Here is a 288,358-nt window from a genome sequence, read left to right as displayed (position 1 = left end):
TCACGGGTATATTTCCCTGTAAACTTCAGTGACTCCCATTCCTTCCCAAATCAAGAAAACAGATGGATAATTGCAGTAAGTTGAATATGCATGGTGGTTATCTGAGTGTTGAGTCTTCACTGAGGCAGAGCTGAAACGGACAGAGAATTAGTGGTGACTTGAGCTGTTATGAGGGCCTCTGAGACTACACAGGGTGCCTTGGAAGACTGAAAAATCTCCATTTAATGCTGTGAGCTAAAGCAGAAATAGGAGGGGCTAAGGCTGAGGAGTGAGGAAGTGTGGTTGACTGAAAGAAGTATGTCCTTGAGCAGAGAGACAGTATTGAAATCAACAAAATCAGAAACGAAAAGGGAGAAATAACAACAGACACTGAAGAAATACAAAGATTCATGAGATCCTACTTTGAAGGCATATATGCCACAAAATTTGAAAATCTAAAAGAAATGGACAATTTTCCTGATCAATTTCACTTGCCAAAGTTGAGTGAAGAACAGATAAACAAGCTAAATAGTCCCATTTCCCCTACAGAAATAGAAGCAATCATTGATAGTCTCCCAACCAAAAAATGCCCAGGGCCAGATGGTTTCAGTGCAGAATTCTACCAGACCTTCAAGGGTGAGTTAATACCGATACTCTTCAAGCTACTCCAAAAGATAGAAATGGATGGAATATTACCAAATTCATTCTATGAGGCCATAGTCACATTGATACCTAAACCTCACAAAGACTTAACAAAGAAAGAGAATTTCAGACCAATTGCTCTTATGAACATCGATGAAAAAATACTAAATAAAATACTTGCAAAACAAATACAAGAACACATCAAAGATATCATTCATCATGACCAAGTAGGCTTCATTCCAGGCATGCAAGGATGGTTTAATATATGGAAATCCATCAATGTAATCCACCATATAAACAAACTGAAAATTAAAAACCACATGATCATCTCTTTAGATGCAGAGAAAGCAGTTGATGAAATCCAACACCCATTCATGTTTAAAGTTTTAGAGAGATTGGGGATACAAGGCACTTTCCTCAATATAATAAAGGCTATATACAGCAAGCCAATAGCCAAAATCAAAGTAAATAGTGAGATACTCAAGGAAATTCCTCTAAAATCGGGAACAAAGCAAGGCTGCCCACTCTCTCCATATCTCTTCAATATAGTACTCGAAGTTCTAGCCAGAGCAATAAGACAACAAAAGGAGATCAAGGGTATCCAAATGGGAAAGAAGGAAGTCAAATTATCCCTATTTGCAGATGATAGGATAGTGTACATAAGTGACCCTCAAAATTCCACCAGAGAACTCCTATAGCTGATAAACACCTTCAGCAAATTAGCTGGATACAAAATTAACTCAACAAAGTCTGTAGCCTTCTTATACACAAATGACAAGCTTGCAGAGGAAGAAATTAGGAAAACCACACCCTTCACATTAGCTACAAGCATTATAAAATATCTAGGAATCACTGTAACTAAGCAAGTGAAGGACTTGTTTGAAAAAAATTTCAAAACTCTGAAGAAAGAAATTGAAGATGACCTGAGAAGATGGAATGATCTTCCTTGCTCATGGATCGGGAGAATTAACATAGTAAAAATGGCCATCCTACCAAAAGCAATCTACAGATTCAATGCAATCCCTATCAAAATACCTACACAATTTTTTAAAGGCATTGAAAGTTCAATTCTGAACTTCATATTGAAAAACAAAAAACCCAGAATAGCTAAAACAATCTTGTACAATAAAAGGTGCTCCGGAGGAATCCCCATACCTGATCTCAAACTGTACTATAAAGCAATAGTAATTAGAACAGCTTAGTACTGGCACAGCAACAGGCTGGTTGATCAGTGGAATCAAATCGAAGACCCAGATATGAATCCACACACATATGGTCACTTGATTTTCAACAAAGAAGCCAAGTCCATTCAATGGAAAAAGGATAGTATCTTCAACAAATGGTGCTGGTCTAACTGGAGGTCTATGTGTAAAAAAATGAAACTGGACCCATATTTGTCACCTTGCACAAAACTCAAATCCAAGTGGATTAAAGACCTCAACATAAAACCAGAGACACTAAGTCACTTAGAAGAAAAAGTGGCGAGGAGCCTGGAACATATTGGCACAGGAGACAACTTCCTGAACAGAACATCAACAGCCCAGGCCTTAATGTTAACAATTAATAAATGGGACCTCATGAGGCTGAGAAGCTTCTGTAAGGCAGGAGACACTGTGAAGAGAACAAAGCAACAGCCTACAGACTGGGAAAAGATTTTCATCAACCCTACATCTGACAAAGGTCTAATATCCAAAATATATAAAGAACTCAAGAAGCTAAGCAACACCAAACCAAATAACCCAATTGAGAAATGGGGCTTGGAACTAAACAGAGAATTCTCAACAGAGGAATATCAAATGGCTGAGAAACACTTAAAGAAATGCTCAACCTCCTTAGTCATCAGGGAAATGCAAATCAAAACAACTCTGAGATTCCATCTTACACCCATCAGAATGGCTAAGATCAAAAACTCAAGCTACACCACATGCTGGCGAGGATGTGGGGGAGAGAGGAACACTCCTTCATTGCTGGTGGGAATGCCCACTAGTACAACCACTTTGGAAATCTATCTGGTGCTATCTCAGAAAAATGGGAATAGGACTTCCTCAAGACACAGCTATTCCACTCCTTGGAATATACCCAGAAGATGCTCCAGCACACAACAAGAACATTTGCTCAACCACGTTCATAGCAGCCTTATTCATAATAGCCAGATCATGGAAACAGCCTAAGTGTCCCTCAGTAAAAGAATGGATAAAGAAACTGTGGTACATATACACTATGGAATACTACTCAGCTATTAAAAACAAGGAACTACCGAAATTTGTGGACAAATGGATTGAGCTAGAAATGATCATAATGAGTGAGTTAAGCCAGAAGCAGAAAGACTTAAATGGTATATACTCACTTATATCTGCATACTAGCCCAAGGGGCATGTCCCATGAAAGCCTTCACTTACCAGGAAACTGGGACAGAGGGGAGGACATCCTATTGGGACTCTAGATGCGAGAAGCATGGGAGAATGGCAAAGTAGAAGGATCCAGAGGGTCCTAGAAACCTACAAGTAGAACATTATGATAGGCAGATTTGGGCCCAGGGGTCCTGCTCAAATTAAGGCACCAGCCAAGGTCAATACAGGCGGTAAACTTTAAACCCCTACCCAGATCAAGCCAATGGTCAGAACAGTCTCCACACTTGAGTGGAGAGTGGGATATATTTTCTGACGTACTCTGGTGCCTCACATTTGACCATGTCCCCTTGAGGGGGAGACCGGGTGGCACTTAGAGGAAGGACAGCAGGTTACAGAGAAGAGACTTGATACCCTATGAGCATATACAGGGGGAGGTAATCCCCCTCAGGAACAGTCATAGGGGAGGGGAATAAGGGGAAGAGGGGAGGGAGGGAAGAATGGGAGGACACAAGGGATGGGATAACCATTGAGATGTAACAAGAATAAATTAACAATAAAAAATTAAAAAAAAATTATGTCCTTGAGAGTGGGCTCTGAGATTAGAGAGCCTTGTCTTGTTTCAAGCTGGTGCTTTCTGCTTCATGCCTGTACTTGAAGATGTGAGTTCTTAGCTGCCTGCTGCTTCTTCCTTGTCTGCCCCTAGTTGCTATGCTTTTCTGCCAGGATGGACTCTCCTTCTCCTGGAGCTACCAGCACAAACAAACTTTTTCTTCCATAAATTGTTTCTGATCATGGCGTTTTATCACAGTAAGAGCGAAGTAACAAATGTACCCTTTAAAATAGTTCTTAATTTTATTAATAATGTAACATGTTTATCTTTGAGCTGTTAGGGAATTTAGGTAAAAAGAAGAGAATAAAATATTTTATTATCTCATTGCTGGGGTTAGCCCAGAAAACATGGTGATGTGTGTTCTACCAAACCTTCCACAGGAATCTTACTAGAGATTCTTAAAGAGAGAGAAAGATGACACATGCTATCTTATATGCAACTCAAAAAATATCATTATGTTTTAAGATTTTTCCATGTCACACATATTCTCCACAATAGCTTTTCATGATTATGGAATGTTCTATGATTTATGTGGCCACTCTTTTATTTTGCCTCTAAAGAAACTGCCACAGTATGCATCCTACATGCATCCCAGATTATTTCCTTGAAATAAATTGCTGTTATACAATTGCAGGAAAAAGGCTTTATGCCTTTTGGGTTTTTCAACAGCATTGCAAAGTTGTAATAATTTATATTCTCATCAGAGCACATGACAATTCCCATTTTTCTGAATTCTTGCTATGAATAGATATTAAATACTGCCACAATTTATCAACTTATAAGTCTAAAAACCACATAAAATAAAATGTTTTGTCGTCAATGTTACATATAAAAGCTAAAAGTTTAAACATTAATGAGGAAGAAACATTTCCATCCTAGGCAATTTACTAAAGTTTCAAATTTAAGGGAGATTTGGGGAAGGGTGAGAGACAATCCTTGGAAGTGTAGAGCATAGGTGAAGTTGTGATGATGGAAGTAGCATGGAGGGGAAATCAGTGCAGAGAGGACTGTGGGACAATATTGAGGAACTACATTAAAGATAGACCATACCAATTGCCAGGAGGTCAAGAGCAAGGCCAAGCAGAAAGGAGACAGTATGGTGGTCTAAGAAAAGTGGTTTTAGAAACTGACAATGGAGCTGAGAATACAAATTAGGTCAATATTCATGAGCAGGAAGAATGCTGATGTTTTAGAGATTTGTGATGTTTTGCACCACATAAATTAGGTGGTCCTCATTTTTAATATCAGAACTTGGGATCTGGAAGCAGGAGGGTGAGAAGTATAAGGTCTTTCTTAGATATAACAGTTTGAGTCCAGCTGGGCTACATGAGACCCTGGCCCCCTCTAAAAGAAATAGGCAACAAGATAAAAGACATGACCTAGTCATCAAACACATTCTAAGATGGTTTAATGTTAGCCTTATACCATGGAACTGTGAATAGTCCATGTTCTTCTTTACATAAAACTGAGAGAAGGTTGGGCTTTGACATAGCAGTTTGTTTCAGAGTCTAACTTTTTTTTCTAGGCAGAAACTCAACAATAATACTTTGTTAGTTTATCTATTTTAAAATTATATTATAATTATATTTCTCCCTCCCCTTTTCTCTATCTAAGCCCTCCCATATGCCTCTCCCTACTTTATGGTCTCTTTTTCATTTATTTTTATTTCATCCTAAATTTAATCCACTCAGTTCAAATAATGTTACTTGTAGGTATGTTTTCAGGGCTGTCCTTTGGCACTGGACAACAAGTTGATGTGCTCTTCCTTGGGGAAGATCACCTCTCCTGTGGAATTCTGCTAGTAAGGTTGAAGTCTGAAATTTCTGGATAGCCTCTGAGCTCAGTCTATAATGGTGCACTTCCTATCTCATTGGGGTTCTTTCTTTATCTGATATGGGGAACACCAAATCTTATAAAGAGCATCACATAGCCCTTAGGGAAGATTACAGTCCTGACACTTTCCTGATAGAACATGTTCAGCAAGCACTGGGGATTCATGGAATACCCCACTCTATGCTAAGAAGATGCTAGCCTTAAGATAGAAGATCCTAGCCTTAAGAAAATGACCTTTAATCATACATAGAAGTTCTTCCCCCACCCGTAGGATAAGTAAATACTGTGTTCTCCTTCTTATGATAGGACCCAAGTTACTGCATGTAAATGAGGTACTGTACCATTGCATGTAGATTAAGTATCCTGGCATACCTAGCCCAAGCAAATCAGACACATTCACACACAAGCCCCTACCCACTGCCCAAAGTTTATAAATAAAGACTGGCAGGTGAGCTCTGTGGTTCTTGAGCCATTCCTCCACCATGATCATCTGAGACTCTATTTATTCTGGTGAAGAATCACCACTGGACACCTGGGGCTTGACTGCCATAATGTTTGTGAGACTTTATGGATGCAGCTTCTGACATTAGTAGAAAGCATATTCTCATATAAAACTCCCTGATACTCTGGCTCTTAAGATCTTTCCACTGCCTCTTCCACAGTGATAATTCCCACTTAGATGTGGTAGTGGTTTGCAGACATATCTATTGGTATTGGGTTCTAGAACTCTGCATTTTGGTTGGCTTTGGTTTTCTGTAGTGGTCTCTGTCTATTACAAAGAGAAGTTTCCTTGTTGAAGGACTACACTTATCTGTGTGCATAAGGACAAATGTTTATAGATTATTGTTTGGGATTAGGATGATTTATTAAATTAGTGGTTATAAATTTTCTTCCAATAATCACAACCTCACTAAAACTGAGTAGTTATTTTTGTTCCCAGCATCAGACTTTGTTTCCCTCTTATTGAGCATATCTTAAATTCAGTTAAAGAGCTGTTGGTTACTGCCAAGGTATTCATGCCATTACTACACTCTTAGGGTTATGGTGCCATGCTGGTCATTGAAGTTTCATAGACACTATAGCTGGGTAGGACTATTGGTTATCTCCCAGTTTTGGAAGCATGTGTGGTGCTTTCTGGTACTATAAAATGTCCTTGGGGGCATTTATGCAAGTTCCAGCTCAAGAGTCTAACATTATTATTTCTTAGAGAGGCGAGAATGGGGATAGATATATTCATGACAAAGTGATAGATTCAGACAATACTTGGAGTTCTGCATTGGGAGTATTACTGCTGACACCAAGTCATTACTCTGAAGTAAGTGGAGTTAATGCCTTTGAAATGTGTAGCAGCGAATGAATGACTTGCTTGAATGAACATTGACTACACAATCAGCAGCAAATATTTCTTCTCTACCACAGATGTCTGTCAAGTCTGGCCTCTAATGTGAATCCTATGATGTGAAGGGTGCTTCCTCAAGCATTTTCATTTCTCTGTAGGCCTTGAACTAATGAGAATTTTGGATGAATTGGAGGCGACTGGAAGTCTAAAGACAGACAGAAATTCCAACAGATGCAAAGCCACAATTGCTTAACTGGGAGAGTCAATTTTCTCTTTGGCTTTCCAAGCACTGCCAAGTCCAGATATTTAGCACTGAAAAGACAAAATACCTGCAAAAATAAAGGTCCAGTCTTCACATATCTGGTCTGTTTCATTTGTTTTTAATATTAAATGTGACATTGTGCATCGTTTTACTGATTAAATAAAACTGCATGCATGAGTGAGATAGACTTTCTATTGAGCTCTTCTATGAAAACTGATCTTCATGTGGCAGTCTTCCTGGCAGCCATCTCATATCCTGACAGATATTGGCTGGCTTCATTTAAACAACAGGATCTGTTCAGCCTTTAGGCTGTATCTGAATAAGGCTGCACTAACTCAGGAGGAAAAAAAGCTGTTGGGTCTTTAAGAAAGGGGATGGGTTTCTTAGTGAGTCAGGAGCTTCACAGATGGAGTCTTTGCCTCCACAACTGACATCTCATTCTTGGAGAGTTATGGATTTTGGTGAAGTCATGACTTGCTGTGCAGCAGTAACAGAGGTGCCCAAGAGGCACTTTGTATTTAATTCCTCCCCCCACACAAGTGGGAAATCCTATGAATGTTGCTCTCTGTATTGAAAGATGTCTATGTCTTTTGGCCTGGTGTGTTCCAGGTGTAGGAAGGAGGTCCTGGCAAATGTCAAGATCTGTAAACAGAATCATCTGCTTTGCATAGAACTGAAATTCAGTTCCCATCACCCACATTGGTTACAACCACGTACAACTCCCTCGCCAGGGCTATCTGACACCTCTGGCCTCTGCAGGTAGCTGCAATCACATGAAAATGCCTCCATACAGAAACATACATGTACACACAATTTAAACAAATCTTTTTAAATGATCCTAAACTAGTTGGTATGGTGCACACCTGCAACCCCAGCATCTAGGGAGTAGAGGCAGGAAGATGATCAGTTCACAGTGATATAGCAAGACCTTGTTTAAAAAAAAATCCAGATTTCAAGTGAGCTTTTCAAGCCAGACAGCAGCAATCTAAAGAGGAACTACCCCCCATTTATTACTATGATTAAGTCTGTCTCTTGCCTCTATGGTTAGAGAAGAATGCTCATATTATATGAGATCTATAATTCTGTATAAATAGGAACAGTGCATGGTGAGAATCTCTTTATGACTTTTATCTAGAAATTCTTTCTTGATGCTTAGATACTCCAGGTAATATGAATTACTTTTATCTGGAATATGGTGATTCCTGGAATATAGAGATATTGAAGTGGGTTGACAAGGTCAGGTAGATGCATATAGAGAGAAAGTTGTAGCTTATGAGGTCACTGACATCATAGCTGTCTAGCAAGATTTAAGTTCCTCATTGGAAGACTAAGGCTGGAGAGCCATCCTTGAGAGATACATAGTCAAAGATGAAATGTAGCTTGTAAAAGCAAAACCAAGAGTGCCACGGGATGGGGGCATTATGAGCAGTGGACAGTTCCCTTCTTGGAAAACATACTGGTGAAAGTGGAGCAGGAACAGCAGAGAGGCCATTAGGAAAGATGGGAGTCACTCTGCCAGGTCATCAGGGAGAGATCATTCCCACCATGAAGCAGTATGGAAATGGAGGCAACAGCAACCCAGATGGAAAGAAGGGGAGAGGTCATCTGCCACAATGGAAACTGTCCTTAAGGAAATTCAGAAGTAAAGCCAGGTATGTCCCTCTGGGAACTTTGTATCAAAGGGTAACATGAGACAAATGCATTTCTGTTTTTAAATTTGTAAAGATGGCATCACACAAGGCTCCCTTGCACAGTCAGAATTTTTCTAAGGCCTGTGTGCTTGAGGCTGTGCTCTCTGTATTGTGTGACTTTCTACTTGCGCTTAAAATCCAGCACTCTGGAGCCTGAGACGGGATTACCATAAATTCAAGGCAAGCCTGAACTACAGAATTAAACCTCATCTTAAAATCAATCAAACAGCCAATAAGTAGAAGAAACAATCAAACAAAAAACAAAAAACAAGCTAAACAAACAACCCCCAAAACTCTTCAAATTCCCACAAACTATAACCAGCAAAACCCACATCAGAAGTAAATTATTATACATACAGACTCCAGAGCAAAAGAAAAGAACAACAACAGCAGCAGCAACAACAACAGCCAACTGCAGGGCAGACCACAGTGCAGCTGCATACTGAACTGGGAGACTATTTATTATGAAGACACTGAAAATAAAATGTGTGAAGATAGATGTGCTAGAGTATACCTTTAATCTCAGCACTTGGGAAGAGGAAGTAGGAAAACCTAAAGTTCAAAGTCATCCTTGAGTCTATAAGGAGTTCAAGCCAGACTGGAATATATGAGATCCTGTCTCAAAATCAGAAAACACAAATTAAAATATTTTCATGAGAGTGGCAGAGGGAAGGATCTTAGTGAAAATGCTATGTTGCAGAAAATGAAGTGTAGTCAGCTTATGGAAAAGGCTATGCATGTGAGACTGTGTGTACACTTAAATGCACTATGGCTCTCATGTTTTTTTTATGCAGATAGACATATTTACTCTTTACAGATATTCAAGTTGGAAGCAGGAGTCAGGCTGGGGTTCTGGTAAGGACAGGAGAAGGTGAGACAGTACAGCTTGGTCTTTTTGCTTAGGTAGTCCTTATACCTTCTGTTGTGGTGAGCATTTGTAAACCAGAGAGTGGTGATGATGAATCATGAAGAATCAAGAAGAGACACTGGAAAATTTGTTTGTAGTCAGTCAGAGGAAATGAGAGAAACTGAACGGTTGTCTAGTGTAAACTGTTCCATAGGGTTGGACACTACTCATTACTAGGGGAAGGAATAAATTAGGTATCAAGTCTTCTTGGGAGCCGTGCAGTGGCGTGCACACTTTTAATCCCAGCATTCAGGGAGACAGAGGCAGGTGAATCTCTGTGAGTTCAAGGCCAGCATGGTCTACATAGTGAGTCTTGACAGCCAAGTCTACACAGAGAAATCCTTTCTCAAAAACAAAACAAAACAAAACAAAACAGAACAAAAAAGACTTTTGGGGAGGAGGGAGATGACTCAGCTAGGAACTCAGCTAAAAACTCATTTGTGTCATGCGATATTTTGCTGGAAGCTGTCTCATGCAAGGGGAATGGTTTTGACCAGCTAAAAATATCTGTGAGTAGACTCTGTGAAGAGAATACCAGTGCCCACAGACAGTGAGAACGCTTTTGTATCCTATGCTTTGCAATGGTTCATGTTGCTTCACTGGTTTTCATTTTACTACACTTCAGTTCGCAGAGAGAAACACCCCAGAGAGTTTTGGCATTGCTGATTTTGCTGACTCGTGCCAATTATGTGGAGTTTTGCCCTTTCTGTTGGATTGTGCCACTGCTACTGATTCAGGTTGCTGTTTAGTGTTTGCTATTTGACTGGGCTGCTGGTATACTGAAAACACAGAATAGAATTGTCCTAAGAAACTATATTGTTGGGTCCCAGACCACGGGAAAAATTGAATCAGGATTCACCTGAAAGAGGGAGTGGGGATTGAAAGTGGGATAAAGAGAGGTGAGAAATAATTAATCAAGTCAGGAAATTTCTGATCAAGGTTTCTCTTTAATGTGAATGAGTAAGACTTTATATAGTAAGGTCAATAGGTTCTATTCTGATCCCTCTCTCCCTAGCTCCCAAGGCAAGAAGAACACAATAGCCTGAATAGGTCTCAGTAAGAACTTCCTTAACCCTCTAGGTGTTTCTCAGTAGGGGTTTCCTTACTTCTTTCAAAGGTAAATAGTCCAAGGATGGCCTGGAACACAAAGACCTCCTCCAGCAGAGCTCAGCAGCTGGAAGGTCACAGCATGCAACCTAAGCATGGGATTTCTGACATGGCAGAATTTGGCATGGCTTCCCAGACTATATTTAAAAAGGTCCATATCCCCTACCCCTATTAACCTTTGTTCTCTCCTACCTCTGGTTGGTGGGTTGGAATGGAGGTAGAAACATCCAAGAGCCCTAAACAAAGTAGGTTTTTGAAAAATCTAATCCTACAGTATAGGGTCTCTTGTACCTCAGGCTGCTATTAAACTTGCTAAGTATCCAAGTGGCCTTGAATTTTCTTTCAGAAACAAATAAATCAATATAAGAAATGACCACTACAGTACCAGGCCTGCATGGCAGTCAGAACCATATCTAGACATGCACTGTCCTTAGAATTAGTGGACTAACCTATGGTGGAATAGTCAATCCAGTAGGGCCTGACCAATGTCATTTCCCAAATAGATGTTCACCATATGGCTGATATGAGGACACGTCCTATGTCTGGTGAGGCCTTCCTAGGAAGATGCATCACAGCAGATCAACAGTCAATGCTTTAGCTACTCCATTTTCCTTCTATTTTTAGGATGTTTCACCCAGAGTGTCTGGGTTACAGTGTCTCTCCAAAGCCTGAAGAGTGGAAAATCCAGTAGGAAAAGTGAGATCTTTCCAAAAGCTACTCCTGAATGTCTTCTTTTGTGATTCTGTAAGATGTTGTGTGTTTGGAGGGGGACTGTGGGGGTATGGGGTAAAACATTCTTCAGCTTCTGGCCCAAAATTCTTGACCCACCCTTGCACCATATGGATACAGGAAAAAACATAAAGTGAGTGCTCCTTGCCCTTGAGGAGTTGATCGTGGGGGTAAGAATGCAGGGAAGGAGGAGCAAAATTGCTGGCAGCAGCCTTGGACTAGCTGTGGCAGAGCTCCGGAGATGCCCAAGAACAATTTTAAAATGCCTATCTCGTCTGTGTGTTGGTGTCAGGCCTGATGTCAGCCTAGGGCAAGTATGCGTGGGGACCTGTCTCATTTATTTCCTTTCACAGCATTGTTCTTTCCCTTCTGGAGGAATGTCTCAATCAAAAAGCTGGTGGGGAGAAGTCCCTGATTCAAGTTCATGAGTGACATCATTAATTGCTAGGCATATTGTGAGCCACCCATTCTCTTGCCAGGACAAATGCAGTGACAGGTACACAAATAAACACTCCTAGTGCCTATGAAACCCATCTCTTTTGCAGTTACATTTTAAACTTGTAGAAGAGTAAATTATCAAGTGAAGCATCTTGGTCTTTCCCTTTCTTACTTCTTCCCTTTCTCCCTCCCTCACTCCCTTCCTTAATTTCTCCTTCTCTTCCTTCCTTTTGGCTTTTCTCATTGTGATGTTGAGATCAAACCTAGGTAATCCCTGACCACATAGCTGTTCTCCCAGCCCACAACTCCATCCCTGTGTAGGCAAATGTGTGGCCCTACTGATGGCTTCCACAGATTCATTCAGTTGGCTGAATTTGCTGATTCTTCCCCTATTTATATTTCCCATATTAGAGCCTACCAAAGCCCAGTTTTATAGAATGGATTTTTGGCATTTTGGTACATGTCCAAGAAGAGCTGAATTTCTAAGTGGTATCTTAGTTTTTAACTTTCTTATCCTGTGGCTATCTAGTGTCATCATGAATAGTTGGAAAAATAGAAATTGTCATTTTGTATTTTTGTCTTTATTAGGTTTAAAAACTTGGACAGAAAGCACCAAATCTCTGATGAAAATCTGACACTGCAGGACAGAGGGCATCTTCAACATTTCTCAGAGTTGATTGTGGAAGGATGGCAGGTTTTGCTCCAATCTTTGCCCCTTGGAAACAACATGAATACCTTACTGAGACTGACATCAGGGTAGATTGAGGGGAGCCATCCTGGGTCGGGAATTTAGGAAAGAGACCTGGGAGTCCAGCCTGGCTCCTGTGTTTCTAATCGAACATCGATGGTAGGAGGGAACAGGAGGACAGACCAGCGACTGTGCCCTAGAGAGACACAGGCAGAGAGGAGCAAAGAAGGCTGCAGGTTCAGACCATGAGGATGCGGGTCCAGGTAGGGGAGAAGATCAGTGTACAGGCCAAGAGACACCTAGGGATCTGTCTTGTGTAACTGATACCTGGAAGGTTTATTCTTGATTCCCTTTAATCTTTTTTCCTTCCTGTATAGGATAGTTGGGGTGTATAATAAAGTGTAATTGTTAAGAAACAGAGCCAACAGAGATCAATATTTTGATCATATAATTGTTAACGTTAAGAACATCACTTCACAGTACAAAATGGCAGAAGTGTGTTTATGGGCACATTAGAACTTCTTTCATCATCCAAGACAAAATTAAGGTAACATTTTTTACACCGAAATTCAACCCAACATTTCAAACAGCAATTTTAAGACTAAATAATACAACTCAATGCCGTAGTAACATATTGAGGAGAGATTCAGGTAAATATTAAATCTTTTCTCTCTGTAATTAAACATATTTTTGTAATTGTAGAAAGCGTGGTGTAGAGTAAAAACACTAAAAATCATAGCACATAATAGTTTTTGATTCTGAGCTAAGGTGTTTCAAGCAGTCTGTGCTGGCACTGAGTGGTGTGATAGCATGTGCAGGTCAATGAGCACAGGCATGCTCAGAAACTAGGTTTTGTCATGAAGCCCAGGGGTGTGACACCAGGAATACTTCAGATTCATTATGTATTTGATTTTGAGTTAAGTTTTGGTCATTGAACATTGTGGAGCCTTTTATTGCTGCCATTTTTCTTTCTTTTGAACTGAGGGTTTCTGATCCACTGTTTCAGAAGGTAGGAATTAGCAGATCCAATAGAGATGAGATGGGTTTATAGTAAGGGGAAAGGCAGCTGACTTGCAAGTGGTGAGGGAGGACAGGAGCTGTTGTTTCTGAAGAGTCTGCCATGATCTTCTATGAAGACAGCTGCCAGGACTGGAGCCAAACAGTAACTAATGAGTGTGGGACTCTCACAGCAGAGTACAAAAGCAAATACATAGGTCAGAGCTGGGCTGCTGAAGGCAGAACTAAGAATGGGAAGAGTCACATTTTTCAACTTGGACCTTAGGTCCTACTTGCATCAACAGCAAAGGTGACTGGATGCTGAGTATAGAGTCTGTCAGGCCAGGTTTCTCTAAATTCCTCTAGACACTGAAGAATCCAATTAGCTTAAGTTAGCTAAAGCTCAGCCATATTATTTATATGTTTGTTTCTGAAAGTAGCCAAATAGGACAAGTTATGAAAAATTTCCACTGCTGCACCCTATTGCTTCTACCCCACCCTACTCAGAACCCACTAGCTCAAGATAGTTCCTAGAATAACCACACCCTCATGCCCACCCCTATTTCACCCTAACATGCTAAGGCCAACCGCCTCCAGGCTGCCCTCCCCCTTTTTTGGGCTGCTCCCTGACTCCTTCCCGTACTCCATTCAATTTACCCATCTCCTTAGAGGTTAATTTTGTTAGCCAGTTAGGTTTGTACTAATTGCTATTGCTGAATTATGCTTCTGTCAAGGATATTTAAACCCATTGCTTTGGCTACCCCAGGTCCTCAACTCTTCTGAGCCAGGTGGACCCTGACACAACATAATTAAAAATTCCTTTGCTTTTGCATCACTCTGGACTCTGACTCTTTTTTTATATTTTTATTTTTTATTTTATTACTTTTTAAAATTTTTATTAATTTATTCTTCTTACATCTCGATGGTTATCCCATCCCTTGTATCCTCCCATTCTTCCCTCCCTCCCATTTTCTCCATATTCCCCTCCCCTATGACTGTTCCTGAGGGGGATTTCCTCCCCCTGTATATGCTCATAGGGTATCAAGTCTCTTTTTGGTAACCTGCTATCCTTCCTTGGAGTGCCACCAGGTCTCCCACTCCAGAGGACATAGTCAAATATGAGGCACCAGAGTTTGTGTGAAAGTCATACCCCATTCTCCACTCAACTGTGGAGAATGTTCTGCCATTGGCTAGATCTGGGTAGGGGTTTAAAGTTTACCACCTGTATTATCCTTGGCTGGTGCCTTAGTTTGAGCGGGACTCCTGGGCCCAAATCTGCCTACCATAATGTTCTTGTAGGTTTCTAGGACCCTCTGGATCCTTCTACTTTGCTATTCTCCCATGCTTCTCTCATCTAGCTTCCCAGTAGGATGTCCTCCCCTCTGTCCCAATTTCCTGGTAAGTGAAGGCTTTCGTGGGACATGCCCCTTGGGCTAGTATGCAGATATAAGTGAGTATATACCATTTGAGTCTTTCTGCTTCTGGCTTAACTCACTCATTATGATCATTTCTAGCTCAATCCATTTGTCCACAAATTTCGGTAGTTCCTTGTTTTTAATAGCTGAGTAGTATTCCATAGTGTATATGTACCACAGTTTCTTTATCCATTCTTTTACTGAGGGACACTTAGGCTGTTTCCATGATCTGGCTATTATGAATAAGGCTGCTATGAATATGGTTGAGCAAATGTTCTTGTTGTGTGCTGGAGCGTCTTCTGGGTATATTCCAAGGAGTGGAATAGCTGGGTCTTGAGGAAGCCCTATTCCCATTTTTCTGAGATAGCACCAGATAGATTTCCAAAGTGGCTGTACTAGTTTGCATTCCCACCAGCAATGAAGGAGTGTTTCTCTCTCCCCACATCCTCGCCAGCATGTGGTGTAGCTTGAATTTTTGATCTTAGCCATTCTGATGGGTGTAAGATGGAATCTCAGAGTTGTTTTGATTTGCATTTCCCTGATGACTAAGGAGGTTGAGCATTTCTTTAAGTGTTTCTCAGCCATTTGATATTCCTCTGTTGAGAATTCTCTGTTTAGTTCCAAGCCCCATTTCTCAATTGGGTTATTTGGTTTGGTGGTGTTTAGCTTCTTGAGTTCTTTATATATTTTGGATATTAGACCTTTGTCAGATGTAGGGTTGGTGAGGATCTTTTCCCAGTCTGTAGGCTGTTGCTTTGTTCTCTTGACAGTGTCTCCTGCCTTACAGAAGCTTCTCAGCCTCATGAGGTCCCATTTATTAATTGTTGACATTAAGGCCTGGGCTGTTGGTGTTCTGTTCAGGAAGTTGTCTCCTGTGCCAATATGTTCCAGGCTCCTAGCCACTTTTTCTTCTAAGTGGCTTAGTGTCTCTGGTTTTATGTTGAGGTCTTTAATCCACTTGGATTTGAGTTTGTGCAAGGTGACAAATATGATTCCAGTTTCATTTTTTTACACATAGACCTCCAGTTAGACCAGCACCATTTGTTGAAGATGCTATCCTTTTTCCATTGAATGGATTTGGCTTCTTTGTCAAAATTCAGGTGACCTTATGTTCGTGGATTCATATCTGGGTCTTCGATTCGATTCCACTGATCAACCAGCCTGTTGCTGTGCCAGTTCTATGCTGTTTTAATTACTATTGCATAGTACAGTTTGAGATCAGGTATGGAGATTCCTACAGAAGATCTTTTATTGTATAAGATTGTTTTAGCTATTCTGGGTTTTTTGTTTTTCCATATGCAGTTCAGAATTGAACTTCCAATGTCTTTCAAAAATTGTGTAGGCATTTTAATAGGGATTGCATTGAATCTGTAGATTGCTTTTGGTAGGATGGCCATTTTTACTATGTTAATTCTCCCGATCCATGAGCAAGGAAGATCATTCCATCTTCTCAGGTCATCTTCAATCTCTTTCTTCAGAGTTTTGAAAATTTTTTCAAACAACTCCTTCACTTGTGTAGTTAGAGTAACTCCTAGATATTTTATATTGCTTGTGGCTAATGTGAAGGGTGTGGTTTTCCTAATTTCTTCCTCTGCAAGCTTGTCATTTGTGTATAAGAAGGCTACAGACTTTGTTGAGTTAATTTTGTATCCAGCCAATTTGCTGAAGGTGTTTATCAGCTATAGAAGTTCTCTGGTGGAATTTTGAGGGTCACTTATGTACGCTATCATATCATCTGCAAATAGGGATAATTTGACTTCCTTCTTTCCCATTTGGATACCCTTGATTTCCTTTTGTTTTCTTATTGCTCTGGCTAGAACTTCAAGTACTATATTGAAGAGATATGGAGAGAGTGGGCAGCCTTGCCTTGTTCCCGATTTTAGAGGAATTTCCTTGAGTATCTCACTATTTACTTTGATTTTGGCTATTGGCTTGCTGTATATAGCCTTTATTATGTTGAGGAAAGTGCCTTGTATCCCCGATCTCTCTAAAACTTTAAACATGAATGGGTATTGGATTTCATCAACTGCTTTCTCTGCATCTAAAGAGATGATCATGTGGTTTTTAATTTTCAGTTTGTTTATATGGTGGATTACATTGATGGATTTCCATATATTAAACCATCCCTGCATGCCTGGAATGAAGCTTACTTGGTCATGATGAGTGATATCTTTGATGTGTTCTTGTATTCATTTTGCAAGTATTTTATTTAGTATTTTTTTCATCGATGTTCATAAGAGCAATTGGTCTGAAATTCTCTTTCTTTGTTGAGTCTTTGTGAGGTTTAGGTATCAATGTGACTATGGCCTCATAGAATGAATTAGGTAATATTCCATCCATTTCTATCTTTTGGAGTAGCTTGAAGAGTATCGGTATTAGCTCGTCCTTGAAGGTCTGGTAGAATTCTGCACTGAAACCATCTGGCCCTGGGCTTTTTTTGGTTGGGAGACTATCAATGATTGCTTCTATTTCTTTAGGGGAAATAGGACTATTTAGCTTGTTTATCTGTTCTTCACTCAACTTTGGCAAGTGAAATTGATCAGAAAAACTGTCCATTTCTTTTAGATTTTCAAATTTTGTGGCATATATGCCTTCAAAGTAGGATCTTATGATTCTTTGTATTTCTTCAGTGTCTGTTGTTATGTCTCTTTTTTCATTTCTGATTTGTTGATTTGGATACTGTCTCTCTGCCTTTTAGTTAGTTTGGATAACGGTCTGTCTATCTTGTTGAGTTTCTCAAAGAACCAGCTCTTGGTTTTGTTGATTCTTTGGACTGCTTTTTTAGCTTCTAATTTGTTAATTTCAGCCCTGAGTTTGATTATTTCCAGACATCTACTCTTTTTGGGTGTTTCTGCTTCTTTTTTTCTAGGGCTTCCAGTTGTGTTGTTAAGATGCTTATGTGCGATATTTCCAATTTCTTTTTAAAGGCACTTAGTACTATGAATTTTCCTCTTAGCACTGCTTTCAATGTATCCCACAAATTTGGGTATGTTGTTCCTTCATTTTCATTGAATTTCAGAAACTCCTTGATTTCTTTCTTTATTTCTTCCCTGACCCAGGTGTCATTTAGCAGAGAGTTGTTTAATTTCTACACACGTGTAGGCTTTCTGTTATTTCTGTTGTTGTTGAATTGCAGCCTAAGACCATGGTGATCTGATAGGATACAAGGTATTATTTCAATCCTCTTGAATCTGTTGATTCTTGCTGTGTTACCTATGATGTGATCAACTTTGGAGACGGTTCCATGGGGTGCAGAAAAGACCTTGTAATCCTTCTTGTTTGGGCGTAAGGGTCTATTGATATCTGTTAAATCCATTTGACCCACGGCATTGGTTAATGATGTTATATCTTGGCTTAGTTTGTGTTTCAATGAATTATCCTTCAGTGAGAGTGGGGTGTTGAAGTCTCTCACTATTATTGTGTGGGGATCGATGTGTGGTTTAAGTTTTTTTTTAGCAGATCTTTTACAAATGTGGGTGCCCTTGTATTGGGAGCACAGATGTTCAAAATTGTGATGTCATCTTGGTTGACTTTACCTTTGATGGGTATGAAGTGTCCTTCCGCATCCATTTTGATTAATTTTGGTTGAAAGTCTATTTTTTTTTATATTAAGATGGCTATGCCTGTTTGCTTCTTGTAACCATTTGCTTGGAATATTTTTTCCAACGTTTTCCCCTGAGGTAATGCCTATGGTTACGGGTGAGATGTGTTTCTTGAATGCAGAAGAATGTTGGATCTTGTTTATGTACCCATTCAGTTAGTCTGTGTCTTTTTATTGGAGAATTGAGGCCATTAATATTGAGAGATATTAATGACCAGTGATTGTTAAGAGTCTTAATTTTGATGTGGGTTCCCATCAAGCGTTTGTGTAGTTGTGTTTTTGCCATGGTATAGTTATCTATTTCCTGAGTAGTTTTGGTTGTAGCTTGATCCTTTGGGATGACGTTTTCCTTCTAGTAGTCTCTGTAAAGCTGGATTTGTGGATAGGTACTGTTTGAATTTGTTTTTGTCATGGAATATTTTGTTTTCTCCCTCAACGGTTATTGATAGTCTTTCTGGGTATAAAGTAGTCTCACCTGTTGTCTGTGGTCTCTTAGGGTTTTCAGGATCTCTGTCCAGGCCCTTCTGGCTTTTATGGTCTCTGCTGCGAAGTAGGGTGTAATTCTGACAGACTTGCCATTAAATGTTATTTGTCCCTTTTCCCTTGCAGTTTTTAATATTTTTCTTTGTTCTGTATGTTTTGTGTTTTGATTATCATGTGACGGGCAGTTTTTCTTTTCTGGTCAATTCTATTTGGTATTCTGTAGGCCTCTTGTATGCTTATAGGCATCTCTTTCTTTAGATTGGGGAAATTTTCTTCTATGATTTTGTTGAGAATAGTTTCTGGGCCTCGGAGTCTGATATCTTCTCTTTCTTCAATGCCTACTATCCTCAGATTTCTTCTTTTCATGGTGTCCTTAATTTCTTGTATGTTTTATGTCAGGAGTTTTCCAGATTTGGCATTTTCTTTAATGGTTGCTTCAAGATCTGTGATTGTATCTTCTAGACCCTAGATTCGTTCTTCCATCTCTTGGATTCTGTTAGAAAAGCTCACCTCTGTGTTGCTCGCCTTCTTCTCTGAGGTCTCACATTCTTGTTTTTCTTCTGTCTGTGTGTTTATCATTGAATCCATTTTTATCTTCAGATCTTGAACTGATTTTTTGATTTCTTTCATCTGATTGTATATTCCTGAGTTTCTTCCATTGCCTCTTTATAGGTCTTCAGAGCTTGAACTGTTTTATTTCTTTCTTTCATCTGGTTGTTTGCATTTTCCTGCAATTTTTCCAGTTCCACTCTATGTGCTTCTTTTATGTCTCTCACTTGTTTGGCTGCGTCTTTGTGCATTTGATTACAAATTTTATTTGTTCCCTCCATTATCATCTTCATTAGTAAGGATTTGAGGTCATTTTCTTGTATTTCCATTGTGTTTGAGTTCTCTGCATTGTTTTCTTTGAGATAGCTGGGAACTGAAGATGCCATGTTGTTTTGGTTTTTTTTTTGCGTATGCTTTTACATCTTGCCATCTCTGTTTTTGTTGGGTAGCTTTCAGAGTTGGGTGGAGGGAGTCTGATGATAGATTCACTTGTTTTCTCACGATTTCCCTAGGCTGGTAGCTCTGATGCTTCACTGGTGTAGATGGCAGGAGACTAGCTCTGTCGTTTTGGACTCTCAGAGCCAGTGATCCTCAGCTCCCCTGTACTGTGGCTCCTGTAATTGTTCTGCATCTCTGAATGAGCGTTGGGTCAGGCCAAGGTATCCACAGCCTTCTTGTTCCCCTGCCAATTTCAGGCAGGGACACTGGGCCCGAACTACGTGCAGAGGTCAGGTAGAGTCTCAGGGCCTGAAGTGTCTGTCGAGCTCAGCTAAGACCCTGAGCCCAATCCGCACACTGAGCTCCCCTAGGGAGTCTGGTCCCAAAATGCATACAGAGTCCAGCCCGAATTTTTGGGCTGTGACTGCGCACCAAGCTCAGCTAGGGGCTTTTGGGCCAAAGTGAATGAAGTTGTCAGTTATAGTCTCAGAGCCTGAACTGTCCGCTAAGCTCAGCCAGGGATTCTGGATTCAAACTTTGCACTGTGTCCAACCAGAGTCTTAGAGCCAGGACTGTGCCAAAAGCTCAGCTAGAGTCTCTGGGCCCAATCTGTCTGCCAAGCAGAGTTAGGGACTCTGTCCCCAAACTGCATGCCGAGCTCCACCGGAGTCTCCGGGGTGGAATTGTGTGCTGAGCTCAGCCAGGGATTCTACACCCACACTGTGTGCTGAATTCAGCCCTGGACTCCGGGCCTAAACTGCGTGGAGGGTCCAGCCGAGCCTGTGCGCAATGCTCAGCTAGAGTATTTGGGCCCAATCTGCCCAGCAAGCCCAGCTAGGGACTCTGGGCCGAATCAGCGTGCTGGCCTCAGCCTGCATCAGCACCCCAGAACTGCCCGCTGAGCTGAGCTAGTGTCTTGGGCAGAACTTCTTGCTGAGATGAGCCAGCGTCTCCACGGCACTGCGCACTGAGCTGAACCCAGGACTCTGGGGCTGAACTGTCTGCCGAGTCGTTTGGTTCTCAAGGCGCACCACGCTACCCAAATCCTGCCCAGAGTCCCCTCTCCCGTAGCAACTCTCACCGGCCACCACACCAATTGCCTCCACTGGAAGGCTCTGAGCTGCAAACCTCAGCCACTGTCGCTGCTGACGCTGGTGCCGCTGGTGCTGCAGCTGCTGCTGCTGCCTCTGCCACTGCTGCTCTGATCCAAGAAAATCCATGCTCCTCCCATGTGGAGCATGCAGGTCCTCCACATCCTGGTCCTTCCGAACCGTGGAGCACTCCTGCTGCCGTGGTGTGGGGACCTCGTTGTTCCTGCCTCAGAAATCTGTGCAATTCCCTGAATTGTTCACTGGAGCTTCCAAACATGGTCTACACTCCTCGCCGCCATCTTGGATCTCTGGACTCTGACTCTTAATGGGCTTTCAAGAGAGACTCTGAAGACCTAAGTGTAGCAACACTAATCTGGTAATAGTCTTAGGGTAGCAGGGGCATTAGAGCTCAGGCTGGCTTGTCACTGTATTAGTTAGGAACAGTGCCTACAATTTAGAAAGGGAAGCATTGAGAGCATTCTGATTATTCAGTCCAAAGTGGATCATTGGTATACAAATGCTTGGTCTTGGTCTGGTGCAATGTATTCTGATGTACAATGCTGGGGCTTGGTCTGGTGCAATGTATTCTGATGCTAATTACTGGCTACTCAACATCTATTTCTTGCCCAGAAGGGCACATTCAAGTACACCTGTCCTTGTTGTGGAAACCTTGCTCTACTTACTTTTTAAAATTTTTGTTCATTTTTTAATTTTAATTTTTCATATCTATTTATATTTTTACACATATATACAATAAATTACCTACAGCAAGAAGAACAATCAGAAATTATATAAATGTTACATTCATAGTATTTTGGCTATTTACATTTGTCAGCCTTGAAGAAAACATCTTTCCCATGTTGGTGTGTCTAAAATTTTGAATATAAATCAATATCTATTGTATCTCATATCTATAAACTTAAACTACCTATCTAGACTTAAAACTTCTTAATCCCTAAAAAACTGAGTTTAATTGTAAAACTAAATTATCCGGTCTTCAACCCCATCAGAGAATTGAGAAGGAGTAAAGTTAATTACCTGAGTATACAGGGAGTGCAGATTGGCACCTTCCAAAATGAGAAGATGACAAAGACAGTTTGCTGGCTGAACAGTCACCCATAACTCTGCATAATGCTGGAGCATCATCTTCAATCTTCTGGCCCAATATATCTGATAGACATATTTGTGAGGCAGGAACTATTGAGGACTTGCTTATCCTGTCTTGGCAGAATTCAGTGGTCAACTCTGCCTGTAACTATGCTTGCCCATTTTTATGCAGAATTCTATCTGTGGCAGAAACGAGTACATTTTGCCCAGTGGCTGGTTTGCCACATTTGAAACCATCTTCATAAGGCTGTTCTTTGATGCTCATCATTTTCCTTGAGCTAGGCTGGGTGTATCTTTGAAATAATAAGGATATCTTTAAATGCCATATTCTATACGTCTCTGAAGTTTTTGAAAACCTTATCTAACTATTTTACCTTATCTTTCTATAGACTCATATCTATCTGTTACACCTAGGATGTATATTCTTATGATAAAAATAAACTAGTAATTGATATGACCATGATTTGATCAACTAATAATTAACTGTGTAACTTACTTATCTTAAACAACCTGCAATAGAACTTTCAAAATATTGGAAGTAAACCTTGTATTATAATTGAGTTGTATGTATGTAATACCACATATTAGACTATATATATATATATATATATATATATATATATATATATATATATATATATATATATAATGAAGAACAATCTTAAATTTGAATTCAATACCAAAGTATCAAAATTAAACTTATTTTGCAACTGTATACAAAATTCTATACCAGTGAATTAAAAATAACCTTGTGAGTAACAGTTAAGGCCTTAATTTGAGGAGTAAATTCACTAATCAATTTTTTGTCCTATTATTGCTGTATATTTCTGTATTCTCTCTTCTTTCTTTTCAGCTCCATCTCTAAACCTAAGAATTTTTAGAGAGTTACTATCTGCCTAGTCCCAAGTAAAATAAGGCTATTCTAAAATACAATGGATGTCTGTGTCTTTATTGATTATGATAACAGTTAGATAATACTGCCATAATAATTATAGGCTAATTTATTAATAAACATTATTAGATTTTTTTTTGTATTTTCTACAACATACAAAGGAGAACAGGTCTAAGGTTAGCTTGGTGAGAGTTTACATTAAAGTTTCTGACGAAAAGTGGCAAATAAGAGAGAAGCATTGTTTCAGATGCTTGGGGTATATGGGGCTGGTAGAGATGAACACAGGCAGAATATAAATATGAACTATTTGAGTTATATATCTTCCTTTTATTGCCTTCTTTGGTTTCCTGCCCCCAAGTAGTTTCCTTAGTGAAGTATGGATTACATAGATGGAGCTTACAACTATGCACACTTTTTTCAAAAGGCAATTTCAGGGCTCTTATGATTAATAAACTATATTTCTGATGTATTGATTTATCTCTGTATGCTTGGTAAACACCAGGTGGTCCATAAAATATGTATTTGGTCTGGTCTTGTGGGTCATACCTGTATTGCCAGCCTTTGGGAGGCAGAAGCAAGAAATCACAATTTTGAGGCCATTCTAGCCTGTAAAGATCTTGCCTCAAAAAGTAAAATAGTCATTCCATTTCTATTATTTTAATTAGCACAATTATTTTAATAATTACAGAAATGAATAGAATTCTTCATGATAGCTCCACATATGCATATACTATTTGTTGGTCACCACCCTTCTATGACCTCAATCATGTTGGTATGTCAACTGGTATTTTGCAGGTCTTCATCAAGGTGCAGTCATACATACAAGGCACTGTCTCACAGCAGATGTCCTAGTCCTCTGGGTCTTACATAAAACAGGATCTCTCTTTCCTTTGACTGGAGTTTATGATGTGTATGAGTGGTTTGTTGGTACTTTCTTCTTTTTGCAGCCTGATAAATTGGAGAGGCAGGACAGCACCTGAATGATACTATCATTCTTTGTATCCCTTCATATCCCTTCCAGATCATGGCATATAAATGTCTTCTCAGCCTCCTCTCAGGTATTAACAGTTACAAGCAGACTGCATTGGATGTTATATTGGATATTGTAGAAAGACTCAATGGTCCAGGAAGATCACATAGAATACTTTTTGTCAAGGAGCTTACTGTAAAAGTTCCTGCACCCTACTTTCCAAATCATGTTGACTATTGGTCCCTGATCAATTGCCATCAATACTGAGTGATCAGTTTGGAACAGTCATTGCACAACATGCGTGCAATTTCAGGGCTATTATGAATTAATAAATTATATTTCTGCCTGAGAAAAGCATGAAGTGTTTCCTCACCTCACTAGCTAACTAAAGAGAGGATTATAGAATCTTCCTAGCTCATGCCTTTACATCCCCACCTCATGCCGCTTTTACATCAACTGGTCTATGTTCTTCTGATGTCCTGGAAATCACGATAGAGAATGAGGTGGGGAGGTCTGGAAAAAGAAAGGAGTGTAAGTGTAACTTATTTTCTCATCTAATATGTTTACATGCACATATGGAGGACAGAAGTCGAATTCATATACACACACGCAGACACACACACACACACACACACACACACACACACACACCTTCCTGGAGAATTATTGTTTTAGTTGATGTTCTAATGCTATGAAGAGACACCATGACCAGGGCAAGTGTTAAAAAAAACATTTAATTGGGGCTGAATTACAAGTTCAGAGGTTTAGTTCATTATCTTCATGGTAGGGAACATGGTGGCAGACAGGGTCCTTGAGAAGTCAAGAATTCTACATTCAGATGCACAGGCATCAAGGGAGAGAGGGAAGGAGGAAGAGGGACAGAGAGAGAGAGGGAGGCAGGTAGGAAAAGAGAGAGAGAGAGAGAGAGAGAGAGAGAGAGAGAGAGAGAGAGAGAGAATTTGAAATATCAAAACTCATACTATTGACTCACTTCTGCCAACAAGGCCAAACCTCCTAATTGCTTCCTAATGACCAACCATTCAACTGTTTGAGTCAATGGGGGCAATTTCTCTTCAAACCACCACAATTGTCCTCTATCTTATTTTCTGAGATAGGGTCTCTCACAGAACCTAGAACTCATTGAGTTGGCTAGGCTGACTGTCCCATAAGCTTTGAGGATTGCTTCATTTCCATGTCTCCAATTTTAACATTACAATTGCATGTCACTATACCTGTTTTTGGTTTATTTGTTTGTTTTCATGGATTTAGGTTATCAAAGTACTGAACACAGACTCCCAGGCTTGTGCTGCTTTGTCCACTGAAGTTTTTCTCCAGCCCCCATCCAGCGTATTTTAATTACCAGTGAAAAAATAAACCAAGGCACAATACATTTCTTACTATATCTTTCACTTCTAGAAGCAACCAGAAAGACAATAAGGTTTGAACCCACCTGAACCGCACCAAACTCTGAAGCAGGAGGTGATTTATTCCCACAAACCTGTCTTTCATTTTTTGCTAAAAATATTTGGTGACTCACTGAGATTAGTTCTGGATCATAAGCATAACCAGATGATGGCAGTGAGCCCACTCTAATTTGAACCATTAGTAGGAATGATAATGATGTATGTACATATGACATATAGTTTATGAACATATAAATTTCATGATATGCAGCTCTTATTAAGTCCTCATCTAACAAAACAATGCATCAAACAGTTTAAGGTATATGAGGCTCATTCACTAACTATCTCTTTCTTTTTCTTGACTTTTCACTCAGATGTAGTTGGACATGAGTGTTATTGATAATACTCTTGAAGTTCATGTGCTTCTGAACTTGCTTCTGGAAAAGGTTTTTCTATAACCAATACAAATTTGAGCTCATTCTGAAGAGAACTCCTTGAGTTGATGACAATGGAAATATCAGTGACAGAATAAATTTAGTTCCTGATAAAAGCATTTGATTATTTTTGTTTCTTTTATCAGTTTTTTTCATTAGGTGTAAACATAAATGACCAATGATAAGTATTTTTAAGGCATGTGGCATGATAAATCCAAAGGTATAGGAGATACTTTCTCATGTTTTTACAGTTTTAGATACAGGTGAAGGTTGGTTTGTTGTGTCACAAAATACTCCTACCTCTAGGAAGTACTACAGTTAAAGTCTTAACACTTAAATAGGCTCTCTGGAATAGTCACAAAGTGACCATAATCCACCTGCAGTATTTGTTCATTAGTCCTATAACATGAAATGAATTGCTTTCAAAAATCTCCTGGTTCCAACTGGGCATGTGGCACTCATTTAACCTCAGCACTTGGGTGACAGAGGCAGGTGGATCTGAGCTTGAAGCCAGTCTGGTCTACACAGTTGAGTTCCAGCCAGTCCAAGCTACATAGTGAAATCTTGTCTCAAATAAATATTTGCTGACTCTATCCAATTGTCATTTCCATGTCTACAAACTTAACATTAATTTTTGATGGGCTTCTAGTCAACCCAGTTCATGTTCCTTTTGTAGTTTTCAAATACTTCAAAAATTTTATGTATTAGGCTTCTTATTATATATTGGGTTACCACTTTATGACACCCCTCTCTCTCTCTCTCTCTCTCTCTCTCTCTCTCTCTCTCTCTCTCTCTCTCTCTCTCTCTCTCTCTCAAATTTTAGTAGCTAGAGAAAGAGAAAGTGATGAGAAATGTTTTTAATTTGACCTGAACTAAACTCAAGGGTAATGGAATAACTTTCACAGGTGTTACTCAGAAAAATGAAATCAAACCAAACAACTTATAAAGAAACTGAGAGGAAAACAAACCGAACATGAACAACAAAAGTGTAAATGGTATGCCTTTAGAAACCAGATGCTGGGTTCTACACATGGAATTTTAGAAAGAGTATCACATTCCTAGCTTGCATTATCACAAAGTCTTGTTCAAATGTCTCTACCTCTGTCTCCCAGGTGGAACTAGGGACACTCACACTAAGATTACCATACTATTTTGTTATACACATGCTTTTGCTCACCTGGTTATATACTTAATTTATTTGGTTGACACTTACTTTGACTGGGATTCACAGAGAACAGCGAGTTATCATTCCAATCCAGTGTTTTAGCTTAGTCAACACTGGTGAGGCTATAGATCACACAAACTCAGGTCTTAGAACGTTAAAAATTGTATATTGTGTGAGAAGGCAATGGTGAGATGCTCTCCTTAATAATGGCCCAAGTCATTGAACAGCAGAATGGATCAATCCAGTTCACAGTGGTAAACAAGTAGATATTTCTCAGTGGTGGACTGCATTACCAACAGTGTAAACCAAGGAAGTACAGATATCTGAGGTCTGTTCTGGTCAGAGCCTTTCCAGAATCAACAGGACATGTAAAGGATCATTACCGTAGCTTGGAAATCCTTGTTTACCCAGTTGTCTTGCACAAACTCATTTTGGAACAGGTGAAGCTGATATGTGCTGTGAGAGGCACAGAGTGAACACATCAGGGTACTACAGGACAGCAGGTTCATAGGTAATCACTGTGGATCCAATCTGCACACAGTCAAATGTGCCCTGAGATATTCCCAAGAAACTTTACAATCATACACTCTGTCAGAGGAGACATAAGAAGTCTGGGGATAGTATACTGGGTTTTGGTTCTTATAGTGTTTTCTAGACACTCAGCTCTGGTTTCAGCATACAGCCTTTTTTGTTCGAAATGTGCACCTTTAAATAAGTTCAAAAGTGACAGTTTTGTGAATTAAGGAAAAAATCCATAGATGGGACAGCACTGGGCTGTTCCTACACAACTGTTTCCTACTATCTTGCAGAGGCAGTTCCTCCCTATTTCAACCATCCCTGCAGATCAGTGGGCTATGTCTTGCTCTTTGACTTGCCTGTTGGACTTCTGTAGGCAGAGGAGGTAGCAATCTACACATCCAATCTCTACCTAGAATTTTGTCCTTAGAGACACCGTGACTCTCCCATTCATAGAATAATACTTACATCTCATATGTGCATACAGAAAGTGAGATAGATGATTGGCCACTGTGCTTCTCAGCATTCATGGCAGGAAGTACATATTTCATGATTGCTTTTTCTTCCATTTAAGGAGTGGTAAAGATAAAGATGAACTTACAGTTGACAGCAGTGTGTGGGAGGAGGATGAATTTCCCTTCCTTCATTGAAAAAGTAAAATCCACAGAATACACACATTAAGCTGTAATCAGATGGAATAGAGCTGAGTGCTCTGGGAAAGTGGTGTTAAGGTGTGAACTCATATCCTCAGAAGAGGGGCTGGAGGAAGGGAGAGCACCCATGCTAATGATTCTACAAGGCCAAATGACTAGTGATTGTGCAGTCTTAAAATGTAAAGGTCAAATTATCCTGGATTATTTTGGGCCCTTTGACAGTCATTCATTACCCATTCTTGTGTCTGACCTAATGTCTTTCTGTCTATCAAAATCTTAAAAATGTCTTTTTAGCAGACCACAAGCTAAGAATGTCATTAGATAATTCTGAAAAATATGGAAAAGTTTTTCTTGCTTTTTTTGTAACCTGCCTATCTGTCCCCACCAATGCCTTCAGAGATTACTTCTTTTCACTCTGTAACTAACAAAATTCCATGTACCACTTCCACAGAGGAGCATGACTTTTCAGGCCAAACTGATTCCATGTTCCCAGAAAAGAGTCATTCATATCTAGCTCCACAGCAATCTCTTATTTCCTTGTAGGTGAGAGCTGTGTGTGTGTGTATGTGTGTGTGTGTGTCTGTGTGTGTGTGTCTGTGTCTGTGTATGAGTGTGTATGTGTCTAGTCCTGTCTCTAAGCTAGAGGTATCTCTTGTTTTCTTCTTCCCCAAGAGAGAAAAAACAAGTAAGAATTAAGGAAGAATTATTGGACATATATATGCTGGTTTCATCTTTTAGTTTATGTATTTATTTAAAGATTTGTTTTCATTATTTGTTTTAAATGTATATGTGTGCTTGTATGCAGGTGGGAGGACATATGTGCACATGAGTATAGGCATTTACGGAGTCCAGAGGCATCAGATTCTCTGCAGTGAGAGGTATAGGAGGTCATGAGCTGCCTGGCATGTGTATGGGGGTCGAAATTCTGGTCTTCTCCAAGAACAGTATACACTTTTGATTGATGAACCATTTCTGTAGTCCCTTTATATCTTTAAAGCACTATTTCAATAAAAAGAGGTATATTTTCTTACTCCTTGATATACAAATTACTCTGATATCTTTTAGAAGTGGTATACTTTGAAAAAAAAACTCATAGTCTTTTTTATTTAACTTATCATTATCCTTGGTATTTAAGAAGAACAGTTAAAAATAGTCTTAAATAGACAAATGGGCTAAAAGAAAGTCAATGAAAATGGTCAAAATGATCTAACTTAAAAAAAAAAAAAAACTCCCTTTCTGGTCTCATTCTAACATGGGTCACCAGTCTGTTAAATAAGATATAAACCATTTGTGACCAGTTGATTTCACAGGACACCAGAGTCTTGACAGAAGTTCACAGTGCCTTGGATTATTCTGAGGCTGAGCTGGCAATCTCAAGCACAGGAGAGAAAGAGGCAGCCCAGACTTTGTCAGCCATGGCCAGTTTCTCACCTGAGTCTCATAGAGAGCACCTAGATGCACTGTGGAAGGAAGACATTCCAAGTGATCCTGGGAAGGCAGATTGCTGGTCATTCTGTTAGACAGTTGCTTCTAAAGAGACCTGTAATTCAGCCAAAGCAAAGATCGCTGAACCTCCATACTGAGGAAGTGGCCTCTGTGGTCAGCAAGTATGGGCACCATTATGTGAGGTTAGAAGGGAGCCTTGTCTGATTTTCAGAAAATCTGGGCAAAATAGAATACCTGTTCCAAGAGAGAGGATGGGCATAGCTACAAGGTTTCCTGCATGCCATATTTGTGGGCTGATGTTGGTGAGGCTTAGTGGCACTGAGAACAGAGAACCTTGAGTTAGTGGAAGCTGGCTAGTTGGCCTCAGCTATGATGCAACATCACCTTTTGGGCAGCCACTCTAAAAGTCACTGTGCTTAAACCAGGGGCATATGCAGACCTGTCAATACCAATGTATTTTTGCATCATAATTAAAGAAGTGTGGCCATAACTCCTACCCAGAAATGCTCACCTCCTAGGTCTGCAGACATTGGCTTTCAGGAACAGAGAACTCTGGGGAACTTATGCAGTCTCCTTCCTCCTGCCCTCAACAGGGAGGAGCAATATTAATAGTGAGCCTACAGAAAAGAGACCTGAATGAAGACAGATCAAATTCTGCCAGACCCCCTGTTCTGGCTGAAATAAGACAGAAGGGACATTTTTAGTGTTTTGTTCCTTTAAGCTCCAGTACTCAGTCATAGTCCTGTTACTACTAACACAATTGCTTTGGAATATTTTGTTGAGATTCTTTCCTTTAAGCTAAATACAGTGAAGGCCTTCCTAACTATGGAAACATGAAGGTACACCACCAGTCCCACAGGCCTTGTGCAAGGAGTATCAACAATACACTGACTTGGACAATGTCCGGGTGGAGTTCTGGCCAGGACTGAAAGTTGAAACAAGCACTATTGGCTTGTGAAAAGTTACTTGGGTGATAATTTGAAGAGGAAAATCTTGGCTGTGTGTTAGACCACAATGCCTTTAGCCAAAGAACAAAAGTTCAATCCCAAATCAGAATGTTTAGTCTTTCCTTGCCAAACAAATAAATGTTTGGGAACTTCTAGGCAGATGTCTGGGATTACCTACTGCTTAGTCATAGAGATGAAGTGTTATTGTGATTGAGTGATCGTGTCTTCTTCTCTCAAGGTGCTATTTATATCTAGCGGATCTAAGTCCTTATAAGGACTTTCTGATTTCAGCAGGTGAGGTAGGAAAGATGGGGTAAGGAGGGACAGTAAAGCTTCTCCTCTGGGAATAACTCTTGGCAATTCATGTTTTTCCCTCCACTCAATATATAATAAATCTTCATTCCTTCTTGCCTGGGTAATTTATAATAATGGCTTTATCTGTCCTCCTCTGATTCCTATTCTTATCTGACCCCTGCCCTCCTCTCCATATGAGCCAGCTTGTCCTTCAAATAACTTCTTATTTAATGTAAATTTCAGACCTTGTTCCTTCCTCAACAACTTGACATTTCACAATCTTGTACTGCAAACAGGAGACTATCTAACCTCAGACCCTCAAGGACATCCAAAGCATGTTTTCTACTTGTGTTTCACAAGTGAAATGTTTCCTTTTTCCCCTATGTGTTTTTGAGACCTGTTGTGAATAGTGGAAAAAGTGATGAACAAAACAATCCTGCATTTTACTTACTTTTTTATTGCATCTGTCAGGTTCATATGAGAAAACTCACAGATGTTCTCTGGAACTTAGCTCATTGGAGCCTTGGCATTCATCATTCCATCTGGGAGGGAGACTTTTCCCTCCAGCCTCTTGTTTTATATACCTTAGGGCTTACTTTAAACACTCACCTTCCATGAAGATGTCTATGGCCCTCTTCTGTACTCCAGTTATGGTTAAGGACTTAGTCTTGGTTGCTAGGTTGTTGTTCTCCATCCCTTAGGGCTGTCATATCTGAATACACAATTCAATCTTTTTCTGTTTCCTTCCTTTTGGAGAACAGCAATGTACAATGAACTTAAAGCTTCAGCTTTAAAGCTTGTCCTAGTTTCATTTCTGTTGCTTGATAAAATAAAGGGAGGGATTTATTTCAGCTTATAGTTTCAGGTTACAGCCTATCATTGTTGGGAAGTCAAGACAGTGAGTCATATCACATCTACAGTTAAGAGTGGAGAGAAAGGAATGCATTCATGTTCATTTGCTCACTTGTTTGTGTTCAACTTGATTTTTCCTCTTTTACAGAGTTCAGAATTCTGTACTTAGGGAGTAGCATCACCTATAATGGGCAAGGTTTCCCCACATCAATTAACTTAAGACAGGGACTGAAGAGATGGCTCAGAAATTAAGAACACGGACCACACTTGCAAAGGATAATAATTAGATTCTCAGAATCATTTTGGGGAGCTCACATTCTCCTATAGCCCCAACTCCAGGAGATCCAACACCTCTGGCCTTCACAGACACTTGACTCAAGCATACATCCTCATGCACAAACACATATGTATATACATAATATTAAAAATAAAATAAATTTTAAAAAATGTAATACCCCACAGACACTTCTTCAGGCCAACTCAATGTAGGGAAAAAAGTTACTCACTGAAACTCTTTCCACATAATACTAGATTGTGTCATTTTGATGATTAAAGACACAACCCACCATGACTATTGCCAAGGAATTTAATTTGAATTCAAGGTTTAGCAAAAACATGGGACTCAAGGTTACATATGTGCTTAACTGTGCCTTTACTGTAATTTTGTGAAGCTTTTATTAGAGAGCTCAGGGTTCAAAGCAAGGACAGAAAAACTATGAAGAACATTCAAAGTATTTCTCATCATCACTGTCACCAGGAGTGCTCAGGATATAGAAGGTCTCATGGCTGAAAGGAGGAAGAATACATGTGCCAAGCTGTGTTACTGAGAAGTGCAGAGGACACACCTTGCCCATAGCATTCTTTCTACAGGCAGAGGCATTCCCCAAGGGAAATAAACAAAGTTCTATGGGAACAGAGTTCATACAGCACAATAGTGTATGAAAATCTATTATATGCAGTCTATATCTAACCATTGCAAGGCTCCATGGTCAGATAAATGTGGGCCTGAGTCTTGGCTTTGCTAATGTATAAGCTGCAAAACTTATGTTTAATTAGTAGTATACTTCTATTCTGTATCTGTAAAACAGGGGTCACAGTTGGGCTCATCTCAGAAGCTAAACTGTGAGAACTAAATACCTAGGAATAGTATTTAGTATTTACTACTGTGCTTAGTAGGAATGTCAAGTGCTCAGTAGGTATTGTGTCAAGGATACAGCTTAGCTTCCTATAGCATTGACATTCTCTCTCTCTCTCTCTCTCTCTCTCTCTCTCTCTCTCTCTCTCTCTCTCTCATTTGTTACATAATTGAATTATGAATTAGTCTGTAAAGTCCTTCAGAAGTCATTTCTAAGTGCTTTTTTTTTTTCCTGAGGCTAAGATGAGTATATCTGTGCTCATCTGTGTTTACAAGCTGGAAAGTTGCATTATTTGGAAAAACACTGTATTCTTCATTTTCATGGTTCTAAGGCAAGGATTCCAATGATGTCTTTCTCACATATTCTCCTTGTGTTGAGATGTTAACAGTAAATCAAGTGTAAAAGAATGAGTAGAAGGTGAACTTAGCCTGACAACATCTTCATAGATGTTCCAAAAGACACCTGAAAGCTTGCTTCTGTCTGGTAGAGAGCTCAGCCTTAGGAAGAGTAGGCCTCATCTCCAGCCTCAGAGAAACAATCAGTAATGCAAATATACAGAGATCTCCCCATATAGCCCAGATCTGGAATTTCTCAGAGCTCTGAAACTTCCCATTCCAATTTGTCTTTAAAAAAATAGATTCTGACAAATACATCCTGTTCTTGGTCCTGTGCACACAAGACAAGCTTGTTGACGACAGAGTTTGTTCCAGTAAGAGGCAGTGACAGAAGTAAACTGAGTCAGTGTTCCAGCCAGAGATAGTCTACTTCTTTAGTTTTAAAATAAAGAGGGGTGGGGCCTAGAAAAGACCATTATGGAAAATTGCTGCTTGAGTATTACGTGAAGGTGAGGTCCAAGGTAAAGGGGGATGAGAGAAAGTGAATTTGATGGTTTTAGTGGACTTTACATGTGGTGTTTTTCCAATGATGGCTGAAACATCCTTTCATTAAAACCTCTCTGCTGGGACAGTCCTTGCAAACCCATGTTTGGGCAAATTCTTCTTTAGGTCAACCATGGCCCTTTTGGGGGAAGCTTCTCATATAATGAGTAGAGGTCATTGGGTCTTGGGGCAAGGATGAATTGCTAGCTACTTGGCACTGGTTTTTTAGTTTGTCCAAGGCTCTGGAAAATGGTGGTTACAGGTAGGCACTAGGAGTTAAAGCATCATAAAAAAGAAAAAGGCCAAGTCACTTTTTACTTTAGTCCTTCTGCTCAATTTCATCTTTTGTTCACCTATACTTTCTGTGCTGAGGAGGGACAGCTAGGGCACCACAGACTTCCTCTGCCTTGGCTTTGTCCTTCTTGATGACAGGTCATTTAGGGTACTGCCTGCCTCCATCCTTGGGCAACATTGGATAGTGGGAGCTTGGGGTGCCCATAAGCCCTAGTAGAAATTGAAAATCTTTTTATTTATTTATCCTCCAGTACATTTTAAAATGTTAAGTCAATGCTTATTCTAAATTAGAACAGGAAGAAAGTTCTCTTAAGGAGAAGTTCTGTAAATCTGGCTCTATCATGTGCTGGAATTGCCCAGTGAGATTTAGACATATCTGGGCATAAGCTATTAATAAGCTCTGAGCAGTGTATCAATAGTGTCAACTGAGAAGCCTGGTTTGCATAAAATACTCAATAAAAGAGAATGAAAACAGTATATTTTCAGCACATAGTTGCTGTGCAACCTGAACACTTTAAAGCTTCCCAACCAACCCAGAAAGACATACATTCTTGAAAACCTGATTATATTTATAAATAAAAAATTCTGATTCTTAACAGTGTGATTACTACAATTTGCAGATGAATTAATCTGTTAACTGCAACAGAGAGCAGATTGGAATATACAAGACCCAATGTCTCATAAGTAAAGCAACTAAGTATTCTTCTGACAACACCAGATTGTATACAGAGTTAAACTGCCCCTCAGACTTCTATTAAAGTTTGAGCCCTGGAATACAGCTCCTGAGTTTGAAGTTTTATTTTGTTGATATTTATTTGTATGTCTAGTTACACATGTGCAAGTATGTCTGTGTGCAGGTGAGTTTAGTCCCCAAGGAAGCCTGAAAAGAGTATTGGATTCCCAGGAGCTGGAGTTACAGGTGGTTGTGAGCTGCCTGAAGTGGGTGCTCAGAACTGAACTCTCAGCCTTTGCAAGAACAGTATGATATGTATGTGTCACTACTGACCCATCTTTCTAACCCCTGATATGCAGTTTTAAATTGAAGTTGTTTTTTGAGGCAAAACATGTATTATTTTCTTTGCATTATAGAGTGGAGCTGAGTGTTGGGAGAGGAGGAGCTGACTGGGTGGAAGTGCAGGAGTTGCTCCAGCGTTGGTGACTTATTTTTCACCATCCTCTCTCTGGCTAGGACTGTGAAGATCTTGAGAGCCCATTGAGCCAAACTCTCAGGTCTTGAACCAGGCAGTAGGTTCCATTAGGCTTTCAAACTGCCAGTATAGGGGTGTTAAAAGGAGAGAAGGTGGGACAGAGAAGGTTTTTTCTTAGGAATTCAGATATAATAGGCTTAAGTCCCCTGAGGCTCTCAAGGCTAAGTGGGTATTGGGGTTGGGTAACGTACCGGGTAGGATTCTGTAACTGGATGATGATAGGGTAGTGATGTCTAGCAAAAGAGGGGTTATGGACATCCCAGAGTCGGGGGTCCACCTGAGAAGATGACAAAGGAAATGGCTCCTTAAGGCAGGTAGGCTGTGTAGCTAGGAGAAGAGAAACAGAAGCTGTAGGCAATGCTGGGGTTAGGCAAGCCCCGGCCCAATGACCTTGTTGACCACATTTATAGCAAGAACCAGATGGTCATATTCCTTGATCTTGACCTTTGGGAGATAAGGAAGCCTGGGTATTTGCCTGGGCCGGTTGAACTGCCTGGGCCAGCATTTGTTATTTTTGTTTACAGGCCTTTTTATTTTCTTCATGGTATACTTTAAACGCCAGCGCTAAGACTTTCCATCTGTGGAGTTAGGGGTCCTCTCTCTAAACCTTTATGTTTAGCCCTGATGTCGGGATAGCTCTGGGAAAAGAAATAAATCATTAAGAGCTGTTTGCCCTCTGGATTTTCAGGATCTAAATTAGAATATTGTAAAAGGGCCTTTGTAAGGCGCTCTAGAAATTGAGACAGATTTTCATCTTTTTCCTGAAAGGTCTCTTGGAGTTTTTGAAAATGTATTGGTTTAAGAGCAGCCTTGTGGAGACCAGCCAGTAGGCAGATCGTAAATTGGTCCCTTGCTAAAATGCCTGGTGTAGTATTAAAATTCCAGTTTGGATCTTGATCAGGAACTGCTTGGGCCCCGGCCGGGTGAGTCGAATTAGTTTGATAAGCCACATCTGCATATACCCTTGCCTGTTCCCAAACTCACCGTCATTCCTCAGATAGTAAATTGTTGGCAAGGATCATATATATATATATATATATATATATATATATATATATATATATATATATATATATATATGTATCATGAAAGGTAAGATTATAGGATTGAAGGATGTATTGAAATTGTTTAATGGAACAGGTAGGGTTGGAGGTATAAGAACCCAATTTATTTTCTATTTGAGAGAGTTCAGATAGCGAGAAAGGAACATGCACTCTAACTAAGCCATCCACACTGGTAACTTCACGTAAAGGAAGAACTGAAGCAGGTTTGGTGGGGGAAGGAGGTTTTGCTGTAGAGCGGGAGCGGGTAAAAGCTGGCGCTAAGGCAGGACGGTTGGGGCGGATTGAAGTAGGGGTGTAGGATGAGGAAGCTGAGGAGGCTGAAGGAGAAGGGCTAGCTTGAGGAGGGGGTCTTACAGGAGGAAAGGATGCGTCAGGTGAGCCTGTACGCTGACAGCGAATTGGTGGAGGTATTTCAGACAGATCGAACATGGTAGAAGGTATTTGAGGCTCAGAATCAAAGCTAGAAGGGAGGTGAGGTTAGTAAGCCGTAAGGGCGTCCTCCAAAACGGATTGAGACCCAAGGGACTCGTGTAAACCAGTTAGTAGCTCGTCAGCACTAACTAGCGATCAACAGCCTAACTCAACAGATGAGCTAGTACAGCCTAACTCAACAGATGAGTTAGCCACAGGGATGTAGCTGTGAGTGCACTCGAATTTTTAAGTGGCTGTCACAGAACAGCAGAGAAAGCTACATCAGTAAATTCACCCAATGGGGACGAGCCTAGTTGAGGGTCTGCGAAGAGGACCAGGGTGTCCCCTGCTCCCAGCCAATGAGAGAGGGCTAGCAACCTCTCTGAGTGAAGTGTTTATGCCGAGTAAACGGAAAGGGAAAAAACAAACAAACAAACAAAAAACAAACAAACAAACAAACAACAACAACAAAAACAAAACAAAACAAAAAACCCCAAAACCCTCACCAATCAGACGGTGTGTGTATGAGGAATCAGAATCTGGATTCAGGAGTGGATCAGTAAGGGGGCGGGCGGGTAGGTCCGTGATGGAAAGAGGATTCTTGTGGTTTTTATTGGGCAATCTGGTAAAGATCACCCCTTATTGCCACCAGAAGGCCTCCTTGACACTGGGCGCCAAATGTAAAAAGTGGCCAGTGGAGGTTAGAGGTGAACGGCGGAGCTGTACAGAGGGATGGAAACACACCACGCAACAGATCCACTTAAGAGGTTTAATAGGGAGATACAGGAACTGTCTCTGGAGACACATGTGGAGACAGGGCGAGAAATGGGAGGAATTTCTTTTATAAGCTATCTAGAGCATGAGCAGAAGGTGTGCAGGTGGCTTAGGGGGCTTGAGTCCTGCTGGTGGGGGATGGTGACATGTAGCCTGTTTTCTGGCCGTTATCAGACCTTCAGGGGTGACTGTATTGTTGCCTGATTACTAACAACAGCAGACCAGATTCTCTCATTTTTGGGCCTGATAGAGTTCTTCAGACATTGGATCCCCAATTTTGCCATTACAATTATACCAGGCAGCCAGAGAGACCTCCATGGTCCACCATAATTTCTTTTTACTCCGGGATGCCCTCTTCATGGCCCCTGCCCTGGCACTTTGGGATCCACCCACCCCTACCACCTCTTTACAGATGAGAGGGTGGGAGTGGCCACAGGAGTTTTAGCTCAATTGGTCTGGCCCTCCCATCTGGCTGTAATCTTCTTGTCCAAAAAGCTAGAGCCCACAATATATAGATGGCAGCCATGTTTAAGAGCCCTATCATCATCATCATCATCATCATCATCATCATCATCATCATCATCAGCAGCAGCAGCAGCAGCAGCAGAATTCACCTGGGGAAGCTCTCAAGATTACCCTGTTCCAGCCTATCATGGTATACTCTACCCATTACCTCTCAGAGCTTTATGAGTCATTCCTTTCTCTCCCTCCTTGGTGCCTCACAGGTTTAAACATTTCATCTTCTGTTTCTAGAACCCCACCTCCCCCAGATTACTCTAACTCCCAGTCCTGCTGTAAACCCTGCAACATTCCTTACCTCCCTCTCCATACCCCTTCTCACTTCTGACCAGAGAGTGTGGAGGCTCTATGCTTACCCCAGCCTTGTCATTTTGACCAACCCCTCATAGACCCCCCAACTTTGTGGATGAGAGCTCTCTCATAGACAGATCAGGAAACCACCAAGTGGCTTATGCTGTGGTCACCTCCACTAAAACAGTTGAGGCAAACTGCTTCCCAATGGGGACATCTTCACAATAGGCTGAGCTAATTGTTTTAATTAGGGCTCTTGAAATAGCCAAAGACCAGCAGGATAACATCTATACTGATACTAAATATTATTTCTTTTTCTTTTATTTAATAATTTTTTATTATTAATTTATTCATGTTACATCTCAATGGTTATCCCATCCCTTGTGTCCTCCCATTCTTCCCTCCCTCCCCTTTTCCCCTTATTCCCCTCCCCTATGACTGTTCCTGAGGGGGATTACCTCCCCCTGTATATGCTCATAAAGTATCAAGTCTCTTCTCGGTAACCTGCTGTCCTTCTTCTGAGTGCCACCAGGTCTCCCCCTCCAGGGGATATGGTCAAATGTGAGGCACCAGAGTACGTGAGAAAGTCGTATCCCACTCTCCACTCAAGTGTGGAGACTGTTCTGACCATTGGCTTGATCTGGGTAGGGGTTTAAAGTTTACCGCCTGTATTGTCCTTGGCTGGTGCCTTAGTTTGAGCGGGACCCCTGGGCCCAAATCTGCCTAACATACTGTTCTACTTGTAGGTTTCTAGGACCCTCTGGATCCTTCTACTTTGCCATTCTCCCATGCTTCTTTCATCTAGAGTCCCAATAGGATGTCCTCCCCTCTGTCCCAGTTTCCTGGTAAGTGAAGTCTTTCGTGGGACATGCCCCTTGGGCTACTATGCAGATATAAGTGAGTATATACCATTTGATTCTTTCTGCTTCTGGGTTAACTCACTCATTATGATCATTTCTAGCTCAATCCATTTATCCACAAATTTCGGGAATTCTTTGTTTTTAATAGCTGAGTAGTATTCCATAGTGTATATGTACCACAGTTTCTTTATGCATTCTTCTACTGAGGGACACTTAGGCTGTTTCCATGTTCTGGCTATTATGAATAAGGCTGCTATGAACATGGTTGAGCAAACATTCTTGTTGTGTACTGTAGCATCTTCTGGGTATATTCCAAGGAGTGGAAAAGCTGGGTGTTGAGGAAGCCCTATTTCTAGTTTTCGGAGACAGAGACAGATAGATTTCCAAGGTAGCTGTACTAATTTGCATTCCTACCAGCAATGAAGGAGTGTTCCTCTCTCTCCACATCCTCGCCAGCATGTAGTGTCACCAGAATTTTTGATGTTAGGCATTCTGATGGGTGTAAGATAGAATCTCAGAATTGTTTTGATTTGCATTTCCCTGATGACTAAGGAGGTTGAGCATTTCTTTAGTGTTTCTCAGCCATTTGATATTCTTCTGTTGACAATTATCTGTTTAGTTCTAAGCCCCATTTCTCAATTGGGTTATTTGGTTTGGTAGTATTTTATTTCTTGAATTCTTTATATATTTTGGGTGTTAGACCTTTACCAGATGGAGAGTTGGTGAAAATCGTTTCCTAGTCTATAGTCTGTTGCTTTGTTCTGTTGATAATGTCTCATGCCTTACAGAAGCTTCTCAGCCTCATGAGGTCCCATTTATTAATTGTTGACCATAAGACCTGGGCTGTTGGTATTTGTTCAGGAAGTTGTTTCCTTTGTCAATGTGTTTCAGGCTCTTCCTCACTTTTTCTGAGTTAGTGTCTCTGGTTTTATGTTGAGGTCTTTGATCCACTTGGATTTGAGTTTTGTGCATGGTGACAAATTTGGGTCCAATTGCAATTTTTTACACATAGACCTCCAGTTAGATCAGCACCATTTGTTGAAGATGCTACCCTTTTCCCACTGAATAGATGTGGCTTCATTGTGTAGGTATTTTGATAGGGATTACATTGAATCTGTAAATTGCTTTTGGCAGGATGGCCATTTTTACTATGTTTATTCTCCCAATCCATGAGCAAGGAAGATCATTCCATCTTCTGGTGTTATCTTCAATTTCCTTCTTCAGAGTTTTGAAATTTTTTACAAACAAGTCCTTCACTTGTGTAGTTAGAGTAACTCCTAAATATTTTATATTGCTTGTGGCTAATGTGAAAGGTGTGGTTTTCCTAATTTTTTCCTCTGCAAGCTTGTCATTTGTGTATAGGAAGGCTACAGACTTTTTTGAGTTAATTTTGTATCCAGCCAATTTGCTGAAGGTGTTTATCAGCTATAGGAGTTCTCTGGTGGAATTTTGAGGGTCACTTAAGTACACTATCATATCATCTGCAAATAGGGATAATTTGACTTCCTCCTTTCCCATTTGGATACCCTTGATCTCCTTTTGTTGTCTTATTGCTCTGGCTAGAATTTCGAGACTATATTGAGGAGATATGGATAGAGTGGGCAGCCTTGCTTTGTTCCCGATTTTAGAGGAATTTCCTTGAGTATCTCACCATTTACTTTGATTTTGGCTATTGGCTTGCTGTATATAGCCTTTATTATGTTGAGGAAAGTGCCTTGTATCCCCAATCTCTCTAAAACTTTAAACATGAATGGGTGTTGAATTTCATCAACTGCTTTCTCTGCATCTAAAGAGATGATCATGTGGTTTTTAATTTTCAGTTTGTTTATATAGTGGATTACATTGATGGATTTCTGTATATTAAACCATCCCTGCATGCCTGGAATGAAGCCTACTTGGTCATGATGAATGATATCTTTGGTGTGTTCTTGTATTCGTTTTGCAAGTATTTTATTTAGTATTTTTTCATCGATGTTCATAAGAGCAATTGGTCTGAAATTCTCTTTCTTTGTTAAGTCTTTGTGAGGTTTAGGTATCAATGTGACTATGGCCTCATAGAATGAATTTGGTAATGTTCCATCTATTTCTATCTTTTGGAGTAGCTTGAATAGTATTGGTATTAGCTTGCCCTTGAAGGTCTGGTAGAATTCTGCACTGAAACCATCTGGCCCTGGGCATTTTTTGGTTGGGAGACTATCAATGATTGCTTCTATTTCTATAGGGGAAATGGGACTATTTAGCTTGTTTATCTGTTCTTCACTCAACTTTGGCAAGTAAAATTGATCAAGAAAATCATTCATTTCCCTTACATTTTCAAAGTTTGTGGCATATATGCCTTCAAAGTAGGATCTTATGATTCTTTGTATTTCTTCAGTGTCTCTTGTTATGTCTCCCTTTTCATTTCTGATTTTGTTGTTTTCACTACTGTCTCTCTGCCTTTTAGTTAGTTTGGCTAATGGTCTGTCTATCTTGTTGATTTTCTCAAAGAACCAACCAGTTCTTGGTTTTGTTGATTCTTTGGACTGTTTTCTTAGTTTCTAATTTGTTAATTTCAGCCCTGAGTTTGAGTATTTGCAGACATCTACTCCTCTTGGGTGTCTCTGCTTCTTTTTTTCCTAGGGCATCCAGTTGTGTCATTAAGATGCTTATGTGTGAGGTTTCCAATTTCTTTTTAAAGGCACTTAGTGCTATGAATTTCCTCTTAGAACTGCTTACAATGTATCCCACAAATTTGGGTATGTTGTTCCTTCATTTTCATTGAATTTCAGAAACTCCTTGATTTCTTTCTTTATTTCTTCCCTGACCCAGTTGTCATTTAGCAGAGAGTTGTTTAGTTTCTACGTAAGTGTAGGCTTTTTGTTATTTCTGTTGTTGTTGAATTGCAGCCCAAGAGCATGGTGATCTGATAGGATACAAGGTATTATTTTAATCCTCTTGTATCTATTGGGGCTTGCTTTGTGACCTACGATGCGATCAATTTTGGAGAAGATTCCATGGGATGCAGAGAAGAAGGTATATTCTTTCTTGTTTGGGTGAAAAGTTGTATTGATATCTGTTAGATCCATTTGACCCATGGCAATGGTTAATGATGTTATTTCTCGGCTTAGTTTGTGTTTCAATGACTTATCCTTCAGTGAGAGTGGGGTGTTGAAGTCTCCCACTATTATTGTGTGGGGATCGATGTGTGGTTTAAGCTTTTTTAAAAGATCTTTTACAAATGTGGGTGCCCTTGTATTGGGAGCATAGATGTTTAGAATTGTGATGTCCTCTTGGTTGACTTTACCTTTGATGGGTATGAAGCGTCCTTCCTCTGAGTTGCAAACCTCAGCCACCACCCCTGCTGACACTGGTGCCACTGGTGCTGCTGGTGCCGCTGCTGCTCCTCCCATGTGCAGGGGCACACAGGTCCTCTGTACCCTTGTCCCTCCGAACCGTGGAGCACTCCTGCTGCCGTGGTGTGGGGACCTTAGTGTTCCTGGCTCAGAAATCTGTGCAATTCCCTGAATTGTTCACTGGAGCCTCCAAACACGGTCCACACTGCTTGCTGCCATCTTGGATCCTCCGAGTCTAGGTTTTCCATAGACTGGGCTCATGATGGGTTGAGTAGAAGTAGATGAACTTTCTATGCCTTTCTCCACCAATAAAACAAGAGACTGAGCATAGTTAATTCATAGTTCTGATCAAAATCCTATGCTATTTTTGTATGTAGTCAAGTCAAATACATTTTACTGTTAAATGGGATGCTGTAGGCAGAGAAAGCCCTAAGTGAAATCTCGGGGGAATGTATTTTGTTAGCATGGCATAGTCATACAAAGGATTTTAAGCCTCAGACTCATTGGGAATTGACAAAACTGTTACTCTTATGGGCCAGGGTCTGAAGGATGGCCAAGCTATCCTGAGGCATATTGTGATAGAATTTTCCTGGGAAGTTACAATTCATACATATCTTTTCATCCTATATAGGGATCCCATGACAGCAAAATATGGATCTCATTAAAGTCCAACTTGGTGATCCAATGAATTACAGAAATATGGGTGAAAGGTTACTTACAAGAGCATAAATGATACAAAGAAAGTTGCAGAGAGGTTCCAGGTGATAGTAGGTGTCACTCTATCAGAGTATTCCCATCTAACTTGACCTCTGTTTTTTTGTATGAGTGTCTGTCCTTTCTTCATAGCCATGCACATAGTCAGAATTCCTGGACCCAAGCTGGGAGGATTGTAGTGGCATGGTATCATTGGGTGCTAATGGGTTTCATTACCCAAGCCCCTTTTCCCCTTTTCTGCCTTCATCTTTTCTAAGAATCCATATACTCGGAATGCATTTCAATTATAGTTCAATATCTAAATGTAAAAGGAGATTTTAAAAGCCAAGAGAGAATTCTGAATGTCACAAAACTATTCAACATCTATTTTTCCACATACATTGTTATTACCATTCGGTGTGGTGATTTTCTATTACACTGCACAGTCGCTTTTGTGTGGGCAATTTGGGAGTTGGTAGAGCCCAGGAGACAAAACGGAGTTGAAGTAAAAGCTCATTAGTTACTGTGTAAGGAGCTGGTAAAATTTGACTTGGAATTAGTTAGGTTAAAATGAGCTTGTATTTTAATAAAATAACAATAGGATGATCTAGGCAGTCAAGGAATGGGAATTGTTTTTTGAATTGCTAACTATTTGGGGAAAAGAAGCCCTGTGATCAGAATAATGAGGATTTACTGTACATTGTGAACCGTGAGAATGCCTCTGTCTCTTAGAAATACTCTTTGTATTCATAGTCTTTTATGACTGTCCTGTCATTGTAGGAGACTTTCAGTCTTCTTTGTCTTTCTGTTGTCAACCATAATGAAATAATCGCAATGACAATTATTTGCTTGTTTAGCTTCAAAAGTTTTCTCTGTTCAATTTCTTCATTTGTCTGCCTCATGGTACTATTGTGTGATATGTCATGACCAAGCAAATTCTGACAGGGGGAATCTGCATCTTTTTTCTTCCTCTGAGAGAAGTTTCCTTTTAAATGAAATTTAATAGAGATGTTCAGCGCACTATAGTGAGCATTTAAAATAGTTGTAGACAATTTAATAGCTTAAACATTTTAAGATGGCAGGTAACACCAGTCTACCTTGGTGCTCCATGGCCCAATTTTATAAATCCCACATCAAAAATCCAGATCAAGACTGAGTTTGACAGAACTTTAAGAAAATACATCATCTAGACATGCAGTGTTATAAACTATACCTCACAAAATACGTCATCTAGACATGCAGTGTTAACAACTATACCTCACCCATGTGAGTAGTTCAAGTGGCCCAGAGTTTAGTTTTAAAGACTAATAACTTTGGCTATCTCTTATTTCCTATCTTCACCCAAAGACTATAAGGCTTTAACTGAGAATTCAGTAATGAAGGTTTGGATCAGGACAGGTATGGTTGTCACTATTATTCTGAAGTATGTGCTTGCAGGAAGGCCTTGTCTTCAGTACCATCTCCCCTACCTCGGATGGCTTGAATGGGAAGTATTCAGAGTTGCATTGAGGAGGCTGGCCAGCTGAGACCCAGACAAGCTCATATAGACTCAGTTTTAAAAGCTGTGCTTTAAACTCTTATCTTCAAATATAAAGACCAACCCTTGTTTCTTTATTTTCCTGAGGGCTCTTAGATGCTTAAGTAAAATAGGTGGCTATGAAAGCTTTTGTCTCATAAAATTGTATGAATCCAATGAGACCATGCAAAGAAATTGTACCTTTAGCATGGTGTATCATGTAAGGTTCCTTAGTGTAGACTTCATAGTGTTCTGTCATCCTTTCCTGCATCATTCCTGCCTGTGCTTCATGTAGCAGGAATTTGTGTATGTCGTCATGATCAGCAGTCTTTGGCCATGGATTGCAGGGGGTGACAAAGCATGGCCCAGCTTTCTCTGGTCTGACACTAAAGATTTTCGGAACAGAGCAAACAGAATTTGATTGTTGAAAATGTCTAGCTGTATAAGAAGAAAAAAACTGACCCTACATTTCCTGTTTGAAACAATTCTTCAAGACGATTGTTTCAACAACTCATGTAAGCATATCCACACAACATGCACATTAGATATCATCTAAAAAACAAAATAAAATGCCTTGTTGAGAAGGAATTGCCCAGCTTACCATACAGATGTTTAGCTAAATGGAGCCCCACAGCTTGGGGATCTGAATCAGGTAGCTGTTGGATGACTTGCAAATACAATATGTAGTAGACAGAATCTCCTTGTTTTCCCATCAGAGTTTCAGCATCCCTTAGACACAGTCTGACAGCTATGATAGCATATGGCACAGCTTTTTACATTCAAAAGCATACAAGCCGACAGCTAACACTTTCTATGAAAAAATGCTTCCAGGTATTTTGATTAATCTAAAATTCTAACAAAGTGTATTATTTGAAAGAAATGTGACAGGAAAACAAACTGTGCTTGGAGAAGGGGAACTGAGAATGTAGGACAAACACCAGTAACCTCATCTTGGGTACAGCCTAGTCAAAGAATAGACGTTCTTTTATGGAAATTACTTGAAAGGAACTAAAAGGCAAAGATTTAGTGTTTGCAGGAAACCCTTCAGCTGCACATCAAAGCTTCAGGAATTCCATCAACAAGCAAACAGAAAGATTAGGAGACGTGGCCTTTGTGGAAGAAGTATGTGACTGGGGTGGGCTTTGAAGTCTCAAAGAGTGAGGCTAGGCCCCAGTTTCTCTTCCCATTTCTGCCTGTGTGTCAGGATGTACTCCAGTGCATACCTGCAGGCCACCATCCTCCTTAGCACATGATACTGCACTAAACCTCTGAAATAATAGCAAGTTATACATGAAACTTAAATGCTTTCTTTTTTAAGAATTGCCTTGGTCACGCTGTCTCTTCACAGTGACTAAGACACTAATAATAATGATGAGAATAATAACAGCCAACTGGACATTTAAGAGTTGAGTAATTAATGTGGAAGTCTAATGATTTAATTACAAATAGAAATTAGCTTGATCAAGAAACAAAGCAAATAGATAGAAGGCTGAGTGAGCACCATGGTACCTGATTGGCAGAGGGGGTAATTTTAAACTTTCTTTTGTTTTCAGACCACCCAAAATCAGTTTTAAAACCCAGACCATTATGTGCCTTTGCCTTAGTATGACTAGCCTCACAGAGGAAGATGAGAAATTCCTGTGCTGGCTTTTTGTTTCCCAGTGAAAATATTAAAGAATGATGTTTCTGGGACTTGAACCCACATTCTCTGCTTCTCTGGCATGCTCTTTTTCCTGTTCCTGGGGAGTTCTGCACCGATCAAGCCCTGACAAGCCACTGTGGATCCAGCTCAGTTGATGAAGCACTTGCATGATATGAGTAAGGTCTCAGGTTCAATTCCCAGCACTGCAAAATAAAAATTAAAACAAAACAATGCTCCTACCAAAAAAACCCTAAAAAATTTAAAAGACCTGTTAGGGCACTTCTGTGGATTCTTAAAGGAATTATTTAACTTAGCACTCTCTTGATTCTTCTACCGTTATTTACCTCACAAATATTTATCCTTGATACCTCATTGTCAGTGATGTTTTTCTTTGATAATTTTCCTTTAGCGTATTTTCTTCACATGTAAGTTTAGTTTTTCCTTTCTTTTTGTTGCTTAATGTTTCCAAATTATCTTTACTTTTGTGTCATTGTTTTACATTCACTCTTTAAATTCTGCCATATGTCTGAAAGCATCTTTTATTGACTATGTATCTACTACATATTGCTATGCATTAATGCATTATAATATTAAAATGCAAGATAAATTCTATACTCACAGAACAGAAGAAGAATGACTCTTTGCTATTGAGAGCACCATCAATTTATCAACTCCAAACACAAGGCATGTGGCCACCTTGGGTTTTGAGGTCCATATTTGTAAGACAGACTTATTCTGAGAAGCAACTGAAAAATTTCTGCAATTATAGATATTACTTAGTAAAGTTCCTTTCTAGTGCCAAAGGGTAGAGAAAGAAGAATTCTTGGAAGCATGGAGTAACATATGATACAAGGTTTGCTTACACACCCCCATCCCACACACCTTGATGACAAATAGGCATCACCACTAGAAACACTTCTTTCATGTCAAAGGGAATGAGAAAGAGAATTTATTCTGGAGTTAAATATGAAAGACCATGGCCTGGGGACACAGATTCGTGTTCCCTCTAAATACTACAGTTTAACATGGTAAAAGTTTCATAAAGCTTTTTTAGTAACAGAACAAAGAAAATAATAAATCATTATCCGATGCATTGGTGAAAATACCAGGTAAGTGGCTTCTTGGAAAATGAGGAAACATCTGCTACAGGCCTTGGATTCTAGTTATGACATTCTTAACTTTTGGGTTGGTGGATGCTGGGGGTCTTATCTATTCATTTCTAAAGAGTCATTAAGATGTTATGCCACATACAGAGCTCGGCAATCAATTGAATTTAGGGGGTTAAGATGGCTCATGACTAATTTCAACTCTCCATAATCACTGAAGTTCTACATTCCACCAATCACCCTTGTGAGAGGTTTAATTTAAACATGGTAAGGTTGTTGTTTGTTTATTTTTCTTCTTTATAGGAACTTCATCTAACATAAGACATTGGACAAGATTCCACTCACATTGTCAGGTTTTTAAAGGGTATTGACACCCAAACCCTGTTACCAGTCACCTCCTACATCTGGGAGCCATCCATGGCTTTCCATTTGACAATGAGGAAATGAAGTGTAAAGGCTCAGTCACTCAAGCCTTCTAGGAGATTGAAAAGCTCAGGCCCCATTTTCCTGAGTGCTGTCCTTACTGTTTGGTTATTCTACCTGGCCCTATATTATCGTTGTATTAGGCAGCCTATGGGATAAACCTGCATCCCCTAAGAGCTCTCTGCATAGCCATAGTTCCAGACATAAATGGAAAGGCCGTGCCTTCTCAGATTCTGTATTATTTGAGCATGAGGGGGCTGTTAAAATAGGAAAGGAAGAATACTTTCCTAATAGGGATTTTCATGCTGGCAAATTGGCTATTTAGACTCAAATACATATCATTACTAATTGGTGCTAGGATTTTTGTTCTGAGCTGTGCACATGCTAAGTAGCCATTTTCCTTCCTTGTTTAATTATGGATTAGTACTCACATTTTACCTTCCAAAAGAGAGAAACAGCTGTTTTGCCTCAGGAGAAAACACCTTCCCCTGTAATTATAGTTGGAGACATTGGTGCCCCACAGCTGACCCATGGGCAAGCTGGGGATAGGACCATGAAGAAAGTAGCTTTGTTTAGGATTTTTTTCTTCAACTGAGGTTAATGGAGGAAAAATGTCTCCAAAGAAGGGCCCGGCAGGGTATTAAGTAGCAATAGGATGGATTTTTAAAGCAATTGCTAAGAAATTCCAAGAGGCCCAGAAAAACACCGGCTTCCCCTCTGACTATTCTTAGTATATTCTCAGGGATTCCCTAAAGAAATGATCTCTCAGCAGATGAAAAAGTCTCATCTAGATGCAGCCATCTCTGGTATATAGCCTCAGAAGCCCATGGAAGAATGGGTCAGTGCCAGGATGGGCCTGAACTTGGGAATAAGGAGACTCGGCTCATAGCACTGTGCCAGGGACAGTTCCTGGTCAATCTCTTTATAGAATTTTTTCTTTTGTCATAAGAAGGAGGCATACAATATTCTAGACTGTTCTTACTGCCACAATAGTAGAATGAGATTCTTTACCTGTGATTCAATGCTGATTATTTCAATTTGGTTCATAGAGAAACATACTACATTTTTCCATCAGTTCCAGTATGGTGTTTGAGCACATTGTCTATTTGTTGTCAGCTTTGGCCATGGCCAAAATATCAAGTGAATAATTGGCCTGTATCAAGTTCTTGAAGGTGAGAGGGTCAGTGTCTGAGTGGTCATATTAAATACTATCATGTCTGACTGGTACATAATGCAAACAGGAACAAGAATAAGACACATCCTCTGAAGAAGTTGTGACAATGCTGGTACATGTGTGTGCACATATTATTCCAGCACTTGGGAGGCTGAGGAAGGAATAAGAATTTGAGGTCATACTGAGGTGAGTTAGGTTAAAAGGAGACCTGGTCTCCAAAACTAAATAAAAAACCCCTGATAATTTAAAAAAGTTATCTCTCCACTTAAAGTACAAATGTATGATTTTTTATTTCAAGAGTAAAATATTGTACTTATTGTAAATGTGATTAATTTTATGTACGATGTAGTAGACAGTTCATAGATAACACATCAGCTGAAAAGCTTTTTAATTGATGTCTTCTATGAGCCAGAACATGTTTAGAGACAAACAAATTATATAGAACAACTCTATATCAACCAAGAATGCATGATATCATCTGGGTTATACTTGTAGAACTATTTATTTGTATGTTAAAAACTGAGATGCATGCTTTAAGCATGATGTTCATTTTTTAGTTACTTAATATCTTTGAAGTCTGGAGTCTTAAAGTCTTGTTTTAAAATTCTATCAGTGTTACTTTTCATCATGCCAAACTTCAAAAATTGGACTAGAAAGATAGGATTTATGTATGGTAAAAGTTACCAGATGGGAATGTAGCTTGGTTGGTAGAGTGCTTTCTTGACATGCAAGAATCCCTCTGGTTCAATCCCCCATACTACATGAATTGGATATGCACATGCTTCTAATCCCAGCACTTGGGATGTGGAGGGGGGGGGGTGACTAGAAATTCAGTGCTATCCTTGTCTACACATCAAGTTTGAAGCCAGTCTGGGCCACATGAAATGCTATCTCAAAAACTAAAAGCAAACAAAAGGAAAATAGTCACCTGTTTAGAGTTGGGCAGTCTATACATTTTGAAAAATGTGAATAACTATAGCCATCATTACTAACAAAACAGAGACTTTTCTTGTATTAGATTGTAAGGCTGCCTAAGAAAACATGACAAACTGTGGCTCACACAATAGAGTTTCATTTTCCTACAACACTGGGGGTTGAGAGTCCTTGGTTAAAGTAATGTCAGGTATGGTTTCAGTTTAGTTTCTGTGCAAGTACATGCTCTGGTGTCCCTCTCTAAGTGGAAGTTCCTGTCAAAATGGTACCAGCTCTGTTGGGTTAAGTTCATTTAAAGATAACATATTTAACTCAATAACTTTACCTCAATTACTTCTTTAAGGACAAAATCAGCCATACTAAATCAAATGGAAGAGAAAGTGGGGAATAGTCAAGAACTCAGTACAGGAGACAACTTTCTGAATAGAACACAACTAGCTCAGGCACTAAGATCAACAATTAGACCTCATGAAACTGAAAAGTTTCTGTAAGACAAAGGACACTGTCAATAGGACAAATTAGCAGTCTACAGATTGGGAAAAGATCTTCACCAACCTTATATTCAACAAAGGGCTAATATCCAAAATACATAAAGAATTCAAGAAACCAAATCCCAACAAACCCAATAAACCAGTTAAAATATGGGTACAGAGCTAAACAGAGAATTCTCAACAGAGGAATCTCTAATGGCTGAGAAACACTTAAATGTTCAGTATTCTTAGTAACCAGGGAAATAGAAATCAAAATGACTATGAGATTCCATCTTACAGAGGAAGGATAGCAGGTTACCAAGAAGAGACTTGATACCCTATGAGCATATAAAGGGGAAGGAAATCCCCCTCAGTCACAGTCATAGGGGAGGGGAGTAAGGGGAAAGTGGGAGGGAGGGAGGAATGGGAGGATACAAGGGAGGGGATAACCATTGAGATGTAATATGAATAAATTAATTTTAAAAAAGAGATTCCATCTTATACCCATCAGAATGGCTAAGATCAAAATCTCAAGAGACAGCACATGCTGCTGAGGATATAGAGAAAGGGAAACACTCCTCCATTGCTCATGGGAGTGCAAACTTGTACAACCACTGTGGAAATCATTCTGGAGAAACCAAACCAAACCAACCAACCAACCAAATCACCATACAACAAGGACAGTTGCTCAACTATGCTCATATCTACTTTATTCGTAATAGCCAGAAACTGGAATTAACTTTGATAGTCCTCAACCAGAGAATCGAAAAAGAATATATGGTACATGTACACAATGGCATACTACTCAGCTATTATAAACAAGGGAATTTCAGGCAAATGGATAGAACTATTCAATATCATCCTGAGTGAGGTAACCCAGACCCAGAAAGACACACATGGTATGTTCTCACTAATGAGTGGATATTAGCTGTAAAGTACAATATAATCACACTACAACTCACAAACCCAAAGAAGCCAAGGAGGGCCCAAGGGAGATGTTTGAATCTCACTCAGAAGGGGGAATATAATAGACATTTAAAGTAGATTGAGGGAGGAAACTGGATGGGAGAGGGTGTGGGGAGGGTAATGGGGGAGGGGGGTAGAGGACTGGGAGAGAGAATGGAAATTGGTGTGTGTGGGAACATCTTTGTGACAGAGAAGACTCCTAGGACTCTACTGGGTTGACTGTAGCTGAGACTCCTAGCATCAGAGGATATAGAGCCTAAAGTCACCACTTCCTTTGTGTAGATAGGTGCAAGTTCTAGTAGAGGGAAGGGGCCACCAACCCATCCATAAATCCTTTGACCCAAAAATTGTCCTGCCTATAAGAAGCGTAGGAATAAAGATAGAGCACATATTGAGGGAATGCAAATTAATGACCAGCTCAACTTGAGACCAACTTGAGACAAGAACCTAGCATAATTGCCTTCCTAGAGGCTTTATCCAGCAGTCAATGGAAACAGATGCCAAGACCCACAGACAAACAACAGGATAAGCCAGGGAAATTTTGTGGAAGGGTTAGAGGAAGGATTGAGGGAGTCAGGGGTGTCAAGGACACCACAAAAAGATCTATGGAGTAAACTAAGCTGGGCCCATGGGGGGCTCACAGAGACTGAACCACCAACGAAAGAACATTCATGGGCTGTACCTAGATCCCACATATGTAGCAGATGTGGAGCTTGGTCATCACATGGATTTCCTAATAATGACTCTGTTGCTTACTTTTAGATCCCTTTCCCCTAGCTGGGCTGCCTTGTCTGGCCTCAGTTGGGGAGGATGTGCTCAATCCTGCTATGACTTGAAGTACCAGGGTGGGTTGATAACTCTTGGGGACCTGCCTGTTTCTGAGGAGAGGGGATGGGAACAGGAGGGGGCATGAAAGTGGGACTCAGAGAAAACAAGAGAGGGGACTGGGAACAGGATATAATGTGACTAAATAAATAAATACATGGAAGGAGGAAAAAGGACCTGTCTCCAAATACCATCATATCCTGAAGTGCTGGAAGTTAGGGCTTCAATATAAGACTTTGAGGAAAGGTTACATACAATTGGACCCCTGTAGGCTCAAATTTTTTAATGATTATATTTTATTATTATGAACTTATCAAAGGAGCATACCTCCTTTATAACACGACTAGCATAAACCTGAGGAAAAGATTAAAGAACACAAAACTGAAATCTTATGGGTATCAGTTCCCAGGAATGACTCTCCTGGCATAGTCAACAGGATTTCTTCTGCTGGAACCTGGAGCAACTGGAACTGGAAGCCAGGGCCTCCTCCGAGGCGTGGAGTAGCAGCCAAATCCCAGAGGCCCAAAGCCTTCACAGGAGCAGTTCTCTTGAGGAGCGCCTTGAAAGCCAGCGATGAACAGCTACTCAATCCCAAGTCTCAAAAGACCACTCCTCCTGTTTTTGGCTCACATTTATATCTCCTCTCAGAATTTGTTCAAGGATGTTTTTCAGTGGGTAACAGCCAACCTCCGGAACAAAGTGATTTGACTTCTAAGGGGAGAAACATCACCTGCTCTCTCACAAGTCTGTTCATCATCTCACACTGGAGATGTAAACAAAAACCATGTTTATCTCTCCTTCAGACCCTTGAAATTCAAACCTTGTCTTCTTCCCCAATACTCTTGCATAGTCAGGCAGTCAGTACTCTTCCATGACCCTGGCCTCTGGCAACATTGATATGTTTCTTGTCCTGAAAGATTTGCTCTCAGGCTCCCATGTAAATGAAACCTTATAGTTCTGGTGTGAGGTATGCCTTCTGCTAGTGGAGGTAGTAGGGTATTTTGTATGCAGGTCCATGCACAGAAGGGGCACATCTAAATTCCAGGACTGCTGGTGTCCTTAAAGCTGATTTGATCATAAAGCTAGATACATAAACACTTCCCAAGGGGTGGCCACATCAGCCATAGGCCTCAGTTTCACCTCTATAGAGCATCTTCCCCAGGGTAGAAGAGGATAACCATAATCAGGAGGCTAGGTGAAGTGGATTAGCTGGTAGTGACACAGGCAGGAGAAACTAGTGGCATCATCCCAGAGGCCCCCAACTCTACTGGCCTTCAGGTACATAAACCTCTTTGGATGTGGCAGGCATCATCTTTCTTATGATGATGTTTTTCTTCAGATACTTTACAAGGTATTTCATGAGACAATGGTGTTAACACAGGCCAAGGGAGATGGCTCAGTTGGAAAGTGCATATTGCAGAAGCATGAGTACCTAAGTTTGGATTCCCAGAATTTACATAAAACTTTGTGTGTGGTAGATATTAGGCTTTATCCAAGCCAATGAAACGAGACACTTCATGCTGACTTTAATGTAGATAAAAACAGGTTTATGGAGTGCAGCTCTCCAGTGTGTTCACTGATCCCAAGGAACAAGGCAAGGGAAGTCTCCATATAGACAGGGAGACAGAAAAGGGTGTGGTGGGGAGGGGCAAGAAAGAAAGTGCACACACTGGGAGTGAGAAATGGTGAGAGAGAGAGAGAGAGAGAGAGAGAGAGAGAGAGAGAGAGAGAGAGGGAGAGAGAGAAATCCAAGTGTCTAGATCTAGCCAATGGACAGGACATTCTCCACAGTTGGGTGGAGAGTGGGGTAAGATGGTCACACATACTCTGTTGCCTCATATTTGACCATGCCCCTGGAGGGGGAAACCTGATGGCACTCAGAGGAAGGATAGCAGGCTACCAAGAAGAGATTGATACCCTTTGAGCATATAAAGGGGGAGGAAGTCCCCCTTAGGCACAGTCATAGGGGAGGGGAATAAGGGGAAAATGGGAGGGAAGGAAGAATGGGAGGATACAAGGGATGGGATAACCATTGAGATGTAACAAGAATAAATTAATTTTTAAAAAAAAGGAAAAAATAGACAGAACTAGAAGAATCACCACCTTAAAAAAAAAAAAAAAAAGATCCTCTGTGGGGACTGAGGGATGCTGAGAGAACCTGGAAGCCAAGATTGCTTTGGTATACTATGTAGGTACTTCAGCCACTTGTCCTGGAATTCCAACTGATTCCCACCAGTAGCATGGGCTTGTAATTCCATTGCTGGATAGAGAGAGATTGGAGGATCCCTGGGGTTCGACAGACAGTACAGTTGAACTGGTGAGCTACTGGATCAGTGAAAGACACTATCTCTGAAAATAAGGTGGACAGCAATAAGAGAAAGATACTCAACATCAACCTCTGAACTCTACATTAAAGTATACACATTTGCACACTTTCTCCACAAAGCCCGCAAAGAAGTGTACACCCCACTTGCACCAACAAATACACGAATAAATGTAAAAGAGAGGCAAGGCTTTGGATTTTAGGGGATTATCAAATACCAATGTCTTTCTTGCAAACATTCTCTAACCATTTTATGACATGGGAATTGGTGTAATATAAATTATATTGGTCAACTGTCATATACTGTTTGTTGAGAGCTTGTCTCCGAGAGCAAGATGGGCCTTCTTTGTTCAGTCAGATTCAAAGGTCCTGAGAGAAAACCTGAGACAAGCTGGTTCTACCTCTGTGACAGGGAGAGGAAAACAAAGAGATGAAAGTAATTAAAAGATTACATTCTTGAGAAAGCTGGTAGGTAAACCAAATCATTCTGAATTGAGGCTGTTGTTTATCTCATGGTGGACACAAGAAGTTGGAAGCTCATTTTGGAGAAAAGTTCTTCTTGTCCATGGCCTACGATGTTGTAAAAATGTTTCTTTACTTGAAAAATTAGTATATGATTCTAAAACATTTATTGATTCATACTTAAATACAGACATCATTATACTTGCCTTTCCCCTCTCCTTCTGCCACCATGGTTTGTGTGTGTGTGTGTGTGTGTGTGTGTGTGTGTGTGTGTGTGTGTGTGTGTTATAATGCAATAGGATTGTTGAAATAATTTTATGTGTTTTCTATGACTAAATGTAACATGTCCAATTCTGGAGACTTTTGAGGTATTTCCCCCTAAACAATGAAAAAGAAACACAAATAGATGAGAGGAGGTGGTTGGAAAAGCTCGACTAATTTTAGAAGTGCTCACATGGAAGTTAAGCCCCTCTAGCACACAGAGGGACCCAGAAGGCTCTATTTCTGTTATTAAGAAATTATTAAGTGTTCTTTTGTATGCTGGGTCTAAAAAACACAACAAAGAGTCAAGTCTCATAGCTCTTCAGGTCAACCTTGGCTTTAGGTTATGAAGACTACCACAAAAGAAAGTTTGAGTGTAACATAGCAGAAGTCACAGTGTACTTTCAAGCTAGAAATAAAAATGAATTCAAAGGCTAGAAAAATAAAGCACTGGGCCAAACCAATTGTCTCCTTCATATTGATATCACATTTCACTGGGCACTCACTCCCTTCACATCAAGTTTAAGATACACAACTGATCATCAGTGTCTCTCTCCATATTTCAAAGATGCACAACTCTGAAGAGCTGTCTGCATAATACATTGCACCAGGTAGAATTATACGTTCTCAAGTATTTCAATTGAATTTCAAAATTCCTCTCCCTGAAAAAAATGTAACCTCTGTCTTAATTACTTTTCTATTGCTGAAAAGACACCATGACCAAGACAACTTGAGACAAAATAAAGCATTCAACTGAGAGCTTTCATACAGTTTGGGTGGGTGAGTTCATGTCCATCATGGTAGGAAGTATGGCATCAGGCTGGCAAGCATGACACTGGAGTAGTAGCCAAGAGCTTATATCTTATCCACAAGCAGCAGGCAGAAAACGGGAGACTGAGACTGATTTGGACTTTTGAAACCTCAAAGCCCACTCCCAGTGACATAACTTCTCCAAAACCTGCTACTTCTTTCTAAAACAGTTCCATCAGCATTCAAATATGAGCTTCTGGGGCCCATTCTTAGTCAAACCACCACAACTTCTGAGTGATGTGACCCAGATTCCCATGACAGAAGAGAAGTTGGTATCACTTAAGAGAATTACAAGTTATGGAAGCTGTATGTCTTACTTAGGGTTTCTGTTGCTGCTATGAGACACCATGACCAGACAGCAAATTGGGGAGGAAAGGGTTTATTCGGCTTATACTTCCATATTGCTGTTCATCACCAAAGGAAGTCAGGACAAGAACTCAAGCAGGGCAGAAACTTGGAGGCAAGAGCTGGTGCAGAGGCTATGGAGGAGTGTGGATGACTAGCTTTCTTCACATGGCTTGCTCAGACTGATTTCTTATAGAACCCAGGACCACCTGCCCAGGGATGGCACCACTCCCAATGGCCCTCATCCTTCCCCACTGATCACTAATAGAGGCATTTCCTCAAGTGAGGCTCTGTCCTCTCTGATGACAGCTTGTGTCATGTTGACAAACAAAACCAGCCTTACACTAAAATTTGATGCTAAACCAAAGTCATGGAGTGAAATGTTACAAGCAGGAGAACGGACACCATATTCAGATACTTAGGGCAGCATTGCATAGTGAGTGTGGGGACTATCCTTGAATGCATGCTGATGTTTTAAGCTGTGACCCTGCCTCCCTACATCCCCCCTCCCCCCCCCCTCTCTCTCCCCGCCCTCTTGGTGATGACACACAGATAAAGGCAGTCCTCTTTATCCCTTTATTTCCATCCTTTTAGCCCTGAGGAATATGGCACATGCCTACACATTAGCAGTGATTTGCTGTTTCAGAAATTTCTCACTCTATGGAGTTTCTTCTTTTCCCTGTGGAGTTTCTTGTGCAGTTAGAAAAGCCTTCTGAGTAAACATCCCCTCACACTTAATAATGATAGTTTGGGGTTACACAAGTCATTTTCTATTTGGTTTTATTTTTCATAGTTCTTGGTTAACTTGTCCAGCCATTTGATGTCTCAGCTTCATCAATTGTGAAGGAGACACAATAATGTTTTTGTTTTGTTAAAAAAATTTTTTTAACCTAAAAGTCTAAAGTGTGGCAGTTCTGTCAGTGGCACAGTACTGGAAATGTGCAGGTACCATTTGGTTAGTCTCAGTGACTAAATTTTAGGGTATCCACTTAGTAGGCATGGCCAGGGAGGTTAAATATACTGCTCCACACAAAATAGGCCTATGTATTAGCTTGTTCAATCAAAAGAGAGGAATGATGAAACAGCTGGGAGCATTCCTTAGAAAGTCTACATGGCCAATGAGTGTCACCAAGCTCTCCTTTGTGGCATTGTAGGTCCTATTCTACTTAATGGAAGAGCTGTTTCCTTGCTATAAGATTTTCTTTGGCTATCCTTCTCATTTTCAAGAAATATCCATCCCCCACTGTGTGTGTGTCTGTGTGTCCATGTGCTTTTGCACATGCATGCATGCATGCATGTAGGCAATAGAAGCAAGGCCTCACACATGCTAGACAAATGTTCCATACTAAGATATACCACAGCTCTAAAATTAATACTCCTTCATGATCTTATGAGACAAGTGGGTTCATATTCTATTCAGTTGAGTCCTTTTGTGAAAATAATCCTATCTGTCACTATACTCACCACTGTTCTGTAATGAGCACATCAAAAACTCTAGGAAGGCAAGAGTTTTCTGTATCATCCTATTCTTTCCTTGACAAGCTTGGGGGTTGGTGGTTATTGCGCTTGACAAATGTGGAAACCTTGGCCATGGACCTTGCCCCCATCATTTTGGGTCAAGATCTAGAGCAGCTAAGTGGTGTGAAGTTGCTTCCCTCATGGGGGGAGAGGGTGCTTTCACTCATCTCTTGGCTCCCATTGCCCTCCCTCTAATCAAAACAAACAACACTAAGCAATAAAAGTTTACCCTCTCCAGTAAAGGTGTCAGGGGCACTGTTTTCATTTTCACACACAGTACACTTCCTGGTCCTGTGGTCTAGAACATGTACTCCTCTCTGCATTGTTTTCAGGGAAGCTGTGCACTGTGGACATGTGAGCTGCCTACATCATTTGTCTTAAGCTTCCAGGGTCCTCCACTCCCACCCTACAGCACAGATACAGATAACACAGGCGTATAGTGGTTATCTTGAACACTTTACATTGCACATTTTGTGAATTGTCATGGTTCTTTCTCTAAAGGAGAAACAGTTTTATAAAAAGATTATCTTGAATTATAAGAATATTTGATACTACCATGGTTGGTTTATTGAAAGCCTAATGACTGATTATCACTGAGACTGTCAGTGACTAGAATGTCTCTGTAGATCACTCTTGAAGCTTTACTAGAGTTTCAGAACACAGTGCAGTGTGCCTCTCCAGAGAGTCAGGCACCTCTTATCTGTAGCAATTACTTTTTCATGGAGTTCTATACATTGATGTCCTGGGTTGGCATTTGCCAGTTTCAGTTTAGTGAGTAGAAGCAGCAGCTTTTTAATTTGCGTAATTCATTTTCACAGCCAGGGAGAGCAAAGTCAGTAGGAAAATGGGGAGTTGCCACAGAAACAATAAGTTAGAATCCTGGGATTCTAGTGGCAAATTACACTAACTTCTTCAGAAAAAGCAAGGCACAGTAACTCAGATTACTGCTCACAATTGCCACTGACAAAGAGTAGAATTGTTCCAGGTCCTGCTGCTTCTATTTCTTTCTCTATGGGTGTCCCTGGATGGGATGTCTCAGGGAACTAGTGCAGGATCAGCTGCACTGAGAGGGTCTGTGAAAAGAGGCTGGGGTTCAGGGTGGAGTAAGACAAGAGCAATGTCCTAACTATTTCTCTTTGTAAGTAAGAGAATGACTTTATAGAAAGACCAACTTTAATAATAAGCGTGTGTGATCCCATTGTACTATTGGCTATTGAAAGCTTAATAACTGAATTTTCTATAGTGCTCAGACTTTTGCAGTACTCTAGTATTCTGTTGGCTGTTTCATGCCAGAAAGCATCACAAATCAGGCCTCCAGGGGACCCAAACAAAACAGTTGTGCTGTTAATTCCCTTCCAGTACTTTGGACACCAAAAGAGGGACAAGAAGCTTGGCCCACACAAGTTAGGGCTAAATCAAAACACAGTCTCTTTTGTATTGTTCTTGCTATTGTTATTTTAGAATTTAATGATGATACAATCATTGGCTCAAAGATGGCACAGAACCGCAAATTCATAGGACTGGTTTGATCTTATCATGTGAAATCTCGCTTCACTTATGTCTGGGCTCAAGGCTGGATCTCTGCCTTTGTATCCCATGGGCTGTCAGGCTGGTTCTAGTCTGTGTGTGTGTGTGTGTGTGTGTGTGTGTGTGTGTGTTTTCAGTTCTGGCCAGCTTTGTTGTTTTCTGGTCCGGAACTTAGTGTGGTCCTTGCTAATCAGAAAACCAGATAGACAGGGAAGAAGGTGGCACCAAGGCTTCTCATTTGTCCTTGCAGCATCCAATTTAGGTAGGGGAGGGAAGGAATTAAGTGGCTTTATACAGACAGTGCTCAGTGTGGAATCTGGTGCCAAGATGGTGGCTGGAGATAAGATCGCAAGGCTTCTACTCCCCAGGTTGGGACCTGCACACACCAGCTATTACACATACCAAGTGCACAGAAAAGCCATGGTGGTAATAGTTTCTTTAATTAGTAGACCACATCCCACACAAACACAAAATATGTCTATTTCTATAGTATTTGTTAAGGTTGAGTTTGTTTTAGGCATGTTGTGCAAAGCACCTAAGTGGACAAGCCAGAGCCACAGCTTTCTGTTGGTCCTATCTAAATAGGAGTGCAAACTGTGATTGTGATTCTATCATCCTGGCGAGGCTTCAGGCCATCGATAGAGTTACCTCATGGCTGAGCTCCAGAAGCTCCAGCCTGGTACTCAGCAGGGTATCTGCAGGTACTAGACTGTGGAAGGAGCGATCTACCAGGAACATCAGGGAACTTTACTATCAATTCAGGTTCTGTCACCAAATGCACAGCAGCTTACAGATTCTATAGAGACTCCTGGGGGCATGGATGTAGGATTTTTTTTCAGAAACACAGCTGTGAAAAAAGGATCCATTCTCACACTTTTACTTTTAGGATCTCAGAGTCACATGTTTATTACCATGTTTTTACACATTCATAGGTTCCTTCATTCCAAATGTTATTGCCTCTGGCCAGAAAATTCTCAGATGAAACCTTCATGCCAAAGCTTTGGTCAGGAAATGATGAGACCTGGATATATATAACATTGGTGTTTTGATTGCATGTAGTTCTATGGGGGTGTTGGATCCCCTGGAACTGGCATTACAGACAGTTTTAAACTGCCATATGAGTGCGGGGAATTGAACCCTGGTCCTCAGGAAGAACAGCTAGTGCTCTTTCCTGCTGAGCCATCTCTCCAGCCCAAGACCTAGCTTCTTTTGATGTATTTTGTATTTCTGCTGTTGGAGAGGCATTCATCCAGTGGGCTGGCAATTATGCCCTGGATTTCTTTTCTCTCTTTTAAAAATTATATGTGAATATGTGTGTTGTATAAGTACATGTGTGTGTGGGTATGTATGCCTATGAGTACATGAAGGTCAGAGGAGGATGTTCAGTGGCCTGTTTTATCACCTTCAACCATATTGTCTTGAGATGTGGTCTTTAACTTAACCTAGAATTAGGCTGGCAGCCTGACCTCTCCAATGCTGGCAATGCTGAGCTTGCAGAATATACCCCATGTTCCACATAGATTCTGGAGACTTGAACTCAGGCAATGATTGTTACATATTAAGAATCATCTTCCTGGCCTCCTGATTTTAATTAAAAACATTGGTTTTAGTTTCAAGGAATTTGAAGTCTAACTAAAAAAAATATATATTAAAAAAAGAAAGGTGTGCATGCATAATTTCTCTTTAGTCACCCAAGAAATTAATATTTTAAAAATGGCTTTTTGGTAGTCTAGGGTTACTTTGGTTTGTCAACTTGGTCTGAACTCAGCATTCAGTGAGGGGTTGTTTTATTTTTGTTTATTTGTTTGGTTTTTATCTTATAGAATGGTCCTGTTTTGTTTCTGGGGCCACAGCTTTTATCACCTGTAGACTTACAGAGTTGGATACCTGGATGGAGTTCAGCCATCTCTCCTTTTGCAGATAAAAGCATTCACATATAGAGATCTGCATCTTCCAGTCTGTCAGATACACTCTCTGCCAAGTGAACCCCAATGGCACCCATATCTCACAAGTCATGATGACTGAAGTAAAATATGGGATTTTTTCCTACCACTTGTGTCTTCAAAAGGAGAAATAATATTATTTCCTTCATATTAATAGATGGTTGTGAGTTTTCTGGATAACACAAGAAGTTATAATAATTGAAACTATGCATTCTGGTGTCTGTCGTGTGTGTGTGTGTGTGTGTGTGTGTGTGTGTGTGTAGATGAACGTGCCCATGTGTAAGATTGTAATATGCTCAAATTACTTCTCTACCACCCTGTCTCCTTGGAGGAAGTCTTTCTATAAGCTTACTGCTTTTCATGTAGGCTGGTTGCCAGCAAGCCCTAAGAATTTTTCTGTCTTCTTAAACCCTAACTTCCCACCAGGGCTGGAGGCTACAGGTGATTTTTTTTTTTTTTTTACATGGGTGCTAGAGAGCCAAACGTAGGTTCTAATGTTTCAATAATAAGTACTTTACTCCCTGAACCATTCTTCTCAGTCCCTTGGAAAAAATATATTTTAAAGCTATACCACTCTAATGGCCAGACATGTAGTAAGTATCAGTGGGCATTAGCTAGAACTATACAAGGCATGCTAGCATTCTGCAGTTACTGGCCTCAGACTCATCTTTCACAGCAACAGATAGCTACATTTAATAATGTTTAGATGCCCTGTGGAAACACTCCTTGTACCTTGAGAAATAACCCACTGGAAGCAAGGTTCAGAACTGCTATCCATTACCAAAGAGAGCCTTTGGAAAGTAAAAGAGCTGGTGGGGGTGGGGTGGGTGGTAGAGGGAGTCATATAGAAATTCTATTTCTTCCAGAAACTGATTCATGCTCAGTGGCTATAACATTGTTGACTCAGTGTGGAGAGGATGGAGAGAGGTTCAGCTGGTGGGTTAGAGAAAAGTGCAAATCGACTCTCAGCAAGAAACAACTCCATTTTAACCTAGGAGGAGTTGCTCTTTCTCCCCTGCTCACAGAATCCTCAGCTTCACTTGACTTTCATCTTTTTCTGCATTTACTAGCAAGGAACAAAGATGAGGTCTGGAAAGCACAGTGGGACAGTCCCCATGCTGCACAGCCAGGATGTGGCTCAAGATAAGAAGTACCTTATTAGTCTTTAGTCTCTCTCTCCCTCCCTCCCTCCCTCCCTCCCTCCCTCCCTCCCTCCCTCTCTCTCTCTCTCTCTCATTCCCCTCTTTCTTTTATAATTTGAGTTGAAACTGGCAAGTGGACCGGTTTGTTTAGTTTGATCTAAATTGGTGTTTGGTTCATACTTCAGGTGCTTTTTGTTTTGGCTATACTTCCCACTGTCCCAGAAGACCATTTAGCCCCTACTTAGCTCTTTGGTGACAGACAACCAGCAATCTGGCCATGTGGATTTACAATTAAATGCACTAGTTGTTTTCACAAGTAGAATAAAATAAAAAATAACTCATTTTAAAATTTATTACATTCTCTTGCTTATTTGTTGATCAAATACGCCACTTTTACTGTTTTCTATTTTTCTGAAATTCATTTCACTTTTTATTCTTTCATAATTTTATACATACGCATAGTACTTTGATCATATCATCCTCTCTCCTCTTTTTCCTTCTCTGACCTAATCTCTTCTTCCACATAAGTTTCCCCACTTTTTCATGTTGTCAAGGGTATGTCTGTACTTGTGCTTTATTGCCATTAATTGGGCCTTATTCACTTGGGCAAGGGTAACTTACCAGTAGCTATACCACTGAGGACTAGAACTTCCCCCTTATTAAACCACCTTTAACTCCATATAGTACCCCAGAGAGCCTTGGGGTCTGATGAGCCACTCCTCAATCCAAGATGGAAAGTTAGTGGGCCCAGTCTAGTGCAGGTTTCATGCAGGCAAGTCATTGCTGCTGAAACAGCATTCCACAGCACTCATTCTGCTCTGACTCTCACGTTCTCTCCGGCCCCTATTCCCTGATGTTACTTGAGCCTTTGGTAGTTCTGTGGTCTCTTTTTATCAGAGGTCTGTCTGCATTAACAACTCTATAGAACAAACAAGAAGAGAGTACATTGTAGGCCATAGCCAGGAGACACCTATCTGACACTCTCAGCACAGATTCTACCTCTATGGAAGACTGAATGTTGAAAACAAAGCTTTAACACACACACACACACACACACACACACACACACACACACTCCTAATAAAGTATGAATTCATCATTATAGTGAGATACAGTGTTTTTATGGATTAAGATGGGAAGGTCATAACTATAAACAGAATGTTAAGAAGAAGAGTGGGTACCCTTTCTTCCCCCTTTCCATTAATCAGCTTCAATCAGTGTCTTCTGAAGCTTCATTTAGGAGATTCACATTTGATTTCATGGAGATGGAAAAGTGTAAAAATAGGAGGTAGTTAAGAAAATGTCTTTTACAGAATTGGTGGGGTAATTGTAGTTATGTATTACTCTTATGTTACATTATATTACTTATAGCTTGTAGGCCCAAGTGGAGTAGAATGAAAAAAAAAGGTGCCCCTATATGAGGAATGAGTGTTCTGAACTGAGAATGCACAGCTTAACAATAAAGTGGTCCAAAAAGGTCTAATTCAGGAACTATTCCAACAGGGGACACATGGTTTATATCCTAGGACAGAATGGGATATAGTAGATTGGTATCTCCCACCCTGGAACCTGGCCCCCTGACACACATTGAGAGAGAGAGAGATCAGAGGAGTAAGAAGAATTGGGGATTTTAAAAAACCCATGAGGCTTCTAGTTGAAAGCAGGCTGGGGTGGTCAGGAAAAGTTGACTGAGTTAGCAGAGTTCTTGCTCAAAGGTGATGCAGACCCAGTCAACGTAGCCACCAAGGTCTATACAAGGAGACTTCCATTGCAAAATGTCTGGTTTGTGCTTTTGTGGACTAGGCTAGGTGAGCTTAATGCAGTTCCCATAAGATCCAAATGAACAAACCAGCCAATCAAACAAAACAATGCTCAACACAGTGGGAATTTCTTGTTTAGCTTGTATATCTGTTCTCTCGATATTTTGCCTTGACATTTAAACACCCTGGCAATGGAGTTAAGAGTCCTTAAGAGTCTCTGCTTTCCGAAACACAGTAATACCCATATTTTCCCCCTTCGCTAGCTCTGTCCATTTTACACTTCCACCAAGTGGTGCCTCTGGCTTGGGACAGGACAGGGCACAAAGGAAAGGCATCATCAATGCTGACATTCTCTCAGTGACTTTCTAGTCCCTGATCTGTGAGACAATAAGCTTCTGTTTCCTATGAATCACCTAATGCCAGGTGCAGTATAATAGCAGCGCAAAATGTCCAAAAATAGTGGCTGATGGTGATTGCACCATCTGAGATCTTCACTGTTCAGGAAAATTTGCCTCTTACTGTCATGGTAAGAGAAACACTACAAAACTACAGCCAGGCTTCCCTCTGCAGCAGCCTATTTGGTCAGCAGCTGAGTGGTTAGAATCAGTTACCTGGTCCAGCTAAAGAAGTTTTACTCTCTATTGCCATTGATCTCACACAAAATAAAGGTCATTACATAAGTAAAGGCTTTTACTGTATGTTACACAATGTGCAGCCATTAGTGCCAAAGAAAGACATTAAACTGGGAAAAGGAAAAGCCAAATTTAAGTTGAGATTAACATATCATGAGGTACACCTGGTTTTTCAATAACAGGGCTTCAGAGCCACAGAAGTGGCCAAGGTTCCCCCACTGTGCCTGAAACTATGAGGCTGGTTCAAGACCAGCCTTGGAAAGCTGAAAGGGGTCCACAAATTATGTTGGCGCAAATTCACTGACCTGAGCTAGAGGTTGTGTGGAATTCTAGATTTCTTCCTGGCAGACCAAGTCTCAAGCTGCTGCCCAACATATTAAACACTAGGAAAGCAAATCTGGCTGTGTTGACCAGCTAATAGAATCTGGTTTTACATGCTGGACAGGTTTGAATGAACAAAAGAGGAAAAATCACCAACAGTAATTTCTGTAATCACAATGGGATCGTAAAATTGCTGAACTATGCTAACTGGAAAGGCTGCCTTAAAGCTTATTTGTGCTAAATAAAATTAACTTCAATTTTTCTAGGCCTTAATAAAATTTAGCCACTATAAAATGCATGGAGATGTCAAGGGCTTGTGCTTAATTTCTGCTTTACTGGGCATGCAAAAAAGTGTCAATGACCAATCACAGGCAGACTTTCTTCGTTATGCATGCTATTTCAGGAACTGTAGAGGCACTGGGCTTCTGGGGAACAGGTGGAAAGGACCCTCTTAGATGTAATTCCTCCTGATATGGCATGCTGGCAGTTGGAGGAGGGGGACTGGTAAGATCTTGTTAGCCTGAGACACTCAGGTTACTGATGGCATAGTGAGATTGCTTATGTCGCCTATGGAACTTAATTAACTATGATAAAGTTCCCCTGTGTTGGGGCAGTAAGTAAAAACTGAGAACAGAGATGATGGGGTTTGCTCTCATAGAAAAGCTAATCTATATTCCACTATATCTGTTAATCAATTGGTATGCAAATATTTGGTATTGAATTAATTGTGAAGGAAAGATTAAGCCAGACTCTATTGCTCCTTTCCCCCTGAGCTCTTACAGCTTATGTTTACCTCCTTGGAGAAAAAAACAAGAAAACAAATGGGGCCAAAACACAAATGTTATTTTTGTGCTTGTCCACAAACTGGCAAAAATGTGTAGTGTGATGCAAAGGAATGTATAGGACTCATGGACTGGATGACTGCCCTGTATGTAGTCACTACTTACATGTGTATGAACCATTCATATGTACAAATACACAGGTGCCATGAATATTTGTATAGAACACTCTCCCATGTGCTGAGGGGTATGCATGCACATGTAAGTTATTTTTGATACAGATTGCTATGCACTGGATTTCAAATAGTCCTCCAAAAGCCATGTTTTAATGACTCTTTTTTATAGTTTACAGTATAGTTGGGAGGAGGTGGGACTTACATGATGTGGGAATTGGTGTGGGAAATTAGAACAATGGGGTGAAACTTCAAGGAGGTACTGAGACATACCCTCTCTTCCTTCTCTCCCTCTCTCCCTTTCCCCCTCTCTTCCTCTGCTTACAATGTCCTTCCTTGCTACTATAGGCTAGGACTGACAGTTTTGTGACTGTACTACAAACAAGCTTTTCTTTTAAGTGATGTATCACAGTGTCAGAAAGCTGTCAGTATACAACTAAAGCCAGAAAAAAGCAAATCCTGTCTCTAGGCTGGAGTTTGCCCTTCCAGAGCCAAACTTTCTTATGTGTCTCAGTCCATTGATATGGGGGTGGGGGTGGGAGGGTGACAGCACCACAGTCTTTCTGTAAAGCATGTATTGATTTACACAATAAGATATATTCATCAAAGGAAGATTTTTATTTAGTTAATCAGTATTAGTGCATTAATATTAAAAAAATAAAAATAAAAAAGGAATCTCCTACATTAGGCAAAATCAGCAGCCAGATACACTCATTTGCTCTTTTAACTGTCTCTGCCATGCATCACTGGTGAGATTCTTTTACCAAAAGATGCAGACATATCACTGGCATCATTTTGTCTGGTTTCTCTATGACCTTTGAACTTGAGAAGGGACACTCTACTCCTCTGTGGGGCTCTGAATGCTGTGTCTACCCCAGTGTACTCTTTATCTCCCCTTGTACACTTTTGACTGAAATGAATACATCTATTTCCATTAAAGTGTCCACTGCCCTTCCTGTCACAAATCAATCTCCTCTTCTTAATCTAAGACAATAGTTCTCAACCTTCCTAGTGCTGTGACCCTTTAATACAGTTCTTCATGTTGTGGTGACCTCCATTCATGCAATTGTCTCATAGCTATTTCATAACTCTAATTTTGCTACTATCATGAACAGTAATGTAAATAACTGATATACAACCCCTGTGGGGGTTGCAATGCACAGGCTGAAAACCATTGAACTAGATTTTTGTAATCCTTTGAGATAGGAATATAGGAACGATAGCATTTTTCTTTCTTTTTTCTTTTAAAAAATGTAACTTTTTATTGATTATTTGGGAATTTCAAATCATGAACCCCAATCACACTAACTTCCCAGTCCCCCCAGGCCCACCTCCACTCTTGTGAGCCCTGCAAAAAGGAAGGAAGAAAAACCCAAGTCCAGTTTGTGTTGCCCATATACTCACTGGAGCATAGTCAAACTCCCGGTGGCCATCCCCTAAAGAAAACTGAGTCCTTCCCCATCAGAAGGAGTCAGCTGTGGAGAGCTACATGTCAGCATTCTTATCAAGAGTATTATGAGTTTTCTTTAGTAGCTTTCTGTCTAGGCTGTTATTTCTCAACCATAAGTCTGCAATCATCACTACCATGGTAAAAGTAGCTCCTTTGCCCTTTACAGTCAGTGAAAGCTGAGATCATTGGACTTCCACATGGTTTCTGGAAATAGCACAGACCACAGGCATCCAAATGGTCTGTGGTGTCAGCACATGACACAGACCACAGTATAGTCTTTGGTCCCAGTACAGGCCATGAATATCAACATGGACCTTTGCAACAGCACAAGCCACAGGCATCAACATGGTCTCAAGTGATAGTGGGGTCCATGCCTATCAACATGGCTTCATGTGGCAGCACAGACCACAGACAACCACATGATCTAGATGTTTCCAATACTTTAAGATAGGAATGATAGCATTTTTTTCAAGGATCCTACATGTCAACTGGTTCTAGGTTTTCATCATCCTTTGAGGATCTGAATCTAGAGAAAGCCCCATTCCAACCCTTGTGACATTCAGAATGCCACAAGAGTGCTAATGGCTTGGGCCACATAGCCATCCTTTCCCATAGCATAAGTTTCATCCCTCTGCATAGGTAACCCCATCTGAATCACATGAAACTAGCAGTTGTTAGTCAGAATAAAGAATATGGTATAATGACTTGGCAGAAGTAGTAAATATTTCCCATAATATCACTTTGAAAACAAACAAACATGTAACAAATATGAATTATAGCATTGTTGGCTTTCTCTCTTTTTGGATACCTTAAATGTCAATTAATGTAGATCCATTGTGTTTTTAAAAATTTAATTTATTTAGATTACAACTCAATTGTTATCCCATCACTTGTATCCTCCCTTTTCTCCCTTCCTCCCCTTTTCACCCCATTCCCCTCCCCTAGGTCTATGATGGAGGGGGACCTCCTCCCCTGTTTATGTTGGTAGCTTGCTTATTTTTTCTTTGAGTGCCACCAGGCTTCCCCACCAAGGGGAGGTTTTCAAATATAGGGCACCTGAGTTCATGTCAGAGTTAGTCCCCACTCTTCACATAACTGTGGTGAACGTCCTGTCCATTGGATAGATCAGGGTAGGTGTTCAATGTTTACTCCTTGTATTGTCCTTAGTTAGTACAATAGTTTGAACAGAACCCCCTGTGCCCTGATCCACCTGTTATGATGTTCTTCTTGAAGGTTTCTAAGACCCTCTGGACCCTTCTATTTCCCCATCTCCTATTGTTCTCTTATATAGAGTCCCAGTAGGATGTCCTCTCATCTATCTCAATCTCCTGGTAAGTGGAAACTTTCATGAGACATGTCTTTTGGGCTAGTACCCAATTATTGTTATTTTTTATTATTAATTCATTCATATTAAAGCTCAATTGTTATCCCATCCCATGTATCCTCCCATTCCTCCCTCCCTCCCACTTACCCCCTACTCCTGTCCCATATGATTGTGACTGGGGGGACCTCCTCCCCCTGTATATGCTCATAGGTTATCAAATCACTTCTTGGTAGCCTGCTATCCTTCCTGTGAGTGCCACTTGGCCTCCACATCAAGGGACGTGGTCAAATATGGTATACCCGAGTTTGTATGAAAATTAGTCTCCACTCTCCACTCAACTGTGGAGATTGTCCTGTTCATTGGTTAGATCTGGTTTGAGGTTTGAGGTTTACTGTATGTATTGTCCTTGGCTGATTTCATACTTTGAGCAAAATCCCTGGGCCCAAATCTGCCTGTCATAATGTTCTTCTTGTAGGTTTCTAGGAACTTCTGGATCTTCTCTTTCCCCATTCTCCCATATTTCCCTCACTGAGAGTCCCAATAGGATGTCCTCCCCTCTATCCCATTTTCATGATAAGTGAAGACTTTCATGGGACATGCCCCTTGGGCTAGTGTCTAGATATATGTGAGTATGTACCATTTGAGTCTTTCTGCTTCTGGGTTAACTCACTCTTTATGATCATTTATACTTCAATCCATTTGTCCACAAATTTCAGGCTATCCTTGTTTTTAATAGCTAAGTAGTATTCTATAGTGTAAATGTACCCCAGTTTCTTTATCCATTCTTCTACTAAGGGACATTTAGGCTGTTTCCAGGTTCTGGCTATTATGAATAAGGCTGCTATGATCATGGTTGAGCAAAGTTTCTTGTTGTGTGCTGGAGCATCTTCTGGGTATATTCCAAGGAGTGGAATAGCTGGGTCTTGAGGAAGCCCTATTCCCAGTTTTTTGAGATAGCACCAGATAGATTTCCAAAGTGGCTGTACTAGTTTGCATTCCCACCAGCAATGAAGGAGTGTTCCTCTCTCTCCACATCCTTGCAGCATCTGGTGTCACTTGAAACTTTGATCTTAGCCATTCTAATGGGTGTAAGATGGAATCACAGAGTTGTTTGATTTGCACTTCCCTGATGACTAAGGACATTGAGCATTTCTTTAAGTATTTCTCAGCCATTTGATATTCCTCTGTTGAGAATTCTGTTTAGTTCTGATCCCCATTTCTCAATTGGGTTATTCGGTTTGGTGGTGTTTAATTTCTTGAGTTCTTTATATATTTTGGGTATTAGACCTTTGTCAGATGAAGGGTTGGTGAAGATCTTTTCCCTGTCTGTAGGCTGTTTTAATTACTGTTGCTCTATAGTATAGCTTGAGATTGAATATGGAGATTCTTCCTGAAGATTTTTTATTGTATAGGATTGTTTTAGTTATTCTTTTTTCTTTTTTCTTTTTTTGTTATTCCATATGAAATTGAGAAATGATCTTTCAGTGTCTTAAAAATTGTTTAGGTATTTTGATAGGGATTGCACTGAATCTGTAAATTTCTTTTGGTAAGATGGCCATTTTTACTATGTTAATTCTCCTGATCCATGAACAAGGGAGATCTTTCCATCTTCTGATGTCATCGTCAATCTCTTCAGCGACTTAAATATTTTTTCCAAACAAGTCATTCACTTGCTTGTTTAGAATTACTCCTAGGTATTTTACATTGCTTGTGGCTATCATGAAGGGTGTGGTTTTTCTAATTTCTTCCTCTGCATGATTGTCCTTTGTATATAGGAAGGCTTCTGACTTTTTTGAGTTAATTTTGTGTGTAGACAATCTGTTGAAGGTGTTTATCAGCTGTAGGAGTTCTCTGGTGGAACTTTGGGGGTTATCATGTACACTACCATGTCATTTGGAAATAGAAATAATTTGACTTCCTCCTTTCCCATTTGGATCCCCTTGATCTCTTTTGTTGTCTTATTGGTCTGGCTAGAACTTCAAGCACTGCATTGAAGAGATATGGAGAAAGTGGATAGTCTGGTCCCCAATTTTAGGGGAATTTCCTTGAGTATCTCTCCATTTAATTTGATGTTGGTGATTGGCTTGCTATATATAGCCTTTATCATGTTTAGGTATGTGCCTTGTATTCCCAATCTCTCCAAAACTTTAAACAAGAAAGGGTGTTGGATTTTGTCAAATGCTTTTTCATCATCTAGGGAGATGATCATGTGTTTTTTTTCTTTCAGTTTGTTTATATGGTGGATTACATTGATGGAATTTCATATATTAAACTATCCCTGCATGCTTGTAATGAAGCCTACATGGTCATGGTGAATGATATCTTTGATATATTCTTGCAATCATTTTGCGAGTATTTTATTGAGTATTTTTGCATCATTGTTCATAAGAGAAGTTGGTCTGAAATTCTCTTTTTTTGTTGGTTTTTTGTGGGGTTTAAGTGTCAAAGTGACTGTGACCTCATAGAATGAATGTGGTAATGTTCTATCCATTTCTATCTTCTGGAGTATCTTGAAGAGTATCAGTACTAGCTCTTCTTTGAAATTCTGGTAGAAATCTGTGCTGAAAACACCTGGCCCTCGGTTTTTGTTTTTTTTTTTTTTTTGTTGTTGTTGTTGTTGGGAGACTATCAGTGATTGCTTTTATTTCCATAGGAGAAATAGGACTATTTAATTTGTTTATCTGATCTTGATTAAATTTTGGCAGGTGGAATGCATCAAGAAAATTGTCCATTTCCCTTAAATTTTCAAATTTTGTGGCATATATGGCTTTAAAATATGATATTATGTTCTCTATATTTCTTCAGTGTCAGTTGCTATGTCTACCTTTCATTTCTGATTTTGTTGATTGCCACAGTGTCCCTCTATCTTTTAGTTAGTTTGGCTCACGGTTTGTCTATCTTGTTGATTTTCTCAAAACAAAACAAAAACAAACAAGCACACAAACAAAAAACAGCAGGTTACCAAGAAGAGACTTGATACCCTGTGAGCATATACAGGGGGAGGTAATCCCCCTCAGGAACAGTGATAGGGGAGGGGAATAAGGGGAAAATAGGAGGGAGGGAATAATGGGAGGATACAAGGGATGGGATAACCATTGAGATGTAACAAGAATAAATTAATAAAAAAATAACAAAAATTAAAAAAAGAAAAAAAAAGAGAAAAAGAAAAAGATGATCCAAAAATGTGTATGGAAGTAAAACAAAACAAAACAAAAACAAAAACAAAAAACAAAAACAAAACAAAAGAAAAAAACCAAGCACCTGGCTTCGTTGATTTTTTGAATTGTTCTCTTTGTTTCTAATGTATTGATTTCAGCCCTGAGCTTGATTGTTTCCAGGCATCTACTCCTCTTGGGTGTTTCTGCTTCTTTTTTCCCTAGGGCTTCCAGATGTGCCATTAGGTTGCTTATGTGGGATGTTTCTACTTTCTTTACAAAGGCATTTAGTACTATAAATTTTCCTCGTAGGATCGGTTTTAATGTGTTCTACAAATTTGGGTATGGGTACGTTGTTCCTTCATTTTCATTGAATTTCAGGAAGTCTTCAATTTCTTTCCTGACCCAAGTGTCATTAAGTAGAGAGTTGTTTAGTTTCCATTTGTGTGGAGACTTTTTGTTATTTCTGTTGTTGTTGAAGACCAGCCTTAGACCACTGTGATCTGATAAAATACAAAGTATTATTTCAGTCTTCTTGTATCTATTGAGGCTTGTTTTGTGACCTACTATATGATCAATTTTGGAGATGGTTCCATGGGGTGCTGAGAAGGAGATATACTCCTTTTTGTTTGGGTGGAAGTTTCTGTAAGTATCTGTTAGATTCACTTAAATTATGACATTAGTTAATGATGTTATTTCTCAGCTTAGTTTCTGTTTCACTGACCTATCTTTCAGTGAAAGTGGGGTGGTGAAATCTCTCATTATTAATGTGTGCAGATCGATGTGTTGTTTAAGTTTTGTTAATAGTTCTTTAACAAATGTGTGAGCCATTTTATGGGAGCATAGATGTTTAGAATTGTGATGCCATCTTGGTTGACTTTATCTTTGATGAATATGAAGTATCCTTCCTCATCCCTTTTGATTAATTTTGGCTGATAGTCTATTATATTAGATATTTAAATGGCTACACCAGCTTGCTTCTTGTGATCGTTTGCTTGGAATATTTTTTCATCCTTTTATCCTGAGGTAATGTCTGTTCTTGTGGGTTAAATATGTTTCTTGAATGCAGAAGAATGTTGGATCTTGTTTATGCATTCATTCAGTTAGTCTGTGTCTTTTTCCTAGAGAATTGAGACTATTTATATTGAGAGATATTAATGACCAGAGACTGTTAAGTCCCTTAATTTTTGATGTTGGTTACAATAGAGAGTTTGTGTGGTTGTGTTTTTGTGATGGCATAGTTATCCATTTCCTGTGTAGTTTTGGTTGTGGCTTGTCCCCTTGTGGTGAAGTTTTCCTTCTAGTAACTTCTGTAAAGCTGGATGTGTGGATAGGTACTGTTTGAATTTGTTTTTGTCATTGAATATTTTGTTTTCTCGATCAATGGTTATTGATAGTTTTGCTGGGTAAAGTAGTCTGGCCTGGCATCTATGGTCTCTTAAGATTTCCAGGACCTCTGTGCAGGCCCTTCCAGCTTTTATGGTCTCTGCTGCGAAGTTGGGTGTAATTTTGATAGGTCATCATATGTTACTCTCCCTGTTTTTCTTGTCGCTTTTAATATTTTTTCTTTCTTTTGTATATTTTGTTTTTTTTATAATTATGTGGTGGGAAGATTTTCTTTCTGGTCTATTCTATTTGGTGGTCTGCACGCCTCTTGTATGTTCATATTCATCTCCTTCTTCAAATTCAGTAAATTGTCTTCTATGATTTTGTTGAAAATATTTTCTGGGCTGTGAAGTCTGGCATCTGCTTTTTCCTCAATGCCTATTATTCTCATGTTTTGTCTTTTCATGGTGTCCTTGATTTCTTGGATGTTCTGTGTCAGGAACTTTTCAGATTTAGCATTTTCTTTGATGGTTATTTCAAGTTCTATGATCGTATCTTCAAGTACTTAGATTCGTTCCTCCATTTCTTGGAGTATGTTAGAGAACATCACCTCTGTGTTGCTTGCTTTCTTCACTAGGGCGTCTTGATCATGTTTTTCTTGTGTGTTCCTTTATCATAGATTCCATTTTCATCTTCAGATCTTGAAGTGTTTTATTGATTTCCTTCATCTGGTTGTTTGAATTTTCCTGAAATTCTTCCAGTGCCTCTCTATATGACTCTTTTATGGCTTCAACCTATTTGGTTGCATTCTTCTCCATTTGTTTACCAATTTTACTCATTTCTTTCATTACCATCTTCTTTACTAAGGACTTGAGGTTGTTTTCTTGTATTTTGACTGTCTTTGTGTCTCTGAGTTGCTTTCTTTGGGATAGCTGGTATCTGGAGATGCCGAACTGTTTTTGATTTTGTTGTTTGCATTCTTACACTGTCCTTTAGTCATTTTCCTGTCTCTGATGTTGGGAGGTAGATTCTTGTGTCCTTCAGTGGTCATTGAGAGTGGCAATTTGGTGAGTGATTATAGGTAAGAGTTCCCTTCCTTGCCTGTGGGGATCTGGGAGTTCTTCCCTGGAACAGGCAGGTGACCTGTTTTCTGCTCCTGGAGACTTTGCTCTACTCCTTATGCTCTGTACTGGGTTCTATCTGTCAAAATCTGCAGACGGCGTCAGTTCAGACCGCAGGCACAGTACACTCAGATTTGGGAAGTTACTCCCAGCTGTGTGTAGTTTCCCGTGGCTCAGTTCCCAACAAGAATCTGACCCACTGAGTTGTGGCCACCTTTAGACTGGAGTATAAATACCACAGGGCAGTTTAGCCACTCCTGAGAGAGTAGGAGATCCTGCAGAGCCATGGAAAGTTTCCAAGCTGGGTCCTATCTTCCCAAGACTACAAGCTCAATCCACTGCACCCTGCTCTGATTTGGACCCATTCTGACCACAGCTGCATGAGCTCTGGGTGGGCTAGGTGGTCCCCACCTTCTGGGCTTCCAGGCGGCCCTGGGGCCCTCCGCAGACTTGCGTGGGTTGGGTGGGGCACTCCAAGGACAGTTTCACCTGTTCGTCTGAGAGTTCCCCAGGCCCAGTGCTCCGGTTTTCCACCATCCCACACACTGAGTTTGGGCCCACTGCAGTCCGCAGATGGGATCTGGTCTCACGTCTGGCAAGTGGATTCAGGGTCTTCCATGGTCTGTTGCCTAACGCTGCACTTGGCTCAATTATGGGCTGCACTGTGTGGGACCCTACTTACCTATTGTTCTCTAGTTCTAATAGTCTGTGGCTCCCTGGTCCCTGGTCTCCGTGAGACAGATCACATATACTGTGTGATAGGCACCACCATCTTGAATCTCCTAGATCCATTGTGTTAATACCAGCTGGCTGTAGGTCCTTTTTAATACATGAAGTCGTACCGCTTATGTTCTTGAATGCTCAAACACCTCTCTTGCTGGCTTAATAGAAATTGTACTATATCTCATTTAGACTTCCTGATAACTCTGATTTGCCCAAATGATCCAAAATAGACCTGATGCAAAAAAAAAGTTAATACCTTATATCTACAATTCCTTTTTAAGGAAAAAAATCCTCCCCAAAATAGAAAAAAGTGTGTGTGTGTGTGTGTGTGTGTGTGTGTGTGTGTGTGTGTGACTAAGTATGAGTAGGAGGGTAGGTTAACTGTGTGCTTGTATATGTGGATGCTGGAAGTCAACCTTCGGTATTTGTTCTTCATGAGACAGCAACCTTTTCATTAATTAATTTTAATTTTCAATGTGTATGTGTGTGTGTGCATGCATGCTTGCATATGTATACACCTATGGATGTGTGTGAGAACAGAAACAGTCTTGCCTTAACACTCTTACAGAGTCTGAGAAAAAAATTGGAGGTGAGTACTTGCTGTCTATCTTGTTTGATATAGGGTTTCTTCTTCAATGCTGTGTGTACAAGGGTAGCCGGCCCGAAAATTTCCAGGAATTCTCTGTTTCCCTGTCCCATCTCACCCTTTGTGCTGGGATTACAGCTTCATACAACTGTGTCCAGCTTTCCGTGGGTTCTAATCTTGAACAGGAAGCACTTACTTATGGAACTATCTTCCCAGCCATCACCTAGTTTTCTGAAAGCTTCTCTTTGTCTTGGAACTCACCAAGTGGTTAGGTTAGGTGGCCAGGGAGCCCCAGAAACTGATCTGTCTCCTTCTCCCCAGGTCTAAAATTACAAATACACACCATTACCCCTGGATTTTTTTTTAGTTTTTATTAATATATTTTTTGACATTTAAAAAATTAATTTATTCATATTACATCTCGATTGTTAGCCCTTCCCCTGTTTCCTTCCATTCCTCCCTCCCTCCCACTTTCCCCTTCTCCCCTCCCCTATGTCTGTGATTGAGGGAGACCTCCTCCCCCTATATATGCTCTTAGAATATCGAGTCTCTTCTTGGTAACTTGCTATCCTTCCTGTGAGTGCCACCAGGCCTCCCCATCCAGGGGACGTGGTCAGAAAAGGGGCACCAGAGTTCGTGTGAGAGTCAGATCTCACTCTCCATTCAACGGTGGAGAATATTCTGTTCATTGGCTAGGTCTTGGTAGGGGTTCGAAGGTTAATGCCTATATTCTTCTTGGCTGGTACCTTAGTTTGAGGAGGACCCCAGGACCCAGATCTGCCTGTCATAAAGTTCTTCTTGTAGGTTTCCAGGACCCTGTGGGTCCTACTATTTCCCCTTTCTTCCATTCTACTCTTGCCTAAAGTCTCAATCGGATGTCCTCTCCTCTGACCCACTTTCTTGGTAAGTAAAGATTTTCATGGTACGTATCCCTTGGACTAGTGTTTTGATATAAGTGAGTATATACCGTTTGTCTCTTTTTTGCTTCTGGGTGAACTCATTCATTATGATAATTTCTAGATCAATCTATTTGTCCACAAATTTCAGGAATTCCTTGTTTTTAATAGCTGAGTAGTATTCCATAGTGTAAATATACCACAGTTTCTTAGTCCATTCTTCTACTGAGGGACACTTAGGCTGTTTCCATGTTCTGGCTATTATGTATAAAGCAGCTATGAACATGGTTGAGCATATGTCCCTGTTGTGTGGTAGGGCATTTTCTGGGTATATTCCAAGGAGTGGAATAGCTGGGTCTTGAGGAAGCCTATTCCCATTTTTCTGAGAAAGTGCCAGATAGCTTTCCAAAGTGGTTGTACTAGTTTGCATTCCCACCAGCAATGAAGGAGGTTCCTCTCTCTCCACATGTGGTGTCATTTGAGTTTTTGATCTTAGCCATTCTGATGGGTGTATGATGGAATCTCAGTGTCGTTTTGATTTGCATTTCTCTGATGACTAAAGAGGATGAGTATTTCTTTAAGTGTTTCTTGGCCATTTGATATGCCACTGTTGAGAATTCTCTGTTAAGTGCTAAGCCCCATTTTGCAATTGGGTTGTTTGGTTTTGTGGTGTTTAATTTCTTGAGTTCTTTATATATTTTGGATATTAAACCTTTGTCAGAAGAAGGATTGGTGAAGATCTTTTCCCATTCTGTAGGCTATCACTTTGTTCTACTGACAGTGTCTCCAGCCTTACAGAAGCTTCTCAGCCTCATGAGGTCCCATTTATTAATTATTGACATTAAGGCCTGGGCTGTTGGTGTACTGTTCAGGAAGTTCTTTCCTGTGCCTATGTGTCCCAGGCTCTTCCCCACTTTTTCCTCTAACTGAATTAATGTCTCTGGTTTTAAGTTGAGGTCTTTAATCCACTTGGACTTGAGTTTTGTGCATGGTGACAAATAAGGGTCTAATTGCATTTTTCTACATGTAGACATCCAGTTACACCAGCACCATTTGTTGAAGATGCTATCATTTTTCCATTGAATGGATTTGGCTTCTTTGTCAAAAATCAAGTGAGCAAATGTGTATGGATTCATCTCTGGATCTTCAGTTTGATTCCATTGATCCACCAGCCTGTTGCTTTGCCAGTACCATGCTGTTTAAATTACTGTTGCTCTGTAGTACAGCTTGAGATCAGGTATGGAGATTACTCCGGAGGATCTTTTATTGTATAGGATTGTTTTTGCTATTCTGAGTTTTTTATTTCTCCATATAAATTTGAGAATTGATCTTTCAATATCTTCAAAATATTTTGTAGGTATTTTGATAGGAATTGCATTGAATCTGTAAATTGCTTTTGGTAAGATAGCCATTTTTACTGTGTTGATTCTCCCGATCCACGAACAAGGTAAATCCTTCCATCTTCTGATGTCATCTTCAATCTCTTTCTTCAGAGGTTTGAAGTTTTTTTCAAATAAGTCCTTCAATTGCTTGGTTAGAGTTACTCCTAGATATTTTATATTGTTTGTGGCTATTGTGAAGGGAATAGTTTTCCTAATTTCTTCCTCTGCCTGTTTGTCATTTGTATACAGGAAAGCTACTGATCTTTTTGAGTTAATTTTGTATCCTGCCAATTTGCTGAAGGTGTTTATCAGCTGTAGGAGTTCTCTGGTGGAATTTTGCTGGTCATTTATATACACTATCATATCATCTGCAAATAGGGAGACTTCTTCCTTTCCCATTTGGATCCCCTTGATCTCCTTTTGATGTCTTATTGCTCTGGCTAGAACTTCAAGAACTATATTGAAGAGATATGGGGACAGGGGGCAGCCTTGTCTGGTTCCCAATTTTAGAGGGATTTCCTTGAGTATCTCTCCATATACTTTAATGTTGGCTGTTGGTTTGCGGTATATAGCTTTTATTATGTTTAGATAAGTGCCTTGTATTCCCGATCTCTCCAGAACTTTAAACATAAATGGGTGTTGGATTTTGTTAAATGCTTTTTCTGCATCTAAAGAGATGATCATGTGGTTTTTTTCTTTTAGTTTGTTTATATGATGGATTACATTGATGGATTTCCATATGTTAAACCATCCCTGCATGCCTGGAATGAATCCTACCTGGTCATGGTGAATGATGTCTTTGATATGCTGTTGTATTCGCTTTGCGAGAATTTTGTTGAGTATTTTTGCATCAATGTTCATAAGAGAAACTGGTCTGAAATTGTCTTTTTTTGTTGAGTCTTTGTGGGGTTTAGGTATCAATGTGACTGTGGCCTCATAGAAGGAATTTGGTTATATTCTGTCGATTTCTGTCTCTCAGAATAGTTTGAATAGTATCGGTATTAGTGCCTCTTTGAAGGACTGGTAGAATTCTGCGCTGAAACCATCTGGCCCTGGGCGAATTAGGGCCATTTAATTTGTTTATCTGGTCTTGGTTCAATTTTTGCAAATGGAATCAGTTGAGAAATTTGTTCATTTCCCTTAAATTTTCAAATTTTGTGGCATAAATGCCTTTAAAGTAGGTTCTTACGATTCTTTGTATTTCTTCGGTGTCTGTTGTTATGTCTTCCTTTTCATTTCTGATTTTGTTAATTTGGATAGTGGTTCTCTGTCTTTTAGTTAGAATGGCTAACGGTTTGTCTATCTTGTTAATTTTCTCAAAGAACCAGCTCTTGGTTTTGTTGATTCTTTGGATTGTTCTCTTTGTTTCTAATTTGTTGACTTCAGCCATGAGTTTGATTATTTTAGGCATCTACTCCTCTTGGGTGTTTCTGCTTCTTTTTTTTTCTAGTGCTTCCAGATGTGTTGTTAAGTTGTTTATGTGGGATGATTCCATTTTCTTTTTAAAGGCACTTAGTGCTATGAATTTCCTCTTAGCACTGCTTTCAATATGTCCCACAAATTTGGGTATGTTGTTCCGTCATTTTCATTGAATTTCAGGAAGTCTTTAATTTCTTCCCTTATTTCTTCCATGACCCATGTGTCATTAAGTAGAAAGTTGTTTAGTTTCCATGTGTTAGTATGCTTTTTGTTATTTCTGTTGTTATCGAAGTCCAGCGTTAGACCATGGTGATCTGATAAGATACAAGGTATTATTTCAATCTTCTTGTATCTGTTGAGGTTTGCTTCATGACCAACTATGCGATCAATATTAGAGAACGTTCCACGGGGTGCTGAGAAAAAGGTAAATCCTTTGTGTTTGGGTGGAAAGTTCTGTAGATATCTGCTAGATCCATTTGATTCATGACATTGGTTAATAAGGTTATTTCCCGGATTAGTTTTTGAATCAAAGACCTATGCTTGAGTGAAAGTGAGGTGTTGAAGTCTCCCACTATTAATGTGTGGGTATCAATGAGTGGGGCAAGCTTTGTTAATAACTCTTTTACAAATGTGGGAGCCCTTGTATTCGGAGCATAGATGTTCAAAATTGTGATGTCTTCTTGGTTGACTTTACCTTTGACGAGTACGAAGTGTCCATCCTCATCTTTTTTTGATTAATTTTGATTGAAAGTCTATTTTATTAGATATTAGCATGGCTATCCCAGCTTGTTTCTTGTGATTATTTGCTTGGAATATTTTTCCCCAACCTCTTACTCTGAGGCAATGTCTGTCCTTGTGGTTGAGGTGTGTTTCTTGAATGCAGAAGAATGTTGGGTCATGTTTATGCATCCACTCCATTAGTCTGTGTCTTTTTATTGGAAAATTGAGACCATTGACGTTGAGAGATATTAATGACCAGTGATTGGTATGTCCCTTCATTTTTGGTATTTGTAACAGTTGAGGTTTTGTGAGGTTGTGATTTTCCAATGGTATAGTTACCTATTTATTATGTAGTTTTGATTGTAGTTTGTCCAGTTGGGGTGGAGTTTTCATTCTAGTAACTTCTGTAAAGCCAAATTTGTGGCTAGGTACTGTTTGAATTTGTTTTTGTCGTGGAATATCTTGTTTTCTCCGTCAATGGTTATTGATAATTTTGCTGTATATAGTAGTGTTCTCTGGTATCTGTGTTCTCTTAGGGTTTGCAGAATCTCTGTCCAGGCCCTTCTGGCTTTCATGGTCTCTGCTGAGAGATCAGGAGTAATTCTGATAGGTTTGCCTTCATATGTTACTCACCCTTTTTCTCTTGCTGCTTTTAATATTTTTTCCTTGTTCTGTATATTTTGTGTTGTTATTATTATGTGACAGGAAGATTTTCTTTTCAGGTCTATTCTATTTGGTGTTCTGTAAGCCTCTTGTATGCTTGTATGCATCTCCTTCTTCAAATTGGGGAAATTTTTTTCTATTATTCTATTAAAGATATTTTCTGGGCTGTGGAGTCAGTTGCCTTCTTCAATCCCTATTATTCTCAAGTTTCATCTTTTCATGTTGTCTTTTATTTCTTGAATGCTCTGTGTCAGGAACTTTTCAGATTCAGCATTTCCCTCGATGGTTGTTTCCAGTTCTGCGATTGTATCTTCAAGTCCCGATATTCGTTCTTCCATTTCTTGCAATCTGTTAGATAAGGCCACCTCTGAGATGCTTGCTTTCTTCTCTGATGCCTCTTGATCATGTTTTTCTTCTGTGTGTTCTTGCATCATAGCTTCCATTTTTATCTACATGTCTCGGACTGTTTCAATGATTTCTTTCATCTGGTTATTTATATTTTTCTGAAATTCGTCAAGTGTCTCTTTATATGACTCTTTTAACTCTTCAGCCCTCTTGCTTTCCTCCTCCTGCATTTGTTTACATATTTTATTTGTTTCTTCCCTTATCATCTTCTTTACTAAGGACTTGAGGTCATTTTCTTGACTATCCATTGCTGTTAGGTTCTCTAGGTTGTTTTCATTGGGAATGCTGGGATCTGGAGATGCCAAACTGTTTTGGTTTTTGTTAACATTCTTTCGCTGTCCTCTTGTCATTTTGATGACTCTGATGTTGGAAAGTATTTTGTAGTGACCTTCGCTGGTTGAGAGTGGTTAATTTATGACTGATTATAGGTCAGGTGTTCTTGCCTGTGGGGATCAGGGAGTATTTCCGTGGAACAGGCAGGTGATCTGGTTTCACTCCTGGTGATTTTCCTCTGCACCGTGGGCTCCAGGCTGAGTCATCCAAAGTAGATTTCTGTCTGGACTTTACTGCTGTAATTCAGATCAGCAGTTTTGGAACCTAGAATAAGGTTCGCACACAAACGTTCTGGTTGTGTAGGTTGATCTCAGCTGCCTGTCCTTCCTGTGGCTTTGTAGTCAAGACCCCAGGTAGATCAGATCTTCTAGGGGTGTAGCTACCTTTTAGCTTTGTCTCTATACCCTGTAGAGGTGTTAAACCTCTCCCAGAACTATATGCCTGAAGGGACCAAGGTTGCTCTAGGTCAGCAATTAGACACTGCAAGCAAGACCCATGTTTCTTCTTCTGATAACATGAGAGTGCCTGTCTTGCTTAGGCCAGGTGCTCCACTAGGCTCTCTCGTTCTGGGAGTGCAAGGCCAGTGCCTTGTGGCTCGGCGGGTAGGAACAGTAGGGTTGCACACCTCTGGCGGTCGCCCGCGGAACCAGGTCTTCCCGCCAGACTATGATGCTCCACTAATGCTCTAGGTCAGCAATTAGACACTGCAAACACAACCCACCCACGTCTTGTCTCCTGATAATGTGAGAGTGCCTGCCTTGCCCGGGCCAGGAGCCCCAGCTAGGCTCTCTCATTTGGAGAATGCAGGACAAGTGCCTTGTGACTGGGTGGGTAGGAACAATAGGATTGCAGAGCTCTGGCAGTCACCCACGGAACCAGGTCTTCCCACCGAGCTATGATGCTCCGCTATCTCTCTAGGCAAGACTCATGTCTCCCAATAGGCCTGTGGAAGCAGTCCAAGCTGATTTCTCACTGCCGCTGTTTGCAGACTCAGTCTGCTGTGATCGGTGTTAGGTTGGGCCCTGGATGGCCAGCGAGCTGCAGTCCCACTTTAGCTGTCTCTGTTGGGTCCTGCCGCCTGTGTTTCCACTTGGCCTAGGTGGGTGACTTCCGCAGTTTGGGGTGGTGTGGGAGGAGGAATCCTAGGGCAGATTCACCCTCTTCACTGAGATTCCTCTCGCTGGGGACTCCAGAAAATCCCCTCCCTAAACAGCGAGTCTGTGGTTTATATGCTGGCTGCAGTTTGCATGTGGATTCCATTCCAGAGTTTGGGGAGTGTGTTTAGCACCTCCAGGATGTTGTTTGTCCCAGGGGGGTAGGCCCCCTGTTTGGTCTGTGGCCTTTGCGGCCCCACTCACTTACAGTTCTCAAAGTCCAGCAATCTGTGGCTCCACTTATGTCCCTGGTCTCCTCAGAGTAGATCAGATACGTGGCTTATTGGTCGGCGCCATCTTGGAATCACTGACCCCTGGCTTTTTTACATTGCTTTTGCAGAATTGAACTCATGTCTCCATGCTTGCATAGTAAGCACTCTAAAATGTGACCTAACTCCCCTGTCACACAGAAGTTCTTTTTTGCTGTGTCTTGCACTACCATGTGATGTCATCAAAAGCTGGTCTGGTCTCAACATTAGACCTGCTGTTTCAATCCCTTAAGTTGGCCTCATCTTGATCTCCAGAACTGCAGCTTACACATGCATATCATTCAGCAATACATACACTGGTAATTCCCAATGTAAGCTCAGCATTGTGGTGAGGATGACTATTTCTATGGTTACTGCACCAATCATCTTCTGCACCTGGAGAGCTTCCCTCAGATTTTTGGAATCATACCTTGGTCATGGCACCCAGTTCTCAGTGTTTCCTACAACTGTGAATATGCCTTAGAGGCTGGATTATCTCTGAGGAGGCTTCTGAACTTCTGGGTTTAACAAGCAAGTTAATTTTTCTTCTCACATGCTGAAGGAAAGGGCAGTTTTTCCAAGAGTCTGAGGGATTGGTCTTAAACCCTCCTATTATGAGGGTAAGAGGTGTCTTTTACATTTGGTTTTTACAGGATAGCCAACATCTTGTAGGAATAACAAGGAAATCTTTCCTAAGGAGGCCTTATGCTTCTAGATGGTAAAAGGTTGGAAGAATTGATTTAAAACTCCCCCTCCTTGGGTACGATGTGAGCACAAACATACACTGAAGGTCTGTCTTATGCTTTCCACTCCCAGTGTGTCCTTTGTGTTGTGGATAACATCTTTAGTCAAAATGATTGGGTTTGAGATCTGGGAATGAAGTCTCCATATTTCTCCTTTTATCTCCATATTTCATTTGAGCAAGTCTTGAACAGCTCCTTTTAAAAACCAGTTGGTTTAGTTTGGCTTCTTCGATTCTACAATGGGTAATATTCACTATCGACTTGGCAGGATCTAGACCTACCAGGAACCAAGCCTCTGGGCACATCTTTGAAGGAGTTTCTAGATGAGGTTTTCCTCTAGGTCATGCTTCAGGGCACTTATTAAGGTTGAGGTGGAAAGGTCAACCATAAATGTGGGTGGTGCCACTCCCTGAGCTGAGGCCCTGGACGGCACATAACATAATCAAACAAACAGGGTGTAAATATTCATTGCCCTTTGCTTCCAGACTGGAGGTGTAACTTGACCAGATACTTAAAGTTTCTGCTACCATGCCTTTTCCACCATGAAAGCCTGTGCCCTGAAACTGTGAGCCAAGATAAACTCTTACATCTAAAAGTTGCTTTTTTTGGGTGTTTTTAGTCACATCAACTAGTAACCAAGCCCATTCCCACCCCAATAATTTTTTAATGCTGCCTCTGAATTTCTCATGAACTGTTCTAATTTCCTGTCCGGTCTTTCTTCTTAATGACGCATGTAGGATCTTGTACTATTAACACAAGATCAGTGAATTTTCTTTTAAAAACAATTCCAGAACCCCCCCCCCCCCAGTAACTCTCTAGCCTTATTTCTCACCATTTCTATTTTCACATTCTTTGTTTTACCCGCACCCAAAGTCTTGCTCTGATGTGAGGCTCCAGGTTCTTTCTAACTTCTGGGCCTGTTATTCCTCAGTTCCACTTTTGTGTTCTGGACCTGACCTCAACATCATCCCCATCAAACACACACCATTGTGTGTATTCTAACTTGAATATCACATTGTTGGTATTACTCAGCCAGGAATCAATGTCCCCTCTTAATGTCCCATCCTGTTTTGATTGTCTCTTTCTGCACTGAAGCATTCTGCCCAACAGCAAGTTGTGGAAGGAAAGATCTCATTTCATCTTACAGCTCTAGCTAACAATAGGTCATTGGGAGAAGTCTGGGCATCAACTCAAGACAAGAACCTGAAAGCAGACACTGAAGCAGAGACCATGGAGGAATGGCCCCATGCCCCCTCTCTCCTCCCACCCTCCACCTCCAGAGGAATTGTACCATGGACAGGGCCCTCTTGCATCGGGAAACAAGAAGCCCTACAGAGATGCCCATAGGTGTCCATAGGATAATCTGATGAAATAATTTCTTCCAAGTTCCCTGTTTTTTTTTTTCCAGGTGAGTCTAGATTTGTGTCAAGTTGAGAGCTGAAGCTAACTTTGACAGTCTGGTGTATCACACTGAATGCAACTGCCCTTCAAATTGTCTTTCCTGTAAAGACACCAAGATTCATGGCAACCATCTATCTCTGCTACCCATTTTCAGGTTGCAGAGCTCAGAACAATACCTAGTATACCAGATTCATATTGTTTTAAATAGCAAACATAAGACTGTCTTAGTAGATGGAAAGCTCTATAGGAATATGGATTAAAAAAAATTTTTTTTTTGCAATGTGTTTCTTTGTTTTGAGATGAGATCCCAGGCTGGCCTCAAACTTACACATAGCTAAGGGAAACCTAGAACTTCTCACCTTATTACTTCTGTTGTTTGAGTAGTTCTAGGGTTACAGGTGTGTGTCATCTCAATTATTTTGTGCTGTGCTTCAGACAGAGCCCAGGGCTTCTTTATACTAGGCAAACACCTTGCTAACTGATGTTTAACTTCAACTCAAGCTAACATTGCTTGTTTATTTTTGTTGCTGTTTGTTTTTAAGTTACACACATAGGGGTGTTTTGCTTCTATATGTATCTGTGTACTATATGCATGCCCAATGCCAGTGGGGAAGAAAAGAGGGTGTTCGGTTTGCTGAAACTGAAGTTACAGACAGTTATGAACCAACATGTGGGTTCATGTCATGGGTCTTCTATAAGAGCAAAAAGTACTCTTAGCCACTGAGCCATCTTTCCAGCTGCTAGCATTATTTATGTATAAGGTTGTACATCATTTTTCCACATTAGATGCAAACTAGTGTACACCCAGTTTGAGAGAATATGGTCCCCAGGCAGGAACTGGTGCAAAGAGCAGGACTTCTGGAGGTAATTCTCAGCTATGACTGTTAACTCTCATATTTTCTACCTGTGACTCTAACTACCACAGGAAAAACATAAATGCTACAAAGATACTTCCACATTAGAAAAAAAAAGTCATCTGAAGTCTCCTGGGTGAGATGACTGAGAAGGCTAACTGAATTTCTAGTCCTCTTAAAGTGAATAATGGTCCCAGAGGTAAAATTATACAACTGGAATAATGTTGCAAGCTGATAACACTGATTGGTTGGCAGAGAGACAGTCCCCACCCCTCTGAAAACTGTATGCCCACAATCATTCTGGAAGCTGCTTATCTAGACTGGAGCTAGTGAGGTCACATGAACCATGGGCTTCGTGGGCCCAGGCTTTTGTGTTTTCTTTTCTAAAAATGCGTTTACAAAACTACTCAGTTCCTGTAAAGTAAATCTGCATCCATTTGTTACAGTGCATTTTAAAAATGGCAAATCATAAACTCCTGACCTCAAGAGAGATTCAATAAATCATTAAAACACAGCCAGCTGCAAGCCTGGCACTGACTAATTCCTCAGAGTTGGAGTTATCTGGTGTGTTAAGACTCACACCATCCACCTGAATACTATGTGCTGTAGCAGCCCCTGCCAAATGGAAGCTTCTCAAGTGAGGTGATATAATTTTATTTTGGTACCAAATATATTATTTATATTTTCATTTGCTGAGTTGAAGGAAGTGGAACCTAAATTGCTGGCTTCTGTACAGTCCATGGTGACACCTGGTCCTTTGCAGAGAGGCACACCTTGCTTCAGGGGAAGCAGGAGGGGCTTATCAAGGTCTGAGATCTGTTCCTGGGCAGGATTGTTTTGCCTAAGAAGCTCAGGGGACATGTCCACAGATCCAAGGGTGACACCCTTAGGTGTGTCTTATTAGAGAGATGAAAATAGTTTACTTTTACTTTTGTGTTGTCTATGGTTTTAAATTTTCAGTTACTTGAGTTAGAAATAACAATTCAGCCCCCTGCCCTCTCTCTCACACACACAGTCTTATGTATCCCAGGCTTATCCTTAAATTTGATGTGCAACAGAGAATGACCTTGAACTCCTGATCATCTTCAAGATGTCACCATCTTTAGCTCCCAGCAACTCTTCCTTCAGTACTGTTTCTATTAATGTAAAAAGCTGAGGATCAATATAAATATGATCACTTTCATAGGCTTGGGCTCATGCTTTGTGTTTTCCTTGGCAGTTGTTCCATCAACACACCCCCATGCAGAGTCAGATATTTTGGCAGCTGAAGTGGAACAGACAATTGTGCAATTCCCAGGTAACTTGAGGAAAGAATGAGGTGTTGCCCAGGTGACTCAGGCGATATCCTGAGAAACACATAGAGGAGAAAACATTGCTTGTTTCATTAAAATGTTTAAAGGATTTGTGGCTGGATGCTCTTGGTGGTGGGTAGACTTTGTGGCTAGGCAAGAAAACTTTCCAAATACTGTGCTAGTAGCCTTCCTTATACATGTTCCCTGCCCTCCCTCACTGACTGTTTACATCAGTTTTCCTGCTCTGACAAAATTCTAACAAATGATGTGGTAGCCACATATCCCCCCAACATTCTGAGTGCCAGAAGTCTGAAAGTAGTGTGTTGGAGCAGTGTCACACTGTTCTTGAAGATTCATTTGTTTTTTTATTTTTTATATATATTTTTTTTAACCAAGTTCCATGTCAGAACATCTCTAACAGAATCTGAATTTTAATGTTTTCTAGGCAACTCAAAAGCAGATTAGAATAAGAAAAGTCATGAGTTCCTATTCATTGAATTTGGCAAGATGTTGTGATTCTCCTTGAATGAAGGATCCTAGTGCTTCTGGCTTTGAAGGCTACTCCAAGCACAGGTACTTTTGTGCATATGTTTTGTGTCATGCAGACAAACAGTGAGACCCTTGACCCAATCATTCAGTCAACACAAAGAATCAAATGTAGTACAGGTGGGCAAAATGCTTTGAGACACTCTGTATCATGAAATTGAATCGACTTTTACATCTATATCATACACATACACATACACATGTACTATGAAGCAGAATACTTCTCACTTCAGAACATAGTACCATTTTATGGGATGAAACTTAGGGCTGATACCACTAACCTACAGACATTTGTAGTGTGAATGTCTATGGTTGGAGTTTTATTCAAGTGAGAGGCAGTGTGATGAAGAGTGTCTCTCTGAGGACTCCAGAGGAGAACCCTCACCTTCACAGAATATTCTTTGGCTTGTGGCAGTTAGACTTTTCCCTTCATGTGCCTTCTTCCCTTTAGTTTAGTGTCTCTATATTTGTATGATTGCTTCTCTTATAAGTACCCAGTCATACTGGAGTAAAGATGACCTTAAAAAATCTCATCCCTACTTGATGACATCTACAAAGTCCCTCCTACCATCTAAGGTTATCTTCACAAGCATTGGGAGTTAGAATTAATTTGTCTTTTGGAAAGAGGATTTAGAACAACTCTAATTTTCCCTAGTGAGCATTTCAGGCACTTATTCAAGTCATTAGTAAGTGTATTGAAACTAACAAATTGAAAAAGGCCACAGAGGACAGACAAGTTCCCATAGTGTAGAGTAGGCCTGGGCAGGGCTGTTGGGAAGGGAAGCTTGGATCTGCATGTACTAACCTTGCACTCACTAGTTTTACAGAAGCATGAAGAGTGAGCTCAGGTAGGGCAGAGCAATCAGCAGCAGCAAAGGGCCCAAGGAATAAGAAGGCTGAAAACACCAATGAATTGTATGTCTAGAGTGCAGGGAACCAAGGGGTGTGATGAGAGTGACTGAATCCTGAGAAGCTTGCCATCTACTCACCATGCAGGGCCTGTAGGGAAAACTGGGCAATTCTTCCCAAGAGAATCAGGGACAACCGAGGATGTGTGTAGAAGATGGCACATCTGAAGCCATGCGTGTCCCAGTAGCCATATGGGGCAACACAGACTAGATGAATGCAGATAGGTGGCAGTTCAGGTGACAAAGTAGGTGAGGAGGGCAAGGTAGAGAGTTAGCATGTTAAAGTTCTCACTTGCAGCCTAATTTGGCAATTTCAAGATCATGCAGTATTGACTGGGGAGGTCAAGCCATACATAGATGTACTGATGAAGGCTAATGAAACATGTATATATTTATAGGACAAAGGTAAATAAAAATGAAGGTGGGAGATGGAATAAGACAAGAAGATGGCATGAGGGCTCTGGGCCTGGGAATAGTCCCTGTGGTATTGAGAATATCCTCTCAACGCCTCTTGGTTTGGGGAGGGAAGACCATGAGAACACTTGTGTTGGAATTGAGGATGTTAAGATGTTAGTTCATTTTATCTGATATAAGAGTCCTGATGGAGGCAGTTAGCACTTCATTGAGCAACTGAAATCTGAAAATAGCCTAACAGTTGAGAGGAAGCCTGGCCTCCCCCCTTCTTACCTGGGGTAAGGTCCTGGCCTTTTGGGGGTTTTAAAATAAGTTCCTACTAGTGATATTAATTCGAGATTTTGTAGTTACAATTGATCAATTACCAGAGGGTCTTCTAATTAGTACAAAGGCCTAGGGATTGGTTTATGTAAATTTTTGTCTTGTGTATATATGATGTATGTTCATGTATAATTATAGGGGGAGGGGGGCTGGAGGGTTTGGTGCCTGTATGTCACAGTGTATATATGAAGTTCAGAGTTCTAGTCTTTTGCCTTATTTGAGACAGGGTCTCTTCTTGTTTTACACTTTGTGTGCCAGGATATTGGCCAGTGAAATTTCAGAGATTTTCCTGTCTTCTTCTCACATCTGGGTATAGGAGTGCTGAGAGTAGACATGTACTCTCACTACCAAGTTCAGTTCACATGGGTTTGACAGACTGAAGTGCTTATGTGATGAGCACTCAGCTCAGTAAGCCAGTTCCCTAGTTCTCATCTTCTTTCAGGGTTAGGGCTCAGTCCCAGGGGCTCGCACTTGCTAGGCAGATGCTTACCACTGAACTACACCTCCAGTCCTTTTAACAAATTGTTTTATTTCTTTTATTGTTATAGTATTGGGGATAACAAAATCAACTGAAGGCACATAAATGGTCTTTGATTTAGCAAAATTTAATTTCATTTAAATGGCAGGATAATTCATGATTTCTAGGACCTGTTTTCTTTTAGTTCAAAGAGCAAGGTGTATGTAAAGACTTTAAAAGGCTAGGAAGTACCACATCCTCTAACCTTGCAAGCATCTTCTCACTCAATGCAACGTTGTTTACTTCTGCCATTGGATCAGGCGAATAACCTTGGGAGTTGTTCCTTAGGTATTACCCACTTTTTTTTTTTTTTTTTTTTTTTTTTTTTTTTTTTAAAGATAAGGTCTTTAACTTCAGGTATGTCAAATAGGCTAAGTTGGCTTTACAGAAAACCCCAAAGAAAGCACTTGTCTTCTCACTAGTCCTTGGAGGACAAATGCATGACACCATACTTATTTTTTTTTCTTCACATGGCTTCTAAGGACTAAATTCAGGTCTTCATGATTATGTTAAGCTGTTTGCCAATTGAGCTACACCCCCAGCCCCCTGATTGTTTTACATGTTCAGCCTTTCATTTACTGCTGGCTCACTTGAGGTCTGACTATATAGTCTTTCCTCAACTTTCAGCTCACTTTTGAGAAGGAAACCTGCTTTCCCTGGAAGAAAAAGCACTCTAACATCCAGGACTGACCTCAGTCTGCTCCAGGAGCCCATTCTTCAGGGCTTATGAAGTCTGGTCCCACTTCCCTGCTTAGCTTTGATTACAAAAACTATAAAAATTTTCCCCTTCCCTTCTATTCCCTTCCTTTTCCTTCCCTTTCCTTCCCTTTCCTTCCTTTCCTTCCTTCCTTCCTTCCTTCCTTCCTTCCTTCCTTCCTTCCTTCCTTCCTCTCAAAGGGAAAGATGAGCATACAGCTTTCTCTCCAGGCTAGCCTGAAGATAATTTTTTTTCTATGGGGGTGTGTGTTGCCTTAGCAACTAAGCAACTAATTAACTTCTTTCATCTTCTTTCATCAATATTCAATTAACATTCAATAGCTTCTTTGCTGTGCTCTGTGGCTTTATCACCTGCCAAACTGAAGTACAACAGGGATCCCAGAGAAGCAAAGATGTCTTAGGACAGCCCAAAGGTGCAGAAGTAGGGCCTCCCAAGTGACCTGTGACCTCTTCTCTATTCCCCTCCTCCCCACCCTTAGGGTATATTTTAAAGCCCTGAATTGAGCTTAGCTATGAATGCCCCTGGGAATGCTGAGGGCATGGAGCTGGTCTCTGGGGCAACATTTAGTTTCTGGACACTTAGTAGAATGGAGGCTCAGCAGCAGAAACTGGTTTAAGGAAAACCATCAGCTTTTTCATTTTGACTGTAAAGGTGCCTATTATAGTTGCCAATGTAATAGGAGACAGCAAAGCCATAATGACTCAGTTCAGAAACTGCCTTCATGGTGAAGTCCAGAGCAGTAGCAATATCCCTGTAAAGGAATGATGAAGTTAGGTGGACAATCTCTCCTTTGTCCTCCTGAAGCTAAGAAATCTTTGAATCCTTATATCCATTTAGAAATGTAGATGTTTTCCTCATCTTCTCCAAATGCAGAAGCAGGTTTCTTAGGTGGAAAGTCTCAATGCTACCTCTGAATTTCTCTCTTCTTTAGCCTTATTACCATCTGCTTGGGATACTCCCTCCATCACATGCATGTGCTTGTCCTTCTTATAAGTATTGGCATTTATAGGCATGCATGGAAGGAAAAAGGAATGCATTTAACCTATTCTCCCACATTCATCACTTAGGTAAAACAAGTACATTAATTCATAAACCCACAAAATAAGCTTAATGAGCCTTGATTTGTACTTTCTCTTTGTATCAAATTGGGAATTTGGTTTATTACCATAGAAATACCCTGTGAGATAGATGTGACTGTAGGCATTTTACAAAACATTCGAGGATTTTGAAGTAAATGTGTCTTGGCTAAGGGCATTCATTGAGTCACCCATGATCTGTGTTTTGGATCTAGGTCAGGTTAATGCCAAAGACATTTAGTCAGTACTCTGTCAGCAAAAGCAGAGAAGAGAAACAGACATCACCCATATCTTTTTTAGATGGCTTATCCAGGAACACTCTGACCTTCATAGATTTATCAAATAAAGTTGATGCTTCCAGAAGTGTGCATACATGGAGCTGGTACTACAGAAAATTCATCTTATATCTGATGGGATGTGTGTGTGAGTAGCCAGCTCTGCAGGAGGACTGCTGGATTTATCAAACAAAGTTATAAAGGTATACTTAGACTTAAACTTCAAGTAAACAATGAATAATTTTTATTTATTTATTTTTATTTTTTATTTTTATTTTTTCTCTTTGTTTTTCAAGACAGGGTTTTTCTGTGTAGCCTTGCCTATCTTAGATTTGCTTTGTAGACCAGGCTGGCCTTGAACTCAGGGCAATCCATGCAAGTATGTCCAGTGCAGTATTTGGTTGAATATACTAATGTTGAAAAGGATTTTAGGTTATTTGAAGCTCATATTTAAGAGTGTAACTGGACTTTCCTCTGGCAGACCTATAGGACTATGTTCTGACATAATATGAGTGTGTTTATTGTCTTCACTACTTTGTCTGATGCTGTACCTCACTTTACCAAGACTGAAATCACACACACACAGCTGGAGACACTGAGTCCTCTTGGACTGCCCTGGAGGACAGTCCTGTCCTCTGGCTGGTCTTTTCCAGGAATCTGCCTCTGACTCAGTCTAGCCTCTGTCATCAGTCTTTTCCTCCCTGATACCAAGCACAGCAGACATCTGCTTTCCCACTAAGTCCCTGGTTACAAATAGTTTTGAGGTCATAAGGAACCTGTTGGGTAGCATGGTGGAGACCTTTCACTTTGGAGGAAGCTCTGGGACCTCATAGTTTGGCTCTGTTAAAATTACCCAGCTGGTTACCCTTCCCTTAATGCCACCAGACCTCCCCACCAAGGGGGGTGGTCAAATAGGGGGCACTAGAGTTCACATCAGAGTCAGTCCCTGCTCTCCATACAATTATGGAGTATGTACTGTCCTTTGGCTAGATCTGAATAGCGGTTCTAGGTTTACTGCATACATTATCCTTGGTTGATATAGTGGTTTGAGCAGAACCCCCTGGGTCCAGATCCACTGCCCTTGATGGTGAGGAAGGGTAAGCAGTCTACCTGGATGAGACCTGATAGGCTGTGATCATATGGTGGGGGAGGAGGTCCCTTTCTGTTACAGACTTAGGGGAGAGGAATAGGATGAAAAAGGGAGGGAGTAGGGAATGGGAAGATACAAGCGAGGGGTAACAACTTAGATGTAATTTGAATAAATTATTCAAATAAAAAATAATTACCCAGCTGAGTAGCAGCAGGATGAGGTGGGGGCTGGGCAGGAGCTAGCACTTAGCCAGGGTTTACTCTTCTGACCACAGTGCAGGCTTAGCACTCCAACTTTCTGTTCCATGTGGGATCTGTTTCCTCTTTCTTGACAATGTTGGTGATGATGGACACAGTCTAGGCTCTCTATTTCTTATAACTTGAATATTGATTCCATTTAGCTATTACAATAGATTTTATGGTAACTCCTTCATTACTAAAGTTGATCCAGCTCCTGTATACGCTGCTAACTCTGATTTTACTCTTTCCTCATTTACTTAAAAAACAATTGAATTCATTTTAAAAGGTCCATTAATTTGTAAAGATAATTTGGGAGGTCCATATGCTTTCTTGCAAAATTTGATCATTTTTCTCTTTTTGTTCTTTCATTCTACCAAGAAGTCCTACAGTCAAGTAAGCTCCTATCTGATCTCTCCTGATGTAATACACAGTCATCCAAGAGCCTTCTGTGCTCCCCATTTCTATCCCTGGCATGCTTTGGAACATAGCTTTATTCTATTGCCTTTTGAATGTTTTCTCAAATGTAAGAAGAAACAAGGATGTAATGCAAACACTTTCGGTTGAATTTTTTTCTTGTGACAAATTGGCTGGCCTTTGTAGCTGAGGGTGATCTTGAGCTCCTGACCTTCCTGCTTTGTCATCTTGAATGCTGAGATTACAACTATCCTCCAATATGCCTGCATCACATAGTGCTGGAGATTGAATTTAGGACTTCATGTATGTGAGGCAAGCATTCTACCACTTGAGCTATATCTCTAGACAATGGTTCCTACTATTGTACAGCTCGCTCTCTTTCCCAACGACACAAGACAGGCAGCATTGCTCCAATTTTGAAAGAGGGTCTCCAGAACGTTAAAGAATGTGCCCAAGGTCTCACATAAAGTAGAAGGTTCAATATGGGATTCACGGTAATCCAACTAACAAGTCAATGGTCTTCTTTTAACAATTAGAATTAGTGTTTACTTGAATTTATGAGGCCAGTGGGGTTCAGTGAAACTATAGCTGTAACCCATGTGCTGAATGCTGCCAGCTGTCTATTTTGTCAATAAAATTTTATTGGAGCACACACACACACACACACACACACACACACACACACACACACACAAAGGAGGAAAAGAATTAGTGTTTATGACAAGTTATGTAATTGAATGCATGGGAAACACTGTGTTATTACTTTCCCCTAGAGTTTCACAAGGAATATTAGCATATTATGGTGGAAAACTATTGCAGAAGAACTCCACTTGGCTTTATTTTGCCCTACTTAAGTTACAAAAATGAACATTAAATATATCTATGTTTTCTGCCTATGTCTGAGAGAAGAAATTGGTAATTTTATCATTATAGGTGTGTGCCACAGTGCCTGGTTTATAGGACCAGAGATTTAGCCTGGGAATTAATGCAAGCTAGGAAGGGACTCTACCAACTGATCTATATTTCCAGCCTTTAATTCTATAGATTCTTTTTGCTGATGTATCACACCCCTATCTAGGAGACACCTTGGTCAAGGAGATCTTATATTCTAGCCCCACAGGGATTCATATTTATGCTTATTCCCAAGGACTTCTGACCTTGGTTACCACTTGCACCTTAAAAAATGTTGTTGTTTTGCCTGTCCTGTTTTATGAAAACCATGAACACCAAAAGCACCATTGCCCCCATTGTAGGTTACACAGCACGGATATTGGAGGCCACTGCTCCACAAGCCTATGATGCTATTTGAGGGATTTTGTAATTCACTTCTTAATACGGTGTGCTAAAGGTATGCTTTTGGGATCTACTTGTTCTGCAAGTGCAAGTTGTCTTCTTATGCATGTCCTCTGAAAACCTCAGTGCCCTGAGTCCCTGACTGTAGTGCACTCTGCATCTACCCCAGCTAGCATGATTTACCACTGCAAGAAATACAATCCAGTCCACTGGGAAGCTTTATCTGCTGGCTTTACCTCTCAATATGTATCCTTCTGCATTTTTGCTAAAACACTAGCGGAACTCTCTTTAAAACACTTTTTGAAGTGAATAGCTGACTTCCCCCAGGAATAAATCATACACCACTGCTAACAATGGGAATGTCCCCTGGATGGTTTATAGTTATCACATGTCATACATGAATATTGGATACTGTGTATACATAATATAAAATCAACATATACTTATGTTTATGGTCTTACTGCACCTTAAATTGCAAGAAAATGTGTAATTTCTTTTATAAATTAAGAAACAGTACTATTATTTGAATACCAAGGTTCACTGGGAAGACTATTTCAAAGTCATCATCTTATTCTCACTGTTGTGTTATCCAGGGACAGTCTTTTTTTTTTCTTTTTTTTATTATTAATTTATTCAAATTACATCTCAGTTGTTAGCCCATCCCTTGTATTCTCCCATTCCTCCCTCCCTCCCATTGCCCCCCATTCCCCTCCCCTATGTCTGTGACTGAGGGAGACCTCCTCCCCCTGTATATGCTCATAGGGTATCGACTCCCTTCTTGATGACCTATTATCCTTCCTCTGAGTGCCACCAGGCCGTCTCCATCCAAGGGACATGGTCAAATATGGGCACCAGATTTTGTGTGAAAATCAAGATCTCCTTCTCCACTTAACGGTGGAGAATGTCCTTCCTCGGCTAGTCTGGGTAGGGGTTCGAAGTTTACTGCCTATATTTCCTTAACTGGTGTCATAGTTTGAGGAGGACCCCCAGGGCCCAGATCTGCCTGTAGTTTTCAGACCCTCTGGATCCTTCTATTTTTCCTCATTTCTCCCAGGCTTCTCACACCTAAAGTTCTCAATAGGAATGTCCTCCCCCTCTGACCCACTTTCCTGGTAGGTTAAAGTTTTCCATGGGACGTACCCCTTGGACTAGTGTCTCGATATAAGTGAGTATATACCATTTAACTCTTTTTGCTTCTGGGTGAACTCACTCATTATGATAATTTCTAGTTCAATCCATTTGCAGGGACAGTCTTGTATAGACCTTCCAACTGATGCTTCAGGATAAGAAACTAAGTTACCTCACATTTTCTTAAGAGGTTGATATTATTTTGTTATAAAGAGCTGTGGTTGGGCTAGAGAAATGGTTCAGTCAAATAAAGTGCTTGCCTTACATGCATGAGGACCTGAGTCCAGATTCCTAGAACCCATGCTAAAAATTTTGGCACAGTGGTATATGCTTGTGATCTAAGTGATGGCAAGAGGAAGACAGAAACAGATGGAGCTCTGAAAGCTTTTCAGCAACTAGGCTAGGCTATTTGGCAAAGTTTCAGGTCAAGTAGAAACTATGTCTCAAACATACACTGGAAGGCACATGAGGACTAACACCCCAAGCTGTCCTCTGACCGCCACATACATGTCACACACATGTGTAATATATATTATATATGAAAGAGTTCTAAAAGCAAAATTCATCTTCTGTTTTTATTTTCCTATATTTCTTCTAGAGTTTCTTTAGTTTGTTTAGTTTCTTTTCAGCTAGAGAATGAAATATTTAAGACAAGAAGCTAGGTTTTTTGGTTGAATTCTTTGTGTGTGTCTCAGTCAGTCATTAAATATAACTGTGATGTTTGCATTATATTTATTTCAAAGCCAGTCAGCCTACAAATGTTACCTGAATATAAGCTAGATGCCAGAGATTAAATAAGATTGGATCCTATCCATAAGCAGCTTCTATTTATAGAATATTGAATTACGTCAGTAAACCCAAGACCAACTGCCTCATTTATAGATGAAGACATGAGGAGTCTTGAGTTTACTGTTCATGGTCCAATAGCTGTTGAAGCCCTCAGGCTCATGTTCTTCCTTATAAGGTTAAGTGTACAGCTTGTGCTGTCTTAGACATTGGTCCTGTGAGGCTGTGGCAGAGTTTGCTTAGAAGAAATAGGTTTCAAAGTTTAGGGTGGAACATCAGTGTCATGAGCATATTTAAACCAATGATTCTACCTCTTAGATTAGACAGACTTCCTCACTCATTTCGAGGAAGGAAGGGAAAGATCAGAAAAAGACATGACATGAAAAGATTTCCAACCCCTGAAGCACCCATGTCCCTGGGTGCATGGTATGAGGAGAGCCAAGGTCTCTAGAGAAAGTTTGGGGGTACTTTTGGAGTTTTTTTCATAAAAAGGAACATGAAATCACAAGATAAGCAACTATGAAGAGCCTTGAGAAGGAAAAGGTATAAGTGAAAGGCTGGAGGTTTAAGCATCTTCTTATTGGCTTTATGGTTTCCTCACATCTGAGAGGGTCTAGTGTGCTAAAAGTGTATGAGAATGGTGAAGGCACTAAATGTGACATCGGGGTTGAGTGTGAGCAAGGCAGAGAGAGTCACTTATACAGAGTTATAGGAACCACATTGTGCAGGCTAGCTCATCATAGAAAAGACAGCCTGTCTGCTTAGGGACTAGAGTCTGTTGTAATCTCAGAGCTGTGTTACAGAAAGACTGCCTAAAATGGAAGTGGATAAACATGCTAATGAAGATTACAAGTATGTCAGTATTAGTAGGTTGCAAAATCTCCTGTTACTACTATGCATCTGCTGTGTGGACAAAGCCACAAAACTCATATAAGCACTTAAAAGGGGGAGTAAACTCTTTTGGAAGGATCCTGATACACTCCTGAAATTCCTGATGTTTCTCCTCCTTAGTTGATGGGTAATTGTCTCTATCATTAAAGGTTGCACATAAGCCATTCTGTCCAAGATCCCAAAGATACAACTTCCTTGAGAATCACACTCACCAATAGTATATACAACTGTCCCACCCTTCCTTCCTTCCACCTTCTCTTCTTTTCTTCCTTCTTTCCTTTTTTCTTCCCCTGAAAAAAGTGTATACATGTATGTAGGCCTGTGTTTGGCTAGCTGTGGTCAGATCTCTTGGAGGTGGAATTGCAGGCAGTTGTGAGGTGCTCAGTGTGGGTAGTGAGTACTGAACTCAGGACTCCTTCAAGAACAGCAAGCACACTTAACCCCTGAGTTTACTGCTTCAGTTCTCCTGACCTTTTTTCCCTCCCCCATCTCTTAAATCTCCTGCTCTCTTCCTGCCCCCTTTCCTATGTTACTATTCTATTCCTCCCCCCTTTCTGGGGCTCTCATTTTTCTCCACTTCTCTACTAAGCTGCCTTTCTTTCAATTTCTCCTGCTCTCCTTAGTTCCCTCTTCTTTCTCCTCCTAAGTTGCTATTCATTCCTTCACCTACCTTTACCTCTTCTTCTCCTTCTCCTCAATATCTCCTTTTCTCTCTGTGTTTAAATCTACAACTATACTATGCATGAATTTAAACCAATTCACATACTTACAAAAAAGCACCTCTAATTTTGTTGTATTGGGGTCTCTGACACAAACTCCTCAGGCTTAGTGCTATGACATGGACTTGACTCTGGTGACAAGAGACTCATGGGCAATGTAAGGTCTCAAAAATTATAGAGGAAGATTTAGTCCAACTTCCAGAATATATGTGTTGGGGACTGATACGAATCAGTATCATCTGCAGCTTCAAGGTAGAAGAACCCCAACTTTTTCAGAGTTTTTTAAAAAATAAAATTAACAAACAAATTATTATTGTTATTTTCATATATTCTATAAATTTCCAATATAAATATTCACTGGTTTAGTAATTTGCAAATTCATAAATCTATACCTTGAGAAAGAATCAGGGATCATACAGAAGACCACTTTACAAATATGTGGAGTGGAGCTGAGAATATTATTAAATGTTGGGGACATAAAGGTCCTTGCTTTCACAGATCTCCAGGGATGTTAAGCACCCAGGTTTATCTTTTCAAACAGAACAATGTATAACCCATTTCTCCATAAGTCTGGGAATTGGAGGTGATTAATAGCTTCATGATCTGTGTTATCTGTTGGACCAGGCTATATCAAGCCTCCACAAGCAGTGCTAGAGGTGGCTAGAAGTCTAAATTACCCTTACATTATCTGTATAGCCAATGGCTTCTCTAAGCTTCCTTAACCAGGACTTGAGATAGCTAATAGCCAAAATGACCTTTATACTATCTGTATGACCAAGACCATGCAGGTCCTTCCCTAGGCCCCTAAACTAATGTGTGTAGCCTATCTAGAACCTATCTTTTAAGTGATATGTACCCTGAGTTGAGTTTTGATCTTATGCTTTATTGAGTATTGGAGTCTATATCATACCAGGAAGCCGCCCAGCTCCCAAATTATACTGTGCTTAGATATGCTGACAATAAACCACGTGGCATTAGACTCCTGAAATTTGATTCAGCTTGTCAGTCCAAAAAGGGCCCTAATTCCTATCTCTGTGAGTTGTTTTCCTGCATGCCGTGATATCTGCAGGGACCCCCTCAATAAGAGACTGATAGAATAGTGGGGAACAATTTCCCCCCAAAGCACAGGCCAATGAGATGCTACTTCACTGTTTTTGGGAAAAATCAGCAAGACAGCCTGGGGAAATCACTATGGTAAGATGATGTTCTGATATTTGTTTTGTACACACACACACACACACACACACACTCTCTCTCTCTTTTTTTTGAGATAAGTTATCACTAAGTTTCTCACTCTTCCCACAGTCCTCTTATTTTACTTATCTTCTGAATGTTGGAATTTTATGAGTGAGCCATCACATCTGTCTAATAAACTTGAATTGTCAATGAAATATTGTTATTAGTAAAATAAGTGGGCCCAGATAGTCACATTTTCAGTAGAGTCTCTTGTAGAGTAACACATGGAAGTAGGCTGGAGGGGAATATTAGATGTTCTGAATTTCCTTGCAAAGGAATGACCTGTGTTCAAGAATTGAGAACAGTATGGAACTAAGAGAATTTCTGGTATAATTTATAAAGGAATTCCCAAAACTTCTCACCTGAGACTTACATAAATGAAGTCCTGGCAAAGGAGATGTACACTGTGAATGACTTTCCTGTGTTCATTTCTTTTTCTTTTAGGCACACAGAGAGAGTAGGGATCCTAGCTTCTGAAGTTCCAAGTCTTAACACAAATGTCTTATGAACAAAGCTGGTTAGAAGTAATGTATCCCTTGGGAAATTGTCCAGAAGTACCTTCCATATGAAATCTTCTACACCCTTCCTACCATGATGAGAATCTTGGGTCCTATCAGAAGCTTTGTGTGAGGAGGAGCTGAGTTGAGGAAGAAGCTGTATCCTTAAATTACCACTGGAAAGTGAAGACAGATGTCTCAAAGAGCACCTCTTTTGATTATGGTGAGAAGTCTATGTTAGCAAGCTAAGATACTAGGTTATTTTCAGTGACTATCTTATTCTAACTCGAGTTTCAACACACTACCAGCCCATGAGGTAAACCAATTTCAAGATGTTCTTTTGTACATCTCAGAAAAAAATTTAAAAATATTGTGTTAAAGAGAGTTGTTAGAGAAAAAGAATACATGGAAAAGCATATAAATGGTCACTACTGTCTACCATGCTCACTTCAGGACCTATTACAGACAACTATGAACTGTTTTAAGCAATATAAAATTTCCTGAAGGAGGTACTGAATTCTAGGCACTTTTCTAACTATACTACAAGTAACAAATATTATACATATTATATATGTTAAACATTTATGAATACATATATGAAATTTGCATGTATGTATAGTTATTGAAAAAAGACTATAGACTTATACTTTCAGAAAAATAATAGAATAATAGAGACCAGCTTTGTCTTCTGTTCTGAGATAATTAAAAAAAAATCCCTTCACCAAATATATGCTCACCAAGACATTCACTGAAGAACAGTGATCCCTGAGAGATGAGAAACAAATGGACTAAGCTCTAAGATAACTGCAGTCCATTGCACAGAGAGAATGTCCAGTCTCTCTCTCTCTCTCTCTCTCTCTCTCTCTCTCTCTCTCTCTCTCTCTCTCTGTGTGTGTGTGTGTGTGTGTGTGTGTGTGTGTGTAAATGCAAGTGACTGAGCTTATGCTTGGCAGCCATCCTAAGTTAAGAGGCTAGAGACATGCACAAGGCAGTCAATGTGGAGAGAATGTCATAAAGAAAGAATTCTGGAGAGATGCAGGGATTCTATTCACCAATGTTGAACACTGCTTCATGAGAAAATAATTTTAAGAAATAAACATTTAGAAGAACTAGAGAAATCAATCTCTGAGGTATTTGTAGGCATGTCTGAGATAGTTTCCCTTTTCAGCAGAGTAGGAAACATCACAGCACAAGAACATCTGATTGAGCATTTAAAGGTATTTGCTTATGTAACTCTAGCTTGATAGAGATAGGGTTAGCCAAGCATGCAAGAAGCCTCCTTATGGAGGTGAGTGACAAACCTGATATGAACACTGGTGACAGAGCTATTTTTCTCAGTAGGGTCATACTGAAATTCCAGGCTTAGAGGCTCTGGTGTTCTACTGAACCTCCCCTAAGCCTTTTATGCACCTTCCGATTTGCCCTTCCACATGTAGCCCCACCTCCTTCCCACAAGCCCCTGTCTGATTGGTCCAATGAGTCTCTATCCATTTAATATTATTAAAGATTGATTTTTTCCTAAAAAAAATAAAATAAAGGTATTTGCTTTAACCGTAGCGTACAATGTTGCAAGACTGAATGCTGCTCAAGTTGCACCTGGAAAACAGTTAAAACCAAGGTGCAAAAGGGTTAGATACTTTATATATAATATCCCAATTTTCAGAACAAAATTAAAGTAAAGTGCAAGAAACAAAATAAAACAAAAGCATGTACCTATAAGTACAACATTCAGAAGACTGAGGCAGGAGGATTCTTATAAGCTCAATGTCAATAGGGACTAAGTTACTAGTTCAAGGCCTATTTTAACTCCCCAACAAGATCCCCTCAGAAACAAAAGCAAAACAAACAAACAAACAAACAAACAACCCAAGCAAACAATAAGAACCAAAAAACCCAAAACCAAACCAAAAAAATTATCACAATAGATAATATCAGACATTCAGTTAAAAATTTTCTTGGAAATGAAAATCATGGGTAGAGGGAATGACCATGTGAAAGTATGTTTCAAGTCATTATGTACATCTGTTCTGATGTCTAGATTGAAAGCATTGTAGCAGAATTGTTTTCTTCAGTGTTAAAGTCATCAAGTCACAACCATTATCTTGACATAATGAAGTGGTGGTATCCTGTGAAACATCTTGGCTCACAATCATGGTGATGGGATTCACATTACACTTGTAGGCCTATCCAAATCAGAAGAGATATGAACACTGCTATATGTTTTTCGCCTTTTATTCAACCTGGCACTCTTTCCATTTAGGGTGAGCTTTTTCCATCAGATTAACCTCTTCGTTAACACATTCATATACACCCAAAAGTGTATTGCTTTAGTGATTCTAAATCCAGGTTAATTGATATTAATGACTGTCCATCACAAGTCTACTCTGATTAACCTGATACCCAAACATATTACCTGCAAGCTATAACATTCTACCCATGGTCTGTAAATGCTCACTGTCATCTTTCAATGCAAAATTTAATTAATCTATAGAGAAACCCAAATCTTCACAGATCTAGTGTTCAAAACCCAAAAGCCCATTTCTAAAATATGAAAACATTAAAACAAACAAACAAACGCATAAACAAAAATATGTACTTCCAGTGCATTTACCATTCTAAAAGGAAGACCTCATAAAACATCAAGGAAAAATTTCACAAAAGAAGATCACAATTCAACAGGGAAAACTCTACAGTTCAATGTCTGGCATATGGAACGTGTAAAAGAGTCACCTGGCCTACAATGGCCTTGAGAACCCTGCCTCTCTACACCTGTTGCCTCATTGGGTCGGCGGCTCTCCTTTTTTCTATTTGTATTCAGTCAGGAACTTAAGCAGTTGGATGCTACTACCCACATTCTGAATGTGTCCTACCCTCCTTAGTTAATCTTCTCATGTGCTCAGAAGTTATATCTTAGATTCCAAATCTAGTCAAGTTGATAAGGAAAATCAACTATCAGTAGATCATAATAGCTATGGGACTGAGGTGGTTAACATTCCCTTGTAGAAGGAAAGAGTGCATTACAAACCCCTCATCTCAGATTTTTGTCACTATTCCCTCCTGCTTTCAGTTCTATTGCATATAACATGCAGAATACTGACTTTCTGGTTGTGAAGCTATCTACCAGTCATCTCTGCTCTGGTAATTAAGCTCCCATAAATGATTGCCAATCTAGACTTGACATAACCTTTCTTTAATGTGTCATTTTGTACTTTGGGTGAACCAAAGTTTCTTTCCTGTCTCTACAGGTAAGACACATGGCACTGTCTACATTAAGGTATGTTGAAAGTACAGAGCCACTAGAACTTTCACACACTGATGATCAGAATAAAAAATCAAATGATGTTTCTGAAAGCTGGAAGTTTCTCATGATTGAACACTTACTATATGATTAAACCATGAATTCTAAGTGTTTTCTTAAATGGAATCAGAGTTTATAACCCCACAAGATTCATGCATGGACTGTCTTATCTGCTTCTTTTGTAATAGTGCCAAACTGGAGGCAATCAACTACCTACAAACAGGATCATGAATAATTTCATGGTGACTATTTATGCAACAGTTTTACAATACTACCATAACAAAATACTATGGGTAGGTAGGAACACTGGAAGCTAGAAATCTGAAATCCACCTATCAATTGTTTTCTTTCTTCTAGCTTCTCTATTCAGCTTGCTGATGCCCTGTGTCCTCCAAAGGTCTCTTCATGGTTTCTCCCTCCCTCCCTCCCTCCCTCCCTCCCTCCCTCCCTCCCTCCCTCCCTCCCTTCTTTCTTTCTTTTTTGCTTATGTTACATTCTTATTGTAGCCCTCCTCCTTGTCTTTTCTTCTCACACCTCTCCCTCCTGTTCTCCACTTTAGTTCTCCTCAGAGAAGGGGGAGGTCCCCCATGTGTGCCAACCCATTCTGACACATTAGTCCCTGCAGGACTAGGTGCATCCTTTCCCACTGAGGCCAGACATGGCAAACCAGTTAGGGGATGGGATCCAAAGGGAAGCATCAAAGGCAGAGAGGGCCCTTCTTCAGTTGTTGGGGAATCTACATGAAGATCAAGCTGCACATCTGCTACATATGTTCAGGGTCTTAGGACCAGTACCTGCATGCTGTTTGGTTGGTGCTTCAGTCTCTGGGAGCCCCATGGGCCAAGGTTAATTGACTCTGGACATATTCTTGTGATGTCCTTTCCTCCTCTGGCTCCCTGAGTTGTTCCCCCAGCTCTTCCATAGGACTTCCCGAGCTCTGTCTAATGTTTGGCTGTGGGTTTCTGCATCTGTTTCCATCAGACGCTGGGTGAAATCTCTCATAAGAATTATGCAGGGCTCCTATCTACAAATATAGCAGAGTAACACTTACTGTCAGGGATTGGTTCTCTTCTGTGAGAAGACTCTCAAGTAGGCCCAGCCTTTGGTTGGCCATTCTTTCAATCTTTGCCCCATCTTTGCCCCTGCACATCTTGTAGGAAGGAAAAATTTTGGATCAAAGGGTTTGAGGGTGGGATGATGTCCTTATCCCTTCACTGGAAGTCCTACCTAGTTACAGGAAATGGCCACCTCAGGCTCTGTATCCTTCATTGCTAGGAGTCTCTGTTAGGGTAACCCTATAGACTTCCTGAAGTCTTTGATAGGCAAGGCCCAGAGATCGCCCCACCAGCACTATTTTCCATTCTTTTAGCTTTCTCTCCTCAGCCCTCCCTACACCAAATCCCCACTCATAATTCCCCTCCCCATCTCCTCTCCTCCTCTCCTACCAAATTCTCTCCTTCCACTCACTTTTAATGCTTATTTTGTTTCCCCATCCTCCTTTGAATCCTCCTTGTAATTTACTTTCTTTGGGCCCATGGATTATAGTATAGTTATCCTGTATTTTATGGCTAATACCCTACCCACTTATACATGAGTACATACCATGCATGTCTGGGGTACTTCACTCAGGATGCTCTTTGCTAATTCCATCCATTTTCCTGAAAATTTCAAAATGCCCTTTTTTAGTAGCTGAGTCGTATTCCAATGTGTAAATGTACCACATTTGTTTAACCAATTTTCTGTTGAAGGACATGTAGGTTGTTTCTAGATTCTGGTTATCACAAATAAAGATGCTATGAGCATAGTTGAACAAGTGTCCTTGTGGTATGGTGGAGCATCTTTTGGTTATACGCCCAGGAGTGGTATAGCTAGGTCTTGAGATAAAACTATTCCTAATTTTCTGAGAAAGTACCAGATTGGTTTCGAAAGTGGTTGTACAAATTTATACTTCTACCAGAAATGGGGGAGTGTAGGCTTTGAACTTTTCCAAACCTACTTTATTTGGCGTTCTTTAATGCTTATACCTCCCTTCCAACCCACCTGACCAACATAGGAGAGAAAAGAAGTTAATAGGAACAGAAGAGAGATTCTTTTTTTTTTTTTTTTTTTTTTTTTTTTACATTCAGTTCCTTGGAGCGATTCCCCTGGAGTAGCTGGCAGGATTCCAATAGACCAATTAAACAGTAAACCAGCAATTCAGCAAAGGCCACTGTAACCACAGTTGCTAGACCTGGAGCAGCAGCCAGAACCTGGAGAAGCAGCTGGAATCCAAAGCAGCAGCCAGGGCCCTGGCCCTTTCAGCTTTCTCTGGAGCAGTTTTTTCTAAGACTGTCTTGAAGTGGAGTTATGAACAGCCAAGACCAAAAGAGCCCCACCACTTGCTTTGGGCTCATATATATCTATGGCTCCTCTCAGAGTTCATTCTAGGATGTTTATCAATTGGCAAAGACCATGCCCCTGCAAGAGATCATGTCCTCTTCCAGTGTACAAACATCATCTGTTCTCTGAAAAGTCTGTTTTCAGTGGGAAAAACACTGCACACCCTCACACAAGTCTGTTTTACATCCCATACTTGGGATCAAAACAAAAACATGTTTACTTCCACTACAGAGGAATGTTCTACTTTCTCCACAACCTTGTCATCATGTGCTTTAGTATTAGATCATAGTCATCCTGATGGGTGTAAGATGGAATCAAAATGCAAATTTTAATTTGCATTTTCCTCATATGTAAGGACATTGTACATGTCTTTAAGTGTTTCTCTGTCATTAGTGTTGAGAATTCTCTGTTTAGCTCTGTACCCCATTTTTGAATTGGGTTATTTGGTTTGTTGCAGTCTAATTTCTTGAACTCTTTATACATTTTGTATATGCCCTCTGTTGAATGTAGGGTTCCTGAAAATCTTTCCTCACTCCATTGGCTGCCATTTTGTCCCATTCAGAGTGTTTCTGTCTTACAGAAACATTTTAATTTTGTGAAGTCTCATTTATTAATTGTTGATCTTAGAATCTCAGCTGTTAGTATGCTTCTCAGGATGTTGTCTCCTGTGTCAATTAATTCATGGCTATTATCCACTTTCTATTCTATTAGATCTAGTGTATTTGATTTTAGGTTGAGGTCTTTGATCCACTTAGATTTGAGTTTTGTGCAAGGTGATAAATACGGATATATTTGCATTCTACATGCAGACATCAAGTTATACCAGCACCATTTGTTGAAGTTGCTGTCTTTTTTCCATTGTATGATTGCAGGGCACTGCTGGAGAGGTCAAAGTCTGGTGTATCCTGGGGTAATAGAGCTCAGTCTATTACAATGGACTCTCTCAGTGAGGATCTCTCTTCCCAGATCCTCTAAGGTGTGTCACATAGCCCTCAGGGACCTACTTTACCTTTAAACATACCTAGAAATTCTTCCCCCACCCATGAGATAAATACTGTGTTTTCCTTCTTGCCATAAGACCCTGTGCTACTGCATGTAAATGAGGTACTGTACTACTGCACATAGATTAAGTATGTTGGCACCCCTAGCTCCATAGAATCAGACACATTTACCCACAACCCCTCTGCACTGCTCAAGCTTTATAAATGAAGGGTGGCTGGTGTGTTTTCTTGTGTGTGCTCATGTAATTCCTCCCTGATGACCATCTGAGACTCTATTTATCCTGGGGAAGCCTTGACTCTGGTTGTCCAGTGTTCAAACAATGATGGTGGAACTGCCTTGGCAGCCATTTGAGTCTTCTCCATCACCACAACTAGCTCCATGCTGAGCACTGGTGAAGCACCCACCTGGGCCTGTGTCTCACTGGATCTGCTTGCCAGTCAATTCTGTGCTTCTGCATACTTCCTGTGCCGTGCTTAGCATGATGATACTTTTAGTATCCTCACAGGCTTGTGGAGCTCCTGAGTCTCCACTGCCACCTGATACAAGCCATCTTATTCTTAAAGAGCTAAACTGTAACACCTTCACCCAGTAAGACCAGGATCCTGGCCTAGTACCCAGGCCTCAGGCCTCACCTCAACACTCTAAGCTACCCCTCAATAAGAAATGAGACCTTTGAACATTTGACCTAGATGTCCATCCGTTTTTGTCAGAAGCAAGAAGTATGTGGAGTAGCCTGACAGAAGCTCAACACAGGCCATCAACCTGATGCTGAACAACATGTTTTTTGGGGTATTTTGTGAAAAATCAAGTGCCCATATGTGTCTGGGTTTATTTTGGGTTCTCTGTTTCAATTCCATTGATCAACATGTATGTTTCTATGCCAAAGCATGCAGTTTTTATTACTATTGCTCTGTGGTACAGCTTGAAATCAAGAATTGTTATACTTCCAGAAGTCCTTTCATTGTACAGAATTAGGTATTGTGGGTATTTTGCTCTTCCATATAAAAGTGAGAATTCTTCTTTCAATGTCTCTAAAGAATTGTGTTGATATTTTGATGGGAATTGCATTGAATTTGTAGATTGCTTTTGGTACGATGACAATTTTTACTATGTTAATCCTACAAATTAATAACCATATTAGAAATGTCCATCTTCTGATATCTTCTTCAATGTCTTTCTTCAGCGACTTGATGTTATTGTCATACAGCTTTTTCACTTCCTTGGTTAGAGTTACATCAAGGTACTTTGTATTATTTCTGCTTGTTGTGAAGGGTGTTGTTTCTCAAATTTATTTCTCAGCCTGTTTATTGTGTGTATACAGAAGGGATACTGATTTTTTAAAGTTAATTTTATATCCAACCACTTTCTAAAGGTATTTATGAGCAATAAGAGTTCTGTGGTAGACTATTTGGGGTTACTTATGTATACTAACACGTCATCTGTGAATAGCTCTACTTTGACTTCTTCCTTTCCAATTTCTATCTCCTTTATCTCCTTTAGTTTTCTTATTGCTGTAGCTAGAACTTCAAGTATTATATTGAAAAGATACAGAGCGATTGGGAAGCTTGGTCTTGTCCTTGATTTTGGTGGAATTGCTTTAAATTTCTCTCTGTTTAATTTGATGTTGTCTATGAGATTGCCACATGCCACTTTTATTATGTTTAAGTATGGTCTTTGTATCTCTGATCTCTCCAAGACTTTTAACATGAAGGGGTGCTAGATTTTGTCAAAGGCTTTTTCAGCATCTAATGAGATGTGTGTGAGAGAGAGTTTCTAGTTTGCTTATATAGTGGATTATGTTGATGGATTTTCATATATTGAGCTACCCCTGGATTCCTGGAATAAAAAGCTTACCTGATCACAGTGGATGATGTTTTTTTTTTATGTGTTCTTGGATTCTGTTTGCTAATATTTTATTGAATATTTTTGAGTCAATGTTCATAAAGGAAATTGCTATAACATTCACTTTCTTTTTTTGATCTTTGTGTGGTTTAGGTTTCAGGGTGACTGTGGACTCAAAGAATGAGATTGGAAATGTTCCTTCTGCTTCTATTTCATGGAATAGTTTGAGGAGAATTCTGCACTAAAACCATCTGGCTCTGGGATTTTTTGGTTGGGAGACTTTGAATGTCTGCTTATATTTCTTAGAGGTTATAGGACTATTACAATTTTTACCTGATTTTAATTTTACTTTGGTAAGGGGAATCAATGGAGAAAATAATCTATTTCCTTTAGAATTTTAAGCTTTGTGCCATATAGCCTTTTGAAGCAAGACCTAGTGATTCTTTGGATTTCATCAGTGTCTGTTGTAATGGTTCCCTTCTCATTTCTGATTTTGTTGGCTTGATGGTGTCTCTCTGCCTTTTAGTTAGTTTCGCTAAGGGTTTGTCTATCTTGCTGATTTTCTCAAAGAACCAGCTCTTGGTTTCATTGATTCTTTGTATTGTTTTCTTTGTTTCTAATTTATTGATTTCACTTTGAGTTAGACTATTTCCTGTCATTTACTTCTTTTAGGTATGTTTTCTTCTTTTTCTTCTAGAGGTTTCATGTGTGTGGTTAAGTTGCTAGTAGAAGAACTCTCAAATTACTTTCCAAAGGCACTTAGTGTTTTGAACTTTCTTCTTAGCACCGCTTTAATTGTGTCCCATAGGTTTGGGTATGCTGTGCCTTCATTTTCATTGAATTTTAGGAAGTATTCTGTATTTGGGTAAAAAATTCTGTAGATATCTGTTAGGTCCATTTGATTTATGACATTGGTTATTTTCACTATTTCTCTGTTCTGTCTTTGTCTTGATGGTTTGTCCATTGATGTGAGTAGAATCTTGAAGAGTTCCAATATTAACGTGTGGGGGTCAGTGTGTGATTTAAGCATTATTAAGGTTTCATTTACAAATGTGGGTGCCCTTATATTTCGGGCATAGATGTTCAGAATTGAGATGTCTTCCTGGTGAAATTTTCCTATGATGAATATGAAGTGTGCTTCCCCATTGTGGGGATTAGGAACAGGCAGAAGGAAATAATTGGCTACAGAGCCCACACAGAAGCCCCAGAATCAGACTCTGGAGATAAGACAGAAAGTGTAGATCTAACCTTATTGTCCAATGTAAAGGTCTTTAAAAGGTTGAAGGGCAAATCAGACTATCCCATGATGGCTTCAAGCACCAATCGCAACTAATCAGGTTGGTGTAGCTTTGAGGAAATGTGGGGGATATGGGGCAGCAAGGACACCCAGCTCAAAGGCTGATTGACTTGTAGCTGCTTATCAAGAGCAGAGGCTGTAAACTTAGACATATTATTTAGGCTGTCTGCCATCTGAATAGAATTTTGTAAAGCAACCATTGTTATAGCCTTAGCTACAGCTGCAGTAAGGCTCACAACAATAGCAGTGATACTAATAATAGCACATATACCAAAATCTCTCTTGGTATGAACCAGAGAAGAGATCTATTCTGACAAAGACAGTCTCCCCTCCTCCATCCTTCTGTGCCATGTACTGGTGGCTCCCTGAGGAGCAAGGAGTAGTGACCCCTAATCGGATCCCAGCCAGGAGAACACGTACAATTTTGTACAGAGCAATTTAAGATGGGGGTGCTAGAAGAAGAATGAAACCAGGAGAGGAAAAAGAGGCATGTCTGACACACTGGTGACCAATACAGGTAAAATTTGGTGCAGCTGCCCCATGGAAAAAGTCCTGTTGAGCAACCAATGACCTTCAATGAAAGGCCAACTGGGACTTCCCTCAGTCTGCACCCCCACACATTTTAAATGGGAACAAAGGGCCTGAAGTCCATGTAGGTCTAAGGGCCACAGAAGTAAAGGGTGTCCCAGGTAGACCAGAGGGGACAGCAGGCCTCAGGATTGGAGTCACATTGGAAAAATTGTGGGAGATCATGGTCAGTTACATTCCTGTAATGATGACTCCAGAAAAAGACATGAGATAAATCTGAAACAGGTCTATTCACAGATAGGCATCCCAAATACTGGGGCTCCCACTTGGGGCAAAGATCCCATACTCCACATAAGTTCCAAGAGTCACAAATGTTGAAATTGTTTAAAAATGAGGTATCCTAAGGTGGAACAGGGAATGTCCCATTAGTTCCTGCCACAGGGCCATTCATAAATGTCTGGCCATCTTCTCTGGAGGGAAAGATTCAGGGAGAGCAAACCACCCTCTACCTTTTCATGTAACTTTAACCCAATTAGAAAAATCCCCAGTAGATACTTTAGCCAAAAAGACAGAGTCCGTTGCGCAGGCAAACTCATCCATGCAGAAACCCACTATCCCCAGGGTAAATGAGTCATTGAATGATGAATATAGGGTGGACTTCACTGGAAATGGTGTTCATTCATCTGTGAATTGTCACTGTATATGACTAGAAGCCTGGAATCCCAGCTTACTGGAAGTAAGATAGGAGGATTTCTAAGTGCAGTGCACAAGAGAAAGTGACAATATGCCTGGGAATTAGGAATTTTAATGGCACACATGAGTAAGATCAGGGAGTATGGCTCTTCAGGGGATATTTATTGGGCCTGGTTCAGAAGGGCCTTGAGGTTTTCCCAGATAACAGGGGTTGTCTGCCATGGTTGCCTTCATTGTTTATGCATCCTCTGTGGTCTTTCTCTTAATGGTCTGGCATCTGGAAATGTGGTAGTCTTCACCCTCTCCTTTACTCAGGGATAGATTCTGAAGACCTGTCTGCAGTGGTTCCATCATTTCCCTCAGAGCAGGTGTACAGCTTTATGGCTCAACCAGGAACCCAGACAGGCTTGTTGATACTTTCTGGAAAAACACATGCAATCCATATCCCATAGTGAAGAGCAGGGCAGGACCCTTTCACATATTTTTCATAGGGTCCAACCAGTAAATTAATGTCAGATCATTTTTTTTTATCAAAATTAAAAAAAAAAAACAATGGTAAAAAGAGTCTTAGTTAACTTATCCCGTGGTCATATCTCTGATGCCTCCTATTTTTAAATTGTTTTTTAAAAGAGGCATGGGCTCTTTCCACTATGGTTTGTCCTTGGGGATTGTAAGAAATCCCAAATGCGTGTACTATATTTTATTCAGAGAAGAAGGCTATAAAAGCAGAGCTAGTATATGCTGGTCAATTGTCAGTATTAATTGAATATAGGATGCTCATAACCAACATGGCAGTTTTAATTCTAGCAATAACCATCTTGGCATTTTCTTTAGGCTGGGCTATGGCAAAGAGGAATGAGGAAAAGGTGTTAATAATGACGTGTACATATTTAAGATGACCAAACTCTTAAACATGGGCCATGTCCACGTGCCACAAGCTGTTGGGATGAAGACCTCTAGGATGGGCACCAGCTGGTTATAAGGGACCTAAAGGCGGCAAGGGCCCACAAGTAGTACAGGTACATATTAAATGCTTACAGGAATTTATACACACTTGTGGGCAAAGCTTGTGGTATGATAGAGTTGAATTATAAAATCTAGAATGGAGAAATTTGGCTTGTTCTAAAGGAAATGACAGGAAGTATGTCTCTAGATGATGATCAATCTCCCTGTCTCTCTCTGAAATGGCTCCAGAGAGCCCCAAATGAGAGCCTGTCTTTGTTCAGTAATTGTTTGAAATTGAATCATATCCAAATACAGGCTAAAGGTATAACCTTAACCACATTAGTAGCATATTGACTGTCACTGAATATGGGGTCTTGACAGTTCCTTAAAATGGCTAAGATGGCCAACAATTCTCCTAACTGTACAGATACCTCAAAGCAACTAGTAAACACTTAAGGTTTGTGGGAATGACAAGAATGAATAGCATAGCCAAAACATGACTTAGGGGAGTCTGAAAAGCCTGAAGCAGCATCAGGAAGGGGTTTTTCTAATAAGTATCACCTGTGAGTCACAAATGTTAAAGGAAGCATAAATAGGATTGTATTTTATGGGAATGGTTATCCATTTTATCCTGGAAATTTAACAAAAATAGCTAAGCAATATAGTGGGATGACAATGTCCAGGCAAGTTAAGTCCTGGGAAATTCAAAGAACAATAATATCTGGCTTTTTACCCAACAATAAAAGGGATGTTTTAAGTACCTTTAGTGCAAAAGCAAAAATATTATCTATAAGGTATAAATTTAGAAGCAGAAGAATACATCAAATGAACCCAGTATAATATTTTATTGCGTGGTTGGAAAACTCCCCAGAACAAAATCCCTGTGTAGGTATCACAAGGCCCAAAACCTCACTAGCAGGATCAAACCTATGTAGAAGGGCTTGATGAAGGCTTGCATTAACATCCTATAAAGCCTGTTTTGCTTCCTCAGTTAATGATGAAAGTCTCCTCTGGCTGGCACCATGAAGCAGAGGAGAAAGAGAGGCATGGTAACAGGAAGACAAGGTGTAATCCATGGCAAGTTCCCTAAAAGGTCTGCATGGAAGCCAATGTGAGTGGTATGGGAAAGGAGAACTGTAACTTTTGAGGCCTAATAGCATGGGAAGTAACTGTGTGCCCCCAAAACAAATATGGTTCCTTGATTTGTACCTTTTCAGATACAATGTGAAGAACAGTTGCTCTCAAAGCAGGAGAGATATCCTGGAGCTTGAGATGTAAGGTATGTTGCTCCGGGGGGACCAATCAAAATATTATCCATATAATGGATGACACAACCATCACTGGCTCTAGTAGACTTGCACACATAAGTCTGTCAAATACTGGGACTATTTTTCATCTTTCCACGGATATCTGCTTACAGGTGTTTTATTATTAATTATAGACACAGAGAAGGCAAATCTTTTTTGGTCCTCTGGATGAAGAGGAATAGAGAACAAAACAATTGTTAATATTTATAGTGACAAAATAGCATCCATGAGGGACTACAGATTATGCAGGAAGGCCAGGCTGGGTGGCCCCCATTACCTACATAGTAGTGTTGATGGAATCTGAGGCCATGTAAGAACCTAAATTTGCCTGACTTCTTTTTTATAACAAAAGCAGGAAAATTCCAAGGACTGGCAGAAAACTTTATATGACCACAGTCAAGTTGTTCTTGGATAAGCTCCAGCAATTTCTGGTGCTTCTCTTCCCCTATCAGCCACTGACCCACCCACACTGGCTTATCAGAATTCCATATTAATTTTAGAGAGAATTGAAATTGTATTGAAGCACTGGCCCTTAGAATTGGGGAAAATACCTCAAAGGTAATTTATTTTGTATAATGCAATTGTCATAAAAGGCTTTATTGTCTGTGGTAATGAGTACATTCATATCTTCCAAGACATCTCTTCCCCAGAGGTTATTGGGTAGGTCTACTAGCATGAGGGGTGTGATTGTCCCTTGATTACCATCATTTGATAGGCTGAACTGCTTTCTAAGACTGTATTAGGCTGCCAACATTCTTTACTGTCAGTCCAAGGTGAAGTTTTTAAGAAGTGGGTACTTTATCCCTTCTTAAACAAGTTCTTCTGTCCCAGGATCAATAATACCACAAAACATATTATCCTCTAATTTTAACTGAAGGTGGGCCCAATGCATACTAGCAGTAATTGGGGATGTGTGGTTGCAAGGTCACTATAAGAGACTTCCATAAAGAAAGGGGAAGCAGTCACCATCCTAGCCTTCAATCCATTTTGAAGCTTTACTAGTTTGCCAAGAGTCCTGTAGATCAACATTGTGTGTAGTGAGTGGATCCAGACTGTTCAAGTAATCATAGGAGCCACTGATTTTTCCCTCACCATTCTCTGTGGGCCTCCAAAGGGCTTATCTGAACACTCCCCACACCCCATCTCTTTTGATTAATTTTGGTTGAAAGACTAATTTATTATATATCATAATGGCTACTCCAGCTTGCTTCTACGGTTTGGTTCCTTGCAAAAACTTTTCCAGTCCTTTACTCTGAGGTAAATTCTATCTTTGTTGCTGAGGTGTGTTTCTTGTAGAAGCACAATGATATGATTATGCATCCATTCTTTTATCATATGTCTTTTTATTGGGTAATTGAATCCATTGATATTGACAGGTAATGATCAGTTTCTGTTATGTTGATAGTGGTACTATTCTCCCTCTCTCTCTCTCTCTGTCTCTGTCTCTGTCTTTCTCTCTCTCTGTCAATCTCCTTTTGTTTTCCTGCAGTGAAGTTATTTATTTCCTGTGCTTTCTTGGGTGTAGTTAGCCTCCTTGGGTTGTAGTATTTCTTATAGTGTCTTCTGTAGGGCTGGATTATTTAAATTTTACTTTGTCAAGAAATATCTTGTTCTCTCAACCTATGGTGATTGAAAGTTTTCCTGGGTATGGTAGTCTGTGCTGACATTTGTGGTTTCTGAGGTTCTGTATGACATGTGGTTGGGCCATTATAGTCTAAGTCTCAGTTAAGAATTCAGGTGTAATTTGGATAGGTCTGCCTTTATATATTAGTTGGTCTTTTTTCCTAGCAGCTTTTAATATTCATTCTTTATTCTATAGATTTTGTGTTTTGATTATTATACAGTGGGAGGATTTTATTTTCTGGTCCAATCTAATTGATGTTCTGTATGCTTCTTGCATGCTTATAAGCAGTTTTCTTTAGATTGGGGAAATTTTCTTTGATGATTTTATTGAAAATAATTTCTTGTCCTTGGCACTAGGCTTCTTTACCTTCTTCTATTCTTACTATTTCCTGGATGTTTTGGGTGTTTTTTTTTTTTCTGAGATATCAATTTTTTCTATAATATCATCTACACCTGAAATTCTTTCTTCTATCTCTTGTATTCTTTTGGTGATGCTTGATTCTGTTTTTCCTGTTTCTTTCCTAGGTTTTCCATCTCTGGGATTTCCTTAGTTTGTGTTATCTTTATTGCTTCTACTTTCATTTTCAGGTCTTCAACAGTTTTAATCATTTTCTTCACCTGTTTGACTGTATCTTCCTGTATTTCTTTAAAAGATTTATTCTATTCCTCTATAAAGACCTCTATAATCTTTATATGAATATATTTAAGGTCATTTTCTTGTGTTTCAGCTGTGTTAGGATACACAGAGCTTGTTGTAGTAGGATTTCTGGGTTCTGGTGATGCCATATTGCCCTGGCTCTTGTTGGTTGTATTGTTACATTGACCTTTAATAATCTGGCTGTTCCTAGTGTTGGCTGGTACAGAACTCCTCAGGAAGGTTGACAATTCTTTGGGCCTAACAACAGAGTTCAGGAAATGACTCACCTCTCATCTCTGGTAGCAGTGACTCAGGTGTACCTGAATGTTCTTGAGTCCTGCAGGTTTTGTCATGAAAGAAGGGAGAGCTATTGTTCTTACAATTGAGCTCAGGGGACAGAGAGTAACTCACCTCTGTTAGTTTTGTTCCCAGCTTGTCCAGGCAGGGAATGGCCTAAACTAGATGTTCTTGGGGCCCATCAGAAGCCTTCTCAGGATGGCAGGTGATGGGGGTCAGGTCCAATGTGCATCTCACCTCTGTTGGCTGTACCCATGATGGATCAGATTGGTAGATAGTTGACAGGGATGGCTCTATGCTAAAGATTTCTGGGCCTCTCCCAGAGGCTTCTTCAGGAAGGTGGGTAGGCCCTATCCCAGGCCCTATCTCACAGCCCTCCTCTGTTGGATGGGTATTGGTGTGCAGTAAGGGTTTTAACCTGGATGATGCTGAGGTCCAGTCTAAAGGTCTTATTAGGAAGGTAGGTAGGGCCCCAGCAGGCTTCCTCAGACTATATATTTAATGTTCATTTTATAAGGTCACCAGTCACATTATTATGTATTATTATGCTTTTGCCCTAATGGCCTCATATTAACAACTGTCTCAATGAATGCATTACCTCCAAATGTCATCATAGGCTTGTACACTAGGTTCAAGGGATCCATACTAGGAGACTTTGAATTTTAAGAAGCTCAGATCAGTCTTTAATGGAATTCCACTCATCAGTAAAGGATAATAAACTACCGGTATATACGACAATGTGGATGAACCTCAAGATAACTAATCTGAAAAAATATGACAAGAGAAGATAAAAACTGTATGCATCCATTTACATACAATTCTAGAAACTGAGAACTACCTTATAAGAATAGAAAGTTCAGCCATTACTTATGTGAAACCCAAGGAGAGATAGGGTAGAGGTATGTTGGGAAGGATTACAGAGAATCAGGAAGAAACTTGTAGGTGATGGACAGTTTTTAAGATTGTTTCAAGAATATAACTGTCCACATATTGGTAACTGGACTCTTTGTGTTGCAAATTATGGAGATGCAAAAGAAACCTGATCCAGAAGATGAGGTTCACTGCCTGACAGGAAGGTGAGCATCTGAGCCTCACTGAGCCAGATTATTTCCTTGGGAGTTTTCTTCTTAAGAGAGGAACATGTTAACCTATGTTGAGGGTAGAAACTTTGATATAAAGCATGTTATACTTAATTAAGATAATGAGTCCTGGTCCAATGGAAGAAGTTTGCGTGCAGTGGGACAGAATAAAGCCAAGGAAGAGAGAGGTAGAAGATGATAGTGGAAGAGAAGGAAGGGAAGAGTAAGCTGGTATTACTCCAGGTTCTGGCTCTGGCCCATTATTACCAAGAACCTATGATGGTCCTGCTCTTGCCAAGTTTTTCCCAAAGTTCTTTATGTATCCTGTGCTAATAGTTTCCTAATTTATGAAACTAATTTATAATAAGGCCCCTCCCTGTCATATATCACCAGAAGCTTATTGTATACATAAAAATCCATTTTTATTGTATTTTTTTCAGTGACAGAGATCCTACACAGCTCTGAGTAAATAATTGTATATTAGCCTGACCATATCAATAATTCCATTTAATTCAATTCATGCTTATTAAACCTTTTCTAAGCCCCTAGTATTTGGTTACATGTTGAGAGACATTTTCATCAGGAATACACTGAAGCAATTGCTCACATATTATATATCTATGTAGATTGCAGATATCCTACTGTAAATAATTTTGTTTCAAACTCCCCAGTGTGCAATAGTGAGGGAAAAAATTAGATGGAGCCTCAGGTTGAACTCATTAGAAATATATGACACCATGGGGAAACAAGAAACATTCTATGATCTTTTATTTTTATTTCTTACAATTAACTGTGGACTAGGAATGGACTCTTCCATGTCATTTTTCATTGTGAACTTATAACATAATCAAGAGGAACTTTGTGTTCAAATGAATTTTAAATTAAAGAGATAATCTAAAACTATGGGAGGTACAGCCTTGTAGCAAGAGTATGGGTTTCTCTCACCAGTTTTGTCTTGCTATGTTTCATCTATTCATTTTTATTTTTAAGTTTTTGTTTTGCACATTATATCCCATCAGCTATTTTCTCAGTAGTTTTAAAGAGTCTGAAATATGTCTTGCTTGTCACTGGAGGATCTTTATGCATGGTGATAGTGTTTCATAAGAGAAAAGAGATAAATTCATATGCACAACTGTTCTGTTCTGTTCAGAAAACAGTTTTCTTGTAGTCATTCACTGGCCCTGTGTCTTAAGATCTTTCTGCCCCCTATTCCCAATAATCCTTGAGCTTTTGGATGTAGAAGTATGTATATTGATGTCTCCTTTCTATAGTGTATCCTGCAGTCTCCTTTTCTCTGTACTTTGGCCAGTTGTGAGCCTCTGAGTTAATTGCAAAAGGAAGCTTCTCTGATGAGGGTAAACAGATGTGCTACTCTATGACTATAAATGTAAGCCACGACGAGTTGATTTATTACTATATGCATTTAGCAGAGTAATAATGTAAGTTTTCCTTGGGGCATATAACCTGTATAGTTATAGGTTCTTAGGTCAACAGCAATGGCAGGTGCAATTTGTAATAGTAAATTACATCATTTGAGATAGTTGTGCATAAATAAAATCAAATCAGACAAAATTTCTCCATGTAGAGCAGCAATGAACATGAAGTCCCATCCCTTAGCTAAGGAGCTAGCTGCAATTGATCACTGTTGGGCTATGAAGAATCAGTTTTCTTTAAGCGGAAGCTCATAGTGGCTGACCACCATCCAGTAAAGGCCACATCCAAAAGTATATGACAGCACAAATTGAACTTGATATTTTTAAAAGAATAAAGCACATATAGTGGGCTTAGAAATGAGGATGTATCTAGAAGGGGTGAATGGTGAGGAGATGAATATGATCAAAATACAAGGTACAAACATTTCAAAGAACTAATCAAAATAACAAAAAAGAAAGAGACAAGTATCAGTTCCTCTCCTCTGCATCATAGTAAGTGGAACAGTCTTTGGGCTAATGTTTTAGAAAGTGAAAAGCCAAATCAGAGGTGTTAATACAGGCCTATTGCTTGACTACACAGTAAGAGTAATCAGAAATATCCATATATGAAGCCACTTTTCTAAGAGTATCCTTTCTTCCTCTTTCCTTCCCCTTTTCATCTCCATCTTTTCCAGCACTGAGAATTAAACCTAGAGCCTTACATGAATTAAATAAACTCTCTATCACTAAGCTTTTCACTAAGCTTTATGCTTATCCCACCTTTACGTTTTTGTTTGTTTGTTTGTTTTTTGCATTTTTTCATTTTTAAAATTAATTTATTCATATTACATCTCAATTGTTAGCCCTTCCCTTGTATCCTCCTATTCCTCCCTCCTTCCCACTTCTCCTCTTCTCCTGTCCCCTATGTCTGTGATTGAGGGAGACCTCCTCCCCCTATATATGCTCTTAGAGTCTCTTCTTGGTAACTTGCTATCCTTCCTCTGAGTGCCGCCAGGCCTCCCCATCCAGGAGATGTGGTCAGAAAAGGGGCACCAGAGTTTGTGTGAGAGTCAGATCTCACTTTCCACTCAACGGTGAAGAATATCTTGTTCATCGGCTAGGTCTGGGTAGGGGTTCGAAGTTTACTGTCTATATTCTCCTTGGCTGGTGCCTTAGTTTGAGGAGGACACCAGGACCCAGATCCGCCTGTCATAAAGTTCTTCTTGTAGGTTTCCATGACCCTGTGGATCTTTCTATTTCCCCATTCTTCCATGCTACTCTCACCTAAAGTCTCCTCTGACCCACTTTCCTGGTAAGCAAAGTCTTTCATGGGCGTATTCCTTGAACTAGTGTCTCAATATCAGTGAGTATATGCCATTTGTCTCTTTTTGCTTCTGGGTGAACTCACTCATTATGATAATTTCTAGTTCAATCAATTTGTCCACAAATTTTGGGAATTCCTTGTTTTTAAGAGCTGAGTAGTATTCCATAGTGTAAATGTACCACAGTTTCTTAGTCCATTTTTCTACTGAGGGACACTTAGGCTTTTTCCATGTTCTGGCTATTATGAATAAAGCAGCTATGAACATGTCCCTGTTGTGTGGTAGGGCATCTTCTGGGTATATTCCAAGGAGTGGGATAGCTGGGTCTTGAGGAAGCCCTATTCCCATTTTTCTGAGAAAGTGCCAGATAGCTTTCCAAAGTGGTTGTACTAGTTTGCATTCCCACCAGCAATGAAGAAGTCTTCCTCTCTCTCCACATCCTCACCACCTTTACTTTTTATTTTGAGATAAGGTCTTATGAAATTGCCCAGATTGCCCTTGAATGTATCCTATAGCTCAAAATGACTTTGAAGTGTAAATCTTTCTGCCTCAGTTTCCCAGGTATCTAGAAGCACAAACTTACACCAGCATGCCCCTCTAAGATTAGTCTTTAAAAATTATAAAATAGGAAGGTGGAGAGATTTCTCAGTGGTTAAGAGCACTTGCTCTTCCTGCAGAAGACCTAGGTTGGGTTTTCAGCACCCACAAGACTCATCATTTCCTGAAACTTTAGTTACCTTTGAACTCTCTTATATTTTTATCCCTCTCTTCTTCCAGTTAGTAGTAGAACTAAGAACACACACACACACACATACACACACAGACAGTTCAGAATGTTGCTGTGCAGATAGGTATGTTTCAGAAAAGCTAACATGTTAGCAAGGTGATGCATAACTTTTGGAATGCCTGGTGGTATTTGTTGCTTAGTCTAGGAGTCTCACTTTCACCCAAAGTAAGACACTGAATTTATACACGATGTTCCACAGGAGTGATTTTATCTAAGATTAATTAATCCCCCCCTCACCTCTCTCTCTCTTTTAAGGCAAGGTCTCACTATTTAGATTTGGATGACCTTGAAGTCACTCTGTGTACCAAATTAGCCTTGAATTTGCCGAGTGCAGAGTATGATAGAGGAACTTCAAAAGTTCTGGGGTAATGTTGGCTTTTATCTGCTTGCAAAAATTTTCCTATAGCCTAGGTTGAGCCCATTTCTGGATATTTAAGCTGCCTTTTGGAATTCTTGGAAATAGAGTTTCCTTTGGACTTGACATTATTAAATGCCTTAGCTTCAAAATACAAAACTCACTACCAATCATACTTAATATATAACATACTAGCAGGCAATAGATTTTCAGATGTCTGGGATTTTAGTTGTCTGAAACTCAATGGAGTGATGTGAAGCCTAGTGATGGGTACTCATTCCCCTACTCATCTACTGAAATCTTAGCTCTGCAATTTTCTACCTGTTGATCTTTGCCTCTGTCTCTTTATCCCTTTAGGAGAATTAAAATACCTACTTATTTAATTGGTTGGTGGATTTTGTGTCAGGATCAAGAGATTTTCACAAGGGAGACTTTAAAAATTTTTTTAAAAATTATAATTTATTAACATTACATCCCGATTGCTCTTATTTTCCCATTATAACTCTCCCTCCCTCTTCTCTCCTTTTCCCTTCCCATAGGCCTCTGATTGGGGTGGGGGCTCTTCCCCCACCCTCTGGCCACAGCCTATCAAGTCTCATCAGAATAGTCTGTATCTCCTTCCTCTGTGTGCCCAAAAGCCTGCCCTGCCAAGGGGTAGTGATCAAATTGTGGGCAGCAGAGTGCATGTCAGGATCAGAGGCAGCCTCCAACACACACGGAGAATAAGCTGTCCATTCAGCTATATCTGAACAGGAGGTCTAGGTTCTCTGCATGCATTATCCTTGGTTGGTGAATCAGTTTGTGCAGGCTCCCCTGTATTCAGATGCCATGGCCTTGATGGTCTCCCTGTGGGGTTCCTGACCTCTCCAGGCCCTTTCATTCCCCAACTCTTCCATATGAGTCTCAGTGTTCCACCCTGAGTCCAGCTTTGAGTCCCAGTATCTGTACCAATTCCCCACTGGGTAGAGTCTCTCAGAGGACATCTATGTTGGGCTAATATTCACTTATAAGTAAGTATATAATAGATATGTATTTCTGGGTCTGGGTTTCCTTACTCAGGATGGTCTTTTCTAGTTCTATCCATTTGCCTGCAAATATCAAGATTTACTTGTTTTTAATAGCTGAATAATATTCCATTTGTGTAAATATACCAGTTTCTTTATGCATTCTTTGGTTGAGGAACATCTCGGTTGTTTCCAGATTCTGTTTATTATGAATAAAGCTGCCATGAACATAGTTAAACACCATGAAACCAAATAATCCAATTAAAAATGGGGTACAGTGCTAAACAGAGAATTCTCAACAAAGGAATATCCTAGGAATGGCCTAGAAACACTTAAATAAATGCTCAACGCCCTTAGGCATCAGGGAAATGCAAATCAAAATGACTCTGAGTTTCCATCTTACAGTGATCAGAACAGCTAACCTCAAATGACAGTACATGCATGTCAAGGGGAATGCTCCTCTACTCCCGGTGGGAGTGTAAACTTGTACTACCACTTTGGAAATCAATCTGACTCTTTCTCAGAAAATCAAGAATAGTGCTACCTCAAGACCCAGCTTACCACTCCTGGGCATATACTACAAAATTGTGCCACCATAGAGCTCAAGGGAGAAATTCTATGATGAAATAGATATGATAGAAGTACTAGTTGTGATGCAGGAATTCTAAGTTTTTTATATTTAATAAAGATAACACCAAAGAAGCTTCAAGACTACCAGATTGGAAAATGTTCAAGAGTTAATATGTGATGATACCGTATTTTTTTTAGACCAAAAGATGCACTTTCCCCCACAAGAGTCAGAGGAAATTAGGGTGCACCTTATGGTCCAATTGCTGTCCACCCAGCATTAACAAAGAGGACACTTACTGATGTTTTCCGTGTGCCAATGGAGGAAAGTGTGCAAGGTTTTACTTCTCTGAAAACTGGGTGCGTCTTATGGTCAGGGGCATCTTTTGGTCAGGTGTGTCTTATGGTCCAAGAAATATGTAACTCATGTTTTAAGTCTGAGTGAAATGGCATGTGATGTTCATTTCTGGGGGTTTCAGGTACTTTCTCATGTGTAGAATATGTATCAGTGCTAAGGCCCCATTTTTGATTGAATGAAAAAAAAGTAATAAAAAAAATAAAGGACATGACTGCTTCTAGGTAAGGTGGGGATTAAGGCTTATTGTAAATGAAAGGGAGAGTATAGCCAGAGGCACAGACACCTGGGAGAGTCCAGAATGAACATGTCCCTAAGCTGGGCCATATCAGGAGAGGCAGGACCAGAGAGGAGAGAGGGGAGGGAGGAATGGGGAGAAGAAAGAGTAAAAAGCCAGGAGAGTAAAGGGCCAGTAACCAAAATGGCTGTATTATAAAGGGCAGGGCAACTGGGGAAAGAGTAGTCCAGCCCCTGGGCTGGGGAAGGTTAGGGTACACACCATGGTATGCCAGCTTTATTGTAAACACCTAAGGACTGGGGGATGCTGAGAGAACCTGGAAACCACATCCTCTTTGATATTTCAGTTAGCCATTTGTTCTGGGCTTTAGGCCTAATGTTACTGTTGGGTCAACTACTTTTCCATAGTCCTTTTGCATGCTGATTCCTGAAGATATGGTTGCCTTTGATTCCTCTGGTGTTCTCCTTTAGAGTCCACCATTGGACTGTTATGAAAAAGTGCTGTTATTCCTAAAATACACATCAGAAGTATAAGCCACAGTAAAAAAAATCAGAGTGCTCAGCAAAAACCAATGTGAAGGAGGAAAAGTGCAGGTAGAGAAATGGGGAGAGAAGTTCTGGAAACAACAGGATTTACATCAACACAACCATTCTTTTATTCTCTAGTTGAAAAAGTGATGAATTTTAATCTTTGAAGTCTACTTTTGGGTGGTTAAGTGTGGGTGCTAACTGACTCTTTGCTCCATCATGTAGGCATCTGGAGCCTGAGGGTTTGTCATTTTGAAGACTCTGCCTGTACTTACTCTATGGTCTTTCAGAGCCTGGCACAGACGGACTAAAAACTATTGGAGCTGGCTTGCTGTCACAACTTTCTAGCATTAGCCATGGTAAGGAATAAGTTAAGAGGCTAACTAAGAAACAGATCAGTCCCCTAGCAGGTAAGTATATCATCGATACCAAATATTAGGATTTGATAGTCTTCTAGAAGATTTTCAGGTCTCAGAACAAGAAGTGGCACAGATACATGTGAATAGTAGCTGAGCAGATTTTATTAAGAAAGAATACTTTTTCAAGGAAGGCAGGCTGTAGCAGGGAGGAAGATTAGAAGCTCAAAGGCCCTCTAAACAAATGGTTGGAACTTTTATAGGTCATTGCATAGCCTAGACTTTCTCATGCATTTTCATTAAGAGGGATTTGGTAAGACTTTGGGCAGGTTCTGTTTCATCCTGGTCTTGGCATGTTTGGTGTTTCCAGTCTTCCTTTCTGACAACTGGTTTCTTTCATATGCTAATTCACAGTTCTTGCATAAGGCCTTTCGGACATCATTCTCCACCCTATTCTCCTGCCTCAACAGGACAGGAGTGGCAGGAAATGGAGAGATTTCACTCCCAGAGGCTTGTCCAGACACATTCACATTCACACACTGGGAGGGTTGAGAGTCCTCAAAGATGGTCTAGTCCCAGGACTAGAAGCTAGAAAGATTTGCAATGCAGCCACTGTAATCTCAGATGTCCACCATCCTGAGGAAGACTCTGGCTTCTAAGGCAAAGATGGGGGTAGTGATTTCTTGGGTTGCTTAACCACAGGGATTGCCTCTTATGCCTCTTGTAAGCCACAGAGTTCTTTGGTAGAAAACTTGACCTGTCTTGCAATCTCTAGCAGCAAGGTATGGAAGAGACTCTTGGGAAAAGGGACATTTAGGGTAACTGTAAGGGAGAGAAGAAGCCAGAGTCATGGGAACTCAGATTCTGAAGCAAGCTGAGTCCTGACTTAGCTTTGTTGTTTTGACCAAGTGTTTTCCAGCTGTGAGCAGAAGGCTGATGAAAAGTCAACAGAATCAGAACACCAGAGGCTTTGAAGTCTTGGCTCTGTTTTCTATTTATCCACTGATATTAAACTTCTGCCAAGATTTCTATGAGATGATACAGAGCAGTTACCTGGAATGAACAATACCTGCTTTATCTTCACTGTGTGCTGAATATGTAGGAATGCTTGCAGGCCTTGTTGACATGGGTGTGCATTTCCACAGAGAAACAATGCAGGAGTCTGAAAAGATCTTGGGGAAAGAAAAAAAAACTTAGATCTCAGAATTATGCAAGGTCAATGTATAAGTCAGAGTCCTTCCTGGTGAGAACTATGGAGTGAAGTAAGGGTCATGAAAGCTGAGGACCTGTTTAGACTTGAACAACTCACAGTTGAATTAATGTTCTAATCAACTCTGAATCCGGTTTTGTTTCATTTTGTTTTGTTTTTGGGGGGTGGCAGTTGCTTTTTTTTAAAAAAAGAATTTAAAAGATAGTTTATTTTAAAGTGCTCAAATGCAGAAAATAGACTCTGGAAATTTCATCTGTTTTATATTTATAGAACTCCATTTTTCTTTGGTCCAGGAAAAACTGACTCACTTTTCATTGTGTGCCTGTGACAGAGGGTGTTGTCATTTCCAAAGGAACCAGATAGCAGAAGTATACGTGCAGCATGCACATGCTGCCTTTAGACTTGGAAAGTCTGTCTAAGAATTGGTTACTAATTGATTAAATAATCAGTATGAGCTAGTTGGAGGCCAAGCTATAATATATAAATATAGGTTTATCGGAAGCAGCATGGGAGTAGGAGGAGAAGTGGGACCATATACTGGGCATGGGGGGGGAAGGGAAGGAGAGAGAGCGGGGGGGGGGGGGAGGAGGTAAGGAGGGTAAAGGGGGGCAAAAGGGCCAGTGAACCCAAAATGTCTGGTTTATAGAGTGAGTCTCTGGGAGAGGGGAAGCCCTGCCCCAAGGTAGAGGGCAGGCCATGCCAGCCACATCCTACAGCAGGATCTAACAATTACTTATTATTTACATTATGTAATTTAGTATATTAAGAGTATTTGTAATTATTCTCACTCTTTAATAACAAGTTCAAGAGACACCAAGTGGTGAAAGTTTTATGGGGATTTCACCAGGCATGACCACTCAGATACAGTTTTTAGCCATTGAAACTCTTTATTCACAGCCAGCTAGGACAAATTTAAGTATTTTGGGCCTAAGTGTAGCCCTGAGCATTTAGAGATAGGGGCTATTAAAGGCAAAAATCATATCCTGTTATCTTTCTTGGGAATTACAGGTGTGTGTGTGTGTGTGTGTGTGTGTGTGTGTGTGTGTGTGTACAAGGAAGCAGTTCAACAGAAGATAAGGTAAGTTACCTGGTGCATCTTTGCCTTGGGCTCCCAGAACAGAGCTAGATAGTTTTCCACAGGATTCTCTACTAAGGAGATCAAGTTCTAGTTAAACCTCAAAATGGCCTCAGAATACAAGATGGAGGATCTTCTACATTGTCTTGTTCAGTCACAAAAGTGAGACAGTTTATTTTTATTTCTAAAGAAACAGGTGTCATTCCAAAGAAAGGCAAAATGGCTGACCTGCTCATTAGGCATGAAATGTTTTTATAGTGGCAAAATCCTGTCCACTATCCTTCATTGGCTAAGTAGTTTTAGAGGCATAGTCTTCCTGCCTAGTACAGCCTCCCAATCTCAATTTTCACTTTAGTGTTGGTGTTGTACTTCCAGGATGCAGAGCCTTTTCAAACCCTGGGGCTCAAGGTTCCTCCCCAAATCTATGTTCATAGCCTTAGTCATACAGCAGCTCTCTGTAGTTTTTCAATGCTAAGATAAACTAAAAACACTTAGGTAACCAGGTTCCAAGTAGTAGGGGGAGGACCCTATGTCTCCTCCTTACTTGTGATCTGGTGAACTTAAATCTATCAAAGGCAGCTTTGGTACTAGAAAAAGAATATTTTTATTTTACAACTTATATCTGTGACCCAGTTTTCTCACCTAAAAATTGTCTGTTGGTATAATTCACAGCAATAACACTACTTACTCCTAGGTTTCAGAGCCATATTTGCTTCTTCTCATGTAACAGAATGACAGCATTTCAGAGTCCTGGGTGGTCCCATCCAAAGAGTGGTTCTGTCAGTGGAACTCACCATTTTCTACTCTTAAAATGTCTGTTATGGCCACCAACATCATTTGGCTTTTAAAACCAAATTAAATAATAAATAATAGATAATATTAGAGTTTACTGGCACACCATTGCTCAAGTGTTTGTGTGATTACTGTGTTGAACAGGATAAACAGAAAATGTGTCCACCAGTTTAAAAACATTGTTCAAGGACAGTTGATGAATGATAAGATTCTGGCTCAGGACAATTGAGAAAGTTTCAAGGAAGTAATAGGAGGATGTAGGGGACTAGACTCTACTTTGAAGAGAGTGTTTATAATTAAGAACCAGACATGGTAGAGGAAGGTACAAGAAAAATTACTAAGAGAGAAAATTAGGATTAACAGTGAGTTGTGTATAAGGTATGTCTAATTTATGCTTCATGGGTCCCAGGCTGCACAGACAAATATGAACACAGACCAACACAAAATCATGAATTTACTTAAAATGTTGGTTTTTCCTTGAATTCTTTCCCTTTTTTCTCAACTTCATGGCTCTTGGGTATGAACGTTGTCAGACAACATTGCATCTCAATGTCAAAAGTTTGGATATCCATGAACCTGAGATTCATGCCAGACACAAGCCAAGGTGATGTCACGTGGCACATGGTAGGTGATGAGTCTAGTCAAATGTCAAATGACATCAGTGGTGGGGAGTGTTCTTAAACATCATTGCTCAAATTATTTGCTTGCTTAATTCAGTTTTGCACATGAGAAACAGAATATTATTTTGGTTTCCTATTTCCTTATTTTTCTTGTTCATGTGATGTGCATTGTGTACATATGATGTGTAAAAATTGTCTATGATACACACATGTGAGTATGCAGGTGCACTTTCTCCTACTCCTGAAAGACTGTGAGTGAATAAGAAATGGAGCTGAATGTCAGGAGTGATCCAGTATACGTCTTCATTATTGCCTTGAAGTAGGGTCTCTAACTGAACTGGAAGCTCCATGCTTTCAACTAGGCTGGCTGGCCAGGAACCTTGATGATTTTCCTGTCTCCACCCACAATGCAGGGTTATTGGCATGCACAGCCAGGTTTGGCTGGTGATTCATTCCTTTCTCTTTCTCTTTCTTTCTCTCTTGTATTTGTTTTAAAACTGGTTTTATTACTTATGTGAGAACTTCATATAATGTATTTTTATACATTCAACTCCACTCCTCTTCCTAAATCATCCAAGATCCATCCCACTTCCCCACTCCCCAACTTCATATCCTCTTTTGTTGTTTTTGTCAATAATATGTCAACACCTATTTTAGTTGCTCCTCTACCCAAGGCTTCATCCTTATCTTTAGAGATAAATACTAGTTATGATAATGATAACTCCACCCCCAATTTGGGATTTAATGTCCTCACCTTTGCCTTTATGTAAACTCTGCTGTCATCAACATCTAGGGGTTTTGGATAAACACAGCACACAGAGCATGGTAACATGCCAGACAAAGGTGCCAGGCCCCACTGCTATGATAAAGCACTGGCTTTCCAAAGCAAAAACACAGTAAAGACCCTCCTGCAATGGAATGGGCTTTAACAGAAGTTCCTTGTGTGGTCATGAGGAAAATGAGTGGCACCAGCTTGGTGCTACACTCTATCATGTGGAATCTCCTTCCAGTTTTTCTAAGACCATTGCAGAAATATCCAAAGTAGTACTGACTGTAGTTCATTCTTTTGATTTTTTTCCTATTGCAAGTAAGGAGAGATATAACTATTCCATGTATCAAAAGTCATACCTCTTTCACCCACAAAAGCATCTCTTCAATGCACCTCCATTAAGCTTAATCACATCCACTCACCACACTAAGTATACCTGAATGACTGCTTTTCATGCATGCTGACATTGCTTCAAGATATAGTTCAGATGGGAACCAGAGGGACTTACCTAGTGAGTAAATTACGCATCTGTGGCTTGCAGTGTTTCTGCTACCTGCTATCTAGGCTCACTAGCTTCTTCCCAAAAAGTGGAAGAGACTTTGTTTTGATAAGAGACATGAAGACCAAGATTTATGTAGTTCTTCAGAAGTTTGTCAACAAACATTTATAATCTAGGAAGCTTTAGTGCTGTCTAGGCAGATTTCCAAGTTTTACCTAGGCTTAAGCGGCAGCCTTTCAGCCCCATATCCTGGGAAGAATGAACCCTTGTGAAGGTCCACACCTTTTCTTCCTTGCCTTGCATGTGATGGATTTAGGACATACCCCAGACACTGAGTGGCCCTTGTAGCCTGCCACTTGTTCAGATAAGCAGTTTCTCCTTCTCCTTCTCCTTCTCCTTCTCCTTCTCCTTCTCCTTCTCCTTCTCCTTCTCCTTCTTCTTCTTCTTCTTCTTCTTCTTCTTCTTCTTCTTCTTCTTCTTCTTTTTCTTCCTTCTTCTTCTTTTTGTCCTCCTCCTTCTCCCTCACCCTTCTCCTCCTCCTCTTCTTCTTTTTGTCCTTTTCCTCCTCCTTCTCCCTCACCCTTCTCCTCCTCCTCTTCTTCTTTTTGTCCTTTTCCTCCTCCTTCTCCCTCACCCTTCTCCTTCTCCTCTTCTTCTTGTCCTCCTTCTCCTCCTCCTTCTCCCTCACCCTTCTCTTCTTCTTCTTCCTTCTCCTCATTCTCCTCCTCCTGCTCCTCCTCCTCCACTGCCTCCTCCTCCCCTTGACACTGCAACATGATGTCATCTGCAAACACATCAACAAATGTATTGGGCTAAATTTATGGCGATCCTGGGCTGCACACAGTCCACTGGACACAAATTGGACATGCTTAGGGATCTGCAGGAGGGTTCTTGTTGATTGGATTCTGGCATATGTTGACAAGGAATTCTGGGGTCAACTCAAAGGCATAGCAGCCTCTACAATCTTTGTCCCTTCTTGATGTCACATTGGGCATATTTCGTTCTTACTTGTCTTTAGTTATACAAAGGCTACTTCCTGCTGTCATGGAAGATCCTCTAATTTCCTCAAAGGCTTTCTTTTCTGCATTCATATTGAACTGGATAGTCTCTAGAGTGTTCCTGGAACTTGACAGTTCTTCTCTGGGCTGTTGAATATTCTTAGTTTCTGAGTTGCTTTTTTCCTGAGTATTCACATTCTTTTTTTGTCCTGTACAGATCAGAGAGGGAACTGCGTTTGGCCTCTGCACACACAGAATGCCTTCCTCATACCTCACATTCTGTTTTCATACTAGCTTGGAAAAATTGTGTAGGAACATGTGCTTTGGTAAAGTACAGTGGCATTTTGGATGGAAACATTTTACACATTAAAAGGAGGAATGATTGTTAGTTCCTTTGGGGTGAGAATAGGCCACAAGCACAGATGTTTTAAGCCAAATTTAAAGTGAGATTTATAAAATACTTGCTCCGTAGATGGGTACATGGTCTGGTCCTGAATTGCATTAGACAGGGGCTTATAAAGGCAAATATCACAAGGCTGCATACTTCCTATCTTTGTCAAATCAAGAGATGGAGGGAGATTTGGATGGCCCTTAAATGTGACATAAATGACAGATCAGCTTCAGTGAGGCAGTTCAACTTTATTTGGGGTGAACAAGGGTTATATAGCACTCTGGAAAGGGGGTAGGGATTTCCAGGGTGGGTATAGATCCTTGGTTGAGGCTTAAAGTACTAGTATGCCTCATTTGCATGGAGAGACAATCCAGTAATCTCAGGTACTTGCTGAGCAGGTTCTTATCAGGAGAAGGAAGTTGACCCTGCAATTAATTTCTCTAAGGACTACATCACATTCCTTAGGTAGAATTGTGGGAACCCACGCTACATTCTGCCATGTCAGAAATCCTGTGCTTAGGCTGTATGCTGTGACCTTCGCGTTGCTGACCTTTACTTCATGAGGTCTTGTGTACTAGGCTATCCTTGGACTATTTACCTTTGAAAGAAGTAGGGAAGTCCCAACTTGGAACCACCCAGAGGATCTAGGAAGTTCTTACAGGGAACTACTCAGAGAACTAGGAAATCCTACAGGGAGTGATTTAGGCTATTGTATTCTCATCTGGGGGGCTAGGGTGAGTGAGATTAGAATAGATCCTATTGACCTTGCTCTATATAGGCTCCTCCTAGTTGGCATTAAAGTGAATCTTGATCAGAAATTTCCTGACTTGATTCGTTATTTCTCATGTCTCTGTATCCTACTTTCAATCTCCACTCCCTCTTTCAGGTGAACCCTGATTTGATTTTTCCTGTGGGCTGGGACCCTGACATAGAATGTGTGTGGATCTCAGATCCCTGGGCAGAGAAGAGAAAATGACTTCATAAGGTCCAACTGCAAGACATTTTAAAATTAGTGATTGATGGAAGATGGCCCAGTCTATTGTGGGTGGTTCTATACCTGGGCTGGTGGTTCTAAGTTCTATAAGGAAGCAGAATGAGGAGGCCATATAAGCAAGCCAGTAAGCAGCATGCTTCCATGGTCTCTGCATCAGCTCTTGCATCCAGGCAAGATTTAGCTCCTGTCCTGAATTCCTTCAATGATGAACAGTACTTTGGAAGCATAAGCCTAACAAACCCTTTCCTCCCCAGCATGCTTTTTGGTCATGGTGCTTTGTTGAAGCAATAGAAATTCTAAGACAGCTGCCACTTATATTATTGATCTTAGCCATTTCTACAGGTTTAAGATTGAATCTCAAAGTACTTGGATTTGTATTTCCCTGATGACTAAGAATGTTGAGCATTTATTTAGGTGTTTCTTAGCCACTTGAGACTCCTCTCTTGAGAAATCTGTTTAGATCTGGTTCAATTTAATTGGGTTATTTGGTATTTTAAAATAAATTTTTTTCTGTTTTCTTTTTAAAAAATTTTATTAATTGATTCAGATTACAACTCAAGTATTATCCCATCATTAGTTTTCTCCCATTCCTCCCTCTCTCCCTCCCTCCCTCCCTCCCACTTTCACCCTATTCCCCTCCCTTAGGTCTATGACCAAGGGGGACATCCTCTCCCTCCTATATGACTATAGGCTATCAAGTCTCATCTTGGTATCCTATTTATTCTTTCCTTGAATGCCAACAGGCCTCCCCACCAAGGGGAGGTGGTCAAATATGGAGCACCAGAGTTCATGTCAAAGTCAGGCCCCACTCTCCATATAACTGTGGAGGATGTCCTGTCCATTGGGTAGATCAGAGTAGGGTTTTGATGTTTACTATTGTATTGTCCTTGGCTAGTACAATAGTTTGAGCAGACCCCACTAGGCCCTGATCTCCCAACATGATGGGCTTCTTGTAGGTTTTTAGGACCCTTTGGGTCCCTCTATTTCCCCATTGCCTATATTTCTCTTACCTAGAGTCTCAGTAGGATGTCCTCACATCTATCTCAATCTCATGGTAATTGAAGACTTTCATGGGAAATGCCTTTTGGGCAAGTGCCCAATTATAAGTGAGTATATACCATGTGAGTCTTTCTGCTTCTAGGTTAACTCACTCATTATGATCATCTCTAGTCCTATACATTTGTTCACAAATTTCAGGATTTCCTTGTTTTAATAGCTGAGTAATATTCCATAGTGTTAATGTACCACAATTTCTTTATCCATTCTTCTACTGAGGGACATTTAGGCTGTTTCCAGGTTCTGGCTATTATAAATAAGGCTGCTATGAACATGGTTGAGCATATGTCCTTGTTGTGTGATGGAGCATTTTCTGGGTATGTTCCAAGGAGTGGAATACCTGGGTTGTGACGAAGACCTATTGCCAGTTTTCTGATAAAGTGCCAGACAAATTTCCAAAGTGGTTGTATAAGTTTGCATTCCCACCAGCAATGAAAGGGTGTTCCTCTTTCTCTACATTCTCAGCAGCATGTGGTGTCACTTGAATTTTTGATTTTAGCCATTTTAATGGGTGTATGATGGCATCTCAGAGTCGTTTTGATTTGCATTTCTTTGATGACTAAAGACGTTGAGCATTTCTTTAAGGGTTACTCAGCCATTCGATATTCCTCTGTTGAGAATTCGCTGTTTAGTTCTGAGCCCCATTTATCAATTGGGCTATTTGGTTTGGTGGTGTTTAATTTCTTCAGTTCATTATATAGTTCGGATATTAGACCTTTGTGAGATGTAGGGTTTTTTTCCCAGTCTGTAGGCTGTTGTTTTGTTCTGTTGACAGTGTCTCATGCCTGGCAGAAGCATCTCAGTCTCATGAGGTCCCATTTGTTAATTGTTGACCTTAAGGCCTGGGCTGTTGGTGTTCTGTTCAGGAAGTTGTCTCCTGTGCCAATGTGTTCCAGGCTCTTCCCCACTTTTTCTTCTAACTGATTTAGTGTCTCTGGTTCTATATTGAAGTCTTTAATCCATTTGGACTTGAGTTTTGTGCATGGTGACAAGTATGGGTCCAGTTGAATTTTTCTACATGTAGAAATCCAGTTAGACCAGCACCATTTGTTGAAGATGCTATCCTTTTTCCATTGAATAGATTTGGCTTTTTTTTTTTTTTTGTCAAAAATCAGGTGACAATATGTGTGTAGATTCATATCTGGGTCTTCAATTCGATTCCATTGATCAACCAGCCTATTGACGTGCCAGTACCATGCTGTTTTAATTACTATTGCTCTATAGTACAGCTTGAGATCAGGTATGGAGATTCCTCCTGAGGATCTTTTATTGTATAAGATTGTTTTAGCTATTCTGGGTTTTTTGTTTTTCCATATAAAGTTGAGAATTGACCTTTCAATGTCTTTTAAAAATTGTGTAGGTATTTTGATAGGGATTGCATTGAATCTGTAAATTGCTTTTGGTAAAATGGCCATTTTTACTATGTTGATTATCATGACCCACAAACAAGGGAGATCCCTCCATCTTCTTAAGTCACCTTCAATCTCTTTCTTTAGGGACTTAAAGTTTTTTTCAAACAAGTCTTTCACTTGCTTGGTTAGTGTTACTCCTAGGTATTTTAAATTGCTTGTGGCTAATGTGAAGGGTGTAGATTTCCTAATTTCTTCCTCTGTATGATTGTCATTTGTATATAGGAAGGCTACTGATTTTTTTGAGTTAATTTTGTAACCAGCCAATTTGCTGAACGTGCTTATCAACTGAAAGAGTTCTCTGGTGGAATTTTGGGGTCACGTATGTACACTATCATATCATCTGCAAATAGGGATAATTTGACTTCTTCCTTTCCCGTTTGGATCACCTTGATCTCTTTGTGTTGTCTTATTGCTCTGGCTAGGACTTCAAGAACTATATTGAAGAGATATGGAGAAAGTGGGCAGCATTGTCTGGTCCTTGATTTTAGAGGAATTTCCTTGAGTATCTCTCCATTTAGTTTGATGTTGGCTATTGGCTTGCTGTATATAGCCTTTATTATGTTTAGATAAGTGCCTTGTATCCCCGATCTCTCTAACACTTTAAACATGAATGGATGTTGGATTTTTGTCAAATGCTTTTTCTGCATCTAAGAAGATGATCATGTGGTTTTTTTTCTTTAGTTTGTTTATATGGTGGGTTTACATTGATGGATTTCCATATATTAAACCATCCCTGCGTGCCTGGAATGAAGCCTACCTGGTCATGATGTATGATATCTTTGATATGTTCTTGTATTTGTTTTGCGAGTATTTTATTGAGCATCTTTGCGTCTATGTCCATCAGAGAAATTGGTTTGAAGTTCTCTTGTTTTGTTGGGTCTTTGTGAGGTTTAGGTATCAACATGACTGTGGCCTCATAGAAAGAATTTGGTAATGTTCCATCCAATTCTATCTTTTGGAGTAGCTTGAAGAGTATCGGTATTAGCTCCTCTTTGAAGGTCTGATAGAATTCGGCAGTGAAACCATCTGGCCCTGGGCTTTTTCTGGTTGGGAGACTATCAATGATTGCTTCTATTTCTATAGGAGATATTGGCCTATTGAATTTGTTTATCTGATCTTGATTCAATTTTGGCAAGTGGACTCAATCAAGAAAAATGTCCATTTCCCTTAGATTTTCAAATTTTGTGGCATATATGCCTTTAAAGTAGGATCTTATGATTCTTTGTACTTCTTCAGTGTCTGTTGTTATGAGTCCCTTTTCATTTCTGATTTTGTTGATTTGGATACTGTCCCTCTGCCTTTTAGTTAGTTTGGCTAACAGTTTGTCTATTTTGTTGATTTTCTCAAAAAACCAGCTCCTGGTTTTGTTGATTCTTTGAATTGCTCTTTTTGTTTCTAATTTATTGATTTCAGCCCTGAGTTTGATTATTTCCAGATGTCTACTCCTCTTGGGTGATTCTGCTTCTTTCTTTTCTAGGGCTTCCTGAAGTGTTGTTAAGTTGCTTATGTGTGATGTTTCCAATTTCTTTTTAAAGGCACTTAGTGCTATGAATTTTCCTCTTAGCACTGCTTTCAGTGTGTCCCACAAATTTGGGTATGTTGTTCCATCATTTTCATTGAATTTCAGGAAGTCTTTTATTTCTTCCTTTATTTCTTCCATGACCCACGTGTCATTAAGTAGAAAGTTGTTTAGTTTCCATGTGTGAGTAGGCTTTTTGTTATTTCTGTTGTTGTTGAAGTCCAGCCTTAGTCCATGGTGGTCTGATAAGATACAAGGTATTATTTCAATATTCTTGTATCTGTTGAGGCTTGCGTTGTGACCTACTATGTGATCAATTTTGGAAAAGGTTCCATGGGGCGCTGAGAAGAAAGTATAGTCTTTTGTGTTTGGGTGGAAAGTTCTGTACACATCTGCTAGGTCCATTTGCTTCATGGCATTGGTTAGTGATGTTATTTCTCAGCTTAGTTTCTGTTTCAAAGACCTATCCTTCAGTGAAAGTGGAGTGTTGAAGTTTCCCACTATTAATGTGTTGGAATCAATGAGTGGTTTAAGCTTTGTTAATAGTTCTTTTACAAATGTGGGTGCTCTTGTATTTGGAGCATAGATGTTCAGAATTGTGACGTCATCTTGGTTGATTTTAGCCTTGATGAGTATGAGGTGTCCTTCCTCATCTCTTTTGATTAATTTCGGTTGAAAGTCTATTTTGTTGGATATTAGGATGGCTATACCTGCTTGCTTCCTGTGACCATTAGCTTGGAATATTTTTTCCCATCCTTTTACCCTGAGGTAATGTCTGTCCTTGTGGGTGAGATGTGTTTCTTGGATGCAGAAGAATGTTGGGTCTTGTTTATGCAACCATTCTGTTAGTCTATGTCTTTTTATTGGAGAATTGAGACCATTGATGTTCAGAGATATTAATGACCAGTGACTATTAAATCCTTTCATTTTTATGTTTGTTTAAGTTGAGGGTTTGTGAGGATGTGATTTTGTGATGGTGTAGTTATCTATTTCCTGTGTAGTTTTGGTTGTAACTCATTCCGGTGTGGTGGAGTTTTCCTTCTAGTAGCTTCTGTAATGGTGGATTTGTGGATAGGTATTGGTTGAATTTCTACCTGTCATGGAATATTTTGTTTTCTCCATCTGAGGTTATTGATAGTTTTGCTGGGTACAGTAGTCAAGCCTGGCATCTGTGGTCTCTTAGGGTTTGCAGGACCTCTGTCCACGCCCTTCTGGCTTTCATGGTCTCAGCTGAGAAGTCGGGTGTAATTCTTATAGGTTTGCCATTGTATGTTACTCTGTCTTTTTCCCTTGCAGCTTTTAAATTTTTTTCTTTGGTCTGTATATTTTGTGTTTTGATTATTATGTGGTGGGAAGATTTTCTTTTCTGATCTATTCTATTTGGTGTTCTATAGGCCTCTTGTATGTTCATATGCATCTCCTTCAGATTGGGAAAAATTTCTTCTATAATTTGGTTGTAGATATTTTCTGGGCCACGGAGTTGGGCGTCTTCTCTATCCTCAATGCCTATTATTCTCAGGTTTCTTCTTTTCATGGTGTCCTTGATTTCTTGGATGCTCTGTGTTAGGAACTTTTCTGATTTAGTATTTTCCTTGACGGTTGATTCGAGTTCTACAATTGTATCTTCAAGTCCCGAAATCGTTCCTCTGTTTCCTGGATTCTGTTTGAGAAGGCCATCTCTTTGTTGGCTGCTTTCTTCTCTATGGTCTCTCAGTCACATTTTTCTTATGTGTGTTCCTTTATCATAGATTCCGTTTTTGTCCTCAGATCTTGAAGTGTGTGTGTGTTTTTTTTTAAATTTCCTTCATCTGTCTGTTTGTATTTTCCTGAAATTCTTCCAGTGCCTTTCTATATGACTCTTTTATGTCCTCCACCTGCTTGGTTGCCTCCTCCCACAGTTGTTTACAGATTTCATTCCTTTCTTCCATTATCATCTTCCTTACTAAGGACTTGAAGTCATTTTCTTGTATTTCAATTGTTTTTGGGTTCTCCGGGTTGCTTTCATTGGGATTGTTGGGATCTGGAGATTCCAAACTATTTTCGTTTTTGTTTGCATTCTTCTGCTGTCCTCTTGTCATTTTGGTGTCTCTGATGTTGGGAGGTAGCTTCTGGTGACCTTCACTGGTTGAGAGTGGATAGTTGGTGAATGATTATTGGTCGCGTGCTCTTGCCTGTAGGGATCAGGCAGTTTTCCTCCTGACACAGGCAGGTGACCGACTTTCCACTCCTGGAGACTTTGCTCTACATCTTAGGCTCTGGGCTGGGTCAGCAGAAGTAGGCTTCTGACTGGTTCCTTTCACGTTAGCGTTGTGATTCAGGCCTACTGTTATGGGGTCTCAGATCACGGCTGGCAAGCTCTGATTGGGCAAGATGTTCTCAGTTGCCTGCATTACCCGTGCACCTGTAGCTCAGACCTCGCCCAGCTCAGACCCACTGAGCTAAATGCGCCTTTTAAACCAGCATATACACACCTCTGAGGTGTCTCGCCTTTCCTGAGGGGGTGGGAGATCCTGCCGAGGCTGTGTGTAGCGTCCACACTAGGTTCTAACTGCTGAGATCTGCAGGCTCAGGCCCTGCGCTCTGTTCCAATATGGGTCCGGTGTGGCCCCGCTGGCTGCATGCTGCTATCTCTGAGCTAGATGGACCCAAACAGCTCAGTAACCCGCACTCTGTTCCAAAGTGTGCCTGGTTTGGCGCCAGGGGTTGTGCACACTCTCTCTGATCTAGGCGGACCCAAGCAGCTCAATATCCTGTGCGCTGTTCCAAAGTGGGCACGATATAGTGCCGCAGGCTGGACGCTGCTCTCTCTGAGTTAAGTGGGCCCAAGCAGCTCAGTATCCTGCACTCTGTTCCAAAGTGTGCCTGCTTTGGTGCCACAGGTTGCGCACACTCTCTCTGAGCTAGGCGGACCCAAGGAGCTCAGTATCCTGCGCACTGTTCCAAAGTGGGCAGGGTATGGCACCATGGATTGCACACACTCTCTCTGAGCTGGGTGGACCCAAGCAGCTCAATATCCCGTGTACTGTTCCAAAGTGGGCAGGGTAGGGCGCTGCAGGCTGGGCTCCCGTCTCTCTGAGCTAGGTGGATCCAAGCAGCTCAGTAACCCATGCACTGTTCCAAAGTGGGTAGGGTATGGCGCCACAGGCTGGGCACTGCTCTCTCTGAGCTAGGTGGACCCAAGCAGCTCAGTTTCCTGCGTACTGTTCCAAAGTGTGCCTGCTTTGGCCCCACAGGTTGCGCACACTGTCTCTGAGCAAGGCGGACCCAAGTAGCTCAGTATCCTGAGCAGTGTTTCAAAGTGGGCAGTGTATGGCGCCGCAGGGTGGGCGCCGCTCTCTCTGAGTTAAGTGAACTCAAGCAGCTCAGTATCCTGTGCTCTGTTCCAAAGTGTACCTGGTTTGGCATCACGGGTTGTGCGCACTCTCTCTGAGCTAGGCAGACCCAAGCATCTCAGAATCCCCCGCACTGTTCCAAAGTTGGCAGGGTGCCACAGGGTGGGCTCTGCTCTCTCTGAGCTAAGTGGACTCAAGCAGCTCAGTATCCTGCGCTCTGTTCCAAAGTGGGCAGGGTATGGCACCGCAGGCTGTGCACCATTCTCTGTGAGTTAAGTGGACCCAAGCAGTTCAGTATCCCGCGCTCTGTTCCAACATGGGCACAATTTTGCGCTGCAGGCTGGGCGCTGCTCTCTCCAAGCTAGGTGGCCCCAGTTGCCTGTGTTTCCACGCGGCGTGGGGAAGGTGGATGGGACCAAGGGCAGCTTCCCCTGTTTCCTTGTAACTTCCACAGGCCAGGGGCTCCGGTACCAACCCACACTCTGAATTCGGGCTTTATCTACCAGCTGCAGCCCGCAGGTGGGTTCCATCCGAGCGTCCAGGAAGTGGGTTCAGGGCCTCCGTGGACTGATTCTTGACTTGGGGCCAGGCCTGCCAGTGGTCTGCACTGTGTGGGACCCAACTCACCTAAAGTTCTCTGGATTTTACAGTCTGTGGCTCCATTCAAGTCCCTGGTCTCCATGCAGTTGATCAGATACAGTGCTTGCTGGGCGCCGGCATCTCGAGGATTCCCCCCATCCTGGGGACTTTAAAATTTGATGCTCCTTAGATATCACTTGGGCCATGGTTTAAATTTCCATCAAAATTTTATAGATACTGAAAATGAGATTGAATAATCGCTATCATAGGCTTACAGATGTGAATGCTTGGTCACAAGGGAGTGGCACCATTTGAAAGGACTAGAATGTTTGGCCTTGTAGAAGGAAATGTGTCACTGTGGGTGGGCTTCGGAGTTTAAAAAAACCCAAGCCAGGCTCAGAGGCTCTCTCTCCCTGCTGCCTGCAGATCTGCATATAGAACTCTCAACTACTTCAACAGGTCTGCCTGCATGCCACCATGTTCCCCACCATGATAATGGACTAAACCTCTGAAACTGTAGGCAAGCTTCATTCAAATGCTTTCCTTTCTAAGAGTTGCTATGGTTGTAGTATGTCTTCACAGCAATAGAACAGTGACTGATAATGAGCATTAGGCTTAAAGAGAGGATGAACTAGTGTGAAGAGAGAGGTATTGCCCAATTAAGCAGTGTTGGTGGAGATGTCCTTCAGCCCATCATTGTCTTAACTCCAGCCCTAAAATGTGCTCCTATAATTTCCTAAACTCTGCCATCCCAGAGGGGATCAATCTGGTTCTACAGGAGAATCTGCTCAGGCTGCAAGCATCATAGATAATTGTTTTACTCTGGACAGTGTACTGTTGGACTTGTTCCTGGAATCCTGGAACATGACTTATCTTTGTTTCCTCACCTTTGAAAGACAGTGAGAATATAGACAAACACTCCTTAGAGATTAACTTGCCTATGCAAAGTCCTGTGGGAGTCAGAGCCAAAGTAAAGGAGACACACAAAAAGGGCAGAGATGCCAGGCCTCAAGCCTTGCTGGTTGTTAACCTCGTGGGATCAGAGAGGAGACAGGGCTTTAAGAGAGAGCCACTTCTAGCTGCCAATCATAAAACCATTCTATGAATCCTAGGTTTACTGTATTAGTTACTATTCTCATCATGTGCCCAAATCTGAATAAAAGTCTCTAGAAAGAAGGGTATCTTTTTCTTTCAGTTTCATAGCAGAGAAGGCATGGTGGCTAGCACTCCATTGCTTGTGGTAGGAACATGCCTTGCAGCCAACGGTGGAAGCAGCCCCAATCCAGAACTGGGAGTTGGTTATAACTCATAAACTCCATGCCATGGGCCTTTTTAACCTGTTAGGCTCTTGTCCCAAATACTCAATTGGTTCCTGAAAACTGCACCACCATCTGGGGACCAAGTCCTCCATCAGATGAGCCTGTGGGAACATTTTAATACTAGCCATAACATAACTTCTGTACACTTGTGTGCTGGGTCTGGAAATACATCCCAAATGGGTTTCTTTTAAGACTCTTATCTCCTTGTTAGATTATTCACTTTTTCTCTTGTTCTTTTATTCCAATATCTCTTTTGCTTAGATTTTCCTTCATTGTTAAATTATTCAGTTTCTCCTTTGTACTTACCTCTCTCTTTCTTACTTGCATTTTGCAATTTAAATGTATTTCAAGAAGGATATTTCAGGTTTTATATTTTTCATGCTGTAGGCCATGCCTGCATAGAGACTGTATAACTGGACTTGATGAAGTATGTGAAATACTCATCTATTTGGAAGGTTGAATCATGGGATCACAGGTTTGAGGCCAGCCTACACAAATTCGTAAGGCCATATTTCAAAAGAAAAATTAATAGAAATGAAGCCAAGAATCATGGCTCATTCCTGTAATCTCAGCACCTGGAAGGCCATCACAAGAATATCACTGTAAGTTTAGGCCAGCTTGGCTTATATTGAGTTGCAGGACAGCCTGTGTTACCAAAAGAGAGTTGTTTCAGAAAAAGAGGAAGGAAAGCAATCATATTTCAGTGGTACAGAACTTGCCTAGAATGTGTATGCCTTGTGTTCAGTCCCTGATACAACAACCACAACCACAAACACTAACACCAACACCACCAACAACAAAAGACTCAATAAGTACTAGGGTGTGTGTCTGTGTCTGTGTACATTGTAAGCATGTGACCCTATCACCTGTCATTGTGTACTTATTAGGAAAGGAATAAGTACTGGGGTGTGTGTCTGTGTCTATGTATATTGTAAGCATGTGACCCTATCACCTGTCATTGTGTACTTATTAGGAAAGGAATAGAGCAGGAAACAGTGGAAGAAGTAATTATTCACTAATAAATGGTTAGGAGTCATAAGCAAAAGGGAATAGAGCTTACTTTCAGTTGGCAAAACCAACAGTATATCTTTACAGTTTTACCTCAATAATATATTAAATCTTCATTTCTGTTTCCTAACTTAGTTTGATAGGATCTTGATCATCTGTACCTTCTACAAAATATTACTTTTGTCTACTATATTGATGACATTATGCTGATTGGAGCAAGTGAGCAGAAAATAGCAACTACTTTTGACTTATTGGTAATGTATATCTGAGATGGAAAATAAATCCATGTTTGTTTGGATTCAAGAGTCTTGTACCTCAGTGACATTCTGAGCAGTTCCATATCATGAGGGCATGCAGAGATGTTCCCTCTAAGGTGAAGGATAATTTATTGCACCTGGCCCCTCCCACTTCCAAGCACAATGCTTGGTGGGCCTATTTGGATTATAAAGACAGCACATTTCTCACTTGGGTGGGTACTCTGGTCCATATACCCAGTAACTTGAAAGTTGCTAGCTTTGATTAGGGCCTGAAACAGGAGAAGGCACCTCTGCTGAAGAGCTGCTGGTCCAGGCTGCTGTACAGGCTGCTCTATCACTTGGATCATGTGATTCAGGAGACCTAATAGTTCTTTAGCTGTCAGTGGCAGTTAGGGATCTGTTTTGAGCCTTTGGCAGGCCCCTGTAGGTAAAGCACAAATAAGACTTTTAGTATTTTGGAGTAAGATTCTACTATCATCTGTAGAGAACTATTCTTCTTTTTGGAGACAGCTTTTGGCCTGCTACTGAACCTTAGTGGAAACTGAACTTTGGGCAGTACGCATGGTCATATATTTTGTTTGAAATGAAAAATGGCCATATGTGCAATTGTTTGCTGACTCATGGACTGTAGCCAATGGTTTGGCTGCATGGTCAGGGAAAAATCATGATCAGAAAATTGATGAGAAAGACATCTGGGGAAAAAGTATGTGGCTAGATCTCTCAAAATGGGCAAAGGATGTGAGAGGAGGTGTTAAACAATCAAGTAGATAAGATGATCCATTCTATGGACAGTTGGCCTTTTCCACCAGCCATATCAGTCAGTGCTCAATGGGCAGATGAACAAAGTGGCTATGGTAAAAGAGCTGACAGTTACAAATGGACTTGATAATATAGACTTCCAATCATCAAGGTGACCTGACTACAGTTGTTGCTGAGTAGCAGATTTGCCAATAGCAAAGAACAACTCCAGATATGGCCCCTTTCCCCAGAGTGAGCAGGCAGTGAACTAGTGACAGGTTGACTATACTAAATCATTTCCTCTATGGAAAAGGCAATGCTTTGTCCTTACTGGTGTAAATAATTATCCTGACTACGCATTGGTTTTTCTGTAGCTAATGCTTCTGCCAAAACCACTATCCATGGATTTACAGAATGCTTTATCCAAAAGTCAGGTTTATCTTCATCCAAAACTCCTAGTGTAACAGGCTGGCAGAAATGAAGATAGTCTAAAGTGGCACTGTTTCTAAATCTGAATATCAATCTGTTGAAACAATGGATGCCAAAGAAATGTAACTTTCCCCAGAAATCTTACTCATGACATGAGAAGGAATCCATTTTGTACATGGATTGTGATCTATCCCCTGCCCTGAAATGCTTAGCTCTACTGATGAGAGTGATGATAACGGGGTTGTTGTGATGAAAGTCTACCCACACATATTCCAGTTGACATGTTAGATAAAAGACAGTGCCTCAATGACAAATATTTATTATGTTGTTTATCAGGAATTATTTTTGCATGACAAAACTTTTAAGGAATCCCAAAATTGCCAACTAAAATATAGCATGGATGCTGTTCCCACCCTGTCCTTTAAAAATGTTTAGCCATGTGTTTCAGAACACAGCTGCTCTTGCTCATAATAGTCCCAAATAGTTGGATCACCATACACCCCTAAAAGTGTTAAATGTACTTACATTTCAACATAAAATCCAGGAAATGACTGAATTTACAAAGCCATTTCTTTGGTGGTCATCAGCTTTTCTATTATTTGAACTCATTTCAATTTACCTGAACTTTCATATGGCTGTCTTTATTATTTCTATGTTTTGAAAAAGAATTTTTCCACAGGGTCTGATAAACACTCTTTAATTCTGTGTGTGGAACAGGATAAGAGTATTTTAATCTGCATGTGCCATTTAAACAATGATTGAAATAGAAAGAGACTAGGCTATCACACCCATGTAACAGAGACACTCTTTAAAGGATACTCTAGAAAAAGAAACATTGGACCACACCGGAAGAAACCTATCCTTTATAATTCTTTTCTTTTGTTTGTTTGTTTGTTTGTTTGTTTTTTTCGAGACAGGGTTTCTCTGTGTAGCCTTGGCCATCCTGGACTCACTTTGTAGACCAGGCTGGCCTCAAACTCACAGCTGCCTCTGCCTCCGGAGTGCTAGGATTAAAGGTGTGCACCACCACGCCCAGCTTCTTAATAGGCTCAATGAAACAAGATCATCTTAATGATTTTATCTCCTTCTTCCAAATGTTTTCCTAGTGAAGTACTGACTTCAAAGAGTAAATCAGTTAAGAGGGAGATAAATAGTTGTCTAAGGCTCTTTACTATAGGTGTGTTACAAAGCCTTAATTTTGGGCCATAGCAGAGATGACGCTGTAGAGATGTTCCATAACGAGAGAATTTAGGTTGGTTTGTTTTGAAAATATTTTTATATTTGTGTTTGCTTTTCAAGACAGAGTTTCTCTGTAAAGTCTTGGCTATCCTGGACTCATTTTGTAGGCAAGGCTGTTCTTGAACTCACAGAGACAAAGCTTGTCTCTGCCTCACTGAGTGCTGAGATTACAGGTGTGCACCACTGTACCCAGATATTTTAAAAAATTTAAAAAAAAGAATAAGTCATATAAAGTGAGATTTTTTCTTAAAAATTGTCTTTTGTTTTGTTCTGTTGACAGTGTCCATTGCCTTACAGAAGCATCTCAGTTTTATGAGGTCCCATTTACAAATTGTTGATCTTAGAGTCTGAGCTACTGGTGCTCTGTTCAGGAAATTGTCTCCTGTGCCAATGAGTTCCAGGCTCTTCCACATGGAAAAGATCTTCACCAACCCTACATCTGACTAAGGGCTAATATCGAATATACATGAAGAACTCAAGAAATTAAACACCACCAAAGCAAATAACCCAATTAAAAAATGGGGTACAGAGCTAACCAGAGTTTTCAACAGAGGAATATCAAATGGCTGAGAAACACTTAAAGAAATACTCAATGTCTTTTGTCACCAGGGAAATGCAAATTAAAATGACCTTGAGATTCTATCTTCCACCTGTCAGAATGTCTAACATCAAAAACTCAAGTGACAGCACATTCTGAAGAGGATGTGGAGAAAGAGGAACACTCTTCCATTGCTGGTGGGAGTGCAAACTCATACAAATGCTTTGGAAATCAATCTGGTGCCTTCTCAGAAACTTGGGAATAGTGCTACCTCAAGACTCAGCTATACCACTCTTAGGCATATACCCAAAAGATACTCTATCATACCACAAGGACACTTGTTCAACTGTATTCTTAGCAGTCTTATTCATAATAGGCAGAATCTGGAAACAACCTAGATGTCCCTCAACTGAACAATGGATAGAGAAACTGTGGAGCATTTACACAATGAATCGAATACTGCTTAGCTATTAAAAATAAGCAAATCTTAAATTTGTAGGCAAATGGATAGAAGTATAAATGATCATCCTGAGGGAGATAACCCAGACCCAGAAAGACACGCATGGTATATATTCACTTATAAGTGGATATTAGCCCAACACAGATGTCCTCTGAGAGATCCTAGTCACCGTCTGGACAGATGCTAGGACGTGATCCTGGACTCTGAGTGACAGTGCTATGCAAGAATAGTGGGATGGAAGGACCCAAAGGGGTCAGGGGCCCCACAGGAGACCATCAAGGCAGGTGAATCTTGACCTGGGGGGGGGCTGCCCAAATTCTTGCACCAACCAAGGACAATAAATGGAGTAATTCTCAACCCCCTGTTCAGATATAGCCAGTGGACAGCTCATTCTCCATGGTTGTGGGGAGAATGGGGGACATTCTGACATGAACTCTGGTGATCCCAATTTGGCAGCACACAGAGGAAAGGGAAACAGGCTATCCAAATGAGACCTGATAGGCTGTGGTAATATAATGGAAGAAGAGGTCCCCTTCTGTCCAAGGTTTAGAGGAGCAGAATAGGGCAGAGAGGGAGGGAAGGTGGGAACTGGAAGATACTAGCAAGGGGATAACTATCAGGGGATAATCAGAATAAACTATAATAAATTAAAATAAAGAATAAAATAAATTGACTTGAAATGGTTACATACTAACTAAATTAGTTACTCTTCTGTTGTTGTGAGTAAATATCTAAGAAGAAGCAGCTTAAGGGAAGAAGGGTTTATTTTGTCTTTCAATTGAATGGGCAGAAGCAGGCTGGTCACATTGCATCCCAGTCAGGAAGCAGCAAGCAGACAGAAAATGGGACTGGACTATAAACCTTAACCCCCAGTGACTCACTTCTAGGAAGACTTCAGTTTTTATTTTATTTTTGTTTCTTTTTATTAATTTATTCTTGTTACATCTCAATGTTTATCCCATCCCTTGTATCCTCCCATTCCTCCCTCCCCCCCTTTTCCCATTATTTCCCTCCCCTATGACTGTGACTGAGGGGGATTACCTCCCCCTATATATTCTCATAGGGTATCAAGTCTCTTCTTGGCAACCTGCTGTCCTTCCTCTGAGCACTACCAGGTCTCCCCCTCCAGGGGGCATGGTCAAATGTGAGGCACTAGAGTACGTGAGAAAGTCATATCACACTCTCCACTCAACTACGGAGAATATTCTGATCATTGGCTAGATCTGGGAAGGGGTTTAAAGTTTACCTCCTGTATTGTCCTTGGCTGGTGCCTTAGTTTGAGCGGGACCCCTGGGCCCAAATCTGCCTATCATATTGTTCTATTGTAGGTTTCTAGGACCCTCTGTATCCTTTTATTTTGCTATTCTCCCATGCATCTCTCATTTAGAGTCCCAATAGGATGCCCTCCCCTCTGTCCCAGTTTCCTGGTAAGTGAAGGCTTTCGTGGGACATGCCCCTTGGGCTAGTATGCAGATATAAGTGAGTATATACCATTTGATTCTTTTTGCTTCTGGGTTAACTCACTCATTATGATCATTTCTAGCTCAATCCATTTATCCACAAATTTCGGAAATTCCTTGTTTTTAATAGCTGAGTAGTATTCCATAGTGTATATGTACCACAGTTTCTTTATCCACTCTTCTACTGAGGGACACTTAGGCTGTTTCCATGTTCTGGCTATTATAAATAATGCTGCTATGAACATGGTTGAGCAAATTTTCTTGTTGTGTGCTGGAGCATTTTCTGAGTATATTCCAAGGAGTGGAATAGCTGGGTCTTGAGGAAGCCCTATTCCCATTTTTCTGAGATAGCACCAGATAGATTTCCAAAGTGGCTGTACTAGTTTGCATTCCCACCAGCAATGAGGGAGTGTTCCTCTCTCCCCACATCCTCACCAGCATGTGGTGTCACTTGAATTTTAGCCATTCTGATGGGTGTAAGATGGAATCTCAGAGTTGTTTTGATTTGCATTTCCCTGATGACTAAGGAGGTTGAGCATTTCTTTAAGTGTTTTTCAGCCATTTGATACTCCTCTGTTGAGAATTCTCTGTTTAGTTCTAAGCCCCATTTCTCAATTGGGTTATTCGGTTTGGTGGTGTTTAATTTCTTGAGTTCTTTATATATTTTGGATATTAGACCTTTGTCAGATGTAAGGTTGGTGAAGATTTTTTCCCAGTCTGTAGGCTGTCGCTTTGTTCTCTTGACAGTGTCTCCTGCCTTACAGAAGCTTCTCAGCCTCATGAGGTCCCATTTATTAATGGTTGACATTAAAGCCTGGGCCATTGGTGTTCTGTTCAGGACTTCCCCAATTTTTCCTCTCAGTGACTTAGTGTCTCTGGTTTTATGTTGAGGTCTTTAATCCACTTGGATTTGAGTTTTGTGCAAGGTGACAAATATGGGTCCAGTTTCATTTTTTTACACATAGACCTCCAGTTAGACCAGCACCATTTGTTGAAGATGCTATCCTTTTTTCATTGAATGGATTTGGCTTCTTTGTCAAAAATCAAGTGACCATATGTGTGTGGATTCATATCTGGGTCTTCGATTGGATTCCACTGATCAACCAGCCTGTTGCTGTGCCAGTACCATGCTGTTTTAATTACTATTGCTTCATAGTACAGTTTGAGATCAGGTATGGAGATTCCTCTGGAGCACCTTTTATTGTACAAGATTGTTTTAGCTATTCTGGGTTTTTTGTTTTTCCATATGAAGTTCAGAATTGAACTTTCAACGTCTTTAAAAAATTGTGTAGGTATTTTGATAGGGATTCCCTTGAATCTGTAGATTACTTTTGGTAGGATGGCCATTTTTACTATGTTAATTCTCCCAATCCATGAGCAAGGAAGATCATTCCATCTTCTCAGGTCATCTTCAATCTCTTTCTTCAGAGTTTTGAAATTTTTTTCATACAAGTCCTTCACTTGCTTAGTTAGGGTAACTCCTAGATATTTTATATTGCTTGTGGCTAATGTGAAGGGTGTGGTTTTTCTAATTTCTTCCTCTGCAAGCTTGTCATTTGTGTATAGGAAGGCTACAGACTTTTTTGAGTTAATTTTGTATCCAGCCAATTTGCTGAAGGTGTTTATCAGCTATAGGAGTTCTTGGTGGAATTTTGAGGGTCACTTATGTACACTATCCTATCATCTGCAAATAGGGATAATTTGACTTCCTCCTTTCCCATTTGGATACCGTTGATCTCCTTTTGCTGTCTTATTGCTCTGGCTAGAACTTCGAGTACTATATTGAAGAGATATGGAGAGAGTGGGCAGCCTTGCCTTGTTCCCGAATTTAGAGGAATTTCCTTGAGTATCTCACCATTTACTTTGATTTTGGCTACTGGCTTGCTGTATATAGCCTTTATTATGTTGAGGAAAGTGCCTTGTATCCCCAATCTCTCTAAAACTTTAAACATGAATGGGTGTTGAATTTTATCAAATGCTTTCTCTGCATCCAAGGAGATGATCATGTGGTTTTTTATTTTCAGTTTGTTTATATGGTGGATTACATTGATGGATTTCCGTATATTAAACAATCCCTGCATGCCTGGAATGAAGCCTACTTGGTCATGATGAATGATATCTTTGATGTGTTCCTGTATTCGTTTTGCAAGTATTTTATTTAGTATTTTTGCATCGATGTTCATAAGAGCAATTGGTCTGAAATTCTCTTTCTTTGTTGAGTCTTTGTGAGGTTTAGGTATCAATGAGACTATGATCTCATAGAATGAATTTGGTAATGTTCCATCCATTTCTATCTTTTGGAGTAGCTTGAAGAGTATCGGTATTAGCTCGCCCTTGAAGGTCTGGTAGAATTCTGCCCTGGCCCTGGGCTTTTTTTTTTTTTTTTTGGTTGGGAGACTATCGACGATTGCTTCTATTTCTGTAGGGGAAATAGGACTATTTAGCTTGTTTATCTGTTCTTCACTCAACTTTGGCAAGTGAAATTGATCAAGAAAATCTCCATTTCCCTTAGATTTTCAAATTTTGTGGCATATATGCCTTCAAAGTAGGATCTTATGATTCTTTGAATTTCTTCACTGTCTGTTGTTATGTCTCCCTTTTCATTTCTGATTTTGTTGATTTCAATACTGTCTCTCTGCCTTTTAGTTAGTTTGGCTAACGGTCTGTCTATCTTGTTGATTTTCTCAAAGAACCAGCTTTTGGTTTTGTTGATTCTTTGGACTGTTTTCTTAGTTTCTAATTTGTTAATTTCAGCCCTGAGTTTGATTATTTCCAGATGTCTACTCCTCTTGGGTGTTTCTGCTTCTTTTTTTTCTGGGGCTCCCAGTTGTGTCGTTAAGATGCTTATGTGCGATGTTTCCAATTTCTTTTTAAAGGCACTTAGTGCTATGAATTTCCCTCTTAGCACTGCTTTCAATGTATCCCACAAATTTGGGTATGTTGTTTCTTCATTTTCATTGAATTTCAGAAAGTCCTTGATTTCTTTCTTTATTTCTTCTCTGACCCAGGTGTCATTTAGCAGAGAGTTGTTTAGTTTCCACATCCGTTTAGGCTTTTTGTTATTTCTGTTGTTGTTGAATTGCAGCCTAAGAGCATGGTGATCTGATAGGATACAAGGTATTATTTCAATCCTCTTGTATCTATTGAGGCTTGCTTTATGACCTACGATGTGATCAATTTTAGAGAAGGTTCCATGGGGTGCAGAGAAGAAGGTATATTCTTTCTTGTTTGGGTGAAAGGTTCTATAGATATCTGTTAGATCCATTTGACCCATGGCATTGGTTAATGATGTTATTTCTCGGCTTAGTTTCTGTTTCAATGACTTATCCTTCCGTGAGAGTGGGGTGTTGAAGTCTCCCACTATCATTGTGTGGGGATCGATGTGTGGTTTAAGCTTTTTTTAGCAGATCTTTTACAAATGTGGGGGCCCTTGTATTGGGAGCATAGATGTTCAGAATTGTGATGTCATCTTGGTTGACTTTACCTTTGATGAGTATGAAGTGTCCTTCCTCATCCCTTTTGGTTAATTTTGGTTGAAAGTCTATTTTGTTCGATACTAGAATGGCTATGCCTGCTTGCTTCTTGTGACCATTTGCTTGGAATATTTTTTTCCAACCTTTTACCCTGAGGTAACGCCTTTCATTATGGGTGAGATGTGTTTCCTGAATGCAGAAGAATGTTGGATCTTGTTTATGTACCCATTCAGTTAGTCTGTGTCTTTTTTATTGGAGAATTGAGGCCATTGATGTTGAGAGATATTAATGACCAGTGACTGTTAAGAGTCTTAATTTTGATGTTGTTTCCAGTCGAGCGTTTGTGTAGTTGTGTTTTTGCCATGGGATAGTTATCTATTTCCTGGGTAGTTTTGGTTGTAGCTTGACCCTTTGGGATGAAGTTTTCCTTCTAGTACCTTCTGTAAAGCTGGATTTGTGGATAGGTACTTTTTGAATTTGTTTTTGTCCTGGAATATTTTGTTTTCTCCATCAACGGTTATTGATAATTTTGCTGGGTAAAGTAGTCTGCCCTGGCATCTGTGGTCTCTTAGGGTTTGCAGGATCTCTGTCCAGGCCCTTCTGGCTTTTATGGTCTCTGCTGAGAAGTCAGGTGTAATTATGATAGGCTTACCATTAAATGTTATTTGGCCCTTTTCCCTTGCAGCTTTTAATATTTTTTCTTTGTTCTGCATGTTTTGTGTTTTGATTATTATGTGGCGGGCAGTTTTTCTTTTCTGGTCAATTCTATTTGGTGGTCTGCAGGCCTCTTGTATGTTTATAGGCATCTCTTTCTTTAGATTAGGGAAATTTTCTTCTATGATTTTGTTGAGAATAGTTTCTCGGCCTTGGAGTTTGATATCTTCTTTTTCTTCAATGCCTATTATCCTCAAATTTCTTCTTTTCATGGTGTCCTTAATCTCTTGAATGTTTTGTGTCAGGAGTTTTCCAGATTTGGCATTTTCTTTAATGGTTGCTTCAAGATCTGTGATTGTATCTTCTAGACCTGAGATTCGTTCTTCCATCTCTTGGATTCTGTTAGAAAAGCTCACCACTGTGTTGCTCGCCTTCTTCTCTGAGTTCTCATGTTCTCGTTTTTCTTCTGTCTGTGTGTTTATCATTGAATCCATTTTCATTTTCAGATCTTGAACTGATTTTTTGATTTCTTTCATCTGATTTTTTGATTTTCTTTCATTGCCTCTTTATAGGTCTTCAGAGCTTGAACCGTTTTATTTATTTCTTTCATCTGGTTGTTTGCATTTTCTGCAATTTTTCCAGTTCCACTCTGCTTCTTTTATGTTTCTCACCTGTTTGTCTGCGTCTTCCTGCATTTGATTACGAATTTTACTTGTTTCCTCCCTTATCATCCTCATTACTAAGGATTTCAGGTCATTTTCTTGTATTTCCGTTGTATTTGAATTCTCTTCGTTGTTTTCTTTGGGATAGCTGGAAACTGGAGACGCCATGTTGTTTTGGGGTTTTTTTGTGTATGCTTTTTCGCTGTCCTTTAGACATCTTGCCGTCTTTGTTTTTGTTGGGTAGCTTCCAGAGTTGGATGGAGGGAGTCTGATGATAGATTCACTTCTTTTCTCATGATTTCCCTAGGCTGGGAGCTCAAAGCTTTACTGGTGTGGATGTTAGGAGGTTAGCCCTGTTGTTCTGGTCTCTCACAGCCAGTGATCTTCAGCCCCCCTGTGCTGTGGGTCCTGCAATTGTTCTGGGTCTCTGAATGAGCGTTGGGTCAGACCAAGGTATCCACAGCCTTCTGTGTTCCCTGCCAAGTCCAGCCAGGAACACTAGGCCTGAACCATGGGCTGAACTCAGCTAGATTCTCAGGGCCTGAACCGTCTGCCGAGCTCAGCTAGAGATTCTGGGTTCAAAATGCACACAGGGTCCAGCCAGAATTTTTGGGCTGGGACTATGCACCAAGCTCAGCTAGGGCCTTTTGGCCCAAAGTGCGTGCTGTGGTCAGTTATTGACTCAGGGCCCGAACTGTCCACCAATCTCAGCCAGGAATTTTGGATTCAAACTGCACACTGTGTCCAACCAAAGTCTTAGAGCTGGTGGAACCGAGCGCTCTGTCCAGCTTGTGTCACAGCAGGAGAACTGCGGCTGCACTGAGTCAGTGCCGGTGTTGGAACTGAGTGTTCCGCCCAGGCTGCATCACAGCAAGAGAACTACGGCTCCGCTGAGTTGGTGCCAATGGTAGAACCAAGTGCTCCGCCCAGACTGTGTAACTGCAGGGGAGCTGCCGCTGAGCTGAGGTGGTGCCTAGGATAGAACTGAGTGCTCCTCCAAGCCTGCGCCACAGCAGGAGAACTGCGGCTGCTCTGAGTTAGTGCCAGTGGTGGAACGAAGTGCTCCGCCCAGACTGTGTCACTGCAGGGGAGCTGCTGCTGAGCTGAGGTGGTGCCTAGGGTGGAACTGAGTGCTCGGCCAAGCCTACGCCAGAACAGGAGAACTGTGGCTGCTCCGAGTTAGCGCCAATGGCGGAACCAAGTGCTCCGCCCAGACTGTGTCACTGCAGGGGAGCTTCCGCTGAGCCGAGGTGGTGCCTAGGGTGGAACTGAGCGCTTGGCCAAGCCTGCGCCACAGCAGGAGAACTGCGGCTGCTCTGAGTTAGCACCAGTTGTGGAACCAAGTGCTCAGCCCAGACTGTGTCACCGCAGGGGAGCTGCTACTGAGCTGAGGTGGTGCCTAGGATGGAACTGAGCACTCCACCAAGCCTGCACCACAGCAGGAGAACTGCGGCTGCTCTGAGTTAGCGCCAATGGCGGAACCAAGTGCTCTGCCCAGACTGTGTCACTGCAGGGGAGCTGCCGCTGAGCTGAGGTGGCACCTAGGGTGGTACTGGGCGCCCGGCCAAGCCTGTGCCACAGCAGGAGAACTGCGGTTGCTCTGAGTTAGTGCTGGTGGTGGAACCAAGTGCTCCGCCCAGACTGTGTCACTGCAGGGGAGCTGCTGCTGAGCTGAGGTGGTGCCTAGTGTGGAACTGAGCGCTCCACAACGCCTGCACCACAGCAGGGGAGCTGTGGCCGAAGCTGAGTTAGTGCCTGGGGCAGAATTGGTTGCTGGGCTGGGCCAGTACCCGGGACTCTGGGGCCGAACTTTCCCCCGAGTCCAGTCTGGGTCCGAAGACTCCACGTGACCCAAATCCTGCCCCGAGTTCCCTCTCCCGCAGCAACTCCCACCAGCCACCACACCAATCACCTCCACCGGAAGGCTATGAGATGCAAACCTCAGCCACCGCTGCTGGTGCCGCTGGTGCCGCTGGTGCTGCTGCCTCTGCCACTGCTGCTCTGATCAGAGAAAATCCATGCTCCTCCCATGTGCAGGGGCACGCAGGTCCTCCACACCCTGGTCTCTCCGAACCGTGGAGCACTCCCGCTGCCGTGATGTTCGGACCTCAGTGTTCCTGGCTCAGAAATCTGTGCAATTCCCTGAATTGTTCACTGGAGCCTCCAAATGCGGTCTACACTGCTCGCTGCAATCTTGGATCCTCAAGACTTCAGTTTTTAAAAGTTCTGTAACCATCCAAACCAGTGCCATCAGCTAGGGACAGATGAGCCTGTGGAGGACATTTTACATTTATACCCTAAGCCCAACCAATTTAGCTAAGAACATTAGGAAAATGGAGTAAAGAAAATGATACTTTGACAGAAGGGGAAAGGATATCTACTAGTGTCTAGTCATTGCATTTACTCTCTGTGTCTTTTCCTCTCTTCATGATTTGATCACAGCAATGGTTCACTCTCTTTTTTTTTGACTCATGTGTAACTTACTCTTGAACCCTCTCTTTCTTGCTTGCTCTTGCTGTTTCTCTCTGTCTCTCTCTCTGTGTGTCTCTCTCTCTGTCTCTCTCTCTCTGATACAGGACTTCATCTATCCTAGACTGGCCTCAAACTATCTGAGTTGTCAATAATTAACTTTACCTTCTAAAACTCCAGGTTCTACTTTCCAAGTACTGAGTGTGTGCTACCATGGTGGATTCATGACCCACTGAGCACAGAATCCAGGGCATGTTAGGGAAACTTTCTACCAATTGAGCTACATTCCCAGGCTGTAACTCACTTTGTAATGCAAGCTCCAATCTTACTTTCTCTGAAACCTCTCCTCCCTGCTCCCACATGGCTATCATCATCCTCTAAACATGGTTCTTAGTGTTCCTAGAATTCATCCAGCACATACAGTACATGGAGTTCTGTTAATTATCTGACAACTTATTTGTACATTGCCTAAGAGCTCTGGCAATGAGAACATTATCATCTCCATTGGGTATCAGCTTCCTTTGCATATCCTTTATGCCACAGTATGAATTTGAAATCTCCAGGGCAGAAAGCAGTAGCAGAAGCCACATGCTATATTCAAATGCATTAGACTGAAATAACTTAACAGAAGGATCTAGCATCACAAATTGGGTTGGGTCAATGGAACTAACAAGGATCCAAAGACTAGCAATTTTTGGAACCTATTACTAATCATAGGTCCAAAGGAGAATTGATTGTAAAGGCACCTTGCAGAACATAAATTGGCCCCTAGCAGGAAGTGAAGGGATGGAGCCATTCAGAAATAAAGGCCATACTTCTACTCATTCAACACTTACACCTCTTGCTGGTATCTTTCACTGGCCAAACCCAGCCATAAGCTAATGAGCAAAGGCATTCTAGACATTCTGTTTATGATAATCTCCTCATCCAGGAAAAAACTGAGGTGGACTAAGATGAAGAATGGGTGTAGGAACAAAAAGGATGTACAGTAACCATCAAAGACTACCTCATATTGCTGTGTCCCCCAAATATTTGATGTTCTGATTTATCCAAAGGGATTGGTGGATTTGTTGCTCATTGCTTAGGATATTTTTTGATCTGAAGATCAGGATTGATCTAGAGTTTTGATTAAAAATTATGGATCAGTTCTACTGGGTAAAGTCTGAATCTTTATGTCCCCATACTTCTATTTATATACTGAGACTTACTTCCCCATGAAGAAGTGTTGGGAGGTGGGGCATCTGGGAGATAATGAGGTACCAAAGAAACTTGGACTTTAGTTCTTGTGGAAGAGTCCCAAATAAGTTTGTTCACAATTTCTACCAAGTAAGGATAGAGATTGTTATCAATGATGAGCAGGTTATCAATACACATCAAATCTGCAGTCACCTTGAACTTTAACATGTCAGCCTCTTAAGAAGCCCCAGTGATGTTTAGCTGGTAGCTCCACCTCCATCCACTCTGGAGTTCTAATGTAGAAGCACTGAGCTGCATTTAATATCCACAGAATAAGGACTATAGATCTCTTGTAGCATTTGTGTTTGTCCTCAGAAGGTAATTTCCTTTGGTATCTTAAATGCAAATCTTTTCTCAAGCACATCTTTAATTAGTATTTACTAAAAAAAAAAAAAAAAAAATCAATTTTGATGATACCATTTTGTCCAAAATATAAATTAAATTCTTGGCAAACTCCAACATGTTTTAGAAATATAAGCATAGTCTGTTGGAGGCTTTCATTTAGTTTTAAAGTAAAGCCCAGCAAAGCAGAATCTTGGGAGATTTTACCACTCAGGAGTCCTGTCAAGTCTATGTGACACTTTTGCAAATCCCAGACTCTTATACATCTTATTTTCTGTTCAACACTTCCAGGGAAATATAATTCTTCAAGAAGTTTGAGGATGATGAGTCTCTTGGAGTCCCTCATCTTGAATTTTGAGTAGTCTCTACTGAGGCAAATGATTGAGAAAGGAGTTAGATGTGCATTGTGCCATAGTGCTGAAGTGACAGTTTCCATTCTCTGGACTCTCTGGTATGATTAGCCCCTACATGGCTTTATACTGGCACTGCAAACCCAGCCTAATTTTATTCACATCTCAGAACTTCTTGAAAAGAAAATCAAAACTCATTTGCTGTGTCAACTGCCCCCTTACCCTCTTGTATTTTTCCTCAGACTCTGTTTCTCCTGTCTTTCTCAGCTGTGGTATGGGGTGGGGGCTAAAAACCAGATCAGAGTTTTCTTTCCTAGGTCTGCTCTGACCTGTGCAACAGACCCAGTTTTTATATCACTCATCTTTTATTCAACCTTTTGAAAAACTCTGTATCTCAATTTCAATCTTACCTAGTTCTTCAAAAGAAAATGACATGACATAGCTCCCCTTTTCCTCTCCTCTACCTCTCCCTCACTCCCACATTCTTTCTTCCTTCCCAACTCAATTGCTGTTAAAATCATTGTGAAATGGTTTTAGTAATAGAAACCTTCCCAACAGAGGGTGAGATTTCAACTCTCTACTGTGCAGAATTCAGAATTTTCAGCTTTGAATGGGAGTCACAGGATGGAGTGAAAATCATGAGGAAGAGTGGAGATATAGAGGATGTGTATCTCCATCCTGTGACCAAACATCTGACAAATAGAAACTTAAAAAAGAAGACATGTATCTGTTTATCTTGGCTCATAACCTGAAGGCATATAGTCCATTGAAGTGGCAAAGACATGGCATGATTACTGGAATGTGGCTGGTTACACTGCCTTTACAATCAGGGAGCTGAGAATGAACAGAAAATAGGAGCCAAGGCAGCAAACCTCAAGGCTCACTTCCTCCCACAAGACTTTTCTTCCTAAAAATTCTATTCTTCCCATAAAGCACCAGCAGTTGGAGACCAAGTGTTCAAACATGTGGGTTTATTGGGGACATTTCATGTTTAAACACAACAAAGACGTGTTTTGGTGAATCACCAAATAAGGACTATTATACCTTTCCTAGCTGAAGGTGTTTCTGGGATTTAATATCTTTTACTAAGAAGGCAAACACAGTTAATTAATCCAAGAAAATCCCAAGCAAATGAATTATGTTGATACTATTGTGTGTGCATTTATTTAATCAGCTGCTTTATGTGGCATGTAGCGTAGCCAGCCTGTAAAATGTAAATGAACCCTACTTAGGATGCCACCACTAATGTGACATCTCTGGGAATTCCCAATCAGGATGAGCTTGCAAGGCTTAGAGACAAAGAAAATGTCTGTCTTTGAAATTAAGGCAGAAGCATTCAAATTACATCATAGTCAACTTCAGAAGCAAATTTACATAGTCATTGCTAAAAAAGCTATTCTCTCGTCTTCAAGAAGTATAAGGATCTTAATAGAGATGCATGTTGAGACTGAGAGAGACCTGTGGTGCTTTCTTTTTTACTTAATTGGTTCTGATTAAGTAATATTATATGGGTGGAAGATTCCTATTTTGTGAACCTACTTCCTTTTGCATGCTGTGACATGCTAAACCAAAGGGTGTGCCTAAAATTGGGAGGTAGACATAATTATCCTTAGACTGGAGAGTGGAAGTTGATCTGGTTGCTAAGACGTGATAACATCTCACCCTTTGTTCTATTTCTAAAATCCTCAGGAAGCCTTCTGATCCAGAATTTGATTTCCTGTGTAGCTCTACCTACCAGAAGGGATGTGCAGACAGTTGGCCTAGCTCCTGGACCAAGCATTCTTCCAGTTTTACATGAATAAATAAAATTTTTGAGAGAGTAAATCAGAATCTGAGGTTGCTTTGTGGGAATCTGGCTCTAAAAATGCTTGAGCCTAAATATTTCAGTAGGAGTCGAGGAAAGGGCATTGGGAATTAAGTGTGCCTATCAATGTAGTTGTACAGAGGGAAACCCTGTGGGTTTTCATAGTTGTTTCTTAAGTACTTAATTAGTTATTTTTCTCAAAAGGAAGTTGACAAATAACTTTAAGATACACTGACATCAAGTATGTTCCAAAGCTGAGACCATACTTGAGCACTGGGGTGACCCTTCCCAGTGCCCATTTAGGATGTCTACTTAAAGCCATTATGTCCACTTTTGTGAGGTTCCAAACAGTTACATCCTAGTTTTCTCACGAATCTTAATGCATATTTATATGTATTAATTATACAAGTGATTTCTTTTTCTTAAGGAAACTCTAAGATGTGAAAGAAGAAATAGAAAGACATTGGAAAAATAATCAAATTGAGACAACAATGGCCTTTTTCAATACTATGGCTTAACAAATAAAAATCCAAGATCCAGAAATGGGTCATTTCTTTTGGAGCTGTTGGCCAGTACACTCCCATAGATACCCACATTTGACAAGTTATTGCCAATGCTCTTGGTTACCCTCCAGTCTTTGACAATAATACCTCATTGCTGAAGAATGCACATACTTGAGTCATAGAACATGGAGAAATTAAACCGGTACTCACTGGGAAAGCTTCATTTTGCAGAAAATAAAGATTAGTACAGAAATTCACAGTAGGTCAAGATGAACAGAATGAAAGACTGTGGAATGCTCAACCTTACTAAATGGAATATCTGTGTTACATTTCTTCATCCTAAAGCTGAGGGAGTATTGTGGAAACGGTCTTGGTGGAAAGATTTTAGGAGCCAGAGGTGGTAGAGAGTACAATGATGTGGTGTTTCCTGGACACAAGACCTGCAGCTCAACTCAGACAGTATCTCAGCATGCAGAGTAGAGTTAGGCCATTAAGTGCTACTCCTGGATGAGGAGATATTAATGAGAGGTAGCATCTTGTGATAGGGAGAGTCAGATTTATTTGATGATTTAGACTGTTCCAGTAGATGGCAACACACTAAGACTATATTGGCAGGACAAATTGGATGTGATGGATTTAGGGAAAAAATGACACAAAGTAGGGGGGTGTAGATATGGAAGAAGTAGGAAAAGGGTGGTTAATATGATCACAATATAGTGTACCATTTTTTCCATTTTCACTTATTTTTTAATCTTGCTCTTCCAGATATTTATACATGCCAGATAATAATTATCCCCTTGTTATATTTATAGTCTACAAATGTTTGGTTTTTTATCTAGATGTGTAACATAAATGTACAAGTTCCCAGGTTGCTGTTGTAGTTGGTGCCCTCTTTTAGAGCAAGGACAGTCCACCAAAATCTTAGCTTTTCTGTGCATATGTCTAAGTGACTGTCCTTTCTTCATGCTCAATTGACCCAGTCAGGTCAATTTGTGAAAGTGTGTAGAGCACATCTGCAAATGATTTATTCTATTCTATAGGTCATCTATCTTTTCTCTTGGTTATTTCCTTTGCTTCATAAAAGCTGTATAGTTTGATATAATTTCTTTTTTTTAAATTTAATATTTTTATTATGTTTCTTTGTTTAACATATGCATTTATGTTGTTACACATAATTTGATGTAATTTCATTTGTCTGGTTTTGTTTTGTTGTTGCTGTTGCTGTGATCTTATCTCAAAAATAGTCCTTATTCAGAGTATAGTAGTAATGTTATTTTTCCAGTAACATTATGGTTTTACGTCTCACATTTTAGTCTTTAATACATTTTGAGTTGATGTTCATACATGGCACTTTAGCTTCATTATTTACATATAGATAACTAGTTTTCCTAACATTATATATTGAAGGAGCTATCCCTTTCATTCTTTCTTTTGTTTTCTTTTTCAACAATTATTTATTTATTACATATACAACATTCTGCCTGCAGGTGTGCCTACACAGCAGAAGAGGGGACCCGATATGAGCCACTATGTCATTGCTCAGAATTGAACTCAGGACCTCTGTAAGACCAGACAGTGTAGAGCCAGCTCCTTCCTTCCTTCCTTTCTTCCTCTCTTCCTCCATCCTCTCTCTCTCTCTCTCTCTCTCTCTCTCTCTCTCTCTCTCTCCCCCCGTCTTCCTTCTTTTCCTTTTTTTCTTATTGAAAATAGGTTCTTCTCTCACACAATGCTCTTAGTCAGGTTCCCCTCCCTGACACCTCTGAGCTTCCCCTCAACTTCCTGTATTCCCTAGATACAATCCCTTTCTGTTTCCTTTCAGAAAAGAGCAGGGCTCCTAAAAAAAATCAAGCAAATATGGGAATACAAAATAAAATAAGACAAAGCAAAAGGCTTCATATTAAGGCTGGACAAGGTAACCCAGTAGGTGTAAAAGAGTTCCAAGAGCAGGCAAAAGAGTCAGAGAAATGCAGGTTTCCACTGTTAGGAGTCACACAAAATTAGCAGGCTAAAAGCCATAACATATACACAGAGGACCTGGTGCAGACCTGTGTAGGCCCTGTGCTTACTGCCTTAGTCTCTGTGAGCTCATATGAACCCTGCTTAATTGACTCAGTGGACAGTGTTCTTTTGATATTTTCAATCCCCTCTGACTCCCTCTTCTACAGTATTCCCCATGCTCCAAGGGAAGAGAAATAATGGAGAACTCTAATTTATACTCTCTCTCTGCATAATGTCTTGCTGTGGATCTCTGTATCTGATTCTATCTGTTGACACAGGAACCCCCTCTGATGACAGTAGACAAGGCACTTATCTATGAGTTTAGCAGAATATCATTAGGGATCATTACATATTTATAAAGAACAGCATATCTTGCAGGCAGGACAAACTGTAGATCAAGGGCTTTATTGCTGGGTTGGTGTCCAAGTTTATCTTTTCCTAGTTTGTTGAGTACCTTTCCACACCAAAGAGACAAGAATGTAGGAGAAATGGCACTACTATGCAGGCACCATCTCACCAGCTCAATGAGCTGTTTATATGTTATCCTCAGGAATGGAGCCCTATTGTCAATTTTCAGAGAGTAGCCATCTGTCCTAGCATCAATCTGGGTTGTTTAGGGATCTCCATGGGACATAACCAAATGCAACCGAGTTCTACCACTGGAAGTCTTGCTTGCCTACAAAAGATGGCCAGTTTAGACTCCACACATTTGTACAAAAATTTCAAAGAACTAATAGAACAAATAACAAATGAATGGAAATAGGAAATCCATTGAATCTGAGCAAGAAAGAGCCCTCCATTGCCTACCATATCTATTCTGGGTTGCATTGCTTCAAAGTATTGTTTTAATATTTTTTATACTGCATGACAGACAAATCATTCTGCTTCTGGAAAAAAACATAATTCTGCACCAGAGATTATCATACATTATGTTAGAGCACAATGAAAAATCTTCAAATATGTTTTTTAAATTATTAAAATTTTCATATTTAATTATTTTAATTATTTCTACTTGTTTTGATATGAGTAAACATGCATGCAGGTGCCTATAAAGACTGAAAGAGACAGACCTTCTGGAGCTGGAGTTATAGGCAGTTGAGAGTTGGTGCCAAGAATTGAACTCGTGTCTATTGACAGACCATGTTCTTAATTGTTTTTTATATTTTTTATTAATTTATTCAGATTGTATCTAAATTGTTATTCTATCACTTGTATGCTCCTGTTTCTCCCTCTCTCCCTCTTTCACCCTATTCCCCTCCCCCAGGTCTGTGACCAAAGCTGACCTCCTCCCCCACCATATGCTCACAGCCTATCAAGTCTCATCTTGCTAGTCTGATTATCCTTTCTTTGATTGCCACCAGGCCTCCCCATCAAGGGGAAGTGGTCAAATATGGGGCATCAGAGTTCATGTCAGAGTCCATTATGGCTCTCCACACAACTGTGGATAATGTCCTGTCCTTTGGCTATATCTGAGTAGGGGTTCAATGTTTACTGCATGTATTGTCTTTGGTTGTTACAGTAGTTTGAGAAGACCTCCCTGGGTCCAGATCCAATCATCATGTTGTTCTTTTTGTAGGTTTCTAGGACCCTCTGGATCCTTCTATTCCCCAAATCTCCCATAATTCTCTCACTTAGAATCCCAATAGGAAGATCTCGCAACTATCCCAATCTCATGGTAAGTGGAGACTTTCATGGGACATCTCTTTTGGGTTACTGTCCAATTATAAGTGAGTGTATACCATGTGGGTCTTTCTGGGTATGGGTTAATACACTCAGTATGATCATTTCTAGTTCCATCCATTTGTCTGCAAATTTCAGGATTTCCTTGTTTTTAATAGCTGAGTAGTATTCCATAGTATAAATGTACCACAGTTTCTTTATTCATTCTTTGACTGAGGGACATTTAGGTTGTTTCCAGGCTCTGGCTATTATGAATAAGGCTGTTATGCATATGGTTGAGCACGTCCTTCTTGTGTGCTGGAGCATCTTCTGGATATAATCCCAGGAGTGGAATGCTGCGGCCCACAGATCTTCAAATGGGTACCTGGGGAGGGGGCGTATGAGTCGAGGGACAGGAGACAAAGAAGCAGAGCAAGTCTGGGTTCTGATCAAGCTCTCAAACTTTATTTTTCACATAATTGCTAATAAAGGGTAAACCATGAGGAAATGAGGAGATTTACATGAGTGGGTTGTCATGGCAGTTTAACTGCAGGCTGTCCTAAAGCACCAGGTGTAACAAGTAATTTCCTGTAACCCATCTGGTGATCTTATGTCAACATACTGTTTCTCAAGGTAGCAGGCCAAGAGCTGGGTTCTGGTAATTATTCACAGACTTTTGGCCCCTGTCATGTACCCACTCCCTATAAATTTAAAAGGAGGCCTGAAGTTCGCAAACAATTCTTGAAAGAAGAAAGTCCCTGAAGTGTTAGGCTTTAACCAGAGGGGGGAAGTATTGACATGATCCTCCAAAGGCATTCACGACCTGAAGGGTGTCTTTTAGAGGAGGAGCGGAGCATTCCAACCTGGTGTCTGAGGACATCCCCAGCAGACCAGAGTCAAGAATAATTGGACAGAAACCTCTACGCAATCAGGTTTGCTTCTCGGGGGACTCAGAAGCGGATAATTGGGTCTTCCCCCTGTGATACTTAGTCCCATACCCCTTGTAGATGCACATGCCCCATTAAGCAAGCAATGTCTGAATATCATGCTGTTCTCATGAAAGTTATATGTGAACAATCAAATGAGATCCATGAAATGGGACCTAAGACAAGTCCTCACAGGACTCTGCCAAGCCTCGGTCATCCAAATCAAGTTTGTAATAGTGAACCGGTGTGGGTTGAGATGCCAAAGAATCAAATTGCTGTTTAACAAAGTTGGTGAGCTTTCTAGAGGCTCAGGCACCAAAGGCCATAAGGAGAAGAAGGCCTACCACAGGTCATAGTATTGATGGGAGAAGGGTGGTGAGCCAGGGAGAGGCAGAAAACCAATTTTGAAGCCAACTTTCCTCTTGTTCCCTCTGTTTTTTTCTTTTTCTAATCTCTCTCTAACTTTAGACATGCTATTCTTTATAACCTCAGAATTGTCCATATAAAAACAGCATTCTTTCTTAAGGGCAGCACAAAGCCCTCTCTGTTGGAGGAAAAGTAGGTCCAATCCTCTTCTATTTTGCAAAACTACTTCAGCTAATGAGGAGAGGGATTTCTCCAGGTGTGAAATGGAAGTCTCCAGTAGTTCAAGATCCCCATCAATTGACAGGTGAAGGTCAGAATAATGCTTGTTGGACAGAACAAGAGAGTTATGCTCACCCCAGTGCCTGTGGTACCAAGGCCAATGAGAATGGCCAGGGCAACTGCTGTTATAAGTTCTCACATATACCTTAATAGAGCATGATCATTAACAGAATTCCAAGCTCGAGCAAAATCATCCTCAGTATAATATATGAGACATGGAATCAATTGGATAAGGATGCAGAAGGTGGTTACATTTCCCTTGAAATGAGGGGCATATATACAGGGAGTGAGACTGTCACTACAGGCCCACCAAGTATTGTTGCTCGGAAGAATATAATCAGAGAGGGAGGATATCTCAGTGATGGTCATATTACAAAGATGTTTGTAAGAAGAAGGGATTCTTCTGCCCACGTACAATCCATGGCCAGAGACAGAACTTAAGGTTAACTTGGCATCCCACTGTTGAGACCATCTGCACTTAGGGTGGTCTGAGGAATTAGAGATGTTTTCTATCACTGTGATTTCCTCATAAAAAGGGGGGCTGGAATCATAACACAGCCAGCATGATTTTGTTAACTCACAGTAAGAATGATTTAAAGTCAAATAAGTATGGTTAATAATATCAAGTAGCATGTGACGAGTATCCAGAACTAAATTCTTAGTAATGGCCATAGCAGTGTCTGGAGGGGAAGAAGGAGAAGGGAGTGCTGGAATTTGGTTGGGAGCCAGGACTGGGTTGGGTCCTATGGCTATTGGTGCAAGAGCCAATTCCTTCTTGAGGGATATTGTAATAATAGCGCCAGGGTCTGTAAAAGGCCAGTTGCTATATAGTCACAGTCCCCAACTTAAACCTTTACCCCAAGGAATGCCATTGTTTTTTCCTGACTGTGTGAAGGAGAGTTTTAAGGTAGGAATGTAATTATGTCCAGGGTAGCAAGGAAATTCCAACGGTTAGGATGAAGACTGAGATCATTGATAGTAAGTGAAACATAATCATCCATGGCAGATAGAGCTCCCCACAGCCAACCCTTTGTGGGGCTTGCAGCCCCAGGCAGCACAATAAAATGCCTTGACTACACCACGGCCTCTGACCCTTTTATGCCCTGGACAAACATAAAGGGTGGTGGCTATTTTCCATTGGACACACTCAAAGAGTGACCTTGAGTAAAAATACATGTCTGGGAACCAAGCAATCTGAGATATAATAAGGGTCTGTATATGCAATACTTTACCATACTGGTCAGCTATCTTCCAGGTAAATTTGTAGCATTGATGAATGTTGCCCTTCTGTTTGGAGAGCACTTCCTGGCTTCTCAGCAGCATCCCAAAGGCTATTATCCAAAAGAGCTCCATCTGTAAAAGAAGAAAGAAAAAAAAAAAAAAAAAAAAGGATCTCAGGGGGACTCTCTACCCTGGATATCTTGATCACTCACAGGCTATTTCATTATGATGGTCAGGAGGAGAGGCATATTATTTGTTCGACGAGACTCTCAGGGAGCCATCTGGCTGCTCTTTCCTTGGTATCAAATAGACATATGGACCCTCTGCCCCAGATAAGTACCAGGTCTGAGCCATTCCATTGGTAGGTAAGAGGATCCTTTCACATTACTGTGGCATAATTGTTGTTGGTGCTGGAATGCCAAAGGCAATCAGCGGCAGATTTGCCATGAACTTCCAGGGTCAAGAAATCAAGAACACAAATTTTGGGAATTCCTTGTTTTTAATAGCTGAGTAGTATTCCATAGTGTAAATGTACCACAGTTTCTTTATCCATTCTTCTACTGAGTGACACATCCCCTGAATGGGGACACCTAGTGGCACTCAGAGGAAGGATAGCAGGCTACCAAGAAGAGACTTGATACCCTATGATACAGGGGGAGGAAGTCCCCCTCAGTCACAGTCATAGGGGAGGGGAGTAAGGGAAAAATGGGAGGATACAAGGGAGGAGATAACCATTGAGATGTAATATGAATAAATTAATAAAATAAAATTAAAAAAGAAATTAAGAACAAACAAAGCATGATGAAGAATATTTCTTGGAGAGCCTTTCATGGGATATAAATCCCGCATTTTTAATTTCTGAAAGGTATGTTTAATAGTTTGGTGGGCCCGTTCAACAATCCCTTGGCCTTCGGGACTATGTGGGATGCCTGTAACATGTTAATTTGTAATTGGTGACAGAACTCTTGGAAAACTTTCCAAGTATATCTTGGACCATTATCAGTTTTTATCAATTTAGATCTGTCCATGACTGAGAGGCAAGTTAAAACATGAGCTATAACATTCTTCAAAGCTTCTCCAGCATGTAAACTGGCATAAATGAATCCACTGAAAGTGTCTATACTCAAATGAAGATATTTAAGATTGCCAAATTCAGGGATGTGAGTGACATCCATTTGCTAAATGTCATTTCGAACAAGGCCTCTGGGATTAATTCCTAAATGGGGAGTGGGCAACAGGGTAATACAGGCTGGGCATTGTTTAACAATTTGTCGTGCCTGTTCCCGATTAATTTTAAAGAGCAGCCGGAGTGTTTGGGCTTTTAGATGATGTAAGGTGTGGCTCTTTTTAGCTTGTTCAATAGGACCAATTAGAGCAAGGAAAACCAAGCATGTAGCAGCATCTGTGCAAGCATTTCCTGCAGAGAGAGGGCCAGGAAGGTCTGAATGGGTGCAAAGGTGCCCAAGGTAAAAGGGGTGATGTCTGGAATTAATCAATTCCTGGAGCTCAACAAAAAGAGGAACAGCATTCCTAGAATGTCTAATATAAGACACTGTTTCAAGAAGCGGAACAGAATGGGCAATGTAGGCACTGTCAGTATATAGATTAAAGGGATGATCCATCAAGATTTGAAAAACCTGGACCACCGCAAAGAGCTCCACAAGTTGTGCTGATTTGAAAGAGGACTGAACGGGAGTGGACTGTCCACTTATTGTATAGGCAGTGATCCCAGTAAAGGAGCTGTCAGTAAATACTAAATATGCTTCCTGCAGCAGCTTGGGGGGGGGTAACTTTAGGAAAAATGAAGGGATGAGTTTTTATAAATTGAAGTAGTCTGTTAGCAGGATAATAATTATCGATTGTCCCAGGAAAGGAGGACCAAACAATAGGCCAATCATCGGTAGTTTGCATAAGCCAATCTGATCCATGGAGTAGGGCAAAATTATTTTGTCAGGATCTTTACCAAAAAACTTTCAAATTTGTTCATGCCCCAAAAGAATAAGTTCAGCAATTAGAGCAATATAAGTGGCAAGGATTTTGGTGGGAGAGGCAGAGAGATGAGTCCACAAAAGGGAACTATGTTGCCAGAACACTCCGGTGGGGGTATGACATGTGGCACAAACAACAAAAAGAAGGGGATCATTGTAGGAAATGGACATGACTCCTTGTCTCTGAATAGCTGTCTCCACAACCGATAGGGCGTGAACCACAGCAGGAGTTAAGGAGCATGGGAGGAGGGACTAGGATCCCTCCTTGAGAATTTCAAAGAGGGGTTTGAGTTTTAAGATAGGGCCAGATCCAATTAATATCCCCCAAGGAGATTTCAGAAATCATTTAAAGTTCTTAAATGGCTAGTTTTCAACTGGATTTTTTGTGTAGTAATGTTCTGATAACACAAATAAATCACAAATCAAATCACAAATAAATCACAAATCAAATCACAAATAAAAATAGGGGTCTTTTAATTGAATTTTATCTGGCACAATTTGGAGGCCATTATCTGTTAATTTTTGAAAGTATCTGACAACAATGGAGTAATTGGGAGTCACCAGGTCCTGCCAAGAGAATATCATCCATATAGTGTATCATATAGAGAGAAGGCCAAAGTGCTCTAAAAGGATCAATAATCTGGACCACAAACCTCTGACACAAGGTTGGACTACTGGCCACGCCCTGAGGCAAAACCTTCTATTGAAAGCAGAGCATCTGCCCTTTAAAATTTATCATGGGCAAGCTGAAGGCAAAGTGTTTTTTATCCTCAGGATGTAGGGGGATGGTGAAAAAGCAATCTTTAAGATCTATTACTATTTTATAAAACCCAGCTGGGATGGCCACAGGAGTGGGCAATCCTGGCTTCCAGGCACCCATAGTAAGCATAGTCTTGCTAATTTCCCTTAAGTCTTGTAATAGTCTCCATTTGCCAGATTTTTTTCTTAATAACAAAAATAGGGATATTCCAAGGGGAAGTGCTGGGTTCAACACGACCTGCAACAAGTTGTTCCTGTACTAACGCTGTAGCTGCAGCTAATTTTTCTGAAGTTAATGGCCATTGATCAACCCATACAGCTTCGTCAAATTTCCAAATGATTTTCTTCGCATGGGGTACAGGAATGTCAACAGCCATTAGGGTAAATTTTCCATGCCTAAACCCGAGTGGTCAAATTTTTCAATCACCTGGATGGGGTCTTTTGTGCCTTGTAAATTTTTATCCAACCCTCGTCCTGGGCAGTAACCCTGTTTCAGCATTTGTTTGGCAACAACCTCTTTTGGGCTACACATAAGATTTAACTGGGTGAGGATACCCAGACTCCAAAGATTAACCCAAAGGTTAACAGGCAGGCCAGGCACAATGTAAGGCTGAATAATACTGGAATTACCTTCCTTATTTGTCCATGTGAGGACCTTGGAATTCTGTTGGGGATTAGACATCCTTCTAAGACCTTTGAGATGAGTCAGGGAAGCCATGAGGGGCCAGGACGAAAACCAGTCCTTGTCAGAAATTACTGTGGCATCTGCATCAGTATCCAGCCCCTCAAAGCACTTTCCATCCAATTTTAATTTAAGGAGGCATCGATCTCAGGTGATTCTTTGGACCCAGTAAGCATCCAAGGAGCCAAAATTATTGATACCCCTGGATTCCTGAAAGCAATTTCAGTTAGGAAGAGTAAGGGGAAGCAGTGGCAACTGGGCAATTCATTGTCCCTGTGCTAAGGTCAAGGGACAGGAAGTGGATGAGGCCAAAATTTATATTTCTCCTGTATAATCATTATCAATGACTCTGGGGGAAACATGTAATCCCTGAAGAGTGGAGCTAGCATGACCAAGAAAGAGTCCAAGGGTACCAGGAGGCAGGGGGCCAAAACCCCCATCTCAGGCATTAATATTGTGCTGGATGAGGAAGAGAGGTCCAGTCCTGCACTGCCAGTGGTTGCTCGGTGGAGAGAGGTGACACCCAAGCCTGAGCAGTTGATGCTTAGAGGACAAACCTGATAGCCCTAGGGGTTTGTCTCATGTTTGTAGCCAGGGGCTGGCCCCTCAAAAAGTTTCCCTGTTTCAGGGGTAGGGGATTGCACTGAATATTTATCTTAGAGTGACACTATGAGACCCAGTGTGTCCCTCTCTTGCACCAGGACACAGGGATGAAGGGAGCGGATGCTCAGCCTTAGGGGCCTTGCATTCTTTGACAAAGTGTCCTGGTTGTTTACAGTTAAAGCAAGCTTTTGGGCAGGAACCCTGTGTGAAATCCTTAAGGGCAGCTACAATGGCGAGGCTAATAGAATGGGCTGAGCCTATCCAAGCACAGTATCTGATGTAATCAGAAATGTCCTTGCTGCTACGGTGTGGCAGCTGCCTGGCAAGCAGTGTTGGCATTTTCAAAAGCGAGGTGTTTCATAAATTCACTTTCATTTTCATCTTTGCAAACAAGCCTTTCTGCCACATCAGTGAGGTTGCTAATAAAATCGCTATAGGGTTCACCCAGGCCTTGTCTTATTGTAGCCAGCGAGGTGGTTGCAGACCCTTTAGAAAGCAGCTGCTTTCATGCCTTAAGTCCTGCATTTTGTATTTCAGAAAAAATAGCGGGAGGAAATTTGGCTTGTTTCTCATTGGTGTCATAAGGGTTACCTCCTCGTAACTTTTGCAAGGTCCTGTGTTTGGATACACCGCCAGCTGCCGACTTACAGTGTGCAACCTCCTTACAATTCTCAGTAAATTCTGACTTCTGGAGGATATAATCGCCTCCAGACAAGGTGGAACATGCCAAAAGGTACCAGTCGTTGGGTGTGAGCTATCGGTCACTCAGGGTTTCAATCATGGACAGGGTAAAAGGGGCAACTGGGCCATAGAGTGTCATCGCAGTTTTCAATTCCTTTATGTGCTTAAACCAAGGAGGCGATACTGTTGTCTAATAATCTCTTTCCCTTCCCCACCTGAGTCAGCAGAAGCTTCATTCTCACAGGCATCCTCTCTGGAGGCAAGATGTATCCTCACCATCTGGTTCCCTCAAGTAAAGGCTCAGATGTTGATGGGGCATCATCAGGGGAAGGTGGGACAGGAGCTTGTACCCTAATACAAGAGACAGGGAAGGTATGCAAGGTCTTAGGGGTCTATTTCTTAGATTTGGTGACGAGAACACTAGCATTTGAAAGGGGAATAGTTAGTTTGAGATCCAGAGCCTGAAGTTCTCTAACCAGGGCCAAATGTTCCCTTTTCTTTTGAAGTAACTCTTTGAGAGTTTTAGCTTCTTGGCAAAGTTTAGCCTTAGCTTACTCAGTAGCATCTTCCAATTTTGTGGCAAAGTGCAAGGCAAGTGCACAGAAAGGGGCGGCAGAATTATAAGGCAGCAGCCATGAAACAGAGGAGGACTGGGGGGGGGTGGTCAATTGGGATCATGATTTTTCGCAGCCGCTTCCTCAAGGTCAGCGGCCTCTTCTGGGGAAAGGTGGTTATCAGGACTGTCCCGGACTGAGGACATAAGGACTGCAGTGGAGGGATAAAGGGACAGAATGGGGTGATTGGAGGCTGGAGCCTCTGTAAGTGGCATGGGAATAGTAACTGAATCACAAATAGAAGGGGCCCGGGAGGGCTGCGGAACGGACTCAGCCGAATCTTGACCTAATTTAAGGGATTTCTGGCTACCTTGAAGATCTTCCTTGAGGAATTTTTTTCCCTTAGAGACCACCTTGCCTACATCGGACCAGAAATGCCTCACCTTAAGAATATCATTAATTAAATTCCAATAGGAAAAGGCTTGAACAGGTACTTTCTCTGGACCAAAAGAATTATTAAAAAATTTAAGCAATTTCCTGCTTTTGCCCATCGCTTTTCATCAATCATGCCCTCTTGGAGAAACCATGGACACATGTCATCAATGAAGTAAAAAAATTTAACCAAATCCTTTTTTACCCGAGTCCCCCATGTCTTGAGGGACTGTCTGAGTCTCTGTGAGAAAATCTCTTGCTTACTTAATGCCTGTCCCATGAATTCTCTGCTTTAACTTACTTCAATGGATCAATCTCACAGATGGTTGGCTCTGTGGTGATCACTGTGTGAGGGTCTTCACTCACAGAGTGGGCATTTCTCCATGGCGACTTCTGTGAAAAGGCAACTGCAGCTGGAGAGTGGTGCTCCTCAGGACACCCCCATTCCACAAGACCACATTGGATGCCAATGCCCCAACCTATGGGGTCTTCAACGGGTACCTGTTGGAGGGGGGGTCAGGAGACATGAAGAAGGAGAGCAAGTCTGGGTTCTGATCAAGCTCTCAAACTTTATTTTTCACATAATAGTTTATAATGAGTAAGGCATGAAGAAATGAGGAGATCAACGTGTCATGGCTATTCAAATGTAGGCTGTCCTAAGGTACCAGCTGTTACAACAATTTCCTATAATTCATCTGGTGATCTTATCTCAACATCCTGTTTCTCAAAGTAGCAGGCCAAGAGCTGGGTTCTGGTAATTATCCACAGACCTTTGACTCCTAGCAGTGGCATAGCTGGGTCTTGAGGTAGCCATAGTCTCAGCTTTCTGAGAAAGCACCAAATTGATTTCTGAAGTGCTTGTACAAGTTTGCACTCCCACCAGCAGTGAAAGAGTGTTCCCCTTTCTCCACAACCTCTCCAGCATGTGCTGCGACTTGACTTTTTGGTCTCAACCATTCCGATGGGCGTAAGATGTTTTGATTTGCATTTCTGTGATGATCAAATGTTGAGCATTTCTTTAAGTGTTTCTCAGCCATTCCATATCTTTCTTTTGGGAATTCTCTGTTTAATTCTGAGCCCCATTACTTAATTCGGTTATTTGGTTTGGTGCTATTCAATTTCATGAGCTCTTTATATATTTTGGATATTAGACCTTTGTTAGATGTAGCATTGGTAAAGATCTTTTCCCAGTCTGTAGGCTGTCACTTTGTTTTCTTATTAGTGTCTTCTGCTTTACAGAAGCTTCTCAGCCTCATGAGGTCCCATTTATTGTTGACCTTAGAGGATAGGTTGTTGGAGTTCTGTTCAGGATGTTGTCTACTTGCCAATGAGTTACAGGCTCTTCTCCACATTTTCTTCTAACAGATTTAATGTCTCCAGTTTTATGTTGAGATCTTTAATCCATTCGGACCTGAATTTTGTGCGTTGTGGTAAATATGGGACTATTTGCATTTTTTCTACATGTAGACATCCAGTTAGACCAGCACCATTTATTGAAGATGCTATCCTTTTTCTGTCAAACAAATTTGGCTTCTGTGTCAAAAATCAAGTCTCCATACATGTGAGGATTTACTTGAAGGTCTTCGATTCCATTGATCAACCGTCTGCCGCACCCGTGCTGCAATTACCCTCACGTATTGAGTGAGGGACTGTGGGTTGAAGAACACTCAAGACAGCAGGTCATCTATTTTAAGAGAATGCCCTTTAATGAGGAGGGGCCAAGGCCTTTTATACAGTACAGAGGCAGGTGGAAAAATACAAGACAATGTAGATGGGAAGTCCCCAGGACAAAAGGAACCATGTACTCAAGGTAACAAGGGTCTGAAACAGGAACTTGTGGTCAGCTCAGCGAGGTTCACAACAGGAAGCTGCCAGGACAGAATAACAATTACATACTGGCCAGGGCATGGCCCCAGGGGGCCCAAGCCTAACAGTTCCCAACAACCATCCTATTTTTATGCCAGTATCATGTTGTTTTAATTACTATTGCTTTATAGTACACCTTGAGATCAGGTATAGAGATTCCTCCAGAGGATCTTTTATTGTACAGGATTGTTTTAGCTATTCTGGGTTATTTGTTTTTCCATATTAAGCTGAGAATTGATCTGTCAATATCTTTAAAAAACTGTGTAGGTATGTCGATAGGAATTGCATTGAATATGCAAATTGCTTTTGGTAAGATGGCCATTTTTACTATGTAAATTCTCCTGATCTATGAATAAGGGAGATCTTTCCATCTTCAATCACCTTCTTCAGAGATTTGAAGTTTTTTTTTTTTAAACAAGTCTTTCACTTGCTTGGTTAGAGTAACTCCGAAATATTTTATATTGCTTGTGGCTAATGTGAAGGGTGTAGTTTTCCTAATTTCTTCCTTGGAACAATTGTTCTTTGTATATAGGAAGGCTACTGATTTTTTTGAGTTAATTTTTCATCCAGCCAATTGGCTAAAGGTGTTTATCAGCTGTAGGAGTTCTCTGGCAGAATTTTGGGGGTCACTTATGTACACTAATATATCATCTATGTATAGCAATACTTCAACTTCCTCCTTTCCCATTTGGATCCCCTTGATCTCCTTATGTTGTCTTACTGCTCTGGCTAGGACTTCAAGAGCTGTATTGAAGAGATATGGAGAAAGTGGGCAGCCTTGTTTGGTCCCTAATTTTAGAGGAATTTCCTTAAGTATCTCTCCATTTAATTTGATGTTGGCTTTTGGCGTGCTGTATATAGCCTTTATTATGTTTAAGTATGTGCCTTGTAACCCTGATCTCCCCAAACTTTAAACATGAATGGGTGTTGGATTTTGTCAAATGCTTTTTCTGCATCTAAGGAGATGATCATGTGGGTTTTTTCTTTCAGTTTGTTTATATGATAGATTTCATTGATGGATTTCCATATATTATAGAATGAAGCCTACCTAGTCATGGTGAATGAGATCTTTGATGTATTCTTGTATTCGGTTTGCAATTATTTTATTAAGTATTTTTGCATCAATGTTCACAAAAGAAATTGGTCTAAAATTCTTTCTTTGTTGAGTCTTTGTGAGGTTTAGGTACCAAAGTGATTGTGGCCTCATAGAATGAGTTTGGTAATGTTCCATCCATATATATTGTTTGTTTTGATTATTATATGAGAGGAAGATTTTCTTTTCTGGTCAATTCTATTTGGTGCTCTGTAGGCCTCTTGTATGTTTATATGCATCTCATTCTTTAAACTGGGGAATTTTTCTTCTATGATTTTGTTGAAAATATTTTCTGGGCCTTGGAGTTGGGTGTCTTGTCTTTCCTCAATGCCTATTATGCTCAGATTTCATCTTTTCATGATGTCTTTGATTTTTGGATATATTGCGTCAGGAATTTTTCAGATATAGCATTTTCTCTGATGATTGCTTTGAATTCTATGATTATATCTTCTCATCCAAAGATTCTTTCCTCCATCTCTTGGATTCTCTTAGAGAAGTTTACTGCTGTGTTGCTTGCTTTCTTCTCTAAGTTCTCTTGTTCCTTTGTTTCTTCTCTCTGTGCCTTTTTCATTGTTTCCATTTTCATCTTCAGATCTAGAACTATTTTATTGATTTTCTTCATCTGATTGTATTTTCCCGAATTTTTTCCAGTGGCTCTCTATAAACCTCTTTTATGTCTTCCACCTCTTTGGCTGCATCTTCCTCCATTCGTTTATGGATTTTATTTGTTTTCTCCATTATCATCTTCATTACTAAGGATTTGAGGTCCTTTTCTTGTATTTCAGTTCTGTTTGAGTTCTCAGGACTGCTTTCTTTAGGATATCTGGGATCTTGAGATGCCATATTGTTTTGGTTTTTGTTGTCTGTGTTTTTTACCCTGGCCTTTAGTCATCTTGCTGTCTCTGATGATGGGAGCTAGCTTCTGGTGTCCTTCAGTGGTCATTGAGAGGTGATTGTTGGTGAATGGTTATAGGTGTAGGGCCCTTGCCTATGTTTATCAGGGAACTAGTTCCTGTGACAGGCAGGTGACCTGGTTTTGACTCCATGAGAATTTTCTCCATACCCTGGACTCCACACTGGTTCAGCAGAGGTAGGTGCTGGTACTCTGCAGCTCTAGGAACAGTTTGAGTTTGTGTATGTAGAGCCGGTTATCCTGTCTTTGGCTGGGCTTTAAATACCCTGACCTCAGGCCTTGGGGCTTTGGGTCCTAGGCTCAGGTGACCCAGAGTGCCTGAACCTCTGATGGCTTCTAGTAGTTGTTTAGGAATTTGTCTGATCTATCCAGGCAGTGGGGCCTAAGTCCTTCCCACCAGGATGAGAGTATCTACTGCCTTCTGATTGTTGTTGTTTGGCTAGATTTCTGCCCTATCCCCTCAATCCTGCCCACCCTGTCTGAGAGCATGGGAGGCCCTGCTGGGCTATGGAGCCTGGCTAGGTCAAGTCAGTTTTGCCAATTGTGCAGGACCAGTCCACTGAGGTCAGTTGCTAGATTCCTGCCCAGTACTGCTCAGAGCATGCAACAGAGGTGGCTCGGTCCTGCTGGGTTGGGGCAGCTGTATATTTTTCTTCCCTATACCCTCAATCCTGCCCAGCCTCTCCCAAGAGTGTGTGAGGCCATGATGGGCTGTGGAGCCTGTCTAGGTGGGGTCATATCTTCCCAATTGTGCAGGGATAGTTGGCTGGGGCTGGTAGCTAGGTTCCTTCCATTCCTTTTCAAAGTGTGTAGCTGTGGCTGGGTAACATGTCCACAGCTGCTTGGGACCCCATTTGGCACCTGGGTCTTTCTGTGAGGTGGAGTGGGGTAGGTGGGGTCTGAGGACACATCCACCCATTTCTCTGAGATTTTCCCAGGTCAGGAGCTCTGATGTTTCACTGCCTGGAACTCAGTCCCATATACTGAATTCATACTATTTCAGAAGGGTCCATACTCTGGGGACTGGGTTCCTGTCCTCCATGGGCCATTGCATGACTGGAGACCAGACCCACCTGTGGTCTGCACTGTGTGGACCCCTCTCACCTAGTGTTCTCTAGGTCTTGTGGTCTGTGGATCTCAGTAAGGTCCTTAGTCTTCTTCCTGTAGATCAGCTACAGTGAGTGTTCATCGCTGCCATCTTGGAATCTGTTCTTAATTGTTTAACCATTTTCTCAGTCCAAAATACAAGCTTCTAATTGTTAACAGCAAAGGAGCAGTACAAAAAGAAGAGATATAGAAGCATAAATGTCTTGTTTTATATTTGTGAGAAGCAGTCTTCTTGAAAAGCTGACTAAAATCATACTAAATTCTTCTCAAATTCTGGGCCCACAATGTCAACAGAAAGTAATCCAATGTCTTCTTTTGTTAATTTGATTGTGGCACACAGAAGTGGTCTTATGGGTTGCTTAAGAGGCAATGGTGCAAATCCAGTGCCGTGACTACATACTTTTTGGCTGAGTAAAGATTTGTTCAGCATACAGCAGGAGTAGAGAATGGTACATTTTAGAATGAAAAAAAAAATCCAAGTCATCCTCAGCATACAGTGAATTGTGACTTAAAGGTATTTAAGTGAAAGGATTAAGGTAATTTTACTGTAAAACATGAAAATATATTAAAATGACATATTTCAGAACAACAACAAAAACAAAAACAAAAACTGCCTTAGCCAGTGATCCAAAATTGTCTTCTCTCTTTGGAGGTGTGTCTGAGTCTGAGAAGTTAAATGAACTTATGAATGAAAACATTTATAATATTGAATGAATAGAAATAATGCCTACATAAGCTAAATAAATCAGAGCTTTGGGGGACTTGTATAATTGAAATATATTTTTTATTGTGGTACTTGTGATGTGACTGTCCTTAGACTTTTATCCATATTTAGTGTGACTCGGGTTCTTTGAGGGCCAGATAGTATTCTGGTGAGGAGAGCTGTGCTATGGGCTCCAAACTCTTCTCTTTAGAAAACCTTTTATGCACTAGGGGCCATTTCCTGCATGTTGTTTTTTCAGTCTTAAGTTGCTGCTTCCCTTCTGGGGCACTGTGCAAAAGGAAACTGTGAAATATTTAATCTTTTAAAGTCAAATGCGAACAATTTCCACCTTAAAATAGCAGAGCTCACGTTAAGCTGATCTGGCACAGAGCCAGAAAAAGCATTCATGCTGACTTTGATAAAAAAGATGAAGAGTCTTCAAGCAGGCTGTGAGAAAGGCAGTTTGTGAGAGAATTTTTTATTTATACTTTTATGTCTCTTTCTTCTTTCTTCCTCCTTCAACCTCTAAAACACACACACACACACACACACACACACACACACACACACACACACACTTAACACTTACTGGTAGATTTTTCTTTTTTCCTTTTTCCTTTTGGAAACCTGTTGGAACAAAACTTTTCCATTTCCACATGACCCTTCCACAATTTGGATGCACCCTGATGAGGCCAGCAGCAGTATCCTGATACTTTTTTGTCCATGGTTGAAACAAAGGCAGGCAATAGTCTTTGCAAAAAGCTCTCCAGATAAAGGGCAAAGTAGCTGTTTAAGAGTGGATGCAGCCCAGGTTCAGCCTGGGATTATAAATACCTTGGGTGTCATGACAACACTGAGAATCACTCACCGCCTTGCCGTTAATGGTGACAGCAACGACAGGAACTGTACAAGTGCTGCCACTACACATAATTTTACCTCTGGACTAAAATGAGAAAGAACTTAATGTAGCATGCTTGGGCATGTTACCATTAGCCGGCACAGTCAAGCACTCATCCTTAACATCCATGATGGCTTCATGCTTACATGTAACAGCATGCATAGGTATGAGAACTATATCTTGGAGGCTGAGGAGATGGTCAGTGGGTCTAGCTTGATAACCTGGTGTAAGGTTTGCTTGAACAAATTTAAAAAAACAGGCACAGTATTGCAAGCCCCTATGGGCAAGCATAAGGTGTGTCATCGGGTGTGTTTACCCCTGTCTCAAACCACATGGCAGGTGAAGACTGAGCCCCGATGTTGTATTCTGACCTCCACATGTTAGAAATATCCACTGGGCTTCCTGAACTTGTATCTTGTTTGTTTGGTTCATTTTACTATAACTAGATTTTTTTCTCCTATAATATATCTGAATTATGTTCTTCCCTCTGTCCATTCTTCCCAGATCCTCCTCACCCACCCTCCAATCTGGACACTCCCTTTATGTCTCTCATCAAAAAACAAACAGACTTCCAAGGGATAATAATAAAATATAATAAGATAAAACAAAAACTAAAACATTGGAATTGGACAAAACAAACAAACAGAAGGAAAAGAGCCCAAGAGAGCTACAAAAACAAAATAAAACAAAACCCCAGAGCCACCTGTTTGTACACTCAGGAAAGACCTGTAGGGTAAAAAGAGAAAAGAAAAAATATAAATAAAATATATTTAAAGTAAAAAAATAATAAAATTAGAAGAAGAAAAGAAAAAATAAAGAGCTTACTTAGCATGACATTGCAAGATAAAGAATCTACAAAATAGTCATAGCATTTCTTTTCTGTTGGCTATCTATACCTGGACATGCAGCCTACCCTTAGGAATAGTTTGTTTCCCCAGTGACACTTCCATGGAGGAAACTAAATTTTCATTTGCAAGTAGTTATCAATTAGAAATTGTTTCTGGTTTAGGGATGGGGGCGTTTGTCCACTTATTTCTAAGAACCTAATATGGTGCAGACCTGTGTAGACCCTGTGCATGTTCTCTCAGTCTCTGTGAGTTCAAATGTGAATCATACTGCTAATTTAGAGGACCTTGTTTTCCTTCTGGATCTTCCATTCTTCTCACCTCCTCTTCTTCAGGGTTCCCTGATCACTGGTGGGAGGAAGTAGGTGGAACATCCTATTTAGGGCTGAGTGCTTTAACTAATTTGCCAGCTCCAAGGTAGTCTCTAGCTTAAGAGCTTTGATGAACTCTTACCTCATGTTGGCCCTTCGACTTCTATTTGCAGATGAGGAGAACTCAGATTAAGTTTTAGCACTTAAGTATTAGCACAGAAGTATTAGAACTAGGCCTCATAACTGTTTTGTCATAGTTTCAGACTTGAAGGAATTTATAATTACATTTGAAAGAGAGCAATCTAAGATAGAAGTGGCACACAGGGGGGAAAAGATAGCTGGATCTCTGTGAGTTTGAGCCTAGCCTGGTCTACAAAGCCAAGGCTGTCCAGAATAGCCAAGGCTGTATCTTGAAAAAGACAAAAAACAAAAAACAAAAGAAAACAAAAAACCCAAACCAAAACAACAAAAAAGTGGTTGTTCACTAAATCTGAGAGTTTATTTGAATATATAGCACTTCCTGTGTAAGGTGGCTCCAAGTTGTGAGTGGTTCAAGGCTGAGGGTGGAAAGGAAAAACCTAGGGTGTGACTGAGTAGAATAGATAAAATTTGGTTGGTTGAAATGTGACCAAGTTCCTCATTTGCATCATTCTGTTAGAAAGTTCTAGACTATGCAAACAATCCCAAATTGCCTGTCTGTGATTGACTGCCTCAGTTAATCTCTTATTCTTAAAGTAACCAGTTAAAGGAAATAGACTTGAGTAAACTTGCTCAGTAAAAGTTATGCCAAGCTTTGATTCCAGAAAGAACACAGAGAGCACATTGAGACCCACATTAGGCTGTGATCTTCAATGGAGTACTTTAAGTCAGTCTGGTCCACTGCTTTCATCCATCTCTCATTCTGCTCTGCGCCCCCTCTTTCTTCTTTTCCCCCATCCCTGCATTTCTTTGGGGTAGGGGGATAGGGTTTTGCTATGTAGCCCAGGCTGGCCTGGAACTTTAGATTCTTCTGTCTGTTTCCCAAATGCTGGGGCTATAAGTGTGCTTCTAATTAGTATCTCCCTCAGTTAAAGGGTTCAATTATGGGACCCCCTTTAGTTTATTCATTTAAAAGTCTTTTTAATTTCCACATTTCTACAATTTTGGAAAAGAAATGTCCACACTGGAGCAAGCTATTGTATATGTAGTTTGTATACAATATGCACTTACATAAGTGAAAACTTACATAGTTTTGATATCTTTCACCTTCTGCAATTAGGTAAAACTCTAATCTGTCTTAATTTAACACAAATGACATTCCAGACCCACTTTTGCACCCTTGTGTGTTAGCTACATCAACTCTGCTCATCTATATTAAAAGTGTTAAGGGTTTAAACAAATGCCCAGGTATCTGTGAAACTGGTCTTTGCCGGGCTCTTTGAGCTTTTCTGTGATATTTTTTCTACATTTTAATGCCAAAAAGAGAGGGCTTGAAGTACAGTGGAACTCAACCTCACTCTCAGGATCTATGCAGAGCCAAGCAATGAAGAGTTTTTTCTTTGAGTCCTTATAGACTCAAGGCTGCCATTCTTGGCAAGGAAAGGGCCTGCAGCTGTATAGGGAACTAACCTTCTTTTCCCTCTGTGGCTTAAGCCCAGCAACTTCTCTTTTCCAATCTCAGAAACCACTTCATTATCATAATTTTGAGGATGTTGGCCGGGAAAAAGAAATCAGTCCATAGACAGGAAAAGCAGAAATGAGTGTGTTTATTTTCTCTCTCCTCTCCATGGAGCTTTTGGACCTGATGTGGATAATAAATTGTAAGACACAGCTGCCCATTCTTGAGAATGGGGGAGGAGGATAATCTGAAGCAGTGTTTGCATTTGCTAATCATAATAAAAAGGCTATTAGGAGCTCATTGATTAATCAGTTACTGTAGATTTCAGTTACAACTCAGACACTTAGGTGTTTACGTGGGGGTGGGAAGGTAGGCAAGTACTAATGTATTTGCACTGCTTGTGACTGGCACTGCAACTGACTTCCATAGTGTGAAAGGAAATTAATCAAATTAATTCTTTCTTTGTAAATGTACTTTGCAAAATTATAAAGGGTTATATAAATAAGTTTGTGTGGTTTCCAATGCACAAAGCTATGGCTTAGATTTGACGAATATTTATTATAATCTCATAAAGTATAATCGTAATTAATTTTATGAAACAGACTGACATACTCTGGGGAGGTATCAATTCTAGCTTATCTTCTAAGCCAGGTATATGTTTTGTGAAATAATTTTATATTGGTGATATTCATAATTCTGTGTTTTGCTAGGTTGAAATGAGCACGGTGGAAAGCCAATGAGGAGAGATGCCTCCTTCACAGTCAGGCTTGAATTTTTTCATCTGTTTCTGATAGCACACTAATTTCAAGGAAGAAGAAAACATTACATTGTTTCCTTTAATACTTAAAACAGCAATATGAGGATGATAGTAAAATATATGTGACATGGAAATACAGGGAACAGAAATTAAAGGTGTGAACAGGGATGGGAATGTGGAAATGAAGGAGATAAGAAGGTAAGGGGTAGGTTAGCCAGATCTAAGAATGTAGCTAAGTTTTATGGAAACCCCTTGGTTTTAAGCTAATTAAAAAATGTAATTAAAAATGGTAAAAGGAGCTTAAACAGAAGAACCTTGCCTGGGTGCACAGTGCTGCCCCCAGAAGTTAGTAATTGAAAATCTCAGTACCAGGTATGGGATAACTCCCTATGTTCAGGGAGACCACAGAGACACACAAAATAACACAGAATATTGCTATTACTCTTGCTTGCCCATCATAACTGGATGAGAAGATCTGATAGCTGAAGACATCAGATACCCCTAGAGGACTTGGAAATTCTTTCCTTGCTGGCTAGCTTCCATGATATCAGAAGGTGTTATGCAGGCTGCTAGGGTTAAAAAGATATCAGTAGACTTACCCAGTCCTGGACTTTGCAATCTGATAGGGATGATGTGTCCACCTGTACAATAATGGCATTGCAGTTATGGGTTTAACCAACTCCTTTCTGATGAGATTTGATAGCTGCTCCAAAGAAGGGATTTCATATTTGTTGCTGTAAACCTGGTAAGGCACAAATAGCTGTGGAGGCAATAAAAGCTACTATTAATAAATATAAATATCTCTATGTCATTATTTGGGAGCAAGGGTGGGTATTAGAAAGCCATTAATTTTCCATTTGGCATCTAATGTGTTAGGCATGTAATCCAAACTTAGGTGGAAATCCAAGCAAGGGGCTAAAAAAGCTGAGAAATCTGGACATAAAAACCAGATAAAAAAGCCAGGCACAGAAGACACAGCTTGGGTGCTTCTCGGGTGGATGGGGAGAATTGTTTCTTAGCAACTCCATGCTGTCCTGACCTAGATTATGGATTCAGCCTCCCACCTTCAGCCCCCAACCCATAACTCTGTTACTGACACCAAGCTCAGGCTTGGCTTTTTAAAAGTGAGTGTGGCAGGGCCACAGTCTCCCAAACAGAGACTACCAGCTGATGGACACAGGCGACCCCTGCCTATGAACAGTTGGTGTAGGGGTGGATGGCAAAATCAACAGAGACAGAGCCTCTCTGACCCACGTAGGCAAATGTTTCTCAGATCCGTGCACTGCTCAGAGAAGGCAGTATGCTGGGAAAGAGGATCAGCTTAGGGAAAAAACTTGCTGGAGACCACAGACACAAGAAAAGCCTACCTGGTGGGTCAGAAAGGCTAGTTGTGAGCTGACAAAGAGTTGCCTGTCCAAGATTGCACATGGGCCCTACACAGCTGAGGGTATGTGTGCCCATAAACAGCTCAGAGCATGATGGAACCTCTGCTTCCTGTGAGCAGAAGGGCAGCAGTGTGGCTATCTGCAAAAGCTAGGTATAAACAGAGAGGAAAAAAATTTGAGCACAGACAAACTTCTGATCAGGTAAAAATATTTGGAATTATGCTTAAATGCTAAAGAAAGGAAGAAACTGGGTAAAAAAAATACAGATCTAAATAATTTAAATTAATAAGATTAAAAAGAGCAAGACATGTAAGGATAAAAAAAAAATATCATAGAGCTTTTGGATCTATATAATGCCAAAAATAGAAACAGAAGTTGAAGAGACAAATGCCTTAACTAAGATTAGTACATTACCGATTATGATTATTATCATGTTAGTATTTCTTATTCTAGTCCTTTTTTGTAGCAAGAATAATTAATTTTATTATGTGGTCAATGAAAATATAGTTTAATAAACACAGTCTGTCACATGTGAATTATTGTTAAAAGACAGTTTTTTGAGCCAAAGGTACTCCAATGATATTTCACTATGTTCATAATAGTAACATTGTAAAATAACTATTATGTAAATAAAAGGGTTTGTTTAAAATCACCCCATGCCAACATTATTTTGCTGTTGAGAATTTATTTTTTCCTCTTTTTAAAAATTTACTATATTTATTTAGATTATATTCTGATTGTTATCCCCCCACTTCCTTCTTTCCATTCCTATCCTCTTTCCCTCTTCTGTCTAATTTCCCTCCCCTGCACCTCTGACAGAAGGGGATATCCTCCCTCACCACATGACCATAGCCTATTGGATCTCATCCAGATGGCCTGCATCCCCTTCTGTGGGTGCTCACTGGGCATCCTCACCAAGGGGAAGTGATCAAATCCAGGTAACCAGAGTTCATGTCAGAGGCAATCTCTGCTTTCTCCACAACCATGGAGAGTAAGTTGTCCTTTGGCTATATTTGAACAGGGGGGTCTAGTTCTACTGCATGCATTGTCCTTGGTTAGTGCAACAGTTTGTGCAGGCCCCCTCTGGGTCCAGATCCAATGGCTTTGATGGTCTCCTTATAGGACTGCTGAACCCTCTGGGTCCTCCCATCCCCTCATTCTTCCATACCACTATTAGTACCGAGAAGAATCTGTCTGTGAGTCTCAGCATCTATCCCATTAACCCACTGTGTAGAATCTCTAAGAGGACATCTATGTTGGGCTAATATCCACTTATAAGTGAGTATATACCATGCATATCTTTCTGGATCTGGCTTACTTCATTCAGGATAATCTTTTCTAGTTCCATCCATTTATCAGTGAACTTCAAATTTTCCTTGTTTTTAATAGCTGAGCAGTATTCAATTTTGTAAATTGAGTTTCCTTATACATTCTTCAGTTGAGGGACATCAAGGTTGCTTCCAGATTCTGGATATTACAAGTAAAGCTGCTGTCAACATAGTTGAGCAAATGTCCTTGTTGTATGATGGAGTATCTTTTAGGTATGTCCAGGAATTGTATAATTGTGTCTTGAAGAAGCACCTCTCCCAATTTTCTGAGAAAGCACCAAATATATTTCCAAAGTGGTTGTACAAATTGTATACCTAAGCTGCAATGGAAGAGTGTCCCCCTTTCTCCAAGTCCTCACCAACATGTGCTGTCACTTGAATTTTTTTTTTTAATCATAGCTCTCTGGTAGGTATAAGATGAAATCTCACAGTCATTTTAATTTGCATTTCTCTGATAACTAAGGATGTTGAGCATTTCTTTACATATTCTTGCACATTCAATGTTTCTTTGTTGAGAATTCTTTGTGTAGCTCTTTGTCCCATTTTTTAAATTAGACAATTTGGTTTGGCCATATTTAATTTCTTGAGTTCTTCATATAGTTAGCATATTAGCCCTTTTTTGGATGTAGGGTGAATGAAGATCTGTCATTTTGATCTTTTGACAGTGTTCTTTGCCTTATAGAAGCTTTTCAGTTTCATGAGGTCCCATTTATTAATTGTTGAGCTTACAGCCTGAACTACTGGTGTTCTGTTCAGGAAGTTGTCTCCTGTGCCAATGAGGTCAAGGCTCTTCCCCAAGTTTTATTCTAAACAGATTTTTGCTTTTTTCCCCATTCTATGGATTTGGCTTCTTTGTCAAAAATCAAGTGACTTTGATTCAACTCCATTGATCAACCAGCCTATTTCTATGCTTGTACCATGCCATTTTAATTACTGTTGCTCTATAGCACAGCTTGAGATCAGGGATGGAGATTCCTCAGGAAGATCTTTTATTGTACAGTACTGTCTTAGCTATTCTGTTTCTTGTTTGTTTATTTGTTGTTGATCCTCCTGATCCATGGGCATATGAGATCTTTCCATCTTCTGATATTTTCTTCACTTTCTTTCATCTTTTCTCATACTAGTCTTTCACTTGCTTTGTTAGAATTATACCAAGATATTTTAAGCTTTTTGTGGCTATTGTAAAGGATGTTGTTTCCCTAATTTCTTTCTCAGCTCGTTTAAAGAAAGAGATACATATAAACATACAAAAGGCCTACAGAACAACAAATAAAGTAGACCAGAAAAGAAAATCTTCCTGCCACATAATAATCAAAACATAAAATATACAGAACAATGAAAAAATAGTAAAGCAACAAGGCAAAAGGTCAAGTAACATATAATGACAAACCTATAAGAATCACACCAGACTTTTCAACAGAGATCATAAAAGCCAGAAGAGCCTGGGTAGAGATCTTGCAAACCTGAAGAGACCACAGATGTCAGTCCAGACTACTATACTTAGGGAAATTCTCGATAACCATAGATGGAGAAAAAAAGATATTCTATGAGAAAAACAAATGCAAACAGAGCCTATCCACAAATACAGCCTACAGAAGGTACTAGAAAAAAATCCAACTCAGAGAGGCTAACTACAATCAGATAACATAAGAAATAGATAACTTTACTTTAGCAAAAGAAAAATCAGACAAACATACTACTGTAACAAACATCAAAATAAAATGACCTAACAGTCACTGGTCATTAATCTCTCTCAACATCATTGGTCTCAACTCTCCCAATAAAAAGACACAGATTAAAAGAATGGATGCACACACAAGACTCAACATTCTGGTGATTTAAGAAACACATCTCACACACAATGATAGAGACATTACCTCAAGGAAAACAGCTAGAAAAAGGTCTTCTAAGCAAATGGACACAAGAAACAAGCTGGAGTATCCTTTCTAATATGTAATAAAAAATAGGCTTTCAACCAAAAATTAATCAAAAGAAATGAGGAAGGACAGTTCATACTCATCAAGGAAAATTCAACCAGGATTACATCACAATTCTGAACATCTGTGCCTCCAATACAAGGGTGACCAAATTAAAATTTTTTCTTTTTAAAATTAATTTATTCAGATTAAATCTCAGTTTTTATCCCTTTGCTTGTCTCCTCCTATTCCTCCCTCCCTCCCACTTTTACACTATTCCCATCCCCTAGGTCTGTGACTGATGGAAACCTCCTCCCCCACCAGATGGTCACAGCCTATCAAATCTTATCTTGGTAGCCTTCCTATTCTTTCTCTGAGTGCTATCAGGCCTCCTCACCAAGGGGAAGTGGTTAAATATGGGGCACCAGAGTTCATGTGAGAGTCAGTCCCCACTTTCCACATGACTGTGGAGAATGTGCTGTCTCTGGGCTAGAACTGAGTAGGGGTTCAATATTTACTGCATGTATTGTCTTTGATTGGTGCAGTAGCTTGAGCAGACACCCCTGGATCTAGATCCACCCATCATCATGCTCTTGCAGGCTTCTAGGATCCTCTGGATCCTTTTATTTCCATATTCTCCAGTATTTCTCTTACCTAGAGTCCCACTAGGAGGTCTCTGCATCTACCTCAATTTCCTGGTAAGTGAAGACTTTCAGGGGACATCCCTATTGGGCTAGTATCCAATTATAAGTGAATATATAACATGTGGGTCTTTCTGAGTCTTGGTTAACTTAATATGATTATTTCTAGTTCCATCCATGTGCCCACAAATTTCAGAATTTTTTTGTTTTTAATAGTTGATGGAGTATTCCATAGAATAAATGTACCACAGTTTCTTTATCCATTCTTTGACTGAAGGACATTTAGGTTGTTTCCAGCTTCTGGCTATTATGAATAAGGCTGCTATGACATGGTTGAGCATATGTCCATGTTGTGTGGTGGAGCATCTTTTGCTTATATTCCAAGGAGTGGTATAGCTGAGTCTTGAATTTCAGGGTAATTTTGATTTGTATTTCTCTGATGACTAAGGACATTGAGCATTTCTTTAAGTGTTTCTCAGCCATTCAGTATTCCTCTGTTGAGAATTTTCTGTTTAGTTCTGAGCCCCATTTCTTGATTGGGTTACTTGATTTGGTGATGTTTAATTTCTTGAGCCCTTTATACATTTTAGATATTATGCCTTTGTCAGATATAGGATTGTTGAAGATCTTTTCCCAGTCTGTAGGTTGTCACTTTGTCCTGTTGACAGTGTTTTCTGCCTTACAGAAGCTTCTCAGCCTCATGAGGTCCCATTTATTGTTGACCTTAGAACATGGACTGTTGGAATTCTGTTCAGAAAGTTGTCTCCTGTGCCAATGAGTTCCAGGCTCTTCCCTACATTTTCTTTTAACAGATTTAGTGTATCTTTTTTTTTTTATGTTGAGGTCTTTAATCCACATGGACTTGAGTTTTGTGTATGGTGATAATATGGACTACTTGCATTTTTCTACATGTAGACATCCAGTTAGACCAGCACCATTTATTGAAGATGCTATCCTATTTCCATTCATTAGATTAGATTTGACTTCTGTAAGGCCAGATTTGTGGATAGGTACTTTTTGAATTTGTTTTTGTCATGGAATATCTTGCTTTCTCCGTCAGTAGTTGTTAATAGTTTCAGTGTGTATAGTAGTCTTTCCTGGCATCTGTGGTCTCAGGTTTTGCAGGATCTCTGTCCAGGCCCTTCTGGCCTTTATGGTCTCTGCTCAAAAGTGGGGTGTAATTCTGATTCATTTGCCATCATATGTTACTTGGCCCTTTTCTCTTGCCCCTTTTAATATTTTTTCTTTGTTCTGTATATTTTGTATTTTGATAATTATTTGGCAGAAAGTTTTTCTTTGCTGGTCTATTCTATTTGGTGTTCTGTGGGCCTTTTGTATGTTTATAGACATCTCCTTTAAATTGGGGAAATTTTCTTCTATGATTTTGTTGAAAATATTTTCTGGTCATTGGAGTTGGGCGTCTTCTCTTTCCTCAACATCTATTATCCTCAGGTTTTGTCTTTGCATGATGTTTTTGATTTCTTGGATATTTTGTGTCAGGAATTTTTCAGATTTAGCATTTTCTCTGATGGTTGCTTCAAGATCCACAACTATATCTTCTAGTCCCGAGTTTCATTGCTCCATCTCTTGGATTCTACTAGAGAACCTCACCTCTGTGTTGCTTGCTTTCTTCTCTATGCTTTCTCTTTGCCATTTTTCTTCTGTCTGTGCCTTTATCATTGTTTCCATTTTCATCTTCAGATCTTGAACTGTTGTATTGACTTCCTTCATCTGATTGTTTTTCCTGAATTTCTTCCAGAACCTCTCTGTAGGCCTCTTTTATGTCTTCTACCTGTTTGGCTGCAACTTCCTGCATTCATATCTTATTGTTTCCTCCATTATCATCTTCATTACTAAGGATTTGAGGTAATTTTCTTGTATTTCACTTGTTCTTGAGTTCTCTGTGTTGCTTTCTTTGGGATAGCTGGGGTCTGGGGATGTCATATTTTAGATTTTGTTGTTTGGGTTTTTACTCTGGCTTTTAATCATCTTTCCATTTCTGATGTTGGGAGGTAGCTTCCCATGTCATTCACTGGTCATAGAGAGCAGTTTGTTGGTGAGTGATTATAAGTTGAGGGCCTTTGTCTGTGGTGTTCAGGGAGCTCTTCCTTGTGACAGGCAGGTGACCTTGTTTCTGCTCCTGAAGACTTTGGTCTATACCCTGGGCTCCCAACTTGGTCAGTTAATATGCTAAATATATAAAGAACTCATGAAATTAAACTCCATCAAACTAAATAACCCAATTAAGAAATAGGGATCACAGCTAAACAGAGAATTTTCAGGAGAGGGATAGTGAATGATTGAGAAACAATTAAAGAAATGCTCAGTGTCCTTAGTTATTAGGGAAATGCAAATCAAAATGGCTCTGAGCTTCCATCTTACACCCATCAGAATGGCTAAGATAAAAAACTCAAGTGACAGAATGTACTGACAAAGATATTGAGAAAGGGAAACATTTTTCCATTGCTGGTGTGTGTGAAAACTCATACAACCACTTTGGAAATCTAACTGGAGCTTTCTTAGAAAATTGGGAAGAGTGCTACCTCAATACCCAGCCATACCACTCCTAGGCATATACCCAAAAGATGTTCCACCACAGAACAAGAATATTTGTTCAACTATGTTGTAGCAGCTTATTCATAATATCCAAAATCTGAAAACAATTTAGATGTCTGTCAATTGAAGAATGGATAAAGAAACTGTGGTACCTTTACAAAATGAATGGAATATTACTCAGCTATTGAAAACAAGGAAATCTTGAAGTTTGCAGCAAATGGATGGAACTAGAAATAATCATCCTGAGTGAGATACTCCAGATCTGGAAAGACACACATGGTATATACTCACTTATAAGCGGATATTAGCCCAATATAGAGTCTCCACTCATTGGGGGATTGGGACAGATGCTTGTACTTGCTGCTGGACTCCAGGTGATAGGGGTATGGAAGAATGGAGAAGAGAAATAAGAATCCAGAAGTCCCCCACAAGAAAACCATCAAAGCTGTTTGATCTGGAGCCATGCGGGCGTGCACAAAGTGGTGTGCCAACCAAGGACAATCCTCACAGTAAACTTATATCTCCTGTTCAGATGTAGCCAATGCACAGCTCGCTTTCCACAGTTGTGAGGAGAACAGGGACTGCCTCTGACATGAACTCTGGTTTCCCAATTTGATCACTTCCCCTTGCTGGGGAGGCCCAGTGACACTCAGAGGAAGGATATGCAGGCTATCCAGAGGAGACCTTATAGGCTGTGGTCATATGGTCAGGGATGAGGTTCTCCCTCAGTCAGAGGTCTAGGGGAAGGGATTAGTGTGAAAGATAGAGGGGGGCTGGCAACGAACAAGTGAGGGGATAACAATTGTTATGTAATCTGAATAAATTATAAAAAATAAAACTAAAAAAGACATCTGGTAAATGGAGGATATTAACAGATCTGTTAGTAATCAATAAAATCATTCAGTCTATGGGATCTTTATATCTTGGAATCCTGTCACCTTCCTTGTTACACAAGACAGGTCCTATTATAATCATTAATCTAAAACTTGCTTTTTTACAATATTTACATAAGTATGATTAGGAATGTTTTGCTTTCTCAATAACTACGTATAACAATATTTGTCCAATAAAAAGTTATCATTGGAAAGTTCTTCTACAAGGACTGTTGAATAGTCCTACCTTATGTCAATATTTTGTACAACAGCTACTAGAAATAATTCATAAGCAATTTCTTCAATCCATAATTTACCATTATAAATGATATATTACTGGCTGATTCAAATAGAGCTACCTTAGAAATATGATTGATGAAGTAAAGAGAATTTTGCCTTGCTGGGGATTACACATTACTCTTGAACTCTTAGTGATTTTCAAAAGGCATGAGGAGATACTAATAGGTTAAGACCAAGAACTCAATTAACTACTCAAGAGCTAAATAATTTATTTCAAACCTTACACAGTGATAAGGACTCAAATAGTCCAGTAAAATTGTTAGCTGAGGCTGAAAGAGAGTTGGCTCTAGTAGAAAAGAAATTACAAGATGCACTTATGGACCAATTAGGTGGAAAGCAGGACTGTATTTTACTTATTTGCTTTGTCCTCATTCTCTCATGGGAATTACTATGCTGAGAGAAGATTATATGTTAGAATGGATATTTTTAGCATACAAACAGTAAAAAACTAAATACTTATGTTGAAAATATTTCTGAATTGATTCTTCGTAGGCTTAGATTTTTTTCAAAACTTACTTTATTTAGGGTTCTTAAACACTTCAACCTCACTTCTAACCCACCAACTGGAGGAGAAGGAGAAAGAACTTTAATAGAAAAAACCAGCTATGTACCTGTTTAGTCATAGTTCCTTGAGTCAATTCCACTCTGTTTTGTCAAGATACTGTAATCCACTCCAATAGCCAACACCAAAAAAACCATCAGAAACCACAAAGATCCACTGAATAGGCATGAGTCCATGGAAGTAGCCAGAATCAGCTGGATTACTATGAGAAGTCTCTTAAACATTTCTCTCTGTGAAGCAAAGACTAGAAAAGACTAGTGAAGACCAGCAAAGAGCAATGAAGTGTTGTATGGTGTAGAAATACCAAAACCCCCCATCCCAACATCTGTGATTCTTTTTATATTTATTACCACCATCAGGTGCCCTCTCACATGTCTTCTTACAGCAAAATAACATATGGCCTCTTTTCCAGAAAACTATCTCCATGTGACCTCTCACAATATAGCTTTTAGGAAATCACCAATTGACATGACTGAGTCTTCATAGAACCGGAAACTTCTACTTAAAAAAAAAATGAGACTTAATCCATTAGCATGGGTAGATCAAGAAGAAATTGTAGTACCTTTTTCTAATGCTGAAATTGCCTCATTCTGGGCAAAAATGGACAATGGCAAAGACATTGCAGTAAATATTTTTTTGTGTATGTGTCAGGGGGATTAACAACAAATACCACAAAAGCAAGTGACTTCAGTTTATATATATATATATATATATATAAACTAATTACATTCTCCCTCATAAAGTAAAAAGGACACCAATTTCTGGAGCCAATACATTCTATACTGATGCAAATAAATTAGGAAAAGCAATAAAGTTGCTCAAAGCCCTTATGATTCAGTTCTTAAACATCAGAGTTGTACACCATTCTTATGGTATTATACAGTTTTCCTGAATCTCTTTATATAGTTATTGACCATCAATATGCATAAAGAGTTGTTTTGCATATACAAACTAATGAACTTATTCTAGATTTAGGATAACTTATTCCAGTTTCAGATATAACTTTGCTATTTATTCAACAAGTGATCCAAAATAGAAATCATCCATTGTATGTAACACATATCAGATCTTATACATATCTACTAGGCCTTCTAGCACAAAGCAATGATGAGATTGGTCAGCTATTAATACAGAAATGTGCTACAAGCTTCATAATTTTGCAAGAAATGCATGTTAACAGCCAAGATTTAGCAAAAGATTTTTCAATCACTTGGCATCAAACCAAGGAAAGTATAAGGAAATGTTTTATTTGTTCTTTGCATAAATAAACTCCATTACCTGCAAGAAGTAACCCAAAAGGGACTAAATAAATAAAATTTGACAAATGGATGCATTTCATTTTGGAGAGTTTGGAAAATTAAAGTATGGGCAACATACCATAGCTACATATTCAGGCTTTCAATGGAAAATGGCTTTAATTACTGAAAAGGCAGATTTTGTAATTAAACATTTATTAGAAGTTACAGCTATTATGTGGATTCCTGTACCAATTAAAACCAACAATGCTCAAACATATGTCTCTATTTATTTTTCAAATAAAGCATAAAGTATATTACAGGCATACCACAGAATCCTACATGACAAGCAATTATAGAAATATCTAATCAAAGTTTAAAAGAGACGCTAAAACACTGAATCATCTCTCCAGCTATTGGCCTACTTCTTAAAGGAAAAGACTATACTATGTAATTTTCTAATCTTGGGAGCAGAGTTCAGGATGTCATGTTTCCCCTTGGGGTCAGGCATATTCCATTCTTTTGACTAAGAGAACTTAAAAAGAATATTTATAATATTTTTCTTTCAACCTTTCCAAGAGAAACAGGAGATGGGGTCCAAACTGATCATGAAGCAAGAGTTTATCCTTAAGAGAAGTCTCCTAATCCCTGTCTAGATAGCTAATATATTGCGATCACTGAAACCATATTTGAATTTCTCTCCACTTGATGTCAACATTATTTTCAAAATGATATGGCACATTGCAAGTCATATCTTCATCTGTGACAAACCTTTAAATTTGAAAGTGTCTGAATGTTGGATAATGTGAAATATTGTCAGAAACAAATTTGGCAAAGAAAACCGGTATTTTTGCATATTATTTGTATGTAAATGTAAGTATAAACTGGCTCAAAAGTCAGATATAAAAAAATCTTCAAAAGGGGGAGGTAATCCCCCTCAGGAACAGTCATGGGGAGGGGAATAATGAAAATGGGAGGGAGGGAAGAATGGGAGGATACAAGGGATGGGAAAGCCATTGAGATGTAACAAGAATAAATTAATAAAAAAATTAAAAAATTATCTGAAGCAATATGCAAAATGGAAAAAAAAATTTAAGCCTATTTTAAAAACAGATGCCTAAATAATTGGGATATGTTATGACATACACATATCAGTGGAAATGAGGTTCATTATAAAAAGTAAGACAAGAATATTTGGTTTATGAGTCTCTTGTGGTCCCAAGAGGCTGTGAACAAAGCTCTATTTTCTGACTGTGCATGGTGGTGTCAGGCAGCTCCCCTCCAAACTGTGAGATTCCTACAGACACCTATTCTGGTCCTCAGGAATTGACACAGTTCCTTTTAGTAGTAATATTATGCTCATTTAAAAAAATAAGAAAAAAATGGATCTTTCCATAATTTGACACAATGGAATATAAAACTCTTCACAGGGCAGCAGAGATTCTTGTATGTAAACTGCTTGCCATGTGTGGTCATCTGAATGGGAATGGCCTTCATAGGCTCATATGTTTGAACACCTGGTCCTCAGTGGTATTGTTTGAGAAGGATTAAAAGGTGTAATCTTATTGGAGGAGGTGTTTCACTGGAGATAAGCATTGAAATTTCAAAAGCCCATTTCAAGAGCAGAGTCATCTTTGCCAGCTGCATGAGGATCAAGATGTAAAACTCTCAGCTGTTTACCACTTTAGAGGTGTTGGGACCTAGAAAATGGAGCCAACAAATGAGGAAGAATAAAGTATCATGCCATAGCCAACTTTATTCAGAGCATCAGACAGTTTATACTCTGAAGGTTAAAAAGAGTCATGTGAGTAAAATGTACAAAAAGAAGGAAAAGCTGCACATGCAGGCAAGCTGCATGTGGCAAATCCATGTTTTCCCGTAAAGGCATATACACAAATAACAGTACCCAATTGTAAAGAATAATGTGAAGTAAATTAATGCCTAGTTGTTACACTTGGGAGGATTATGGCATCCCAAGAACAATTTTATGTTTTAAAGAAACTGAGGTGACAAGGCTGTTGTCTTGGAGTTTTCTCATAATCACTCTGTAATCTTATATGACTTTATTTTTAAATTATGTTCCAACACACTCAGCCATTGTTCCAGTGATATGCCTGTCAGCTTTCCACCCTGATCATTACAGGCTAACTGTCTAAAACTGTAAGAAATCTCACCCCTACCCCTGCCAATAAATTCTTTCTTTTCTAAGAGTTGCCTTGGTCATGGTGTGTCTCTTCACAGCAGCTGCAGAGTAACTAAGACATTGTGTAAGCATGATCACTTGAGCTTGATTTTTAGAGTGCATAAAAAAATCAAGAGTGATGGCACATGCATTACTTTTAGTACTGAGGAGGTGTAGATAGGTAGATCTCTAGGGCTCAGTGCTGATCAGCAAAGCTTACTTGTTGAGTCCCATGCCAGTGAGAGAATCTGTCTCAAAAACACAAGGTGGCCATCTGAGAATGACACCTGAGGTTGACTTCTGGATTATACGGGCATAGCTCATACACCTTATACATCTGTACTCTTATATAAATGAACATATAAGCACACACACACATGAGAGAGAGAGAGAGAGAGAGAGAGAGAGAGAGAGAGAGAGAGAGAGAGAGAGAGAGAGAGAGAGAGAGAGAGAGAATATGACCAAAAACAACTGAGGGGAAAATGGTTCACTTCACATTACACATCTTATACTTCTATGTCATAATTCATCACCAAGAGAAGTTGGAATAAGAACTCAAGCAGGAATTTAAAGCAAAAACTATGGGGGAAATGCATAATGGCTAGCTCACTCAGGATCATGCTAAGGTATCTTTCTTACACAGGCCAAGACCATCTACCTAGAGATGGTATTGTCCACATTGGCCTAGGTCCTTCTTTATCAATTAACATTTAGACAATTTCCATAGACCTACCCTAGGACAACCTGTCCTAGGCAATTCCTCAGTAGAAACTCTCTTCTCAGGTGACTCCAGAAAAAAAAGATACAGACATACATGCACACACACAAACCCATGGGGCGTGGGGGTGGTATTAAACAACAAGGCACAGCATGAGATGCCTCAATACTCCAAGGACTTTCCAGTATACCATACCCCAACCTTTCCAGGACACTCTTCTTACTGTGTTTCATAAGGACTATGTTGGCTACTTTGTTTTCATGAACACTTACTTCCCTCTCCAGATGCCTGGGGTACTTTTTCTCACTTGACTTTTCCTCAGTACTGTTCCTCTTACTTAGTTTTTTTTTTTTTTTAGTTTGGTTTTTGTTTGTGCTTTGCTGCTGTTGTAAAACACCCTGATAACATCAACTTAAGGGATTTGTTTCATCTCAAAGTTCCAGGTTACAGTCTATCTTCTCAAGGAAATCAAGGTGCTTCAAACAGCTTTTTACCTTAAATTCGTGTTAGAAGAGAGTAATGCATTTATTCACATATGCTAGTGCTCAGCTTGCTTTCCCTACTTAAATATACAGCCCACCATTAAGATAAACTACTTAACATCAATCAGTGTAGTCAAGACAATCCTTCCAAGCATACTTAGACAGCCTTTCACTGATGTCTTTCCCAGTTGATTGCAGATTCTGTCAGCTTGACAATACAGATTTACAATCTTATCCTGTTGATATCTTCTCCCTGCCTATGGATATGGGGCTCTTTATTTTCTCTCATGGCATTTGGTGCAGCCCTATCTTCACCATCTTCACAGTGGGATCTCATTACAGACTCTTGCAAAATGGAAGATAGCACTGTGACCAGACAGAAAGGTCACAAAAAACTCCTTTCTAAGAGATTAGTGACAAGCTGTTTCTCTATTCAAGAAGACACTGTCATGAAAGTCTAGAAAGAAATGAATTGTTGGCTTATTTTACTTTTATTTTGTATTTTCCTTAGTGAGGTGGCTAATCAATTGTGCTGTTTTCTGATGCACAGATGGAAACTTATCATGTAGACGAGTCTCTGAAGGAAATAATTTTTGTTTACACTCTGTCTTAGGAACTTCAAGGGAATACAGAACAGGATTTCTTTAATGATCTAGCCATATTCTACTACTGATTGCCAAGCCTGAAAAAATGTTTGGCAGAGTGTTTGGCTTCTGAGATTTGGACACCTTCCAACTAATCTGCTTTGGAATTTTGAAATATAAATAAATGAGTTCCAGTACAAACTTTTTGAATTTTGAGCTGCCAGACCTTTATTTGCCCCCTTTCTGAGCATTTTGGTACAGAAATACCAATGAAGCAGAAAGAAGAAAACTAATGGATGTTTTCAAAGGTTATTAATGGCCATGGTTTAGAAGAACAAGATGAGAACGAGTGTTTTGAAACTTTTTGTGTCTTCATAGTGAATGACATCTGCATGGATTTTCAAGAATGTTTTCCCTGAATTTGAGAATTAGAAGAGGAAGAGGAAAGTGTGTTTTGCTGCTTTGACCCTGACAGGAGAAAAATTCTTAGAGACTCTTTGTTATACATGACACACTTACCTTTGTTTTACTTTCTTTTCTAGAAGTCCAAGTATTTTTCATGTCACTCAGAATCCTACCAAGGTGTCCAGAGAATATAATTAAAGAAAAATTGAGCATTCATGAGGAGGAGCATCTTACCTCCAAGGACATGTACTCTCTCACCTTCTTCTGTCAACTTTATACATTTCAGTCAGTTCCCAGAGCATTCTGAGGGAACATAGTTTTATTTTAAATAAAGAAAAGATAAAGAAGAGAAAACTCCTACAATCATTTCATGAACATACACACACACACACATATGCATTAACACATCCAAGACATAAGTGATGGTTAATGTTGATTGAAAGGATGATCACATAACAGCTACATGTCTGAATACATCCAGAGGGAGTTTCTAGATTGTGTTAATTGAGGGGGAACTATGTACCCTAAATATGTGTACCAATGCTCCATAGATTAGAATTACAGAATGAATATAAAGGAGAATTTGAATTCAGTGCCAACTTTCACCTTGGCTGCCTCTCACTCCTAATGACATGATTCCCAACACTGTAATGGTTGGTAACTTTACTCCATAAGCCAGAGTAAACCATTGTTTCCTTCAGTTGCCTTTTTTGTTATAGTATTGAGCAAAATAACTTTTAGCACAGGAGTTCATACTTGCAGGAATGCTCAGAAGAGAAAGTGGCTATAGAATGCTTTTGTATCTAGAACTATATTTATGTCCAAAGTATTGCAAAGAATAGACAGTAAGACACCACTACTAACTTCTTTCTTTGATGGTTACCAAACACTTACAATATATTGTGCACTTCAGTAAGGCTATGTCAACTTCAAGGTGTTCTTTAATGTCTTGAGTAGAGTAAGCATTTATTTACCTTTAGTGTCAGTTTGAACAAAGCTCTAAGACCAAGACAAAGACAGAGTCATGAATCAAAAGTTCCTGAGTATTTCAATGGTTTGGCTGATCAGAGTGAATCTATACCCCTTCATTGGACTGAAAGATGAACAAGAAATAGAACTTTATGTGCTACCTTGCAGTTTGCAGTTTATTTGTTAAACATGTGATGATGCTGTTTTGAAGAATATTGTCCTTTGACATAATTTCCTGCCATTTAGGTTGTCAGAAGTATTAGTTCCTAAATTACACAGTTCTCAATGTTTTATTATCAGAAACTTTTGTGAGGAAACCAAGAAACTATATAAAAACATCATGACTTAGCCACATGAACTATTGTGGGTATCAACTGTTTACCCTGGTAGATCAACACCACAAAAGAGTATAGTTCTACATACAATTAGTCCTGAAAAGATCCAAGCTCAAGACCAGAAAGTACAGTGTTTCCTGAAAGTGCATCATTTTTAAAGAATGATTAATCCACATTATGTAAGCCAGCTCCTTCCTTTATAAACAGTTTGGTCAAGACTTCCTGACCTCATTTCATTTGTGTACTCACTCTTTGAAGATCTTGAGAGATAGGAAAACTGAAATCAGAGAGAGTAAGCAACTCAAAAACACAGCTCATGCTTACTTTAGTCTCAACTTTAAACTACATATTTTTTACTTCAAAGTCTGTTTTTGTTTTTCATGATTCTTTATCAGAAGAGGTCAAGAAAGGGGATGTATTCAGAGAGTATATAGAAAGATTTACTGGCCAAATAGCAGGGTGGGATATATGTGGTTGTGTGCTACAATTCCTAAACTGCCTAAGTTAATAGAACAAAGCCAAAGCTGAAAACCAAACAAAAACAGAAACACACATACACACACACATACACACACACACTGTGGAGCTAGCTGAGATAAATGTCCTATTTAGTGATGGTAAGAGCATCATAGAGAATACTTTAAACAGACTAACATGCTTTTGTCTACACATGCCTAGTCTAGACTATGATCTGATAGGGTTACTATTTATATGGTTGCTTGGTAACAGGAACTGCAGGCAGAGGATTCTCAACTCAAAATGAGACAGATATTTTCAACTCTTTTATCTATCCTAGGTTTAGAATATCATAGGTTTAAAATGCAGGCCATGCCCCAAACTTACATAGCATCATGATTTAACCACAAGAACTATTGTGGGTATCAGCTTTTTACCCTGGGGGATTATTACCACAAGAGAGTTTATTTCTACATATGGATATTCTTGAATAGATCCAATCTCAATACCAGAGAGTACAGTGTTTCCTGAAGGTGCATCATTTTTACACCATGATAAAGTTTAACAATTACAAGTTTATCTTGGTAACATGTCATGTGTGTCTGTCTGTGTGTGTGTGTTGTTATGATTCTAAAATATCCATTAAGGAGGGATACACAAGATGGCAGTGCCTAACACACATCTTGTTTGAGCAGCAGGACAGCAATCACCATTCATCAACCAAAGGACAAATCTAAGATGCATAAAACACAAGCACTGGTAATCCACAGGTGAGAGGGCTCCAATTGTGTGGAGCATGGTTGGGCCCACCCAGCAAAACCACAGAGAAGACCAAGGTCCCCACAGAAACAAGTACACAGCTTCCAAAGGCTAGTGCCACACATTTGGGGGGCAGGCAGTCACCAGGCTCCTGGGCCTGTACCCTCATGTCTGGCTGACAGGCAGTATCTGAAATCTCAGGGTGCAGAAAGAGCCTTGGCTCACAAAAACACCAGCATTTGTGGATCCTACCTCCAAGCAGTCACCACAGTCTGGAACACAAGTGGATCTGACCTCAGGTCACCTAGAAAACCTACAGAAAGTTCCAGCTGGCCAAAAAACCACGGGGGCTCCTGGAGATGCATGTACACAGCTGGCTGGTAGAGAAGCATCTGAATTTCCTAGGTACAGAACGAGCCATGGTTCACAAAATGCCACCATCTGTGGGTCTGAGCAGACGCCACAGTCTGGAGCACAAGTAGATGTGAACTCAGATCCCCCAGGAAACCCACAGAAAGCTCCAGATGTCCAAGCAGCCACTGACACATGTTCCAACCAGAGTCATCACAATGGGAAGAAGTCAGCATAAGAACACAAGCAACAATTACCAGGTCCATTTGATACTATAAAAAATCAGCAATCCCACCACTACAACAAGCCCTGGAGATACTGTCACAGCTGATGCAGAGGAGAAGGACTTCAAATCTGAGGTTATGAAAATGATAGAGACCTTAAAGGAGAAAAATAAATCCCTAAACTAGACCAAGAATATGCAATGAAAGACATGGAAGATTGAACAAATTACTTGAAATTAGCAAAAGACAAGAAACAAGATGGCTCACAACCATCTATACTGAGATCTGATGCTTTGTTCTGGCCTGCAGGTATACATGCAGAAAGACCACTGTATGTGTAATAATAAAATAAAACAAATCTTAAAAAAAGAGAAAATGTTAAATCTAAAAAGCTCCTGACACAAAATATCCAAGAAATCTGGGACACTATGAAAAGATCAAATCTGAGAATCAGAGGTATAGAAGAAAAAGAAGATTCCCAACTGCAAGGCCCAGGAAATATTTTCAATAAAATCAAGGAAGAAAACTTCATTAACATGAAGAAAGAATGTCCATAAATATACAAGAGGCTTACAGAATTCCAAATAGTTTGGACCAGAAAAGAATATTCTCCCACAACATAATACTCAAAACAGTAAATGCACAGAACAAAGAAAGAATATTAAAAGCTGCAAGAGAAAAAGGCCAAGTCACAAATAAAAGCAAACCTATCAGAATTACACCTGAATTCTCAATGGAGATTATGAAAGCCAGAAGGGCCTGGACAGATATCATGCAGCCTCTAAGAGACTACAGATGCCAAACTAGACTACTATACCCAGCAAAACTTTCAATCACCATAGATGGAGAAAACAAGATATTCCATGACAAACCCAAGTTTAAATAGTACCTAACTACAGGTACAGCTTTACAGAAGATACTCAAAAGTAAACTCTAACCCAAATAGGTTAACTTTACACAGGAAAACAAAGGAAATAACACCACATTCACAAAAACAAAAGAAAGGAAACACACACACACCCACACACCCACACACACACTTTACTATGATCAGTACCAAAATAATAGGAACCAATAACCACTGGTCCTTAATATCTCTCAATATCAATGGCCTCAACTCCCCAATGAAGAGATACAGGCTAACAGAATGGATGCATATACTGGACCCATAATTTTGCTGAATACAGGAAGCATACCTCAGCAATAAAGATAAGCATTACCTTAGAGAAAAAGGTTGGAAAAAGGTGTTCCAAGAAGAGGGACCCAAGAAACAAGCTGGAGTAGCCATCCTAGTATCTAATAAAATAAACTTTCAACTAAAACTAGTCAAAAGAGATGAGGAAGGATACTTTATACCCATCAAAGAAAAAATACACCAAGATGACATCTCAATTCTTAACATCTGTGCCCAAATACAGTAGCACCCACATTTATGAAAGAAAAATTACTAAAGCTTAAATCACACATCAAACACCACAAATTAATAGTGGCATAATTCAGCACCTCACTCTCACCAATAGATAGATCGTCAAGGCAGAAACTAAATGGAGAGGGAACAAAATTAATAGACATCAAGAATCAAATGGACCTAACTGATATATACAGAACTTTTCACCCCAACACGAAAGAATTCACCTTCTTAGCAGCACCTCATTGAACCTTCTCTAAATTTGACCATATACTTGATCATAAAGCAAACCTCAACAGATAAAAAAAGATCTAAATATCCCTTCCATCTCATGAAACCACCATGGATTAAAGCTGGAACTCAAAAGCAGCAGAAGCAACAGAAAGCCTGAAAAGTCATGGAAAATGAACAACTCCCTACTCAATGACATCTAGGAGAGGAAGAAAATAAAAAAAGAATAAATAATTTCCTAGAATTCAATGAGATTGAAGACACAGGATACCCAAACTTATGGGACACAATGAAAACAGTTCTAAGAGGAAAGTTCATTGCACCAAGTGCCTTTATAAAGAAATTGGAGAAAGCTCATACTACCAACTTAACAATACATTGGAAAACTTGTCAAAGAGGAGTAGACAGCTGTAAATCATCAAACTTAGGGCTGAAATCAATAAATTAGAAACAAAGAGAACAACTCAAAACCTAGAGCTGGTTCTTTGAGAAAATCAACAAGATTGACAAACCTTTAGCCAAACTAACTAAAACGCAAAGAGAGTATATTCAAATCAACAAAATCAGAAATGAAAAGAGAGAAATAACCATAGACAGTGAGGAAATCCAAAAAATCATTATGTGGTACTTCAAAAGCATATATGCCACAAAATTTGAAAACCTAAATGAAATGGACAACTTTCTTGATAGATACCAACTACCAAAATTAAATCAAGATCAGGTAAACAAATTAAATAGTCCAATATCTCCTAAGGAAATTGAGGCAATCATCAAAAATCTCACAACAACAGCAACAACAAAAAGCCAAGGGTCTGATGCATTCAGAATAAAATTCTACCAACCCTTCAAAGAAGAGCTAATACCAATTCTCTTTAAACTATTCCACAAAATATAAACAGAAAGGACATTACCAAACTCATTCAACAGTCACCTTGATACTTAAACTACAGAAAGACTCCATAAAGAAAGAGAATTTCAGACCAGTTTCTCTTATGAACATTGATGCAACAATACTCAATAAAATACTCACAAATTGATTCCAAGAATACAGGAAAAATATCATCCACAATGACCAAATAGGCTTCATTCCAGGCATGCAGTGATTAGTTCAATATATAGAAATCCATCAATGTAGTACACCATATAAACAAACTGAAAGAAAAAAAAGCACATGATCTTCCCCATATATACTGGAAAAATCATTTAACAAAATCCAACACCCATTCATGTTTAAAGTCTTGGAGAGAACAAGTATACAAAACACATACCTCAACATCATAAAGGCAATATACAGCAAGCCTACAGCCAACATCACACTAAATGGAGAGAAAGTCAAACCATTTCCACTTAAATCAGGGACAAGACAAGGCTGTCCACTCTCTTCATAGCTCTTCAATACAGTGCTTGATGTCCTAGCTAGAGCAATAAGACAACTAAAGGAGATGAAGTGGATATATAGTAGGAAAGGAAGAAGTCAAACTATCACTATTTATGGATGACATGATAGTATACATTAGTGGCCTTAAAAAGTCTACTGAGAAACTTCTGCTGCTAATAAACTCCTTCATCAAAGTCACTGGATGCAAAATAAACTAAAAAAAAAATCAGTAGTTCTGCTATATAAAAATGACAAATGGGCTAAGAAATAAATTAGGGAAATACCACCCTACACAAATAGCCACAAATAATGTAAAATATCTTGGTATAACTCTAATCAAGCAAGTAAAAGACTTATATGAAAAAAACTTCAGGTCTCTAAAGAAAGAAATTAAAGAAGATATCAGAGGATGGAAAGATTTTCCATGTTCATGGATCAGAGGAATCAATGTAGTAATAACCACATTACCATGTAGGATGTGGACCTAGATCCTCAGCTTAGATGTAGTATATAGGCAGCACATTCTACTTGTGGGTCCCACCATATGGGGAGTTGGGATTACTTCTGATGTGGACTCTGACCTCCCAACACTGATCAGTTCCCTCCCTAGCAGGGTGCCCCTGACAGGTCACAGAAGAGGTCACAAGTAATACAGATGAGTTCAGATGTTAGGGGAAGAGGGTTCCTCTTTCTGAGGACCAGGAGAAGGAGGGATAGGGGATGAAGGAGTGTGGGATAGGGAGGTTATAAGGGAAGGAGCTACAATTGAGATGTAATGAATTCAAACTTCAGAACAAGCAGGTAACTTATATTGCTAATTCCAATATATGGGAATACCACTGAGATGGCTGATACATGAATATACATCCATAGACAAGACTTATTTTTGGTCACAGAATCATTATGAATTATTATTAGATGCCATTTTTCTTTTTTCCCTGTTTTATATTTAATTAATTTATTCAGATTACGTCTCATTGTTACCCCATTCCTTGTATCCTCCTGTTCCTCCCTCCCTCCCACTTTTACTCTCTTTCCCTCCCCTATGTCTGTAACCAAGGGGGACCTCCTCCCCTACCAAATGGTCATAGGTTATCAAGTCTCATCTTGGTAATCTGTTCATTCTTTCTCTGAGTGCCACCAGGCCTCCTCACCAAGGGGAAGTGGTCAAATATGGGGCACCAGAGTTCACATCCAAGTCAGTCCCCACTGTCCACTCAACTGTGGAGAATGTCTTGTCCATTGGCTAGATATGAGAAGAGGTTTGATGTTTACTGCAAATATGGTCCTTGGTTGGTGCAGTAGTTTGAGCAGAACCTCTGGGCCTAGATCAGCCCATCATGATGTACTTCTTGCAGGTTCTAGGACCCTATGGATCCTTCTGTATCCCCATTCTCCCATACTTCTCTCACCTAGAGTCCCAATAGGATGTCCTCATAACTATCTCAATCTCATGGTAAGTGAAAACTTTCACGTGACATGCCTCTTGAGCTAGTGTCCAATTATAATTGCAAATTGAATCAAAACAACTCTGGGATTCCATCCTACACCCATCAGAATGGCTAAGATAAAAAACTGAAGTGACACCACATGATGGCAAGGATGTGGAGAAAGGGGAATGCTCCTTCATTGCTGGTGGGAATGTAAACTTGTACTACCACTTTGGAAATCTATCTGGCGCTATCTCAGAAAACTGGGAATAAGGCTTCCTCAAGACCCAGCTATTCCACTTATTGGAATATACCCAGAAAATGCTTCACCACACAACAAGGACATATACTTAACCATGTTCATAGCAGCCTTATTCATAATAGCCAGAACCTGGAAACAGCCTAAGTGTCCCTCAGTGGAAGAATGGATAAAGAAACTGTGGTATATTTACACTATGGAATACTACTCAGCTATAAAAAACAAGAAATTTCTGGAATTTGTGAACAAATGGATGGAACTAGAAATGATCATACTGAGTGAATTAAAGTGGAAAGACTCACATGGTAGATACCATTTTTTTGTACAGCATGAATGATGATTTGCAAATGTCTTTCTTCTGCTCATACAAATATGAGAGAGTAAGCCATAAGTGCTCAGTACATCACCCACACCTCATATATTTATGATTTTAGGACTTTATAATGCTTGTGGGAATGTATGTTTTCAGAACAAAAGAACTAGACATGGAAGGTAGGGGGTTATTTTAAAGCATCCCCTCACATGACCATGAGGCTGGCAAGATTGAAATGTGGTACTTACAGGCTATCAATGAATAATTATTTTCATGCATAAACTTTTCAAATCAGTTGAGAATATAAAAATTTATGATATGAACATATTTTAGCAAAGTGAATTTAAGAATATTGATGAGAATACTATTTTATACATGTATCTATCACTTTGACTATAATAGATAGTAATTACAAGCTATAATTAAAAACAAAAAACCCATTTATACTCCTATCATCTTGAGGATGGCTAGTTTTGTGTTTCAAGAGTCATCATTCCACAGCTGTTCCTAGAGTTGCCTAGATCTGGTATTATAAGACTCCTTTGGTACTTTTAGAGGCATCAATGTCTGCTCCAGCTTTATCTTTTTATTCATCCATCACATATTAAATACTAGAAGGCAAGCATCACACACCCGATGAGGTATTCATTTAGAACCTACAGCCAGCTGCATGAGATTTGAACAAGCATATAACACAAGTGCCTCTACTGATAATGTTTGGAACATGTCACTGCTGAAATTATGTCTGGATGTTTTTCATATATGATACAATACATTCTTGTCTAATTTGGAGAATCACGGAGGCAAATGATAGATTCACAGGTGAAGCTAAAGTTGGCAGAAAAGAATCAAAGGTAAAGAGGAAGATATGCCATGATGAGACATAAGTGCGCTTACTAGTATGAAAGAAATATGGCTCAATGGAAGTGCAAGATGAAAAATTACTTCCATTAAAAAATACTGTCTTACCTGGAGGTTAAACCATCCTTTCCTATTCTCCATTTCATTTTCTCAACAGTGAACCAATTCTTGGGTTTCTTTTTGCTTTTGTTTGTTTGTTTTCTTTCTACAAAATGACAGACTTACATGTTTTTCTCATTCTAAAATACAATAAATATAACTTCTTAACTGACTAACAAAAAATTTGAAATCAGATGTGCTTCATATTAGTTGAGGATTTTCATATAGCCACATTATTACTTTATAAATATTCAGTGGATATTGTAGGCTCAATCTCTTTGCTCTATGTAAACTGTCAAGCTTTATTTAATTGGGCAGCATCTATGTAAATATATTAAAAATGTGCTCTTACAGAATGATAAAGATAGTCAAATACCATAGCAAGACTTTTGTGAAGAGAAATATGTGAAAAGAAACAGTGTTCCTAATTATTTTCTTTTAAGAGAAACACAGAAGATTCTTCCTAAATAAGTGTGTTTTATGTCTCTGAGTTTCTGTTGGACACTCTGTCAACAGTTTCTGAGGGAAAGTATTTTTCTAGACACATTCTTGGCCAAATTATGACTAATGTGCTTGAAAAGTGGACACAACTTGTTTTGAGATTTACAGAGCAGGTTCCAGAACTCAAAGTCAAAAGAAACATCAGAACTTTTTTAGTATGACTGTGAAGAACTCAAAAGATGAGTTTCAGGTAGAGAGGGGCTTGAAGTATCTGTGGATTTTTAAAATGTTCATTCCTCCCTTGAAAATTTTCTCTCAAGTCAAGCTTTTCTTTCTGATTCCTTTGAAGTCAGAAGATAAGAAAGTGCCTGATGAATAAATCTATCACTGGCTATCAATTTAATTATATAGCAAGATTACCTGCAGCTTCCTAGGTTAGCTACACTAGAGAATTCATCTCTGAAGTAAGATGGGAAACTCACAATACCTGAGAGGAATAGAGAAGATAAGACTATAGTGGATGGAAATGTGTTTTTATTTTGATCCCAAGTGTGGGATGTGAAACAGACTTGTGTCAGGGCATGTGGTATTTTTCCAGTGGAAACAGCTTTGTGAGAAGACACATGGTATTTGTCCACTAGAAAAGAAACTATCTTTTGTGGGAGGGGGCATAGTCTTTGTCAACTGACAAACATCCTAGTACAGGATCTGAAAGGAGATATATATGAACCCCAAACCAGAGGCCTGGGGTTTTGTTTGTTTGTTTGTTTGTTTGTTTTTGCATTGATTCCTATCATTTGGCTGTCCATCACTCCACTTTGAGATGCTCTTTGAGAGAAATGCTCCAGAGAATGCTTTTTAGTTTCTGGCTGCTGGCTGCTGCTCCAGGTTTTGGTTGCTGTGGTTGCTGTCACTTTTGCTGAATTGCTAGTGTGATGTTTAATGTGTCTTCTGGAATGTTGATAATAAGGAGTGGAGTCTCTCCAAGAAACTGAGTCTAAAACGGTCTACTTCTCTTGTCTCCATTAATTTCTTTTCTCTCCTATCTAGGGTAAGTGGGTTGGAAGGGAGGTATATACATTAAAGGACTCCAAATAATGTAGGTTTGTAAAAATTCAAAGCCTACATAAAATACTCAACTTCCCAATAAATCTCAAGTTTGAATCTCACTCACTGTCTCAGTTTTTGTGTGGATCAGGGAGGTGGAAATAGTCTTACCTCCTGTAAGACATGATTTAGTCAAGTTTCTCTGATTCTAAGACAATCACAGGTTAATTTCTTTCAGGGATTAGTGTCCAGCAAGGATGTTGTTTTCCCATCAAGTAGATTGGTCCTCTCATTCACAGTGTGGGTGCTTTCTTCTTATGTATATCCACTGCTGCTGGGAAGATAGGTTCCAAATGCAACTTGAGTCTGACTTTATCTTTCTTTACCATCCTCATTTTGAATAATACTAACTTACCTTTTAAAAACGATTTTAAAGCTTTCGTATCTCAGAGAACCAACTGAAATCTTTCTGAGAATGAGGCTTGATGTATGCAATCAATATGAATAAATAATATATGAAACGATATTTGAATAGCTTGTTTGTATTCATTGAATGAAACAATCTATCTTTTTTTTTTTTTAACTTCCCTACAAATAATTAGATTGTAATAGCTCATTGAGAGCTTATGTAGCTGATAGGTAAAGCCAAGACCCACCCTCGTAAAACCTTATGGAGATTTTAAATAAAAACTTTCAGGTTAATTTTACATATGAGAAAGATGTACATTTTTTGTGGTTCTTAACATCCAATGTCTCCTTTCAAAAAGCTTCATTAATTATTGCTGCCACCACATACAAACTGAATGAGATTACCAGAATCCCCCGCATCTCTGCTAGATCCATGATTTATTATGCTACTTTTGTCTATATTAATAAGTCAGTCACTTATAAAGTTGTTTTCTTGGAGGAGACACCATGAATTTTTGAGAGACTTCATAGATTCTGAAGGAGTTTCTTGTTCCTTGTTCCAACTGACTTTGCTGGAAAGGAAGAAGAATTATGACATTTTTCTGGAATCAGTCTTTAGTAAAATGCTATCTATATTCACACTGTATGTAATGCTATATTTAAATGTGGAAATCCAACAGATTGAAAAATAAGATCAGCATTTAAGGATGTGAAAAAGTAGATGCTAGCAAGAAAGATGGAGTCACCCTTTCCAGAGAGAAGACACTAAAGCTGAGGTGTAATGAATAATACCTCCATCAGTAACGTATTTATATTAGTATGCTCAGTGAATTAATAATCAACTAATTTTGCTACCAAAGATGGAAAAATTATCTTACGAGATGCGAAGATGGCTCAAGGACCTGGGATTAAATCTATACTTCTCATGGATTGTTTTGTTTTGTTTTCTAAGTCCAGGCATTGCTAAGCTGGTGTACAACTCCAGTGTTATGAGGCATAAGCAGGCAGATCCTGGGAGTCAGCCTAGTCAAAACAGCAAGCTTTGAATTCAATGAGAGACCCTGTCTCAGGGGAATAGAGTGAAAAGTGAAAGAACAATGCATTCAAACTTCATGAGTGTTCTCACTTACATACACACACATACACATGTGCACACACAAAAGAAATAAAGAAAAACACTACTTTAGATTAGGATTGTATGGCTAAGTGAATCTAATTTTTCATAGAGCATGCTAATCTCTTTTAGTCTGGTTACCTTGTTTTCACTAGGAAATCATTATATAATGTTATAGGACCTAATACTTCAAACCTTATACATTTCCATTTTCTTATTTACATTTATTTATTTTGTGCTTGTGTGTGTATGTGCGTGCAGATATGTGTCAAGAGGATAACTTGCAGGAGTTTCATACTCTTTTCTACTCTGTGGATTGCAGAGAATCAACAGATGTTGTCAGGCACAGCCCCAAGCTCCTTCATCTGCTGAGTAACTTTATTCACTTTAAATGGAAAGCTAATTCACACATTCTAAATTGATGTGCATATAAGCAATTGCGATGCTATGAAGTAACGATGCCTAATGTCTACAGGAATGCTTGGATTTTTCCAGTAAAAATTTCTATCAGCATTTTCCAAGAATAAAATGACTTGGAATACCAAGAGGGGAGAATCCAAGATGGCAGCATTGACCATACACTGCATCTGATTAGTGTGAAAACCAGGAAAACACAGCATCTTAAAGACCAAACTAAGAGCTACAGAACACCAGTGCTGCTGATTCTCAAGAGAGATGGATCCACACTGTGTAGGGCATGGGTGAGTCCGACCCATGGCCACCAAGCTAACTCACAGAAAAATCCCAGGAGACAGCCTACATTAGCCACCACCTTAGGAAAGACTGTGGGACATCCTTGTAGCTTCATACTCTCACCACCCATCTAGTGCTTGAGGGATCTGGGACAGGGAGTGAACAGGCAGAGCTGAGTCCAGGCACTGGACACATCCACATTAGCTGCCTCCCAAGAAAGAGTGCAGGGTACCCAAGCACCTTTGAGATCTGATCTTTATCAGATTCCCAGCTTCTTGGTGGCCTAGCCTAGCTGGGTCACAGAGAAGATAAGCATACATCTGCCACCTCAAGAGGGCCTGTGGAACATCTGAGCAGCTTGGAGTTCTGATCTCTCATAGCACCCCAGCTTCTTATCAACTGGGAGCATACTTTGTGGTTAGCATAGCTGAATCCAGGCACCTGCCACAATCCACATTGGCTGCCATCCTACACGCAACTTCAGGCCTTGGTCTGTCTCTGCTCACCCTCCTGAAGCATATTGCTCAGACACAGCTAAGACACAAAACAAACAAGTTAAGCAGATACCTTTTCATGCCACAATACTAATTAGCTGCTATCCTGCTAGGAACTTCTGGCTCTGATCTCACCCTGACCAACTACAGTCTACTGGCCTGATCCATCTAGGTACACAGCAGAGACCTGTGTGGGACACACCCCATATTAGCTGTTTTACTTGAGCAGATTTGAGTTCTAATCCCTCTCAACTGGCCAGCAGCTTACCAGCCTAGCCCAACTGGGCCACAGCGAACCATATGTAACACAGCAGACAGACAGAATGCTGCCATCTCAAAAAGGACTGTAGGGCACCCGAGCAAGTTTGGGCTTGGAAATCTATCAGCCCACTCTTCTCCTGCCCAACCTAATTGGGATACAGTCAGGGAACCTAGCTGAGCTTTTCTGGGTGAAGGTTCTAACACACACTGTCCAACATCCTGAGCAGGCCTCTGGGGAGCCCTAGCAAACAACCTTTGGCTTCGTGTTCTCTTTAGCTGCTCCCAAACAGGTGGCCAATGTGGGACACAGATAGCAATGTCATTGGAGGAACCTCTAGGCCTGCTAACTCCAGAGACAACCAGATGCATAGAAGAAATTGTAAGAAGACTAGAAACAAAATTCAGAGCTATATAACAACGCCAGAAACCAGTGAACCTAACACAGAAAGCCCTGGAGATATGGACACCCATGAATTACAAGGAGAAGACTTTAAATCTGAGGTGATTAAAATGATAGAAGCATTGAAAGAAGAAAATGAGTCAAAGAAACAGAGGAAAATACATTCAAACAGATGAAGGAATTGAATAAACCCTATAAAGAATTACAGGAAAATACATCCAAACAGATGAAGGAATTGAGTAAATCCTATAAAAAATTATGGGAAAATTCAATCAAATCAGAGAAGGAAATGAAAATGACAATTCAAGACCTAAAGAAAGAATTAGAATCAACAAAGAAAACACAACAAAGAGGCAATCTTAGAGTTGGAAAGCATAGGGAAGAGAGCAGGAATGATAGACACAAGCCACACCAACCAAATACAAGAGATGGAAAAGAAAATCTCAAGTGTGGAAGATACAATCAAAGTTATCAATAACATCAATCAAAGAAAATGTTAAAACTAAAATGTCCCTGACACAAATCACCCAAGAAATCTGGGACACTATAAAAAGGTCAAATCTAAGAATAATACGAATAGAAGAAGAAGACTCCAAGCCCCAAGGCCCAGAAAACATTTTCAACAAAATCATAGGAGAACACTTCCATAACCTAAAGAAAAAAATGCCCATAAAGATACAAGAAGCCTACAAAACTCCAAACAGATTTGACCAGAAAAAATCCTCCTGTCACATAATAATCAAAACATTAAACATACAGAGCAAAGAAATAATATTAAAAGCTGCAAGAGAAAAAGGCCAAGTCACATATAAAGGCAAGCCCATCAGAATTACACCTGACTTCTCAACAGAGACTGTGAAAGCTAGAAGGGCCTGGAAGGAAGACATGCAAACATTATGAGACCTCAGATGTCAACCTAGACTTCTATACCCAGCAAAACTTTCAATCACTGTAGATGGTGAAAACAAGATATTCCATGATAAAACCAAGTTTAATCAGTACCTAACCACAAATCCAGACCTACAGGAGGTACTAGAAAGAAAACTACAACTCAAGAAGTCTATCTACAGCCAGGAAAAAACAGGAATTAAATAACCTCCCATCCACAAATGCAAAGCACAGAAACACACACACTCTACCACCACCAACATCAAAACAAAAGGAACTAAGAACCACTGGTCATTAATATCTCTTAACGTCAATGTCCTCAACTCCCCAGACACTCCCCAGACACAGGCTGACAGAATGGATGTGAAAACAAGATTCATAATTTTGCTGCACACAAGAAACATGACTCATCAGTAAAGATAAACATTACATCAGAGTAAAAGTTCTGAAAACTGTATTCTAAGCAAACGGACCTAAGAAGCAAGCTGAAGTAACTGTTCTAATATCTGATAAAATACAGATCTACAGGGCCAACTTTCAAATCATGAAATATGGTGGCAATTCTCAAAAAGGCTCATTTGAACTGCTTTGTTCCAGGGTACTGCTTCAGATCCTTGTTAGCATTTGAAAAGGACCTAAATTTTATACTGACAAATGTGGGTAAGGCAGTGTCTCAAAGAGATGGAGTGAGCATCACTTTTGGCTGGAATGAATGGTATAATTCTTTTGAGTAGACCCATCTATGGCCAGCTTCTGTTCCTCTTCAGCTGCTAGGTAGTAAGGCTTCTAATCATATCACTAGTCATATCATTAAAGACACTTTAATTGTTGTAAATTCCTCTGGGCCATCCAGAAGAATATTACCTAGAGCTTTCTGGCTGTGGTTTGAATAAGAACACCCCTCATAGGCTCATATATTTGAACTAGTCACCATGGAATGGAATTGTTTAAGAGGATTAGAAGAATTAGAAATGATGCCTTGTTGAAGAAAGTGTGTTGCTGAGGGTGGGCATTGAAAATTCAAGGGCCTGTGCCAGGCCTAGTCTCTCTCTTTCTACCAGTCTCTTGGATATTAGGATGTAAGCTATCAGCCCATCCCTGCCTGCCTGCAGCCATTCTTCCTGCCATGACGATCCTTTAAATCTATATGATATCTCCCCATTAAATGTTTTCTCATATAAGAGTTGCCTTGGTCATAGTGTCTCTTCACAGTAACAGGACAGAAACTAAGACATTGTCCCACTTTGTGATTATGCAATGAATAAAACTTCTTTTTAAGCAAATGTTCCATGTACACAAACTACAAATAGATTAGCTTCTCATCATAATAAGGACCACTTCTTCAGCTGTGTAGACACCAGCATATCTTAGGAAATCTTCATGATCCCTGCATATGGTATGAGCTTCACATTTACTTTTCCTTGTCCCCACGACTTTAGCTATCTTCATCTAGAATTTGGTTGCTTCATTGTGAGTACTTTTTGGGCTTTTAACATATGCAACCAACCATCACAAAAGGATTTACCCACAGACCCTGAGCTTTTCTTCTTTATTTCAAATAAAGAGCTAAGACATACCTACAGCCATTCTCATCACAGAAGGACTCCCTGCCTTTCTTCTCTGGCTGTGGGGAAATACAAGGGTGTCTTTTCCCATTGATCATGTATAAAATAAAGGATAATGTCTTCAAGAATACACTTAATGCAAAACTCCTGCCCCTGTAGATATGGGTAATGATCTAACAATTAAAATTCCCAATTTGTTGGCAAGATGTGATTCTAAATCTTGTTCATAGAAAAAAAATTCTGTCACCATACTAAACTTCTGTCACCATACTCCACTGGGCATTTAGATATCTTTATTTTTAAGTGTGTGTGTGTGTGTTGTGTGTATGTGTACCTATATATGTTCACACACATGAGTACTGGTGCCCACAGAGGGCAGAATCAGCCACCATAAGATGCCTTAAAGCTGGAGTTGTGGTTGACTGAGAGTCACCTCATGTGGATTCTAGGATCTGGATTCAGGTCTTCTGCAAGAGCAGTCTGTGTTTTTAATCTCTGAGCCATTTCTTCAGCTATAAGAATTGCTTTTCAAGGCCGTTTTTCCTTCACATCATAATTTATTAATAACCATGAATACTTTCATGCTTACCTCTCCACTTTGTTGTAGAAAATTTTATTTTGAAATGCCCATTCAGTTTAGTTGAAAACAAACAGGAACATATTCCTAATATCAAAGGAACTGTTAACATATAGGGGAGACAAGCACAGGCCAGTTGTATGTAAGGAGAGTTGTGTTAAGTGCTGTATTTTCTGCTTCAAATTACTGTGCAGCATAGATAGAAAGACATCCATTTCTGTAGAAAATAGATTATGGGCCACTTGATGGAAAATATTAAACATTAAGAACAAATGGTTCTTAACATCCTAGTTGAAATCATGAAATAAATACACGCTCCTAGTGTAGTTGCCATTGGTTTACCCTGGTGCACTGGGAGGATAAAGTGGGACAGAACAGATGGTTTTTGGTTCTTTCTGTGGTATTCACAGTGAATACATATGCTTCCATTGATGATGATTGATGGACTGATAACAGGAAGAGTGAGGGGCAGAAAGAGGCAAGAAAATGGCCAAGATAGGCTTTTCCAAATGATTCCTTCAGTACTAATTTCTGTGACCTGCTTTCTGGCACTACAAGAGATTTTCTGGTCTCTCTTGTGGTTGAATAACATCAAGGAACTAAAAGCATTTAGATGTTAAAATTATTATGAGAGATTATATAATAAAAAATATATTTTAAGCATGTTATCAAAGTGAACCAACACTCATTGAACTAGAATTTCAGTTCATGATAGGGTGCCCCTGTTGCTTGCCACAGTCCCTTGGTGTTGGAATCAAAGTCCAATATATTGATAGGGTATACTAGAACCCTCAGCAAGCTGGTACAATCTCTCCTTCGAGACATGAGTTTGTTAGGGATATATTTGAGTGTTCCAAATAATAGAGTTTCTTTAGAATTAAGATATTGAGTAGTTTGAGGCTGTACCCCATGGGCTCATGTAGTTTAACACTTGGTCTACAGGTTGTGGTGATGATTAGGGAGTTTTAGGAGAGGTTGGCCTTGTTGGAAGAGGTATAACACTGGACACAGGCATTGAGAGTTTAAAGACTCAGGGCATTTCCAATTTGCCCACTCTGTTCTCCATTTTTGTTTCCAGATGTGAACTATCATTTTTTTCCTGACGTCATGTCTGCTACTTGCTGCCATGAGTAATTCTGTCTGCCATTATGGACTCTTATATCTCTGAAAGCATACAGACCAAAATAAAACTTTCCTTCTATAAATTGCCTTGGTTGTGGCATTTTATCACAGCAACAGAAAAGTAACTAATAAAGATATCTAAGTCATAAAGCCATATGAGGTTTACATGTGAACCTGCTGTTAAACTAATCTTCTATAACATTGGGGTTAGGCTTTCCTGGTAGAACACTGGCCATGTTGTACCTTCGTGCATCTAACTCATGCAGTGTGACCTACAAAGAACAAACAAAACACAACTCAATAAAATAAGGAACAAGGAAGGAGTAGAGGGTGAGAAGAAAGAGGGAAGTGAAGGCTAAATCATAAGCACACACCACCAAAAGGTGAAAAAGCATGAATAAAGGTGAGTGTACGGCAAAAGCAAACCTATAGAGGCTGAAGCAAAAGCTCAGTTGGTTGTATGTTTGCCTATCATGCATGCTGCCCTGGGACAAATCTCCTATATAGCATAAACTGGGTATTGTGATTGTTACCTATAATTCTAGCACTTTGTAGGGTAGATAGAGGTAGGAAGATTAGATATCCGAGACTGTGCCTGGCTATATAGGAAATAAATTGAGGACTGCTCAAGAGTATGTAAGATCCTATCTTAACAACAACCAACCACTCACACACACAACCACTACCAACACACACACACACACACACACACACACACACACACACACACACATACACACACCAATAACAAAACCAAACAAATAAGCAATCCCCACTAAATCCAGCCAAACAAGAACAAGAACCACAAAAACATGTGTCTATGAAAAAGGGAATGGGTGAAGTTTGAAGACCTTCAATTGTTCTCATGTACATGACCTACTTCTTGGGATTTGTTCTTTACTGAGAAGATCTGTAATTTGTAAATGCTTAAGTTTCACATAGCATACATGTATCTTTGTTTTAGTCAAAGAATGAACATGTTTAGCCTAGGCTCCTTTCCAAAGAGAAGGGTTCATGCAAATAAAAAATCTACTAAATTGACAAGAAGGGCAAAGAATTACAGGATCCACAAGGCTGTACTGGAAGCTTATCAAGGCAGTACACTCTTGCTAGGGAAAAAGAAGCTCTTGTGGAACTGTCTGCAGGTTGAGCAGGAAACTTAATGCATGTAGATTTCATGATTCAGCCTTCATAGTGACTTTGAGTCACCCATGTTTCTGTAAGTAACACCTGAGAGCAATACATTGATTCACTAAGTTAGACAGGAGTGGAATAACTTCTGCTCTGTCCTAGTTGCTCTATATGCAGTTGATGGACATTTGTTCATTTCTTCCCAGGAAAGGTCAGTTAACTTTTTTCAAATGAAACTTGTTACAATTTTGATCACACATGCTGACTCTAGAAGTTAACTCCATGTTAAAAGCACTTCTATTATACAGAGGGCTCCTTAAATATATAACCCACACCTTGTGTTTGCCTGTGTTTGTCTATATTCTAATTTGTTAGAACACATAAATTCTTAGAAATAACTGGCCCCTTTATCTTTAGTTTCATAACAGCCATTCCCTACTGTTCTCCTAGACATGCTAGAAACTGATTCAATTAGTTTGTCTTGCACTTAACCTTAGGGGTTAAAAACAAAATTCTCTGAATATTTGCTAGTCTTTTTAGCCAGTGTCTTCTGAATGCACATGTTGCCTATGTTCCTAAACTTTACTCTCTTGTTCGACGATTGAGAGTGCTCTAAAAAAGAAGATCTGCAACTTCTATCAAAGGATTGGAAGAAGCCTTTGTAAGGGCAATGGAGCCTCTAATTCCAGTGCCTCATCTTGTGGGTCTGTCATTCAGTCCTGGCACACTGAATTTCTTTAGATGTGCCTCCCTGTGTAGTGGTCTTGTGAGGATGTTTGCACAGCCTGTGAGGTGAGTGTGGTTCAGCTAAACAAACAAACAAATAGACAGACAGAAGACAAACAAAAACCAGCAAAACAAATGGAAATACTGGGAACAGGAAGAAGAAGCAACGAGTTTGCTGGACACTTGGTGAGTGGTGCACTGTCCTATGAGTTCCATGCTTCCTCTAGCTGCTTTGGAACTGGGGCTGAAGAAAACCAAGAGAGAAGACTTCTGCTTACTATTCAAATGACTATTGTGAGTGGACCTGCACGTGTAATGGATGACAGTGAAGTGATCTGGGTGAGTCTAAGCATGAAACTCAGGGTCAACACTGTTGTTGGGTCATATACTGGAGTCTGACACCAACTAATTTAGTTTTTATATATTTAAACACAGTAAAACTTTGGTGAAAAGTTTCTTGCCAAAAATAACACAACAAAGCTTATGGTGTGGCTACATTAAAACTCCCCTGCAAAACACATATCTTTTGCAAAGCACCTATATGGTTTTTAACAGGAATGGGTTCTATTGACTGAGAAACTGCCCACGATAAGGATAGAGGGAGAAAGGGTTTATAATAAGAATAAGGATGATGAGTTCTACTGACTGAGAATGCTCAGGAGTATGGGGTATTCTGATGAGAGCTGGCTTTACAGAAGAACAAAGACTACCAGGTATTAACACATCCATTCACAGCCTTGTGGATGAAAAAAAATAGGTGTCAATCTCTTTCACTAAAGAAAAAATGCTTGCTTGCTTAAAAATTCAGTTTTTTTCTAGTGCTTATCTGTGAACTCATGTTGTCTGCGGACTATTAAACCACTTGTTTACAGAACAGCATATTACTTATCTCTGAACACCAGCCTAGGTACCTTGAGTTGCATGCCTTTGGACTTGACCCATGTAAGGTGGTGAGGTAAATGAACAAAACCAGACACATGCACAGAGAAGCTGGTATCAGGTATGTTGTGAGGACTCTGATGGAGTGGTATCAGCTAAACCTCAGCATGTTATTATGTATATCATAGGAAAAGCAGTTAGCTGCTTTTTGTAGGAAGTCACTGTACATGAGGGGTATCAAGTTATAGAGTTCTGAGAGGAAGAAACTGCAATTCCTGGTCTTGTATATGCCAGTCAGTCATTCCTAAACACTGGTACTCACCCTACTACCAACATTTACACTCAGAGCAGAGGAAGGGTTTTCAATCCTGGCTTTGTCAAATTTACAGGAGTCTGAGGTACTGGTCTTTCATAAGGCTGTGCCTATGCCAATAATACACATTCACACAAGGTTTCTTCTCTTCATATCCAAACATTGTCACCTGAGTGTTGGCAGATTTTGTAGGATCACAGCATAGTCCATAGCTGCACTAACAAGCCAGATTTTGTCATGTGTCCTCAGTAGAATAATTAAACCAACAAGTAAAACTAATATGTTTAAAAATAAGAAAGAGTAGAGATTTAGTCTGAGTAATCATGTTGGAACGAGCAACAGAGGTCCAACATTACCTCCCTCCCCAAAGACCATCTTCTCAGTTTTAAGTGCAAGGCCAGAGATACACCTAGATAAACAGTCCTGATCAAAGTGAGGCCATCATCATTGCACTAGCACTTGTCTCTCTTACAGGTGTTCTGATAAATTGTCAGAATTGTGTGAAATCTCACTTTGAGAGACATGTTACTCTTTTGGCTGGCACCAGACTTTAGCCTTTTTCTTACTTTCTTTGTTTTTTTTTTTTTAAGTATGTGACCTCTAGGGAAATTCTAAATCCTTGAGTACCATTATTTCAGTAAGTTGATAGGAAAATCAAGGGGCACAAGTGTTTCTTTCAACTATCTTAATTCATTCCTGGCAGGATGGTTACAGCAGTTTTGGATCAAAATGTTCACAGCTAAGTTCTCTCCCTTGCTTTTCATGTACATGAACACAGTCATCAAGTGGACCCTTAAGCAAACAACCATGGGAACTGTCTTGTAGTTGCTTACCAACTGTTGGAGGAGAACGTGCAGCTGCTAAAGTTTTATCTGGAGGTGTGGGAGGCTCTCTGGTCTGGCAGCTTCTCTCAGAGAGCTGTTCAGAAATAAACTTAATACAAAACTTTCACAAATCACTATTAATGGCAGTCAAGGTATTCTCCATGCTCGAGGACCACACTCTGAGTTGTACTGTACTAGATGGTAGCTTTGAGGGTTGTCAGGTTTTATGAGGACTAGAGAAAGAACAGTGTGATATTTATGGCATCGATGGTTTTTGACATAGAAAATATTTCAGCCATAAAAAAATGGAATGTCTGAGAGAAGCCCAAAAACTTCACTCCTTATTATTAAAACTAACATTCTATTTTTAAAGAAACTTCCCGAAACAAGAAAACCAATGGTTCTGTATGGCACTAGATGAAGTGAGCAGTTGAAATGTGAATTAGCCTGATGGTAATGAACTAGACTTGTTCATTTCCTGTCTGCACTTTTTATGTGCTAGTTAAGGGATAAACTCTTTTGTATGTATGTGGAAAAAGTCCAATAGTCAGATGTAAAAAATTCAGTTTCAAGTGATAGGTTTTGTGTGTAATACTGCATAATGTCTCTCCACAGGATACTAAGGTTTTGAGAAAGTGCTGTCATTTGCTTTTCTTACTGATTTTCATATGTGGGTAATTTCTTTTGTCAACTTGTCACAAGCTGGAACATGTGAGAGGGCAGTCTTAATTAAAAAAATATTTCATTTTATTATGCATATGTATGTGTGTGCTTGAGTGTGGGTGCTGTGCATATGAGTACAGGTGTCTATAAAGACCAGATCCTGTTTGATCTGGAGTTTGAGGTGATTGTGAGCCATCTGACTTGGGTTTGGGGAACAGAACTGTTATCCTTGCAACTGAACTTGGGTCCTCTGTACAAGTAGCAAATGGTCTTAACTGTTGAAACTTCTTTCCAGTTCCCTGGGAAGAGAGTCTTAATGAAGAATTATATCGATGAACTTGGCCTGAGGAGGGATTGTTTTGATTCTCAGTTTGATGTCAGAAGACCTAGTCCATTGTTGGAAGCACATTTCCATAGGAAGTAGTCCCTGAACTGTGTAACAGTGAACAGAGCTTACAGAGCTTAAGTAAATTAGTAGGCAACACTGGGACATTCATTTATTTGTTCCTGACTGAATGTGATATAATCTGTTGTCTTGAGCTCCTGCTTCTCTAATTTCCCTACAGTAAAGAATTGCAGCCAGGAATTATAAGCCTTTTTACCATTATCTGTGTCTTGTCAGGATATTTTATCATATCAATAGAAAAGAAACTAGGACACTGAGTATTTGTAAAAACCTACCACCTAAGGAACAAATTTATTCCAATCTACTCAACATGGATTTTATCACTTTGGTGACAAGACAAGACACTTACACATAAGTGAAAACACTGAGTGAGTATGTCACACTTGGGAGATGGCTCAGACCCCTGCACATTGACAAGTCACTGAGAGACAATGATTTGGTTTTAAGCATGTATTCCACTATTCAAATGGACAAGAATCTCCCCACTACTTGGAAGATATTTCTATGAAATATATGTATATTTAAATGTATGTACACATATTCCCAGGGAGAATATCTAGAAGTAAAAATGTGGAAATTAAGAGGAAATTAAATATATCTACTTTTCTTCTTTCCTAGGTGTGCACATCTTCTCATACATATTGTTATTTTCTAAGATACTAATAGTAAGGACATATTGAACAGGTCTTTTCATTTTTGTATGAATATTGAATAGAATTTAAAGAAGGTAGGGTGACCCACTATGGTGGTGTGGGGATCATCCTTCAACATTAAAGCCCTGATGACATAAGAGCAGGAGAGAGGGCCCTGACCTGAGGACACAGGAACAGGAGAGCTGGTCTTGCCCTAATGACATGGGAGCAGGTGAGCCAGCCCTGCCCTGAGGACACAGGAGCAGGTGAGCTTGCCCTGCCCTGATTACATGGGAGTGGGTGAGTCAGTCATGACCTGAGCACATGGGAGCAGGTGAGGTGGCCCTGACCTGAGACATGGGAGCAGGAGAGTTGGCCCTGCCATGATGATGCAAGCAAGATAGCGGGCCCTGCCCTGAGGACAAGGGAGTGGCTCTGATCCAGGGCTCTGAGTGAACCTCACCCCAACATCTACCCCATGTATGACCTGCTAGAATACATGAAGGGGCCAGATCTACAGATTCAAAGATTAAGAATATTCTTGACACACAGCAACAATGGTTTATCTGACAGCAGTCCCAGTGAGGATCCAGTAACAATACTGTAGGCCTCCAACCAGACCCATGACTCTTAGCAATAAACATTTGAAAGTAAACATAGGTGGACAAAAGGATATATTGTGTGATATACTACAGCTTCTGTGACAAGATTTTTGTTTGTCTGTTTTATTTTGGAGTATGATGTGTAAATCATAGATATTCAATAAAAGTTAAAAAAAAAGGATCTTGACTCAGAGATAACTTGTTTGCATTTCCTCACTAAACTAGAAGTAGCCATAGCAGCTCCTGGACAAGTGGGCTGTCCTGTGGTTACAGGGTCCAATCCTTTGAAAAGGTATGTCATAGTGTACTTCTGAAGCTCCATAGTTTGGGTTAAAACCCCTTTTCTGTTTTGTTTCATGGACAAACAGATGAAAAGGTTTTGAGACTCTGGAAGTTCTAGGATCAGAGCAGAAGTCAACTACTTTTAAAGCCTACATATGCCTTTTGTTTAGTTTTAGTCCAGGTTAGGGGCTTAGCACTCTCCTTTTACCTTGCTATTTTCACAAACTCATGTATCCAGAGGCAGCAATATCCTGAGATACCTAGGAAATCTCAAACCTATCTCTTAGTCTTTGGAGTTGTCATCTGAGATGGCAGCAATCCTACTTTGAGATAGGTTCCTTTTGCCTCCATTCAGCTGGTAGCCAAGATAGGAAGCCTTTGACAAAGTTGGGCTTTCTTAGCTTATGTTCTGTAACCTGAGGTCTATAACTCTTGCAGCAGTTCTTTATTATCCCTTTTATTACCTATTTTCCCAGGAAATCTCTGACAGAAGGACAGAAAGTCTGCATTTAGAGTTTTTAAATCCTGGGGCCACCTGGTCCAGATTTGTTGCCTGCTGTAATCTCCCACTGGGTTTATCCATTTAAAAACAAACATGGGTTGACTCACCTCTGCCAATGGGAGGCTGAAGTATGTCTTTCATGTTCAAAACAGTGAACACCTGTTTTTCTAGAAGAATCAGAGTCTTGAGAATCAGAGGCCTCAGGTTTCTTCATAAGCAGAAGAGGCATATTCCAGGATAATGGTCTGGACACCAGAATGTCTGTCTTTCCAAGGCAGGCAACATGAACTTCAGTTTCCCATTTTGTTTTCAGGATCATTGGGTATTGTTTAATCTATATGTGGGTGGATGAACTGGTTAGTTGAACTTGGTGTTGGACCAGGCCTGGGGGGGGGGGGGGGGGCTTGGTTTTTACTTTTATCCCTGGGAATCCTTGTTGTCGGTCTGAGAGATTATCCAATGGTATCTTTTGATTGGACATAGAACTTTCGGCTAGAATGTATTCTTCTACAAAGAGCAGGACTCCAACATTTTTTTCTGTATCTTCAAGTCTTACTGTGTCTCATCATCAGAGAAGATGATGGTGGCTTTCAGTTTATGAAAAAGATATTGTCCCAATCAATTCTCTGTTATTAAACATCTTTTGAGATACCAACAGCAATTAGGAAATACTTATACTTTTGATTTTTAAAAGAAAATTTCTAACCCTAATATCTGGGGCTGACTGGGTGACAAAGGAAATATTTTTTGTTTGTTTGTTTCTATGTTTGTTTTTTGAGACAGAGTTTCTCTGTGTAGCCTTGGGTGTCCTGGACTCACTTTGTAGGCCAGGTTGTCCTTGATCTCATAAAGGTCAGCCTGCCTCTGCCTCCCTGTGTGCTGAAATTAAAGGTGTGCACCATCATGCCTGGCTAAAGAAAGTCTTTTTAGCAGTTGTCTTTAATTTTTTAAAAAGGATCTAATGAAAATTGTTTAAAATGTCCTTCTTTGTCAATGCTGAACAGAAGGGAAAACTTACTTGGTCCAGGATATGTTTTCTAGCATTAATCTGCCTGCTTGGTCCAGGGGTGGTTTTTCTACTTTTTGTCAGAGAATGGGGAGTTTTACAAATCACTGGTTGAAAAGAAGATATAAATCATGAAAGACAAAGAGGTAAAACTTTCTACTCTCCTTTGGGCTTAGACTAGGGAACTTCTCCTCTCTGGTATATTAGAGCAACTGGGAAGCAGAGGGAGTACTCACCGGGAGGAATTATTTGCCCCCTTGTGTGTGCATCCAATTTAGATGGAAGGGTGTCCTGGATGAGAGCCCCTAGCCCTCCTCATTTCCACACAGGTACCAACCCTGACCAGGAGCATGAGCCAAGCAATGAAATAAGCAAGCATTCAAGCTTTTGAAAGTGAGACAGGTGCAGCCCCCCAAAGCCCCACCCTAAGACCTGTCAGAATCAAAAGGATTCAGGTCCCAAATGGGAGGGGACCCAGGTCTTAATGTAGTGAGTTTTCACACCAGAGAAAGCCACTGGTCAATACAGGGAACACAGAACCTACAGAAATACACACACACACACACACACACACACACACACACACACACACACACACACATACATACACACACACACACACACACACAGAGCAGGCAGGAATGGCTACCACACATTCAAACACATGAACAGACAGAATGGATCCAGTGACATCTCACATGGATCCTGGACACTGGATCAACAGACATGTCCAACTTCTTTTTCTCCTATGTGTCTAAAGAGAAGGAGCCTTAACCAGACTTAACTCAAATGGTGACAGTCTTTCTAATTTGTTTTCTTTTGGGGTAGAGATGTCAAACATCTCTGACATGTGAGGTATCAGTTGACCAAAGGTGGAACACCTCAGGTTGTACACCCTCTAGGAGTCCTCTGGCCACTACATTCATCCTCACTCAAAGGGCTCTGGGACCCCTGGAATATCAAGATCTGTTCTCTGGGAATCTTGTTTGGTCCTCCAGAAATGTTGTGGTGTATTCACTAGAGAACACTATCGAGACTTGGGTTTAAGCCAATAGAAAGTCTTTTGTAGATGACTAGTGACTGTGTGTTTGGGACCCAAGTGTAACTCCGAGTCTTTCTCAGGGTGAGCTTTTAAGCACAAAACACATGTTCTGGGTAGACATACTTCACTTAACAGGACCAGTTAGTCAAAAGTGAAACTATAGAAACTAAAAAGCAAGATTACTACATTAGAGACTTACCTAGAACTTTGGACTTTGATGGACTAGGTCTTTGCTTTCATTTTGGTAGGTGGTACTGTCTACATGGTGAGTTTTATGGCCCAAACAGTATTTTCATCACAGAGTCAGTTGTACTATGATCTCAGGGACTACTAAGGCCTAGGGCACTTTTACAGCTGCATTAATCATGAAACCTCAAATTTGTGATAAATCTCTGTTAGCTGGTTAATAATAGTTCACAGTGCTCTATATATGGAGAAATTATTGAGTAGCTTCCCCCCTTCTCTGTGCATTTGAGCCTTGCTAATTCTTGTAAATAATATGCACAGAGCAGGGGTAGTATCTTTAAGATCCTTGAAGTCACTCCAGGAAATGAGCCCAGGCTTCTTGGCTCCAGATTCCAAAACATCTATTCACTTTACTGCCTGTGAAGATCTTATAGAAAATGGATGCTTGCCTGCAGTGGCAATGGTAGTAGAGGCCCAAACCCAGCTCAGGAGATGTGACATGCTGAGGCTGGGAAGGCCTTTTAGATCTTAGCAAGGGACAGAATATTGTCAGGATCGAGTCAGAGTCACCAGAAGCTGTTAGACCTGACATGAGGATGGACATAGGGTGACAAGAATCATGATGACAATGTTACATTGGACAAATCTCCCATGTTGTTAGACTATAAGTGCCTTGTTCATATGAACTCAAACAGTCTTTGTAAGAGTTCTTAGATAAGGCTGCTTTTATTTGCTTTTTAAAGTAAACAAACTGAAGCACAGTGAGATTTAGCAAGGAAAGCTATGTCATTTGGTAATTAAATGGCAAAATGAGCATTTAAAAAGAGTGTGTTTTTCTTTTTAATTTAGCATCTAATTAAATTTACTCTTGGTGTTTGTGTGTTTTGCCAGGGAACAATCTAGATGTTATTCTTGCTTGTTTGTGTAGACAAAATCTCTTTCAAGGATCTGTGTGTATTTGTATTTGTGTCTCAGATTAGGTTAGTCTGGTTGGCCAGTGAACCACAGGGATCTATCTGTATAGAGTTCTTCTCACCTAAATATTGGAGTAACAAATGTGGGTAACAATAAATGGCTTAAATATGCATTAAATATCTTGTTTTCATGTATGTTTGTGCCTTACATGTATGTCTGGTGCCCATGTTGGAATTATAGATCCGCCACGTGGGTGCTGAGAATCCAACCTCTATAAGAGGAGCTGATGCTCTGAAAAGCTGAACCATCTCTTCAGCCTGTATATCTGGCTAATTAATGTGGCTTCCTGGAATCAAACTCTGGTATTTGTGCTTGCAGAGCAGTTTACAAACTCTTGTTCTTTTGTTGTGTATTTTTTGTGTGAGTTTTGAGGAATAAGAGATGACAATCAAGACAGACATATTACAATTTTAATACAGCTCTGAACATATTTCCTTTCTAGTCAGCTCTCAGCCTTGGCTTCCAGGTACAGCAAACACTGATCCAATTTTGTTCTATAATTTTACTTTACCCAGAGCATTGTAGATATAGAACCATACTATATGCAGGCTTCTGGCTTGAGTTTTCCTCCTTTGCCCTATGTATGGCATCTGAGATCCATGCACAATATTAAAGCTCAAGACTACCAGTGCAGTACTGGGATTAGCATTGGGATCTCTGGTTCCATAGGCACTTCTAGACCACTTGGCTCTACAAACCCTTTAGAAAAGAATTAGTTCCTAACCAGGTGGGTTTGATGGCACCTCTTCTTAGTAAATACAACTCTCATTTAATTCAAGCACTCCCTTTAACAGCAACTGTATAGAAATGCTGGTGTGGTGGTTTGAAAGAAAATGGCCCTGATAGGCCCATTCGAATTAGCACTATTAGGAGATATGGCATTGTTGGAGTAGGTGTTCTCTGGGAACAGGCTTTGAGGTCTTAGGTGCTTAATCCAGGTCCAGTGAAGTAGTTTCTCTTCCTGCTGCTTGCAGATCAAAATCAAGAACTCTCAGATACCTTTCCAGCACTATGTCTGTCCACATGCCACCATGCTTCCTGCCATTCTTATAATGGACAAAACCTCTGAACTGTAAGTCAGGCCCAATTAAATGTGTTCCTTCATAAGAGCTGCCATGGTCATGGTGTCTTTTGACAGCAATAAAACCCTAACTAAGACAGCTGGGATTTATTAAGTTTTGACAAAAATTTACAGTCAGAAAACCCTTTTACTGAATTAACAAATCAGTGTGGTGTTTCCTTAGGACAGTTTGAACAAGTGATTCATTACTGCTTGTGTATAGATGGTTACTGTGAATTTTTGTCAAGGGGCTGAGAAAGAAGACAATTTGGATTTATGGTATGCCTCTTGGCATGCGATCTGTCTCCTGCTAATTAAAAAGGGAAAGCTTCCTGCCAGAAAACCAAGTAGGACACCCATAGTCCTTCTCTTCTCTCTGTTCCCAAGACCTAATTCCCTTGTTTCATCCCGAACATGCAATGGAGTGCCAGCTTGAATCTTCCTTCCCTCTTCCCCACATCTCCTGTGGATCCACAGACCACGTTCTCCTAGACTTGCTCCCTGAACTCATTAGAAGGAAAACTCTTCCTAGGGCAAGAATTGGGCTAAAGGCACACCCACACCTCTCATATTACTCCTGGGATCCAATTCCTGCACCAACATCATCCAACACTATAGCTGGAAATCAACTGCTATCTCCCATTCCTCTTTGACCCTATACCAATGGCTCACCAGATCTTTTTCTCCAACATTCTTTTACAACTCAGTTACCCAGCCTCCAACACCAGCAGACATTCCTTCTGAAGACACTAGCTGAACAGGCCAGAGAGAAATAGGCAACACACAGACATCACTCTAACAGAAACCAGGGAAAAAACACCCCACCCAACAAAGAGAAATTCAGAAATCAGTACTTAGACTATTAATCAATAAGATCAACAAATGCTTATTTAAACCAATGAAAAAGCAGAAATGCAATATCTAAATTAACAAAATCAGAAACTAAATGAGTGACATAGCAATAGACAGGAACAAAATCCAAAAAATTATAAGGTCATACTTTAAATACTGTAACTATACTAAACCAAAAAATATAAATAGTTTTCTCAATTGATACCACTTACCAAAGTTAAACTAAGATTAGATCAATGAATTAAATAGACCTATAACCCCTAGTGAAATAGAACAGTCATTAAAACTATCCCTATTAAAAAAAACTAAAACAAAATCCAACCAAACAAACAAACAAACAAAAAATAGAACAAGACTGTTTTTAGCACAGAATTTGACAAGATTTTCAAGGAAAGTTAACACCAGTACTCTTCAAATCATTCCTCAAATTGCCCAATTCATTCTACGAGGCCATAGTTTTCCTGATACCCAAACCACAAAAGACATACCAAAAAAAAAAAAAAAAAAAAAAAATTACAGACCAATTTCCCTTAGGAGCATAGATGCAAAAATTCTCAACAAAACACTTGTAATTCAATTCTAAGAACACATCAAAACAGTCATTTACCATGATCAAGTAGGCTTTATGTCAGAGATTTAGGAATGGTTCAATATACAAAAGTAAGTAAGTGTAATCTATCATTCAAAAAACCGAAAGGGGGAAAGGGGCACATAATCATCTCATTAGATTCAGAAAAGGATTTTAACAAAATTCAATGTCACTTCATGATCAAAGTCCTGGAAAGATTTGGGATACAAGGGACATATATAAACATAATAAAGACACTTAAACTAGCTTATAATCAACATCAAATTAAATAGAGGGAAACTCAAAGCAGTTTCACTAAAACCGGGTTCAAGAGAAGGTTGTCCACAGTCTCCATATTTATTTAATATAGTACTTGATATTTGAGGTTGAGCAATGAAATGACTGAAGGAGATCAAGTGAATACAAATTGAAAAGGAAGAATTTAAAATATATTTATTTTTAGATACAGTATAAGTAAGTCACCTATGAATTCCACCAGAGAACTCCTAAAGCTAATAAAAAATTTCATCAAAGTGGATGGATGCACAATTAACTATAAGAATAAAAAAATCCATGTTCCTCTTATATACAATCAATAAACAGACTAAGAAAAATATCAGAGAAACAACACCTTTCATAGAAGCCTCAAATAATATAAAATATTTTGATAATTTGGAGTAATGTGAACAAATATTTGAGAGACTTGTATGATAAAAATTTCAGGTATTGGAAAAAAGAAATTGAACAACAGAACTGAACAATGACACTGAACACTGATCAGATCTGACAGGATGTATTCCTCTCAGCATGCTGTACACTGACATCCTACATCCTTCATGTTCCAGCACCAAGTGCTTCAGTTGCTGTTCCTCATCAGAAGAAGACAGATCCCAGGACACTTTCAAAGAAAAATTCCAATCTCAATTGGTCCAGCACTTTAGACTGTCCGACACAGGACCCTAATTAAGCCTGGAATTTCTCAACATTTAGAAACTGACCACAAATGTCATTCCTAGCTTGTTTATTCATTTCCCCAATTTTATTTGGGCCCCTACATTCATCCCAAATCAGCTGGAAGAAACCTTAAGAGAACAATGTCTCATTTCCTTTAAGGGGGGTTGGTTAGGTTTTTGTTGATTTCTTGGGCTATGTATGGAGGGTTATTATCAATGGGAGTTGGCTACAAGTTACTATAGGTCCTATTTTGAGAGAAAACAAGGTTAGACACAGTGGTGTTTCTCTTTTCCTTTATCTTACTTTCTAAGGTTTGGAGATAGGGGTTGAAAAGAAAGAAGGTGGAATAGAGAACTATATAGGGAAGATAGAACAAAAAGTAGATTAATGAATCTACTCAACTTAATGCCTCAGTTGTCACTCACAAATTTATTTTTAATTCACTGTTATAAAATTTTGTATATAGATGCAAAATAAGTTTAATTCTAGATACAGTGGTATAGAATTCAAATGTTAGATTATTCTTCACACACACACACATACACACACACATATATGTGTGTGTGTATGTGTGTGTGTGTGTTTGTGTGTGTACTTTAATATGAGGTATTTTACCTATATAACTCAATTATAATACAGGTTTACTTTGAATACTTTGAAAGTGCTATTGTAGGAGGCTGATTAGGATAAATAAGTTATACAAATTAATTGTTAGTTGGTCAAATCATGGTCATGTCAGTTACTAGTCTACTTTTATCACAAGAATATGTATTTTCAGTGTGGCAGATTGATATTACTATACACAAACATGAGGTAGGATAGTTAGATAAGGCCTTCAAATCCTCAGAGACATGTAGAATATGGCATTAAAAAAAAATTTTTTTTTAAAGATTCACTGACAATGAGACAGGTTAGCTACTGACACCACCCAGCCTACATGAAAGAGGATGATAAGCATCAAAGAACCTCCTGACTGAGATGGCTTCAAATGTGGGAAACAGGCTACTGGACAAAAGGTCCTCATTTCTACCACAGACAGAATTCTGCCTTAAAAAGGGCAAGCTTGGATGCAGGCAGAATCGATGGCCAAACTCTGCCAAGACAGGGTAAGCAAGTCCTCAGTAGTTTGTACTTCACAAATATGTCTGTCAGATATTTTGGGGCAGGAGGATAAAGAAGGTGTTCCAACATTATAGAGAGTTTTGGGTGAATATTCATGTGGCAAATGGTCTCTTTCATCTTCTCATTTCAAAAGTCACTAACCTGCACTCCCAGCATACTCAGGTAATCAAGTTTATTCCTTCTCAAGTGTTTGATGGAGTTGAAGACCAGGTAGCTTAGTTTAACAAGGAAGCTTAGTCCTTTAGGGGTTAAGATGTTTTTAAGTATGGATAGATGTTTTAAATTGATAATGACAAGATGTGATGCAATGATTTACATTCAGAAATTTAGATGTTCCAAGATAGGAAAGATCTTTTCTTCATTGCTGTCAAATAAAATAGCCAAAGCACTAAGAATGTAACATTTATATAATCCCTGATTTTTTTCATTGTTTTTCTTGCTATAGGTAATCTATTGTATATAAGTGTAACAATATAAGTGTATATGTAAAAATAAAAATGTTTAATTAATAAAAAAAAAGCAAAGGAAAAAAGAAATTGGAGAAGATGTCAGAAGATTGAAAGCTTTCTCATGCTCATGGATTGGAAGGATTGACATTGTAAAATTGGCCATCCTACCAAAATCAATCTACATATTTAATGCTTTCCCCATTAAAATTCAAAATATGATTCTTTAAAGATCTTGAAAGGACAATTCTCAACTTCGTATGAAAAAATAGTAACAGGAGAAGCTAAAACAAAAACAAAACAGGATGGATAAAACAATTGTGAGCAAAAGAAGAACTACTGGATGTCCCACCATCTTTGATTTCAACTTGTACTACAGAACTACTGTAGTAAAAACTGCATGGTAGCAGCAAAATCAGACACATTGATCAATAGAATCTACCTGAAAACTCAGACATAAATCCACACATCTATGGACACTTGATTTTTGTTAAAGAGGCCAGAAAGACATACTAGAAAAAATACAAAGTCTGTAACAAATGGTGATGGTCAAACTGGATGGCTACATGTGGAAAAATGTAAACAGTTTATAACTATCACTCTGCACAAATTTCTATTCCAAATGGATCAAAGACCTCAATATAAAACCAGATACAGCCAATTTGCTGAAGGTGTTTATCAGCTTTAGGAGTTCTCTGGTGGAGTTTTGAGGGTCACTTATGTACACTATCATATCATCTGCAAAGAGGGATAATTTGACTTCCTCCTTTCCCATTTGGATACCCTTGATCTCCTTTTGTTGTCTTATTGCTCTAGCTAGAACTTCGAGTACTATATTGAAGAGATATGGAGAGAGTGGGCAGCCTTGCCTTGTTCCCGATTTGAGAGGAATTTCCTTGAGTATCTCACCATTTACTTTGATTTTGGCTATTGGCTTGCTGTATATAGCCTTTATTATGTTGAGGAAAGTGCCTTGTATCCCCGATCTCTCTAAAACTTTAAACATGAATGGGTGTTGAATTTTATCAAATGCTTTCTCTGCATCCAAGGAGATGATCATGTGGTTTTTTATTTTCAGTTTGTTTATATGGTGGATTACATTGATGGATTTCGGTATATTAAACCATCCCTGCATGCCTGGAACTGGGACAGAGGGGAAGGCATCCTATTGGGACTCTAAATGAGAGACGCATGGGAGAACAGCAAAATAAAAGGATACAGAGGGTCCTAGAAATCTATAAGTAGAACAATATGATAGGCAGATTTGGGCCCAGGGGGTCCCGCTCAAACTAAGGCACCAGCCAAGGACAATACAGGAGGTAAACTTTAAACCCCTTCCCAGATCTAGCCAATGGTCAGAATATTCTCCACAGTTGAGTGGAGAGTGTGATACGACTTTCTCACGTACTTTGGTGCCTCACATTTGACCATGTCCCCTGGAGGGGGAGACCTGGTGGCACTCAGAGGAAGGACAGCAAGTAGCCAAGAAGAGACTTGATACCCTATGAGAATATATAGGGGGACAGTCATAGGGGAGGGGAATAATGGGAAAATGGGGGGGGGGAGGAATGGGAGGATACAAGGGATGGGATAAACATTGAGATGTAACAAGAATAAATTAATAAAAAAAATGGAAAAAAAACAGATACACTGACTGAAAAGATTAAAAAATGGGAATAGCCTTGAATATATTGGCATAAGGGAAGACTTTCTGAACAGAACATTGATAGCATAAGTGCTAACATCAACAATTAATAAATGGGACCTCATGAGACAGCTTCTGCATGGCAAACGACACTGTCATTTGGACAAAACAGCAGCCTATAGAATAGCAAAACATTTTTAAAACTATACATATGATAGAGGGATAATATCCAAAATATATAGAAATTTGATTTACAAAAACAAACAACCTAATTAAAAAATTGGGATATGGATCTAAACAGAGAATTCTCAACAGAAGAATATCAAATGGCCAAGCAACACCTAAATAAATGCTCAACATCCTTAGCCATCAGGGAAATTGAAATACAACCACTTTGAGATTCCATCTTAAACCTCTAAGAATGGCTAAGATCAATAACATAAGTGACAGATGTCTTAGTGTTTCTATTTATTCATTATAACACCATGACCAAAAAGCAAGCTGGGGAGGATAGGGTTTATTGGGCTTATGCTTCTGGAGTAGTGTTCATCATTGAAGGAATTCAGGACAGGAACTAAATCTTGCCTGGAGGCAAAAGCTGATGCAGAGGCATGAAAGCATGCTGCTTACTGGCTTGCTTATATGGACTCCTCATTCTGCTTCCTTACATCTTCCATCAAACACTAATTAGGAAAAAATGTCTTACAGGTGGATCTTATCTGTGGTTCCCTCCTTTCTAATAACTCTAGTTTGTGTGTCGAGTTGACACAAGACTAGCCAGCATGATAACTCATGCTGAAGAGATCTTAGAATAAGAGAAACACTCCTCCATTGCTACTGAAAATGCAAACTTGCATAGCCACTAGGAAATCAATAAGGTAGTTTGTCAGAAAACTGGTAATCAATCTACTTCAGGACCCAATTATACCATTCTTGGGCATACATCCAAAAGACAGTCCAACTTACTAGGTGTACACATGCTCATCTCTTTTCATTACTTCTTTATTCATAATATCAAGAAAAGAGAAACAACCTAGATTTCCTTCAATGGAAGAATGGATTAAGAAAACATTGTACATTTGCTCAATTGAGTATTATATATCTGTTAAAAAGACAACACCACTCTTAGAAGAGACTATAAAAGCCAGAAAGTCCTAAACAGATGTCCTGTAGACACTGAGAGACCACACATGTCAGCTCATACTACTATACCAAGAAAACCTTTTAATCACCATAGAGGAAGAAAACAAGATATTCTAAGACCAAGCCAAATTCAAATAATAACTTGGCATCAACCCAGTCCTCCATAAGTTACTAGAAGGAAAACTCCAGCCCCACAAGGTCAACCTTACACAAGAAAGGACAGGAAAAAGATAACTCCACAACAGAAAAATTAAAAGAAGATAAGCACATACACACACTATCACCATCAACAACACAATAAAAGGAACTAACAATCATTTGTTATCATCTATCAATATCAATGGATGCAATTCTCCAATAAAAAGACATAGACTAAAAGAATAGATGTGTAAACAGGATCCAATACTCTTCTGCATGCAACAAACACACCTCAGTAACAAAGATAGACATTACCTCAGAGTGAATGGCTAGGAAAAAAGCTTTCCAAGCAAATGGACTTAAGAAGCAAGCTGCAGTTCCCTTCCTAATATCTAATAAAATATACTTATAACAAAAATTAATAAAAAGAAATGGGGAAGGACATTTCATTCTCATAAAAAGAAAATTCCTCCAAAAAGACATCTTAATCCTGAATATCTATGCCCCAAATATAAGGCCACCCACATTTGTAAAAGAAACATTATTAAAACTTAAATTGTGCATAAATCCCCACACATAACTCTCACCAATGGACAGATAATCAAAACAGAGACTAAATAGAGAAATAATAAGACTAACAGAGGGCATGAATCAAATGGACCTAATTGATGTCTACGGAAATTTTCACCCAAACAAAAAAGAATATACTTTCTCTTCAAAACTGCATGAAACCTTCTCCAAAATTTACCACATAGTCAGTCACAAAGAAAGCTTCTACCAACATAAGAATATCTAAATAATCCCTTGAATCTTATCAGACCTTAAAGTTAGACCTCATCAATAATAGAAATAACAAAAAGCCTGTACACACATGGAAACTGAACATCTTTTTCTCCACTGAATCAGGGAAGAAATAAAGAAAAATTAAATACCTGCTAAAATTCAATGAAAATGAAGGTACAAATACTCAAACTTAGGAAACACCTTGAAAGCAGTGCTAAGAGGAAACCTCATAGCACTAAGTGCCTTCAGAAGTAAATTAGAGACATCCTATACTAGCAACTTAACTGCTCACCAGAAAGCTTTGAAGAAGAAGAAGAAGAAGAAGAAGAAGAAGAAGAAGAAGAAGAAGAAGAAGAAGAAGAAGAAGAAGAGGAAGAGGAAGAAGAAGAAAACACATTCAAGATGAGTAGATTGCAGGAAATAATCAAATTCAGGGCTGAAATCAATAAATTAGAAACAAAGGGAACAGTCCAAAGAATCAATAAAACTAAAATCTGGCTTTGAGAAAACCAACAAGAGTGACAAACCCCTAGCCAAACTAACTAAACAGCAGAGCAAGAGTACTCACATTAAGAAAATCAGAAATGAAAAGGGGCATAACAACAGACACTAAGAAAATCCAAAGAATCATCAGATCTTATTTCAAAAGTCTTTATTCTACAAAACTGGAAAATATGAAGGAAATGGATAAATTTCTTCATAGATTTAACTGACCAAAGTTAAATCAAGATTATATAACCAGCGTAAACAATTCTATAACCCCCAAGAAATTGAAACAATTATCAAAAGTCTCCCAACCAAAAAAAGCCCAGGGCCAGATGTTTTTAGCACATAATTCTATCAGACTTTCAAAGAAGACCCAATGCTAATAGTTTTCAAAATATTCCACATAATGGAAATAGAAGGAACATTGCCAAACTCATTCTAGAGGCCACAGTCACCCTGATATCTAAGTCGCACAAGAGAATTTCAGACCAATTTTACTCATGAACATTGATGCAAATATACTTAATAAAATACTTGCAAACTGAATCCAAGAACTCATTAAGTTCATCATCCACCATTACAAGTAGGCTTCATTCCAGGGATGCAGGGATGGCTTAACATATGAAAATCCATCAATGTAATCCACCATATAAAAAAAGTGAAAGAAAAATCACATGATCTCTTTATTAGCTCTCCTCACAGAAAAAGCCTTTGACAAAATCCAACACATTTTAATGATAAAAAGTCTTAGAGAGAGCCTCGATACAAGACTCATATTTAAACATAATAAAGGCTATATACAGCAAGCCAATAGCCAACATCAATTCAAGTGGAGAGAAACTCAAAGCAATAGGACTAAAAATACAGACAAGACAAAGGTGCCCACTCTCTCAGTTTCTCTTTACTATAGTACTATATGTTCTAGCAAGAGCAATAAGACAACTAAAGGAGATCAAAAGGATACAACTCAGAAAGGAAGAAGCCAAAGTATTGGTATTTACAGATGATATGTTAGTATACATAACTGACCCCAAAATTTCCACCAAAGAATTCCTACACCTGATAAACACCTTCAGCAAAGTAGCTCGATAAAAGACGAATTTAAAAAAATCAGTAGCCTTGAAGGTCTGGTAGAATTCTGCACTGAAACCATCTGGTCCTGGGCTTTTTTGGTTGGGAGACTATCAATGGTTGCTTGTATTTCTGTAGGGGAAATGGGACTATTTAGCTTGTTTATCTGTTCTTCACTCAATTTTGGCAAGTGAAATTGATCAAGAAAATCATCCATTTCCCTTAGATTTTCAAATTTGGTGGCATGTATGCCTTCAAAGTAGGATCTTATGATTCTTTGTATTTCTTCAGTATCTGTTGTTATGTCTCCCTTTTCATTTCTGATTTGTTGATTTCAATACTGTCTCTCTGCGTTTTACTTAGTTTGGCTAATGGTTTGTCTATCTTGTTGATTTTCTCAAAGAACCAGCTCTTGGTTTTGTTGATTCTTTGGACTGTTTTCTTAGTTTCTAATATATTAATTTCAGCCCTGAGTTTGATTATTTCCAGACATCTACTCCTCTTGGGTGTTTCTGCTTCTTTTTTTCTAGGTTGTCCAGATGTGTCATTAAGTTGCCTATGTGGGATGCTTTCAATTTCTTTTTAAAGGCACTCAGTGCTATAAATTTTCCTCTTAGCACTGCTTTCAATGTATCCCACAAATTTGGATATGTTGTTTCTTCATTTAATTTCAGGAAGTCCTTAATTTCTTTCTTTATTTCTTCCTTGACACAGGTGTCATTTAGCAGAGAGTTGTTTAGTTTCCACGTACGTGTAGGCTTTTTGTTATTTCTGTTGTTGTTGAATTGCAGCCTAAGAGCATGGAGATCTGATAGGATATAAGGTATTATTTCAATCTTCTTGTAGCTGTTGATGCTTGCTTTGTGACCTATGATGTGATCAATTTTGGAGAAGGTTCCATGGGGTGCAGAGAAGAAGGTATATTCTTTTCTGTTTGGGTGAAAGGTTTTATAGATATCTGTTAGATCCATTCGACCCATGGCATTGTTTAATGATGTTATTTCTCGGTTTAGTTTCTGTTTCAATGACTTATCCTTCAGTGAGAGTGGGGTGTTGAAGTCCCCCACTATTATTGTGTGGGGATTGATGCGTGGTTTCAGTTTTTTTAGCAGATCTTTTAGAAATGTGGGTGCCCTTGTATTGGGAGCATAGATGTTCAGACTTATGATGTCATCTTGGTTGACTTTACCTTTGATGAGTATGAAGTGTCCTTCCTCATCCCTTTTGATTAATTTTGGTTGAAAGTCTATTTTGTTTGATACTAAAATGGTTACAGCTGCTTGCTTCTTGTGACTATTTGCTTGGAATATTTTTTTCCAACTTTTTACCTTGAGGTAATGCCTATCATTATGGATGAGATGTGTTTCTTGAATGCAGAAGAATGTTGGATCTTGTTTATGCACCCATTCATTTAGTCTCTGTCTTTTTATTGGAGAATTGAGACCATTGATGTTGAGAGATATTAATGACCAGTGACTGTTCAGAGTCTTAATTTTGATGTTGTTTCCAGTCGAGCGTTTGTGTAGTTGTGTTTTTGCCATGGGGTAGTTATCTATTTCCTGAGTAGTTTTGGTTGTAGCTTGACCCTTTGGGATGGAAGTTTCCTTCTAGAATCTTCTGTAAAGCTAGATTTGTGGATAGGTACTGTTTGAATTTGTTTTTTTCATGGAATATTTTATTTTCTCCATCAATGGTTATTGATAGTTTTGCTGGGTAAAGTAGTCTGTCTTGGCATCTGTGGTCTCTTAGGGTTTGCAGGATCTTTGTCCAGGCCCTTCTGGCTTTTATGGTCTCTGCTGAGAAGTTGGGTGTAATTCTGATAGGTTTGCCATTAAATGTTATTTGGCCCTTTTCCCTTGCAGCTTTTAATATTTTTTCTTTGTTCTGTATGTTGTGTGTTTTGATTATTATGTGACAGGCAGTTTTTCTTCTCTGGTCAATTCTATTTGGTATTCTGTAGGCCTCTTGTATGTTTATAGGCATCTCTTTCTTTAGATTCGGGAAAATTTCTTCTATGATTTTGTTGAGAATAGTTTCTCGGCCTCAGAGTCTGATATCTTCTCCTTCTTCAATGCCGATTTTCCTCAGATTTCTTCTTTTCATGGTGTCCTTAATTTCTTGGATATTTTTTGTCAGGAGTTTTACAGATTTGGCATTTTCTTTAATGGTTGCTTCAAGATCTGTGGTTGTATCTTCTAGACCTGAGGTTCGTTCTTCCATCTCTTTGATTCTGTTAGAAAAGCTCACCTCTGTGTTGCTTGCCTTTTTCTCTGAGGTCTCACAGCCTCATTTTTCCTCTGTTTGTGTGTTTATCATTGAATCCATTTTCATCTTCAGATCTTGAACTGATTTTTTGATTTCTTTCATCTGATATTTTTGTATATTCCTGAGTTACTTCCATTGCCACTTTATAGGTCTTCAGAGATTGAACCGTTGCATTTATTTCTTTCATCTGGTTGTTTGCATTTTCCTGAAAAATTTCCAGTTCCACTCTATGTGCTTCTTTTATGTCTCTCACCTGTTTGGCTGCATCTTCCTGCATTAATTACAAATTTTATTTGTTTCCTCCATTATCATCCTCATTACCAAGGATTTGAGGTCATTTTCTTGTGTTTCCATTGTGTTTGAGTTCTCTGGGTTGTTTTCTTTAGGATAACTGGAAACTGGAGATGCCATGGTTTTTTTTTTTTTTTTTTTTTTTTGTATGCTTTATGCTGTCCTTTAGATATCTTGCCGTCTCTGTTTTTGTTGGGTAGCTTCCAGAGTTGGGTGGAGGGAGTCTAATGATAGATGCACTTGTTTTCTCACAATTTCCGTGGGCTGTAAGCTCTGATGCTTCACTGGTGTGGATGGCAGGAGGTTAGCCCTGTCGTTTTGGGCTCTCACAGCCAGTGATCCTCAGCTCTCCTGTACTGTGGGTCCTGCAATCATTCTGGGTCTCTGAATGAGTTTTGTGTCAGGCCAAGGTATCTACAGCCTTCTGGGCCCCCTGCCAAGTCCATCCAGGGACACTGGGCCCGAACCATGCACCGTGCTCTGCTAGATTATCAGGGCCTGAACTGTCTGCCATGCTTAGCTAGGGATTCTGGGCCCAAAATGCACACAGAGTCCAGTCAGAATTTTTGGGCTGGGACTGTGCACCAAGCTCAGCTAGGGACTTTTGGCCCAAAGTGCGTGCTGTGGTCAGTTATTGACTCAGGGCCCAAACTGTCCGCCAACCTCAGCCAGGAATTCTGGACTCAAACTGCACACTGTATCTAACTAGAGTCTTAGAGATGGGACTGTGCCAAAAGCTCAGTTAGAGTCTCTGGGCCCAATCTGTCTGCCAAGCACAGTTAGGGACTCTGGCCCCAAACTGCACGCTGAGCTCCACCCAAGTCTCCAGTGTGGATTTGTGCACCGAACTCAGCCAGGGACTCTGGACTCACACTCTGTGCTGAGATCAGCCTGGAACTCTAGGCCTAAACTGTGTGGATAGTCCAGCCGGAGTCTTGGGGCTGCTGAGCCTGTGCACACAGCTCAGCTAGAGTCTCTGGACCCAATCTGCCCGGCAAGTCCAGCTAGGGACTCTGGGCAGAATCTGTGTGCTTACCTCAGCCTGTGTCAGCACCCCAGAACTGCCCGCTGAGCTGAGCTAGTTTCTAGGGCAGAACTGCTCGCTGAGCTGAGCTAGCACCTCCGGTGGAACTGAGCGCTCCACCCAGCCTGCGTCACAGCAGGGGAACTGCGGCTATAGACTTCATTTTTAAATGATGTGTGTATTTGAGATTTTAAAATATTCTTTAAAGCTCTTTCTCATCTTGCAAAATGGCAGGTGAAAAGGCCAAAAAGCCAGACATAAAGGAGGAGCCTTCAGCCAAGATGGCTGATGGTGATGCTACTACTCCGTGTATGGTGGCCACTGGTGCAGCATAAAATGGTGAGCCTATGGTTAAGAAGCCCAGGAAGGGGAAGTCCCATTGAAGATGGAACCCTGCACTGGTTAGAGCAATTGGCAGGTACTCCCAATCTGCAATGTATTCCAGAAAGGCCTTGTACAAAAGGAAATACTCAGCCACAAAGTCTACTGTTGAATATAAGAAAAAAAAAGGAGAAAGTCCTTGCTACTGTCCCAAAATCGTCTGTAGTGACAAAAATGGTGGTATCCAAGTGTTGAAGCTTTGAAAACCACCTAAGTCTTCCTACTGAAGACATGCCTCGAAAGCTGCTGAGCGATGGCAGAAAGTCCTTCAGCCAGCATGGAAGAAGTCTGTGTGCCAGCATCACTCCTGGGATCATCCTCACTGGGCACCACAGGGACAAGGGAGTGGTTTTCCTGAAGGAACTGGGAAGTGTCTTGCTGCCTATGACTGGACCTCTTGCCCTCAACAGAGTTCCTCTGCACAGAACACATGAGAAGTTTTTCATGGCTACAAAAGTTGCTATCAGCAAGCTAAAAGTCTCCCTACACCTGACTGACACTTACTTCAAGAAGGAGCAGCTATGCAAGCCCAGGCACCAGGAGGATGAGATCTTTGACACAGAGAAGAAAAAATAGGAGTCTACAGACCAATTTAAAAGTGATCAGAAAACTGTGGATTCGCAGATTTTGCCAAAGATCAAAGTTGTTCTCAGCTGCAGGGCTCCCTGCAATCTCAGTTCTCCCTGAAAAACAGGATGTATCCTCACAAACTGGTGTTCTAAGTTGCTACCAACCTAATTAAACAGTTTCAAACCTTAAGAAAAAATTCTTTTAAAATAATTTTATTATACAATCAAGGGTCCTTTTACTTATGATACCAAAATTGCATAAATAATGACTTTCATTTTCTGTATGGTTATGTATCTTTACTTAAGATCCCCACTTAAGATCATTGAATACTTTTTTAATTTGGGAGGGGGCCTGGGATGATAGCTAGATAGGTGAAGTGCATAAAGACCTGAGTTTGATCCACAGAGCCTCTGTGAAAACACTGGGCATGGTGATATATGCTTATGATCCCAGCCTAATCTTGTGGAGATAAATGGAAGAGTCTGAACACTCACTGTCCAGCACATCTAGTTAATTTGTTAACTCCAGGCCAATGAAAGACTTTGTCTCTATGCAGGTAGATGATGTTTTTGAGAATGATACCTGAGGTTGTCCTCTGAACACACACACACACACACACACACACACACACACACACACACACTTAAAAAGTAACTTGAACATTTTTCTGCTGATAAATTGCAACACTTGGCAGGATACCACTGAGTACTGGGTAACAACAATCTGCTAAGGTATATAATTAAAATATGTGTCCACATAGTAAGAAATAGAGATACAAAGTGTGCCGCTATTTTTATGCCCAACTTATTAGAAGTTAGAGCAACCTGAAAAGAGGGAACCTCAATTAAGAAAACAGATCCAGGGGAGTTCCAAGATGGCAGTACCCAGTACTGTATCTGATCTACTGCATGGAGACCAGGGACTTGAATGGAACCACAGACTGCTAGAGCTAGAGAACTTTAGGTGAGTGGGGGTCCTGCACTCCACAGACTACTGGTGGTGTCAAGCAACAGGCCACAGAGGTCCTGAACCCACTTTCCAGATGCTCAAATGGAACCCACCTGCAGGCTGCAGGCAGCATATAAAGCCCAAATTCAGGGTGTGGGATGGTGGTACACTGGAAACCCTGGCCTCAGGAAGTCTCTGGGAAACAGGAGAATCTGTCCTTGCCCCCCATCCACCCATTCCACCCCAAATGCGGAGGGCCCAGAGACACATGGAAACTCAGGTGCTGCTTGGGTCTGCAGAGTACAGTGAGAGTATGCACAGCCTTCAGAGTGGGCCCAAATTGGACATATTCCAGCAAGAGCACACAGTCCACTGGTGGAACCCAAATTGGAGCCAGGCACAGGGCACCAAGTCCACAGACACAAGCAGTTAGAACTCAGCTTGGTCATTTGCCACAGCCCTGGCAGGATCTCCCACTTGGCTGGGTCCAGCTAGCCTAACGAGAAGGAAAGAGAGAGCAAGAGCACAGGCTGCCCATGGGAGGAACTGGAGCCAGTGCAGGGGACAGAGCCCACAGAACAGAGCAGTTAGAACTTGGACAGCTCGCACAGCCCCGGAAGGATTTCCCATGCTCTCAGGAGAGACTGGACACCCCTGAGATGTCTATACACTGGTCTAAAAGGCAACAACATCTCAGAGGGTCTGACCTGGGTGGAGTCTTGACTACAGGGCCACAGGAAGTGCAGGCAACTGGGAGTAACTTGCCCAGCCCGAACTCACCGCCCATGGTCTGAGCCCCAAAACAGGCCATCTACCTCTGCTGTCCAGCCTAGAGCCTAAGGTGTAGAATAAAGTCTCCAGGAGTGGAAACCAGGTCACCTGCCTGTTCCAGAGAAGAGCTCCCTGATCCCTACAGGCAAGGCCACCCAACCTATAATCATTCACCAACTATCCACTCTCAATGACCAGTGAAGGAAACCAGAAGCTACATCCCATCAGCAGAAACAGCGAAATGACTAAAGAATTCAAACAACAAAAACCAAAACAGTTTGGCATCTCCAGATTCCTGCTATCCCAAAGAAAGCAACCTGGAGAACCCAAACCCATTCGAAATACAAAAACAAAACAAAACTAAACAAAAACCCTCAAGTCCTTAGTAAGGAAGATGATAATGGAAGAAATGAATAAAATATGTAAACAACTGGAAGAGAATGCAACCAAACAGGTTAAAGACATAAAAGAGTCATATAGAGAGGCACTAGAAGAATTTCAGGAAAATATAAACAACCAGATGAAGGAAATCAATAAAACACTTCAAGATCTGAAGATGAAAATGGAATCTATGATAAAGGAACACACAGAAGATAAACATGATCAAGAGGCATTAGAGAAGGAAGCAAGCAACACAGAGCTGACCTTCTCAACCAGAATCCAAGAAATGGAGGAACGAATCTCAGGACATGAAGATAAAATCATTGAACTCAAAACAACCATCAAAGAAAATGCTAAATTTGAAAAGTTCCTGACACAGAACATCCAAGAGATCAATAATACCATGAAAAGATGAAACTTGAAAACAGGCATCGAGGAAAGAGAAGATTCCCGAATCCACGACTCAGAAAATATCTTCAACAAAATCATAGAAGAAATTTCCTCAATCTGAAGAAGGGGATGCATGTGAACATATAAGAGGCCTACAAAATACCAAATAGAATAGACCAGAAAGAAAATCTTCCTGCCATGTAATAATAAAAACAAAAAATATACAGAACAAAGAAAAAGGCAGAATAACATGTGATGGTCAACCTATCAGAATTACACCCGAGTTCTCAGCAGAGACCAGAAGGGACTAGACAGAGGTCCTACAAACCCTAAGAGAACACAGATGCCAGGCCAGACTACTATACCTAGCAAAACTATCAATAACCATTGATGGATAAAACAAAATATTCCATGACAGAAAAACAAATTCAAACAGTACCTATCCACAAATCCAATCTTACAGAACTTACTAGAAGAAAAACTCCACCCCAAAGGGATGAGTTATAATCAAAACTACACAGGAAATAGATAACTGCACCATAGCAAAATTACAACCTTACAAACTCTCGACTGCAACAAACATAAAAATTGAAGGGTCTTAACAGTCGCTGGTGATTAATATCTCTCAATATCAATGGTGTCAACTCTAAAAAAAAAAAAGACACATACTAACCTAGTGGATGCATAAACAAGACACAACATTATTCTGCATTCAAGAAACACATCTCACACACAAGGACAGGCATTATCTCAGGGTAAAGGGTGGAAAAAATATTCCAAGCAAATGGTCACAAGAAGCAAGGTGGTGTAGCCATTCTAATATCTAATAAAATAGACTTTCAACCAAATTTAATAAGAAGGGATGAGGAAGGACCCTTTGTCCTCATCAAGGGTAAAATCAAGCAAGATGACATCACAATTCTGAACATCTATGCATCAAATACAAATGAAGTTACATTTGTAAAAGAACTATTAACAAAGCTTCAACCACTCATTGATTCCCCACACATTAATAGTGGGAGACCTCAACACCCCACTTTCACTGAAGAGTAGGTCACTGAAACAGAAACTAAGCTGATAAATAACGTATTAACCAACTTCATGAATCAATTGGATCTAACAGATATTTATAGAACTTTTCACCCAAACACAAAGGGTTACAACTTTTTCTCAGCACCCCATGGAACTTTCTTCAATATTGATCACATACTAGGTCACAAAGCAAGCATCAACAGATACAAGAAGATTGAAATTATACCTTGTATCCTATCACATCAGTATGGTCTAAGGCAGGACTTCAACATCAACAGAAATAACAAAAAGCCTACACACACATGGAAACTAAAGAACTCTCTATTTAATGACACTTGAGTCACAGAAGAAATAAAGGAAGAAATAAAGGACTTCCTGAAATTCAATGAAAATGAAGGAAAAACATATCCAAATTTGTTTGACACATTGAAAGTGGTGCTAAGAGGAAAATTCATAGCACTAAGTGCCTTTAGAAAGGAACTGGGAACATCCCACATAAACGAATTAATGACACATCTGGACGAACTAGAAAAAAAAGAAGCAGGAACACCCAAGAGGAGTAGACATCTGGAAATAATCAAACTCACAGCTGAAATCAATGAATTAGAAACAAAGAGAACAATTCAAAGAATCAACAAAACCAGGAGCAGGTTCTTTAACAAAATCATCAAGATAGAAAAACCATTAGCCAAACTAACTAAAAGACAGAGGGACAGTATCCAAATCAACAAAATCAGAAATGAAAAAGGAGACATAACAACAGACACTGAAGAAATATAAGGAATCATAAGACCCTACTTTAAAGGCATATATGCCACAAAATTTGAAAATCTTTAAAAAAAAAAAGGACAATTTTCTTGATTGATTTCCCTTGCCAAAATTGAATCAAGATCAGACAAACAAATTAAGTAGCCCTATTCTCCTACAGAAAAAGAAGCAACCATTGATATTCTCCCTAGCAAAAAAAAAAAAAAAAAAAAAAAAAAAAAAAAAAAAGCCCAAGACCAGACTTTTCATCTCAGAATTCTACAAAACCTTCAAATAGGACCTAATACTGGTACTCTTCTAACTATCCACAAGATAGAAATGGATTAAATATTACCAAATATTTTCTATGAGGCCACAGTCACCTTGATACCTAAACCCCACAAAGACCCCCCCCCAAAAAAAGAAAAATTCAGACCAATTTCTCTTATGAACATTGACACAAATAAACTCAATAAAATATTCACAAAATGATTGCAAGAACATATCAAAGATTTCATTCACCATGACCAGGTAGGCTTCATTCCAGACATGCTGGGTTGGTTTAACATATGTAAATCCATCAATGTAATCCACCATATGAACAAACTGAAAGAGAAAAACCACATGATCATCTCCTTAGATGCAGAAAAAGCATTTGACAAAATCCAACACCCATTCATGTTTAAAGTTTTGGAGAGATCGGATATACAAGGCACATACCTAAACACAATAAAGGCTATATACAGCAAACCAATAGCCAACATCTAATTAAATGGAGAGATATTCAATGATATTCCCCTAAAATCGAGGACCAGAAAAAGCAGCCCCCTATCTCCATATCTCTTCAATGTAGTTCTTGAAGTTCTAGCCAGAGCAATAAGGCAACAAAAGGAGGTCAAAGGGATCCAAATGGGAAAGGAGGAAGTCAAATTATTCTTATTTGCAGGTGATATGTTAGTGTACATAGGTGACTCTCAAAATTCCACCAGAGAACTCCTACAGCTGACAAATACCTTCAGCAAATTGGCTGCATACAAAATTAACTCTAAGAAGTCAGTAGCCTTCCTATATACAAATGATAATCATGCAGAGGATAAGGAAAACTACACCCTTCACGCAATATACTCTCAAGCTACATCCTCAAGCACTATAAAATATCTGGAATTTACTCTACCAAGCAAGTGAAGGACTTATTTGAAAAAAAAAAAAAACTTTAAATCCCTGAAGAAAGAGACTGAAGATGGCATGAGAAGATGGAAGGATCTCCCTTGTTCATGGATTGGGAGAATTAACATAGTAAAAATGGCATCTTACCAAAATCATTTACAGATTCAATGCAATCCCTACCAAAATACCTATACAATTTTTAAAGACATGAAATGTTAATTATCAACTTTATATGGAAAAACAAAAAACCCAGAATAGCTAAAACAATCTGGTACAATAAAAAATCCTCTGCAGGAATCTCCATTTCCGATCTCACGCTGTACTACAGAGCAACAGTATTTAAAAAAGAATGGTACTGGCACAGCAATAGGCTGATTGATCAATTGAATCAAATTGAAGACCCTGAAATGAATCCACACACACACATGGTACCTTGATTTTTGACAAAGAAACCAAATGTATTCGATGGAAAAAGGATAGCAGCTTCAACAAATGGTGCTGATCTAACTGGATGTCTACATGTAGAAAAATGCAATTGGACCCATATTTGTCACCATTCACAACAGTCAAATCCAAGTAGATTAAAGACATCAACATAAAACCAGAGACACTAAATTGGGTAGAAGAAAAAGTGGGGAAGAGTCTGGAACACATTGGCACAGGAGACAACTTCCTGAACAGAACACCAACAGCCCAGGCCTTAAGGTCAACAGTTAACAAACGGGACCTCATGAGGCTGAGAAGCTTCTTTAAGGCAAGAGACTGTCAACAGAACAAAGCAACAACCTACAGACTGGGAAAAGATCTTCACCAACCCTTCATCAGAGAAAGTCTAATATCCAAAATATACAAAGAACTCAAGAAATTAAGCACCACCAAACCAAATAACCCAATTGAGAAATGGGGAACAGAATTAAACAGAAAATTCTCAACAGAGGAATATCAAATAGCTGAGAAAAGAAATGCTCAACATCTTTAGTCATCAGAGAAATGCAAATCGAAACGACTCTGAGATTCCATTTTACACCCATCAGAATGGCTAAGATAAAAAATTCAAGTGACACCGTATGCTAGCAATGATGTGGAGACAGAGGAACACTCCTTCATTGTTGGTGGGAATGCAAACTTGTACAACTACTTTGGAAATCTATCTGCCACTTTCTCAGAAAACTGTGAGTAGGGCTTCCTCAAGACCCAGCTATTCCACTCCTTGGAATATACCCAGAAAATGCTCCACCATACAACAAGAACATATGCTCAACCATGTTTATAGTAGCCTTATTCATAATAGCCAGAACCTGGAAACAGCCTAAAATGTCCCTCAGTTGAAGAATGGATAAGAAAATTGTGGAACATTTATACTATGGAATGCTACTGAGGTATAAAAAAAAATGAGGAAATCAAGAAAATTTTGGACAAATAGATGGAATTAGAAACGATCACACTGAGTGAATTAATCCAGAAGCAGAAAGACCCACATGGTATATACCCACTTATAATTGTGCATTGCCCCAAAAGGCATGTCCCATGAAAGTCTTTACATACCAGGGGATTAGGATAGATGTGAGGACATCCTACTGGGACTCTAGGTAAGAGAAATATAGGACATGGGGAAAATAGAATGATAGAAGGATCCAGAGCATCTTAGAATCCTACAAGAAGAACAATGTAACGGATGGATCAGGGCCCAGGGGGTCTCTGCTCAAACTATTGCACTAACCAAGGACAATACAAGTAGTAAAACCTGCTCTGATCTAGCTAATGGACAAGACATTCTCCACAGGTATGCGGAGAGCAGAGACTAACTCAGACATGAACTCTGGTGCTCCATATTTGATGGTTTCCCCTTGGTGGGGAGCCCTGGTGGCACTCAAAGAAAGAATAGGCAGGCTACCAAGATGAGTCTTGATAGCCTGTGACCATAAAGCAGGGAAGTAGAACCTCCTCAATTATGGATCTAGGGGATGGCAATAGGGTGGGGGTGGGAGGGAGGGAGGAATGGTAAGATACAAGTGATGGGTGAATAGTTGAGTTGTAATCTGAATAAATTAATTAATAAAAGAAAACAAATCCAGTGGTAGGGCATTTTCTTTCTTTTTAAGAATTTTTATTACTTTTTTCTTTTTGCTACATATACATTTATATTATACAATAAACTACATACAGCAAGAAGAAACATGAAACAATCAAGAATTATATTAATGTTATATTCATAGTGTTTTGGCTATTTGCATTTGGCAACCTTGAAGAAAACATTTTTCCTATCTTGGTGAGTCTAAATTTCTGAATGTAAGTCAATATCTATCAATTTAAAACATTTATCTAGACCTAAAAACATCTTACCTTCTAAATAACACAGCTTAATTGTAGAAATAAACTATCTGGTCTTCAACTCCATCAGAGACTTGAGAAGGAACAAAAATTAATTACCTGAGTAAACTGGAAGTACAGGTTAGTAGCTTACAAAATGAAAAAATAAATGATAGAGACAGTTTGCTGCTTGAACAGTCACTTGATATCAGAAATACCAGCCCATTGTGGGTGGAGCCATCTCTTGGTTGGTAGTATTTGGTTCAATAAGGAGCAGGATGAACAAGCCATGGGAAGCAAGCCAGTAAACAGCACTCCTGCATCATTCTCTGCATCAGCACCTGCCTCCAGCTTCCTGCTCTGTTTGAGTTTCTGTCCTGACTTCCTTTGATGATGTGCAACTTTAATCCAAATAATGCCTATCTCTCCCAACTTGCTTTTTGCTCATGGTGTTTCCTCACAGCAATAGCAACCCAAACTAAGACATGCAGTTACATGCTATTGTAATGCATAGCTTCACTTGATGAAACACAACCACTGAACCTGTTTCAACAAATATTTTCTGAACAGTAAATGGGAAGCCAGACAGAACTATAGAGAATTAAGTAATGGTCTGTTTCCAGACTTCCATCCGAATGTATAAGAGAGATGAGAAGTAAGTGTCTAAAAAGCCAATCAAAAACAATGTGTAAAGTGGAACAAATCCCAAGAATCCAGGTAGAGGTCCAAGGTGCTTGTATCAGGAGATGAGAGAAAATTCTCGAGTAGTTGAAGTTCTGTTATTGGCTTCTGGAAACACACTGGACTCAGAGGTACTTTTAGACTCCTGTGCATGATTTGGCACCTGCCGGTGCTTACCTGTAAAAGGGGTTAGAAGACATTATGAGTATTATCAAACGTAAATACATTCCAGTCACCAAATTTCCTTTGGCTATTACCTCAGTCAGGGGCTGTGCTGTGTGTGCTTGGCATGCTTTCACTCAAATGCCACTTGTCTACACAGCTTGTTCTCTCCCTTTCTTTAGTTCTCAATGACACCTGTGATCCCACTGTTTTAAGTTTTACTTGTCTCTCTTCCCCCTTGTTAGTCTACCACATTTATTGCCATCAAATATATTATTTTCAGTTCCTATTTATTTTTTCTTATCTGGCAAAATATGCCTCAGGGAAACATGAAATGAAATTTTTGTCTCCAAATATTATACTAAACCATAGTTTGTTATATGCATTTAATATATCTCAGGTGTAAGTTTATAGTGCATAATCTTTCATGATGATGGAAGCCCTAGCTATAACATAGTCAATACTCAACAGTACACTGGGAGCTGTGTTAGGTTCAGCTGTTTCTTCACCTTAATCTATGCTTATTTTTATTTTGTTTTTCCATTTACCACTTAGAATTGTGCCATCTAAGTTTCATCACTTTGCAATAGCTAGTTCCTGCTGTAGCTTCTTTTGTCCTTGGCCATGAAATCAAGATTTTATTGTAGCATGCAATAACAGAGAGGGGAGGTAGGTTTTGCTTAAATGGTTTTAATTACTATTCTGTACACAAACACTGGGATAAGAAACATAACTCCTCCCTCTTTTCCTTTCATCTTCTTCCATCTATTCCTCTGGCCTCCCAAATTCCATTTTATTTATTGTTTAGAATTAAAAATTAAAGAGAATTCTTATAGTTTCATTTAGATATTGTAGCTAATTGTTTTTATGATACTTAGTGTCTCCATGTTCAGTGGCTATTGAACATGCATTGGGACTTAATGTCCTGTTCCAGGTCTTTGATCTCTAACAGAATAAGTCAACAGAGGATCACCTTCTAATAAAGGCCTTCCTGGTTCAGAAGGCTGTCCATAAACATTTATATGACTTCAGAGTTGGCTGGGAGCATGAGCCACTAAATCATTGTGTGCTTAGAAAAGAGATAACCCATGCTGAGGGATGCAGAGACACACTTTGGGTGCATAGAAAAAGATCAAAGAAAATATTAAGCAAACAAGTATTATTTTTAGATAGAAGACCTTACTTTTCCCCCCCTATAATGTATTCCTGGACTTAGCAACTGAAAACAGAAACACGAAAAACAAGCTATCTTCTTTATTCCAAGCTGCACTCCCCACATGGCTGACAGCAAGTTAAAAATACTTGACTGGTAGGAAAAGTGAGAAAAGAGATGACTCAGTCCCCACAAAAAGACTCTGCAAAGGCTGGTTAAACCATGCATCACCAGGCACCATGTCCTACTAGGCCACCTTCAAGATGTGAGAATCTGGCCTGTCTGTGACTAGACATAAAAAGATTTATGAAGGTGAAAAAAATGTCAGGGTGACAATTACAGAAACAAAATTCAACTCTTACTTCTAATTGAAAACATCAATGAGAACCTGTAGCCCCTAGTGAGTTCTTAGTAGAGGCCTAACTTTTGACCTTAGGATGTGTGCTCTGCACTCCACATGCTCACCACTCTGGCCAGATTTGGCCTCTTGGTCCATCAGGATGCTAATTGGGCTTGTGATTCCCTTTCTGTAATCCTTAAAGATTATTCTTGATCTTTAAGCATGACTTTGAACTCCCCCAGTTGGCCTGAAAGCTACTTTTGACATTTAATTTCTAACTCTCTTTAATACTTCTACTACTCTGTCCTCACTTTTTCTTTTCTCCATTCTCCATTTTCCCATCTTCCTTCCTTCCTTCTTTTCTCCTTCCATCCCTCCCTCTTTCCCTTCTCTCTCTAGTTCCCTTTTTTCCTGTTTCCCTTCTTTCTTCTTCATCCCTCTGACTCTTCCTTCTATCTTTCTTTCTCCCCATTGCTAGTTGTTTAGAAATTTAAAAAAATGAAACTTTAATTATATAGTTTTAGAAAAATACAGAAAAAGGGAAGATAGTTTGGGAGCTAGCATGTGTCTCTTTCCTTATCATAGGCATCATACTTTAGTAAGGATCATACATCAATAAGTTGTGTTTGTTGCAGTATATGAACAATATTATGCCTTGAGGTACAATTATATAAGTGATGTAACAAATCTCTTCCATTGCTTTGTGTTGAACTCTGATTTCTGTAGGTAACCTGTGGCTACAGTTCAACAGTGACCTGTCATGAGGTGTACCCTAATCTGACCCTTTCCAGATGTTTATGACTTCGCTCTGTGACCTGGTGCTTGAGTGCTTCTAGCCACTATACAGACTTTCCCCTTCAATAAAGTCTCTTTTAGTCTCAGCATTAGAAGAAGCCCTAGTTGGCACACTTGTAAATTTTTGTCATGCCGGTATCTCCACCATGTCTTAGTTAGGGTTACTATTGCTGTGATGAGACAACATGGGAGCCTACATGACAGAAGCCTTTTGGCGAGGAAAGGCTTATGCTTCCTCATCATTGTTCATCATCAAAGGAAGTCAGCACATGAACTTGGAGGCTGGAGCTTATACAAAGTCTATGGAAGAATGCTTCTTACTGGCTTTCTGTCCATGGCTTACTAACTCTGCTTTCTTATAGAACCCAAGATCACCACTTCAGCAATGGCACCACTTTCAATGAGCTAGGCCCTCCAATATCAATCACTAAATAATAAAATTCCCCACAGGCTTGACTATAGCCCAATGTCCTAGCCATTTTCATAATTGAGATTCTCTCCTCTTAGGTGACTATAGCCTATGTCAAGTTGACATAAAGCTAGTGATAACACAATACAAGGCATAACATTTACTCAAAGTGAAGTATATCTTCACTTCCTTGATTTTTTACCAGTATATATTTTCGGTTCCAAAATTCCCTTTATGAGCTGGTGAGATGGCTCATCAGTTAAGAACACTGACTGCTCTTTGAGACGTCCTAAGTTCAATTCCCAGCAACCAAAATTCTAGTTTTTGTTCCATATTATATCTGGTACCTATGTCTCTGTGAAGTGCTAGAAAGGTCCAACCTTCAGCCAACTGACAGTCCACATGCAACCTAGGATAGTTATGGGTGGGGCCTAACATGTTTGAAAATTGCAATGTCATGTTTCAATGTCAAAGGTTTGAATGACACTATGCAGAGACTCTTCTTGCCCTAGAGTTTCCCAGAATTTCAGCATTTTAAAAATATATTGACAACTTGAGTGAGTACTGTATGATTCTTCGAGACAGTTCTTCATCTGTTATATATCTGGTATCTGGTGTTTCTTTCTTTCTTTTGTTGTATCTGGTGTTTTTTATGACTAGACTGAGGCAGTGCATTTTGAAAGATTGAAAAGTACTGAATTCAGAACAGTGGATCATGGAGACTTCTCACTGTTGTTTGCCCTCATAACCTAAGTGGAAGGTTTTTCTTCCCTCCTGTGTTTGCTGTACTCTCTGGAAATAGATTTATATGCAGATCAAACTTAAAAAAAGAATAGAGAATTAAACTCTGCCTCCTGCATATATGACAGGCCAACATAAATTACTTGGAATTTTTCTGCACAAGAGTTTTAATTATTTTATTTTTATTTTTATTTTTTTGGTCTATGCAACAATTTAAAGGTATCAGCTTTGGTGGTGAGGATATATCTCCAGTTGGTAGAGGGCTTTCCTAGCATCTTTGAGGCCCAAGGTGTGACCCTCAGCATCAAATAGACCGAATATGGTGGTCCACACACCTATCACCCCAGCACTCAAGAGAAAAGAGCAGGCAAATAAGAAAATTCAGGTAATTCCCCACTGTGCCAACAGTTTGATATTTCTTCTCTAAAAAAGAAATGAAAAAACAAAGAAAGATGAAGAATACCAGTGTGTGCTTGGTTATTAATTTTATGATTTAGAACAAGCAATCTAATATTTAATTTGCTATTCATCTGGGGCAAAGTTTATTTTTAATAAGTCTTTCACATGCACTCTTTCTCCTTAATTTTTTAAAAATTGAATATTTTTGGCTGTATGTGGTTATGTACCACTTATTGTGCATTGTACCTAAAGAAGTCAGAAGGGGCCATCAAATTTCTTGGAACTGGAGTTATAGATAGTTGTGATCCCTATTGATGCTACTTTTTAACTTTTTTATTTTGTATTCTTATACTTCTACCCCTTTTCCACCCTCTATCCTTTCTAATACCTACCAACACCCCAACACTAGGTAGGAGAGAAAGAAGGTTAGTGGGGTGAGGGGTCAGAGTTCTCATTGGTACTTCTGGCTGTTTAGGGTCATTGGGTTCTTTGGTGCAATGCCAATCTCAGTTTTCAGACTATCCAGCAAACCAGCAGCATTTTTTCTCCCCTGACAATCTCCTTGAAATGATCTTTATCTCTCTCTCGGGACTCTGATATTTATACCCTCTCCAAGATCTCAGAGTTTAACTATATACTGCTGGCAAAGACTATGGCCTTCTCTGAGCCACAGGAGGCTGCTACTAGCTGACAAAGACCATACCCTGCTTTTAGCCACATGAGGCAATTATCAGATTATCAGCTGTGGACACACTAAAAGCATACCCATATTCCACACTTGGGATTAACACAAAAACATAACATAATTGGGTTTTTAAAGCAACCAAAACTTCTACTACAGAGTCCCCATGTGAGTCCTAGGAACTAAAGCTGTTTTTTTCTGCAGTGATAGCAAATGATGTTAACCACTGAACCATCACATTGTCTTTGATGCACCCCTTTTAACATCCTTGATGACTGTAGACTAAACGTACTGTTTGGATATTTTAAAACCATTAAGTGTTTTCTAGACAACTGTATTCCAAGGTTTATTGCAGATTCTCTTCTCTACTCCTCCACAATCACAAGACATTTCAGAAATAACCCAAGCTTAGAAGCCTGGAGCTGAAATACTTCCTATCTAGGTGGCTTCCTAAATGTACTACATGCCTGCCTACTGTCTCCACCACTCTGGAAATTCTTCCCTCTTTGTAACCTTGAGTTCCTTGTTCAAGACATCAGGTATCTTTATTGAGAAAATACTAAACAGATACAAGTGTTATCAGGGCATTGTAAAATTAATGGTAAATATATGTTTTTCTTTACAACAGTTTATTTTAATTTGGACTAGCTTTCATTCTCCTCCTCCCAAATACTGGTAATAAAGGTATGCACCATGGTGTCTAGTTTATATGGTTCTGGGATTTGAACCCAGGGCCTGATGTGTGTAGGTACTCTGCCAGATGAGCTTTAGTCATATCCTTCTCAATTTGAACTTCCAAGATACAAAAAGTATGATATTATATTGCTCAAAATATTGCAAAAATATATTTCTAGAAGACTTTTATCTTTAGAATCAAACAAAGACATGTCTCAAGGCTGTGAATCAGCTGCTTATTGTACATTTTTCTTTATATTTTTCTAAGTTTGTCCAGAGCTATAAATGAGCATATGACCCCAGGTGATTGAAAGTCCTATCACATTTCATCAGTTGTCTTGTTTTGCCATAAGGGGAAATTGTAGTTCGGTTGTTGTCTGACTAAAATGCATCTTCTATTACAGTGGCCTTCACAGTCTAGTCTCTGTCAAGTCACCTGCCACACACAGCATTCCAGTTATTAAAAAAGCAGTTTCAAAAATTAGTAGTCACTTTCTAGACAAATACCTTTCAAAGTACTGTTCATAACTCTTCTTTTCCTGAGGAGCCAATGGCAGATAAGAACTATAAAGGGAGAAGAGCCATTTTCTCCAGTGATGTAGACATTGGTTAGCTGTCTATTCTCCAGTAAATAACTTTCCACCCATACTCATGCAAAAAATCCTGATTATACTCAGTGGGTCACAAACAAAATGGATATGAAAAGGGGAGGAGAATTTGAGTGAGGGATGACAGTGTTCACCGGAAGCAGGAAGATATAAAAAGTATAATTGGAACTAACATGATCTGTTGCTTTTAGCTTAATTGTGTAGCCTAATAAATGTTTAATATTAGGCTTATAGTTGTTAAAGTAGTATTTTCTAACCTGTTATCAATCAATAAAAGACATAGATACTTATTGTACTTTGGAATAGCTTTACTTCACCTGGGGCAGGGCAAATATTAATCCCCTCTTTCCATTATCTCCCAGTCTCTATCCCATGCCATCTGATTTTAATAACTTATATCTGGATTACCTCCCATTCACAGTCCCAAAATACTTGCTAAGGCTGTTCATCTGGACCATTTTTTTCCAAGTTGAACTTCAGAGTTTCTCCTCTGGACCCACATCATAGGAATTCTCCTCCTCCTTCCTCCTCCATGATCTGTTTTGCTTCTCCTTTCCAAGATTCTATCTGTCCCCAAAGCCCACAATCCTTCACCAAGCCTGCCTTCATTCAGCCTTGCCCAGGTATTTATTTGTTTTCTTTACTAGTCAAATGGGAAGGCAAGTGTAAACAATAATACTTGGGGTATGTGAGAGTCTGCAGTAAGAATCTTGGGGAGCAAGCAATTAAAAACACAAAGCACCAGACCATACTACAACAGTTCTCCTTTTCTGTCTAAATCAAAAGACCATTTTAAAATATGATAAAATGCAGTAAGAATAATTATAAAACCTTCATAAAACCAGTATTAAGACTCACATGCATAATGTCTAGTTAAAAGGTATTTGGTAACCTTGAAGAAATATTATCCAATCTTGGTGAATGTAGAGTTCTGATCCTGTATTATTTTCTATTAACCTGTTAACCTAAAACATATATCTGGACTTTAAAATATCTTTTAATTCTTAAACAAGTGAACTTCATTTTAAAACTGTTATAATCTAGTCTTCAATCCAATTAGAGACTTGAGAAAGGATAAAGTTAATTACCTGAGTAAACAGGAAGTGCAGGCTAGCAACTTAAAAAGAGAGAGAGACAGTTTGCTGCCTATACAGTCACCCAAAACTCTATGAAACATTGAAGCATCATCTTTAACCTTCTGTCCCAGTATATCTGACAGACATATTTGTGAAGCAGGAACAATTAAGGAACTATTATCCTGTCTTGGCTAAGCTCAGCTGTCAACTCAGTGTGCATCCAAGCTTGCACATTTTAGGCAGAATACTGTCTGGGGTAAAAAGTAGTACTTTTTTTTTTTTCACCTAGGTGGCTGGTTTTCTATATTTGAAGCCATTTCCATAAGGAGGTTTTTGATGCTTATCATCTTCTTTGAGGTAGGGTGACTGCTGCCAGGAGTTGACCTGTCTTGTTGTCCAAGAATCCTTAAAATAATAAAATAACATTTTAAAATGCAATATTCTGTATGTCTCTGAGGTTTTTGAAGACCTTATTTATCTATTTATTTTTGAATAATCTATCTATAGGATCCCATCTATCTGCCAAATCTAGGATGTATATTCCTGTGATAAATTAGATTAGTATTTGACATGACCATGCATTTAATTGATATTCAACTTGCATTATTTAATATCCTAAACAGCCTGCAAAAGCAATTTTTAAAGTATTGGAAATAAACCTTATATTATAAATGAGTTACACGGATACAATACCTCATATCATATCATGACATAGTGTGTGTCAAAGATAACCTTAAATTTGAATTCTATACCAATGTATCAAAAACAAACTTATTTTTGCATCAATATACAAAATTCCATCCAATGAATAAAAATAACCTTCTCTGAGAATAACAATTAAAACCTTAAGTTGAGGAATTGGTTACATAATATATCTTTTGTCCTATCATTTGTCTTTATATTTTCTATATTCCGCTTTTTCCTATCAACCACTATCTCCATACCTAAGAAAGAAAGAAAGAGATAAGAAAAGAAAGGAGGGAAATTCCAGAATCTAGCCTCATTTCCTCAAGAGAGGCAATAATAATCAGCTCCGAAATGACAGTAAATATCTATAGCCTAAGAAAACAACCAGAAACCTACCCAAGCCTCTTTTAAAGGAAGTGAGGCATTGTTATTTTAAGGTTGCTTTTTGCTGATTTGGGGGCACAGAATGCCCAAATAAAATTGGGTTAGACAAACTAGCAATAGCACTTGTGTTCCAGTCTCTAAATGTTGAGAAATTTCAGGCTTAATAAGGATCTGTTTGGGGCAGTTTAGAGTGCTGGACCAAGATCAGTAGCTTTCTTCCAAGCTCCCCTAGGAGCAGGTTCTGATGAGGAACAGCAAGCAAATAAGTTGAATCTGCAACATGCAGGATGCTGCAACAATAATCAAAATATATGCATCATGAAATTGTCAAAGAAAAATGACAGTACTGTTCAATTGGTTGACCTATATCCAGTGCTTTTTCTGACTGATAAAAGTAGAGTAGCAATTGACATGACCATGATTTAATCTACTAACATTTAACTTGTATAACTTATTTCTCCAAGCAGCTTGATAACACTTTCAAAGCATTGGAAGTAAACCTTGCATTATAATTAAATTATATAGGTACAATAACTCATTTAGAGTAGAAATATATATAATGTGTGTGAAGAATAAACTTACATTTGAATTCTATGCCACTGTATCTAGAACTTATTTTGCATCTATATATAAAATTATATGTCAGTGAACTAAAAATATCTTGTGAGTGACAATTAAGGCATTAAGTTGAGTAGATTCATTAATCTACTTTTAGTTCTATCTTCCCTGTACATGTCTATATTCCCCTTCTGTCTTTTCAACCAAACAGGATGGCTATGTCCAGTATGCTGCAAGAAATGCATCCTGTCAGGTCTGATGCAATATCAGTGTCTGGTTCTTTTGTTCTGAAAGCATATAATTTTTCACAAGCATTATACAGTCCTAAAATTATAAGCATCTAAAAGTTGTGTGTGATGCATGGAACAATTAAGGCTGAATTCTGCTCTTTGTATGAGCAAGAAAAGAAGACATCTGTAAATCTTCATTTATACCATGTGAAGACTGGCATCTCATAGTAATTCATAGGGGTTCTTTATTCAACAAGAATCATTGTCTATACCTAGACATTCACGTTTCAGCCAGTCTAGGAGCTAGTTCCATATATTGATATTAGCAGTATAAGTTGTCTGCTGGTTCTGCCAGTTAAATTCTTCACATCCTGATTGTAACCCCTTCCCTCAATCAAGCCCTCCAGATCCCCCCTCCCTCATTCATCCCCTCTCCCTCCCTCCCTTAGTACTCAGACAAGGGAACCTTCTTCCCCTAATATCTGATCTCAGCCTATCAAGTCTCATCTGTATTAGCAATAACCTCTTCCTCTGTAGCCTGGAATGGCTGTCTTGCCAGGGAAAAGTGATATAAGTTGGGTGGCCAAAGTGCATGCCTGAAGTAGTCCCTACTACGAAGATGTGGGATCCACAAGGAGACTGTGCTACTACATAGAAGCAGTGGGTCTAGGTTGATGTTTCTGACTCTGTTTTGTAGTGTAGTTATCCTATATTATGTGGCTAATGTCCGATTATGAATGAGTATATATCATGCATGTCTTTCTGGGTCTGGGTTACTTCACTCAGGATGATCTTTTCCAGTTCCATCCATTTGCCTGCAAATTTCATGATTTCCTTGTTTTTAATTGCTAAATAGTATTCCATTGTGTAGGTATACCACAGTTTCTTTAGGCATTCTTCAGTTGAGTGACATCTAGGTTGTTTCCAGAATCTGGCTATTAAAAATAAAGCTAATATAAACATTGTTGAGCCAATGTCCTTGTTGTATGGTGGACCATCATTTGGGTATATTCCCAAGAGTGGTTTGGCTAGGTCTTGAGGTAGAGTATTCTCAATTTCCTGAGAAAGAACCAGATTGATTTCTAAAGTAGTTGTATGAGTTTGCACTCCCACCAGCAATGGAGGAGTGTTCTCCTCTCTCCACATCCTTGTCAGCAGGTGCTGTCACTTGAGTTTTTGATCCTGGCCATTCAGATAGGTGTAAGATGGAATCTCAGAGTTGTTTTGAGTTGCATTTCCCTTATAACTAGGGATGTGGAGCATTTCTTTAAATGCTTCTTGGCCATTGGATATTCCTCTATAAAGAATTCTCTGTTTAGTTCTCTACCCCATTTTTAATTGGATTATTTGGTTTGGTGGTGTTTAATTTCTTCAGTTCTATAATGAACATGATGAATATTAGCCCTTTGTCCTATGTCGGGTTGGTGAAGATCTTTTCCCAGTCTGTAGGCTGTTGTGTTGTTCTGTTGACAGTGTCCTTCACCTTACAGAAACTTTTCAGTTTCATAAGGTTGCATTTATTGATGGTTGATCATAGGGCCTGAGTTGTTGGTGTTCTGTTCAGGAAATTGTCTCCTGTTCTGATGAGCTCAAGGCGCTTCTCCACTTTTTCTTCTAAAAGATTTAATGTGTCTGGTTTTATGTTGAGGTTTTAATCCATTTGGACTTCAGTTTTGTGCAAGGTAATAGATATGAATCTATTTTAATTTTTCTACATGTAGCCATCCAGTTAGACCAGCACCATTTGTTGAAGATTTGTCCATTGTATGGATTTGGTTTCTTTGTCAAAAACCAAGTGTCCATAGGTATTTGGGTTTGTTGCTGGGTCTTTGATTCAATTCCATTGATCAACCAGCCTATTTCTATGCTGGTACCATGCTGTTTTTATTATTGGTGCTCTATATTATAGCTTGAGATCTGGGATAGAGATTCCTTCAGAAGACCTTATATTATACAGGATCATTTTAGCTATACTGTGTTTTCTGTTTTTCCATATGAAATTGAGAATTGATCTTTCAAGGTCAGTAAAGAATTGTGTGGGTATTTTGATGGAAATTGCATTGAATCTGTAGATTGCTTTTGGTAAGATGGCCATTTTTACTATGTTCATTCTCCTAATCCATGAGCATGGGAGATTTTCTGAAATCTTCAAATTCTTTCTTCAGAAATTTGAAGTTTTTTTCATACAAATCTTTCACTTTCTTGGTTAGAGTTACACCAAGATACTTGATATTATTTGTAGCTATTGTGAAGTGTGTAGTTTGCCTAACTTCTTTCTCAGCCATTTTGTCACTTGTATACAGAAGAGCTACTGATTTTTTGAATTGATTCTTTTATCCAGCCACTTTGCTGAAGGTGTTTATCAGCTGTAGGAGTTCCTTGATAGAATTTTTTGGTTCATTTATGTAAAGTATCATATCATCTGCAAATAGTGATAGGTTAGTTTCTTCTTTTCTGATTTCTATTTCCTTGATCTCCTTTAGTTGTCTTATTGCTTTAGCTAGGATTTCAAGTACTATATAGAAGAGCTATGGCATGGACAGTCTGTTCTTGTCCCTGATTTCAGTGGAATTGATTTAAGTTTCTCTCCATTTAGTTTTATGTTGGCTATGGGCTTGCTGTATTTTGTTTAGGTATGTGCCTTATATTTCTGCTTTCTCCAGGAATTTTAACATGAATGGGTATTGGATTTTGTTGACTGCTTTTTCAGCATCTAAGGAGATGATCATGTGGTTTTTCTTTCAGTTTGTTGTTATGACTAATTACATAGATTTCCATATATTTACCAACCCCTGCATGCCTGGGATGAAGTCTACCTGGTCATGGTGAATGATAGTTTTGATGTGTTCTTGAATTTGGTTTGCTAGTATTTTTTGAGTATTTTTGCATCAATGTTCATAAGAGAAATTGGTCTGAAATTCTCCTTTGTTGAATCTTTCCATGGTTTAGGTATCAAGGTGACTGTGGCTTTATAGAATCAGTTTAGTAATGTTCCTTCTGTTTTTATTGTACGGAATAGTTTGAGGAGAATTGGTGTTAGCTCTTCTCTGAAGGCTTGGTAGAATTCTGCACTGAATCCATCTGGTCTTGGGCATTTTTTGTTGGATGACTTTTTATGACTACCTCTATTTCCTGAGATGTGATAGGACTATTCAATTTGTTTACCTGATCTTTATTCAATTTTAGTAGTTGGTATCTATCAAGAAAATTGTCCATTTCATTTAGATTTTGAATTTTGTGCCATATAGGCTTTTGAAGTAAGACCTGATGATTCTTTGGATTTCCTCAGTGTCTGTCCTTATTTCTCCCTTTTCATTTCTGATTTTGTTGATCTGAATACTCTCCCTCTGCCTTTTAGTTAGCTTGGTAAAGGTTTGTCAATCTTGTTGGTTTTCTCAAAGAATCAACCCTTGGTTTTATTGATTCCTTGAACTGTTTTTTGTTTGTTTGTTTATTTCCAATTATTGATATCTGCTCTGAGTTTGATGATTTCCAGCCATCTATTCCTCTTGTTTGTGTCTGCTTCCTTTTGTTCTAGAACTTTCAGGTATGCTGGTCAGTTGCCAATTTCTTTATAAAGGCACTTAGTGCTATGAGCTTTCCTCTTAGCACTGCTTACATTGTGTCCCATATGTTTGGGTATGTTGTACCTTCTGTTTCATTAAATTCTAGGAAGTTTTTAATTTCTCTTTTTATTTTGTCATTTACCCAGATGTTATTGAGTAGGAAGTTGTTCAATTTCCATGAGTTTGTATGCTTTCAGTTGTTTCTTTGTTTATTGAATTCCATCTTTAATCCATGGTTGTCTGATAAGATGTAAGGGATTATTTCAATTTTCTTATATCTGTTGAGGTTTGCTTTGTGACTAAGCATGTGGTCAGTTTTGGAGAACGTTCTCTGAGGTGCTGAAAAAAGGGTGTAATCTTTTGTTTTTGGGTGAAATTTTCTGTAGATATCAGTTCGGTCCATTTGTTTCATGATGTCTATTAGTTTCCTTGTTTCTCTATTTAGTTTCTGTCTTGATGATCTGTCTATTGGTGAGAGTGGAGTGTTAAAGTCTCCCACTATTAATGTGTGGGGTTTGATGTGTGGCTTAAGTTTTAGTAACATTTGTTTTACAAAAGTGAGTGCTCCTTCATTTGGTGCTTAGATATTCAGAACTGAAAAATCATCTTGGTGCCTTTTTCCTTTTATCAGGATGTAGTGACTTTCCCCATTTCTTTTGATAAGTTTTGGTTGAAAGTCTATTTTGTCAGATACTAGAATGGCAACTCCAACTTGGTTCTTAGGTCTGTTTACTTGAATACAGTTTTTCAACTCTTTACCCTGAGGTAATTTTAATCTGTGTTGCTGAGGTGTGTTTCCTGTATGCAGCAGAATGATGGATCCTGTTTTTGCATCCATTCTGTCAGCTTGTGTCTTTTTATGGAGTAGTTGAGGCCATTAATAGTTCCTTTTCTTTTGATGTTGGTGGTAGCAGTATGTGTGTGTTTCTGTGTTTTGCATTTGTAGATGTGGATTTACCTATTTCCTGTGTTTTCCTGGTGTTGTTAGCCTTCTTGGGTTGGAGTTTTCCTTGTAGTATCTTCTGTAGGTCTGGATTTGTGGTTAGGTACTGATTAAACTTGGTTTTGTCATGGAATATCTTGTTTTCACCATCTATGGTAACTGAAAGTTTTGCTGGGTATAGTAGTCTGGGTTGGTATCTGTGGTCTCTTAATGTTTATTGACTTCTGTCCAGGCCCTTCTAGCTTTCATAGTCTCTGTTGAGAAGTCAGGTGTACTTCTGATAGGTTAGCCTTTATATGTGACTTGACCTTTTTCTCTTGCATCTTTTAATATTACTTCTTTGTTCTGTACATTTAATATTTTGATTATTATGTGACAGGAGGATTTTCTTTTCCGGTCAAATTTATTTAGAGTTCTATAGGTTTCTTGTATGCTAATGGGCACTTCTTTCTTTAGGTTGGGTAAGTGTTCTATGATTTTGTTGAAAATATTTTCTGGGTCTTGCAGCTTGGAGTCTTCTCCTTCTTCTATACCTATTATTCTTAGATTTGGCCTTTTTATAATGTCCCAGATTTTTTGGGCGTTTCGTGTCAGGAACTTTTTACTTTTAACATTTTTTTTTTGACTGATGTAACAATAACTTTGAATGTATCTTCTACACTTGAGATTCTCTCTTCCATTTCTTGTATTCGGTTGGTGTGGCTTATGTCTGTAGTTCCTGTTCTCTTCCCTATGTTTCCCAACTCTAAGATTGCCTCTTGTGCTTTCTTTGTTGCTTCTAATTCCCTCTTTAGGTTATGAATAGTTTTATTCATTTCTTTCTCCTGTTTGATTGAATTTTCCTGTAATTCTTTATAGGATATATTCAACTCCTTCATATCTTTGTATGTTTTTTCCTGTAGTTCTTTATAGGATTTATTCAATTCCTTCATCTCTTAGATCTCTTTGGATGTTTTTTCCTGTAGTTCTTTGTAGGATTTATTCAAACCCTTCATCTGATTGAGTGTATTTTCCTGTGTTTCTTTGAGTGATTTATTTTCTTCTTTCAATGCTTCTATCATTTTCATCACCTCAGATTTAAAGTCTTACTTTTTGCATTTTGTGGGTGTTCATATCTCCAGGGCTTGCTGTGTTAGGAACAATGGTTTTCTATGGTTTTATAAGGCTCTCAGTTTTGTTGCTAGTCTTCTTGTACTGTCCTCTAGTCATCTCTGTGTCTCTGGTGTTATCAGGCATAGGGGATCTTCCAATAAGGTGGATATCTGTGTCCCAGATTGGCCAGGCAGATTGGGAGCAAGTAAGGAGAATTCCAAGCCAAAGGATGTTTGCTAGGGATTCCCAGAGGCCTCCTTAAGATGTTGGACAGTGCGTATTAAAGCCTGCACCCAGCTCAGCTCAGTTGGGTTCTCTGACTGTATTCCAGTGGGTTGGACAGGGGAGGATTGAGCTGATATATTTCTAAGCCCGAAGTTGCTCAGGAACCATATAGTCCTTTTTGAGATACCAGGCCTCTGTCTATCTGCTGTGTTACAGATGTTCTCTGTGCCCTGTTTGGATAAGGCCAAGGGAGAGAGAATAGAGCTCCAAGCTTCTCACAAAACAGCAAGGAATGTGGGGTGTGGCCTCCACAAATCTCTGGTCTGTGACCTATGTGGATCTGGCCAATAGGCTGTAGGTGAGAGGAGGTCATGAGATCAGGGCCAGATGCTGCTAGCAGGATTGCAGTTAATTAGTAATGTGGCCCAAGCTGGTTTCTGCTCAGTGTGCTTGCCTTGTGTCTTAGCTGTATTTGATTGGTATGCTTCAGGTGGGTGTGCATAGACAGACCAAGGCCTGAAGTTGCTCATTGGATGGTGGCTAATGTGGACTGTGGCTAGAACCTGGATTCGGCTCCAATGGCTGCAAGGTTGGTTCTGAGCTAGTATAGTTAATGGACTTGTAAGAGATCGGGTCTCCAAGCTACTCATAAGTTCTACAGGCCATCTTGGAATGGCAGGGGTATACTTATCTGCTCTGTGACCCAGCCAGTCTAGGTGAGCCAGCAGCTGGGGGTCTGAGATAGCTCAGGGCTCAGAGGTACTGGGGTGCCTCACAATCTTTTCTCAGGAGGCTGTCAATGTGGATTGTGTCCTGTGCCTGGACTAAGCTGTGCCTGTTTGCTCCCTATCCCAGATCCAGCAAGTAGAGGGTAGGGCCTGGAGGCTGGAAGTACGAGTCCAGAGCTGCTAGTATATCCCACAGTTTTTCTGTCTCAGATCCCACAAGCGGTAGCTGGCAATGAGGTCCTGGAGGCAAGAATTTCCCACAGTCCTTTCCAAGATGGCAGCTGATGTTGGCTGTTCCCATGGATTTTTCCTTGGGTTAGTTGGGTGGCCTGGGGTTGGACCCACCCATGCCCCACACAATTTGGATCCTTCTCACCTGAGAATTAGAAGCACTGGTGTTTTGTAGTTCTCAGTTTGGTCTTTAGGTCACTGTGCAGTCCGTGGTTCCTCCGAATCAGGTGCAGTGTGTGATCGGTGCCACTGTCTTGGAAAAACCTGAGATTTTCTTTCTGTCTAGTGCCCTTGAAGCCATAAGATCTATGAGCCAGATAACAGGCCACCATGCTTTGGGAAACTATGTCTTTGAAACTTTAATATTGTTAATAGTTGGGTTATAGGATTGATGAGGGAAAATAATGTAGAAGAAAACTCTGTTCTATCATGGTTTATGAATGATGGCTAAACTTATGACCAAGCAGAAGTTAAAACACTTGTATGGGGGAAAAATGATATGATCTTCTTTGGAACAACATGCATCTATCCTTACGAACTGAATTCTGTATAAAGAAGCACTCTGACTGTCAGTCAGTCAGGATGCAAAACTACTCCCAATCCCCTATGCCTGACCCATTCCTCACTGGTCACCCTAGTATCCACCCTTCTTCAGGCCCTGACCTCACCAGAGGCTGGACCCAAGCACAGGAGAAAAGGGCCAGTGGGGATCAGGATATGGGAAGCTATCAGGGCACTTGGGGATCAGTCTTTCCCTGATCTCTGCACCACAGAAGCATTCAAGTAAGGCTTTTGGTTTGGTTCTGAGATTTTGAGCTCTGGTCTTGGCTTTGTCTCTTTCTCATCAAATATATTCTCCAGAACTCTTTTCTCTCATTTGTAACCAGGTATACTGAACCAAAATGCTTTTAATTCTAAGGTCCTGTGATATTTAAGTTTTTTGGGGAAGTCTACCAAAGTGCCTCATTGGCTGACATAAATGACTTGTATGGACATAAAGAGACTCTTTTTGTTTGTGTTTTCTTTGAGACAGGATTCCATTTTGTAGCTGAGCTATTTTAGATTTTACAATATGGACCTCAAGTGAGCTGCAACTTTTCTGTATTCTGCTTCCCACACTCTGGGATTCACAGTCATGATCGCTCATTCCTGGCCAAAAATAGATTTAAAGCCTTGTCTCTTTTTTTTTTTTTTTTTTTTAAATCAAAGATAAAAAACAAACTGAAAGCACAAAAACATATTTAAAGACATCCTTCCGACTCCAGGTTTATTGAGGCTGTAGCACTGTGAACAGAGGAGTAAATAAGATGTGGGCATTTCCATGGAGTATGCAAGGCATTTGGACAGACAACTGACCAGTGCTCCCTTCCTCCTTTCTGACTCTCAAACCAGGCTGGGCACACATCCTCCAGGGCTGCTTCCTAAATGCAAATAATTCCTAAAGCCAAGAACTCTTCCACCCTCAGCCTTGCCAGATTTTTTGGACAATTAATTACTACTTAAACTATTCGACCTAAAACCCAGATGCGGATTTCTTCAACAAGGTGAGGTTCTAAAAACTTCACAAACATGAGTCTTCCTTGTATCCTTAGAGAAATGACCCTCATGGCTGCCACTCATACCGATGGCTGCTTAATCCTTCAGAAACCCTGCAGTGCTACCTCCAGCTGCCTTGGCAACTGGAGGCAATAGGAAAGAGCTTCTCAAACATTCTGCAGCCAAGAAGGGCTCTCTGGGAGACACTCTTCTGACAGAACCAGGCTGCTAAGGCAGAGTCTATTTTCTTCGTGCTTAAAATACATCGCTGTGTGTGTGAGCTGCCTCAGGGTTTGGGTGACAAGGAATCCTATTTTTGTCACATTGCCCTGGTTTTACTGCTCTCCCACCACCCAGTATCCTGAGAAGTCCTTCTGAGTGACAAAATGTCCCCTTTCATAAATCAAACAGGATCACACCACTTGAAATAAGACCCTGTGGGATGTGGGAAAGCCAAGCTGTTGCTGGCACTGCAGCAGCTCCTGGGATGGAATCTCCAGCACACATGCTTTTGTTTAATTGGCCTAATGAGTCTGGGCTGGATGTGACTGCATGATCAATCAGGTTCAAGTTATGAGATGTTGAAAAATGGGATTACAGCAGAGAAAAGGCTTTTGTCAAATTGACTTCAGCCTGGAAGCTGAGAAGTCTTGATTTAACATTTGAATAGTTTTACCTTTATAGTCCTAACCCTTGCATGCTGATGAATCACAACAAAGCCAGGTGGGTGTCTTCCTTGTGTGATTCTTCTTATAGTACCTCTCTGTTTCTACACACAAAAAAATTTTTTTTTCTTTCAAACACAATAGGTTCTGTTTTGTGTGACATTAAAAATAATTAACATTTGCTGTCTAGAACAATAAAATACTCTTGTAAGAATCTTATTGCCCACGTAGTAGACTGGTAAAGGGAGGGTGAGTAAATGTATTTCATATATATGTGACTATATGAAAGCATGAGTTTGAGCACTAACCTGCAACTTTAGTTACTTATCAAGCCTAGTCACTTCGTTCCTGTTTACATAATGAGAACAACATATGGAAGCTGGTTCTCTCCTTCTACCATGTTAGTGCGAGGAATTGAACTTAGGTCGTCAGGCTTGGTTTCAAGTACTCTCTTTTATTAAGCCATCTCACTTGTTTCTGTTATTTTTTTTCTTATTCTCCTCCTCTACTCTCTTGAACTCTTGAGCAACTTACAAGCTACTTTCATTGTTTTGAAATACTATCTTGGAGCCCAAGCTGGTCTCAAGTTTTCTAGTTAGCCAGGAATGGCAGAGGCTCTTCACTCTCCATGGAGTGTTGTCTATGTGTGAGTGTCTCGACAGAGGCTCTTCACTCTCCATGGAGTGTTGTCTATGTGTGAGTGTCTCCTATCTAGACGCATCATGTTATATCTTTTTTTTTTCATTTATGCACTGATTTATTGATTTGGATTTGTCTTGAACACTCACAATGTATGACATGTTCTAGGCCCCGAGAGCAGCACAGAGATAGCCCAGAAAGGACTGTGCCCACCTAGCTCTTGTTTCAGAAGACTATATTTCTTGGAACTCCGGTGATACAAGGGAAGATTCCTAAGCCGGCATCCTTCTTTGGAGGTTCCCTTGCCATAAGACGTCTATCTGGGGAACAGGATGCATCTTCAAGAAAAATAGATATCATCCATGTTCATCCATAGTTATGCCTTAGCCTACGTAGCTAAAGGAATGGCCCATCCTAACTGTGTAGCACATATAGAATATCTCCTGTGTGGACACAAACAGCGTCGCTGAGTAAGAAGATTGTGTGTTCATTGAGCTTCAGCTCTATGCTTCTTTGGGCCTCCAAAGGTACTTGGTCTACAGAAGACTGGATGATTATTCCTGATTCACCTGTTATCCATCCATCCTCACCATGCTTCTAAATTGTTTTCAAGGCAAACATACCACTCACTGCATTATTTGCAATAATTTTTTTATTTTCTCATCCCTTACTGGACTCTTGTGGGCAGCGATCATCTTGTCTGCACTCTGGATCTTAAGACTAGCAAGGTGTTTTGTGCATTCCTTTGCAGAATAAATTAATAAATATAGAGGTACGTTGCAGAGACCAGAATGGTGTTGAAATGATTCCCCATCTTTTTTTTTTTTTTTAGCCACTGTCTTTCTGTTTTCAGCCATAAATCAGTTTGGATTTTGGAAGATACACAGTTATAGCCAAGATGTATGTGTAACAACTGAGATATTTCCTCTAACTCAGATTCTGTGTTATTTTCTATGAATCATAAATCAGTGAGCTAAGGACTGCATGATGCTTAGTACTTGGTGCTTGGTGCTCTTCAGCCATGTCTGGGAAGGTGAGACATTAACAAGGTGCAGGGAAGAGAGTTCTTTTGGTAAAATGCCTGCCTCACAAACATGAGGAATTAATAAGTGTGATCCCCCAAATCCACATTTAAAAATGCAACTACGGTGCCAGAAGCTTGTAATTTCTAATACTGAGGAGGAAGAGATAGATTTCTGGGTCTTGCTGGCCAACTGGACTAGATTTTTTTGTAACTTCCAGGTTTAGCAACAGATCCTATATCCAAAGTGGGGTAGATGAATCCTCAAGAATGTCACCTGAAACTGACCTCTGCAATCTACATGAATGTACACACATATGAATAAACAATGGCATATATAAGAATACAAATATATAAACATATTTACAAATCTGTATATAAAACTATAATATAGGAATAGGAAGTATTTCGAAGTTCCAAGAAGGGAAGCTTAATTAATTATAAACACATACACTTTGAGGGTTAACATACTTTAACAATATTATTAATATTATTATTATTATTATTATTATATGTGTGAGTAAATGGTGTGTGTGTGTGTGTGTGTGAGAGAGAGAGAGAGAGAGAGAGAGAGAGAGAGAGAGAGAGAGAGAGAGAGAGAGAGAGAGAGAGAGATTGTCCATGTGATAGCATGCATGTGGAGCTCAGAGGGCAATTTGGTAGAACTGTTGCCTCTCTCTATCATTTTATGGTTTCTAGAGATTGAACTCATGTCACCAGGGCTGCACCTTTATTTATTGAGCCTTTTTGTTGTTCCATTTTTGAGTGCGAGCTAATTCATTTATGCAAATGGGCTTAGGTGAAATTGAAAGACATTGGGTGTTTGTCAGAGGCACATGCGCTCTGGGTTTGAGCACTACTAAAGTGTCAGCACTACTAAAGTAGTCAGTGACTACTGATGTAGTCATCTCTGAGCCCCTCTTTCATGCACCTGGCTGAGCCCAGAGAACAGAAGTGTGTGCCCTCATTTTGTTATGCAGTTCTTTCTCCATCTTGTTTGTATGCTTAAAAGAATTTAAGAATTTATTTCATTTTATTATTAAAATACTTGCACTTTGTATATTTTCATTTTGATTTCAGCTGCTTAGTTTTGCATAATACCTATCACTTTTAAGTTTGCATAAGTGATATGATTTCTCTGGGTTATACAACTCTCCCTTTTATTTATTGGGTGTACATGCTGTGTGTGTGTGTGTGTGTGTGTGTGTGTGTGTGTGTGTGTGTGTGTACCAGAAGACAATTTTAGGAAGTCAGTTCTTTGCTTATTCATTTGGGATTCAGGTCAGCAGGTTAACTAACTTGTCCATCCCAAATTTCCATATATATCACACACCAGATCACTGCTTGCAGTTTCACCAAGTTATACCAGATCAGAGAAATATGCCTACAATACACTTTATGAAAGTATAAACATCACAGGGGTCATTCTATGTGCAAATATTTTGTCAAAGTCAGTTAGGAGAGTCACAGATGCCTTAGAGATGGACAAAAGATATTTTGGAATCTGTCTCTGTTCCACAGTGATCAGTGCCTGTGTGCCTGTCTTCCTACCACTGCAGTTTAATTTGGTCCAAATATGGCAGGTGAATTCTCAGGAAAGATGTTCAACTGTTGTCCTTGATGACCACAGGAAGCCAGTAATTTGTCACTGGAGTTCATTCGGGGGAGAGAGAAACTACAGGATGGCCTGAGACCCAACTTCATGGAATGACAGGATTCTGTATGCTTCCTTTGTAATATTGTACATCAACTTCTGCTCATTTTTTCAGGGTCATTGTTCAAAGTGAGATTTGGGAGACTGGCCTGACTTCTTCCTCGCTCTCAACAAATCTGGAGTCTTTTGCTCACAGGCCCATAGCAAATGCTGCCCTGACTTTTAGCAAACATGGGCCAAATTTCAGTCTCATTATAAAATATAAAGTCAGAGTTGGCCTTCAGTTTTGCACTCACATTTCACACAAAACTAATTTGCAGTGCTTCCAGATGGGTTCAGAGCCGATGGCACGCTGCCTGCTACTCTAAAATTCATGATGCAGAGAGCACGGGGATGGGAAAGGAAATAGAGTTTGTACCCTGTGTGGGGAAATGTGGAGGTTTTAGGATCTAGGGAAAGAATGAGTCAGAATTTTAAAAATAACACCAGCAACAGCTTCAATATGACTAAGGCAAAATGGCAGAGAACCAGTATTTTATTAAATGATCAGTGCCAAGCACTGAGCATGATGTATGTTCTGTCATTTAGTTGTTACCATAATGGAAGAGGTAGAAATTATTTTATTCTTTTTAATTAGGAAAATTATTCTTATACTTCTGGGCTCTGGAAATCACATCTTAGTTATAAATCAGGTATGCATGTATGTGAGTTCATTAACCAAATAATACTTTGTTGGCAAAGATTCAAAATTACCTTTCAGGACCTGAGGAGATGGCCCAGCAGAAAAACAGAACAAAACAAAACCGAGCTTGATATATAGAACCTATGGGGAAAAAATTCTGGGCATGGTGGTACTCACTTATAATCCCAGTGCTCAGGATCTAAAATACATGTTGTACTTGCAGAGTCAGAGACAACTGAATCCCTGGCCAGCCTAGCTTACTTATCCAGCTGCAGTTTGTGAGAGACCCTGTCAAAGAAACATCAGTGATACATGAGAATTAATACTCTAGGTTGTCCTCTGGCCTCCACATGCAAGTGTGTACATGTGAATACCCCACCCCCACACATGTACAAACACACAACCCACCATTCAGTTGGAGTGTTCTTAGTTTATTATGTCTTCAGTTCATGGATGGATATGGCAGTGGGCACCCTGCTTTCATGAGAGGTATCTGTAGGGACAAGAAAGGAATGTCATTAAATGCAACTTCATTTGTTACACAGAAATGTTCCTGGCTCTGTCTGCCAGGAGAAAGGACCTTCGTCCTTTTACTCATGTATATTATAGGGCAGTGACATTCCTTACACAAAATGAGTAACCCTAGAAAGTGAGAGGTAACCTTCCTTCCATCGGGGCAGCTTGGTGTTCTTTTTTTTTTTTAATTTAATTTTATTTTTTAAAATTTTTTATTAATTTATTTTTGTTATATATTAATGGTTATCCCATCCCTTGTATCCTTCCATTCTTCCCTCCCTCCCATTTTTCCCTTATTCCCCTCCCCTGTGACTGTTCCTGAGGGGGATTTCCTCCCCCTGTATGTGCAAGGACAATACAGGCGGTAAACTTTAAACCTCTACCCAGATCTAGCCGATGGACAGAACATTCTCCACAGTTGCGTGGAGAGTGGGGTATGACTTTCACATGAACTCTGGTGCCTCATATTTGACCATGTCCCCTGGAGGGGGAGACCTGGTGGCACTCAGACGAAGGATAGCAGGTGTTCATTTTTTCAAGTATGCATATTAGGACTTTCCCTTGCAGCTCCATCTTCCCTGACTGTTGATAATAGACTAGAGTGAGACTAGAGAGATGCCTGAATTGGAGTAAACTGCCTCCTTTATGCCACTGTCCACTGGGCTTGGAAATGCAGTTACTTCCCCTGAGTGCTGTGCAGGCATTAGGTGCCTGTACAACTAGATAAATGGTCAGATTATTCCTCACTTGTAACTTTTCCCCTAAAGCTCAGAAAACCATGTCTGTTTTACATCTGAGTTCTAAACTGTGGAAAATCTTTAAAAGAAAGGAGCATTTAAAGCATCAACTTTTTAACTCTTTTTGTTTTGTTTTGTTTTTTAGACAGGGTTTCTCTGTGTGACATTGGCTGTCCTGGACTCACTTTGTAGACCAGGTGGGTCCCAAACTCACAGTAATCCACCTACCTCTGCCTCCTAGAGTGCTAGCATTATTAGCATGCACTACCATGCCCTGCTAACTTTTAGCTCTTAGTTAACTGCATAGATAAATGAGTTTTAAAGACTAGAGCAAAGAAAGAATTGCTACATGTTAATTAACAAATGTATATTGACTGCTTGACTATTTTTTGTCTTTTTAATCTTGGCGGTGGGATTAGCAATACAAAATAATAAATTTGGCTATGCCTTTTTCTTTTAGTTTTTTGAGACAGAGTCTCTGAGGATCTGGCCTTGACTTTATTATGTAGTGAAGGTGACTTTGAACTCCTGATCTTCTTGGCTCCAATCTGAATGACAATGTTCATATATGGTAGGGGAAGTGTGGGTTTGTGCTTGGTGGATAGTTTTATGTCAACTTGACATAACTAGAGTCATCAAAGAGGAGGAAGCCTCAATTGAAAAATGATTTCATAAGATCAGCCTATATGCAAGCCTGTAAGGCATTTTCTCAGTTAGTAATCAATGGGGGAGGGCCCAGCCCAATGTAGGTGGAGCTACCTCTGGGCTGGTAGTCCTGGATTCCATAAGGAAGCAGGCTGAAGCAAACCATGAGGAGCAAGTCTGTAACCAGCAACTCTACATGGCCTCTGCATCAGGTCCTACCTCCAGATTCCTGCCCAGCTTGACTTCCTTTAATAATGGACTAGAATGTAGGGGGTAAATGCACCTTTTTCTCTCAAGTTGCTTTTGGTCATTGAGTTTCATTATAGCAATAGTAATAACTCTAAATAAGACAATACACATCACTAATGTGTCACCTGCAGGAAAAGAATATAAGTTTAGGCATCATAATGGATTTGTGACATTATGACAATCTGCGTGTTGGGTACCTCAAGTTTCTAGATACTACCCAGCTCTGACTTCCATCCTCTCCCATCTTGCTAAGCTGGCTGATTCCAGCTTTCATTTTCCTATCTGTAAGTGATATTTGACTGTTTGCAATAACTTTCTCCAGCCTTCAGTTTACTTGGAAAGAGATCACAAACAGTGGCTACTTTTAATTGGATAAGAACCTATTATATATCAAAAGATCATTTTTATAAAGAAGATTCTAGTGTAATATTCAGGTCGCCCAGTGTAATACCTAGATCATCCAGATCATGAAACCCCCAAAATGGCCACTAGGACTTGATACCAATACAGAATACCCAGGGTCCTGTATTAAAGCTTCAGGTCACAATCCTTCCTGATGCAGCAGGATAGGAGAGTGACCCCGGAACTTCAAGGGTAGTGGGTTTAAAAAGGTAAAGGGGCTTGTGGGTCACAGCAATGTCACCCTTTTGCTAGGTTGGGTAGAGACTGAGTCTAGAGGGGAAGGGTTTTTATTTATTTATTTATTTATTTTATATTTTTGTCTCAGAGGAACATTGGGAGCTAATTGTATATAATTACTCTGGTGTAGTTTCTGGAGACTGCTGGAAGGTCTAGTTTATGGCAGTGTGTGGTCATTCATGGAACGCAGGAAGAAGTGAAGTCACCTGGAGGATAAGTTCTCACAGAATATTTACAGACCACGGCATCAGTTACAGAATATACACTACATATAGAATATAGCATTAATTTTGCCCTTACCCTAGAAAATGCTAATGCTTTCTCTAAAATACATATTTTTTATTTTTAAAATAATATGTGAATGCTATGTACAAAAGTGTGGAAATAATAATATATACATTAAATGAAAAAGCCAATCTCACAAAACTCTATAAACACAGAGAAATTATCATGATTAATATTTTCACATATTTCTTGGAGTATTTTATACATTAGTTGTTATATCTGAGATGTTGTTATGTATATAATTTTATGTCAAAGTAGCAATTACAAGTAGCACATGGACACTTACCTTACTCTCTAGTGTGGACATTTGTACAGTAACACTGGGCTGGGATTACGAGCATATGCCGCCATGCCTGTGTTCTGGTGCTGTGCATTGAGACCGGGGATTTGTGCAGGTGAGGCAAGCACTCTACTGCCATGCCACATCCTTTGCCCTCCATGCTTTTGTAAGACTTTGTTTGTTAAACTTTTTAGTTTTTTAGATTTATTTATTTATTTTATATGTATGCGTGTTCTTCCTGCATGTATGTATGTTAACCACGTGTATGCTCATGGAGGTCAGAAGACAGTGTTGAATCCCTCAGAACTGGAATTACAGGTGGTTTGAACTGGCCATGTATGTGCTGGGACTTGGACAGCCAATATTCTTAACTGAGTCACCTTTCCAGCCCTAAGAACACTTTTCTTAATTCAACACACCATGGGAGTTTGAAATACAAATATATACCAAACAAAATACTGCAAACCAAAACAATAAAAGTCCTACTAAATTACCATCGACTGTGGGAACACACTGCCTCCTTTGGTCATTTAATTCTTAGTGTGTGCTTCATTTGGCCTGTTTAATCACCCCTGCATGCTCATAATTGAAAAAATGTGTCTGTTAGATTAAAGATAGTTGCTTAATCTCAACTAAATGATAAATGATAGAAACATTTCTTTTGGACAAATCTTCCTCTTTTACATGCTGTTCTGTCTTATAAACAAATGGAGTGGAGGCTGTGGCCATTCCAAGTAAGATGAGTCTTTAGCACATCACACCTTCAGGGTTGCTCTTTCGTCCTAGTTGAGCCTTCCCTCCTCCACTCTTATTTCTGGTTTTATGTAGAGTTCTAACAAGGACAAAAATCTTCAGGGGTGAGAAGATGTTAAGCCTGATCTGAATCCTTTTTGCTGTTAATGTGAGTTGCATAACAAATGCCACAGGGCTGGTGGGTTTTTACCGCATCTGTTAAATATTACAACCCTTGTCCTTTCTCAGTGATTGAAGTGCCTGGATATGTCTCAGCCAATCATAAAGAAACTGGTTTCCATGGAAGCAAGATCGCAGATTCATTTCATTCACAATGAAATCCACACAGCAAGACAAATCTGTATAAATAACCCATGTAAAATCAAAGCAAAATATTCCTGGGTGTTTGTTCTATGCCTCTTGGCATGTGCCAGCTTTGCATCTTGAAAATTATCTAAAAATATCTGAGCATTCAGGAGAGGTTTTAAAGCTGAAGATTTCTTCCCTGCCTCAGTCTGGTAGTGGGTCTCCAGTGTGTATACCTGTGCATTTAAATTTCTTCTTCAGCACATCTTAGTGTTTGCTTTAGGCTGAAAGCCAGAATATCTTGGCATTGATAAACCAATAATAAAGATAAATCTGAATGATAATTTATGATGTCTCTCTTCCTCTCTTTTTGACAGATTTTGATAATTCTCTACAGCAGTTGGGTAACTACTGCACCCTTTATTTTACAGGTGAAAACCACAAATCAAAGAGACTAACAAACCTCTTCAAAATTCCACAGCCAATAAGAAACCAATGATCTGACCTTCATCCAGATTTGCCTACTGGTAGACACCAGAACTCCAAAATACTGGATTCCTCCCTCCCTTACCCCTTCCTTCTTTCTTTTCTTTAGAATGTGTGTGTGTGTGTGTGTGTGTGTGTGTGTGTGTGTGCGTGTATGTGTGTGATTGTGTAACATGTGCATGAAGGTACATGTGACTATGCACATATATATGGAGGCCAGATAAAAATGTCCAGCGCTCTGCTCTACCACTTTCTATCTTATTCTTCCAAATCAGGGCTGCAGACCAAGTCATGAACAACTAGCAAATCCTTAGGATATTCCTGTGTCTGCCCTGCACAATGTTGGGGATGAAGGCAGGTATGGCCAAGCCTAGCTTGATTTGCATGAGTATTGGGAATCCAAACTCAGCCCATCATGTAACAAGTATTCTTACCTATGAAGCCATCTTTCCAAACATCATATTTAATTTTATTATGGAGGGTATCAGTATTATGGTCAATGGAGTTAAATACGTCTCTGGATCTATCTGTGGACCAATCTATCTACTGTGTCCATTTAACCATACCTACACACACACACACACACACACACACACACACACACACAGACACATACAGACAGACACACCACACACACACACACACACACACACACACACACACATTTCCGTTGTAGTCACAGGCTGTGAATCTTTATCTTTTTCTTTGCGTTCTGCGTGTTCCTGATGAATTCCAGTCAATATAGGTATTTCTTGAGGCTAAAACGGTAAGGCACAATTGCTTCTTTATAATAAACATAATTCAGCAATAGTCAGGGACCTTAGCATATGCCTGTAATTCAGCATTTCAGAAGCTGAGCCCAGCCTGTGCTATATAATGAGTTTCAGCTAACTTGGGCTATGGAGTAAAAGGTTTATCTATAAACATAAACCAACCAAACAAACAAACAAAAATGTAGTTTTCTTTTCGTTGTTTCTGTTGCTGTTGTTGTTGTTGTTTGGATTGTCAAAATGGCATAGCTGGTAAGGACATTATCATCAAGGTTGATGATATAATTTCAATTCCTGAATCTACATGTTAGGAGGACAAAACCAATGCCTCCAAAGTTATCTTCCATATGCTTGCTATTGCATGTGCATACTTACACATACATATGCAGTTGATAGACTGCCAACAAGAATTGATTAATCAGCAAAAACAATTTACAGAGACCCTTAACAAAAGCAAATTTTTGTGGTGGCTGAAGGATGCTATTTGGACAGATACTTTTTGCCATTGTCTTACTGATCAAAGAGGTGTACCTGGCATGCCTAAGTGACTGAAATAAATATCTACTTGCTTTTCAGAAACTTTTATTTTCCACCTTTAAAATATAAATTTAATAACATGTTCACCTAATAATTGTTTACTTTAAAATGTCCTCTAAACTTCAGGAGGCTCTAAAAGTCACACAGGAGTTAAGAAATGGGGAAAGCCACCTTTGTTCTCTCTCTTGTTAATTTAAGTTCTTAGCATGCTAGTATGTCTATTGGTCAACACTGAGCAATCAGTGCTTTCAGAGAGAGAGAGAGAGAGAAGTCAACAACAGGTATTGTTCCTCAAAAACCAACCATGCTGTTTTTTTGAGACAAGGTCTCTTACACGCCTGGATTTTTCAGATTAAAGTGAGGTTGGCTGGTCAGGGACAGACATCTACCCATCTCTGCTTTCATGTATCTGAGATGACAAATATATGCAACTGTACCTGGCTTTTTATATGGGTGCTGGTATGATTGTATAACCATCACGTTATCCCACTGACATTTTTTCAGTACTCCGGGATTAGATTCTTACGTATCTTCTCTGTATCAAAGCTTTGTGAAAATCACTGTAAAAGAGTATCTACTAAGGAAGTATTGCATTTCCTCCATTGTTTGTAAGCATTCTATCAAATGCAATCCAACCTTTATTTCATGCTCAGCATCATGATTTTGCCTCTGTTATCTGTAAACCATAAGTCATGTTTCAGAAAGGAGCACTGACGTGTCTGAGCTTAGAAAGACAGTACCTTTCAGCTAAATGTCTTTTGAATTTCCCCTCTGACAGTGCCTACCTCTGGCCTGGTTTCCTTAGGGCTGCTTCTGTTCTTTTTGCTAAGACTATTTTATTGGTGTTGTGGGTTATAAAATAAGTAAGACGATTAAATTAGCTTCCTTAAGGTGAACTCTCGAAGGGCATTTTTGGTTTTGTCTTTTTTACTTCAAAGTTTTACGGTGACTTTATTTTTCTTCCTCTATAAAGAATATCAGCTTACTTTAAACATGTTCCCACCATTGTAAAACTCTGTATGCTGTTGTTATTGTTTTTAAGGCAGGGTCTCTTGTAGCCTATACTAGCTTCATGTACCTGAGACTGGTTTTGAACTCCTGACCTTTCTTCTGCTTCTTCCTCCCAAGTGCTAGCATTACAGGGTTGTGCCGCCTTGCCTGGCTGCAATGCTAATCATTTTTGTTTGCTTTTCATTATTGCTGATCCATTCAAGAGTGGAGAAAGATGTATTTTGAGAGTACTACCTTTGAGTACATTGAATATTATAGTTTGCAATGAAGATTGTAACCCAGTCTATTATTTTGAAAGAAATACCATGCTAAGAGGCAGTTTCCTTTAGGAATAGTTCTAGGAATAGTGACTTTACATATGTATGAATGTATGTATGTATATTTACATATAAATACATAACTATGAATTTACTCATATTTCATATTATTTCTGTAGCAGAAGAAAGGCAGCAGTGGTGGCAATGACAGAGAGAAATGGGTAAAATCCAGTGGCCTATTCAACAGTATTCATTTGGTATCAGTTAGCAAATTTGGAATTTTGTAGTCCTTTTTAGAAACACCTTGAAACTGTCCCTCTGATGAAAATGGTCAGTGGGTGACCTGGTATTGGTGCTTAGTGACTCTACGGTTGATGTTCTCTTCTTGCAGTTGCAGTCTTGAAAGACTGTAGTCTTTCTTTAGCCTGTGAAAGTGAGTGGTTTGTGAAGGACACTGGCAATCACTTACATGCTTCTCACCATGCATTCCTAAGAACCTTAGAGATAACTGGAAAGAAAAAACTCAGCTGGGTCTTGGGGAAAATAGCACAAGCATCCTTCAGCAAAGATCTCAATTAAGGAAAGTCTTATCTTGTTGCCTGGCCCTGTGTTGACAATGGGCCTGGAACGTCCTTCTAGGTTAATGTAAGCAGCAGAGTGGCTGCGAAGAAGTTTGCTGATCCCACCAAAGGACGAGCTGCCTCCCTGGTATGACTTAAAGGGCAGCAAAAGTTCAGACTTCCCTGATCTCCCTCCAAGCAAACTGACTACACTGCAAATAGTCTTGATTAGAAAGATAAATACATGTTTTCAGTCACACAAAGAACCTAAGTTAAATTATGCTCATATCTCTGTGTATGTGTGTGTGCATTCATGTATGTGTGTTTAGAGGTCACAAAATTGGAGAAGTTATTTATTGTGAGAGAGGAGGAAGAATCCTTGGAGGATGTGGGGAATATAGGGAATAATGTAATATTTGTAGTAGGAAGGCAGAAGGGGAGACTAACTAGAAAGGGATAGGGAATCAACTGGAGGGAGGAATGAGGAGCGCAGTGCGGGAAGGAAATGACTTTGAGCAAAGTATAATGACACACATGTGTGGAGATGCCATGATAAGGGCACTGCTCTGTGGGACAATTTTAAAAAGTCAGTGTGAAACACAAGAAGTAAAGCAAAAGGACCAATTCTCAAGTGCTGAGAGTCCAACTTGGGACAGATTTATCAAAGGGACGATTAGTAGTGCTTCTATTATTGCAAACCAGGTAGAAAAACACACCCCAGGGCAGTGCAGGGCTGTCTTTGGGTCCAGAAAGAAACTAGAGGCTGTGGTACTTCTGAGCTGCTAGGACTTGACCTTACTATATCAGTCATGGCCAGGAGAGCAGGCTAGAGAAGAAGGGCAGCCCCAGGAAAGCCATTCAGTACAGTTTCTAATGAACACAGTTTCTAATGTGCACAGACCAGAACGATGGGAAATGAAAGGAAAGCTCTTTTATCCCTAGGAGAGAGCCTAATGAGTCGGCAAAATGACATGTTCCTCCACAGAGGGAGTAGTTAAAATGCCAGCTCACCTTCCTTCTCTTCTTGGGTCTGTTTAGTGTATCTGGCATTGTTACAGTTTCCTGTTTTTGTGGCTGTATCCTGAAGCTCAAATTGTTTTCATTTGTATGCCCCCCACCACTTTTCCTTACCCCCACTGTGCTTTGTTTGTGATTTGGGCTCATCAAATGGTTTTCCTTGCATTGGAGATTGCAGTATAAGTGATGAGGTGACGAGGGCTCTTATGACTGTCTCAGAACTAGACTTTCTTGCTGTTGCCCATTTTCTGCTCCTTTGTATGAGGTTTCAGTTCTAGTCACCATGACTCTGAACAAGCCTTTGTGAGCATCTGTGGCTGGTGACTCTTTGGGCTTCTCCCAGAAGGCTCTCTGTGGATCCTAGATTCTCCCTATTCAGAAGTTTAATATCTATCATTCCTGTCTAGACAGGGTGAAAGTGGGGCCAGTGCTGCTGCAAGGCCTTCTGTCACTGTGCTTCACGCTGGCTTTCTTTACTATCAGCCTATGTGTCTATTGGCAACTTTATGTTTTGTTTTGGTACTTTACCCTTGTGTAGTCTCACTTTGATGCATTAATAACTTTTTAAAAACATTAAAAAAACAAAAACAAAAAAATTCAAATCTAATTTTCCTCTTCAATTTGATTGTGAACTCTTTGCAGAACAGGAGCAATATATCATAGACTGGGTCTAGAGGGCTCTAGCAGTCATGGCATGGCAAACATGGCTCTGGCAAACCTTCCCCTTCCCCCATTCTCTCTTCTTTGCTAAAAGCCTTTAGATGACATTCCTAAAGCTAGCCACCAGGGTCTACTTTCTTATCAGCCACTTCCTTCTCCTGAGGTTGACTGAAGTTCCTGCTGTATTGAAATACAGCAATCAAAAGCTTCCTTATAGCTACCCTAATTAACTTGTCCAGTAAAAATTTAACACCTCATCCTAACACACCATTTCTCCTTCTACCTTTTTTTTTCCCTTCTGATAGCCACACAATTTTTCGAGGAGAGACACATATATTTGATTCTTTTTTTTTAATTTATTCATATTACATCTCGATTGTTAGCCCTTCCCCTGTTTCCTCCCATTCTTCCCTCCCTCCCATTTCTCCCCTTCTCCCCTCCCCTATGTCCGTGACTGAGGGAGACCTCCTCCTCCTATATATGCTCTCAGAATATCAAGTCTCTTCTTGGTTAAACTGTCATTTGCCTATGGGCCTCTCTTCATCTGTCTCCTTTCTCCCAAGAGGCAGGTTTCTGTCCCCCAGGGCAAATATCTTTGGCTTCTCCCTTGTTCTTCATCTCCTGCCTTTGTCTCTTATTTTCTGCCTTTTTCCCCCCTTAGGGGAAATGAATCTCCTGTGTGCTGAAAACCTGGTATTGTCGTGGTCCATTCAGGGTCTTAAGAAACAGTTCAAAGGTAGGTTCCCCCAAGATTTTACTTAGAGATTGAAATCATTCTTGTCTTCATTTTATTCCACGTATTGGATAATTACTTACCAATAGCCCTGCTGCCAACATTCACCATTCACATTAGCACAGTGCTGCCTTTCTTGCCTTCATTCATTTGATTTTCCTGATAGAATCTCACTATATGCCTGGAACTCACTAAGTGCCACAGACTGGCCTTGAACTTGTGGCAATACCTCTGCCTCAGCCTTCTAAGTGCTTGAATTACATGTGTAAGCCACCACCCCTTCTAGACTTTTATTTTTAAATTAAAGTGATCTGATAAATGATAAATGAAATATACCTGTGGTACTCTGCTGGATAAGGTTTAAGTCTGACTTCTCTGGATAGTCATTTTCTCTCCCATCTTTGTTGGTAGACTCCCTTTTCTCAGAGAGGTTCTCACTCCACTCGAGCTGGGAACCTCAGATCTCGTAAGGAGCATCACATAGCCCTCAAGGAAGATTACAGGCCTGACTCTTTCCTCATAAGGAACTTCTTTAATAAGTACAGGAATTCCTGGAAGTATCCCTATATGTTAAGGAGATCCTACCATGCAGCAAATTATCTAGTAGAAACTGGAGCTAGTAGTCATAGGATAGTTAAGTACCGTATTTTCCTTCTTGTGATGGGGAGCTGTGTTACTGCGTATAGATGAGGTACTCTACCTATGTTGTAGAATAAGTATCCTGGCACCTTTAGCCCTGGTGAATTAGACACATCCACCCTCAAAGCCCCTCACCACTGCCCACAGTATATAAATAAAGTCTGGATGGCATTCTCAGGCTGTTTCAGGTGTTCACCCTCTTGCTCTATTCATCCACCATGGCCTCTGAGACTCCATTTATTCCTGAAGGAACTGCTGCTGAAAAACCAGTGTCAATCAGCAATGGTGGAATTGTTTTTGCGGCTGATGGAGTCTGTTCACCATTGCTGCTAGCTTGGTGCTGACCCCCAGTAAGACTGGGTACCTGGTGTAGCACTCATACCTCACCCTAAAGCATTCTAGCCACCCCTGAGCTAGAAACGGACCCTTGGGACCATTGATCCCATGAGCCGTACATTCTTGTCCAGAGGGAGTCAGTGCCTGGATCAGTCTGCAGTACATGGGACCCTGACCACCCAACCGCTGGAAGCTGAAGGACATATACCAGATATGTGGGGATTTGTGTGTGTGTGTGTGTGTGTGTGTGTGTGTGTGTGTGTGTGTGTATGTGTGTGTGTTTTATTTTCAAAGCATACAGCTTTGGAGATAATGAAGACAGAATCTGGCTTCTCACTGAGTGTCAGAGAAGCAGCTACCCTCCAACTGCAAATAGAAGTTGTCATTAGCAGGCTTTTCTGCGCCTCCCTGCAGAGCTCGCTGGTGTGTCTGCTAATCTGAACATAGCATTTTGCAAAGCACAGGATAGATGTCTGAGAGGAGGTGAGAAAAGCTGAACTTGGGGGGTGGAGCTACTCAAGGCAGTTTCTGATGAATCATAGCATGTGAAGATGGGAAAGACTTCAGAACTGGAAGTGTGAACGATTTGAAAACAAATTCACTGCTTTCTTATCCTGGTGTGTACCACACACATCTGCTCTGAGATCCTGCCCTGTGTCTCATGCTTTTCCCTGTTACCCTCATTGGCTTCTTTTTAATCACAGTTAGTTGTTTCTAATTTGTAAATGACATAGCTTGTTGAGAGTGCTGGTTCTGTGGCTTAGAAGTTTATAAAAAGGTTCTGTAGTCCAGATAGCCAACTTTCTAACATAAAAAATATGTCCCAAAGATAATTTTTAAAGATCTGTTTAAAAACTGCTTTATTGATTGCTAAAAATAAAATGAAAAAAATTTTTTGAAAATTTTACAGAATAATTCAAATGTTAGGGAAGAAATGGCTATAAGTCGTGTTTTCTTCAGAGTTTTTCCTTTATAGTAAAAGAAAGATTAAAATAAAGACCATAAAATAAAGACCATAAAAACAAATAATGGAGTGTGACAATTAGAGTTGAGCATTGCTTGACAGAACGTGGAATCCCTAGGATTGTCACTAGGAGTGACAGGTTAGAGACTTTGGGCAGGAGTGGTGATGGTGATGCAGTGGGAATGGGATAGGGATGGGGCGGGAATATAGGGGTGCTGACCCACTTTCTTTCTAGGGGGGTTTGATCCCAATTTATTGTTCACACCCCACTCTTATTTCAGTGACTAGGTGTGAGCCACCATGTCCATTTGCTGATGTTGAAGCTAAGGCTATAGAAGTGATTCAGTCTGAAGCTAAGAGACAATTGCAGGTAGACTTACTTTAGAGTCCATTCAGGGTTTCAGAGCGTTGAGAGATAATGTCAGCTTTGGTTTCACACCCATATCAAGTGTGCCAAGGCAGTCAAGTACCCAAACAGTTGTTTATTTTCTAGAAAAAGAAGATATATATATATACATATACATATGTGTGTGTATATATATATGTATATATATATATATATATATATATATATATATAATAATAAGATAGAATGGTGACTCTCTCTAGTAATTCTACCCATATCTGAGGATGTTATGTTAGTTGTCATAGAGATTGAAAGATCAGTGTGAGTTTTTCTTGAGTATTCAGATCAAGATAAGGACAAGAAGTCAGCTCTCCTCAATGCTAATGGTGGCTATCCATTTAAAGTAAGTTCCTAATCTGCTCTCTTGTATCTCTCCAGCAAATGGGTACACAAGAGAAGGCATGAACGTTTTAGATTAGTTAAATATGTTATGCTATGGCCCATCACTATCCCAAAGGCTAGTGATTTCACTTACAGGTTGTTTCTTTAAGGTGAGTTATGTCTGAGAGGGCCCATGAAGTCTTCTTTACCCTAAAAGATTTGGAAAGTATGCTCTCATGATTGTCAGGCAAGACTACTCAGTGGATAGAACCTAGGGATTTTTAGGGCACAAGTGCATGCACAGACATCTCCACACATGGACATCCATACTTATGAAAATATCACATCTGTATGCTTAAACCATGTGTTCCCAGTTCAGTCTTCCAACTTATATGAATACATTGTGTTTTACCCCCAATTTCACATCCAGACAAACCTGAATGCTCAGTTCTCTGCTGCCACAGTGGCACCGGCCATCAGGTCCCATATGTGGCATGCTCCCATAGGAGTGGATTTGGTACATTTTTACAGGCAAGAAGGAAACAAAATAAGGGCTATTGTTGCAGCTCAGTTGGTAGAATATTTACCTATAATGTACAAAGCTCTGGTTCTATCTTAAGAACCAGATAATCTGAGTGTGCGCATTTGTAACCTCAGGACTTGAGAGGCTGAGGTAGAACAGTCAGCAGTTCAAAAATACCTTCAAGTATATAGGACATTTGAAGCTATCCTGGGCTACACAAAAACCTGTCTCAACAAAACAAAACAGAATATACTTAAAACAAAAACAAAACCAAGAAAGAGAACAAAGTTTGAGAAGCAGAGGAATGTATTGTTGACAGGGGCACAGTCATGTAAACAACTGCAAAGCCTCAGCCTGACCCAAAGGTGAGGCACAGAGGAATGGCAAAGCTTCCCTCTAGTTTGTGGGCAGAGGATGACAGTCTTTGCAGAAAATTTCCATCACAGCTTTCGCCCCTGGATACTTACTGCCTGAAGACTGCAGCCCCTATAGACACTGCTCCCATAGAGATTAGACAGATCTATCCCCTTGTATGCCCCTATGTGTACCATAAACTCTGCTTCCTCATTTGTCTGCATGTAATAAGCCCCTCCTTGTTTAGCTACATACAACAACCCAGGTTTTCTTTTCATGTGTTCATGCTCAGATTCAGGGCTGTGGCTTCTCCATTAGAGAGCCTAGTCCACCAGGTGTGTGTGTGTGTGTGTGTGTGTGTGTGTGTGTGTGTGTGTGTGTGTGTGTTTTCTTCATCCCCTCATCACCCCAGTAAGGATCATTCCTGAAGCTATGCTATAAAGGCAGAAATTCTTTTTTTTTTCCTCCCCCATGTTAAAGCAAAATAAGAATCAGCACTGAGTTCAAAACAGGAGCTAAATCCCTTTGCAGAGCAATGGACCTGGCCCTTACTCAGAGCTGATATCTTTTATACATTACTTTAATTAGGTTGTATGTGGGTAATGAGGACATCTGTGTCCTGCAAACTGGCCAGGAAGCACTATTGCTTCCAGTGGGCCCAAAGAACACAGGTTTGCAGGAAGTACTGGCCCTACCAGGTTAGCCTCAGCCTGGGCCAGTGGGTGGGAGCCTTAGCCAGAGTGATTTCCCTCTCTCCTTTCCTTCAGACTCCAGACAGAAATTTCTGAAAATCAGGTGGGTGTGTTCCGTACTTAGTTCTACTTTAGTATTAGATAGGGAACTGAAGTACAGACTGTTACAATCTTAATCATGGACAAGGAAACTTGCTATATGTCACAGAGCAGGAAAGTGGAAGAACCCAAATTTGATCCCAGCTATTCTAAGAGACTGTGGTTCAGATAGCTCTGTATTCCATGTGTTCCCAGAGACTCTACTTACTTACACTGTTCCACACTTATGTCATTTTGTAGTGTGTGGTGACCTGTACCTGGAAACAAAGGAATTATGCGTAATTATATTATGTGGCAGAACTTCTAGGGATTCTTCTACTCACCACCATAGTGAGAGTGAAGATATCCAGTATTTCTGGCTCCTTCCGACAGGCCCCAGTAAATGGGCTGTTTCTGAATAAGAGGATGCAGGCATAGAGAAAGCTTCCTCCTTTCTGTATTGAGCAGGCACAGCAAATAACCATCCCTTTCTGGAAGAACTCTGCTTGCTTTCCATTTTCCTTGAATGGTGAGTTAGGGGAGCTGTCTATAGTTGATTTGTTACCTGTGGACATGGGCTACAATTGAGGTTGTAGGCTGAGCATCATTCTGGGGTCTGTTTCTAAGGGATGCATGTTAGCACCTTTTTACCGTTATGTCATTTACACAGGGATGCAGAGACCCTGGGGTTCATCCTGAGAGAGAGGAGTGGGCCTTGTTAATAGGCAGATGGTCCTGAGAATACGAGCTTTGTATTTACCGTATGTATGCACACCCCGCCTCTCTTTGTGTGTAGAATAGCAAGCACAAGCTCTGCCACTATAATTTTATCAGAGTATTGGAATCTGGGTCTGTCTGTGATCTAGGGTGAAAAAGTCATTCACATACAATAATCAAAGCCCAGTGTGTGGGTGCCTGGGAATGAAGCCTAGTTGGTAAAGTGCTTGCCTGCCAAGAGCTTGATCCTCAGCATTTCATGAAATAAACCAGGCATGGTATCTCATGTCTATAATCCCAGCCTTCTGGAGGTGGATCAGAAGTTGAAGATCATCCTCAGATACATAACAAGTTCTAGAATAGCCTTCATTACACATGTCTGTCTCCAGAAAAACAAAACAGGGCCGGTAAACTAGCTCAGTGGATGAAGGTGTTCATTGACCTGAAACCCACGAGGTGAAAGACAACAACTGAAGGCTGAAAGGTGTCTCTTGACCTCTCCATGTGTGCTGAAGTGTGGCATGAGTACTCTACCCAAAATAAAGAAATAAATGAAAAGCAAATTCTCAGACGAATGTTCAAACCCAGAGTGTTTGTTTCTTTCTGAATTCTTTTTCAATTGGTTTTAGTAGAAAAACTCAGCATGTGTGACTGGAAGACTTAGGAGATCTTGTCTCCTTCCTGGGTAGACCCTCCCATTTTGCAGGATGAACTCCTGGGTCTCTGCTCCCCTGGGTGAATGACATAATGGTAAAAAGATGATGACACTGGGCAGGAGAGCAGGAAACTGTAATGCTTGGTAAAGCCACCCTGCCTCCTACCATCAGAAACAGAGACAAAGTGAGTTGAATCCAATCCTTTTACTTTGGCAACTACAGCTCTGAAGTCTTGGTAACAAATGTATACCCACAACTCTATTTGTATATTTAAAGTGTGTGCTTGCACTGTTCTGTCCACAAACTCAGAACAGAGATTTGGATGAACTGGTTTCCATGTTTATGCAAATAATAGCAAGTTGGGTGACAGATATTTTTCCTTTTAAATGGATTGTGAGAAGGAAAATGACTTAGTGAAAATAATGAAAGAACCACGAATAATGTTTTCAATTTCCTAGGTGGAAAAGTCATTTCCTCAGATTATATTGTCTGTTAACACCTTTCTGGTTGGCCTACCTCAGCTTAGAATTATTGGAATGCTTTAGAATTTGTTTTCAGCTCAGAAATTTTATCAAGGTATAAGCCTGACACTCATTTTATTTCCAGAATTTGAAAACATTAACCAATGAATTCTTCCCTCCTGTTTTCTCCCTCCACCCTCCTCCTTCCTTACTCTTCCCTCAGGGCTCCTATTTCTCCCCAGTTAGGCCTGAAAGACAAGAACACTTATTGCTTTGTTTTATGGCTGCCCTGAAACTAGGCATCAGCTCCTGCATAGCATTGAACACAGAATTTTAATGAGCACAAAGTGAGGGTCTTTTTCTCTGGGAGGAGAGGGTGATGTCAGCCTGTCCAGGACACACTGGATTGACTTTTAAGAATTCTCTGAAGGGGGATAGCTTGTTGGTGTGGCTTCGCATTAGGCTTCCCACAGGCAAGCATGGTACAGCTCTCTGTGAGTGCCCACACCAGGAGGGGCAGAAACCTGAAGTGATTCCTCAGAGGACAAATACTCTTCAAAGTAAAAGTCAGTAGGGCAAGGAATATTGATGACTTTTCAAGGCTGAAATTTAGATAGTATAATCCTAGAGTTTAAATGATCATAGCCTGTTAGTGTCTGACTCTAGCATTTTCATTATAATTTTAGGCTTTGGTTCATGTGATTAAAATAGAGAATGGTTGTTTTGCATCACCTCTTCCTTCATATCTCTTTGCTGCACGTCTTCAGCATGAAGGACATTCTATTAGGCTTTGAGAAACCCCAGCATCTACTCGGTAGAAAGCTTGCTGGCAAAAGGCATAATAGTCAAGACACACTGTCACCTACCAAAGTCGTTTAGACATTCTCCATACCAAAAGCCAGAAACAAATTAAAAAATGAAAATCCGACCCTAGTGTACAACTAAATGAACCACATTCCTTTCACCTATCCAGAACACAGATGTGCATATCTGCTTTCAGATTGTAGCCACCACAGTCATTTGATTTCCTGGTTTGTAAGCTTCTTTTTCCATTTCCAGTTTAGCTAGTGATTAATGAGTTAATTAATTAGCAAAGATTTTTAAAGCTTGGTGAACAATAAGCATACAATTTACAGAAAGACTGAATTATACAAATCTGAGCTTATTCAACTCTTTTATACACTTGTAAAGAACAAAACAAAACACCAAATGCTTCAAAACCAGTGCAGTAACTTCAGACACTGTTTTAACATTTTAGCTACCATCCTTAGTACCACAAGTTTCCATTTTATTTTGATTTTGGAGGCAGAATTACATTGGCTAGCCTTTGATGGTTTATAACTCATTGTGTAGCCCTAATTAGCCTTGAAGTTGAGATTCTCCTTCCTCTGAATTTCTGGGTATATAGGCATGTACCATCACACTCATCTTCAGATTTTTATTGTTTGATTTATAATGGACAGAAACTAGTAATTCATAATGCCAGAAAGAGCTTAACATATGTCAAATAAATGTCTCAGAAGTTATAGCATTTGGGAAGTGAAGAAAAAGGTAGACGTATGGGTTCCCATGGGCCACACATCCCAATAAAAACGGTTCAACTTTAAGCTGATTTTCAAGGGATTCATGACCATTGAGAAGGTGGAGCCCATTGTGAGCTGAAGGAAGGCAGCCACATATAAAAGTGGGTTTGTTTGCTATAGTCTTCCCCTAGCACCTAATACACAGGCCTGACTGGAATGCTAGTGCCTACTAAGTAAACTGTAAATGCAGAAAGAACACCTCAAATACCAAGCTTAGGAAAACTGTGTTTAATTTATAAAGAGAATTCTTTGTAATATCCAGAATATTCAAATCCAAATATGATCGAAGCATTTACTTCACTACTCTGAAATGTCAGACAAATCATCTGATTTGGTAAAATGATTAACCAATCCAGAGTACAGGGATTACACCAGGGCAGATGAGGGGCTAAGAGGACCCAATATATGCCAACAATAGTACAGCATTAACTTGCAACTTTCTCATTCCAATTACTATATAAAGTAAAAATAAAAATCCACCTGTCAACATGCATTCTATGTAATCTAGATGGAGGTATGAATAAATAACTATTTAGTCGATGAACACAAAAAAGTGAACAAGAGCCATCATTTAAAGCCTGGAAAGAAATTGCCTTGATATAATTCACTTTCTGCTTCATTAAAGATTAACTAATTTTTATCTACCTAGGATGAAAGGTTGGACAAGGAAATAAATTCTTTCATTCAAACTCTACATTTGAAAGACAAATGAAGATCACAGAGAGAAAACAGACAGAAAGAAAAAGAAAAAGAAAAGAAAAGAAAAATAGAAGCCTGGCAACCCTACATGTTAACAATAAAAAGCA

General features: G+C 39.8%; 1 pseudogene; it reads left to right on the top strand.

The window, feature by feature from the left end:
* The first annotated feature begins 238,370 nt into the window (after nucleotides 1–238,370).
* Nucleotides 238,371–239,246, top strand: LOC127198905 (60S ribosomal protein L6-like; annotated as a pseudogene).
* Nucleotides 239,247–288,358: the final 49,112 nt, after the last annotated feature.

Source organism: Acomys russatus, chromosome 15 (genome assembly GCF_903995435.1).
Source record: "Acomys russatus chromosome 15, mAcoRus1.1, whole genome shotgun sequence".
Classification (NCBI taxonomy): domain Eukaryota; kingdom Metazoa; phylum Chordata; class Mammalia; order Rodentia; family Muridae; genus Acomys; species Acomys russatus.
The sequence above is the reverse complement of the archived record's forward strand: the minus strand, read 5'-3'. Positions and strand labels throughout refer to the sequence as shown.